The sequence below is a fragment of the Pleurodeles waltl genome, chromosome 5, assembly GCF_031143425.1.
Source record: "Pleurodeles waltl isolate 20211129_DDA chromosome 5, aPleWal1.hap1.20221129, whole genome shotgun sequence".
NCBI lineage: Eukaryota > Metazoa > Chordata > Amphibia > Caudata > Salamandridae > Pleurodeles > Pleurodeles waltl.
Window position 1 is genome coordinate 833,986,073 of NC_090444.1, and position 288,358 is coordinate 834,274,430.

Here is a 288,358-nt window from a genome sequence, read left to right on the forward strand (position 1 = left end):
ATGCAGTCACACTCTACAATGTGATATAACAAACGTTTTGTGACATTTGCTTTCAGAATATGGTGAACAAATGGATAAAACTATAAATTGAAAAATGATGTCACCCTCGAAATAGGCTCAGTCCACATTTTAAACCCTCAACTCACCCTCTGCTCACTTCAACTATAAATCTTAAGCCTTTCTACTAAAAGTAAATATACATTCCAGTAAACATTCCATTCCTGATTAAACGTAATTCTCCAGCATAGCAAAAAAGGCATCCAATTCCTTTTGCTCCAACTATAAGAGTTAGTTCAAATCTAGGCATTATTGATCCCTAGGGAGGCCAGTCAGACATAATCAACATCCCTCTTTCTTACTACTATCATAGGAGCCTATTGTGAGAGAGCTTGTCATGCCACTGCTTGGATGAATGTTATAGCCAGCCATCTGCTGTTGGGGAAAAATTATGGTTGCTTCCACTGACTCATGTACCTCTAAAGTGGCAGCCTCATTTATTATGTGGACTTTGGCTTGGAAGCTTAGTAGCTGTTTTCTATATAAGTGGCGGCCTCAAGAGGTAGTAATTACATTGCAGATATGTGGCAATTCAGGGATTAGTATATCCTGCTCTTTCCACTAGGCTTCATTTCAGGCTTGGTACTTGGGGCTTCATAGGAAGTTGGGGTGGATCATTGCTCTGGCTTGTCATTGTTATGGAAGGGTTCTTTCTAGGACTGCTCTCTCATTATTGTAGGCCCAATTCGCTGCAATCAGACCTTTCGAATCTGCTTAGTGCAACATAGGCTCAGTCATGGCATTTACTATGCAGTTGTTTTGATCTAGCTCACCACAGGACTCAGGGGGTCATTCTGATTTTGCCAGTCCTGCCCCACCACGCCGGCGGTGACGTTGCGGACCCCGGACCGCGGACCGCGGACAGCGTGGCGAGGCAGACCGCCACATTCTGACTGCAGTGGTGAACTTGCTGTATCGCAAACAGTTCTGCCAGAGGTGTGGGACCGCTGACAGAAGGTTGATCACCTTCAGCCCGCTGGTCCGCCTGACAATGCTGACGGTATTTGGAGTCCCCTTCCCCTAGCCGTGTCCTGGCGGTTTACACCGCCAGAGAAAGGCTGGCAGTATGGGTGACTCAGGGGCCCCCTGGAGGCACCTGCACTGTCCATGCACCTGGCATGGGCATTACAGGGGCCTCCATGCACAGCCCTGTCGCGCATTTCACTGCCCGAATTACGGGCAGTGAAATGCGTGACAGGTGCTGCTGCACCCACCGCACCGCCACATTGGTGCTGAGCCGACATCAATGTAAAGGCCCTGTTCACCACAGGGCCAGTAGGTGAAAACTTTGTTTCTGCCCGCCGGCCCTGCGGTGAACTCAGAATAGGGCTGGTTGGGTCATGACGGCACTGGCAGTCAAGTGGCGGGTTAGAGTTCAGCGGGAGGCACCTCAGTCTAATTTTCACTGATGTGATCATCCCCATTTCATTAGGCCCTTCAATAAGGTCATTTTGAATGCTTTGAGGAGTTCCCTCTTCAGATCGTATCAGACAAGGAGGTGATTTTCGTTGCCATCAACTGGGTCAATAGGTTCATTTTTAGTAGGGCCCCTTACTTATGGTGTGGTCCTGATGGTCTGTTTCTTAATCATTCTTGTTTATTTACACCAAAAGGCATGTGCATCGTAGACCTGAATCTGGACATTGTGCTTTCTTTTTTCTGTCTCTCCTCGCTTAACAAAGTGAGGCTCCATTCTATAGATGTAGAGTGAACTATGACAGTCCATCGATAGACTGCTTCCCCTTTTAGGGTATTTGTTACTTTTCCACTTTTATTAGAGCTCAGATGGGTGAGTGCCATCCTCACATATACTCTGACATTGAATGCAGCTGCGTGTGTCTCTACCTTATGAATGCTTGGATAACGTTTCCTCAACCCATGCCGGTTCATTCTAATACGGTCGTGGGCGCTCCCGTGGGCAGAGTTGTGCCATCTATCCATCTTATATGTGTATGACAGCTACATTTGCAGATCTTAATACATTTGTTTGCAGGTTGCTATTGGAAATATATCCTGTCAGTTTGAGAAAGTGTTTTGTGATGCCTCTCAAAGTGTAAATAACAATGAACAATTGAATATCAAATAAAGTTTCACATGTTTCGCAATATATCTGAATCTTCCTAATGCTTGATATCATTTTAATGAATTGTGACTGTGGCAAGGGAGATTATTAATTGGCTGCATACCTACCAGTAATCATTTCTAGTCTACACCCTACTCTTCAGTGCCTCAGTCTTGGAACCTCTCTTAGAACCAAGAATGTAGGAGACAATTCTGCTAAGTTAGCTTGGTTAGGATAAGGGAAGAATTCTAGGAGCATGCTGATGCTATAATCCTTTTAGAGATAGGCTCCTTACTAATTTAGTCTGGAGGTAACAGAGGTGCCTGCCTACACAGGGGTTGTCTGTAGGAGGCTAGCCTGGTTTGTAGTGGATACCGTGGGTACTTACACCTTATACAAGGTCCAGTTATCCCTTATAAGTGAAATGTAGTAGTGTTCCAGCAGCTTAGGCTGAAAGAGGTAGCTATAGCAGAGCAGCGTACGCTGAACTAGGAGGCATGCAAAGCTCATGCAATACCACTTATAGTTACTCAGTACTTATACACAAGTAAAGACAATACTCAGTGTTACCAAAAATAAAGGTATTTTTTTGGGTGACACAGTACCAAAAATATCTTAGAGACAATACTCCTTCTGGAGGTAAGTATTATACACAATATATACACTAGGCACCAAAATTAGGCAAGTAAATAGTCGTAGAACAATGCAAACAATAGGAAATGCTATAGATTGCAATGGGAGAAAATAGGTCTGGGGCAACACAAACCATATACTAAGAAAGTGGAATGTGAATCACAAATTCCCCCTCAGACAAGTGTAGTGTGTGCAGAATCGCTGGGAGAGTAAGAATGCAGTAAAGGTAAGTAAATTACCCCACCCCAGAGCCCAGAAAAGCAGGGGTAAAGTATTGCAAGTTTCCTTAGGACACACTACACCTTGTGATTGGGATTATGCAGTAGCCAACCAAGTCTGCAAAGACCTACTGCTGGATTCCTGGACCTGAAGACCTACAAAGGAAGGGGATCAGAAGTTGAAAGAAGTTCCAGGAAGGACAGGAGCCCCTGCCAACCCACAAGAGGGTGCATAAGAAGAGTCCCCGGTTCGTCGAAGACTGCAGGAATGCACCCTAGGAAGATGCCAGTGGGTTCCTGCATGATGCAAAGGATGTCCCACGACATGAAGACGGATGCAGATGTGATTTCGTGTTGGAAGCCACCAAAAAGCCTTGGCTATGACAAAAGTGCATTTTGTGTCAAAATGGCGCTGGCTGGACCCAGGGGGGACCTGGGGGCCTCAACTCTGTGTGAGGACTAAGAGGAGGCTCTCAGCACTTTAGAGAGTTCTCAGGATGCCAGGCAGCACCCACGGGAGTCCCAGGACACAGGGACAAAGGAGGTGCAAAATACAGTTCGTGCAGCACAACAAAGGAAGGTCCCACGCCACCGGAGAACAACACAATGAGTTGAGCGTTGCAGGATGGAGTGCTGGGGACCTGGGCCAGGCTGTGCACGAATGAATTTTGCAAATAGTGCACAGAGGCCTCAGGAGGTGAAGAAGGGGTACTTTCGCTCTCAGGGAAGGCCAGGTCTCACCGCCTCCAAATTGCACCAGCAGGACCTCAAGACAGTCTATGACGATGGGGGATGACGATGTGGTCCAAATTCTGTGTCCTTAGGAGCAAGCTTGTCGCTATGAGAGGAGTCCAAGAGTACCAGTCGTCATCTTAGAAGGTAAATAAACAAGAAAAATGTAAAAGTCCCACTTGAAGAAAGTCTTTGTTTAAAGTCCAAATGCCATAAATTTCAGAAGATTCAGGTGGACAAGATTACAAGAAGCGTCGTTGTTGATCCAATATTTACTTATTTATTATGTATAAAGAAAATGAAATATTTCCAGAATAGGATACATCAGTGAATGAATCCAGAGAGGAAACAAAAGAGTCAGCCAACACGTGTTTCGCCCCAACAGGCACGTATGCCGGGGCTTTCTCAAGGCTGAAAGAAAAGGGAAACACAGTCCAGCTAAAGATAATACAATATTGACTTTTACATTTTTCTTGTTACTTTATCTCTTCTTTGGAGGACTTGGGTCCATGTGCCCGACAAAGTACCCACACAATATTCAATGAACTAGACATTTTATACAGGAAGCTAGGGCCTTTGGACCCTCTCCTGGAGTCTGTTCTGTATGTCATCTTAGAAGGTGCCTGCTGGAGCAGGGGAGTGACTCCGTCACCCCACAGCAGATTTCTTTGGTCCTTCTGGTGAAGGATGAAGACAGGAAGTCCTCAGAGCGTGCACACTGTGGAAACTGTTGCAGTTGCTGGCTGGAGCGGAGGTTGCAGAGGAAAAGTATCCCTTGTGGATACTTTGTTGCTGTTAGGGCGGTTCCTGGATCAGGCTGCGGTTGATCCGAGGTCAGAGGATGATGAAGTAGTTGCAGAGGATTCCTGAAGGAAACTTGCAAGCAGAATCTGAAGAGAACCCACAGGAGAGACCCTAAATAGCCCTCAGAGGGGGATTGGCTCCCTTATCAGGTATGACCTATCAGGACGGGTCTTTGACATCACCTGCTGGCACTGGCCACTCAGAGCCCTCCAGAGTGCCCCCACACCTTGCAAAGCAAGATGGCTGAAGTCTGGGACACACTGGAGGAGCTCTGGGCACCACCCCTAGGGTGGTCACTCCCCTTCCCTTTGTCTAGTATCGCACCAGAGCAGAGGACAAGGGATCCCTGAACTTGTGTAGGCTGGCTCATGCAAGGAGGGCACCATCTGTGCCCTTCAAAGCATTTCCAGAGGCTGGGGGAGGCTACCCCTCCCCAGCCTTTAACACCTATTTCCAAAGGGAGAGGGTGTAACACCCTGCTCTCAGAGGAAATGCTTTGTTCTGCCTTCCTGGGACTGGGCTACCCAGACCCCAGGAAGGCAGAACCCTGTCTGTGAGGTGGCAGCAGCAGTAGCTGCAGTGCAAGCCTCAGAGAGCTGGTTTGGCAGTACTGGGTGTCCATGGTGGAGCCCCCAGGATGCATGGAATTGGCTCCCCAAAACCAGATTTGGAATGGGGGGACAATCCATGATCTTAGACATTTTACATGGCCATATTCGGAGTTACCATTGTGAAACTACATATAGGTATTAACCTATGTGTAGTGCACGCATGTAATGGCGTCCCCGTACTCACAAGGTCCCGGGAAATGGCCCTGAACTATATGGTGACACCTTTGCTAGTGTAAGGGTGTCCTCACACTTAGTAACTTTGCACCTAACCTTCAGCAAGTGAAGGTTAGACATATAGGTGAGTTACAAGTTACTTAAGTGCAGTGGAAATGGCTGTGAAATAACGTGTGCAGGCCTGTGCTTAGGTTTGTCTGAGCTCCCTATGGGTGGCAAAAGAAATGCTGCAGCCCATATGGATCTCCTGGAACCCCAATGCCCTGGGTACCTAAGTATTATATACTAGGTACTTATAAGGGGGGGGGGGTCCAGTGAGCCAATTGAAATTGGCATATGAAGTCACTAGCCTACAGTGACAAATTTAAAAGCAGAGAGAGAATAAGCACTGAGGTTCTGATTAGCAGAGCCTCAGTGACACAGTTAAGCACTACACAGACACACACATTAAGCCATAAACTATGAGCACTAAGGGCCTGACCAGCAGGATCCCAGTGAGACAGGCAAAAACATACTGACATACAGGTAAAAAATGGGAGTAACATGCAAAGGAAGATGGTACTTTCCTACATTGTCACTGCTGTTTTCCGCAGTATTCGCTGGTAAACGTTTCTTGGAACTGTGACTGTTGTGTTTGTGTTTTAGGTCAGTGATTTACCCACACCCCTCAGTAAAAGCAGTTCCACAATCACTTTATTGCATATTTTTAAGGCGATGAAGTAAGGTTTCCTGGCATCAAGGAATTCTCAACTAGTCAGAAGTGTGTCACGTTTTTAAAGAAGTGCATGCCTGGTTTCCATATCAATCCCCTTTGTAAGAGAACCCATGGTGCTTTCGCTTCTCAGCGAGGTTTCACTTTCAAGTATGTGGCAAACATGGATTTTCAGCTGTCAGCTAATATGGTGTACAGTATGATAGCCTATCGACCTTTCAGTTTCAAGGGCTAGCAGTGCCAGAAATCTTGCACAATCTAGTCTTCTGATGGGTGGATGATTATCTTCTGACGACATGATTACAGAGACTCGCTTCTCTTATAAAGGGAGGATTGAGCGCTGTCTCAGACTACAGGGAGAGCTGTTGACCTCAAGAATAAAGAAAAAGAACATCACCCCTACCAAGTAGCACAATGAGCACCCAGACTCTCATAGGATTCGTTGGGGCTCCTTTCTCAAAGGGCCAGGTAAAATATTACTTGATTTTTTCATGTTCAAGTGCACCTATTTATTTGATGACACGTATCGCCATCTCTTTTAGAGTGTATAATGTATTACCAGGCTGCATCATTTAATACTTCTTCCAACATACAGGCAATACGTTCATACAGTTTCAGCTGTGTTGTATTCAAGGCTTTTTTATTCCCAACTGAAAGGAATTTTGATATGTTTATTGAATAGATAGATAGATAGATAGATAGATAGATAGATAGATAGATAGATAGATAGATAGATAGATAGATAGATAGATAACTAGATAAGTTGGCAGACATTAGGCAGGCTGACAGTGAACAAGGAAAAGCAGCGTTTGAAACAGTGAGTCTCGTTAGGGTTCTGGTACGCTTATAGAACTGTGCGCCTGCTGGCACTCTCTTCATCTTAGTGTGGCATTGAGACCTGCGGAACGTATGGCGATGCCCATGACCACAGAAGATCTATGTGATCCTAGCACACTGGAAGTCAGCGCGAGCTACATTATCTTGCCAGGCCTTTTGCAAGTTCATTTAACACAAGATGAAAGGATGACTAACCTTCACTTTATAACAAAGGAAGAACAAATAAAAGATGAGTGATGTTCAACCAGGTGCATTGACCTCAAAAGCATACTCAGCAAACTATATCTCACATTGCTGTGAGTGGGTTCAATGACATAGGTCTGACATACATTTCGTGGTGAACGGTTATTCATTATAGAAAACATAACTAAGCCATCTCTTAGAATTGTTCGTCCACTAGCGAGATTGTGGATCTAATTTGATGACTGTCAGCGCTGCCAACATGGATTTCTCAATGTTGAAACACGTGATCTATGTTCTAATCTAACACATTAATTAAAAAATGTGTACATTACATAACACATATATGTCAAGTTGAAAGTATGAGAGTGCATGGAAAATATACCACACAAGGGCTATCCTCCGCAACTCTATTACTACAGACAGAGAGAAAGAGAGACTCGCAGAGAGAAGTGAAAGAAACCCAATAGTAGTGATTCAAAGTAAAATATGTGTTTCTAAGATGTCATTTATTTATAAGAAATTGTGTTTGATCCATCAACATGTTTGTTTAAAGCATTAATGGTGGAGGAAGCAGAGAGGTGTAAAAGGAACAGGAAAGAGGAAAGAGATTAGATAGAAGGAAAGAGGAAGAAGGCTTTTCAACGGAGTGGCCTTCACAAAGATACTGAGATCCACACTTGATGGAATGCAAAAGAAAGCAACATTTGTGTTACTTCGCACAAGTGCAAACTGTAGTAAATGTGGGCCTCATTTCGTATTAGACAACGCAATAGTGCATATGAGTAACTGGCCTGAAGCATCTGAACAACAGGTAGGCGTGAAAGTGAAAGGTAATATAAAAGGAGACAACAGAGAGCAAGACGAATCATTGGGTGAAAACGGGTGGCGGAGGGTGATAGTGTGCATAGTTAAATAGTTACTAAGACAGTTCAAAGAGCCATCCATTGAGGTAGGAGCCTGTGTGCTCACAGCTTAAGAGGAAGGAAGGTATAGGAGAAATGGGAAGCAGGAATCCTTCCCGGGGACCTAAACAATTAGGGGTAGAGGCGTATGAGGTGTGGTTAGAATAGTGTTCATTTACCCGGAATATCAGTGCTTCGAAAGTAAATGGCAAGTTGAAGTCTTTCTGTCATATCTGCTTCCAGTACACTACCCCTGAAAATTAAATAGTGTTTCGAATAAGCTTGCCAAACCTATTTATTTTGCCAGCGTACCTTTCTGCTGCAACACAATAGAATCTATGTCTAATTCTCTCTCACCTTTGTCACCACATTGAATTCTCCCATTTGTCCAAAACCTTTTTAAAATTCAATTTCTGATTTAACCCAGCCGTTTATGCATGTGGATAGTTTCAGGAATGTACCGTTCTCTCATCAAAAAATTCGTTATGCTGCTACTGATCATTTCTTCAAAATGACTTACAGTATGATACCGTGCCTGTCACAAGTATTTCTGTGAAATACACTCATTATGCCAGCTGCAAAAAATCCAGACTTACATTTTAGCTAAGTTGTTCTTCGTGCACTGCTGCAAAATATTTGCACAAAGAGTATTGCTATGTAACATTCTGCTGTTATCAATGCTCGTAGGTATGGTGCAAGTTTGGGTATTGATTCTGTCATGTGGGGGCTGCCACCTTGGGTGATCCCTTGTGCTCAGTTGCTGTACGTCATCTGTGTTTCTACAGCAAATATATTTTCAAATGTGGGGTCAATTTCAGGCTCAGAGATTTTCCCAAGCATATGACCACAAAGAATACCTGATGGCAATTGAAACCTGGATATGCTAAGTGCAACCATCAAGCACAGATTCAGCGTCTAAGTGTTAGAAAGTTTGGACATCAGTCACCCCCGTCTGGCTGTATAAGAGTTGTCTCCTGCACTAACATTTCATTTTCAGCTACCATAGTTGTAGTATGTGCTGATAAATGCAATACGAACAGAGCATTGAGGAGATGTACTTGAACACCAAGAGTTCATGTCTTGTTATGTGCAACCAACGGACCTATGTGTTTTAAAATGCTATATTTCACACATATGTTCCAGAAAACTGTCATTCCATACTAGTATTGTGCTTGTACAGTAAAAGGGACCCTCGCCCACACTCAAGTAATTCTGACTGGGCTCTAAAGATGATTCGTCCACACTCTTCAATGTGTTGCCCCCCCCGTCCCGAAGTTTGGTTCTAGTTGCTCTCCTGCCACACATCCATTAACCATTGTTTCAAGTGTAAAAGGCATTATTACATTATTTGTGTGTGTTATTAGTTTACTGCAATCAAATAACAATTATCCCTAAGATGGAATGGGTGGAGAAGTGGGCTATGGACATGGATCCAGCGACAATGCGATGGATGCATCAAGTGTGTTTTGCTCCTTTTGTTCAACCTTTTCATCAGTGATCTTTGTTTCCAGCTCATTGATGTAGCAACGGGTGTACCCAAGGTGGGTGGTTAGTAAACACCCTGCTTCTGTTTGTCCTGATGATGTGGCATTGGTTGCCACAGAAGAGAATATATTACATCTCCGCCCTGAGTGAAAGTTGTGAAGAGCACAATGTATTTGTTCATCAGTAAAAATACTAAAAGGGTTCGTAGCCTAATGGTCAGACCTGACGACTTTGGAACTGGAGAGCACCATCTGAGTCCGCCGTGGACTCAACATCCTAAGATTCTGTTCAAAACACTTAGGGCCTGATTTAGAGCTTGGCGGATGGGTTACTCCGTCACAAACATGATGGATATCCCATCCGCCGTATTACAATGTCCATAGGATATGATGGAATTGTAATACGGTGGACAGGATATCCCCATCTGCCAAACTCTAAATCAGGCCCTTGATTTCCACATGCCTATAATCAAAAAAATTAATCCGACCTTGCGTAATGTAATTTGGTGCTCATGGAAAGAGCTTTAATGCCCTTGGGCCATGTTCACACAATATAAACTGCAAAAAGTTCTTGAATATGAGTAGGAAGTATTCTGGGAGTAGTTGAGCCAAACTACTTCATATACTACACAATTTTATGTATTGGAGTTTACTTTTTAATAGCAACTACACTTCAGTCAAGACCATAAGCTCAGGCTTCAACTATTGCAATAAAAGTTTAGCCAATGAAATGCAAAGTTTCACTTTTCCCATGTCTTAACACGTCTCTGACTTTATGTTAAGATTTTATATAGGGCTACAGATCAAAGTAAGTGATAGCGCCTTAAAGTGAACAAAAGAAGTGGAGTTAGAATAAAACCTACATTAGTCGGTTGTGATAGGAAAACCTGCGTGAACAGAAGAATCTTTTCAAGATAACCGGAACATGTAAACATTGTTTACTGAAGAGGTTGAAAGTGAAATAATGAAATCATTAAAATCTCTTTAGCAGAGAATAGAGGCACAGGACATCTTAAATAGGTGCATTATTTGTAACTAAATGGACAAAAGTCGGGAGAAAGACGGATCTTAGATGGAAGAGAAATTATCAAGGCAACAGTACAAAGATTTTGTGTCTTTATAGTGCTGGGCAACTATATGGAATTGCATTCTTATTCAGCTTGCCTTATTGAAATGTAGTATTCTCTTTATTCATTCCACAGTTAGTAATTACTTATTCAAATTGACTCCACTCACCTTAATGATGAAACATATATGAATTTCATACCATGTATTTAACAAGTTGATTGTGTGGGTGAACGTAATGCAAAATATGTGACACATTCCTCCCAACAATTTCACTGCCACGGGATAAAACGTATCCATATTAAGTTTCTTGACAAGCACACAGTAACATTCCTATGGCAGGTTACTAGTTAGTACCAGAACTGATAGCAATCTTACCCATCTGATGATATCTGATTATATCACACATCTTTTTTTTTACTATTCCACTGTCATTTAAATAATTTAAGCTATCACATCCTTCAATTCTCTCCATCAATTTTCAGGATGCAGTAATTTGATTCTCAAACCAAACACTGGGGATTAGTAATCTTACTCCTACTATGTACATAAACACTAATTTCTTCTCCTTCATGATCAGTTTGGTGATTTCATTCACTGGCTGACCCCTAAGGCAGAACTGTAATGGCAGGTTTGGTTGATCATCTGTGATATATCCTCTGCAATAAAATTAAGATAATCTAAACCTTTGGGGCATGCTGCAAATACCTGCAGCACATTTGTTTCTTGGTCACTTCTTTTGCCACAAATGTGATGGAGTATCCTGTCCCTCAAACTCTTTGTGCGCCCACCGTAATGTACGCTGTCCATTGGCAGTCCACCTGTTGACTCGGTTGACAGAAAGGTGACTGCAAAGCCCTGATAGAGTGCTTGTCATCGGCATAATAGCATCACACCACATGCCCTATTTAGGGCAGGTGGCCTGATATCTTTTGTTTCTATCTATGGCGATGATGAACAGAAAAATCAAAATTAGGAACCCGCCTCAGAGTGTAGAGTTCTTCAGTAATTTGTTGCTATTCAGAAAAAGACAACCTTGGGAGTTTCTTTTAAAAAAACAAAAGATTTGGTGGATGAGCGAGAAACCGATGGCAGCCATTGACCAAAAATGTGCCTTCAGACGATCTGTTGTGACGGAGGTTACTCTGAAGGTACAGGGATAACTGCTGGGTCAGCAGTTACCTGTAAATAAGGCAGTCCTCTGTGCATCAGGATGGTGGATATAATGTCCTCCGCCACCCTGACATACAGAGAAAATCCACTAAGATATAAATGAGGTCTTTAGGAGCCAGAGAGACTGAGGATAAAGTACTACCTAGCAGTGGCAAGAGGTAAGTCGAGAAGTTGGGGGGGGGGCAGACCACACAGGCACACACCCACACTCACCCATCTACATGCACACTCACTCACAACCATGAATTCACAAGCAAGCACACATACGCCCACCATTCTCAAGCACATACGTGCATACACACCTATTCACTGTACACAACACATGCACAAATACAGATGCACTCATACAACACACATGCACGCAAACACCAAATATTAACAATAATAAATTACTGACTGCAGCTGTGATCTCAGGTGGCAGGAGGCAAGCCTCCAAAGTTCCCAGAGGGTAGGGACTGCTACATCCTCTCATTGGCTGACCTTATGGGTGGGATGGTGTCAGTGTGAGTTGCTGACCCCACCCCACCCCACTTTGTGACAAGAGGCCACTGATTGTCACTCAGGACCTCAGAGCATTTTTCAGAGGTCATATCGATAGGACTGTGAATTCCTCAGCCCAGCAAAGAACAGCTCATTTGTTATAAATGGGTTCTCTGGTTGGCTCTCAGTTTTCACTCTTTTCAAAGCAGGGACCCTCACTCTAGTCAGGGTAAGGGAGATACACAGCTTAGATAACCCTTGCGCACCCCCTTGGTAGCTTGGCACAAGCAGTCAGGCTTATCTCAGAGGCAATGTGTAAAGTATTTGTACCAACACACAGAGTAACACAGTGAAAATGCCACAAAACACTCAACACCAGTTTAGAAGAATAGCCAATATTTACCTGAGTAAAACAAGACCAAAACGACAAAAAGCCATCATACACAAGCAAAGTTATGAATTTTCAAAGATTAAACTTGAATATAGCACTTAGAAACACAAATGCTTCAATTTGGTGTTATCACGGTGTCATGACGAAGTTGTTGCCATCAATCTGACACCAATGGCTCCGGTCACAGAGTTGCATGGACCCCCAGGTACAGTACCTTTTGCAAGTGAGGAAAGAAGCCGGTGCATGGAGTCAAGAAAGTGGGGCGTCGCTGAATCTGATGCGGCATCTGTTTCGGTGCATCGGGTCCTTATTGTGGAGCAGTGGAGATGACGTGGTGTTGGTGTGAAGCATTGTTCCTTATGCTCCGGTGGGGTCGATGTCTGTCGGGTCAAGGCGCAGTGATGCGACCTCACGGGGTCCCGGTCATGCCACAGGGCTGCAGGTGCCCCAGCGGATTTGGGTGTCACGGATGTTGGTGACACGCACTCACAAACTCACGGACGTCACGAGGGTTACAGCGGCATCAGGCCTGTGATAGTAGTGGGAGTCGACACACTCCAGCCCGGACCATGGCTTCGGTTGCAGGCGGTGTCACAGGGTCAGGCAGCGGCGTCAGTCCGGGTGTCATCCGGTGTCAGTGCACTTGGTTTTACTTGGTTTTCAACAAGCTTTCACTCTCAAGAGCCCAAGAGCACAGAAACTGGAATAGGCAAAACACCTGGGGAGTTAGGACCCACAGCAAGTGAACCCAGAGGCTGGTAGGTGAAGTCTTTGCTGTCCCTCAGACTTTTTAACAGAAGGCAAGCTCAGTCCAAGCCCTTGGAGAAACCTCAGAAGCACGATATACAGCAAAGTCCAGTCTTTGTCCTCTATAAGGCAGAATCAGCAACCACAGACCAACCCAGCAAAGCAGTACCCCTCCTCCAGCTCTTCAGCTTTTCTCATTGGCAGAGGTTCCTCTTGATGCCAAAGTGTTCTAAAAGTTGGGGTTTTGGATCCACAACTTATACTCCTTTCTGCCTTTGAAGTAGACAAACTTCAAAGGAAAGTCTATGTTAATGACAAAATCCTTCCTTGTCCAGGCCTGGCCCCAGACACACATTAGGGGGTCGGAGCCTGCATTGTGTGAGGACAGGCAGAGCCCTTTCAGGTGCAGGTGTCAGCTCCTCTCTCCCCACTCTAGCCCCGGAGACTCATCAGGATATGCAGGACACTCCCCAGCTCACTTTGTGTCACTGCCTAGAGGGAATTCACAATCAGCCCAACTATCAGTCTGACCCAGACGTGGATTCCACAAACAGGCAGAGTCACAGAATGGTTAAGCAAGAAAATGCCCACTTCTAAAAGTGGCATTTTCAAACTGACAATCTAAAAAGCAACTTTACCAAAAGGTGTATTTTAAAATTGTGTGTTCAGAGACCCCAAACTCCACATCTCTATCTATTCCCAATGGGAAACTGCACTTAAAAGATATTCAAAGGCAGTCCCAATGTTAGCCTACAGGAGAGATAGGCCTTGCAATAGTGAAAAACAAATTTGGCAGTATTTCACTATCAGGACATGCGAAACACACAAGTATATGTCCTACCTTTTAAATACACTGCATCCTGCCCATGGGGCTACCTAGGGCCTACCTTAGGGGTGACTTACATTTAGTAAAATGAAAGGTCTGGGTGTGGCAAGTGGGTATACTTGCTGGGTCGAATGGGCAGTGCAAGCCTGCACACACAGACACAGCAGTGGCAGATCTGAGACATATTTACAGGGCTACTCATGTGGGTGGCACAATCAGTGCTGCAGGCCCACTATTAGCATTTGATTTACAGGCCATGGGAACCTTTACTCGGGACTTACTAGTAAGTCAAATATGTCTATCATGGATAATCCAATTACCAATATAGTTTAGACAGAGAGCATGAAGTGTGCAGAGTCCAAAAGCCAACAAAAACTGGACAGAAGAAATAGGAGGAAGGAGGCAAAAGGTTTGCAGATGACCATGCAAAAAGGGCCAGGTCCAACATCAGGCAGCCAGGCATCTGCACATTTAGCACATGTGTAGCATCTGGCTGCCTGACCCGAGTGTCTGTCAATCTGACCTTTGCTCAGCCTGACAGTCCTTCTTCATGTCTGCAAAAATGTGTGGGTGTGGGGCCTCTCGGCTCTTAAAGACAGGCCGCTGCTGCAGTCTAAGAGTGGAAGGGAAGCTTTGAACCTGTTACTAAGTACCACACAAGGGTCCCCTAACACTAAAAGAGAGTGAGGGGATTAGCTGAGGGGGCCATCTTTGCTCAAAGAGAGTGGCCCTGTGACAGTGACTCTGAGAAAGGGGCCATTTTTGCAATGTGTAATATTGTGTCTTTTAGTTTGTTACAGTACTTGTTGCTGTTGTTTTTTTGTTGAGTGCTGTGCTTGTTGTACTCCCACACTCCCTAAGAATCCTGTGAGTGCTTGCCATCCCTACCACTGAGAGTCAAGTGTTGAAGGATTTGTACTTGGCCCATTTTGCAGAGTCATAGTAGGATGGAACCCAGGTCATGAGAGGCAAACTACCCAAGACCCGTGGATGAAGCCCAGTAAACTCTGCTTGCCCCATGCCACCCGTCCCCAAATGGGGTCTGACAATTGGCGGCAATAGGTGTGACTCTGCAAAAGCCAGTTACAACTTGGTAAAACAGAGTAATACATTCAAAGCTTACACTTTAAAGCCTACACAGAAAAGGTTTGGATATATGGTTGGGAGGAGTAGACCTAGATATCAGGTCCTTAGAGGTTTTGAGGGATCCATGCGTTGACAGAGGTTGGAGGGCTCCCAGAAGCAAGGACAGGGACGTCCTTGTGAGATACTGTAGAATCCAATAAGAGAAATTGGATGGGAGGGGAGAAACTGTAAAGGAATCTGTGGATTGTACCATTGTAGGAATCCAGAAAGAGAGTGCTGTAAAGTCAGGATTTTGTAGACCCTTAAGACAGGGCACACCCAGGACACACATAGGGTAAACTCTGTGTATCACTAAATTTTCTTTTCAATATTTCCCCACACCAGTCACCCAGGCCCAAAAAGTATTTCTGCCCCTCCCCCAGGGGCCAGAATGGGGTTTGCTACCTCCAATAATCCCCCTAGACACCAGAGATTTTTCTAGGAGAATAAATGGGTGGGAGTGGCCCACCCAGGCCTAGCCCCCCAACCCTCCCAAATAACCCAAGCAGACTTTCTGCCCTTGTGAGGGGGAGATTGATGGTGTTTGCCTCCTATCTGCCCCTCGAAGTCGGGCAGAAAGCCCATTAGAACACCAGGGAGTAGATGCTTGGGGGGGAGCTACCACTTCACAATGGGCTAGTGCTTCCCACTTCCCACAGGTGCAAAAGTCGTTCTGCACCCCTACCTCCAATATGCCGGGGGAGTCAAAAAGCTTACTGTGGAGGAAAACACCAACAATCTGTCCCCAACCAGAAAGCCCAAGTGACCACCAGGATTATATCTGGAGGGGGGAGCATCCCCCCACTGTCAATGGGCTAATGTTCCCCCCAACCCTAGGCCCAGATGTCTTTCTGCCACTGGGGTAGAAAGCCTATTACACCATGAATGATTTTTTGTAAAGAAATGGGTGGAAGCGAACCACCTAGGCATTGGGCCTATCCCCACCCCTCAAATGACCTTCAACAGTCTTTCTGCCCAGGTCTGTAACTCCAATCTGGTCCGGTGGGTGGGGCACAAAGTCCACTAGAAACCAGGGAGTTTTTTTATTGCTACAAGGTGTGGTGATAGTCTGCCCATCCACCCACACATCAGGCCTAGTCTCCACCTCCAATATGACCCCAGAAGTCTTTCTCCCCCAGCATCACCCCCACTGGGAACTAAAGTATTCCCATCTTTTCTGCAAGCAGGGAAATTTTGACTTTGGATAGGATTTTTTTTTTTTTGTATACATGTGGGTAGCAGAGTTAGGCTAAGTCCTAATATTGTCCTAAGTGTATACTGTATGGCTGCACTTTTCAGGTTTGGGTCAGCTGCCACCTGGGGAAACTCACCAAACTCAGACATTTCTGAAAACTAGACATTCGGGGGAGTCCAGGATGGTATGCTTTGCTCGAAGCTTGGGTGGCAGTTGCAGTCTCTGTGAGAGTGGACTGAGGTGTTAAAAATTAACTCATCATTTTGCACCACATTACTTGTTTTGTTCATTGTACATCATCACACTGACGACTGGGAACGGGATCTTACTGATAGAAGGAGTATAAGAACACCTCTATGGTCTTCAGCATGGAGTAAAGTCTTACCTGATTTTAGATGACGAGCGTGTGGATTATGATCCATAATCTTCAGGGAGCTAGGAGTATAAAACTGGAGGTGAGGAGGTCCCGTGTGTTGGTGCATAAAAGCAGAGTGTTCCAGGGGAAGAGGTGGTCAGAGCTGATCCCTTGAATCAGGATCACTGAAACTCATATGCCTTTCAATTTGGGAGACATTTAGAAAGCCCGATTGGTTGTAACCAGTGACGTGGGTGTGTGTACGTAGTAGGAATTGCGTGCCCTGTCACCTGTGAAAAGAGACAGTGAGGAGTTGTGGAAAATAACAAGTCCATTCACCATAAAAGAAAATGTAAGAGCATTAGTGGCCATTTTGTTTTCTTTCCCAATCTCCCAACATGTTTGCAGGGAGGTCACACAGCAGACATGTTTTAAAATTGGGAATTGGAGACACAGAGTCTTTGGAAAGTTGAAATCAGCAATTCCCTGGAAGTTGGATGTAATCATGGAAGCATTGATAGGCACACCCCGAGCTATGAAATGCTTGCATGCCATTTATCTGTATACTTTCAAGTGGTGATAGGCACACCTTAATCTGGGAAACGCATGCCTGTAACTTGTTGGAAAACTTTCAAGCAGTGATGGGCACACCTCAGTGAGAGGAAAGCTTGCCTGTCACTTAACAGAATTATTTTAAAATTGAAAACTTGCTGATCGGGGACAGGCACACCAAAGTGAAGTAGGAGTACAATCGTCACATACATATTGTTTTGTATTTTTTCTAATTTCATATTTCTTTCCTCTTCATCCTGATGTTGGGATTCATTTAACAAACACTTGACGTATAGGTACTTTTCTATCAGCAAAGAGAGTGGAACATTTGGTGAAATGTGTGAAAGAGTTGAGTATAACTAAGAACTTATATATAAATGCAGCACACATAGAGAGAGGCATCACCCTCACGCCACCTTGTAAACCTGGGAATGCATCAAAATCCATGGATGTTGCATGGGAACACTCAAGCGGCATCCTTGGAAACGTCTCCCTGATGAAAAGTAAGGCAACAAAGCGACTTGTGCTGCGTTGCCTTAATCCATATCTGCATGGCCATGAAAAGCCACGCAAAGCGGCTTTGCGTGGCCTTGTATTTATTGGTCAGAAGCGTGACAAAAAGTGGTGGTGCAGGCTGCTTGCAAATAAGCCTCCTAAGTGTTTTCCAACATGTATCTAATACGTATGGCTAGAGAACTGTCATGAGACCTTGTAGGCCATTTGCAAAATTGTCTTCCAAGGGTTCAAATTTCACCCAGAATACAAGATTAGAAGACTATGCCAAGGTAAATGTGAAAGGTGATGTTATTCTTAGTTAACTTCCCAAATCTCAGTCTTGATGGCACAGGTGATCTTTGCTGATTACATGTTCAGTGCACAAAAGGACTACACAGGTCCTACACACTTTTAGTCTGTGAATGCAGTCCTGCTAGGATGGGAGTTATTTATATCTATGAAGTGACATGGAACGGTTTGTAGTGACGTTCCCATCCAGGCTATACCAACTGTGCCAGCAGACGGAGGCAGCCGCAATGCATCACCGCCCCACCTTGCCACATAGATAATCACCTTACCATTAAATGACGTACATGCAACGATAACTTGAGACAAAAAAAATCTGTATTCAGAGTTCCAATGGATACTGCAATGTGCTTTGATTGAAAACAACAACAAATATGTTTTTTACAACAACTGCAACCAACAACCATCCCTTCCATCAATCATGCTACATACTGTTAATAACATTATCATCTTGCAATGGTTTTTCATTGTGTACCGTGTATACAGCAATTCATACAGTAACATTTAAATACTGAAAAGTAGGTATCAAGGAGTGGGAGGAGGACTTGAGGTGACAGCTCAGGGAAAAAGAATCAGCCCCACTTCTTGGACACCCCAGAAGAATCTCCCGTAACTCCAGATTCTAATTTGGTAAATTCTCTATATTACACCGAGCAAATCTCACTCCACATAGGCTTCAAACAATATTCTCTGCTATATCATTTGCATGTCCCAGATGCTGACTTGCTCCACATGCTCTAGGCTTGTCCTGTATTATCCTCAAATTGTGCACAGATCTGAGCTACCTCCACAGAACTTACTGAACAAGATGCTTGGCAATTCTTTGAGAATTGCATATTGGGTGTGTACCTTTGTCCTAAGGGTTTTTTTGGGCCCTACCTCAGCTGGTACTGAGGGAAATCTAGCAAACCTATACATTTTCAAAAACTAGATACATAGGGAAATCCAGAATGGGGTGACTTGTGTGGCTCTCACTAGGTTGTTTTACCCAGAATCCCATACAAACCACAAACTTTGCAAAAAAACACATTTTCCTCACATTTCTGTGATGGAAAGTATTAGAATCTGCACAGAACCACAAACTCCCTTCCACTCAGCATTCTGCTAAGTCTTCTGATGAAAATAGTACCTCACTTGTGTGGGTAGGCCTAGTGCCCGCAACAAGAAACAGCCCAAAACGCAACATGGATATATCACATTTTTCTATGCAAAACTGGCCTGTTTTTTGCAAAGTGAATAGCTGTGGTTTTTGGGCCCCCACCTCAACTGGCACCTAGGGAAACCTATGGAACCTATATATTTTTTTAAACTAGACACCTAGGGAAATCCAGGATGGAGTGACATGTGTGGCTCTCACCAGGTCATGTTCCCCAGAATCCCTTGCAAACCACAAACTTTGACTAGAAAAGCACATTATTCTCACATTTCTGTGAAGGAATATTCTGGAACATGCACAGAGCTACAATCTTTCTTCCACCCATTCTCTGATGAAAATTATACCTTACTTCTAGGGGTAGGCCTAGTGCCCATGATAGGAAATGGCCCGAAACGCAACAGTGAAACATCAATTCTTTCTATGCAAAACTGACCTGCTTTTTGCAAAGTAGGTAGCTATCATTTTTAGGCCCTAGCTCAGCAAGCACCTGGGGAAACCTAGCAGACCTGTACATTTTTTAAAACTAGACACCTAAGGAAATCCAGAGAGTGGTGACTTGCATGGATCCAATTAGGTCTTTTTACCCACAATGCCCTGCAAACCTCAAACTTTGCTGAAATCACACATGTTCCTTACATTTCTGTGATGGAAACTCCCGGAATCTACAGGAATCCACAAAATTCCCACCACCCAGCGTTGACCCATTTGTGCTGTTATAAATGCTGCACCACTTGTGCCTAGTGCCAATGACAGGAGCGTATCAAACCAAGGACAATGGGAGCCCTTGCATGGAGACTCCTATTGACATTGGTTGGATCCATTCCTGTTGCTGGCACTAGAGTAAATAGGGAGAAAGACAGTTCCCATTTGTGTCTGGGGGGCTGAGGGGGCCATGGGCATGCCCATTATGGGCAACCCCCACCCCTCTTTTAAATAAAAAAAAATCCCTGGTGTCTAGTGGGCTTTCTGACCCCCATCGGAGGTAATAACCCCATCTTCCTCCCAGGGTACAGAAAGACTGCTCTCATTTGTATTTTAGCAGGTGGGGGTATTAGCATTCCCATTTCAGTAGCCCCCACCCGTCTTTTATAAAGAAAAAAGAAACCCTGGTGTCTAGTGGGCTTTCTGCCAGGTACTAACCCCCATCTGCCCCCGGGGGCAGGAAGACAGATCCTATTTATGTCTAGGTGGTGGGGGCATTGTCATGCCCATTGTGGGCAGCCCGACCCCTCTTTTATAAAACTAAAATCTGTGGTTTCTAGTGGACTTTCGTTATCCCAGGGGGCAGATCAGGGTAATAACCCTGATCTGCCTCCCAGGGGAGGTAGAACGACTATTAATAGTGTTTGGGAGGCGGGGGGATTGGCATGCCCATTTTGGGCAGCCCCAACCCTATGTAATAACTTTTTAAAATAAAACAATCCCTGATGTCTAGTCGGCTTTCCGCCCCCCCTGGTGGGGGTGATAGGGGGCTGTTGGTCCCATCTGCCCCAGGGTGGGGGCAGAAAGATTGAATGCGTCAGGAAATGTGGGAGGGAGCAAAAGAGCTTGCCAAAGGGCTGCTCCTCCTCCCTGGTGCCTAGTGGGTGGATCCCTGCTTTGGATTCATCCTCCTGCAGTGATCACCAAGCAGGGATTCACTACAAAAGGGTACCATTGGAAAGGGGAGCTTTCCCCTCTCTAATGACACCTCTGCCATCTGCCTCGTTGCTCAGAGGGCTGGCATAGCCCCCTGAGCACAAAGGCAGTGAAAGTGAAATGAGCTGATCAGCTTATTTCACTTTCGTTTTTAGTGAAATGACGTCAGCTCACGTGTATGCTGCTCATCATTTCATTGAGCTAAATGAGCCAAATGCCTCTGTTGTGAACAGCACAGGGATTTGGGGCTCGTGTGATGAGGACAGAATGGTTCCATCCTCCACACAAGAGCATCAGTGCAAATGATGGAACTGTTCCCTCATGCACACCGAAGGGGTAAACACTAAGCTGGATGACTAACTCTAACAATGAAACAAGCTGTAACTCTTTTGAAAACACTAATTAGAACACTGCTACCTTGACATTTACATGCATGCTATAACAGTACTCCACAGGAGTCTGTCTTTTTAAATGCCTACTGCCAATAAATATTATCAACCCTGCTACATAAGGAAAAATACCCATTTATTTCTAATGAAACACTCAACATAAGTTCACCTGTTTGACAAAATGAAACCTTATTTAAACTTATATAGCCCTTTCAGCACACTATCAGTCCTAAGTGTACTCGGTGGTGGCTTCTGATACTAATCCTAGCCTGCAAGAATATATCCTGAGCCATCTATGACCAGATCACATTTTACTAGTGCTGCTTTCATCATGGTACTGATAAATATGTGCCAGTGCTACAACTTTGTGCAAAAACAACCCGCCAATACCATGGCCCTTAAGCCAAACATTATTCACCGCCACTTCAACCAGACAGCTCTTACTATCCCAATTGGCTCCAGGGTGACCTAGGTCCTCTCGCTTCTCAAACATAGCAGCGATATAGCGATTACTAAACTAATTGTGTCATCCTTTATCTAGCAGCCTTCTCTTAGGACCTCCTTGCTCATACACCTGTTCCTATTTACTACTGTAGACTAATTCAGCCTCATGGCCTCTAAGAATATAAGAAGAAATGTATGCTTAAAATATATTGTCTCAAAGAAAGCTGTTAAAACAGACTTTTCTCATGGCATATGCAAACGTCTCTAATACTGGCATTGCTTGTTGGCCAGCAACTACCAACATTCATTTCATCAGCAAAAATTGGGGAAGTCAATGAGGCCTTTGAGACTTGTCCATAAATGTAATCACTCCTGCTCTAAATGCTGGCCAGAATTCAACAATAAAGCACCATTGTACTCCTAAAAGTCAGAACTAGCCAAATGAAATTTGCAAGTTGTTTGGCAGAAATCTTCTCTCAACAAGAGCAAACAAAGGCTTACGGGTTGCATCCAGTAAGAGTTTGATGGGAAGCTTTGGAATTGTAGGGGCAGACTTGCAGTCACAGTAAAACACACACTATACTAGAATGCTTCAAGCTTTGGTTAATTCAATCAGTGGTATCACTAATTCCCTGTGTCCTAGTATCAGTACATACGTACAGTTAATACATAATCGTTTTTTTAAATTTCATAATTAATACATTCTTGATATTAAGGATTGTGAGGACATTTGGAGAGTGGATACTAGTTGGTAAATCACAATTTTTTTTTAGTTTGAAGAGGCTTTTAATTGCTGGGTATTTATAATAAAATGATGCATGATGGGAAAATATTTTCTCTTGGCAATCACTATTCACAACATCTGAGAAAAGAGAAATAAATAAATGCCTAGAAGCTACCCACTGAAAACCTTTTGGAAGGGCTGTATTCACACAACAAATAAGCTTGAAAATGCATCTCCAGTCTAAACATATGATGACGCCCGGAGCCCATATTCCTGCTTCTCTTCGTCCCACAGACCTTTTCAGGAGTCTCAAGGGATAAAAAGGGATTTAAAATCAACACTGCAAATCAATTTACAGTGTAACTATTTGGTCACACATTAAATCCCAGAGATGAAGAGTAAGGTTCAAAAGTTTATTACAGATTAAGGGCCAAACCTATGTAAATGAATCGCTAAACATGCTATATAAGCACAGAATCACCAAAGGTGAAGTAAAGCATCAAATGAGATTAAATCATACAAGCATAAGGCATACAAGAATTTCAGCTGCTGCAATACAAAATCTGGTAAACAGGTTTTGATGATCAGTATATAAATCACAGTCCTCTTGCTTAATCATTGGAAAACCAAGTTAATCTAATTACCCTAAACCAAGCTATAGAGAAATCATAATCAAGTCTCAGGAAATATAGGGAATATTGGAATATAGGAAAGTGTCAGCACAGCAGAAACCTCCGTAGAAGTTCTGATAGAGAGGTGTTGCTTAGCATTAAGCCACACAAAGGGATAAAGAGTAGAGAGGTCTTTACCACTCCAAGTCTCAAGGGAATCTGCTCTCATCGGAGGCCAAAGAGAATCTGCTCACATTTAACTAGGTGAATACCATTAAACCTACAGAACTCCTAGGAAATCCACATCATCAAATACAAGTAGTTTTCCATCTTCCTTGCACAGTTGAAATTGGCAACTCTCATCCCAAGAATACAACATCAGGATGACCTTGAGTGTCTCTTGGAGCCTGGTACAGAACAGGAATCTTTACTTCTCAGTTTGTTAGCGCTCCTTTGTCCTTGCCAAAATATCCTCCCGTACCCTTCTCTCTCTGTAGACCCAGATGTATGCACCTGCAAATATTGAATATTGCAACGTGAGCAATATTTCAGGCCTTTAGTTATGTTAATGTGATATGGCATTTCAATGCACATTCAAAATACATATGTTCATCTTCAATTATGTTTGCAACATAATTATGAATGAAATACAATCATATACAAGTTCACCATAATACCACAATCTGGATACACTATAAATGCACATATGTAATCAATTTCAGCATATTACAATCAACATTAGATCACCCATACATATATATGATTTACTAATCTTCTACTGTGAATGCACCTTCAATAATATGAGTTAGATGCTCCACTTTACATAAGCAATGTTAAGGCACACAATGTAAGTACTGCCAATTGCATTATTACGTCACTCCTGTGACACATGGTGGTACAGTCAAAATTACAAGTCACCACATATCAAAAATCTCAGTAGAGGAGTGATAGTGATGTGGTTGGTGCATACGAAGATGAACAATGCAACATGTTAAATTACAATATTTTGTCACTTGTGAAAGTATCAAACGTTGCCTGGATAAGTCTGTCCTCTCTCCGATACGATTATGTGATGGTATTTGTCTCTTGTCCCTTCTTTTTGGCCAAATGTAAGGTGCGTGTTTTAGGGTGAAGTGTTTCTGTTCCTCCCTGATGAAAGGTGGGTTCAAGTTAACCACTTTGACTTCATTACAATCCTGGCGGTCGGTGATAAAGCGCCGGTAACACCGTCAACAGGCCGGCGGTAAAAAAATTGAATCATGCCCTCAGCGGAAACCGCCAACACAAACAGCCACTTTAACACACCGACCCCCACGGCGGTAGCAACAAACACAGAGGCGGTAACCGCCAACAGCCAGGCAGAAGACAATGTACTGCCCACAGCATTACAACACGCCTATCCACCACCTTTTCCGGGGTGGTACCAACGCCATCAAAAGCACAGCAGAAAAAGAACACTGAAGGAAACCGACTCACCTCTCGACACTCAAGGAAGAACCACAACGCTATGAAGCCCGAGCTGCACTTCTTTCTAATGCTGGTGTACCGTGTCATACACCAGAAACACGAATGCCAGTGAAGACGACCACAGTGAGTACTGCACCTAGCACACAAGGGAGGGGGGGAGAAAAAAGAGAGTGACACACACACACCCCCACCCCCACCCCCACCCCCAACACCATACACACAACATTACATATACACCCTGCAACCCTCAGGAATAATGCAAGGACAAAAGGAATTGATTAAATTGAGTGTAATATTATAAAATTAGAAAAATATGTTCTTAAAGCAATAAACAGTATGTACAATATATACAGAAGGAGGGACAATGACCACTCCAAAATGTCTATGGCCCACTGGGCCACAACACATAAGCCAAGGCCACACTTGACTCCTGCCCCATACGGAGAGAACACTGTAGCAACATCAGGGCTAAAACACACAGGCACCTCAGGGGGACGGGGAATGGGGGGGCACTTCAGCCGGAAGATGCTACAATGCCACTGGCCTGGAGGGGGCTCCATGCCCAGTGCTTGCTCCTGGAAAGTGCAAAGCCACAGTCTCTCAAGTGGGTGGTTTGCCCACTGCTTGGTCCTGGGGAGTGCAAAGCTACAGTCTCTCTAGTGGGTGGTTTGCCCACTGCTTGGTCCTGAGGAGTGAAAGGCCACAGTCTCTCTAGTGGGTGGTTTGCCCACTGCTTGGTCCTGGGGAGTGCAAAGCCACAGTCTCTCAAGTGGGTGGTTTGGCCACTGCTTGGTCCTGGGGAGTGCAAAGCCACAGTCTCTCAAGTGAGTGGTTTGTCCACTGCTTGGTCCTGGGGAGTGCAAAGCCACAGTCTCTCTAGTGGGAGGTTTGCCACCTGCTTGGTCCTGGGGAGTGAAAGGGCACAGTCTCTCAAGTGGGTGGTTTGCCCACTGCTTGGTCCTGGGGAGTGCAAAACCACAGTCTCTAGTGGGAGGTTTGCCACCTGCTTGGTCCTGGGGAGTGAAAGGCCACAGTCTCTCTAGCGGATGGCTTCTCCACTGGTGCTGGAGGGGGCCTTGTGCCCTGTGTGCTACATCCTGGCAAGGAGGGGCTGAGTGGATGACTTCTTCCACTGGTTCTGGAGGGGGCCTTGTGCCCAGTTTGTTTCATCCTGGCAAGGAGGGGCTGAGTGGATGGCTTCTCCCACTGGTTCTGGAGGGGGCCTTGTGCCGAGTGTGCTTCATCCTGGATGGGGCAGGGTCACATTCTCTCACCTGTGTGTCACACCGACAGGTGTTGCAGGGGCCAGGACGCACTGCAGCCCATGTAGTCACCACTGCACACTGCTCGTCGGTGGTGACAGCCGCTCAGTGGCTGCTAGTTGCGCTACAGGTGGCGGTGGTGGCACTGGTGGTGGTAGCCTCCAGGCCTTCACCTGCAGCCTCGGACGGCTGCCCACTGGGGCTGCTGCTGGCAGTGTTGCTGCTGACGGCGGTGCAGGTGGCGGTGCCAGCTGCAGTGCAGGTGGCGTTGCTGGCCGCAGTGGTGGTAGGCTCCAGCTGCAGTGCAGGTGGCGTTGCTGGCCGCAGTGGTGGTAGGCTCCAGGCCTTCACCTGCAGCCAAGGAAGGCTGATGTGCCATGGCTGTTGTTGTGTGCCCCTTCCTGTCCTTGGCAGATGGTGGTGCCTCCTTGCTTCTGCCAGCTGGTGTCTTTTTCTTTCCCTTGCTGGCTGGTGGTGCCTCCTTCCCCTTGCTGGCTGGTGTCCCCTTCTTGCCCTTGCTAGGTGGCGGCCCCTTCTTGGCCTTGGCAGGTGGTGCTGGCACACTGGCTGGGCTGATGGGTGCCTCCTTGGAGCCTCTCACACCTGCAGTAGGTGCAGAAAGCACAGTGACCGTGGACTGGGTGGCTGAGGTGCTGGGCTGGGTTCTGGCCACCCTGGCCCGAGATGAAGAACAGGGAGGTAAGGTATTGGTCAATGTTAGTGAGGAAAAGCTTCTTAGGGACACTGGGGTGGGAAGTGGGTGGAGGTTTGGGTGTGGAGGAAGAGGGAGTGTTGGTAGGAGCTGTCAGTCTGCTGTGTTTGGGTGCAGGTGCATGGGCTGGATGCTGTTGTGAAGTGGATGGCTGTTGGGTGTCTGAGTGCTTGCGTTTGTGTACTTTGGGAGGAGGGGTCACAGACACAGTGGGAAAGGACACAGGGAATGTGTGCATGGATGTGGGGATGGTGACTGCCAGTGAGTGGCGTGTAGTGATAGGAGTGCTTATGATGGAGGTAGTGGATGAGAATGTAGTGCATGCAGGTGTGAGTGGAGACGCTACTGGGAGGGAGGTGGATGAGGAGGGGGCCACAGTGGAGGCAGTGGATGTTGGTGTATCTGCAAGTGGATGGTGCTTTTGTGAGTGCCTGTGAGATGAAGTGTGGTGCTTGTGTTTGCCTGAGCCACTTCTGTCTGTTGATTTGGGTGATTGCTGATCTGAAGGTATGCTTGGGATAGGCTGGGGTTCAGTGGATTGGGACTGGCTAGAGGAAGTTGGAGGGGGGAGGCTGGAGACAGGGACAATGGCTGCCATCAGTGCGTTGGCCAGTGGATGCTACACCGTGGATGGCATTCAGTATGGTTGACTGCCCAACAGGAAGGGATCTCAGGAGGTCAATAGCCTCCTCACTGAGGGTAGCAGGTCTGACTGGGGCAGAGCCTGAGGTGCCTGGGGCGAAGGAGATGCCCACCCTCCTGGGTGAGCAGGCACGGGAAACATGCGGAGGGGCTGCTGGGAGGGCGGTGCTGGTACCGGGGTGGCGGCTGTACCTGTAGTTGGGGTAGGCACAGAGGTGTCCGCCACTGCAAGGGAGCTGCCATCAGAGGAGGTGTCTCTGTCACTACTGTCCCCTCCTGTCTCCGTCGTGGTGTTCCCCTCGCCCTCCATCCCACTGATGCTCTCACCGTCGGTGGATTCGGCCTCCAGGCCCATGCGGGATGCAGCTCCCTCTGTCGCCGGTGACTCTGCTCCTCCGCCAGATGATGCTAATGCACACAAGGACAGGGTGACAAAACAAAAAGGGGGGGAGAGACAGAGGATACACTTGGTCAATGCCAGCAACAACACTACAGTTGGCGTACACAACTCACAGTCAACAGCCCTATGCACTAGGCCATGCACTACCAGTTACAATGCTAGTCACCAGCCCATGGGGTACAATGCCTGACGCCATTAGCTGCACACCTGAGACCCACAGGACCCTGCCCAGTAGTAGATGCCCACTAACATTATTGGGTTGGAGTGCATCTGAGCTTCCCCATCACTGAACATAGCATGCCATGTTCACCCTGGCCTAGGGGCACCCACAGCCCACATCCCCCACCCAGGGAATACCTTAATATGTGCAGTCATGATTCTAAATCTGTACTCACTCCCTTGTGGCTGCTTTGATGCCTTCAAGTGCCCATCCAACTCCAGATAGGCCACCGCCAGGACGCGGAACATCAGGGGGTTCAGGGTACGACGGGCACCCCTTCCTCATTGGTAGGCTAGTGCCAGCTGGGCCTCCCTTGCCCAGCGGCGCAGGTCCTTTCACTGTTTGCGGCAGTGGGTGCTCTGCCTGTCAAAGACCCCCAGGGTCCGCACCTCCTTGGCGATGGCACGCCAAATACCCTTTTTCTGATGGGTGCTGACCTGCAGAAATAATTCAGCAGAAAAGGTATTAGTCATACCATCCAGACTGTTATACTCATGGCCCAACATAGCCCCCTCATCCCCTTAATCACATACATTGACCACCATACACGCAGCACTCTGCCCAGGACCCCTCAAACCCCACCCTACACCAGGCTTACACACACTGCAATTCATACATTCATGCCCCACGCATCAGGCTCATAGTGTACTCACCTGTTTGTCTGGAGGACCATAGAGTAAACAGTACTGGGGTAGGACCCCATCCACCAGTCTCTCCAACTCCTCCGAAGTGAAGGTAGGGACTCTTTCCCCAGACACTCAAGCCATTGTTGCTTCCAGAAACAGGTCACAGCAGCACTTGCAATGTAGGTCCTCTCCTGTTGAAGGTGAGATAGCAAGTGAGTGAACAGATAGAAAATGGTGGTCACGTCCGCAGAGGTGCGTACCGTCACCGCCGGCGTACATCGCCATTGGCTGCTGAAACCTATAGGCCCCAATGATAACCAATGAGGTGTTGCATGGCGGTCGTCGACCGCAGCGGCGCACAATGCCAGCTGAGTTACCTCATTTCCACTTGTCCCTCCTCACAGGTCAGACAGCCACCATTTCAGGTAGGCACAGGCCATGGCACCTAACTGCGTCACAGCAGACATTGGCACATCAACTGACTTATGAGTTCACATACTGTTTCTGTAAAGCAAAAATTGCATATTAATTTTTAAATATGTGTGAATATGACCTTCTGCTCACCGTTTTTCACCCCAGAATTCAACCTCTGAGGAGAATAGGAGATGGAGATATCCTGCATGTACAGACCACTGGTGGACCTGGCGACAATGGAGAACAAGCACAGTATCCTGACGTACAGACTTGATAGGGCCACAATCCAAGAACTGTGTGCCCAATTGGAGCCAGACCTGATCTCAGCTATCCGCCACCTCAGTGGGATCCCCCCTCTAGTGCAGGTCCTGTCAGTGCTCCATTTCCTGGCAAATGGTTTCTTCCAAGCAACAGTGGCCATGGCATCAGGGATGTCACAGCCTATGTTCTCAAACGTGCTGAACAGAGTGTTGTCTGCCCTACTGAAACACATGCGCAGCTACATCGTATTCCCCCAGGTGGAGGATTTGGCCACAGTGAATGCTGACTTCTATGCACTGGGACATATCCCCAACATCATTGGTGCCATTGATGGTACACATAATGCATTTGTCCCCCCCACCCCCGGAGAAATGAACAAGTGTTCAGAAATAGAAAAAGCTTTCACTCTCTGAATGTGCAAATGGTGTGTTTGGCAGACCAGTACATCTCCCATGTCAATGCCAAGTATCCTTGCTCTGTGCATGATGCCTTTATCTTGAGGAATAGCAGCATCCCATATGTGATGTCTCAACTCCAGAGGTGAGCCCATGGTCACCATCCAGTTGATGTAGGTATATGGGTGTGGGGTTGGCACTAAGGGTGAGTGTATGGCTAACAGGTATCCCTCGATGTTTGCAGGTGACTCTAGTCACCCCACCCTCTCATGGCTACTGACCTCAGTGAGGAATGCCAGGACAAGGGCAAAGGAACGTTACAATGAGGCACATGGGCGAACAAGGAGGATCATTGAGAGGACATTTGGTCTCCTGAAGGCCAGATTCTGGTGTCCCCATCTGATCCCTGAACTACTCGCCCAATAAGGTGTGCCAGATCAGTGTTGCATGTTGCACAACCCGGCATTGAGACGCCAGGTGCCTTTTCTACAGGAGGATAAGCCTGGGGATGGTCGAGTGGCAGCAGTGGAGCCTGTGGACAGTGACGAAGAGGAGGCAGAGGAAGAAGATGTGGACAACAGAACTGCACTAATTCAACAGTACTTCCAGTGACACACAGGTAAGACACTGTAACTTCACATTCCATTACAGTTTTGTGTTTACATTGAACATGGCTGCCTGATTTCCCTATTTCTATGCCCACTTACTGTACCCTTTGGCATCTCTATTTTCAGATCTCTGTGCCCGACTCTGGCTCCTGGGGTGTTTACTGCTGCCCACTAAGGGCATACCTATGTAAATATTATAGTACATTTGAATTGCAATGTTTACAGTTTGTGAAACTAATACATATGTCAAACAATTGACAGACTCCATATTTGATTTTGTTCCAAGATTGTTTATTTAGGTGCTAATAAGTGGAAGGGATATTGCAATGGGCTGGGTTGCTGATGGAAGTCCAGGGTAGAGTCCAGTCTATTTGTATTACAGGAGCATTGTCCAAGGGGGCATAGGAAGTGGAGCAATGGCAGTTGGAGGTGGACAGGGTGACAGAGTGGCACAGAAGGGTGACAATCATGAGAGTCTTATTTCCTGGTGGGGATCTTGACAATGTTCTTTGGCTTCTGACTGGATCGGTGGGACTGTTTGCGGGGTGGTTCTCCTTCTGCAGGGGGTAGGGTGCTGGTGGCCTGTTGTTCCTGTGGCAGGGCCTCCAAGAGTTCAACAATTTTAGTATGACTCCAAGCAGGTTTGAAACAAAAGTATACACTCTTGGTTCATGTTACTGCAATGTAATGTTTCCAAGTACAAATAGAAACATCTCTCCACATTTAAACAACAGACTTATTACAAAAGGACTTTGCTTCTCATGGGACCGAAATCTGAAAGAAGACTTCACATTATGAAGAAATAATTCAATACTTTTACATAACTAAAATGCAAGCTCTGGAGGTCCCACTTATGCTAACACAAGAAAAATATAAAATGCATTTTATTAATACATTCTAGCAAGTCACATATAATATGGAAACCTATAAATTAAACATGAATATTCAGCAGTATAAATAATATATCTCATATAAATGAAAAAAAGCTTTGTTATTGCGGTTCTTTAAGTATAATAGAGAATGGCATTTCTCTCACATGCATTTTTTTAAAGTGTTTAATCTTTCATGAATCACAAGGAATTCAGTAGTGTTTCTGTATGCACTTAGTCTAGGGTATAAATGACATTTTAACATCAGTTTTATCCTTCTAACATGATTTAATTTAAAAGGCACATGAGTCGAACTTTGAAATACAAGCAAAATTGTGTCAGTGCAACTTTCTACATTAGTTTTTCTCCTCCTTTACTTTCGAAACTAAAACTTGTCAGATTCTGATGACTTTTGTGGCACGAGGGACAGCACTAAAATGTATGCTCTTTCACAGATAACAGTACTTTTGGACATTCAGTGCAGGGGTACACACCTTAAATCGTGTAGATTACTTTTCTGTCCCAAAAGGTGGCATGGAAAATTAAAAAAGAAGGAAAACTAAATTAATTTCAGAATTTTTCCAGACGTCTTCTATTAGCTAGTGGATAGGCATTTGTTATCTGTTAGATAGCTAATAGTGAGATTCTCAGTGGGAGGAGAGGAAGATGTCAGGTAGTGCGCCTCACTGGAAGAACTGCGTGAACCACACGATTCTGTTCAGTGTAGCAACTCAAAGACATAGCCATGCATGAATCATTGTAAAGGCGTGTGAAACTAGGGAACAAAAATGTTTGGTTAATGGGAGTGGAAACGATTTACAATGTTCCAACTAGTATTTCTTAGTTTGTTATAACATGTGCTCCGTCAGCTAGAATGGAGCAGATCTTAGAGATGCTTGCTGACTTCAGGCTGAGGAGACCCTTCCAGTCTCTGCTAACATCCACTGCCAGAGTCCTAGGGCTTCATGGCTATGGAATCCTATTCGCTCATCAGAAACTTTAATTTGGTTTTCTGAAGCTGACATCTTACTTTATTTTGCTTAAAAGAAATGTTTTTCCCCCAAACCTTTTTTGTTTGGATTAGGGATTTTCCTCTATGAAACACTGATGCTGCATATTCTGCATTTTATTTGTAATTCTTACAAATGTACTATTTTACCTCATTTTGAAATTTCGACATTTAGATTTTGTGAATCTTTAATAATGATAATGACTAAAATTGGTACTTAATGAACTAATGATTTGGCTTGAACTAATTTGTTAATAAATTCCTCTAAACTGACTTCAATTCTTTTTGTTGTTTCCTGTGAAGTCCAACTTGGTCTTCACTGTTTATAGAAATTAATGTAAATGATAGCTCCTTATGTTCTCTGTTGACTAACAAAGGCCCATACGACCAAGGGCTGGGTTTTATGATGATTATACCAAACATTTAGGATAAAAGAATCCCTAATACGGCATACGCTAAGACGGTTGGCCAGTTGGCTCAATACATTAAGTGGTTATTGCTCACATTTATAACGATTCTCAGATTACATTTTACAGTCTTGGCTTAGCCAAATCATAACTCCATCCTTCAGAGGTTGATAAATTAAATACTATTAAATTGAATGAAAGTAGCACTTAGCATGTACAATACTTACAAACGGCTACAGCAGAGTTGAGTGATATGTGAAAAACAAATTAATATTGATATTAATACAGAACAATAAACCCCTTTCCTGCATTAAAAAAGGGGTGTCTGATATCGCCTAGCCTTTCTACCCTTTCCCTGACAAGATAGTGTCTTGAGGATGCAATGCCAGAATATCATAACCAAAAGGTTGTCTGACAGAAATATTGTGTTCTAAATATTCTTTACAAAAATAACTTCCCATTGGAGTTAACAAAAGAACATCTACACTAAGTCGGATGATTGTTCTGTAAATAATATTTAGGAAAAAATATTTCTGTTTGTTGATATTTTTGATAACAATATTATGATGACAACCACATGCTAATTTAAGATTGTACACACAGGCAGAGGGTTGTCCTTGACTATGTGAGGCTTACACAAAGGCCAACATTTGGAAAGGCAAAAGAAGGAGATTTGTAAGTGACAATAATCTGGGAAGATTTAGTTTCCCCATTCACTTACATTGAAACAGGCACATTTCAAACAGGGAGAAACCTAAATTAAAGCAATGTTTGCCTTTAAACAGTGGAAGTCTCTCACCTGAATTGGGTCCGTTGCCATACCTGTATCGTGGTGCACCAGACATGTCCTAATAGGAATAGTGGGCTATTGTCCCGGTCCTGGGTTTAACTCATGAAGATATGGTGGGATCCTACTATGTTTTATGAATCCTCACTATTATCAGACCTTTGTATCTATGCCAGTGACAGCATGGCCTACAGCCCCATCTTGTGTAAAGTTCCTTAGTATGCGAAAATCCAGAACCCTGCTTTGACATCCTTTGAGCACATTGTGTGCATGTACAGTATGTGTGAATACATACATGTTAATAAGTGCATGTGTGTGTGTCAGTGAGTGTGTATGTGTGTGTGTCATAAGTTGAACAGTCAGGACAGCTTTCGAGGGCTGCTGAAGACAGGGCTACCTTTAGAAATTCCATGAAGACTTTGTTAGCAAGGAGCTGCTAATTAGTTCCTCCCAAGCACTGCTAAGTGCTTGATGGTAGTGATGAAGGGCAGGACTATAGTTTCAGCTGTGCAAAGCAAGGACCCTTTTGGGCAGGCCTGAACTTTAGTTTATCCCTATTACTGCTTCACAGAGGCCAGTGACAACCAGGTACAAAAGCCTCACACTTCATTGTGCTCATGTAGTGGGTGCTCCAGTTTGGAAACAGACCCTGTGCTATGTGAGAGCATCAATTTGTTTAAAGGCTGCAAGGGGAAAGCACCCTTGAGAAGGACAATAGAAAGAGAACTACCCCAAACTGGTTCTCAAGTCTGAGACAGGGGATCTGCATTCATTTTCTGAAAAATATGCATAACCGTGGGACCTAAACTACCCTGCTTGGTTCCACATCCAAGTAACTCATGACTAATTAAAGGAATGCTTTACACAATTCTTAAAATTCTGTTTTGTGCCAAGGACTGGTGCCTGCTGCTGACTGAAAGACACCCATAGGAAGTTAACTATCTGAGAGAGATGCCAGAAGTGACCTATGTTGAAGTGGATCTCCGAGTCTCTCTCCACAGTAACTGTTAAAAACCACACAAACCCATGTAGGGTAACAAATGCTAAGCTGCATGATTCCATTACTGACCCAAGTTGGGATGCCTCTGCCATGCTGAGTAATTCTATCACCAGCTCTTCTCAGACTCGAACTGCCATGTAATTCCTGCACTGGTCTGTGTTGGACAACTATGGTAATTGTAATTACATTAATATAGTGCTTAACTACCTCTGATGAGGCAGTGAAGTGGTTAATGTAGGGCAATGCACTGCTCATGAACCCAAGGTTAGTGGTTATCCCAGTGTAGTTGTGAGAAATGGGGTTATTGTTTGGGGAAGGGGGGTGAATCCTTGTCTGGGTAAACCACAGAAGTCACTGAATTAACCTGTGCTTAAACCTTTGGTAACTTGCCACAAAATCAGTCCGGCTGAACTTAAAGGCAAGGTGTAACATATGTATGCAGCACACAAACAAGTAAAAACACAATACATTAAAAATCGCAAACCAATTTAGAAAACTAGAGTAAAGCATAATAAATAAAATGTCAGAATGGCAAAAATCGAATCAGTAGAATTACAAAGATTTAAGTGGCAATAGTGCTGCAAAGCTCAAAATGCCACTTGTGGTCATCTGGTCACACTAAACCAGGGGAAAGTCACAAGTTCAGGCTAACTGTAATGGAGTGTGTGCCGGACAGAGGGACCAGGTTAGTCAGACTGAAAAAGGTACTTTCTAGAAGTCCAGGGCAGAGAGTTCCATTTGTGGTGGAGAAGGCAGAGAGGAGCATGAACAGTGTCATAGATGGTCACTGTTGTAGAAAGAAGAGCAGTCCCGTGGTCACAGACAGTCATTGTTGTAGCATGAAGGTCCGGTTGGAGATCGAGGACGGTCGTTGCTGGAGCTTCGTTTTGGCGTCACCCAGGGCTGTCATTAATGCATTGCAAAGTGCAGACCTCATGTTGTTGGTCATTGCTGGAGGGCACTGTATCGCAAAAAGTTGCATTGGTGGTCATCATAGGTGGAAGAGTGTCAGTGTGAAAGGGCCAGAACCTTCAGGATTTCACCTACTCTTGAGGAGGAGTGTATCTGATACAAGCCAAGGGTCCAGTACCTGTGGCGGTACCTCTTGAGGGTCAGGGACTCACTCTATCAGAGGCCAGCAGGACTCATGCAGGTCCAGCTGAAGGTCCAGCAAGCCCAATGCAGTAGGTCAGCTGGGCAGTTGCAGGAAGGCTGCTGTAGCGTATTGTCTCCCTGTAGCTCAGAAAAGGAGGTCAGTAAAATGACCGTCAGAGTCACTGAGGTAGTCTGGAATGAAGGAAGCATGTTCAGTCTTCCTTCTTAGAGATCAGAGCAGACCTTACGCAGCAGGACAGTGAGGCATGCCTCAGGCAGCAGGGCAGTCCTCTGGGGAATGGGGAACAAGGCAGTCCTTCTTCATGTGATGTGCGACTGTTTGAATTGGGGAATCTTCTAGGCTAACTTCAGATTTGGTTCTAGAAAGTTATTACCATCTGTCAAAGCTCCAATATGTCTAGGGTGACAGAAGACTGCTGACAGGATCCTTTGTGTGTGTACTGGAGGCAGCCCTTTGAAACTTAAGTGGGGCAGGAAACAGAACAACTCCCACCAATCCAGACAGAATGGGCCATCTTGCCTTTATCCAGTTCCCTTTATCTCACTGTCTGGCAGGAATACACAAACCCCAACTGCAGAGCCATTTGCGCCATGTGACCCAGGACATTGGTAGAGGCACAAACACGGTAAGGGTAGAAAAATGCCAACTTTCTAAAAGTCACAAAAATAATGTGGATAGCGTGAGGAAAATATCCGAAATGCTTAACTGCAAATCAAGCTAAATTTTATTACGTTTTTGTGAATTTATCATCTCAAATTATTCAATCACATAGTTAATGTGGACTACGTTTCTCTGCTCAATTACTTGTGTGTAGTTTTTAATGATTTCTTTTAATATCATTCATAAGACAATGCAAACCGTATAAAAGACACATAACAATTACATAAATTATCAAAAGAAATACATGTAGATGAATAACCAAACCGAGCAAACATCTATTTCATGTGTTAAGATATTTATTTCATTCGTTAAGTTATTGAGTTTGTTGATTGATTGTTGACTTATGAACTGGTGACCCCTTAATACCTCCCTGAGAAGCCTGTGATTACTCACCCTCCCTATACTGGGCGGCGAGTTAGGAAAAGGATTGGAGAGCTATAGGAGGACAGGCACCGGGACACCAGTGGTAAACAACTACAACAACCACTGCTTGTGCCCAGTAGTCCCTGTGTACCCTGGGCTTCCCTAATGGGGTCTTACAGGTGGTAACTGAACAGCTTCCAGTGTCTGGAGGAAAGGATAAATGCGAATTAGAATCTATGAGATGATCTAATTATCCCTATTAGATAAAAACAAAAACAGCTGGTTGATTCTACTTCATATTTAGCATTCTCTGCACAAATAGGAGTATGTTTATTTACCACCTAAATCAGACTAATACTGTTCTAACAATCAGTAGTAGGTGATTGTTGGACACCATTTTAGAATGTATGCCTAAATTATAGTAATGTAAAGTATTAATCCCAGTGCACCAAGGCCGCTGGTAGAACCAAAGAAAGGATTTATCACAGTACCCAGAGTAGACAGCAAGTCACGCTTCACATACTTTCACGAACGTTTTCTTTACAAAACAGCCCTCTCTCAGAATTGCAGGTCACGGACTGTGAAGGCCTGTAGTGCGGTAACAATGCGAGGCTTTCTTGTGAAGCACAGTTGCTTAATTTTGTGAACAAATTGCGGAAATGTGTTGGTGCTCTTCGTCAACGGTAATAAGTCACATTTAAAATGAAGCCGTACATTCAGTAGATCCGTTGAAGGACGGGGCCAGTCTACAGGTTTTAGACCCCCTAATCAAGAAACTCTTAACCATACCTTTTTACGCATTGACGTTTTCAGCAAATGCTCACACCCACACACATGATGAGCACATCAACAACCTATGTATTTAACATATGCATCGCACCATGAACGAGGTCCATTAGCAATGTTACATTTTACAAGGTGCATGCAGATTTCATAACTTGTAGGACAAGTAAACGTGTTTGAAGCACCCCATGCACTTGGGTATGCCTGTCAAGAAATAATGAACTGCAAATTAATTAAATAAGAGATGGCATAACGATGCTATCTATGCACTCTTAATGTTGTTATGTATTTTCTAAATACATCAGGGATACATAAAAGTGTGAAATTGCATATGACATTTGTTATCAGGTCATGTTTCTCGTGGTGCCCTGAAGCAGCCTTCTGCCTCGTTGAGCTCATAAACACGCGAACAACACACTTAGATGTCATGCCTACTGTTCATTTTTGCTGGGTAAATACATTTGCTCATTTTCTATTTTTTAATAGGAAATATAAGAAGTTTGTTCTGTAAGACTCGTAGGGGATGAGGCTCTAAACTAACAAGAAGAGGTTAATTGGTGACACAACTAGCATACGTCAAAAACACTTTGTGAGATGATGTGAAATCTCGTTTGACACATCGACTGATATTTATCTATATTCAAAGATATTTCTAAACCAGTGGTACTTCTGCCCCCCACTGAATACATCACAACAGATATACATTTTTTTTTACATGTTGTGATATATTTGCTTCTCTGCTCTTCCTCTCCTTACCTCTGTCCTCGTTTCATCCAGTCATTGAACGCCCGAGATACCCCTTCCTAGGCTCCAGCAGTGGTCCTCACTCCTCTTTTCCGCAGAAGGCTAACTGCCAAGGACTCCAGTCTTTCCTCGCCTTTTCTTCTTAGGACGTGGTTGCTGGGGACAAAATCTTTAAACCCTTTCCTGCAATGACCTTTTTGCATTGTCCTTGGAAGTTGATCGGTGATCTTCATGGCTGTTTCATTTCTAGAGTGCATTGATACGTGGCAATGGTAGAGTTATGCTGTCTAAAACATGAAATACAAATATAAATAAATAAATAATTAAAGTGCCCAAGGTGGTGTTATATGGAAACAGGTTGTCATTGAGAAGTATTTTTCTGGTGTCCTAATAGAACCCTCAGTTTAGGTGTGTATGTTGAAGCACCTCCATTGCATTTTTAGAAATGATACAGATGCTTGTATTTCAACATTTCCACTTAACTATTACAATTATATAAATAAAGTAGAATATCAGGTTAGGTGGAATTAGAATAATATTTATCATTTACCTTAAACTGGATATTGTTCCATTTGGATGGCAGATACATGGCAGAAACATGATACACTGACATATACTTTATATCTTTCTATTACGTATGGAATGCATACATTGCGACTCATGGGATGTTAATTGAATTTAAAGACTGTGTGACTTGGCGGTAAGATTATTTGTTTGCACATTATTCTGTAATTTCATATAGTTGCGCTGGTCAGTGATAAGTGCATTGCTTAGTGCATTTTAGTAAAATACCAACGTTATTAAATAATATTTTTGGCAAATTATTGGTGGTTTACTTTTTATCTTGGTATATGCGTGCCATCATAGTAAAATGCTTTAAGGTTACTTGTGTACCCCAAATAAACTCTAATGTTCTAATTAAAGTTTTTAAAAAGTTTTCTAGTCCTCATGGAATGTCTCAGTGAGATTGTTTCAGTTCCACGATTGGGTAGCCTGTTCTTCATAGGAGTACTTGAAGCAGGTGTATAAGAAACATGTACTATGGGCATCCGTCTAAAACACGCTAGGAGCGAATGGCTGGTGAACAGTGCTACTCTCATAAAAAAAAACGTGCCAATTGGCTTGGGAAGACAGAATCATCCTCAGCCCAAGACCGTATGCCTTGGGCAAAAATGTCTGCTGTACGCTCAAAAACAGTAAGCAACCCTTATGTGGGCCCTTGTTGGATATGGGCTTTACAAACTTCATAATTCCCAAGACGGTGATATCTTGCACACTTCCGGTTTTTATAAACAAATAGAGGGAAGGAAAATGAAGCTACCCCCCTTTGGTGATTGTTTAAAAACTGCACTAAGGTCTCCTACCAGGCTACTACTCGCCTGGACTTTCAAGATTCAATAGATGTTTGTGAAAAATGCTCTGGCTAAAAACTCCATTATGAACATATCTTCCCCAGGAGTTCGAAGGAGTAAGGATCAAATAAGGCAAGTCATGTCACAGACCCATGCCTTCTCTAAAATCGCGGCATCTGGAGTATTTTTATAAATTAACACTATCTTTTGCTTAAAGAAACAAAACCTACGGTAATCCATGACTGTGAACTTTCCATGCCCTATAAGAGTTACATTTTGAAAGCGTGAAGTAAAAATTAATTAACATTCGTTTTGTATTGGACAATTCATTAGCAAACCACGTAGCCTGCCAAGCCCACTTAATACCTTTTGAAACAATATGGATTATATATCAGAGCAATAACAAAGGACAAATCAGGAATGATTAATACTCTCTATGCCAATTTATCTTCCGTATAAGACACTGTACTCTTGCTAGCACTCACATTATGAACACTCTTGTCATGACACATTGTGCTTAGTGCATTCTTAATTCCATAAATTAACACCAATGGAGCATGCTCTCTTGTGAAAATCCAGAAATCTGACCAATTACACAAAGTTTCATAATAAATGTATTGCTTCATAAAGGTCTGCTTAGCAGGAGTATAAATATTAAAACGACCATTTAGCACACACAGCTGATTTTCTCTCAACAAGGTAATTATAATGTAGGGGCATGCTATCAAAAAGGAGGTCTCAGGGATGCCAAGTTTGTGTCTGCTTGCATTTTCCAATTCACCATCAAACACACTGTCCACTACCTTTTACTTCTTATCCCTGCCTACCAACATAGAAGCATAGGAAGACAGGGGCGGCCCTTCCACATGGGCGGAGGAGCGTCACCCCGCCAACTAAATGCACCCATAACAGAAAACTAAAATGATAATAAACTTTGTTTATTTCTATTTTATTTTGGAATGCCTGGTCAGGAACCAGTGTCAGGACTGGGCATGGCAATTGCTGCCAAGTGGCAGCAGGGAGCTGTGCACATGTTTAAAGTGCTCATGTCCCTTTGCCTGGCCGTCTTGCAAAAGCCAGCCAGACGTGCACACGTTAAACATCTCTAACCCAGCTGTCTTAAGCTGGGTTAGAGAAGGCACAGGCCTCCAATGCTCTGGTGAGCGCCGAGAGAGCCCGCTCCCGATAATCCTGACGCTGGTTTCATACTAGTTACCAGCATGAAACCAGCGTCAGTATTGGCTTGTGCAGTTTCCTGGTTCCCCTGACGTTGCACATCAGAGCTGTGAGAGACGACACCAGGAGAGATCTTCACCAGCTAGGTACCATGTGTTAACATTTATTTTTATTGTATGCCCCCTCCCGTGCCCCCATTGTAAATAGGAGCTGGCCGCCACTGGGAAGAAATTAGTTATATCTTTACATCCAAAACTTTAATTAGATCAACTAAAGACCAGTTCAATGCTGATGTACCGTAAACACCACCAGTTCCTTAGTTGTATGGACTTCTATGAAAAATGCCCCTTTGACAGCAATTTTGCTAGTTAAGTCAAGGATTGAACAAAAGGCTAGAGAAAACGTTTGCCCAACCACCTCTGTACCCAAAGAAGGGCACCAAACGACAAAAGTTAAATCTAAAAATCCATTTATTACAGTGCAGGTCCTCTGAGGCATTCAAAAATAAAGCATGTTGAATGGCACAGCTTTAAAAAAGGAACACGATATAGAAATAAGCAAACAATCGCTGAATCAGTCTAAGTAAACACATGCCATCAGCAATAACAATAAAAAAAAATATTTGCAGACTTTAATTCATGAAACAAGGACCAAATAGCGAGCATGTAATTCCCGTCATAGTCTCCACACTTCTTACGTTCCCCTTGCTTCCATTTCAGGCTCCATATTACTGATCTACACCTTCATCACACGCACAGTTTTTGTGAAAGCAGTTAAGGTCTTTGAAAATACACAAGGATTGTGAAAGATTATAACTACACTAACACACGTATTTTCCCATCATAATGGCGGTCATTCTGACCCTGGCGGTCAAAGACCGCCAAGGCGGAGGACCGCGGGAGCACCGCCAACAGGCCGGCGGTGCTCCAATGGGGATTCCGACCGCGGCGGTAAAGCCGCGGTCGGACCGGCAACACTGGCGGGCTCCCGCCAGTGTACCGCCGCCCCATTGAATCCTCCACGGCGGCGCAGCTTGCTGCACCGCCGCGGGGATTCCGACCCCCCCTACCGCCATCCAGATCCCGGCGGTCGCGGTAGGGGGGGGTCGCGGGGCCCCTGGGGGCCCCTGCAGTGCCCATGCCACTGGCATGGGCATTGCAGGGGCCCCCGTAAGAGGGCCCCTACATGTATTTCACTGTCTGCTGCGCAGACAGTGAAATACGCGACGGGTGCAACTGCACCCGTCGCACAGCTTCCACTCCGCCGGCTCGATTCCGAGCCGGCTTCATCGTGGAAGCCTCTTTCCCGCTGGGCTGGCGGGCGGTCTGAAGGCGACCGCCCGCCAGCCCAGCGGGAAAGTCAGAATTACCGCCGCGGTCTTTCGACCGCGGAACGGTAACCTGACGGCGGGACTTTGGCGGGCGGCCTCCGCCGCCCGCCAAGGTCAGAATGACCGCCAATATCTACGCATATGGTGCTGTTTCTCTGGCACACTTCTCTTCACTCAGTACAGTAAAGATGCTTCTGATGCGTCCTAGGCCAACTAAACAACAAAGAGGCTAGCTTAGTACCTGCCATTCATCCTTGCACCTTTTCAAAGGGTGAGTAACCTGTAGGTACGTGGGATGTCATCTTGTACACCCTCAACAGCCTAATCATCACACAACCAATGGCCATGTTAGCCACTGCCAACTGATTAGTGTCCTTAATGATCCTAGTGATTCCCTACACCACAACGTTGGAGTCTGAGCAAAATGGAGAATAGCACTCGCTTTCAAACTTTACAAATCCTGTGAACATAATCCTTATCAACAGTCTTGGAAAACTCTCCTTCTCAAACACATATTCTAGGAATTTTATGACCACTCTCCTCATAAACTCATACGCAAACCTTCTCTCAAATATTCCTGGGAGTTGTAACAGACTGTTGTTAGAAATGGGGTCTCTGGTTGGCAGTCAGTTTGCACTTCGTCCAAGCAGGGACCCTCACTCTAGTCAGGGCAATGTAATACACACGTAGATAACCCCTGCTCACCCCAATGGTAGCTTGGCACAAGCAGTCAGGCTTATCTCAAAGGCAATGTGGAAAGTATTTGTAACAACACACACAATAATACAGTGAAAACACTGCACAGTGAAAACACTACAAAATGGACACCACACCTGTATAGATAAATAGCCAATATTTATCTAAATCAAACAAGACCAAAATGACAAAAGTCCAACATACACAAGTAAAGATATGAATTTCTAAAATATAAAGAGTCTTACTCCATAGAAAACAATGGAAACTATGTTGTTACACACAATACCTGGTCTGCATCAAAAATAAGGCCGCACAGGCGAGCGTGCATTGGAAATGTCAGCGATGCGTTGATTCCTTACTCACAAGTGAGGCAGTGCGTCGTTTCTTTTCCAGTTGGGTAGGCGATGTGTTGTTTTTCTCTCTCGGAAGAGAGTGATGCATCGATATCCTGATGGGACACTTCGGACCTGTGCAGGTACAGGATGATTTTGACACCCACCGACGATACGTGTGAAATCCGGCCACACAGTGATGGAAAAAAAGCACTGCAAGGGGTTGTGTCATTTTTACTGCTTTGATGCAGGTGGTGCATTGAAATTTTCCCCACACGGCTTCCTGTGCATGGATTTTAGCCTTTTTCTACCAACTTCACCTTTCAAGGGTCCAGGGACTGGATAGGGCATCACCTGGCAGGGCAGGATTCTCAGCAAAAGAGTCCAGGTCAAGTGCTGGCAGAGGAAGTCTTTAATGGCTCTAAGATTTCAAAACAGGAGGTAAGCTCAGTCTAATCACTTCGAGATTCTTCACAAGCAGGAATATACCACAAAGTCCAGTCTTTGTCCTCTTTGAGGCAGATGCAGCAACTGCTGGCCAACCCAGCACAGCACAGTCACAGGCAAAGGAACAGTACTCCTCCTCCAGCTCTTCAGCTCTTCTCCTTGGCAGAGGTTCCTCTTGGTTCCAGAAGTAATCTAAACATCTGGGTTTTTGGGTCCACTACTTACACTCCTTTCTGCCTTTGAAGTAGGCAAACTTCAAAGCAAAGTCTCTGTTGTTCAAAAGATCCTGCCTTGCCCAGGCCTGGCCCCAGACACACACCAGGGGGTTGGAGACTACATTGTGTGATGGGAGGGCAGCCAATTCAGGTGTAAGTGTCAGTTCCTCCCTCCACTCTAGCCCAGATGGCCCATTAGGATATGCAGGCTGCACCTAAGCAACCTTTTTGTTACTGCCTAGAGGGAATTCACAACAACCCAACTGTCAGCCTGACCCAGACGTGGAATACACGAGCAGGCAGATGCATAAAATGGGTTTAAGGAAGAAAATGCCTACTTTCTAAAAGTGGCATTTTCAAACTGATAATACAAAAAACAACTTTATCAAAACATGTATTTTTATATTGTGAGTTCAGAGACTCCAAACCCCAAACCTCTATCTTATCTCAAAGGGAAACTGCACCTAAAAGATATTTAAAGGCAGCCCCCATGTTAACCTATGAGAAAGACAGGCCTTGTAACAGTGAAAACCGAATTTGGCAGTATTTCACTGTTAGGACATGGAGAACACATCAGTACATGTCCCACCTTTAACAAACACTGCACCCTTCCCTTGGGGCTACCTAAGGCCTACCTTAGGGGTGCCTTAAATGTATGAAAAGATAAGGTTTGGGCCTGGCTAGTGGGTACACTTACCAGGTCGAATTGGCAGTTTAAAACTGCACTCACAGACACTGCATTGGCAGGTCTGAGCTGTGTTTACGAAGCTACTAATGTGGGTGGCACAATCAGCGCTGCAGGCCCACTAGTAGGATTTGGTTTACAGGCCGTGAGCACCTCTAGTGCACTTTACTAGGGACTTACTAGTAAATCAAATATGCCAATCATGGATAAACCAATCACTAATACAATTTAGACAGACAGAGTATGCACTTTAGCACTGGTTAGCAGTGGTAAAGTGCTCAGAGTCCTGAAAGCCAACAAAACCAGGCAAGGAAGTAAGAGGAAGGAGGCACAAATTTGGGGGATGACCCAGCAAAAGGGCCTGGTCTAATAACTGTAAAGGTACAAGATTTATCTGTTTAGTTCTAATCTGATTACAACTTTTAGCTATAAGTAGTCAAAGACCAAATTTAGTAAAAAATGGTGCTAAATTTGAGCCAGTGGTTTCCGGTGCAGAGCACCTGTACTTATTTTTTAGGGCTGGCAGTTATTTTGTTGCCTCAGGCATTTACTGTGGACAAAAGACACATATAGGAAAGACGAGGAGGAAAAAAACAAAAAAGCGTCACAAAGGGAGAAAGCAGAAAGCTGCAAGAGTGAGCTGAAGTGGCTGGGAGTGGCTGAAAATGGATTAAAGAGGCCCTAGATGGCTTCAGAATTACGCTGCCTCAGTATTTCGTGCGCACACATTTAATTGCGCAGTGGCATGTTTCTGAGGAGAGCTTTGGGCACTGGCACGTTTTTATTTACAAATTAAGCACTGGTCAATACCATTGGTTGGCTTTCATGTTAGTCTAATTTTGCTTGCTTCTTGTGTCATTGTTGTCCTTCCACCTTTTGTGTTTGCCCCTTTCCTTTGGTTCTCTGAATTGCTACCCAACACCCCCAGCTCGTCAGATTCAGTTTTCTCCCCTCCCTTCAAGGTTTTATATGTGTTTTTTTCAGGTTTCCACCTTTCCCTCCATCCAGTTTCTTCATTGCTGACCGCTACCCATTGGTCCATACTACAACAATGTCCACCTGCTTCACAGGTGCACCTCATCTCAGTCTTTCTGTTAAAGAATAAAAAAAAATATTTTTGGAAGGCCCAGCAATTTGGGAGTGAGAAATAAATGGTTTATCAGATTGTTCCTATTTGTTTAATTTACTGCTCCAAGATAGGTGTCCGCCATCTTAGAATGGTAAATTAAATCAAGCAATAAAATGTCCACAGTAGCGTGATAATGCATACATGTGCAAACGTGACAATATATGGCTAATCGCAATGTTGTTTTCCCTAATGCTGGTCCACATCCATCCATGGTCAGCAGAGTCATTCATCTTTGACAAGCACCTTTCAAGGTGTTCGTCACAAGTTAACAAAATGATCTGATGCCACAAAGAATAAGGGAGGCATTCATCTCTTCACACTCTGTAACACTCGCGTCAACATTTAACTCTTACTGAATTGGTGGCGGGTTAAACCTTACAGATGCACCTGTCTTGGACTACCATAAATATTAGAACTCTGTGAACTATATTGTCACCCAATATCTATGGCTATACCTGTGCACAAATCACGGCACCTGCCACCACAGGGACAATCCTGAAAGGATTACATGCAAAAAGATATGGATAGTGCACCACTGTGCAAAGTGGACTTTACTGACTTTGCGCAGTGGTGCACTATCCATATCTTCTTTCAACATTTAACTCTGTTTACAATGCCAGAATCTTTCTGAAAGGACACCCTCTTACCACCAACTGAACAGATGTCTATGCTCCATTTGTATCAACTCTTCATGTGCACAATTCTTTGTTCAAACTTACTCCTTATTACCATAAGCAGATGCTACTTACATGTTCCACTCTTCTTTCATCTTTCTCCTCACTCTCTGCAGCTTGCCACTGTGATTATCTATTGGCACGTTGCATCTACTGATGCCGAATTAAAAAAAATCAGCTAGCCAACAAGTGATGCAAGGCATAGACCATCCTTACCCTTTTCATGGTCAATAAGTGAAAAAACAATTTGTGATGTGATCATGTCTGTTGTCATAAGGAAGGCCAACCACCAAACCAATATTATCAAAAATCAATGAAAACCTCACCAAAAAGTCATTTCTGCACTCTCCATGACCGAATACTGTTTTTATGGTTCTCTCAAAGCTTGTGATGCATAAACTATGATGACAAGTTTCTGGGCTCTTTACTGACTCAGAATGACTCCCTACCCCTTTTCACACTTACCTTTTATTATTGAAGCCTCTGCTCCAGCTTTCGAATTTCCCACTCTGCTATCCATGACACATTCTCTTTCAGCACTAAAAACTAAATTTTAACATCATCTGACTGCATGAATTCTATCATTGTAATTCGCACAAGCAAGCACTAAAAAGGTCAGGCAAATTCATCGAGAATAGAATGTCATGCAAGTACCACGAGTTGGGCTACCTAACAAATCAGATAACACTTTTTAGCCAAGCCTATCGTTCCTGCAAGCCAAAACTGCAGAATTCATTTTCTACAAACTACAAACTATTAGATAAAAGACAGACCAGCTGATACTGTGGATCTTTGTATGATCCATCCAGTATTTAAAGGCGCATTGACTGATACGCTCTGAAACTGTACCTCAGCGGGGCTCTTTCTGGTAACATTGCTAGGAACAATGCTCGGTTTACAACCCCTAAACATTGCACTAACATGCACTAACAGTCTCAAGCAGCTGGTAGGAGAATGTTTTAATCTTCACCAACAGAACCATGTTGAGCATAATAAAACCATGTTGATTGCCCTTAAGACTTTCACTTTCTAAAGGTCAGAAATTAAGGCTTTTGTTACCTTAGGCCCTTAGTCTGGTCCTTAACGACTATGGGTTAAGTGCAGAAATATAATAACATGTAACCGTGGTTTCATCTCAATTGAATGTAATAATAATTTTTAGGTTGAATCCTACCAAATAGCACAGCTGTTTGTTTGCCAAAGACCTCTTTGGGGCCATCTGGAAAGCCGACCTAAGAATGTAGTTCGCTCATTGCTTACCATTGGCTTTGTGATTTGTAACTCACCTTTGCTTGCTTTCGATCTACTGGGTTTATTTGTTTTAGGCTGTCAAGCATGCCTTTGTCCCTCCTGTGGAGCATGGCATATGGTTATGTATTCTTCCACACGTCTTCGCTTTCTGTAAACAGGCCTTTACATTGTGTTCTTGTCACATTTGCTCACATTCGAAGACAGAGGTCAAATGTAAGGCTCTTACTTCTGAGGGAGCTTGGTGTTTACTTTTCTTTGCCTTCAAAGTGAGAGATTTATCTGACAATCTGGGGGTGTGAAATGAAAGGCTTTTTCTAGCACACAAACTAAAAGTCAATGTTGTAGATGAACTGCAAAAGTATTTCAGAATATATCAGAATCAGGAAAGCACAAACAAAGCACGTTTGTTGTAATTCTGAAGTATGCTGGAAACAAAAATTGTAATACGATCAAAACAAATCAGTACACTAGGTGATGCATTAACACACTTCATTGTTTGTGCGCTGCATGCCTTTATTGGTAAAACTGTATGTCGGTGCAAATATAATGGTCATTTCAATTGAAAATGCATTGCCTGTAATGGAAGTGCACTACTACACCATACATACTTCACTCCATGCCACTCCAGTCTATGATACTCCACTCTACGACACTCTACTCCTTTTCACTCTACTCCATTCTATGCCATGCCACTCTATGCAACTCTAGGCTACTCTACTCCACTTAAGACACTCCACACACAACACTCAACTCTATCCCACTCTACTTCATTCAACACTCTATGACACTTTACTCAATTCTACAACAGTGTACTCCATGCCACTATATGCCACTCTACGACACTCTATGCAAATCCACTCAATGACACTCTACACTATGTCACCCTACGCCATTCTACTCCTCTCTACAACACTCCACTCTACGCACTTCACTCTATGACATACCAATCTATGGCAATCCACTCCACGCTAGAAGTACTGTTTTTGGGTTACTAACAATCTCATAAGGGGATGCGGGGCACCATGGAAACAGAAAAAACCTCATTTCATTATTCACTGTATCGCACTCTGTACTAAGGAGAATGAACACTTTGAAGTTAAAAGTATTTATTCCTACAGGAACAATCTGTTTCTTCGCACATCTAAAACAACTACACAGAATATTATAAAAACAGCAACAAGACACGTTATAAATAACAAGAACAAAATGAACATTTCTAGCATTGCTAAAATGTCATTTAAAATGTTATCTAGAACCTAATACCCCAATGCCTCCTTCATGTGTTAAACCATAAAGGCATGAAAGGCAGAGCAATTTGCAGTCTAAAGTTTCTTATGGGGAAGGGACAGACTGCCTACCTTGTTGACAGAAAAGGATGTCTTTATCAGCAGAGCCATGAAGACAATATTCCTGCGAAGGGCAAACACCCACTGCTGTAAGAGTCAGAAGATCTTCCTCCGGGACTTGGCTTTATCAGCTTCAGGCCAGAGGTATCATCTGCAAAGTGAGAAGTACACTTGCAGTAGGTGAGACCCTCTTTGGCAGAATCTCTGGTGATAATATGGTCAAAGGACCCCTCTCGACAAGTGATCAAGTGACAGTTCTTATATTCTGTATCTCTTGGAATTTCTGACAGTATTATAGGAATGTCTGACATAGATTATGTGCATCAAGGTATGCATTTCAAACGTTTCCTTATGGACTTAAAAGTCAAAAGGACATCAATTCAGACTAAGTTATTTTGGTTATGTGTCTGTATGTGTTCTTACTTAACATTGACATAGTGAGGAATAGACATTTGACTGAGACAAATGTTGTCTTAGATGTTGTATCTATGTCATTAATTGAAGAATTTGACCATATCATAGTTCTTAGAAAGATAAAGTAGGCGACAATTGTGTTCAAACTGAAGACATGATAATGATTCTGCATAAAACAGGAAATATGCTGGTGTCCATTGTTTAGGCTGAAGAAGATGGCAGCCTCCATGAGCTAAGGTGGAGTAGGGTGCTGCCTAATTTGGATTCAGACCTTAAGGACTTTACGTCACCCCTCCACTCTATGACACTCCACGTTACGACACCTCAATCTACAACACTTCACTCTAAGACACTCTATGACACTGCACTCCACTACATGCCAATCTACTCCCCTCCACTCTATGGCACTCCATTCTGCAACACTGAACTTTGCCACTCCATCCTGTGCAACTCCACCTATGCCACTCCACGCCATGCCACTTCACTCTACTCCACTCTACTATACACCACACTTCTACATTAGTCCATTCTACACCAGTTCCCTTTACACCACTCTATGTTACCCCCTCTCTGCAACACTCTACTCCACACAATGTCCCTCCAAACCTCTCTACTCTTCACCACTCCACTCTACATCACAGCACTCCATAACACTACACTCTACTCCACAACACTTTGCTCCACTTTACTCCATGATAATCTGCTCCACCACACTCCATGACACTCCACACTCCACACTATGACATTCCACTCTACGACACTCCACTCTATAACACTCCACTGTATGACAATCCTCTCTACACCATTCCACAACCCTCCACTTCACTCTTCGCCACTCCTCTCCACTCTAAGCCACTCCACGCCACTTTACTTCACTCTATGCCACTCCACTCTAAGACACTTCACTCCACTCTCCTCCATGTCACTTTTAGCCATGCTGAACCACAGCCACACGGGTGTACAATATGGCTAAAACACATTGGCCAGGCCAATGGCTCTTGCATAGGCAATACCTATTGGTCTTGCAAATGCTTGTTAATTGGGTGTCCGCTATATAGAGAAACAAGAAAAATGCTTCCATCACAGTGTTAAAAAAACTGGATACACATCACGTAGACCAACCTACTCTTTTAATGCTTGGCAGGGATCTGAGGGCATTATGGGCAGTGAAACATATAATTTCCCTGTGCTGAGATAATGGAAGCTACAAATTGTACTGTTATTCTTGAGGACCGTCTTCCTCTGGACATCGGCGTCATTTAAAACAACTTGAGATTGTTTGGATCCAGATAGAACTCTGACTTACTGATTGCTGAAGTGAACTTTTATGTATTTAGGATGTACATTGAGAGACTCTTTTAACTTAATCAGTAAAATAGTATTTGTGCACATTTTGGACGTTGGCATTGCCAAAATAAAATATCTCTGAGAGAGCAATTACGAGGATTCACAATTAAATAAGACAGATTCGTTATATGTTAAAATGATGGTAAGCAATTCAAAAATTCCACAGCTCACTGTATTGGACCTGCAGTGGATCCATACCTTATAAAAACATCACAGCACAACTAGTGTCTAGCCTAGGTAACATTATCTGAACACTGAAAAGCCTACCATGAAACGTGATTATGGATGACTTTCGTAACAAATATTTGGAATCTTTTCGTTAATTTCCGATACATGGCCTATGACTGTAATTTAGCTACACTATGCATAGTCTGACCGTTTTTTTTAATATCTCTTTTTTTATTAGCCCCGAGGTGGCGTAGAAGGCGGCCCCAAAAGCCTGAGAGATGGTGGACTTATAGAACAACTGAAGGAACTAGGTAAAGATATGCGAATAGTCGTTTTAATGTGAATTTTGTTTAAAACAAACTATAAATGGCATAAATATGTCTTTGCTTTTTCAACTGAACGCAGGGCCGGGTAGTATTTTTGTAAATATTGTTGTAATCAACTTTTCTCTGCTTCCCACTGCGGAGTGATTAACTTGCACACACCACACAAAAACTAAGGTTAAGTACATACAATTGTTCATGCATGTGACAGTAGCATTCAGAGCAGTTGTACTCTCTACAGGAGGAGACACATTTGGTATCTGCAACCAATACGACTTCAACGTTAAACGACTCCTTACTTTGATATTTTCTTTTGAACTTGGGAACATCAAGCTAAAGGTGGTCAACTTGAGTGAAGCACCCAAGATGGTACATAAAGAATGAATATCTCAAAGGTGAGTCAGTCTGGCAGAAAGCTCGGGTGTGACTATAAAACTTTAAAAACATTCTATCAGTGCACCGGAAACCAGCGCAGGTCACAATATGTTTGAGAATGTGGTCACATTTGCTGTGACTTCTACCAGAAGTACAGATGTAACGTTTTTACCAGATATGTAGGCATACACAAATAATCAGCATCGTGTCAGCTGTAATCAGACACTGGTGACTGAACCGGTGGCAGAAGAAATAAAAGGATGATTTCCGTGGCATATCTAGCCCTACTTTGCCGGTTGAAATAAAATGCTGAACACCAAGAATCATGCATTGGGGAAGAGGGAGGCATTACTGACAGAGCATTGTGTGTGAAAAGACTGCTTTATTAGAAACAGGTGCACGCTTTATTGGAAACAGGTCCACTTACAACTTGAAAAACGTCAGCCTTCGCCTTGCAAAACTATTGGCCTTACTATACAGCCAACTACCTAGAAAACACCCCTCCCCTACCTTGCCCTCCTCCCACCCCTTAACCTTGCACTTGCTATATTGTACTCCTTAAACTGTTCAAACTGGTTACTATGGTTAACTGCCTTCTGATGCAATATAACCATGAACTTGCAACTAGCATAACTCCAAGGCAATGTTTAACTTCCTGGCTTGTCCAGTCCTGCTGTTCTCCCCCCACCCTTTCGTTCTCAATGTGGACTGACAGGTTTTCTGTTCCTACATTTCTGTATGCCATGTGAACTTGCCATGCCTCAGCTTCCAACTGTTCCAAAGCAACAACACGTTACGACCAACATCACCCCTGTACACCCATCATCCATGAACCAGCCTTACTGGCATGAAGAGCAACGCTCTATCTATTCACCTCCTTCGGACCCCAAAGAAATCCCCAAGTGAATTCTTCCAACAGCGATTCTGCATCCTTCCTGCAATCGTACTGAGCCAACTAAAAATGCAACTTCTCCATGTTAACTGCAGTGGGAGCCTTTTACCCCAGGAACCGGGGCCCTCGCCCCCAATAAGTTGGCTGCCATTTCTGCTGTTGACCCCCAATATACTGTGTCTGTTCTTGTCCTGTGCTCCCTACTGACGTGTTACTGTTCCCATAGCAATAGACCAATGCATGGCGGCTGGAGATCTTTGAGCACTCATGCCGGAATTTGCAGTACTCACACGTGCACATGCCTTTATTGAAACCCCAGCATGCTCTGAGTTGTGAGGATCCTGCCCCTTGCGTTCCTGACTGTCCCTTACCTGCTGACCCCATCCATCCCCGTGTGGGACACTCCTGAAAAGGTCGATAAGTAATAGGGAGCCCCCTGGCTGTGAAGATGGTCTTACCAATTTTTGTCAGGCCCATGGTATGCTGCCAAAGATCCGAGTCAATTTTTCCCACTGCACGTCTGGGTCCGCTGCCATAACTACCCAAAATTATTCATGGTATTGCACCAATCCATACCCCCCACAATTAAGTTGCACTTTCACTATAATGTCCATGTATTTTAACATTGCAACTGACCTTTCAGGGTACTTCTCGTAATACACAGTAGCAAAAAGTAGAAACGCTGCCATCCAGTTTTCAATAGTGAAGGGTACCTGACAGCGTTTTGTCAACTCATACTCCCCCTCCTTTGAGCTCTCTTTTGACTACAACTCCCTGTGCAGGAGCTTTAACATCTCCACTTACTCCCCTTTCCATAGTTTTTCTTTTGTCTCCATCATAAGATGGGCCCCAATGGCATAGCTGTGCCCATATATGGCAGTTTCTTGCCTTTAACTTCTTTACTCTCCAATAGTTATGACTAAGCTTCCGCCATTTTTTATGTGCTACCACCCCTGGTTCTACCACCTTGAGGGCCCCGTCACCTGACCTGGTCTGTCAATCCCCTGTCCAGTCACTCCTGTCACTTGTGACCCTTTGGTGTTGCCCATTACTCCATCCGCCTGACCCCTTTTGTCTGTCAACACTCCCACATACAGCACATGTACCCCTTTCATCAAGCAAGCCTCCCCACCACAAGAGTTGTCTTTTGCTTCGATAGCCACCAATGCCATTTTACTACAGCCAGCAACTCTCTTACCTGGTGTCAAGGTCGATGGCCGTTCCGGCGCCTTCCGTCTAGCCAGCTGTGTCTGCTGTTGTATGGTCAAATAACTGCCAGTTGTCCCTGCAGCACACGGCACCTGCAGTAACTTAGGAAGATCGTGATCAGACGACCCACTCTGCCTGTCCCCCCACCACTGCAACTCCTCCCCGCCTTCATCCTCGTCCCTGATCTCTCCTTCTTCTATGTTTTCCTCCTCAAAATCCAACTAAGTGTGACCCAGTTCATCGTCACCATACTCACCAAATGCCAACAATCCTGACGCCCCGTCCTGCCCAGACCAATGCAGCTGCCTGCCGTTCTCTTCTGGCTGTTACCCAGGGGCCGTATTGAGCCCTGTATGTCAATCAAACGTACCAGGATGTTGCCTTTCCTGTGCTGTGATGATGGTGAGTGCACAGCCCAGGACTTTCCATGGCCCCAGAGAGGCTTCCTTGATATTCCCAAGCCAGGCATGCACCTTTCCTGATGATGACATCCGGCCAGCCGCTCGTTGCCCCGCCTTCTTTTCCCCCTCAGGGTGGCCAAGCCATGCCTAGTTTGCCCGAGGCACACCCCGATGACAATGACGCTTCCTGAAATGAAAAAGAAGGTCAGGTGTGCTGGAGCGATCCCTATCCTGTCCAGCTTGTGACCCCGCCCCCACACCCCACAACTCCCCACCCTGTGCCATCACATGCCCAATCCTCCCCTTCCACTACACCACCCCAGTCCCCGAAACCCCCTGTCCATGCCCCCGTTGCTCTCCCTCTCTGCCTCCCGCTCCAAGGCGTGAACTGTCTTGCTGCGTCCGGCCATAGACCTTGCTGGTGGGCTTAACCGACAGCTGTTCCCCTATCCCAGTCCCCAGATCCCCACCCCTACTGTGGCCCTCTCCCTCCTCCACATCCTCATCGCTCCAAACCAAGATGGTGGGCCAACATGTTGACAATGGATTATCAAGAGCCATTCCAGCACCACCTGATCCTGCCCCTCTGTCCCAGAATTCTCCTGATCCCCTTTCCCTTCCAGGACCTCAGAGCCCTCACCTGCAACCTTGTCCTCCCCAAATATTCCTTAGGACCCCCTACCCGTCTCTTGCCTGGCCTCGGGTTCATATGTGATGTACAATTTGCCTGCTATCCACCCCCTCGATTACACCTCCCCCTTTCAAACAGCATAACCCTACCCTAACACATTCCCTTCTCCCTCCTCTAGTGGTATTCGTCCCTCTCCTCACTTTCCCTTTTAGCACTGCAGCACGTGTTAGTAGAGGTCCCACCCCCGCTTTCACCCCACCCAGCTAAGGACCCACCCAAGCTTTACGCTTGTACACCACAAGCATTCCCTGCTTGTATTCCATCACTGGGGAGTGGCAAGAGAGAACACGCTCCCCACATGCACACCAGAGGCTGCCCAACAAGAGCGCGGATGGCCCTTCATGCTTACCTGACTGCCTGCACTCCTCACATGGCGTGGCTGTGAACAGGCCAGAGTGGCTGCCACCATGCCACTTGCAGCTCTGCATGCCAGCCGTAGGCCAGCACACCTTTGCACACCAAATCCATGCGGCCCACCTTGCTCAACCGACGCAGGGCCTGCTCAACACTTGCTTCAACAGACATGGCACTAGCAGCTTCCAACCTCTAAGTCCCACCGGCACAGACAATTATTTTTGCAGGTACCACAGACTGTATATAAAGCACCCACCAGCATGCAGTATTACACTCTGCAAAAAACGCTTCAGAAACGATACAGCAGTGAGAGAGCAAATACATTTTTTAAGCCCTGCGCTAACCACCAGGTACCATGTCATTTGTCACAAAATGGTGACTGACCTATAAAATGGCTGAGTATGTACCCTGGGCTATCATGTAGCCCAAATAGGGCCCACCATAGCCCAAATCAGTCCCTGGCTGCTCCAACTTCCCCAATCCTCCCCGGGGGGGGGGGGGGTGACCTCCCTCGGTTGGCAATCCCCCCCGAAACCCCAATGAATAAACAATGGTGCACTTGGGTGATGGAAGACAGGAGGCATATTTCTTTTAGCTGTACATGGCACCTTTCGCAGTACCATGTCTAGAGTGGTGCACCGGAACAGAGGACACACAGACAGCAGAAGCAGGCAAATTCCTGTGGATGCCACAGCCTTAGCACACATTTTGCACATATCCAGTTGTGCACCATTGATGTATGTGCCACACACATAACATATTTTGCAAAAGCAGAAATGGCCAATGTACATGCTCAGTGACTTTTTGATACAGACAGATGAGCATGAACTGAGCAAGACCCTTACCATTCTACAGTGAGCATTATTGGTTACACTTTATTCCGCGTGCAGTTTTCTCCCATGTCTGACGCTTGCTGCTCTAGAAGGGACTGTGAATGGACCTGCAGGGAAGAGACGGTCTGCCCTGACCTGCGTGATATGCCCATAATATTGTTTTGACTTTGGGACACCAAGTAGAGCTACTTTAATAGAAGATGCATCATTCTTTTTATGTATTTGTTAAGTATTTTTTTTCAGTGCATTTTAACATCAATAACACAGATGAAAAACATTACATAAAATGTATGCCCCATACTGCAATTGTTCAAAATATTGTGTAGTAGAAAATAGCATATACAGTATATCTCTCTAAATTAGTGATTTTTTCATACTAGAGCTAATTATGTCTTAACTAATGTATTATTGAATGATGCCTCATCCTTTGGAAAGTCATCCAATTAACCAATGTGATGTGTAGGGTATGAATGAAGGCTGACAGACAAAAACAGAGTCAGACATAAAGCCCGATGTACAAAAGTTTTGCATTTGCAAGAGTCTGAACAGCCTTGGGTTGTGTAGAAAGATCCTTTCCGCCAATACCCAGCTCCAATGTGTTTCCTTATTTTGGCCTCAAACACACCAAAGGTAATGGGAGGAGTGCTTTCAATATGTCTACCCACTGGCAATCACTTGCGGTAGCACTCCAAACTATTGTTATTTTTTCCCACCATGCCACCTCAGTTTGGACCTATCTATACGCAAATCAGCCTTGACCCCCCCTCCAACTGGAACAGTCCTGCCCAAACTGTCAGGCCAGGTCCTCTCTGAACCAGAACACATGCAAACCAACACTTGTTGCTTCTGCTCTGATTGTGTGCCTGGTTTGAGCTATTCAGTTGGTTATCTGGTATCAGTTTCATAGTGAGTATGGGACCCATGTCTAACCACACCCTTCCACTTAGGGCAGTAGATCAAACATACAACAGGTGATGCAAGGAATGCTTGGAATAAAACTAACCACTGTCAATCACTCAGGGTAGCTTTCCAACCCATTATTCTTTTGCTCACCATGCCACTTCAGATTAGACCAAGTCTTCTGCAACAGTCATAGTCCTGCTCCAGTAGTAATAACCAAGCCAGGTCTGCCCTGAGCCAGAACACAAGTAACCCATGACAAATCATTTTTGGCCTGATTGGGCACAGTGAGCAGTGGACCCATGTATGGGCATACCCTCATTTTGGCCATCTGAGATTTGTAACATACCGTTTAGCACTTTGCCTAACTTTGTTTCTCTTTCTTATTTCCTTAGTCCTCTCTTGTTTACCTTATGTTTAATCTTTTATGTTCTGTGTCGGCCAATGGCTGACACCAGCATTACCTCCTTGGTTTAATACCATCTCATCGAGGAATGTACCCAATGGCACCCAATGTTGCCTCCAGTCTTTCTGGCCTGACATGCTCTGCGAGCACTAATTATGAATATAAGTGCACAATTATAGAGACTTTAGACAAGGCACAGCTGCTACAGCATGCTTGTGCCTGGCATAGATCAAGCCACAACTACCTCAATACAACACACCTAATTTGATTACCTTTTAGGACTCATGTTCCTAGTCGGTCACTGGGACTTGCAAGAGTCTGAGTGGCAACTCCCTCCCATCTGGAGCCTGCAGCCACCAGTAATTCTGCAACATACATGAGAATCAGTCCAGCAGCCATTTATGTATTGCTACAGCTCCTGAAAATGCAACACCTTCATCCAGAGAACAGCAGATCCAAAAAGGTCCCTAATGAGGGAACACATAGCATGATGCTAAGCTTGTTTATTCTGCTATCAAGGAACTATGAAGAGGATTGACACCTGCCACTAGGGTGCCCCATCCATTGCTGCAGAAACATTCATCTATCTCCAGCACCTCTTTGGCCTGATCACAAACACATACAAACATCAAGAGGTGCTGTTAGCCTACTGTCAAAGAAGGTGTACAGCAGAGCAATGTGAAGAAAGAAAAGACAAAGAACCCTCACATTAGAACTAGAATACAGCTCCTACACAGAAGAAAAGGAGAACCTAATACGGCCTCTGATCAGGATGAATCATGCCAGAAGACCACCACTGTAACTGATCCATACCACTGACTGTGAGAGTGTTTACTCACCTACGACATGGTGCCATCAATGTAGAATGACAACAGGTTGGTGAAAGCCTTGTCTCTACCCCTAGCATTCTAGAGCAACAGTTCAGCACCATCACTGGCTGCTTAACACACCATTGTACCTACACCAAGAATTACCAATGCTTTCCACAGACAGAAAATGTTCAGCACTTAATCTCAGGGGTGCAGAGGGAAATGAATTCCATCTGGTCACTATCATCAACCATGTACCACAACGGAAGAGGCTCTGAACCCGTGGACAAATTGTCGACAACCTTTATGAACTTTTGTCCAACTATTATGACCATCCTACCAATTCTGTCGAAAGTGCCTCAATGCTATCACCTGTAGAGTACTTCACAACTTCACTGCTGTCAAAACATCAGCATCACACAAAGAACCAAGTGGCACCTGTGATACTCCAAAGCAACAGCTGACCGGTAACAGTCTGCTCACCCCAATGTGTATCCCAGTCCAGTCTTCTGCACCTCTTGACCATGGCCCACCTACCTCCTAAGTGTTGCACGAGTGACTAGGCAATGGCTCATCAGCAGTCCTTCAGCAGCCTACACACAGTGCATAAACAACCCCAAATGCCCTCACACACTTACCCGTGGGCAACACGGCCAAGGAGCCTCCACAAGCAAGAGATGGTTTTGGCTCTGTTCAAGTGAAGGAGGCCCAGAGGAGGCTTCATGAGGCTCATGAACAGATCTCCAAGCTCCCCCTCCAAGACTGTGTTCTTATAGACAAGCAACACAGCAATAGCAAGCTTTGTCGTGGACTCCAGCAACACTAGTGGTCTGTGTGACTGTGGACACTAACTATAAACTATTCAGAGCATCAGCCCAACAGACAAACTCTGTACTCTACAGGCATGATCCTGCCATAATTCTGTCAAGAGATCCTGGACTTGTCCGTGTCCTGAATCATATCAGCCTAAAATCTACACTTGTCTAGGTGTCTCTTGTGGTCAACTTGATTTTCTCTTGCGACTGATAAAGTTAGAGTTTTGTTTTGTTTGTTGAATTGTTTTGCTTATCTTGCAATGTTAGACTTTGTGACATTACTTTTGGTTTTTAGTTTTCTGAGTCCTGAGGACAAATCAAAGGGCAACCATTCCCAGGGGGTTGTGCTTTACACCACCCCACACCCATCCCTGCACTTGTCATCAGCTCTAGTGACCTGGGTAACAAAAGGGAGTTTGGCTGCCTATTGTATCCAGGAGAAGATAACTACTAAAACTCCTGTCCCAATTTTGTGACTATTTTTTAAATCCCTATCCCAGAGGACAGAGACCTACATTAAGGATCTCCTCACCATATAAAAGCTATGAGATTTGATCAGGAGAGCAAGCTCCTAAAAGGGCTAGATGTTGAGAGTTTGTACACCAGCCTACCCCAGGAAGACACTCTGTACAAAATCCAACAAATACTAGAGAACACGGAATAGACTCACAAGACTCCACAGGTGTCCATTCAGGAATGTACAAGATTACTGCTCACCAAAACATTTTTTGAATTTGAGGGAACATTATTCCTGCAAATATATGGTATGTCTTTGAGAAGTACATTCACTGCTATTGTGACAGGTCTGCATGTGTTAACATTTGAGAAAAGAAATGTTCTTAACAACAGCAACCCATGTAGGACACACACTAGAACATGGAAGCACTACAAAGGTGACATATTGGTGATCTGGTCAAGGTACACAGAATCATCCACACAGCGTATAACTTGGCTAAATGGATTGGACAGCAACTTGAGGTTCACACCCACAATCAGTAATGAACCCCTAACATTCCTTGATGCAAGAATATTCTCAAAACAGGGTATATTACAGACTGACACTTTCCACAATCTGACAGATAAAAACAACTTACTGAGATTTGACAGTTTCCATTCCCACCCCTTAAGAGAAAATCTCCCTTATGGGCAATTCCTCTGCTTTCGAAGGAGCTGCAGTAGATTGCCAGATTTAAAAAAACAATAAGAATCTCTACACGACAAACTAAGCACACAAGATTATCTGGAACAAATATTACAAGCTATGAAGAAAGGGCTAGATATCAGAACAGAGAGGCTTCTAATAGACAGAGAGCTGGGAACCAAATGTGCTGTGTATGATCATGTACAACATAGCATCAGAAAATGTGAAGAATATCATCAGAAAAAACTGGTGCATTCATAACACAGGGTGAGTATGCATTATTCTCGCTAAAAAGGGCTAGAATACTCAGGGATACTTTGGTACACACAGGTCGAACAGCCTCCAAAAAATGGAATCTACCATAGATAGACAGTTGAGCCTCCTCACGGTGGTGAGACACTATCCCTGTGGACATTGTAGTGTTCATCATCTCACTACTAAGACAAATGACCTAGGCCTACCCAGACCCTGGGGCAGATCCAGAAAGATCCTAACTGCAATTCACAATGGGTTATTCATATGGTTATTCATATGACTAAATCCCATGTGGGGGCAGATACATAGGGATGACTACCCGAAAAGTAAAAACAAGAATCTGCGAACACAGGAGTAACATACACTGCAAGCAGAAAACAACAAAAATGGAAGAGCATTACATCTCTAAGGGGCACCCAGCAATAATTTAAATGGGTAGTGGTTGAACAGGTGGATGGTGACAGCAGACACATTAAAAGGATTTGTTTTGAAAGGAAACAGTGCTGGTTGTACAGACTGTTCACACATAAACAGGGTCCAATGATGACATCCCAGGGTGGAACATGCTTGTAGAACAACATAACTCCATTGAGTGCTAATCAAAAGAAGACAACAATTAACTATGAACACAAGCTAACATAGTAAACTAAGGCTGGATACCTAAAGCACAAAGTACTCCCGAAATAGGGTGCTCTGATAATAACCCACATTTGTGGGGGTACACAATAGAATCCTGGCAGGGAGGACATTCCATATACAAACTCCAACAGGGGTGGTTCTGAATAATGCGACCCTTAGCCATACATACTAGCTAACTTAGGTTGTAGACCTCAAAGGCTTGGTGTTTCTTATGCCACAATTGCAGACATGTTAGGGAGGACAGGTTTCAAAGGGAATTGAGTTGCAATAATCCTCTAGATAACATATAAACTGTAGCTACCCTTGAGGGTCCTGTAGTGTTGCCGTAGCAACACTGAAGCGCACTCCCTGTTGCTGAGGTAGCGGGCGTAGCTCATTCATGGCTGAGCACATTTAGTTCGCGCTGGCAAACGCGATGGAAGCAGTAACGGAGACAACACAGTCATCTAGTTCCACACGTGCTCTGGCGGGCCGCACTGACCCCCCGCCCATTCGGGTCACGCTATTTATTCCTTCCCTAGCGCTTACCTGGGGTCAGGCGCACCTTGGCTGAAACCGCAGGGGTGTTCCTGTCACATCCCTGACAGAGCTCGCACATGCAGCTCTCCCATGATGCACAATTAATGCGCTACTGCGCACAACATTACAGGTCCCAGACTTATTTTTCTGACCTCCCCTATACTCCTGCGACGACACAATAACTAGGTGTAAGTAACCCAATTCAAAATATGGTTTCGAGCATAGCAGGATCTGATCACCACTTTAAATTGTTATATTTAACAGTGAATGAGCCGCCGAGCCGATGAAACACAACACAGACTGACGCAATCGCCTCTCATGCATGGAGCTTGGACTCCATTTCCCAGCATCCCAGCACACTGGCATCAGTTCAGTATGTGCAGCAAACATCCAATGGGTCATGGGGTGTGTCTCTGTCATGCACGCTTCCCGACTACTGATCCGATACCTGCTTAAAAGCAGAAGCTCATCCGCTAGCCGGACCACAGAGACCGCCCTTTTGAGACTTTATGGAGCCTTGAATTTTTACTGCCCAGTGTAGGTCTAGATACTTAATCGGCTTGCATGCAACTGTTTTACACCTCACAATGCAGTGCATGTGAAGTGATTTTCACTCAAGTGTGTTGAATGGGTGGAGTGCAGAGGAGACATGCGTGTGCATTACTCTCCACACTCATAGTGTATGATTTAAGATATGTCATACCGTACATGATAACAGAATAATGTTAAATGTGTCCTGTTTTGTCTTTTCTACAAAATGCAGCCAAAAATAGGGAAATTCACACTAATGGTTTTTGCATGCATGTTTCTATGGGTGTGACAATTTCGTACCAATATACTGTAATTTTGTGAATAATCATTGTGAATTAAGGGATTATTGATAATAGTGGTCCTGAAGAAACACCAAAGACCCAGATGGGAAGTGAATAAGGCTGAAACATTTTGATCTGTGACGTTTGGGTCATAATACACCCTACCAATGCCATCTTTTAAACCTGTTTTTAATCTTGCCTAAGGTGCTTATAATAAAGAAAAGAATAGAGGAACCTGCAGGCAATTTTAATTAATAAATCCCTTAGGAATTAGTGCTCCTCTTACAAACTGTGTCGATCTCACCCACTCACACTAGGTGTAATGGGTGAGTATGTGATGATGAAGCATGCCATGGGTGGTGCCTGTGGGTGCGGATCATTAAAAATAATCTATGAGATTCCCAGGGTCCCTTTCATAACCACCCTTCAGGGGACATATAGAGTAGGAGCAGCCTCTCATTGTGATCACCCTAGAAAAGAATTGGAGCATGACTACTCACATAAACTCCACATCTAGAAATGCCTAGTCAACCTTACTAATGCGCCCCTTTATGACCAATTTACTCACTTTGGGACACGTTTTAGGCCAATGAATCTTTTGACCCTGATTGAAGACACCTTAGGACGAGATAGCTAATCAACATGTCAATCAATACATCAATAATGTCATCAATATTTATTACAACAAGGCATTTCACCTTAGTCAAAAACATTTAATTAAACTCAAAACACCACCATGACCTTTCAGTCATGAATAACCACACCAGTTTAGTATGATTTTGTGATATTTATTCCCTATTGATTACAATTCTACTAGTAAGTTTATTAGTCTCAAAACCAAGAAACACATTAGCATAGTCACAATATGGCAACTCTGATAAGATTTCATCAAAGCAAGAATCACGAATATCAGAATATAGCAAGGTCTGAACATAGGTTATCCTTAGCAGAGTATCATTAGCGCATAATTCAACAAAGCATAGATTCAGTCATTTGTCTATTTGCGTCAGTTTAGTGAACCCCTATACTAACCTCGAATTAGTATTGGCATGTTGGGCTTCATGCAAAACAATTTAGTAACTCCAATTTGGAAAACATCTAGCTATGGTCTCTGTCAAAAGAAGCAGTTGGTACCTAGAAAGGAAAAGCAAACAGACAATTACAATTTCATTGTTATATAGGTAACCCTCCACGTTTGGGTCAGCACTCAGGTTCGGTCTTCGTCTTCAGGACATCAGTTGATTCGCCATCAGTCAGGAACTCAGCTCAGGTAAAAGGGCCACTTCCCTCATAAGGAGGTAAAGTGTAAATGGGCAATCTAAGGACAAGGATGTTTCTAACTAAAATTATCAAGTCACTAAGCAAAGTGACAAAGTGTCTGGATCATAGCAAATCGCATCAGCATCTCCCCTAGTCTCTCGTCTCTGGTCTCTCTAGTTCTGATTTACTTCCTGGTGTCAAGGGTTTTCATCCCCTTTTCGTTGTACATTTCCCTAAAATTTGGTTGAACAAGGGGTTGCACCCCACTGTCTTTAACCAATTAACTTCAAATTAGCTCATCGTATTTGGCCCCCCATAACAGTTCTCATGCATTTTATTGGTCCTTATAATTGACGTCTTTAGAAGTAGAATGTCCGGTATGATTTCATCCTCTTGTGATTCTTTGCGCATCTTTGGTCAGTATCTCCATTGTGTGTACCGGTACCTACGAATAATCTACAGTGTTGCATTCAGCTAAAATGTTTCTACAAGCAAGATGAATTTCATGAAAACGGATCTACTACAGTTACATTCAGCTTCTAGTTTGGAGAAAAACAAGAGTTCATGCCCTTTAGCAAGTCAGCACACTGCACGTTAGAAAAATACATTTTAATATGAGAGTCAGGCAGCTAGGTCTCAACTCATGCTAACTAAGGCCCAATGTTTTATTAGCAAAACCTTAGCAACATAACCAGTAATAATTAGTATATAAAACCATCTTTTACTGTAATAACTCATCAACATTAGTCATTTGCATTAGTCCCCGTATACATTAGCGGCCACTCCACATGGGCACATTTCAAGCGCACGTTTTAGCTAAACATATTAATACATTTTCTATGCGGCATAAGTCAAATCTTTCGTCCCAGAAGAAGACCTCATTACCATAATACAATACCTGGGACATTCCACATTGGAACTACACAATGCAACTCACACAGCAACACCAAAAACCCACCTAGCCCCTCTGAAGACTACTCCGAATGCAACAGCCAGGTTCATAATAGGAGATTGACGACACAATCACACTGGCCGAGTCTGAGTGTCTCCTGATTAGAGCAACAACCTGTATCACACACAAAGCACTTCATAATACCCTGAAATGCCTAGCAGAAGAACTATTCAGAGCTGAAAAGTCACGCACACTACAAAGTACAGACTTGCTACTACTAGCTTCTCCTTGATTCATGAAAGAAAACACCCATGCACGCTCTTTCTCTGGCAGAGCACCCAAGATCTAGAACTTCCTACCAACAGAGATATGAACTAATCCGTAAAAAATCAACTTCAACAAACGTTTTAAAACAATACTGCTTGAATGACACCTAGGCTTCGACTTCAAATTCGACTTAGAATAAACGTTATTTGGTCAGATTCTGACAGTAAAAGCACATTATAAAATACATAGTCACATATCAAAAAGACAATATTTTACAAAACAATAAAATAAATAAAACATTACTGTCCAAAACACAACTCAATCTTTTAGCAACATATTTCATCGTCAGTTTCAAAACAGCAAGAATAACATGTAAGACAGAAAAACAATTTTTTGGAGAGGACAAACTTTGTAAAAAGCACAAGCACTCTTTATGGCTCAGAGGAGCCTTCTCTCTCAAGATAGGTTGTAAAGACGGGCCCTTAAAGTGCAATAGTGTGAACAGAAAAGCATAAAGTGCAAAGTTAATGGGGGGAAGCAGGGTCCCAAGGACACCACAGGGGCGAGGTGAGATAGGAGCTAACCCATGGAAATGGAACATTTCAATGAACCATTTGAAGACGGAGCTTAGTGAGCTAAAACCAATGCTCCATGTTTCCAACCGAGGTTAAATATGGCTCGATCCTTGTGGAAGTAGGAATCGGGACGTACCTTTCAATCAAGACCATGCCAAGGGCCTTTTCAATACTCAAATTTTTTCTGGTCCTATAAAATCTTTCTTTAACTGTCTTTAAACTAGAGGAAATACGCCCTGGATTGTCAAAATTATCCCTTAACCCTAGTTGTGCAAATATATTTTTTTAAACATTCTAACCAGGGGATAGCAGTCATATTATTCAGGTTCAAACAGTCCTCTATTATCATAAGTGAGAAACTGGTCTCCAGAGTAGACCACAATTTGAGCCTCAATTAAAGTGGGGCTACTACTATGTGGTCCTCCAGGAAGCCAAGTCCATGTTCCTGGTAAGAAATAAAACTGGGTGTCTTCTTTTGGATAGTCGAAAGTCTGCACAGGAGCTTGTTTTCAGCTTTCTGTAAATTACCTACACCCACATATCCCATAAACAGACACCATATAAGCCTGATGTGAGACATTTACTCTTATAAAGAGTAACCATTTCTCTGTGGGGCTTGTGACCTAGCTGTTGCAAATCTACAAATGGATTCGCAAGAGGTCGCCAGCTTCTGAGGTCTAAAAGCAGTAAGTCTAGCCCAATTCATGTTAGTATCAAATAAGATACCTAGATAATTAAAACTAGGCACCTTAGCAATAACTGTGGACCCAATAAAAAACTCTTACAACTCACATTCTTAGGGCCAAAAGTCAATACAAAGGATTTCTGGTGATTAATCTTCAATTTAGGGTCACCCATAAAACCATTAAAAACATCTAAGAGTGCCTGTAAACCATTAGCTGTCAGTGCAATTAGAAAGGCATCATCTGCGTAAAAGAATACAGGGACCGAACGTGGTCCTATCTTGGGTACATTTTTAATGCGAGATGCTAAGACGGACTCAAGGGCAGTGATATAAAATAAAAATAAAAAGGGAGCCTAAATACATCCCTGTTTTATCTTTCTAGTAACCCGCAATGGCTTGTGTACGCTCGCCATTGGGCAGTATATTAGACTGTAGTTGTTGTGTCCCAGTGAAGGCGCTTAAGAAGATCCAGCAAGTGGGGATCAATGCCAGCATGGTCCATTCATTTCCACAATTGCCCTCTGTCTACTACATCAAAAGCAAAGGAGAAGCCCAGAAAAGCCACATGAATGGCACCTCTTGTGGCCTTAATGTATTTACCAAGAATTATGTATAGGTTTAAAGCCGACTCAACAGGGCCCAACCTGGGGCAGAACCCATACTGGGCTATGCAGAAAAAGGCTTTTCCCTCAGCCCATTCTTCCAGTTTGCCAATGCCCTAAGATTTTAGTTGAGGAATCTAATAGAGAAGTAGAGTGGTAATTTACAGGAAGGCTCCTATCCTCTTTCATACTTATGGGCACTATGATAGATTCCTGCCAAGAATCGGGTGGACCTGCCTTAAACACAGCTGTCAATACATTAGTCAACAGAGTGGCCCAAAAAGCAAAAATCTGTTTGAACAAATCTAATGGCACTCCATCAGGGTCTGGGGCTTTCACAGCTGCAGCTTTCAAAATGTGGGAGGCTTACAGGCACTTTAAGTGCGTCAGAGACATGGCCCGCCACCTCCTGTCCCAGGCAGAAGTGCCTCCGAGCACAAAGTATAGTGGTTATCGTGGTCCGCAGGAGCCGCAGAGGCACAGGCCAGCACTTAGATACTGCTTGAACGACACCTAGGCATAAGTGGGAACTACCAAGGACTGCATACTGGGATATCAAACAGCTTTCAAAGAAATTAATTAGTATAATATCATTGGCACACATCAAAAATGAATCCTTCATCTACCCAACATTGGAAGGGAACATGACAAAGTATCACATTGTTGAGGGAGGTTTCCTAAATAGAAGAAAAGTAGATGTGCCAAAACAACCCTTCTTTCAGTCCATTCTGCATCAACATATTTTCGGTGTATTCATTTGCAGAATCCAGAAGAACAATAATCCATGTATTAATAATTAGTATGTAGTTGCTCAAATATTTTTTTAAAGGAATGATGGAGTATCTAAGTGCCTGAACTTGACCACAGTTTCACAGGGTCTACCTGATATAAGTAGATGGATTGATGTATAAAAGCAACTTACAGATTCATATTCTTCTGAACCTAAACTTTGTTCTATAAGGTGTAGTCGGTTGATGTAGAAAGTTAGTCACTTCTTGCTAGTCTACTGAGCAACGATGGGTGGTATAAATCTGCTTTACTCCGTCTGTGGCAGATACTCGCCAACAGTATCGGCTAAAATGGATCGCAGTGGTTAGTGATGCAGGGAGAGTCAAATGGATTATGCTTCAATAACCAATTTGTTTGGAATTGAAGTATTTAATTTGGGGAAAACTGTTTTATGTGATGTAAAATGTTAACAATCTCTGAATGCAAAAATAGTTTGTTGTTCATGCCTCAGGCCGTAGAATATTTTCGTTGTAAACAAATTTTTAAATGTAAAAAACAAAAAATGTGAACTTAATATCAAAAAACACGTTGGTGCTCATGCTTGATATAATTTGATTAAAATTATTGTCCCTGAATCAGTGTATAACCGGCTGTCACATATTTGCATCTTATTGGGAACTTTGGATTCAAGATAGTCTTCAGTGTATCTTAGGTGAATAAAATTGGTGTTATTTAATTAGATAATACTAAAACCTGCTATTTCCAATAATATGAAATCAAAACAAACTGTGGTAACAAGTGTCACATATTCGGCTAACAACTATTTTATAGTTGTTATCTGAAGGCTTAAGGCAGTTTATTTTAAATCATTCCTTGCCTTTCTTCACCCCCATAGTTCAAGGATGACACTGCTACTCATAGTAGTAGTCGTCCAACAACTCAAATTAATTCATTATATTTGGTCAAGTCCTTGCTTCCCCTAGAAGCAGGGATCTGGAAGAGTTGACACAGACTTCATTCAAAGAACCATCTGTTTATTTGAAGACACCCATCATGGATGACAAGATTTCTCTACTGAATGTTGGCCACTAGCATGTACATTCTTTGTTTAATTTAATGCTGTGAAATTGAGAACATTTAGAAAGAAGTTTAAAAGAGTCCCTGGGCATATGTCATTCTAGCTGGTTTAAAAAAAAGACCTGTTTCTTAAATTTGCAAGTGATATGCTTATCAAAATAAGGAGGCGATAACATGGCCTGTTTTTCAGTGAACTGAGGGAATTACATTTAAATTATTACATTTTCTTAGGATTGCTACTGGGAGTGAAACTTAAAGAGTGTGTACTACATTTTGAAGAAGGTAACAGTATTGTTGTCCAACAAAGAATGACGCAATCATATCTGAGACATTATCCCAGTTGTAGACTCATTTATAAAGATAGCAAAAGAAGGATTTTAGCTCGATAAGAATTATGCTCCTACATATTAATGAATTAAACGTCTGGAGAAAATGTAGTTTCTGCTTTGTCAAGAACTCACAAGTTGAAGCTGGGTGTAATCTCAGGATAACATATGAAGACAGAGCAATGTCCCTTGGGAATGTGCACATGCACATTCAATTCAATTCAGCTTAATTTCGGCATATAATACCACAAAAGCATACTAACAAAATTCACAAGTCTCAAAATGAAATTGAGCAGATTAAAATCAACAAAATCAGACCCATAATAAAAATCATATCCTAAATACCCCCAAAAGCATATAATTTTAAGGTCATAACATAAGGTTGTCAATGTAAATATTAAAAAGTCTTTATCGATAAAATATTATAAAATACATAAAACTAGTCACCATTAGATTTTTTTCTCAAGCCCGTAAAGTGCAAATTGGCAAGAAGTCAATTGACATATTTAAAATTGGCAAGTTGGCAAGATGTCAATATAGATATTTAAAATTTAAAAGTTGTCAATAAAAAGTTTTGTTTTTAAACAATACACAATACTAATCACCTTAAAATGTTCTGACGCAACTGTATGTATAGATCTTAATACATACAACCAGTAGGGATTAGATCTCTCTAATAAAAAGCAAAACTGTGTGAATGTGCTAATAAGTGACCATCATAAGTATGGGGTTTATGCTTTTCCAGGAAGACATTTACCCCTAACATACCATACTGCTTCTAAAAACCTTGCCCTTGCACATACTACAGTCGCATGCAGACTTGTTTTACAAATTCTAAGAGCCGAATGGCAATCCCTAATGCCCAATGATTTACATAATGTTTTTTTCCAGGAAGCCCTCTGTTTCTTAAACCCCTTGCAGAAGAAAAAAACATGTGCAACACTCTCTTGGGCCATACATCCCATTGGGCAAAGGTCAATTGTGTTTTCTGTTTGTTTCCATCTTGATGTAAAAGCCCGCAGGGTAAGGATCCAAGTCTGATTCTAATATAAAGTGTGCATGCTAAGGGGGAGGTTATTATATCTGAAAAATGCTCATACTCATAATGACACATAGGCGACTGGGCGATGGAACTAATGCCATCTCACTTAATTGCCGGCTCAACCAATAGGCATCCTTCAGGACTTGCTTGGCATTCTTTGGGAGATGAGTCGGACCAGACCAGTACTGGTCTGGGCCTAACTTATGGAAAAGCGTTTTTACGTGGTTGCACCACAGAACTTTTTCTATATTGGGGCCTGTTAACACTGCACATTCATGTCGGCAAACATCTGCTATTTAGCCCTTAGGTTACAGACGCCTCACCTTGAAACCAAATTACTTGTTAAGGAAGTTCTGTAAGTTCCATGCGTGTGAGAAAAGAGCAAGCAGAAAACAGAGTCAAGCTGGAAACTGCACCTTAAAACATGATGTGAACATGAAACATTTAGGTCCCAATTCATAAAAGACTGGGAAAGCTGGAAGGATTATGGTACACGCTCAAATCAGTGAAGTTTATAAGTAAGAATCTCAGACCATGTAAGAATGGGTGCTGTTCAAGACCATAGCCTGAGGTACACAGTGTGCAAGCATACATCCTGTTAACAGGGCCCTAACCACATTGACAGGCTGTCAGTATATGCACCACTGCATAACACATAGAAAGGAAATCCACCCACTCAGTGTAATAGCAGGGCAAGTATGGGGATATGACAGTTCCCTTGGACCATCTTTGAACCCTCCCAATAACCCACTTCAGGCAAGCATTCTAACTGAGACATGCTTGGGGGACATTCAGCACTTCTAGGTTTCTTTGCCCATGAACGTTCTTCCACCAGGTAAGCATCAGTGCGTGACATAACTTGCCCTGGAGGAACACTTTTAGAAGTCAGTCAACTAGAAGATCTCATACTGAAGATATTACATAAAATAGACCCACCTTCTTCCATAGTGTGTTTGTTTATGTTAAGATAGCCTTTTCAGAAAATTAGTCTTAGGCTTTTTCTTAAAGGTGAAATGGTCTTCCCAGGTTTAGTTGGAGGGATATAACAAGTAAATTGAGCCTGTGCTCTATGTAGTCTACCTCCAGATTGTACCTCTTGATCAGGGGGAAGGGAGGGGGGTTGAGCTGAAGGACATTGAAGGGCTGGAAAATAAGACTTTTCAGCTAATGTAACCTAATATTATGTGCCTCGGCACAACATACAATTCTGCCCTATGAGTTACTCAGGATGGCCTAAGGTGTTTATAGTAATTTACAGGAAGCCATTGCAGAGGCTTTAATTTTGGCTGCATTTTGGTTTAGGGATTTATTCTAATATTTACTAATAGCTGCTTTATTATGCTTGGATTTGCCACAGTGGCTTTGTAGATTCCTAGGTGAGTCACCTGTGCATTGCAGTGCCATGCTCTAGGTGACATGAATCTGGTACTTCTGTGTTTCTGGTCATTGCCGAGTTTTGGTTATGTCCAGTTGTGTTTGAAATCAAGTGTCATTTTTAGGTTTCGCTTGAGACAGTGTGTGAGCTGCCAGATAAATCTTTTGTAAAGAGAAAAAATGAGCTTAGAGCCCACCTATTATTATTATTATTACTTACCATTGGTTGGCTTTGATACCACTCTGGTTTCTTCGCTTCTTATTGATCAGTGCTTCCTGGTTCCCTCCTGTTTCCTCCTGAGGATTTGAGTGTTTGTCCGTGCCATGGAACACGGACCAAGTATAGCTTCCTGTCTGGTGCCATTGTCCTCCCACTTGCTGGGTGCTCTTGCAAACACTGTTTTAAAAAACATTTTTTGTGCACTCTGTAAAGGTGCATGTGTCTTCAGTCTGCCTGCTTCCCCCACTGATCATCATTTTGTTAGCTCCCTCCGGTCCCCCTCCCACACCATCCATACTCTTGCTCCAACCTTCCTCTTCCATCATCCTCCCACTGTCTTTTATTTTGCTGCTCCCTCCATCCTCTCCCCAGCTTCATTGTGTTGGTTGACCCCTGCCCTTCTCTCACTGTCAGTTGTGTTACTGTTCCTTCCTTCCTCCCACACACATCCTTTTTGTTGCTTGTCTGCCCTGCCCTCCTCCCATTGTACTGCAGTCCCTGTACTGCCCCACCCCACCACGGTTCCCCAGCCTCTTCCAACCCTCCTCTTGGCCACAAAAAACATTAACAAAGCCAAACAGCACTCACATACACAAGACCTATTAGGTTTTGTCTGTGTTTGTTAGCGCAGGCTGCTGTGCAATATGGCTTAAAGAAAAAAAACAATATGACGCTGTGCAACATGGCTATAAACATTGATAAAGTCCACAAAACTCGCACAGGTAAAACATATTAGCTTTGCCATTGCGCGTTTTATTATTCTGTATGGTTTCCTGTTTGCAGAAGGAAAAAGCAGACACATTTTCCTGAAGTATTAAACCGATCAGTGGACATTTTAGAAGTGTCTGTAATTACCTCATTCTCAATTAATTGTTAGACGAAGAACCAGAGTAATCCACTGTGCTCTTGTCCTCACTTGGGTCTGCAGCAGAGAGAGTACTTTCATCTGATTGTTTGTGTGTACATTGATCTTCTGAGCTATTTTAAATATATAAACCAGGTCGGATACGCACAAATCTGTCAATATGGGGCATTGTGAAGCCTCTTTTGAAAATTAGATTTAATGTGCTCTGCAAACAAACAAATGAATGTTAGAGTAACCAGTTAGTTTCTACAGAATGATAAGGTGGAATGGTAGTTGACAGTGCATATTATTGTCCTTCCTCTCTTCTATCTTAATGTCATTTCTGGGTTTCCCCTGCTTTCCAGAAGATACATGTTTCCTTTGGAGAGTGGATGAAAACAAAGCCATGATTTATTGCAGAAGGATGATGAGTGGTAGACTACAGGGTCATCATGGGTCACCAGAAAGGTCTGGATTTGGGTAGCAAAGATTACGATGAATAGGAGGTACTGATTAATAGGGTATATTCCACACAGTACATTTCAGAGGTGTTTGCAAAAGTTTTCACTAATTGATGTATCACCTACTATCAACCATGTCAGAAATTTTTGACGGACCTGGGCCAAAAAATGTGCGGGATCCTTATTGGTTTCCCAGTCATACTGCATGCTGCTTGTAATGAAGGAAACAATTCCACTGGAGAAATGGAAAATACAGTATTTGGTATCACTTAGTTCTGTCTCCGCATTAGCTTCCCCACAAAGGAACAGGTCAAATTTGTTTTTCATTACGCCACCAGATGATGCAACATGAACATGCGGTCCCCGGTAAGAGCAGGGCCTAGAGAAAAGAGTTACAGCTACCCTTTACTTGTGAATTCTCTACATGTAGTTCCAGAACATATTCATACTCTTTGTCACAGCGATAACAAAAACACACCTCTAACATGCTTGTTACTCACTTTATCTCATTTCCGAAGTGGTATCTCTCTTTTGAGTTTTACTTAATCAATAAGGTAAAATGTAGTTATTAAGGTGTATCTAGGAAGAGAATGAAGTTGGGCAACATAAGAAGACAAACTAATGTCTTAAAAATACAGCATTGGGGCATGGCCAACCGCCGAGCAAGATGGATACTTGCTAAGGTGGCTCCCACAGTCCACTGGCTTAAACCCCTAACACCCGACACACCATTCGTCCCCTGTGCCGGTAAGGCTGTAATTAGGAGGCTACTGGAGGTGGGGATACCAATCTCCCTCCTTTTGCACCGAAGGACACCTCATCCACTCACAAAGAGACAGGGGGTAGTAAGGGTGAAAGGTGCTGCACCTCCAGGGAGTATACACAGTGGCCCGTATTTAAACTTTTTGACACTAAACTGCGCTAACGCAGTTTAGCATCAAAAAGTTTAGCGCCGGCTAACGCCATTCTGAAGCGCCATGCGGGCGCCGTATTTATTGAATGGCGTTAGCCGGCGCTAGCAGACCGGCGCTGCCTGGTGTGCGTGGAAAAAAAACACGTACACCAGGCAGCGCCGGCGTTGGGGAAAATGGCGTTAGGGCGTCTTAAAATGGGGCAAGTCAGGTTGAGGCAAAAAAATCGCCTCAACCCGATTTGCGCCATTTTTAACAACGCCCAGACGCCATTTACATGACTCCTGTCTTAGTAAAGACAGGAGTCATGCCCCCTTGCCCAATGGCCATGCCCAGGGGACTTATGTCCCCTGGGCATGGTCATTGGGCATTGTGGCATGTAGGGGGGCACAAATCAGGCCCCCCTATGCCAAAACAAATATATAAAAAAAAATATATATACTTACCTGAACTTACCTGAATGTCCCTGGGATGGGTCCCTCCATCCTTGGGTGTCCTCCTGGGGTGGGCAAGGGTGGCAGGGGGGGTCCCTGGGGGCATGGGAGGGCAGCTGTGGGCTCATTTTGAGCCCACAGGTCCCTTAAAGCCTGCCCTGACCCAGGCGTTAAAAAAAGGCGCAAATGCAGGGCTTTTTGCCCCGCCCACTCCCGGGCGTGATTTTTGCCCGGGAGTATAAATACGACGCATTTGCGTCGCAGTCATTTTTCTAGACGGGAACGCCTACCTTGCATCTCATTAACGCAAGGAAGGCGTTCACGCAAAAAAATGACGCTCATTCCTCATACTTTGGCGCTAGACGCGTCTAACGCCAAAGTATAAATATGGCGTTAGTTTTGTGCCGAATTTGCGTCGAAAAAAACGACTCAAATTCGGCGCAAACGGAGTATAAATATGCCCCTGTATGTATTAATGACAAATAATAACACAATCAAAAGTTGGTGCCTGTGGTCAGGTGTCTTACTACCCTGTAGACACAGAATTGAGTATAAGCATACACAATAACAATAAGCACAATGCGACCACAGCACACAAAGGTACAGTACATTCAAGTAACAAGGATTTGTATCCCTGGTAAGTCGTTGAAGTTGAAGAAAGAATACGCAGATATCCCAAGTTCATTGGAGGAAGTTTCTTTAATTGAAGGCACAGTTTGCCTTATACAGAGAAAGTGTTCATCAAACACAGCCAACACATGTTTCGTCACACAGGTGACTTCCTCAAGGCTGCAAAACAATAATATAAACATACTTGTGTGTAATAATACCCATAACTGAGTAACACAGTTTTTGCAAAGAAAAAAGATATAAGTTAAAAAATATAGCAAGAGATGTACAGCCCAAGTGAACAGAGAAGAGAGAAGGTAGACATGGCACAACAATGTCCAGAGAAAATGCTGGTTGTATTTAGTTAGAGGGACACCACAAGTGCAAAACCCTGAAGTCAGACAAAGAACGGCCAAAGTCCATGGAAGGGCAAATGGGGAATGTGCTCCAGATTGGTAATACGAACCCAAAAATAGCAAATAGTGTTAATGTGCCAAGTACACAGTGACCAAAGAGCCCGGTTCTGTGGTAAAGCGTGCTCAAGAAGAATTAAAAATGGTGATAAAGAAAATGTTTCTTCAACTTTAGCGACTTACCAGGGATACAAATCCTTGTTACTTGAATGTACTGTACCTTTGTGTGCTGTGGTCGCATTGTGCTTATTGTTATTGTGTATGCTTATACTCAATTCTGTGTCTACAGGGTAGTAAGACACCTGACCATTGGCACCAACTTTTGATTGTGTTAACATTTGTCACTAATACATACTGTGTATACTCCCTGGAGGTGTGGCACCTTTCACCCTTACTACCCCCTTATTCTTGCCCTAGGCCTAGCTTTGTCCTTTTGCGGTGAGCTGCACTCTGGGTCACAATACTTTTTGACGACTGGCTTCTGACCATATTTTTCTATATCAATTTATTGGACATGGCCTCATTTGATGACAATCAGGACACCTTAGCTGCTGAACTTTTCCAGAAAAAAAACATTTTTTTACATACTGGGAGTGATGCACCTTCAAAGGAAGGACTTAGACATAAATTTATCAAACTAGAGAGACTTAAGAAACAGGAATTAGCAGGATGGTGGGACGTCACAACCCTTAAACGATACTTAGAACTGAAACAGGTACCTAGGGGGTTACGAGTGATAATCTTTCCTTCATTTGATGACCTCGACCCGATCTCTTAGGGGAATGGGAACACTTCATTTCCTCCACCTCGTTTGGCATGATAAATATACTTATCAAACATGCTGACAGAAAAAGGGACAAATTATTGCTCGACATCGCTTCCCTTGAGGAGGAGATTAAAAATCTTAACCTCCCTGAGGCAACCAACAAAAATTATGTCATTTTGAAAGAGATACTCAATGGTTACCAATTGTACATTAAGGACAAGAAAATGAGGAAACTTATCAGGGATGAGAACAACTATAGTAGTGGTCGAATATACACTTTTGCACATAGATTTGATTAGGTTAATAAAGATGCCAGTGGTAAAATAAACCGAGACCACCACTACGGTTGGGTCAACCACCAGTAGTCTATCAGACGTTTCAAATTTTACAAGCAATAGTCTGGACTCATCTACAGAAGGGTCCTCCAGTAATTTACCTCTTCAAAATGCCCCTCAACATTCGTCTTTTTTAGAGGAACTGGGCCGATACAGAAGGGGTGTACATCAAAACTTCAACAGACCAAACCAAAACCCAAACCCATCCGCAGGGGGGGGAGCAAACATAACGGTAAACAGAAGGGAGGGTGTAACAACTCGATCCACAGCAAAGACCCAAAGAACATGAACATATACAACAATCCGGTTCCCCCCACCCCGCTTGCTGACTCTGTGCAGGTAATCAATCTGTCTACCCTTGATCTGTCCACTGAAGAAATAAATGTATTGAAAAAAGGTCTGGGCTTCTGTCCTACTTCCAAACCTGACTTTACCAGCATACATATTGACTTCTTCAAATTCATACGTCACCTCAAACTTAAAAAGCTCTTTCTTAACAAACCTGTGACTAACAAAATTTCCCACACCCCTCTACCCACATGTAATCAATCAATTAGGGACTTACAGGATATTCATACGATTCTATCACTAGACACTACCACCCTACCAACCCCTTCTTTGGAGGAACTACTATCCCATCTTGACATTCCACCAAATTTGGATCTTGTCAGTGGTCTCAAACCAAATCTACCTTTGTACCGATACTACCTCCTGACAATAACATTGATGTTTTCTATAAAGCAGTAATTGCTGATTTGTTTCTACTTGAGGACAAATTCAAAACACATGCACCTAGATCGAATAGCAACCTTAATCATGGTGAACATCTGGCCTTGTGAAGACTCTCTACATGCACTGACATAGTTATCAGGGAGGCAGACAAAGGGGGTAATGTAGTGGTAATGAACAGATCTGATTACGTGTCCAAAATCAAAAGACAACTTAGTGACAAACAGGCATACACACAGCTGCATGACAACCCCCTGCCTGGGATCACTAATACGACTGAAAACAAGTTGACATATTGGAAGAATTTGTGCCTCCTGTCAGACCTGGAATACAAATACCTGTACAACGGTACACCACGGGCCCCTTGCATATACATTTTAACCAAGGTCCACAAATCAGGGACCTTCCCACTGGGTAGACCCATCATTTCTGGCATTGGTTCCCCAACAGAACAGATCTCTGAATACATTGACTCCTTTCTTCAACCTTTGGTACACAATCTACCCTCATACATACAGGATACAAGGGACCTATTGTGCCAACTGGAAGACATTGAATGGACAGAGGAATGTACCTTTGTTAGTTTAGATGTGAGTTCTCTATACACATCCATTCCCCTAGAGATGGGTCTAGACATGCTCTCGGCAACCCTCGCGGATCGCAATGCCACACTATATGAACACACCCTAATGCTCCTTGACCTAACATGACTGGTTCTTGAGAACAATGTGATCCTACATGAATGAAGATGGTACCAACAGCGTCAGGGGGTGGCTATGGGAGCCAAATTTTCTCCCTCATATGCCAATCTCTATATGGGACAAGTTGAAAAGCTACATCTTTGGTCTAAATGCCCTACTCACATCACCCAACACATCTTGTTCTGGGGGAGATGTATTGACGATATACTGGCCATTTGGACGGGCAGTAGCGGTGGGATGCAGTGTGCGGCAGCCGGTGCTTAGCGGCTCATCTGATGGCACACCTGAGAGTGTACATCTGTGACCGTGCCCCCTGCCCAAGTAAAGGTGGACATCCGTGATTTGAGTGAGGGTGTGCCCTGGCCTCAACTGAGTGCTTGTGATTGTGCTGGGTCCCGTTTCAAGGAAGACAGACCTGGGAGGCAAGCAATGCCAATTTACTGGTGTCAACTAATAGTAAGAAGCTTGTGGAGGGTATTGGGGCTGATGCATCCCCCAAAATACAGCCTGGCTTACGTCTGTGGATGGCCTATGCCACACTGCCTCACAGCTGGGAGGAATCACTGCCTACTGCCACCCCCTCCCAGGCACTCAGAGAACTCCATAAAGACACAGATTTCCATAGCAATGTATTGGCTTGGGGCAGATCTTAAACATAAACTGCTACCTCTATAGCTTGCATGGCTGTAGCTCGGTGCAGGACCTGGACAGTGCAATCCTCACAAGCCTGAGATAGACACCAGTGCAATTGTGTGGGGTAGTCCCCTCTCCCACTGTAAAGTGATCAACTCTAAACAACACTAGGAAGAGATGAATAGTGCAGCGGACAGCCAGCACTGTCCCCCAACCTCCTTGACCTCCATGGCTCCTGTTCTGCAATTGCCCACAAGGAGAGATGGAAGGAGTAGTGATTGCGAGGAAAAACCAACAGGCCTCAGTGGGACATTAGACCTAGTTTGACCCACTTGGCTGGTGTCGGTGACTACCTCAGCATCCCCCATCACTGCCTCTGAACCAGCACTGTGTTTCCATAACTTGGGACAATGACTGGAGATAAAAATGCACGGGGAATGCTCTGAATGAAGTATGAAAAATTGAATTTGCCTAAGAGTCAGGCTAATGCAGTGATAGTGGAAGAGCAGCAGAGCCAACCTAACTATGCTGCTCCTGATGGGGACCGACTTACCCTTAAAGACATTATGATGGCGCTGCAGGATGTTCGCGGCTCCCTGGAGACAAAACAAATGACTCCATCTCCACAGAAGTCACATTGATGAGGACAGATCTACACAACATGGGAGCACGGATCAAGGAATGAAGGAAGGAGAGGACTCGTTCTCCACCCTCCAAGCTGAAACAACAATCCTAAAGAAGAAAGTCAAAGACCTGAGTGTGATCACGTCCCCCTAGGGAAAAGTTAGAGAATGCTGAAAGTTGTTCCCAAAGGAACAATGTCCATACAATTTGGGGTGCCATAACGATTGGAGGGCCGTGCTGTAGATCTTTTTGTGGAAGACCTTACACTAAAGCAGTTAAAAACCAAGGGCCTCACCAACTAATTCTCATTCGAGTGGGCTCATCGAGTCCCGGGCTCCCCACCAGAACCTGGAGACCCACCTTGTCAGATTATTGTTCACCTAGTCTATTTCCATGACTTGGATGTAACGTAAGAAATTACAGAGAAGCTTTGTTGAACTTAAAAAGACTTTGAGAGAGTGGCACTTTAAATACTCCATGATGTTCCCAGCACAATTAAGAGTGGTGACGAATGGGAGGACTTGGTACTTCACGTCCCTGGATGCAGCCTGGGACTGGCTAGATGGTTGGTGACCGGTGGGTCGGACAAAACCCAAAGACTGTACCAAACAACAACAATGTGGCAACAGTGCCCGGCCCCATCAATATGATCCCGGAGATCTGCACCAGCAACAAAACTCATCACAAAGCCAAGAAGAGTAGCACCTCAACTTGCCCCCCACACCTTTTGCAGATGTACAAAGAAGGCTGGGATAGGGGCTTACTTCCTGTGGACCAAAAGCTGGCCTCTATCATTGTTATACACAAAGAGGATAAACTACCAGAGAGCTGAGCATCATATAGGCCCATTTCGTTCTTAAGCCGAAATTAAAATATCAGCCAAGTCATTAACCTCCCACCTCATACCCATCATTTCCACACTGGTCCAGGTGGACCAATCTCATTTAATGCCAGGATGAAGTACTGCACTCAACCCTTGGTGCCTACATGGAGTGCTGGGCCGAGCAGACAAGTTCCGGGAGGACGATCTTGTCCTCTCTCTCGATGCCCGAATGGCATTCAACATGATATAATGGCCATACCTCTCTGAAGTACTGGCCAAAAGGGTTTCGGCCACTGCTATATTGAGTGGCATTACCTCCTGTACACTGAACTCTTGCAGGCATCACAGGTAATAGGAGCATTTTCCAGGTGTTTAGACTCCTACAGGGTACTCCTCATGGGTGCCCGCTCACAACCCTAATTTGTGCACTCATTTTAGAACCCCTTGCTGCCTGGATAAGAAGAGACCTGCCAATTCGAGTTCTGTGATGGACTGAACACTGGGAAGATAGTATACTGCTTTATACAGATGACATTCTGCTCTCTGTGGCAGATCCTGCCCTCACACTTGATAGAATAATGCAAAGTCATACCCAGTTTGGTTGCTATTTGGGTTATACCATTAATTGGGCAAAATCCCTGATTTATATCATGAGTGGGCAGATGCTGAGACTGCCTCTGGGATGCAAGATTCGAATAGCTAAAGCGGAGTTCCGATACCTCAGAATGCTCGTCACCACTGACCCTGATATGTTCTATGACAAAAACCTTCTGCCACCGCTGGCACAATTAAAGACAGATGCCCAACAGTGGTAGTCCTTTCCTCTGTCTTTTCTGGACAGAGCAGTGTTTTCAAAATGATGGCCCTATCTCTCTTCCTGTATGCCTTGCACAACCCACCTCACCCGTTCCCTGCGACTTACTTGAAAGCAATTGAGAGAGACAGTAGGACACCCCTTTGAGATGGAGGTCAGTGCGAATCAGTCACTAATAAACTGAAAAGGGGATGGTATGAAAGAGGAATCACCCTCCCCAACATCCAAAAATACTACACAATTCACCACCATCAATCACTGGGCCCATACTATAGTCCAGTGGTTCCCAACCTTTTGATTTCTGTGGACCCCCACTTTAACATTAATGGATCCCAGGGACCGCCACTGAATCATCATTGGAATCCGGGAACCCCCACCTGAGTCATTACTGGAAGCTGGGGACCTAATTTGTCAATATTTGTTAATATTTTAAAAAATGTTAGGCTCTCGCGGACCCCCTGAGAAGGCTTCGCGGACCCCCAGGGGTCCCCGGACCACAGGTTGGGAACCACTGCTATAGTCAATGACCCTGCGTTTTGTGCGGATAGACAAAACATGTAACCAGGAGATACCTTAGAGCCCGATAGGCAAACCGCTGCTGTGTCAACCGCAGAGGCTCGGTGGCATTAATGATCCACATTTAGCACACAACACTTTGCGCACTTGCCTGGAGAAGCAGGATGACTCAGACCACCCCTCTGTGGGGCTCTGAGGCACTTGACACTGAGGGGTTACAACCTGGATTTTCAAAGTGGGATCTAATGGACACTCCAGGGTGGGAAATCTCTTGGCACAGGGAGAAGATGTCCCATTTGCCTACCTATAACAAGACTACCAATTAGCCAAACCCAGGGCCAGATTTACAAGGCTCTAGCACCTCCTTGTGCCACATTAGTGTCATTTTTTTAGGCTAATATGGCTCAAGGAGGCAATTTTTGCCGTGCCATATTAACAAAGTGGTACAATGCATGCATATCTCCACTTTGCGACCCCTTACGCCACATTATGCCTGCGTCAGGCATAATGTATGCATTGGGGGCATTCCGGCATTAGGAGGCTCACAAAAATGGCGCAGTGAAATCTACAAGATTTTACTGCGCCATTTTTTCATAATTTTTAATGCCTGCTCAATGCATGCGTTAAAGTGACTCACCCATTCTAAGTAATGAGCCTCCTGGCACTTTGCTGCACTAGCGTCAAAATGTTTGATGCCAGTGCAGCAAAGCGCCACAATAGGGTAAAAAATGTTGACGCTATTGCCCTAACGTGCGCCATGGTGTGCCATATTGTAAATATGGAGCAACCATGGTGTCGTTAGGTGATGGTAGGAGCATGCAAGAAAAGGAGCGCATCGGGACTAATGCGCCACTTTCTTGTAAAACTGGCCCCAAGACTTTTTGCTACCTTCACTCCGGGCTGTATTCCCCAGAGGAGAGGACATCCCTAAGTCCCAAACACTAGAGGATCGATTGCTAAACGACCCCATGCCCGGCAAGGCGACTTCCATCAGATACAAGAAACTGATTAATAATTCACCGGACACATTTAAGCACTTGCAGGAGCAATGGGACCGGGACCTGGAGGGTCTTGAGGACGACTGATGGCTTGAAGCCCTGGCCTCCCCAAGGGAGACAGCCATTAGGTTGGGCTTCTGCCTTGTACAACTGAAGATTCTCCACACATCTTAGGTACTTTACATGTACCACCATGGGAAGAATGGGGAGGGCAACTGACACAAGCTGTCATAGACAGTGTGGCCACCAGAGTATCTCTTTTCACATTATTTGGAGTTGCCCCCTGATACAACACATTTGGAAATGGGTGGTTGCGTTCATGAACAATCTGTGTGGGAGTAATATGGCAACTTCAGCTGAAGGGTGTCTATTAAATGCCTGGGACACAACTGGCTTAAACCGTATGGAGCAAACTTGGATGGTCCTGAGTCTGGCAGTAGCCACATATAATATTGCTCTGTTATAAGAGGTGGCACAGGCAGCACAAGTGCGAAATTGGAAGAGGGACAGTGAATGTTGACCCAGAAGGTGGCATATGAAAGCTGTGTCTGTCCTCGGAAATGGACAAATATTTTGGGGAAATTGAATGACTACATGGGGGTATCACCACTTTCCATGCTTGGGCTGGTCTGGGGCTTTTCCATCTACTTGAACCAATCCAATTCTCACATTCTGAGAAGCAGATAAGCGGAGGGTTGATGGAGTGGTGAAGACTCAATATTGGGGAAAAACTGTTATTTTTAGGCCATGTCAAGGTATGACAACATGTGACCTATTTGTCTGCTTACTATTACTAATAAAGGGATCTATTGAAAAAATACAGCATCGGATATAGTTGTTGGATTCCAAGCTTCCCCTCCACAACAATCAACAAACCAGCACAGCTGCCTAATGACTAAGGCCCTCATTCTGACCCTGGCGGTCTTTGACCGCCAGGGCGGAGGACCGCGGGAGCACCGCCGACAAGCCGGCGGTGCTTCAATGGGGATTCCGACCGCGGCGGTAAAGCCGCGGTCGGACCGGCACCACTGGCGGGGTCCCGCCAGTGTACCGCGGCCCCATTGAATCCTCCGCGGCGGCGCAGCTTGCTGCACCGCCGCGGGGATTCTGACCCCCCCTACCGCCATCCAGATCCCGGCGGTCGGACCGCCGAGATCCGGATGGCGGTAGGGGGGGTCGCGGGGCCCCTGGGGGCCCCTGCAGTGCCCATGCCACTGGCATGGGCATTGCAGGGGCCCCCGTAAGAGGGCCCCTAAATGTATTTCACTGTCTGCTGCGCAGACAGTGAAATACGCGACGGGTGCAACTGCACCCGTCGCACAGCTTCCACTCCGCCGGCTCGATTCCGAGCCGGCTTCATCGTGGAAGCCTCTTTCCCGCTGGGCTGGCTGGCGGTCTGAAGGAGACCGCCCGCCAGCCCAGCGGGAAAGTCAGAATTACCGCCGCGGTCTTTCGACCGCGGAACGGTAACCTGACGGCGGGACTTTGGCGGGCGGCCTCCGCCGCCCGCCAAGGTCAGAATGAGGGCCTAAGTCCTTACAAAGTGCGTGTGAGTAAGGGAAGGTCTGCTAACTATTACATCCCCTTTAGAAACTGAAAGCACTCTTTAGATGAGAACATTAACTAAGGCCTGCTCAATGTGAATAAGACCTCTTGTAAGAAGTTCCTTTCCTTTATTCTTTCTAACACTCTCCTAGTGCACAAACCTTTCTAATAATTAGCACTCTCTTTTTCCCTCCAAGGTGCAATGAACAATACTTGAGGCTGTCATGCACTAGTTTGCTATAGCAATTGTGCGCCCTAGATCCCCTTTTATTTATTTTGTTATGACATGCTGGTCATCACAGTGCATGCATGTGTCCATCCGTACGTCCAACATGAACATAAAGAATTTAAGTTCTTAAACCTATGTGCCTATCGCACATAGATCTTCAACTGTTGGGAAGACTGAGGAGAATATTTCAGTGAATAACTCAAACTACTCACCTTGAAGGGGTATCTTATCTATGTAAGTGGGTTATGAGTGACTCTGATGTTTTAGTGGTGTTATTGTTGCTGTCTCACTATTCATGAGCAGGTGGGTGTTGTGACTAATAATATGAAAGGCTATCAGACCTGAGTTCTCAAGTTATGATGAAATCTTAGTTTTGAAGCTGGAGAATCCATTTCTTAATTCTGGTCAGTGCTTCTTCAGGTCTTGGCTTGACAGCTCATGTGCTGTCTCTTCAATACATGTTTACAATCAGTGGGCTGCAGCCCACCTTTTGGCTTACCTTTTGTTCATTTCTGTTTTAATCTTGCATCCTTCATTCCTGTTTGCCCATAGCATGAATGCATCATGCCTCTTCTTGTGTTTGGCCCTCCCTTTAGAGCATGAACCAAGTGCCTGTGTCCATCCACTGCTCGCATTTGGGGAGCTATTTGTTTCTTTGTGTTAGAGCACTCTATGTAAGTGCTCGTGTTTTCACACCCTCTGTCTTCTCCCACCAGCCTCCAACCTTGATTCTTCTTTCTGTCCACAGATCATGCTGTAATATGTCTTTCTTTATTCCCCGTCTTACTTGTCCTTGCTTATGTTTCTTTATAACCTCACTCACCATCACACATTTCTGTATCATTTTCCTACTTGCTTTAAATGTGGTTTTGTACCATGTGATGGTGTTCCATTATTAAAAAGAAAAATCTGAAATGGGAACCGACATTCTTAAATTATTTCAAGCAAATGTTTTGCTGAGGCCCAAGGTTTTTAAAATGAAGCTTCATTCACAAGGTATGCTGTTTATGAAGCAAGGTTCCACCCACATGTCCTGATTTTTTTCCTTTTTGTGTATTGTTCACTCTCCCAGTTCACCCACCATGCCTCTCTCTTTTAAACATAATTTCCAGCTCCTGGCAGCTGATTCGCAATGGAGTACACTACAGGTGAAGCAGACAAAAATAAGCTGGTTGCTGGGGCTGGGCACATGGAGCACACTGGGCACAGTGGCATGTAGGAGAGCCCAAGTTAGGCCCTCCCATGCCACTTAAAATGTTTAAAAAAATACTTACCTGTACTTACCTGGGATGGGTCTCTCCATCCATGGGTGTCCTCCAGGGGTGGGTGGGGATGGCGGCAGGGGGTGTCCCTGGGTGCAGGGAAGGGCATTTGTGGGCTGTTTCCATGATCAGAGACCATGGTCATGACCTCACAGGCCCCTAATGACTGCCCTCACCCAGGCGTTAAAAAACGGCGCACAGTAGGCTGAGTGTCGTTTTTTAAGGCCTGCACCCTCCTGTGCTTCAAAATGACGCAGGAGTATAAATAAGGCGCACAGGCCATAAAGTCATTTTTTGGACAGGAACGCCTACCTTGCATGTCATTAATGCAAGGTGGTTTCCTGCATCCAGAAAATGGCGCACACAGAGGAATTTTGACGATCGTGGGGTTTGCCGTCATAGTATAAATAAGGTGCAAGGTTTGCGCCGAATGTGCGTCAAAATGTTTGACGCACATTTGGCGCAAACAGAGTATTAATATGCTCCTGAATGAGGGATTGTGGCTGGAGACGCCCACTCAGGTTGTTTCTACATTCGTGAGTGGTAAGCACTGAATAAGGGTAACAAAAAAGAAAAAAGTAAGCTACAGTGACGACCTTAAATCTAAGGAAGTTTCGCAGCATGAAGGACACTGGGAACACTCATGAGAAAGAGGAGTGTATCTACGGAGAAAGGGCCTTGCTCAGTCAAACATAGACTGTTGTGAAAATGATGACAGTCTCTCTGTGCTGTTCACGTCATGGAGAGACTTGTGAAAAAACTGGCTGAGAAGGTAGAAAGGATAGAGAGTTCGTAAAGAACTGAACTGTGTGAGGGGATTCCACGAAACAAGGTATAGAGAGCTTTCTTTCCTCGGGGTGGTGAGACCCTTCAAAATGCCCTCATTTAAAGCATTTTTCGATCAGACAACAAGATTGAAATACTGAACAACTTGCAGCGGGTCCGATGAAGCAAATTCTGTAGCTTCCCCATAGCTGAGCTCTCATTATGTGAGGGCGGAAATAGACACCTTCTGCTTCCTTTTGTGGCATCGCAGGGAAGACGACTTGTCCTCGAAGCAGAGAGTAAAAAGTATAGATAAAAGACAAGTATCCTGGAGAAGAAGATGGTGTGACGTTCATGGTGGTACCATGTTCAGCCAATATGAAAGATACGATTTTTATAAGTTCCATAAAGAAAGGGAAGATGATGTGTGATGAAGTGCGTGTTCGCTTTTTTTCGGACTTCTGACTACTGACAGGATGGATGACTGTGGGAATAAGTTTAACAGTCAGCTGGGTGTGGTACATACAGTATTGAATAACCAAGGAGGGCAGTAGTTCGTACAAATGCAGGCAGCATATATATGGTAAATAAGAGTGGGAAAAGTACTGATCCCTCGGGCACACCACAACTAAGCCTCTTTACCTCAGATCTAAAATGTTATTTCAGGTTTATCGTTAGGATGCTACTTTGGCTGCTTATCCATGAAAGATGTCATGTTATGGTGTTTTTATTTCTACAACATATCTTCACCTTTCTGAACTCTCCACAACTACACTTAGAAGATATGAATTATGATGCCCATGAAGAAGCACAGGGTGACCTTTGAAGGCCTTATGTCCAAACAATAGTACTCTTCATTGATTTTATCGGAACTTTCCATTTTCCAAATACAACTGTACTCTGACCTCATATTCCTTATAGAAGTGGCTACCGTTTTCTTGACAGCCAAGTAGGTGTTGCTCTCCACGTATTGGACAAATGCAGTCAGTTCTTGGAAATGCTTCTATTTTGATGACGAACTTAAGGATAGTACAGTCAACCATAATTATGTCAACACAGCATTTTGCTGCCTACGTTTGTGGATATGGTAGGTTTTTACTATATACCCGTGTGGCTTTATACAATGCTGGTGTGATAATAGCACGGGTATGTTTTCCATTCATCCGTTAGGTACACAGTACAAGAAAGGGGTCTTAAAACTCAGCAGGTTTGACAGATCAGGAGCCATGAAGTGTGTGCTCAGACGAAGGGTCGATGTCTGCACAGCATAAGTATGCCCCTGAAGTTTTGTTTTTTTTCTTCGCATATAGAGAGCATTTGGTGACAGCTGTGCATTTTCACAGGTAGTGATGTAGTGGACTTCGGCGACCTGCGTTTCCCCGATGTTGAAAATGACGAGCCTTTTCAAAATGTGAAGAATCCCAGGACGGTGGGACAAGCTAACGAGAAGCTGGCAAAGACTGTGACCGAAGTGAAGAAAAGTGGAAGAATCTGTTTAACTGTGGGAGGAGATCACAGGTATATATTCAATCCAGACTTTTCCAACAGTAATTTTAATGTGTGAAACACAGATAAGGCTAACTAAGATGACCTATTTGCAGTTCTATACACCCTGAATTATTCAATGGAGGGATTTAGAGCACTATTTGCAGTATTTTCAAGAAAATTCACTCATTAAAAAACCTATTTACACAGAGTCGGGCATTCGTCAAAATAAATTACAAAAAATAGCAAGTTGGGAATGTTTCACAGTTGGAGATATCACGTGATTATACATATTAGTGTAAGGCGTAGCTTTAGCAGGCGAGTGTGCTTTCACTGAGGTTTCCACTGTGCCTGTACTAAATGTAGAGGGGCAGGGTCGGACTATCCTATAAGACAAGCATGCAGTGCCTGAAGGGCTGGTCTGACAGGTCACTGTGTGGGCCGTTTTGTTTGCTGAATGTAGGCCTGTTTGATGGTGTTGTGGTCTGTTGTTACGTCTGAGCCTACATATTGGGGACTTTGATAAAGTTGCCCTAGAAATGCATTCTGCCTGTTGATTACCATTGGCTTTGTGATTTGTAACTCACACTTTCTGGCTATTTGTTGGCTTTATTTGCTTAAGGCTCACCAGGTTCAGTTCCTCCCTCCCGTTGCCTAAACTGTGTTTTCTGTGTTCTTCCACAAACTCACTTTCTGTTACCAGGCCTTTAATTCTTCATCAAAAAAACAACGTCAAGTGTCAGGCTTTGACTTCCAAGGCCACTTGTTTACTTTTCTCACTCTGACTTCAAAGTGAGAAGATTTATGGGACAATCTTGCTGGATACTGGGGGTAGGAAAGAGTTTTTGACTAGCACACAATAACATTTCTATGAACTCTGTAAGTATTTCAGAATATATCAGACTATTGAACGCACAAATGAAGTACAGGGTTTAACATTTCTGAAGTGTGTAGGAAACAAATACTTTAATATGATCAAAATGAATCATTAAACTAGGTGATGCAATTTACACACATTTTTGTCTGTGCACTGTACATTTTTGTAAGTAAAACTGTATGTCTGTGCAAATGTAATGGTCATTTCAATTGATAATGTGTTGTCTGTTTTGGCAGTGTACTCCCACATCATGAATACTCCACTTTATGCCACTTCACTCTACTCTGCACCACTCCACACCACTGCACCACTCCATTTTACACCATTCTACGCCACTGCACTCTACACCATCTCCTGCTACGCCTCTCTACTCTACCCTGTACCACTTTACTGTATGCCAGTGCACTCTTCACCACTCTACTCTACACTACTACACTCCTCACCACTGCGCTCTACACTTCTCCAAGCTAGGCCATACCAATGTACAATTCACAACTCCACTCTATGCCACTGTACTCCATGCCACTCGGCAACACTGCACTCTATGCCAATATACTGTGCGTCAATGCACTGCACTCTGTAACACTCAACTCTATGCCCCTACACTCTATGCCAATTCATGGTATGCCACTCTAATCTACTCTGCACTCTATGTTCCTGCACTTTACACCACTTTACCCTATGCCATTACACTATATGCCACTCTCTGCAACTGCACTCTACCCTGCACCACTCCACTCTACACCACTTCACACTATTATATGAAAACAATTACTCTATGCCACTGCACTGGATGCCTTTCTACTCCACTCTGTGCCACTGCACTGTATGTCACTCTAATCTTAATCACTGCACTCTATGTCAATGCACTGTACACAACTGCACACTATGGCCCTCATTCTGACCCTGGCGGTCTTTGACCGCCAGGGCGGAGGACCGCGGGAGCACCGCCGACAGGCCGGCGGTGCTCCAATGGGGATTCCGACCGCGGCGGTAAAGCCGCGGTCGGACCGGCACCACTGGCGGGGTCCCGCCAGTGTACCGCGGCCCCATTGAATCCTCCGCGGCGGCGCAGCTTGCTGCACCGCCGCGGGGATTCCGACCCCCCCTACCGCCATCCAGATCCCGGCGGTCGGACCGCCGAGATCCGGATGGCGGTAGGGGGGGTCACGGGGCCCCTGGGGGCCCCTGCAGTGCCCATGCCACTGGCATGGGCATTGCAGGGGCCCCCGTAAGAGGGCCCCTACATGTATTTCACTGTCTGCTGCGCAGACAGTGAAATACGCGACGGGTGCAACTGCACCCGTCGCACAGCTTCCACTCCGCCGGCTCGATTCCGAGCCGGCTTCATCGTGGAAGCCTCTTTCCCGCTGGGCTGGCTGGCGGTCTGAAGGAGACCGCCCGCCAGCCCAGCGGGAAAGTCAGAATTACCGCCGCGGTCTTTCGACCGCGGAACGGTAACCTGACGGCGGGACTTTGGCGGGCGGCCTCCGCCGCCCGCCAAGGTCAGAATGAGGGCCTATGTCACTGCACTCTGTGCCACGCTACTTTGTGCCACTCCACTCTGTGCCACTCCACTCAGCACCACTCCACTGTACTATGCACCACTCCAAACTACTGCACTGTACTCTGCACCACTCCACTTTACACCACTCCATGCCACTGCAATCTGCACCACTCCACTCTACACCTCTGCAATCTATGCCACTTCACATTATGCCTCTCTACTCTACCCTGTACCACTCGACTCTATGAAAATGCACTCTTCACCACTTTACTCTACACCACTACACTCTTCGCCACTGCACTCTACACATCCCCATTGTAGGCCATACCAGTCTACTCTGCACAACTCCACTCGATGCCACTGTACTCTATGGCACTCTGCAACACTGTGCTCTATGCAAATACACTATACACCAATTAACTGTACTCTGTAACACTCAACTCTATGTCCCTGCACTCTACACCAATCCACTGTATGCTACTCTAATCTACTCTGCACCACAGCACTCTATGCTACTGAACTCAACACCACTTTACACTACACTGTTACACTCTATGCTACTCTCTGCAACTGCACTCTACCATGCACCACTCCACTCTACGCCACTTCACTCTTTTGTGAAAAAAATCTACTCTATGCAACTGCACTGTACACCTCTCTACTCCACTCTGTGCCACTATACTCTATGCCACTGCACTCTATGCCACTCTGCTCTTAACCACTGCACTCTACACCAATGCACTCTATATCACTGCACTCTATGCCCCTCTGCTGTACGCCACTCTACTCTTAACCACTGCACTCTAAACCAATGCATTCTATATCACTGCACTTTATGCCGCTCGCCTGTACACCACTCTACTCTACTCTGCACCACCCCACACTACTGCACTGTATGCTGCACCACTCCACTTTATACCACTCCATGCCACTGTAATCTGCACCGCTCCACTCTACACCACTGCACTCTACACCACTTCACACTATGCCTCTCTACCCTGTGCAACTCCACTCTATGCCACTGTACTCTCTGGCACTCTGCCACACTGCACCCTATGCCAATACATTCTATGCCAATGCACTTTACTCTATAACACTCAAGTCTATGCCTCTGTACTCTATGCCAATCCACTGTATGACACTCTATGTCACTTCAGGCAACTGCACTCTACACTGTACCACTCCACTCTATGCCACTTCACTCTATTATGAAAAAATACACTCTATGCCACTGCACTGTGTGTCTCTCTACTCCACTCTGTGCCACTATACCCTATGCCACTGCACTTTACGCCACTCTACTCTTCACAATTTCACTCCACGCCAATGCACTCTGCAAAACTGCACTCTATGTCACTGCACTCTGCGCCACTCTACTCTGCGCCACTCCACTCTGCACCACTCCATTCTACAGCACTCCACTCTACTCCACACCACTCCACACCATTGCTTTCTACTCGGCACCACTCAACTTTACACCACTTCATGCCACTTCACAATGCACCACTCCACTCTATGCCACTGCACTCTATGCCACATCATACTACGCCTCCCTACTCTACCCTGTACCACTCTACTCCAAGCCAGTCAACTGTATGCCACTCTAATGTATTCTGTGCCACTGCACTCTATGCTACTGCATTCTACACCTCTTTACGCCATTGCACTATGCCACTCTGTGCAACTGCACTCTACCCTGCATCACTCCACTATATGCCACTTCACTCTAATATGAAAAAAACTACTCTATGTCACTGCACTGTATGCCTCTCTACTACACTCTTTGCCACTCTACTCTTAACCAAGGTACACTACCCCAATGCACTCTATACAACTGCACTCTGTGTCACTGCACTTTGCCCCACTCTACTCTACGTCACTCTACGCCACTCTACTCTGTGCCACTCCACTCTGCACCACTCTACTCAGTGCCCCTCCACTCTGCACCACTACAATCTACTATGCACCACCCTAATCTAAACCATTGCATTCTATGATGCTGAATTGTATGCAGCTGAATTCAATGCCACTGCACTAGTGCCACTGCGCTCTATGTCACTGGACTCCACTCTGTGCCACTGCCCCCTGCATCACTAAACTCTACCCCACTCCACTCAGCACCACTCAATGCCACTCTGCACCACTACACTAGATGCCACTCTACCCAATTCTGCTCTCTGCCACTCCGCTCTGCACCAATCCATTCTGCACCACTCCACTCTACTATGCAGCACTCTAATTTACGCCACTGCGTTCTATAACACTGCATTGTACTCTGCTGAATTCAATGCCACTGGACGCAATGCCACTGCACTCTACACTACTATATTCTGCAAGACTCTACAGCAATGCACTGCACACCAATTTACTCTCCTCTATGCCACTCCAGTGTATACCACTCTACGGTACTCCAGGCTATGCCACTGCAAAACACAACAGTCTCTGCCCCTCCACTCCAGAAAACTCTATTACACTCTTCTCTTTTCCATTCCACGCTACGACACTCAACACCACCCTATGCCACTTTTAGCCATGCTGAACAGCAGCCACAATGGTGGACAACATGGCTACAGCACATTGGCAAAGCCAATGGCGCTTGCACAGGCAAGACCTATTGGCTTTGCCAATGTGTGTTTCCCTATGGTATTACCACATATAATGCCTGCTTCAAGCACAAATATTGCAGTCAAGCATATAGTTGCTAAACACATATACTGCTTGTCTTCACAAGTTCAAAACCACCCTGATTTCCAAATGTAAGCCACTTTTTTAGCTATATAATTCGCAAATGGAGCCAATTTCATTTTGGAGCCCAGACCTATATTTTGTCCCAGTCTGTCCCTCCAAAGGGGCAGAATTAGTCCAGGCGGCATGAACGAGGCTGAAATAACATATCTCTAAGAAAAATGCTGTTATGAAATCACAATATCATGGCCTACGTATTGCCTGATTTAAATATTGTGCCCCGACCTTCCTCCGCAAAAATACTGATTCATTACAGTTAATAACAGAAAATCTATACCCAATCGAGCTTTATATTTGTGAACGATATTTAGCACATGACGTCTTTGTCAGAGGAATAGTTTTATTGATATTCTGATCTATAACCGAAGTGCACGTTGAATTCAATTGCCTTTTGATTTTTTATTTGATGACGAAGGACAGAGAGTTGTAGTTCTTAGGATCTCAGTCCAAGGAGGAAAAGAGATTATTCACTATTTCTTGAAGCTAGAGGTTTCAAAGTAGACTACGTTGTTGCCAAACAATGTGTGTGTTCTCTTCTTGAAACTCTCACATTGAGAGCCAACAATTCAGGGGATTTGTTGCGGATTGCTTATTGAACCACACAAGCAATTGTCAAACTACATCTGCATACTCAGAATATTTATTCTGTATGATAACTCAGACTTGAGCACTTGATCACCCACAGAATACTTTGAGCTCTGACCTTTAAGGTCAAATGATAACTCGCCTCCTGCTCAGCTAACTGACTCACATTAGATCAACAATGGAACTTGGGGGTTAGAAGTGACAGATGTCATCTCCCATCTTTGAATTCTCTACATTACTGGATAAGAGTTTGAAAGAACAACAATACCCTCCGAGGGTGCCCTGAAAAACATAAAGACCAATGAAAGAGTGCACACTTCTCATAGTACACTCATGGTCATTTAAAAGGGTTATGCAGAGGTTTTCAAAACTATCAGGTCTTTCACTCAAGTACTGAAGAAAGAGGGATGTGCGTTAATAAAGAACAACTGATAACAATAAGTCAACATCCATGTGTTTGGAGGGAGATTTGGAGTTGGAAGGAGTTGAAGCTCACCTCACATTGTTTAGGTTCAATATCTTTGGTTGTACATTGTCTCTTAGCGGCTTTGATGGCCACGAATAGTCAAACTCATAACTAAGCCGCTTGCTTTTGAAGTTCTACACTTCCTCGTTCTGTGACCCACCTTCAAGTACCTGCATAGCTAGTGGCTTAAAGCTATTTCTAGGCATCACATGGTCTAGAGACACATGCTTAAGTACAGCAGAGATGTACATTGTATGACATGAGTCACAGGACACCGAGGCATACTTGTAAAGTATGTAGGTTTTTCTAAACTTTCCTAGTGTATGCCTGTTGCCTAATTCTGTGTGTAGTGTATCACATAACCGAACACTTGGAAATGTATGAATGTAGAATGTAACTTTTTTTGTTTTTACATGGAAAATATTTTTCTGTGTGATATCACCCATCACACAGGGCCTCTATATATAATGGGGTGTGACACTCAGTTTCTTCCATAGCTTGGGTGGCCACCTATTACTGGCTCATTTAGGTGTATATTTGAAACCACATTTGAGACTACATACAAATTTAGGACCCTGGTGGTGTTCTTTTCATTTACAAAGATCACAGCCCTGAGACCCCTGTGGCCACACTGACTAGTGTTGCTCCCAGTGATGAATTTGAGCAGGTGGGTGCAGGTGAAGACCATTGGTGCCCATTTATGGGAAATAGAACGTAGTTTTCAAAGAGACTTTGGTCCAGAGCAAGAGAGAAAAAAGACAGAAATTGAAGGAAGAAGGAGGATGAGAAAGATAGGAAAACAGTGACATAGCTAGAAATATGAATGAAGTTGACCTGAACTTGCAAGAGCGAGATAAACAGACAGGAAGTGTAGGGTATCTGAAGAAAGAGGCATGCTGTGGTATCAAGACTAGGTAGCCTTGATAGGGGCCTGCTCTTAAGAAAAACATTGGCTCCGTACACTTATTTTTTTACAAATTAAGCAGATGTCACTTCTAGTTGTGGAACAATTGATTTATTTGCTAGAATAGTCAAAACAATTGCTGACGTCCACACACTGACATAGCCAACTGTGCCAGGATTGGAATTTGCATGCAAAACGTCCCGCTGTTAGTGTGCAGAAACAGGACTAAGGTTCGGCCCAACTTGCTGTGCATACAATATGTTTAAAGGTATTATACTGTATAATAGTCAGTCTCAAAATTCATATGAAAGTCATAGCATCTCCAGAGGATCTTCATGAGAAGTGAACCTACTTACACAAGAAAAAAAAGGAGGCCTAGAAATGTAAAGTAACAACAAGTGCTGAAGCATCTTCATTGCTCCTGAGTGGGTGAGGATTAGAAGAGCAAGTTTGGGAAGCAGTTTACGCTCCATGATTTACCCCACGAACACATTATTTGTTGTGCACAAGTTAAGTAGTGCAATAATGTTGAGCAAGAATCAGTAGTTCCACGAATACATTATAATAAAATAGCACTCTTCATTCGGCATTTAAAATGACTTCTAACGTTTAGTGATTACGTAGATAGCAAAGCGTACCTTTTAAAGCTGAAAATATGCATTACTTTCACCTCAATTTCAGAAGAAGTGCACTTGTTTTTTTCTTCTATTCTGTTTTATGGAAATGTTCTTTTTAATACATATATGAGTAAAATTACAAACAAAAAGTGAAAGTTGGACTCAGTGTGGTTGGTGATCGACTTGATTTCTGACTTGTGTCAGAGTAACCACCTCGCACCGATCCTGAAATCAACTGAAAAAATGTGGAATTTTGTCTTGAAGAAAGACGGACATTTACATTGACCTGTTTGAGGGTTTCCTATACACTGACAGGTGGAATCATGGAGCTTTGTAGTTTTATCAGGATAATTTATTGTCAATGTATATTTGGATATTATTTGTACTGACTCCCCGTGTTTTTTAGTTGGTTAATATATGTTCTTTTTTATTGGATCACTTTATCTGCCTGTCTGTTATTACTTTTGTCAAGTTTTGTGGTTTAATTCCATTTCAAAACTGTTACATAAATGATATAATTTTTTTTTTTTAAATCTCTTTATTCAATGTATATAATTAACAGAGAACAAATTAAACAACATATCCCACCTTCCCCCAACTTTGATGCCATATAGATATATTATACATTCAGAATACATGTGTTTTCCCATATGGTGGGATGGATCGGACAGCAGTATGACAAATAATACTTTTTAAGTTGACTATATCAAATGGCCTAAGGATCCCTTCTAGCGACCCATGGGTATGGCTCTCATCTGCCCAGTTTCAAAACATGCCTCAGTTGACCTGGTCCAGTGCCACCCTCCAGGGCCCCAAAATCTTATCAAATTTATGTGGGCAACCTCGTGCTTGGTATATTAATTTCTTTGGCACTACACACCAGTCTAGACCCTCTTCACAGTTCCTCATAGTAGGCAGGTTGGGTGTCTCTGAGTGCTTAAAAATGTCTCTACGGGCTACCATCAGGGCCAGATTAAAGAATAAAAGGCAGTAGCAGTCCAGTGTTTGTTCGTCCCAGATTCCCAGGGGAACCAACTGGGGTGTGAATTTCACTTCCTCGCACAATGTAGCTGCAGTCCTGTCACCCACCCATCTCTATTAGGTCCCCAGTATTGGACATTCCCAGTATGTAGTACAGTGCCCCGGATATGGCATCCCCGTAGGCATCGATCATCTGATGCCCATCTGATCTTGAACAGGATGGTCCTGTTGTAATAGACCCTGTGCAATATTTTTTATTGTATCTGGCAGAAGCCTGCCCAGATCCTGACCTCTCTAAGGTACCCGCATGACTGACTCCAGTCGCCATCCTCTAAATTGCCCAGATCCCTCTCCCATCATTCCCTCAAGTTTTCTAGCAGGGGGAGGATATTGTTTAGAAGTGTAGAGTAGATCTGAGACACCGCATGGTCGGTCAGGGAGGAGCCCAACACCCTATATTCCAATAGGGATTCTTCCTCTATTTTGGCCTGTAGAGCCTCAGAAATGTTGAGAAGGAAGCACATCTGTTGTTACCTCAAGAATTGACTCCCTAACATTATATATTAATTTTGCAAGTCATCAAATGGGACTACAGCACCGTCCCTCCATACGTCACCCAGTTGTGAGATCCCCAGCAGATCCCATTTTCGTTGACCTTCTATTTTCCTTTACACCCGGAGAAGCACTGAGTCCCATAGGGAGTCTGCAACATCACCTTGTCCTGTCACCCTATTATATTCGTTGCTCTCTTCCAGATCCAGACTACTGTTTGCGTTGGGGTAGGAAGGGGGGGAACCCCCTCCTCCATAGAGTTGGCAAAGATAGCCCCCCTCGTCATAGCGGTATGGTCCATTTCAGGGAGGGTTCCTGTTGGGATGAAAAGGTCCACTCATTAACTGTCAGCAACTGTGAGACCCAGTAATAAAGTTGAAGGTTTGGGAGGGCGATACCTCCTACTGTTTGGCATCTAGTTAGCATTGACAAGGCTATTCTGGGTATCCTTCTCTCCCAGAGAAGCACTCTGGTGACCCTATCCACCCTGTAAAAGAAGGCATCTGGTACCGGATACAGGGTGTTCTGGAGGATGTATAGAAATTTGTGTAAGTAGATTATTTTACAGAGGGATGCTTGGCCCAGGAGGGAGAGCAGAAGCTTTCTCCACCTCGCTGCATATTTGCAATAAGCCTCTGAGACGTTCTTCAGATTCTCCTGCATAAGGACGTCTTTATTGAGCGTGATAGTGTGTCAGAACCTTGATAAGTAAACTTACAAGGAGACACGCCTAGGCCGATAAACCTTTTGACCACGTTGGGGGCTCTTACTAGTAATAGATATATTTTTGGCGTCACCAATCAATAGATCAATAATTTAACCAATAGTCACAATAACTAATGAACAAGTTAATTGCTTGCATTCAATAAGAATCAGTAAGTTGGACTCCATGACCTTTCAGTGTAGGGGAGGTTACACTACCAGAAGATACACCAGCTTATGACATAAAGGGGGAGAGGGGTGTTGCGCCATGTCTTTGGCTAAAACAATGGTGCAAAGCGACAGAGAAAGAAGGGTGCTTGGCATTTCCAGAGCACGGAACGTTCAACATAAGAATTTTGGAAAATTTGTGGAGGGTGTTAAATGAGCTAAAACCACCTCTGAGGCCAGCACAGTTTGAGGCGTTAGCAATTTGGGAATTGATGGCAATACGACAGCAGCAACAGAAATTTGAAAGGAGAATGAGGAAAGCAGAAAAGACACTAGCGGAGGCTAGATGGGATAGTGCACAGAGGGTTTGGAGGACAGAAACAATAATGGAGTTAGGATGTTTCCAGCAATAGCTCAAGAAGGAAGTCAAAGGAGGGAAAGCTGCTTGTAAACTGACAAAAGCTCTTCTAAAGGCAAAGAGGCTAAGAAGCCCTGGTCAGAGATGGATGACTCAGACGATGATGAGATCAGTTATTGAATGATCGACCACCGCCATATGCAATAGACGACAACAGACCGAGTACTACAGGCCCTGTAAGTTCAACTCAGAACAAGGTGACAGCAAATCCGGTACAGGTTAGTCCTGTATCGACACCGGTCCCGGTGCAGAGTAGTATTAGTATGTCCACTGCTCCAGAGATGCAACTTCAGTTACAGCCACCACAGGTTCAGAGACTTTATCCTGATGTCCCAATACCAGAGACTACCACAAACTTGATGGTGCCGTCAGATCCGGCCAAAGCTTAATCAGATTGATCCAACCCCACCTTTACTGCCCCAGGCACAGCAACAGATAATTCTGAATCACACTTCGGTCACAGGACCACAGTCAGCCATGGTGCCAGTAATGAACCAGAATATGGGAGTTAATGCTCCACAGGTTTTGGGAAACAGGCAGCCGCCAGCCACCATATCCTTGCCATCACGGTTGGTCCACCAGTACCATTGTATGCACAGGCGAAGCCTAGTGTATGTGATCAAGGAATAATGACCCAAGAGAATGCAAGAGGAGGGTTTGTAGGGAGCTCTCAAGGGGTGACTCCAGTGGAACCGACATTCGACAGGTCTAGGTCTTTATTAGACTTCAGTCCGATTTGGGCTCCTTCAGATGCCATGAGACAATCAGGTCTGGGACTCCTGACTCTGCAGATCTCAAGTACAGACATACTGCAAACACTGCTAGTGCAGGCTGGGAATATCTCCTTGCAAGGTTTAACCGCGCAACAATTTAACAATTGGTTAGACAAGTTGAATTCACCACAGACTACTCCTGCAGCAGGAGGGAGGTCAGAAGGAGAAGAGTATCTGAATTTTGTGAGGTTGGGCATGGAGGCAAATGAACTAGTTGATGGAAGCATGGGAGTGAACAGGCTAGAATCATACACGGAAGCAGAATTGAGGTATTTGTGTCCAAAAATAACTAAAGAAGTGAGCAGGGTGCACCAGAGGTTGGCAAATTTGGCAGACAAATATGGAATAGACATAGACAATACCAAACATCTGAAGAGGAGTTACCGGTTAGACTTTGAACCTAATGATTTTGAACATATGAGATCTACTGGGATGAAGGCGCACCTTAAAGTAATATTGCAGAGTGCACAAGTTTGGGGACCCTTAGAGAAATGGGAAGGCAGATGGGCGAAGAAAAGAGATAAGAGGAAAGGTGATTGCATAGAGCAGCCAGCAAAGGCCTCACAGGATGTGGGTGCGGTAAAACTTTTACCGATGAGAGAGACGGCAGGAGGGGTCCTTGTCCATGTACAGTGGACTAGAGGTGATATCTTGTCTTTTACAAATGACTTTCCCAGGATAAGGGAGAAACCAATAGAGTGGTATCAGCAGACAGACAGGTTTGTGAAGCTTGCGAAATGTCTCTGGGAAGACCTGAATACTCTCTTTGAGATCATAGTTCCAGCTGATCTGTGGCTTGAGTGCAAGAGAAGTGTGGATTGGCCGTCTGCGGAACCGGCAAGGGATAGAGTCACAGGAGCACCGTCTCCTGAGGCGATGAGATACTACTATAAGGTGATTCAGTTCTTGAAACAGAGGGTTTCACCGCAGAATGTTGATTGTCAAAAGATTGACCGGACAGCACAGGAACCCAAAGAGTCGATGCATGCCTATTATGAGAGGTTGTTGAAAGAGTTCAAGAACTACAGCGGTACAGAGGTTGTTGAGGCGAAGGACATGAATCACCTTGTGTTCAGATTCGTTGAGGGATTGAGACCGGAGATTAGTCAGATGATTAAGAATCATTTGGTCTGTTGGCAAGCAAAGCCGATTGACGAGGTGTTGCAGTATGCAAAGTACTGTGGTGACGAGATTGAGTTGAAGCAGAGGAAGCTGAAGGAGAAAGTGATGATGATGCAAATTAAAGCAGCACAGTCAGGTATGCAGGGAGGTTGTCTACAACAGATGGTGCAACAGCCGCAATGAAACAGGATGTTTCAGGCGCAAGTGAGAGGGAGAGGTCGCAGAGGTTTTGTGAACAGAAGCACAGACTTGAATACTATAGTAGTTCAGAATGATGTGCAGGGGATGAAGAAGATGTTACCTTGTAATGCTTGCGGGGGCGTTGGACATTCAAAGCAGGAGTGACCGATGATGGTGCAGAGAGGGTGTCGTTCAACAAAGCAATGATGTCAGTGCTTTTCAAAACGTGAAGGGACCAAGGTTGAGAGGTCCTAATAAGAATTTTCAGAATAACATGATTCAGATGCAGGGTCTCCAACCCAGGCAGCAGGTGCAGATGCCACATGTACAGCCGATGCAGATGCAGCAAATGCAACAGCAGGTTTCTATGGTACCTAGACAGCAAATGCAATTGCCCTTAGCACCAATGGAACAGCAACAGGTGATGCTTCCTCAACAGGTCACAGGTCAAAGAATGAATCAAAGTAATGCAGTACAACAGCTCCCATTACGTGGTGAGAATGGAATAAATGATGAATGGTCGGATGAGAGTTCAGATAGTGAGGAGTGTAGGCTTGCAGCGTCCCTAGAAGTAGATCAGAAAGGGCCATATGTTCAAGGGAAGGTAATGGGTCACAAGGTTTCAATTCTGGTTGACACAGGAGCCACCCGCTCTACAGTTAGAAGTGCAGAGGTTCCGAAACTGCCCCTTTCGGGACTTACATTCAAGGTGGTAGGAGTGGCAAATCAGCTCCTGACTAACCTAATTACAGATCCGGTTCAAGTTGAGCTTGGCATTTTCTACGGAGGTTGCAGAGGTTTGTGGTTTGCGATTTGAGTCCCATGTCCCTACTGGGAAGAGACTTACTGTGCAAAACAAGGTGTTCAATCACCTGTTCCAGTGAGGGAATTGAGGTTCAGACAAACAGTGATGATGAAGGAGATGAGGAGCAGATTTCAGAGACTGAAACAGAGACCACGGATGATTAACTTCTTCCCAATGTTCACAGTGACTGATCTGCCAGCAGATTTGCAGGGGACAGTCCAAGAGAAGGTGTGGGACTTGACAGGGAAAGAAGTAGGACTGATAAAAGGAGTAGAACAAGTCAAAGTCAATGTAAAGCCAAATGCTGTGTTTCCCCAGGTACCGCAGTACCATATGGCGCAAGATGTCCTTACAAAGGTGGCGCAATTACCTCCTTCAAGACAGGGAGTCTTGAAGAAGGTGATGAGCAGTCCATGTAACTGAACAATAATGGGGCTGAGAAAGCCTTGTGGGAAAGTTTGAATTGTCCAAGACTTGGGAAAGATTAATGACATAGAGGTGAAGTGTTGCCCAGGTGTGCCAAATCCAGCTGTGATTATGTTCCAGGTTCCATGTGATACAGAGTGGTTCACAGTGGTTGAGTTGTCCCAAGCATTCTTTTCTGTGCCTCTTTATGAGGACAGCCAATTTCTTTTCAGTTTCAAATTCCTGGATAAGGTTTACAATTGGTGTTGAATTCCTCAAGGGTTTTCGGAATCACCTTCCATCTTCAATCAGATACTGAAGAAAGATTTGGAGTCATTAGAATTGCCTTTCCAATCGACTCTAGTGCAGTACATTGATGATTTGTTGATTGCATCCAAAACAAGGGATGAGTGCAAGTATCATTTGATTGCCTTACTGAACCATTTGGGAAAGAACGGGCACAAGGTGTCCCCAAAGAAGTTGCAATATTGTCAGAAAGAGGTGAAATACTTGGGTCATCAAATTGAGAAAGGGTTGAGGAAGTTATCCAGGGAGAGGGTTACTGCCCTGTTACAGATGAATCCCCCAACGACACTGAGAGATGTTAGGATGTTTCAGGGAATGGTGGGCTACTGTCATCAGTGGATCCTGAATTTCTCAGTCATCTCCTAGCCATTGGTGAGACTGATGGTCAAGGAAGGGTCAGATGTCATAGTGTTGTCAGAGAAGGAAATGAAGGTGTTTACTGAACTGAAGGAGAGCATATGCAGGGCTCCAGCTTTAGGTATGCCTGATTACACAAAGCCTTTTGTTCTGTTTTGTCATGAACGTGATGCATGTTCTTTGTCTGTCTTGACCCAGGTCCATGGAGGTGTAAACTGACCAGTAGCATATTTTTCAGATATTTTGGACCCAGTTGCAGCAGCCATACCGGGTTGTCTGCGTGCAGTAGCAGCAGTTGGTCAAAGCCTCACACAGTGTGAAGGCATAGTGATGGGACATCCTTTAACAGTCATGGTCCCTCATCTCCGTTAATCTCATTAACAATCAATCTCATTAGCAAATATTCAAACTTGTAATTAAAACACAATTAATCAAAGTATAGAGCATATACGCCCAGCATTAACATGTCATTAGTAAGAAACAGTTTCGCAAGTTACAATGATACGTAATTTAACAAAGCAAGAATTCAGTAATTTGTCTATTTGTGTCAGATTTTGGTGAACACCTTAACTAACTTCAAATTAGCATCGGCATGTTGGGCTTCATGCAAAACAATTCAGCAAACACAAATTTAGAAAACAACTAACTCTGGCCTCTATCAAAAGAGCAGTTGGTACCTAGAAAGAAAGGCAAACAGACAATTACAATTTTCATCAGATAGTTACCCCTCCAACGAATCAGCAATCAGCGTCAGTCTTCGTCCTCAGGACATCAGTCGATTCAGCATCAGCAAGAACAGGACAGGGCAAAGTCTCAATATGGCATAGCTAAGAATAAGGCATTTCCCTCATAAGGAGGAGAAGTAAGTATCAGGTAAGGATTAAATAGAGGATGGTTAAGGTATCAGAACAGCAAAGTCTCAAAGAATTATGGCAAAGTATGACTTAAGGCAAAATGTCAGAATAAAGGCAAAAATGTCCCAATAATAGCTGATTTCTCCTCGGGTCATGCTGTTATATCAAAACTGTTGAACTAGCCCTTAATTCCCTATTGGATCAATTTTGGTGCATCATTATCTCTGTCCAATAATTCTCCACGCACCTTACTAGAATCTTCCGCAGAGCACAGTTCTCATGCAGTTGATTGGCTCCTTTAATTGACGTCTTCATCGGTTGGAATGTCAGGTAAGAAAAGTTACACTTTATGCTCCAGTCAGTAGTCCCATTGGCTTCTCCTAGTCTAGGCAGCCTTGCACCTGTTACGAATTAAACTGTTGCATTCGGCAAGAATGTCTCCCTGAGCAAGTCGGGTCCCATGAGAAAGAATCTACTACGGCTACACACACATATCTCTAGCTTCTGGAAAAGTACAGCGTTGTGTCCTTCTGGAAGATAGCACATAGCACGTTCGAAAAACACAGTTTAAAATGAGACCAGGCAGATAGGCACAGACCCTTGCTAACTAAGGCCTAGTGATTAATTTAGCAAAACCCCAATACATGACTCTAATTATAATGTGCTAATACAAATCCATACATTAGTACATGATTAATTAATTATTAATTAGTTTAATTAGTCTTCGTGTACATTTGGTGGCCACTCCCCGTGGGCACATTTCAAACGCACATATTATCTTCTACATTAACACATTTTCTATGCAGCTTCATTACACAATGTATTGTAAGCTTTTCACGTTAATATTGATTTTAAAGGTCACACTCCAACAAATGTTACAAACATATCCAAGTAGCGGAACCCCCGGGTTACCCACCAAAGGGGGCAATTCCCCTCCTCTGTCAGGGTCCCCATCCCTATCGGAAAGCCCACTGATTTGTGGAAGTTGATACAGAGCCCCGCATAGGACCCAAAGATATGAAGGATTTCCAGGATCTTCTGCACTGATTGTTGGGGGTCCGCCAGGTAGAGAAGAATATCATCTGCATACAGTGAGATTACATCCTCCCAATCCATTTCCCATTGAAGACCCCTGATCAACGGGTCCACCCTGATCCATGATGCTAGGGATTCAAGGGCCACTGCGAACAGCATAGGGGATAGTGGGCAGCCCTTTTGAGTTCCCCTGAACGGTCCTAAGCATCAAGAGAGGGCCACATTTTCTCAGACCCTCGCCGTTGAGTCCCTATACAGGAGTCTGATCCAGGATCGACTGAACCTTCATTTGCTGTGAAGTAATTGGTAGTCTTCTTAGTGACCATCACTTTTATCTCCCTGTCAATCAGCACCCATGTATCATGTTTCCATATTATCGTCCGACTAGGGACCCCCATGTGTACCCTGCTGAGCAGTGGTGAGCGATCCGATATGCCCTGGGGGAAGAAAGGTCTTGTCAGAGTAGCTAGTCATCTGGCATGGGGGCACCAGAATGCAGTCCAATCTGGACATCACCCCTAATGACTTGGTTGCATGCGAGTATTGGTGTGTGTCTGGGTTTGTCGCCCGGCCCAGGTCAATCATGCTTATATGGTCCACAAAGTTGGCCAGCCTCTTGTCAGTTCTCGCTCGGTCCTCTGATCTCGCCACTCTGTCCATGTCCACCTGTAAGGTCAAATTGAGATCCCCACCAATAATGCTTAAGACATCCAGGTAAGTCCTCAGCCAGGCCCCCATGTGTTCCAAACCCATGGATTGTAACCCCGGGGGGAAGATACCATGACCCATTGACCACATCCTCCTCGTAGCACCGGCCGTGGTTTGCGGCCTGACAGCCATGTTTATGCAGATGATTTCCAGTGGCAGAGAAGGTCTAATCAGAATTTTCACCCCCCCAAGCCTTTTGTGAATCCCTCCTGTGGCAATATTTTGTACCTGCCTCTACCCAGAAAGCCACATTTGTTACCCAGGAGATGGGTTTCTTTTAACAGGATTATGTCCGGGTCATGTCTAAGGAGGTATTTTCTCACCACCCCTCTCTTGAGTTTGTCCCCTAGGCCATTTACATTCCATGAGAGAAGCTTCAGGGTTAGGCCTCTATTCAGAGCCTCGTTCCTCTCATCCTCTATTGGTCGTTAGAGTCATTAGTGAATCTGTCTGTACTTGCCCCGCTGCATTCTTGATAGTTTGTCCATGTTCTTGTTGAACAATATCCCCTACCCCAAACCCCCTCATCCCAATCAGCTCGTGCTGTAGGCTCCAAACTACCCACCACACACCAACACCTGAGATGCCTATAGCCCCATTGGTGTGAACACAAAGTAAGCCAAGCCATGTGACACATTATGTATCTATAGCAGGCACTCAGGTGGGCATTAATGCGTGAGGGTTTGGCCCTCCTGCGTCCTCAACTCCTTCCACAACAGGCTGTTCAGGATTTAAGTAACCCCAGTCCATCTAGTTCCTCTCCATTTATTTCATCATTACTGGCATCCCACCGAACAGGTCTGCTCTCATCAGGCTCACTATTGACCCCTTCTCAGGCTCTTCTGGCAAGGATTCAAGGGAAGAGTGCTCTTGGTCCTCCGAGGTTTGTTATAGTTCCATCCACGTAGCGCTCACTGGTATTGTGCATGTGCGTTGCACCTCCGTCACCACCCTTGCCTGCTTTGTCTTTGTTTGTGCCTTCAAAGCAGCTGCCCTCGGCTGTCAGTGGGCCTTCTTTTTCGATCTGTGTTCTGCCCAGACCTCTTGCTCCGGTGGTCGGTCGCATCTTTTGCTCTCCAGCCGTGTCCATGCCTCTCTAGCAGAGGTGAAGAAGTGGGTTTGGTCTCGGTCCTCCACACAAAGCTTGGCTGGAAACAAGAGCGCATATTTCAGACCAAGTGTCCTTAGTTGCTGTTTCACGGCTCTGAAGGTTTCTCGCTGGCGTAGAGCCATCTGGGTATAATCTGGTATATATTCACTGCTCTCCCATCACCTTGCCAGGGGCCATGGGCTCAGTTTCAAAGGAGTATGTTGTCCCTGTCCCAGTAATTTAGAAGATGCACCACCACTGTTCTTCAGGGTGCTGCTGGTTTTGGTGGGGTCCCCCGGCACTCTATGGGCTCTTTCGACCCTAAAGAGCTTGGAGGCCTTACCTCCCAGGACTTCTTGTAGGAGCCATGTTTCCATGTGGAGTTCCATACTAGGCCCTTTACTGCGTTCGGGAAAACCCACTACTCAGATGTTTTTTTGGCAGGAGCGGCCTTCTGTGTCTTCGACTATGTCGCGGAGCTTTCCCACTTCATGCTTCAGGGATTGCAGTTGTTCATTTTGGTCTGTGACCATGGGGTGTATCAGCTGTACAGCTTTCTCGGTTTCTCCCACCCTGTGTGTCAGCTTGTGATGGCCTGATCTCAGCACGCCCAGGTCCATGGCCACCGCATCAATCTTGTTCTCCAGCGCCGATTTGGTGTCCACTGTGGCCACTAGTATGGCAGCTGTGTGAACCTCCAGCCCCACCCCAGGCACAGGCCAGGCCGGCTGCATCCCAGTCTTCAGGTGCCACTATGCAGATGGTGGCTGGCTGGGTCATGATTGCTTGTTGCGCACCATTGTACATGTGGTTTTATTGTCTGGTGTGCCCAGGTCATCACTATGCTGGTTGGGGAAACTATGGGCAGCCGTCTTGCACCAGGGGCTACCTTCAACCCTAAGCAGGGCTGGTCGTACACCACTCTGGCTCCCCCTGCACTGAGGCAATTCCTCTGCTCAGCTCAAGGGGCACACCCGGGCTGCCTCACCAACCAGGCCCCCACACAGGGGCCAACTGTGCTCCCTAGCTGGCACAATCACCCCCCACTCTCCTCGAAGGCACTTGCCATCTGCGGAAATGTCAGAATGGTAAGGAGGTGGCTCCTCTGTGTCCTATACACCCGATGATCAGGGAAGGCCCAGACCGGGAAGGAGGTGGTACAGAGATCCAGCACTCAGCTTCTGTGCCATTGGCACCCATCTGCAGGACCCCCATTCTCAATATCGCCTGGCCGCGATGTGGTGGATTCTTAATGTGGTGCCCAATCCCCCCTTCAGCGCCGCCGACCAGCATCTCCCATTCCGTGAGACCGGGAAGCTCATTCACACCAGTCTCAGCTGCACACAAGCGTGGTCTAGGTGACTGCAAGGGCATATGACCCCTGGTTCAGTTCCTAGAGGTAAGATCCAGGTACCAGTGGGCACCTCTCTTAACGAGGATAGTCATGCTTAAAGATGGTGTCAGACAAGGGGGTCCCACTTTGGAGGAACAGTCCTCCGCCACCTCGTGCGGGCATCTCCTGCCTCCCCTCCTCAAAGCTGTATGTGGGACAATGAGGTCGAGTAGAGAATAAGCTGCTGTGGGGCTGAGTCGGAGGGAAGCGACAGCCCCTGCCAGTACACACTTCTTCCGGTCCCCAGGCACCAGGATCGTCGGCCACTGCAGCGCGGGTGGCTACTTCTGCCCCCCGCTCACAGCTACGGCCTTCATTGTGCGCAGTGGGCCGCCGCCCCTTCTCCGCGGGGCTTGCTGCACACAGCCCACAATGTCGGTCAGCTTCAAACTGGCCCCCATGGGCCTCCTGGGGTCCTCCATAGGGTGGCTACCCATCTGCAAATTTTGCGGTCTGCCTGTGATTTCGCCCTGCCATCTGTTGTCCGTGATGAAAGGCTTAACAGACAGCAGTTGTTCGTAATTTTAGCCTTTCACCAAAAGGACAACGGACACAGCAGGGCGAAATTACAGGCAGATTAGTTTCCCCAGCTGTGTTGAAAGGCAGGGTGTCCCCTGTGCTGAGGGAGGGAGGGGCAAACAGATAAGAAACAGATCTTCTTGCCAGGGTGTCTCCTTCCCTAAAGAAATGCAAATGTGGGCAACTGGTAAATTTGCAAATGCAAAGGGGCTTGAAAACCTGCATTGACTTTAACCAAAGGAGTCACTTGAAGCTTTCTGATGGCAAAGATATTTTCTTTTAGAGAGGTACTGTAAGGGTGTTACAAGGTGAGCTCTGTGGTGTGTGGTTTTAATGGAGTATTATAAAAAATGTTAGTACTAGGTATAAACTGTATATTATTCAAATCTGTATTTGAGAGGTACTTTTTTTTATTTAACCAAAATGTATTTGAGCATTTTGTAGCAGCCTATATTAGATGTAATTGTATTTATGCAGCGCTTACTACCCCTCACAAGGGATCGAATGCATGTTTAAAATAAGGACTTACACATTCACAGTTCTTTCAGGGACCGCCGTGCCTCGTAGTAATAACAAACATTGGCAAAGCCAATAGGTCTGGTCCATGCAAAAGTAATTGGCTTTGTCAATGTGTTTAGCCATGTTATACACCAGAGTAACTGCTGTTCAGCATGGCTAAATGTTAGTGGCATAGTGGTGTGGAGTAAAGTGGCATAAGAGCAGTTGCATAGAGCCCAGTGGTGCAGAGTACAATGCAGTGGGGTACAGTGCTGTTGTTTAGAGTGCATTGGCGTAGAATGCAGTGGTTTAGAGTGCAGTGGCACGGAGTGGCGAGGGACAGAGTAGATTGGCAAAGAGTGCAGTGGAGTAGAGTGGCATACAATAGAGTGGCAGAGAGTGTAGTAGTGTAGAGTGGTGCAGTGGCATAGAGTGCAGAGTAGACTTGCATGGCAGAGAGCGCAGTGACGCAGTGTAGAGAGGTGCAGTGCAGAATAGAGTATAGTGCTGTAGAGTGCAGTCGCGTAGAGTGGAGTGATGCAGAGTAGAGTGGCATAGATTGCAGTGACATAGAATGCAGTGGCATAGAATGAAGTTGTACAGAGTATATTGGTGTACAGAGCAGTGGTGGAGAGTGCAATGTTACAGAGTAGCGTGTCAGTGCAGTGATGTAGAGTGGCACAGAGAGCAGTGGCGTAGAGTACAGTGGTGCAGAGTAGAAGGCAGTGGCGTACAGTGCAGTTGTTTAAAGTGCATTGGCGCAGAGTGCAGTGGCATAGAGTGCCATGGGGTAGAGTAGCATAGAGTGCAGTGGAGTAGAGTGGCATACAATAGAGTGGCAGAGAGTGCAGTAATGCAGAGTGGTGCAGTGTCATAGAGTGCAGAGTAGACTCATGTGGCATAGAGTGCAGTGGTGTAAAATGGTGCAGAGTGGAGTATTGTAGAGTGGTGCAGTGCAGCGTAGAGTATAGTGCCCAGACTGCAGTGGCATTGAGTACAGTGGCATAGAATGCAGTAGTACAGAGTAGAATGGGGTAGAGTGCAGTGTTGCAGAGTAGAGTGTCAGTGCAGTGGTGTAGAGTGGTACAGAGAACAGTGGCATATAGTACAGTGATGCAGAGCAAAAGGCAGTGGCATACAGTGCAGTTGTTTAGAGTGCACTGGTGTAGAGTGCAGTGACATAGAGTGGCATGGGGCAGAGTAGAGTGGCATAGAGTTCAGTGGTCAGAGTGGTATAGAGTGCAGTGGCGTATAATAGATTGTTTCAGAGTAGAGTGCAATTGCATAGAGTGGAGAGGTACAGGGTAGAGTGCAGTGGCATAGAATGCAGTGGCACAGAGTGCAGTGGCATTAAGTAGATGTATTCACAGTAGGGTGAAGTGGCTTAGAGTGGAGAGGTGCAGAGTAGAGTGGAGTTGCATAGAGTGGCATAGAGTGTGGTGGCATAGAGTAAAGTGGTGTAGAGTGCCATGGCATACGGTGTAGAGGTGCAGAGTAGATTACAGTGGCATACAGTGTGTTGATGTAGTGCAGGGGCATAGAGTTGAGTGTTACAGAGGGAAGTGCACTAGCATGGAGTGTATTAGCTTAAAGTGCAGTGGCGTACTGTGCAGTGTTGCAGAGTGGCATAGAGTGGAGGTGTGCGGCTAGATTGGTGTTGCGTAGACTGTAGTGGTATAGCGTGCAGAGGAGCAGAGCGCAGTGGTGTAGATAGGCATAAAATGCATTGGCATAGAGTAGAGTGGTACAGAGAAGAGTAGAGGGGCATACCGTGAAGTAGCATAGAGTGCAGAGGCAAAATGTGGAGTTGTTCAGAATGGAGAAGAGTGCAGTGCAGTGGCATGGAGTAGCGTAAAGTGGAATGATACGGAGTAGGGTGCAGTGGTGTGGAGTGTTGCAGAGTGGAGTGGAGTGTGCATGGTGTGGTAACACAGCCATGACAGACAGCACATTTGTGGTTGAAATGACCATTACATTTGCACAGATATACAGTTTTTCAAATCAAAATATACTGTGCACAGACAATGATGTGTGGAAATTGCATCACCTAATGCAATGATTTTTTTTAATCATGTAAAGGTATTTGTTTCCAGCACAGTTCAGAATTAACAAAAATGTGCTTCATTTGAACTCCTAATTCTGATATATTCTGAAGTTTATTTAAATGTTGTCATGTGATAGAAAAAACTATTTCGTAACCCCAGTATACAGCAAGATTTTCGCATAAATCCTCTCACTTTGAAGTCAGAGAAAGTAAAGTGAACACCGAAGACAGAGCCTGACATTTGACTTTGTTCTTTGAATGCACAGCAAATGTGATGAGATAAGAACAAGATTTACAGTCCTGTTTACATAAAGAGAGCACTCAGAAGGATACTGTAAATAAGGTTTTAGAAGGGAATGAACAAACTCAAGCTGCATAGCCTAAAACAAATAAAGCCATCAAATTGAAAGCAACAAAATGTGAGTTACAAACCACAAGGCCAATGGCAAGCAACGGGCGGAATGCATTCACAAGGAAGCACTATGAATGTACTTAAGGTGACAGCCGTGGGACACTTTGCGGGGAAAGTCCAGTATTTTAGTCCAGTCCACATCTTGCAGAGGTTTGGCCACATCAATCACCCAGGTAGTATGATGAGAAGACCTGGAGTGGCTTCCATGTTGCAGGAAAGGTCTGTACACCCATTCTATCAGTTTGCCACCAGTTCCTATGGCGTAGAGCTTCTGGCACACCTCTTGTAGGGTTAGTGCTAGGTGGCAGACATGAAATAAGGCAATTTATGATCATTTAAGGTGGTAGTAAGTAAGGAGTTGACTGGAGTGAAGATGGTAGTCTGCCACAAGGGTTTGGAAATTTAGTAACTCGCCGTCCAGAAACAAATCCCCCAATTTTAAGATACCTGCAGCATGCCACTGATGGGGATGCTCTGAGCACAGCCGTACTGTCAAAGGTATTGCAGGAGCATAGGGTTTCTTCATGTCAGTGAGTTTACAGGTTCTAGCAAGGCAAGAGAAAGCTGTGCGTGATAAACCCAGATGGTGATCCATAGAATGGACAGTAGGAATTAATGACCAGTGCATTACGCCTTCCTTAACAGTCTTTACTGGTAAACCCCATCTCATGCAGGGAGGTGGGCAGAAAGCCAGCGAGCCACCCATTGGACCTGTGCAGCTGAATAATAGCATTCTAAGTCCAGAAGACCTAATCCACTGCAGTCATAGGTAGCTTTAGAGTGGAAAGAGCTACCCAACGGCGCCACAGCGATCAAATCAGATGAGTGGCATGTATGAAGAAGGAATGAAGGATGAGCAGGGGAAGGTTTGCAAAATAATACTATCATTGGGGTCACACACCATCTTCACTAGTGCCACGTGGCCCACTACAGAAAGCAGAAGAGAAGACCAAAAAGCAAACTGGGCTTGGAGGGACTGTGATGCTTTGCCGAGATTTCCAACCTGCAAATCAGTGTTAGAATGGTAGATATTAATCACTAGGTATCAAACGGTAACTGGTTATTAGTTCAATCTGAGATCTAATTGTATATAAAGGGGAAAACAGTGCCATATGTTAAAGAAACACTAATTACATTTTAAAATTCTTACATTTTGTTTGTGCAATTTACATCCCAAATATTTTGAAGATTCTATGAGCACTTGACACTTAGGAATAACCCAGATCACTAGTTTGACTTTTGCTCAATTTCAAAACCATTTAAAGACATGGACAAAGCAGGTAAGTGCCTTGCACAACCTTGCAAGGGGTCTGGCCCCTGCTCACCATTCACAAGCACGGACAGCGGACCATTGCACCATAAGAGTTTGCCAAGTTGGATGGGTGTTGCTTGTTCAACCACTTGACAGTTGCTCTTCTGTTTTTCTCCTGTGTGCAGAGACAACTCCCCAGGTTTTCAATACCTTTCGTTAGTCTTAGTGGACCCATCTTGTCTGATTTTAGGAATTGTCCCACCTTGTTCTTCTCTTACTTATTTTTCCAGTTCTTAGCAACATCTTTAAAATATTTGTCGTGGATCTCCCATTTGATCTCGATTTTATCCTTCTCTTTTATTATCTTTCATTGGTAGTCCACGCTCCCATTTCTGAGATAAATGTAGAGTCCTAGACATACACTCTAGTGCTGTGAGACTACAGACAAGTTGTGGGTACCTCACATCCTGACATTAGGATGTAAGACTGTCACCCACGCCATCTGCCCTGCCTCTTTCATTTTTTTTTAGGTTGAAAGTCTATGGGCAGTTGGGGTAAGCCAGATGTGTTTGTTCAATTTGTTTAAACTAGCATAAGGTTAATTACCTTAATGTTTCCCAAACTGTTTACCAGGGTTTTTAAAATGTTCAGAAAAATAATCAAAATGTTGCTGCTTCTTTCTCTTCATGAAAGATTGGGTAGATTTGGGTAGGGAAGATTGCCTTGCTGAAGCAGCAGTACTGAAGGGCATTAATTTACTACAGAACAAGAATGTAATGTGACACCTGAATGTAGCATACCAGGAGTTAATCACAAAAAGACCACAGGGAATAAATAGTGCTATGTTAAAAAAAAGAGTAAATAAATGCACTGCAACATAGTGAGGCATGGCCTTTTTTGCATGTGACTGTAAAACTGGCGTATGTTCTTGAATTTTTGTCCTGAATTTTGACCCTTTGTCCTGAATTTTTTACAGTCCTGTCCAAAATATACCTCAATGCCAGGTGATCACCCTAGTCCTCCACTGGTCCTGTGGGCCCAGTTTTGCCTTTGATTCAGCTCCCGTAAGGCAGGATCTATATGTTAAATAAGTTCACTGAGTTTCTAATTCATCACACGCTGAATTAATTGGCTGCAGGGACACATTGTACACCAAACACTTGTGCGATTTTCGAACTGCTAAATTAATTGTGTCAAAAAGTGAAAGTTAATGTTAAAACATCTTACAAATGTTAGAAAAATGGGAATATTTACTTTCTGGTGTACTACAGTTTCTCATTTTGGGAATAGAGGGATTATTTGGGGAAAATACAGTGTTAATGCTTCTAGAATGGGTTCCGAAATATTCCATTGAGGTTTGGGGGTGCAAGAGATTAGTCGGCTCACTTAATTTTGTAAAGGCAAAGAAGTGGCTTTTGGCACTTGTAGACTTTCCTCCTGCTCTCTGGATTTCAGTTGTAGAGTACACCACATGTTTGGTGTAGGGGCAAAGCACAATGCTGGCGCTATCCAAAGCACATTGAGAGATTCCTGTCCTTCCTCGTGTTGCAGAACCCATATTGCGGCACACATTGATGTTACCTCATTAATAATCACGAGGAGGCCCACAAGTTCCTCATTTCAAAGAACATTTTTTCCTCTTTGCTGCATTTGCACATTCAATTCAGGGCAAAGAACGGACCTGTAGCAATGGAGTACACAGCACTATGGTACCATCAGGTCAGTTGACAAACCTGGCGGAACACACTGTATGAAATCTAGATGTTGTAATGGACGCTTGTTTGTAAAAACATTTGTTATCTTTTTGTTTATTTAGCCTGGCAGTTGGCACAATCGCTGGTCATGCGAAGGTTCACCCTGATCTATGTGTGGTTTGGGTAGATGCCCATTCCGACATCAACACTCCGTTAACATCACCAAGTGGAAATCTTCATGGACAGCCTGTCTCTTTCCTTATAAAAGAACTAAAAAATCAGGTAAATGATTCACAATTTGATTTGATATGTACCCATTGAAACTAAGGATACTTTTTCGTACTACTTGACATGTTCCATGATTTTCAAGTTGTGTGTGTATTCTTTCAAGAAGGAGAGGAGCAGGGGCAGCTCCTCCATAAAGGTGGAAGAGCATTTCCCCCCGCCAGCAGCGGCAGCTGCAGAGCCGTTCAAAGAAAAGGATAATAAACTATGTTTATTATTCTTTTCTTTGAAAGGGGCTGGGCCACGGGGGTGATGTGCACTGAGGGGGAGTGCACATGTATGTTTGGCCGGCCGTCTCAGGCCGTCCAAACACATGCGCATAGGGCTCTCCCCAGCCCAGGAGCCAGCACAGGCTCCCAGTCTGCCTGGCAGCGCCCAGCGAGGGCGCTCCCAGCCAATCCTGACCCTGCTTTGAGCAGCATCAGGATTGGCCGCAGGGCAGGCTGGGGGTCTGTGCTTGCGTGCAGCGGCGATGCGGGAGAGAGGAGCAGCGTGCAGCGGAGGAGGTACATTTAAAAAAAAAAACATTTAAATATATTTAAATGTACTAATCCCCCCTGCTCACCACCCCACCACACCCTGCCCCCAGGAATCCCCACGAGCAATGACTGGAGAGGACCACCACTATATACGCAATGCATTGGATTGATCTTCAGCCAGACTAGCATCTACAGTTCATTCTAAATTACATCTAGCTAGTAGCAGAGATGTTGTCAATCACTCACAACTGTGCCACATATGTTCAAATGGCCCCATTTTCCTGAGGGTTAAAAAGAAAACTCATTCACCTTGGTGTAATCAAATAGTTATTCACACCACAACCTGGATATTCCAGAGCAAGAAACAAGTAGATTAAATGTTCTCGCCCCTTTTGGACCAATCATCACCCTGTGCATCTGGTTTATGTCCACCCACCATCCTCATGAATTCGTAGATCAGAAGAAATGCCACCTAAAAATCCATACTTTAAAGAAATTACATAAAAAGCTTTGTTTTCGAAGTTTGCACCCATCTTCACCAACACCAAATACATTTTGTGAAGTATTATGGAATTCGAACACACCAAATTTACCCCAAATTGACCGCTAAAAAGGTTAACTCGTGGTTTACATTCTTTCATGCTAGCAACTACAATTTATTTGAAGGAAAGAAAATGATCCATAACTAACTGCACTAGTACATATAAAAATTGATAGATTGTCCTCCGCAAGGCACAAAAACAAAGGGTCATATTTCCAAGTCCTGTGTGCCGCTGGGGCGTCACTTTTTGTGAAGAAACCGGCGGCGCATAGTACAAGCCCATGTCTATCGGGCCACGCAAAACCACTTTGCATGGCTTTGTATGGCCTTGTAAATATGGTGTAAGACAACACAGTGTAAGTTGCTGCACTGCCGTTGACTGCATCAGGGAGGCATGCCATGGGCACTGCAGTGGGTGTTTCATACAACCGCCATGGGTTTTGATGCATTCCCAAATTCAGAAGAATCTGTAAACCTGGGAATGTGTAGGGGGAACATTTACAAGCCCTGTGCACCACCACTGCATTACTTTTTGTGACGCATCGGCGGGGCATAATTCAGATTCATATATACAAGACCCTGCAAACCGGCTTTGCCTGGCTTTTTATGGCCTTGTAGATATGGTGTAAGACAAGGCACAGCAAGTCACTGCGTTGCCTTACATTGCGTCAGAGAGGCGTACCATGGGCATTGTGGTCGGTGTTCCCATGAATAAAAACACATGGTTTATGATGTATTCCCAGGTTCACAAGAATCTGTAAACCTGGGAATACGTCAAAACGGTATGCTTCCCAGGGCAGCCGCAACAAGGAGAAGAATCTTTATTTCTCCTTGTTGTTTCCTCTTTCCATAGAACGTAGAAAAAGGAAAACAACTCCCAGGATTGTTTTTGTGCTGGTAGGTGTCATTTCTGTCTCTCTCTCTCTTTCTCTATCTCTATTAATTACCTACTGGCAGTCGCCAGTAGGTAGTTATAGTTAGGACCATGTTTCCAAAGGAAAAGCATTTTTGACTTGCCTATATCTTTGGTGCCGTTTGAAGAATCTTCGTGATTTTTTTTTTTTAAGTGTGCTGGTGGTTCTTGTTGTGCATAGAAAGTTTGGGAGTGATCTGTCAAGCGGGGGCCGAGAAAAAGAGGGGGATTAAAAAAGTGTTAATTCCCATAGACTCTTTAAACTTCGCACTTGAATAGCACACTACTTACCCATTAGGGTCTCAAGGCGCGGTACGCATACCGTTGTGGAACCCCTCCTGGCTTTTCCCTGTGAGGCGCCCACTCCTGGACAGCCCCAGGGTGAAGCCAGGCATCCAAGCGCTGTGAGGGCTGTTGTGGGGATTAAGAAAGCTATTGCCCAGAGTTACAGAGTGGGACCCATTAATTAGATTAGGCACTGAGGCGAGAATCATCTGGTCCAAGGGATTTGAGCCCAAGACCTGCCGAGGTGGGAATTGAACCCTGGTCCCGGGCCAGATCTCTGCATCAGGGTCTGAATCAGGGTCTGCCACTCTAACCATTGTGCCACACTTCTCTTTAGGACATTGTCACACCTACTCACAGACCCACTCAGACCCTAATGCATCCATTGACACTTAATCACACACTCACTCACAGACGCACTCAGAGACTCATGCACCCACTCACAGACCCACTTAGACACTCATGCTCCAGCTCACAGACCCACTCAGACATTCATGCACCCACTCACAGATACACTCAGACTCTCACACACCCACTAACACACCCACACAGACACTCTCACACCCAGGTAGACACTGTCACACCCAGAGACACGGCCTCACACCTATTTTCATACCCAAAGAGACAAGCCCTGCAATTAAGACCCAACCTGTGCATGGCACAGGGTTGGGTGGTCATATGGGGTTGGTCACAGGACCTGACCACAGGCCAGGCCCTGCAGCCAACCCCCGCCATGCTCGGCCAAAGGCCGTGCAGTACTTGAAATCATGTATAGTAATTTATTCACGTTAAAAAAAGAATAGAAATTCACTGAAAAAAACAAAGGTTACAGGGGCGTTATAGTTAGGTTCTGAACTTACTCACACAAAACCATAGAAATTCATTAGTTATACTTAGTTATTTTAATTAACCATAACTTGCGCCCTCACAATGCACTGCTAATTACCCCAGATATTAATTAGCACTTATGGCAACCTTTATAACATCAATGAAAATATTAATGAAACATTGGAAGCAAATTATTAGAGAAAAAACTGTGCATGGCGGAGGCGCAAGTTATAGTTACGTTAGGTCATGAGTTATAGTTAATTGAAATAACACTAACTATAACTGCTGAATTTCTCTGGTTTTGTGCAAGTAAATTCAGAGCCTAACTATAGCATCCCGGTAACCTTTTTTTTAAAGCAAATATATGTATGTGTGTATATATATATATATATATATATATATATATATATATATATATATATATATATATATATATATATATAAATATATATATATATATATATATATATAAAACACACACACATATGTATATATGTGTATATATACACCAAAGTGCAATCCGGAATGCGGAAGCTATGGCACAGCGGACCCCGCCGGGTTCCGGAAACTCCAACAACATTAATACATTTCCTTCCATACAAGGAGAGCCAGGACACCTTTGTCATGCTGTAAATTCATTTATTCAGAAATAGATTTCCTCTCCAACGCATTTCAGCCATAGCCTTGCTCACGGTTGGGTGGGAATGAAAAACAAATGTTTAAAAAATATCAAACACAAAGGACATTACTGTATAAGCCCACATTCAACCCACGGACGATGGCAGCCATCCTAAAACTGTGTACCAGTTGATCATATTATACACAGATCTTTTTATTGACCATTATTCCTAAACATTCGGGAATTCAATATTTACTATAAACTGCACAGCTTGCACACCTACACGTAATATATATTTTTCAAGACAATTCACATAAAGGTAGAGATCTGAACCTTATAACTCCCATAAGAATTGGATTACTAGTAATAACTGATATCTCTAGTACCTATCACCTAAAATAATAGTTTGTGATATTTTTTAACTGAAATTGCAAACTCACTACATAATATACATGCTATTAAATAATCATTGTCTGTCCAATAATGAATTCAAGTTGTAGTTGTAGTTCTACCCCAATCAAGCTCCAGTGGGCAAAATGTAATATTACCTGTGCACGGGCTCGCCAGAGAAAGAAACAACACCGCATGTAATTACCTAAATACTATTCATGAAATTAATCAAATGAAATTTACATCATAAACATTGAGGAATTGGCCAATCTCAACCCATATTGATACCAAAATTAGCATCACTCCTGTTCATAATATGTCCAAAATTATCAAACTGTTTCGCCATGGTATAATAAACCATACATGTGTAGATAAATCGAGCAGGGCAGGCTACCATCAGCTTTTAAATTGTCACCACCTGTGTAAAATAAGAACCACATAGTGAAATCATCCCGCACATATACACATCAACGTTATTTAAAACAAAGGTTAAAATGATTTTAAAATCACATTCAAAGGCTCAATGCAGTAATCCATATTTTTATCCCAGATGTAGACTCATTTCTTTGCTGGAGTTCAATCCAAAGGGATCGAGTGTGTCAAAATACACTATGGCCCTCATTACAACTTCGGCCGTCTTACAAAAAGATCGCCCAAGCTGCAGGCGCCACTATACCGCCAGTGCTGTTGGTATTTGTGGCTCCCTATGATGACTTTTACACTGGGCCAGCGGACAGAAACAGCGTTTCTGTCCGCTGGGCCAGCGGAAATGTCACATCAACATTGCAGCCGGCTCACAATAGAGCCGGCGGCAATGTTGATGTGCAGTGGGTGCAGCAGCACCAGTCGCGCATTTCACTGCCCGAAATTCGGGCAGTGAAATGCGCGATGGGGTTGTGCCTGGGGGCCCCTGCAGTTCCCATGCTAAGTGCATGGGCAGTGCAGGGGCCCCAAGGGGCACCCAGAGTCCCCCTTACCGCAGCCTTTCCATGGCAGTGTTTACCGCCATGGACAGATGGTGGTTGGGGATTATGACTGCCTAGCGGAAGCCTGGCGGTCAGTTGCAGGGGCCGGCGGTATGGCCGTAGCTAATGCACCACAGTCATAATACACTGTCAGTACACCGCCAGCCTGTTGGCGATGTTACCACTGGTGTACCGCCGGCCGCCCCGGGCTGTAATGAGGCCCTATATTTTTAGACTCCAATATTCTCAATCCATATTCTCTATCCCCTCCCCAATTATTTACCTTAATCTGGTCAATCACTACAAATCGAAGCAAATTCTAATTTCCAAAATGGTATTTATTAAAGTGTCTCGCTACTGGGTAACTCTGATCATGGTGTTTAATGCCCTCTTATGTTCCAACACTCTTTTTTTGGCACGATGAATTGTGCTACCCACATAAATCTTTTCACACGAACATATCAGAAAATATACACAGAAATCTGTGTTACAATTATAATGTCCCTTAATGAGATGTTCCTTTTTGTTGCTTCCCACTCTCAATTCCTTACAGTTTTCACTGTTCTTACAAGCACAGCATTGCATACAACAGTAGAAACCCAGTGGTAACGTATTACAACTTGTCATCTCCCCCTCATGTGTCACCATACTGTGGCTGTGTTCATCTGTTAGTGATTTGCTCTTCCTAAATGTAATCTGTGGTGTATCATGTATGTGTTTTGTTAACACCGGGTCAGTGTGTAAAATGTGCCAACTCTTTTCAAAGATTTTCCTGACATTATTAGACGGATTGCAGTATGATGTAATAAATCTCACAGTCCCTGTTTTCTCCCTGATAACTTTGGTCTTATGTAAAATGCTTTCTCTGGCGGTATTGTCAACCTTCTGTTTGGCATGCATAATGATGTTCATATCATAGCCTCTTTCCTTTTAACTCTCACACATGATTCTACTCTGTAGATGGTAATACTTCATAGTGCTACAAATCTGTCGTGCTCATAGCAATTCACCATAAGGAATGCTATTTATTAAACTGGATGGATGAGCTTTCCGGGTATTGAGTAAACTATTCCCAGCCGTTTTCTTTCTATATAATCTTGCGGTCTGAGAGTCTTTATCTACCACGACCACAACATCCAAGAATTCAATACGTGAAACACTGTGAGGTTCAACGAATTGTAAATTGCATTTATTATGATTCAACCTAGTCAAAAACATCAAAACAGATTCCTCACCCCTTCGCCACATCACAAATATATCACCATGGAACCACTTCCTCATGAAAGTCCAAAATCTCCGCGGATACCTGCTCTTTCCACCAGCCCATTAACAAACTAATGTAGCCCTTGCCTTGCACAGTTTTCTTATCAACAATGTTATTGCAAACGTTGCAGTGATATCAAAGATGCCATACAAGATCTCATCAATGACATAATATGTGCAGTTAATAGCTGTGCATGGCGAAGGTGTGATTTATAGCTACCTTAGGGAGAAAATTATAGTTACTTGAAGGAACTCTAACTATAGCTGCTGAATTTCTATGGTTTTGTATGAGTTACCTAACCTAACTATAACTTCTCTGTAACCTTTGTTTTTCTAGTGAATTTATATGGTTTATATGTTTTTTAACGTAAAGTAATTTTAATTACTATACGTTATTCCAACCCCCCCGCCGTGCGACCAAGCCTTACAGCCAAGACTTTATAACCACCCAACCCCACACCATGGATGGCTTTTGGTCCTGCACTGCTCAGGTTGGCCACAGGGCCTTCTCTGTGTCTCTATCATTGGATGAGTGAGTGCGTGAGTGTCTAAGTGGATCTGAAAGTGAGTGTGTGAGTCTATGAGTGGCTCTGAGTGCATGCATGAGAGTCTGAGTGGGTGTGTGAGTGAGCGCATGAGCCTCAGAGTGCATGTATGAGTGAATGAAGTTGTGTATGAATGAGTCTGTGGTTTTTCTTTCAGGTTTTTCCATAATTGCAACTATTTTGCAAAGAATTAATGGAACTTTGAGAATTTTCGTGAATATCGCACACCGTGACGCCAAATTATATTAACCCTATAATTTGTCCCTAAAACACACCTATATCACACCCCTGGGGGCAGGGTACCTTCAAAATGACCCCTTATGCCACTTTCAATTTCAGTTTTCACCCCCAGGGACCGTATCCCATGAAATAAAATGGCGGTTGCAACTTTCTAGTCAGGTTGCGGTGAGGCAATTGCAGTGCTTCTTTCCACATGCATATTTGTGAATATTCACAAATTTCACAATTAATCGCAGCAAGAGATTTACAAATGTATCTGCCCTTACATATCTCCTAAACTACTAAACAGATTTACACCAAATAACAAAAAGCACAATCTGCATACTGACAGTTTTCTTCAAAATTTGGTGTAATTTTGTCCAGTGGTTTGGGCTGTGGATGTGCTGACAGGTCCCATGGGAATTAACATGGGAAACACAACGATTTTTAGCCCTTTTTCCTTGGCCCCTGCATGATGGATCACCCTGAAACTTCTAATGTGCAACAAGAATCACTGTGTCACTTTAAAAAAAAAATGTTGTGAAAATTTGTCAAACAGTGCCAAAGATATGGGCAAGTCAAAAACGCTTTTTCAATGGAAACATGGTCCTAATTATGATACACATAGATAGATAGATAGATAGATAGATAGATAGATAGATAGATAGATAGATAGATAGATAGATAGATAAAACTTATTCTTGCCTATATGTACTCACCATGATGACATTTTGGTTGTCAATATTTTGGCTACAATATTTGTAGATGATAATACTAAATCCACAATATTCTGTGACCATTCCCTTGATTACACTGTCTCAGAGACTTATAAAAGCAAACATTTCTGGTTAAGGAATAGGAGTGTCCAAACTAGTCCACTTTGCCTGGGCACTGAAGATCAAGAATTTTCAGTCATCAATTACATTTGATCCAAGAATTTAGATCCTGAATTGAGGTACACAGGGCAACATGATCCAACAAAGGGACCTAACTCTCTGTTTTTTGTGTAGTTGAAAGTAATAACCCGAATGAGATTGGAGTCTATAATCTGTAAAGTTGTGGCTATAACCTCTTTCCTTCAATATTTGTCTTGACTCTTATTAATCTCTTAAGTTCCAGCATACTGCTGTCTCAGTTCAAGCTTCCCTCAAAATTCCTTGTGGCAAACCATATATTTATTTTCAATTCAGTTCTGTGTTTCTAAGCTGTTTCCAACTTTGACTCCCCATGTGAAACATAACCATGGTAGGCCCAATTCACAAAGGTAATTTTACAGGCGCAGATCACCACACATGTAGATTTTTGCCTGGGAGTAAAGCTCTTAACATGCAGGGATGGGGTCATATGTTCCTCACAATAGAACTGTATAGTTACTATACAGAAATGTAAGGGCATTTTTGGGGTGTTAGTTCACCACATGTAGATCTACGTAATGAAGGCAGAGGTTTACACCTACTTTATGTAGAATTACAAATTGAAAAGAATAAGGAGACAGGTGTCACCTGAGGAAAAATATACAAGCCAAACAATCACTACAAGTGGAAGCACATACATACAACCTACACCCTGGGCTCTTCCCTTGTTGGAGCTGAACCCAATTAATCTCATGAACCCCAATATTGAATGAGCCCCAAAATTTACCTTAAACAGCTCAGCTCCATGAGCCTTCTTATTGATCTAGCCGCAAAATACTACCTTCCCCATTGCTACACAAGTTTATCAGAGTAAAATCTTAATTAGTAACAGGGACCACTCAATAGCTGAGTTCTATATTACGTTTAAAAGGTTTAATACAGAATCATCTAAAGGAGCATTAAATTAGCTCATGCCAGGCCAGTGGGAAGTCAAGGAAAAAGCTGAAGTCTCCCCGACCCACTTCTGTTGGCACCCCCTTTCAAAGGGTGGGCATTAATGTCATTGGTCCATTGGACCCCAAGACAGCCCTGCGTAACAGGCTCATCCTGGTCTTGGTGGACCATGCCACACGCCACCCAGAGGCAATCTCTCTGAGGACGATGACTGCACCTGTGGTGACCAGAGCTTTGATGGAGATCTTTACCTGTGTGGGGTTCCCCAAAGAGATAGTGTCTGAAAGAGGCACCAACTTCATGTCTGCATCCATAAAGTCCACGTGGGATGCATGTTGTGTAACTTACTATTTCACCACACCCTATCACCCTCAATCCAATGGTATAGTTGAGCGATTCAACAGGGCCTTGAAGGTCATGATTGCAGGCCTCCCTGAGGCCATGAGGCATAAGTGGAACATCATGTTGTTATGCCTTCTCTTTGCTTACAGAGAGGTACCCCAGAAAGGGATAAGGTTCAGTCACTTTGAACTTCTCTATGACCACCCTATTAGGGGGCCTCTAAGCATGGTCAAGGAGGGGTGGGAGAAAGTTCCTAGGAAACCCCCAGGACGTGGTCAGCTGCATGTTGACCCTCCTCAACCAGATGCACTGCTTCTGGAAAAAGGCCAAAAGCAACCTTGAGGCCAGTCAAGAGGTAATGAAACACTGGTAAGACCAGAAGGCCACTCTGGTGGAGTTTCAACCTGGCGACAAAGTATGGGTCATGAAACCAGTAGAACCCAAGAGCTCTCCAGGATCGTTGGACTGGCCCCTACGAAATAAAGGAGCATAATGGGGGGGGCACTTAGTGGACCTCCAGACCCCAAGAAACCCCCCTAGGGTGCTCCATGTAAATAGACTAAAGCCTCACTTTTAGAGGTTTGAAGTCTGCATTCTCCTTGAGACAGATGCTAGTGTGGAGGAGGAGAGTGAACCTCTCCCTGACCTCTTCTCTGCACAGGAAACTGATGGGTCAGTAGAGGGTGTCAACCTCTCTGACTCCCTGACTCCCTGACTCTAGGCCAGTGAGGTGACTGTTCCCAGTTACTGGGTCCATTCTACTCCCTGTTTTCTCTTACCCCTGGACTCTCATATCTGTGCATCCGTGATATTGACACGGAAGACTATCCCCCTGTATAGAACAAAATTTACAAGTTGTCAGACAGGGTGAAGACAAGCATCAAGGAGGAGGTTGTCCAGATGACAGCTTTAAGGGTGATAGAAACCTCTAACAGTTCTTGGTCAAGCCCCGTGGTATTGGTACCAAAGGCCGCCCCACTGGGGACCAAACCAGAACTTTGTTTCTGTGTTGACTACTGAGGTCTCAATTCCATCACCAAGACAAATGCACACCCCATCCCCAGAGCTGATGAGCTCATTGACAGGATAGGCTCTGCCAAATGTTTCAGTGCCTTTGACTTGACATCGGGGTACTGGTAGATCACCTTGACTGAGGGGGAAAAATAGAGGTCAGCATTCTCCACCCCTGAGGGACATTACTAAATCTGGGTGATGCCCTTTGGCTTGAAGAATGCCCCTGCTACCTTCCAACGGTTGGTTAACAGAGACCTGGTTGATAAAGAGGTGTTCTGTGTCTCCTACTTAGACGACATTGCCGTCCACAGAGCCAGCTAGGAGTAACACCTGCTTCACCTCCAAGAGGTGCTCCAGGCCCTGCAACAGGCAGGACCAACAATTAAGGCCAGTAAGTGCCAGATTGGGCAGGGTTTCATGGTGTACTTGAGACACCTAGTAGGTGGTGGCAAGGGGCAGTCCCTTCAGGCCAAGATTAAAACAATCATGGCTTGGCAATCACCTAAAACCCAAACTGAAGTGAGAGCCTTCCTAGGCTTCACTGGTTACTACCGCAGATTTGTTAAGGGATATGGCACCATTGTGGCCCCCTTAACTAAGCTGACTTCCAAAATGCAGCTCAGGTTGGTGATCTGGATAGAGGCTTGTCAGAAAGCATTTGATTCCGTCAAGGAAGCCATGTGCACAGAACCTGTGCTTTGGGTCCCTGATTACTCCAAGGTATTCATAAAGCAGATGGATGTTTCAGAGCATGGCATAGGTGCAGTCTTAGCACAGCTAAATGAAGAGTGCCTAGACCAACCAATAACCTTCACTAACAGAAGGTTACTTCCACAGGAACAGAAGTGGAGTGCCACTGAAAGAGAAGCATTTGCTGTGGTCTGCTGTGGTCTGTGCACTGAAGAAGCTGAGACCATACATGTTTGGGACTAACTTCCAGGATTAGACAGACCACAGGCCCCTTCAGATGCCTCATGCAGATGAGAGGTGAAAGTCCTAAACCATTGAGGTGGTCCATCTCCCTACAGGGAATGGATGTTACGGTGGAGCATTGCCCGTGGACTGACCACACCAATGCTGATGATCTCTCCAGATTCTTCTGCCTTACTGATGAGAGCTCCAAGGGGTTGGGTAACTCTCCCCACTTTTAGCTGGGGGGGACACATGTTAGACCTGAGAGCCTTCAGGTGGTTATCCCCCAACTTTTTGCCTCCCTCCCTCTACTTTTCTGACTCTGTTTTTTCTGGTTTTAGGATTCTGCACATCTTACCACTGCTGACCAGTGCTAAAGTGCATGTGCTGTCTCCCCTTAACATGGTAACTTTGGCTCCTACCCAATTGGCATATTTAATTTACCTGTAAGTCCCTAGTAAAGTGCACTACATGTGCCTTGGGCCTGTAAATTAAATGCTACTACTGAGTCTGCAGCACTGATTGTGCCTTCCACATAAGTAGCCCCTTAACCATGTCTCAGGCCTGCCATTGCAGGGCCTGTGTGTGCAGTTTTACTGCCACTTCGACTTGATATTTAAAACTACTTGTCAAGCCTTAAACTCCCCTTTCACATCACATAAGTCACCCCCAAGGGAGGCCCTAGGTAACCCATAGGGCATGGTGCTATGTAAGTAAAAGGCAGGACATTTACTTATGTGCTTTACATGTCCTGGTAGTGAAAAACTCACTAATTTGTTCTCCACTACTGTGAGGCCTGCTCCTCCCATGGACTAGCATTAGAACTGCTGTCATATACTTTTGAGTGGTAGATTCAGATCTGGAAGGAGTAGCCCTGTCATGTTTATTATGGCCAGAATGGTAATAGGAAATCCAGTATTCTGTGTTTCCACATTTAATTGCAGCTACTACATGTATAAGAGGAGGGCTTTGAGCACTGGCACGTTTCTATTTACAAATTAAGCACTGGTTGAATTTCTTCTTCAGTGTCTTTCTTTTGCCTTGTAGAGGAGGGAAGCTTTCAGTTTTATCAGCAGGTACTTGAAGAGGGAGCATAAAACGTGCCCGAAGGCACTTGTTTACAAACATGCATGCCCCTGACTTCTTGCTATGCTTCGGAGCCAGTGTTTTCTCGAAGAGGAGCATAGATGGGAGGGAGAAGATTGATATCTTGTAGATGTGCACAGACGTTTTCTATATGTGATGGCAGCAGTATTTCTACTTTGAAAGTCTATATTAATACTCAAAGTATGACGTTTCCTTTGCCAGTGTGCACATACTAACAGAAATCTGTGTCTAGCAGCATATTAAGCCGTACAGTATACCAGAGACTGGAATGGTTTGTTTTACCCCGGTTCCCGAGTTGTTATGGGTGCAGTGCAGCGTGGATGGCACAGTTGGATTCAAGAGAAAGTTTTCATTCCTTTCAGCCAGGAGTCAGGTACCAATAGGCATCCGCTGCAGGGAGTTGTGGCCCACGTCAAGAGGACCTAAAGTAGCCCCCCCAAGTGCCATCCAAACAGGTCAAACTTACACAAATTGCTTACTCATTCCATCACTGGAACCTTTTGTCACGTAATTTAGAGAATTACTCTGCTCTCAGCAGTAGTCATTCTATTTTGTGCCACAAGTGTGGAAAGCTATTCATCAGCCCGCCGAGACAGACTCTGAAACTCAGCATTTAGCTGCTACCAGTGTCTGCAGCCAGGACTGATGATAAGGACTCAAGGGAAGATCAACAACTGGCATGATTAAACCTCTGGACAGTGAGCACTGTTTTGTGATGGAGAGGCCCTGCTCTCTGCAGACGCTAGTAACTTTAAATTCAGATAGCATTATGCCATCAGTTGGCAGCATTGCCTCAGTGCAAGTACATTTGAACAAAAAGTAGCACTTACTCCTAAAACTTCATATAGCACCAAGTGGGGGTAATTTCTGATGTTTATTTGATAGGTATTGTTTGCATGGTTTTAATCGCAGTTAGGTTTCATACAGTGTCACACATAAAGAATTGAATGTCACACATAAACCCCCTTAAACCATGGTAATGTCACACACAAGCAATCTGAAACTTGCCAGCTTGCGCCTGCCATTAAAGCAGGGTTGTTCCCTTCAGAACTTCTCTCCTGTGGCTGGAGAGTGCAGAAAGTCATAGGGAAGAGGAAACCGTAGCTGCCTGGCAGAAAACGAATGTAGCTGAAACTGGACATTTCTTCTGCCAGCTCATTTGAAACATATCTCGTGGGCCTGTGGATTGCCATTCATTTTCTAGACAGAAGAAACAGTTGAAGAGAAGTCCAAGGGAGCATTTTTAAAGGTGGCTTTATGCTGCAGGCTGAAACTAGAGTTGTGGGTAGTCTTGCAGGTAGCCTTGCAGTAAATTAAACCTAAAGATCTATGCTCATGGCTGTCCTGAAAGGAACACGTTTTCATCTCAGTTTATCATGTTAAGCATTGACTGTTGCCACCTGATGGGATCTGCAAATCAGCACTGCAAGTCCGAATAGAGCCTACTGATCCTTTTAGACTTTTGAGATATTTAAATTGTTTGGGTACTAGAAACACAAGTTATTTGCAGAGCTTAGAAACAGCAGAAAGCTCAGCAGATACAAGTCAAGTTTATATTACATTGTGGGGTGTGGCCGAGCAACATGGCTGACGGGACGTGAGCCCCTGAGCTCCCGGCCAGCCCATAAGTAAATCCTGCATAATCCTAGAAATCTTCCTCGTGACTTGGCCCTAGTATGACAGTCAGTGTAGTGCAATGGCAGAACGCCCTTATTCCGGTAGAATTACGGTCATCCTGTAGTGGTGAGCACGGGTGAAGGGCGAGGCGGCGCTGTCCTCGTTGGGGCCTGGTTGGGCCTGCGCCGTGCAGCAATCAGTGACTGTCCACCGCCAAGACCAACTCCTGTGGACCGAGCACAGCAGTGCCGAGGGAACTACTGTGGTGGCTGTGACTGCAGAGGATACCCCCTTGTACTGATGCAGAGCTGGGGGCCGGCAGAGTGAGATCACTGACAGGAGGATTGGGGTGCCAGAGCAGGGTCGCTGCAAGGAAGATAGCAGTAGGCCTGCTTTAGCTCCCGCTAGCTGGCACACCACCATGGAGCAGAAATTCGGGACCTGAGTGGCAGATTAAACACAGAGGGCAGCAAGGGATACTGCAGGCCACACCGCTCCTCCACCGGAGCACAGGTGGTGAGATCTAGCTATTGGCCCACATGTAGGTGCAGCACATGCCTGGGGGGATGCGCGCAACAACAAAGGCTGCCTGGAGTGCTACTAAAGAGAATGGGGAGTCCGCTGGGGGATCACTGAACAACACAGGGCCCTTGACCACAGAGGAGACAAGAAAGGAGAACGGAGTGTAGCTCAATATGGGTTCATGAGTTTGACCCGGTAAGCCCTCAGGGTTGGACGCCTACAGAGGTGCCTTAGACACCGCATTTGCCAGAGCAGCCTGGGCCCAGATAATGGAACTTAAGGGATAAGGAACACAAAGTGCAGTTCGGACCCTCTGAATAAGCATTACATAACGAGCAGAACTCCTAGGAAGTGTTCGGAAGATCCCTTATCAATACATGTCCCTCTGCATGCTCTCTGTCACTGCTTTAAGGGCAGAGTGAGCGGGGTGGTAGCCTGGGACTCTGACAGGCCCTCATACACTCAATTGCGGATGAATCACATCTGCGGGCCCACTCTTTACTGATAATGCACTCCTCTGGAGGCGGAGGTGCGGGACGTTGGGCCAGGCAGATCGGCTCCTGTCTGAGGGGGGCATTTATGGCAGCTTGCTCTCCCAGGTGGGATGTGGCTGTGGGTAGAGGCAGACGTACTGAGTTCTGCAGAGTGTACAAGTGAGGAGGGGTTCCACCCCTTGCAGACACCTCTATGTGGGTATCACACTTTTTGGTGCTCAGCTTGGAAAAAGGCAAACTTGTTTGTACTCATGCAACCAACATGATTGCTCAATACAACACATTGCGACAACTCACACAGATGGTAACACGTCAGATAGATGAAAATGGCCCAGAGGACACTGCGGACTCTGACCTGGAGACATTTCGAGCCAAACTGTTGGCAGCGATACAAGTGTCCCATACTGCACTTTAACATAAAATTGAAATGGCATCCATCGATGTGAACTTACTTAAAGCAGACCTGAGGAAAGTTGCAGACAAAGTTACAAATGCAGAGGGGAACATAGCAGAACTACAATGAGAGGTTGTGGTTCTTAAAAAGCAGATGGCAGAGATGACCACTGTCTCTGTGGGACTGGACAAGCGGGCAGACAATGTGGAGGGCTGTTTCTATGGGAACAACATCTGTGTCTTTGGGCTCCCTGAGAGGGCAAGGCAATCATCTGCTGAAAAATTCCTGGAGACATGGGAGCGCACAGAGCTCAAAGCACAAGGTTTGTTGGACCATTTCGTGGTGGAGAGGGCCCACAGGCTACTGCAGTTCCCAACGCAGCCAGTGGCTCCCACCAGGGCCTTCATAGCCGAAATCTTCAACTACCGAGACTGAGACTGTATCCCCCGAGCGGCTCAGTAGCAAGCAGTTCCCAGGTTAGGCATTAGTAAAAGTTTTATCTACCCGGATCATACTAAACACAATCAGGAGGAACGTAAATCCTTCCTTAATATCAAGCAGAAGTTACAAGCACTACAACTGAGGTACATGCTCCTGTATCCTGCGAAACTGAAAGTAATCTTTCAAGGGAATGAACATTTCTTCGATCAACCGGAGGATGTTTGGGAATGGTTGGAGATCTGAGATGTATAAGTTGTGTCCAGTGCAGGTAGCACTCGGCAACGATCTTGGGGGACACGTATTAGTCGAGCCCTGCACACACAGTGAATTGATGACACAAATCTGAACTCTCTTCCACTGGGTACCTGGAAAGTGACAATATGCGAAGCTGGTACTATGCAGTTCAATGCCATTGATTCGGAAACAACCTCCGCCCAGCAATCACTAGCGACTGGCACCAGCTCAGGGGACCTGGGTCCCCCAATAGAACCTGAGCCTGATTCCATGCTCACAACAGAAATAGGAAATGGAACTGCTTGACTGGTGAAGTATATGGTTGGATGTTGTGTGATAATTCACTGGGGATGTTGATCCACAGTACTTTTACAGATGTTTGATACATCAACAGGTGGGTTGGGCGGCTCGGAGATCTGAGTACTCACATATAAAGGATTTTGGATGCTACCAAAAGTGTGGACTGTTCAGGTCCTTGTGATGTAAACCACAAATCTAGATACTGGGGTGCAAATCCTTACGATTCCTTGCAATGCATATCCACTGAGTGTGGGATGTTTCTGGTACTCACTTTACTACGTTTTTGTAATAAATGGCTGGTCAAAGAGCTGACTGGTAGTGTGAGTTAGCTGGTCCATGTTCGATACGCTGGGGAGTGGTGTGGCCCTGACACATGCATTGGGTGGCCATGAATAGTCATACAGTTGCACTATTCCTGTCCTTCGGTGGTTGGGGGAAATTTTGAGAATTCATTTGTTCTTGTTCTGTGTTATAGTTCAACAGCAGTAGTTCGGGGGATACAGCTGAAGCAAGAGAGAAAAGTCCTTAAAAGTGACAATGGAGGGTGACTTTAGGATTCTGACCTCGAATATCCAGGGTCTGGACACATACATCAAACGATACAGTGTGTCCTTCTTCCTCAGACCGACACAAAATTAACATAGCATATCTTCAAGAAACACATCTGGATGATGCAGGTGCCTCAAGACTGGCCAAAAAAATGGAGAGGGCAGACTTTCCATTCTTCATATTCAACATATGACAGGATACTTTGACCTGTGTGCCACCTGGGACTCCATTTCTTCCCACTTATACGGAGGCAGATGTGAGAGGAAGGTACATCCTTGTGCAGGGCAAACAGGATGACCAGGAAGTAAACATGCTGAACATGTATGGCCCTAATATTGATGACCCTGCCTTTTTCCCCGCAATGCAGGATTTGCTGGCTCTGGATGTTGAAGCACCTATATCACTGTTGGGAGATTTCACCTGTTCCTTGACCCAATCTGGATAGGGCCCCACTGGGGTAGGTACAAAACCCAATATGGACGCTGCACTTCAGAAAGTAATGGAGAATACTGGTTAAGTAGACGTTTGGAGGGAGACATACCCCAGGCAAACCATATACACATGCCACTCTACATCACATAATACCCAAAGTAGGCTGGACAGGATACTAGCTGCAGGATTCCCGAGGATGGATGCTATCGAGGTAAAGCACTTAACTTGCTTTTTATCAGATAACTCCCCAGTTAGCTGCTCCATGGCATTAAGGGGCACTAAGCACAGGGAGAGAGCCTGGGGGATGCTGAAAAACATACTTGATGACGCGGAGTGGCGAAACGCACCAGTGCAGTCATTAGCGAACTACTTGGAAACAAACTGGGGCACTACTACCCACAGATCCACAGAGTGGAAAGCACTCAAGGTGGTGCTGGGGGGTGCCTGCCTAGGGCTTACATGCAGGGTGAGCAGGAGCTTGCAAGCTGACTTGCACATGGAGGAAACTGTGCCCACAGAGTTGCAGAGGAAGGATGTAGCAAACCAGGGAGCTCTTATAAGGGAACACATGGTTTGTCGGCATATAGTTGGAACTTGGGACCGCCTCAACAAATCTAGACTGTAGTACTATTGTCAGAGGTTGCACCACGAAGGTGACAAAATGGGTAGGCTCTTAGAACACACTGCCTCCCTTACGACATGTGTAATCACACCAAAGGGACTTGGAGTTAGCGCCTGGGCATACATAGAGGAAATGTTTTGTGAACATCTTTGTCAGGTATACACGGCAGACCCACATATTGCCACACGTAAGTACACCCCTTTCTTGGAGAGCCTGGCCCTCCCTAGGCTTGCACCAGGGCCAGCTGAGGACCTCGATTCTCCCATGGAGCTGGAGGAGCTTAGGATGGCACGAAAATTGCTTCCCGGGCCAAGCTACCTAGTGGTGATGGCTTCCCAGATGAATCTTACTAGACAGTCTCATCCACACTGCCACAGGGTCACCTGGAAGTCCTTCTAGAGTGTGACAAATGGGGATACTGCTGCCTTCCATGAGGAAAGGAGAGGTATGTATGCTGTAAGTCAGTAGGGACTCTGCCAACCCAGAAGCATATAGCCCCCTCATCATGAAAAATGCAGATGTGAAGGTGCTCTAAAAATTGCTTGCAACCTGCCAACAAACATATACAACCTGCCTGATACATAAAGACCCCTACAGCTTTATACTAGGAAGGTCCACTGGAATGAATCTTTGGACACTGGCACCTGTGTTACATGAGGTAGAGCATAAGGAGAAGGAAATGTCTCTACCATTGACCTGGAGAAATCATTTGACGCAGTCGATTGAGGTTACTTGCTAGAAGTGTTACACCTCATGCGATTCGGGACTCAATTCTGTGGGTAGGACTGTCTACTTTATACAGAGCCACGAGCCAGGGTGCACGTAGGCCTCTGTCAGTTGGAGGCGTGGACCCTATGATGTGGCACACTTCTGTTCTCATTCGACATAGAGTCCTTGCAGGTGTGGGCATGCAGGGAGCTATCCAAGTGGAGCATTAACTTGGGGGATGTCCGATATGTCATCTCCCTATAAGCAGATGATGCTCTGTTCTATCTTTCCTCCCCATGTGGCTCCCTGCCAAAACTACTACAGCTGCTGGGCATGTTTGGGTACATTTTAGGACTCCGGCTCAATTGGAATAAAAGTCTTCATTGTTCCTGCTTGCAGTACTGGCCAGAACGCCAGTGGAAGGACTGCTTGCTATGGGACTGCAGAGGAAATGTTGCATTTTAGATACCTGACCATCAAGGTGGCTTACACCGAAACCCTGCAGCAACCGCACAACATAGAAAAGGTGCTGGAGGTCCTGATGAGGTCATTGTCCTTCTGGAACATGCTGCCTCTCTCCCTGATAGATAGACTGGCTACAGCTAAAATGGTGATGTTACCGAGATATCTGTTACAGAACTTGTTGTGCCTGCTTCCCGCTAAAATCTTTAAACAGCTAGATCATGGCTCATTTCACTGCTGTGGGCGGGCAGGCAAAACAGGGTGGCATTATCAACACTGATGAAACTGGGTGAGGATGGAGGATTTGAAATATAACTGCTTGTCCTTTACTATTACGCAGTGTGGCTACAGCATGCAGTCCACTGCATGGATGACCAAGATAATTGGGAAAAACTACTTTTATCGGGAATGGTGGCAGCTGACCAGCTGCCGACACTTTCCATGCAGGGTTTTGGTCTCCAGAGGGACATACCATACGTGTCCATTAACGGCTGCCACTTGGCAGCGCATTATACAGACAATATTTAAAAATTCCCATTTCATCATGAGCTCTCAGCATGGGTACTAAAAACAGTCAGACAAATGATGGATAGTATGTCTTTTTAGGTGTGGCAGGAGGGAGGGTGATTGCAACTCGGAGATTTATACCCTGTGGAAAACCTAATCATATTTGGGGAGGCCAGTCAGGAATTCAATCTTGAACCGAGACATTTCTTATAACATGCCGGCTTATTGGAGCTAGCTAAGGTAACCTGGCCCACATGCCCCACTGCACCCGCATCCACGCATACTTTAGGGATTGGTTAACCTGAGGGGCAGGCAGTCACTTAATTACCCAGTTGTACCGGGCCATGCGCATGGACGTTTCTGGGATCTCCCCCGTGGTCTCAGGTGGCATTGGACATGGACTTAAACAGTCCACTGAGTGGTAGGGACTGGTCTAGGGTCCATGAACTAATGAGATCATTTTCAAGCACTGTCCGTTTTAAATTGTTGCAATACAAATTCCTCCATAGGACATACCTTGCCCCAAATGCCCTGCACCATGTATCCCCTACACGCCTGGATAGTTGTTCCAGATGTGGAGAGTCAGATGCCAACTTTCTTACACTTAGCTTGGCAGTGTCAGAGGATACAGAATTACTGGAGGCTGACCCTAAACACAAGGGAACATCTTCGAGTCACAGAAGTACCGGCACAAGAAGTCAAGACTATGGGGGTTATTACAACTTTGGAGGCGGTGTTAATCCGTCCCAAAAGTGACGGTAAAGTGACGGATATACCACCAGCCGTATTACGAGTCCTTTATATCCTATGGAACTCGTAATACGGCTGATGGTGTATCCGTCACTTTACCGTCACTTTTGGGACGGATTAACACCTCCTCCAAAGTTGTAATAAGCCACAAGTCCCACAACTTCCAGGGCGTACAGTCTCTGGTAGACCTCAGCCCAGGCCTCAGTCCTGCCCACAGGAAGGAGTACCTTACACAGGGAACAAAAGCACCTCCTGTAGCCCCTCTCAGTGTGCAAGACCACCAAAATCAAAAAGGGAAAAAAAAGCAAAGGAAGGCACGGAAAAAAGAAACATCAGACAAGCAGAAAAACATTTGGCAACTCTTCACCTAGCAGAAGCAGCCCAATTCTAGTAATATTCATGCAGAATCATCATCTCCATCTGGCCATAAACAGACTAGCACCATAAAGGATCAATCCATCTTTGGCCCAAGTCCCCAAAAACCACTCACACCCTCCCACGAGGGGGGCCAGAGCAGCGAGACCCAAAGTGCCACTTTCAGTCATCCAGCTAGGAGGATAATCAACAAAGACAAAGAGGCTGATAGGACTAGTAAGCCAGGTGAGAAAAAGCCAGCCAACATCGAACACACTCCAGTGTGACTCCCAAGATTCACCAAATCCAGAGGCCCAACAGTTTGGCAGGCCAAAACAACAGACTGTCCTATACAGAAGCTGGTGGAACAAAGAGGGAAAGAGAGGAGCCCACCCGGCCAGCAGTCAGCAGCTACATCAATCACCCCAATACCGCCCACCAGTGTGCCCCAACAATTTTAAATCGCTTTATAGCAGGGATCACCAACCGGTGGCCCCAACACCTGTCACACCTTCGGAGGCGCTGAAATTGCTCCTCATTCCACATTTCAGTTCAGAGGGAAATTTTGGCATCCTCAACAGAGGAGACATTTTAAAATTGTAAGGGAAATAAGAAACTTATCCCAGATTACTTCAGCAGACCTTCTTTCCGTCAAATTCAAACCCCATCCACAAAGGACCGATCAAGAGGCCACAGTCACTTCATGGTCTTTGGCAGCCTTAGTACACCAACTAGTTACTTTTTCTGACATCTTTCATTCATGGGGCATCATACTGAGACAATTGGATCACCCTTGATACCAGGGACCACTGCGGGCGTCAATGCACAGCAATAAATCATTATTAAGAGGGGCAACAGGAGCTATCACACTCGGGTCGGCCATTGACAATCTAATGGTAGTGAAGCATGTGGGCCTCATTCTTTGGGCCTCCAAAAAGCTCTCCCCCAGCTCACAAAAACATCCCTGACCGTGATCAAAAGCTTGGGGGCCAGGGATCTCTCATCTCACACTTTAACATCTGTTCATGGAATATCCGTGGCATTGAATCAATATATCAAGATCTAGAAGCTCATTCTTTTCTCAAAAGGTACAACATCATCCTACTTCAGGAAACCTGGAGTTTAGATCTGACCGCGGCGTCGGGGTACACTGCCTTTCATATCCCAGCTAGGAGTTCAAGTAAATATGGCCACGCAAAGGGAGGCATGACAACCATCATCTCCTCGGCTCTCATAGGCGACAAAGTCACAATCGACACAGAGTCACGTTGGATCCAGGCAACCAAAGTTACACTTAGCAGCCCGCAAAACAGTAAATTAGACCTCATTCCCATAAACATGTATATTCATCCAAAAAAGTCTTAAAGAGGGGGAAAAGTGGAAAAATTGGGCGAACTAAATAAGCTCCTACAAAGGCAATACATCAATTCCACATTCATCGTCAGTAGTGACTTCAATATCAATCTGCTCTCCTCAAAAGGAGGAACTGCGAAGAACCGAATGGCAAGCACCTACAGAAAATACCTGGATCAGTTAGGCCTAACATCATTAAATGGCAAAAACAAAAAGGACTCCTCAGCAACAGTAACTTTCGTAAGCGGAAAAACAAGCTCAACCATTGACTACACCCTGATAAACAACTCTGCTACACCCCTGGTGCTTTCCTTTCAAATAAAATGCAGAGCTGAGAGTGATCACTTTCCACAATAATTGGAACTGGCTAATTAACCCAAGAAATTACAGACCTCGAATGATCTATATTCAGCCCCAGCAATATTCAACCTCAAGAGACTGAAATGGCGCCAAACAGGGATAGCGGTTGTGATCGATGAGGTGTATCACAAGGCTGGGTCTCTAGAGGAGAGAGCAAACACAGCAGACAAGCACCAAAAGGACCCCATTTCCAAAGGAAATTGGAATGACAATTGGGTTGAGCTCAGCTGTGGGCTTCTTTTAAAATGTCCAACTGCTCACAAAGCTCCTTTTCAGCGCCTGGCCTTTGATTCCAAAATGGTTCGAGATAGTCAATCCCGGTTTAATAAAACCTTGCGCATCCAGAAAACACATACTGCGCAGCAGGACAGGAATTTGGCAAATGCCATTAGGCGGGGTGCGCAAGGCAATAAAGACTCCCAGAGGTTCATGCAGACTGCTGAGCCACAAAGAAAATGTTTCTTGAAGACTCATGGTCCAAGCTACTTTGGGTGAGCAAAATGACAAACATCAAAGACTTCTGGGCATGGTGAATGACCTGGCCCTGGGGAAAAAACCTTCTTCTCAGTCATGGGATGAATCCGGCCCTGTGGGAGAGTCATATCCGTAGCCTGTATGGCCAGACAGGCGGGAGTGTAATCACAGCCAAACCCCCACTCAAATGAATAGGGGAAGCAATCGCCCCTGAGCTATAACAACATACTAGGCCAGCAAACAGAGGACTCCCCAGCGACTATCGCCGAGAAGGATCTCCCCAATCTAGTCTGGAAATCAGATCAAATAGCCAGCCTAATTAGGAAGATGAAATCTGAGGGGGCTGCTGGTCCGAACGGGCTCCCAAACGCAATCTTCAAATCCCACCCAGAGTACTGGGCAAAGTACTTCTTGCCCCTTTTCACTACCACTGCTCTTGCCAGCCGCATTCAAGAGTCATGGAGAGGCAGCATCATACATGCCATCTTCAAAAGTGGAAACCCGGCCCTCCCCACGAATTATAGGTTAATAGCACTCATTAACGTGGAAGCTAAGTGATACGGCTCTTGCCTGTTACATCACCTGCAAGCTTAGGCCGACGAAAACATGCTACTCCCAAGATTTCAGACGAGCTTTAGGGCAGGCCTGGAAACATCAACAAATCTAATTGCCCTTTCCCTTATTGTGGAAAGGGCCAGCCACAGAAAATTGAGCCTCTTTGCATGCCTTATCGATCTCAAATCGGCCTTTGACTGGGTCCCAAGGGAAAGGCTTTGGTCCAAGATGGCTCAATGGAGCATTCCTCCCAACTTGTTATGGGTCATTATAGACATATACACCAATGCCTGGGTTTAGGTTAAAATCAGTGACGGTACAAGACTCACAAGAAGAATTCCCACAAAGTCAGGCCTAAAGCAGGGTTGTGTCCTGGCTCCACTTCTTTTTAAAATATACCTGGCAGACCTCGCCGGTATATTGGCACAAGTAAACTGTCTCCCTCCAGCCCTTGGTCCAGAGAAAATCAGATGCCTACAATATGCCAATTACATTTTACTTTTTAGTCGCACCACACGAGCCCTGCAACAGAGCCTATCAGCACTCAAAACCTTCATGGACAAGCAAGGTCTTGAAATAAACCTGGCCAAAAGAAAATTGATGAGGCTTCTCAGGACGAATTACAAATCTTTCAATTGGTTCCTAGGAGACAAAAAATTGGAGGTGGTACAATCTTACAAATATTTGGGAGTCCATCTTGAACCATGCCTGAAATGGAAAAGCCATTTGCTGTCAATCCAGGCAAAGGCCCACTCATTAACTTACAGTTTCAAGCTGCTCAAGAGGAAGCTTAATTGCCCAAATTGGTTGCGTCTTCTAAAAATGATGTCAGCCCAGTTGCTCCCAGCCATTTCTTATAGGACCGAAGTGCTGCAGGACCGGGAGATCTCTTCATTAAATAGTAGCCAAGTCAGAACCTACAAGGCGGTATTTAACATACCAAAGAACGCCTCCCCCGCTCAGGTAAGGCTGGAGATGGGCCCTACAAATCACATTTTTCAGCGTCAGGGAGCGTTTCTCAAAGCATCATGGAGGTTATGGCTGGCTGAGAATGCCTCCATACTCCATTCCTGCTGGCAAGAAGTCCAGGCTCAACAAAACTGTAATAGAAAAGGCTCCTGGGAAAGCCATTTAAACCAAGTTATTAACGGCCTAGGCATGGAAGACGTTTGGAAAAGCAGTGCAGGGAAATCCGAATTTAAGAGACTGGTTAATTTCTCAGTCCGCTCGCTTTCCCTCATCACTGAAAAAGCTTCCTTAGCCAAAAGGCCTGGGCAGTCCTAGGGCCCTATTCGCTCCTCTCTCCTCAAAGCTATCTTAAGGAACATTTTTCCATCCGAATAAAACAACTACTCTTGATGCATCGTATGGGATTTTTTTCTGCCAAAGACACCCACCCATCCTGGAAAGAGCAGTACCCCGACCAGAACTGCGGCCTTTGTGGTCACCATCAGGAATCACTGCTGCACACCTTTTGCATTTGCCCAGCTCTAGGCCCTGAAAGAAGTAAGCTGCTAAAAGCTGCCTTTTTAACACACCACATCCGCTCCTGCAGACCAGCGGTTATCACCTGGCTTAAGGGTGACTCACTCCCATTTTGCTGCATGGGGGTAAAGTTTTTAAAACTATTTCAAAAGAAACTGACCGAGGTCGATCTGGGACACTAGGTTTAAATATTTAACGCCCCTTCACGAAATTAGTTTTGTAAAGTCAGCCATCGTGAAATCAATTTAAAAAAAAAACACCTAGCCATCGTAAGAGATAGCTTTGTATTGTTAGAATCTGAAGAAGTTATTGTCCTTCTTATTCACTCACGTTGTGCCATGGTTTTATTTTATTCGCCCTGAATGAACATTTGATTTTGCATTATATTGCAATGGTTTTTATTAATCGAGCAATAAAGATTATCTCTCTACTGGACTCAGGTGGTCGATGATATCTGACGAACAACACACATTGACATTGCTCCCACCCCAAGGAGCTGCTTATAGGGTGATGTTAAACGACAGAAGGGCAAGAAACTGGTGTAAACATTCTTGCAGTTTGTACTAGTGCTGGCCAGGATAGCCATCACATGGATGGGACAAAGGTCACATGAGTTAGATAGGTGGCACAGGGACGTACAAAAATGGACCTTAGCAAAGTAGATTAACTTGCCACAAGTCTAATTTTAAGAATGCATTCTCAGTACACATTGATGCCATGTACACATTAGTGTCAAATAAAGTGCTGCTGAATTGTCATTACAGAGCACACCTTGACCAAAAGTGATTCAGTCTCTGCAGTAAAATAAAATCTTTGCCATCAAATGTCATGTAGGCATGCCCTAACTGCTTATGTTGGTAATCTGGAGGCAATCGCTCTCTTCTTGCTAGTAAAAACAAAAACATGTAGAAGACTTTCACCACTGAAATACCTGGCTGCAAATATATTTACAAAAGAAACATTTTATTTTCTAGTACAATATCCAGTCATCTCTTGAACCTGTTGTGAATGGTCCTTGTAGCACATTTGATGTGCTTCTTTTATACTGAGGAAGCTTGAAAGCTCAATGTCAAAGGCACCCCCAGGTACACAGAACAGACAAGACAATGGGTTTTGGAAGTCCTGGTACAATGGTTGTTGCAGGAGAAGATGGACATCTGAGTGCACTGTAACTGTCAGACACATGTTTATGAGAATTTTAGTGTGAAAAGCGGAAGGGACAGACAAACCTGTACTCATGAACGTATGCAGTCCTATCAGATTCAGTCACAGCAAGCTTAATGGCAGAAGGCCTTCCCCTCACTTTTTTTGCAAACATGAAGAGTGTCAGGATGAGCAAAGGCCAGCCTGACAGACACTCTTCATGTTCTGGTCATGCAGCCAGGTGCTGTACATTCACTAAGTGCACAGATGCCTGGCTGCCTAAGCTGAACTTTGCTGGGCTGAAGATTTCATAGCGCTGTGGGAGTGACCTCGTCAGCCAAGCTTGGAGTTTCTCCCCCTCATGATGAGGGGGACATCACTGATAGACTTAAACCTGAGTGCTTCAGTTGTAAGCCCTGAAGTGTCCAGGGCAAGCTGTCCATCAGTGATGCCTCATCACAGAGTGGGGTGGACTCAGCTGTTTCACTGACTCAATCGCATTCTGTGATGAGTAAGGGGCTTCTGTCTCCTCCTCATTGGCTGTTCCATAACATGGTCAACCAATGAGAGGAGATAGCAGTCCCAATCCTCCTGGAACCACCAAGGCTTCTCACACAACCTAAGAGCACCGCTGCTGCACAGTAAGCGTTTTTTTATTAACTGTTTGGAGTGTTTGTGTGTGTATGTATGTATGTACGTATATTTATTTGTGCGTGCTGTAATTGGGTGTGTGTGTGCTTGCAAATGGTGGGTGTATGTGTACACGCTTGTGAATGGATGGGTCTGATTGTGCATGTGCATTGGTGAGTGAAAGTATGTGTGTGTGTGTGTGTGTATGCATGACACTGGTCACGTTGGTGGTCATCTGCATGCCTGCACAACTAGAATAATTTGAATTAGGTCCCTGGTAAACCCTGACATGAGCCACAATGAAGAGGCTAAATGTGACATTGAAACGCTTACTCAGGTGACTGCTCGAGCATGGTAGATGATCTCCGCCTCCAAAACAATTGGGGGTTGATAAGGTAGAAACAATTGCATTATGTTCAACTTTGCTACAAAATGAATAAGCATTGGAAAGTCTACTTACTTCAGTTTCAACCTGACGAGCGTTTCCTGATGATCTGCATTAAGCATCAAGGGCCAGATGTAGTAAGGTCCGAATTTGCGATTCGGAAGTTGCGAGTCGGTGCGACTCGCAATTTCCGAATCGCAAATTTGGATGCAGAACGGTGTCTTAAAGGAAAACGAGTTGCAAAATGAAAAAAATTACGAAACCATTTGGTTTCGTTTTTTCAGTGTAGGCAGTGGTCCATTGGACCACTGCCTGCTCTGAAAAAACCTTTATGCCCACATTCACAAAGGGGAAGGGGTCCCATGGGGACCCCTTCCCTTTTGCGAATGAGTTACCACCAGTGTGGCACTGGTGGTAACTGCGAATTGCTTTGCGACCGCATTCGTGGTCACAAAGCAATTCTGAATTGCGATGCGAGTCGCAAATAGGAAGGGAACACCTCTTCCTATTTGCGAGTCGCATTCACAAATTGGTTTGTGAATGAGCATCGCGTTAGGCTGTTTGCATGGCGGAAACTGCGATTTGCGCAGTTTGCACCATGCAAACGGCTTCCTACATCTGGCCCCAAATCTGTTCTACTATGATGAATCACGACTTCTACACTAAACAAACATTCCGCATTACTTGGCAAATTAATTACTCTATTTGTGTTTATATGTGAATATCAGCCAAAAGTGTCTGGAAACCTGCCGCTATTATAAAGTGCAGTTTAAATAACAGGACCCAAAGTTAGTAGGTAGCACAGTAATTCAGAGCACACTGTAAACTACAACACACGCGTGTTTCCGGGCTCAACATCTCTGGGAGACTAATGCTTGCCATTATGTTTAGATGCCTGATGTTCCAGGATTCTCGTGGGTGAAACCGTGCCTATCTGCGAAAGACATTGTATACATTGGACTTAGAGACGTAGACCCGGGTGAACAGTGAGTAAATCATCTTTGTTCTTGCATGTACAACAGACGTGAAATAAATATTGAATGCCGTAGACCCAAATAAGTCTGTGTAATTACCTGTAGCGAATAAACTAAGAAATACAATGTGATATTATTTTTTAGTTGGTTAAAAAATCGAAAAACACACGCCTCTATGGATTTTAGACGTTTTTGGTGTGCTATGTTCAATGTATAGAATTATGGTTTCGATTACAACTTAGTCATTACTATAGCAAAGCAAACTTCAGTAGTGCTATTAATTTTTATTTTAGTAGCCGAGCTAATCAGAGACATTAAGATGCAAGAAAGAACACTGCTTGAGGGAAATCAATATTTTATCCATGTTCTACTTGCCTGTGAGTCAGAATTAACATAATCATACTGTCATACCTCAAACCTTAAGGTTGCTGGGCTGGATGTTTGAAGGAAATGAAATAAGAATGAGGCATTTTTTTCTAAAGAAGTGCTTGTCACAACAATACAAACTTAACCCGCTCAAAATTCTGCATCTCCTTTACTACACCACCTTCCATTGCCTGGGTAGTTTGTTCTATACGTTCATTGTGACATGGTGACTCGTTCACACTCTCATTGGCGCACTTCATTGAACATCACTACCTATAATTAGTTTACTATCATTGTGGCTGCAAGTGTGGGAGCAATGTCAATCTCAGACTGTTGGAATGGATCTAAAAAATAAATGTTAGCAGTACTCGGTGACAACAGAGATGCATTTTGCTTTTTAGGTGGCCAAGAACCATGAAAGAAACCCCAAAAGCTTTCAAATAAACTATAAGAGACAAGCGTGTCAAACTCATTGGGGTTCTATGGCATAATAAATATGGAAACTACAAATATCGTGATACAGAAATATTGTGTCAAAAATATAGGTCACAAAAATATAATTTTCCCACACATATAATCGTAAGCACAAAAATATCGGAAAAAAATATAATTTAATACTAATATAAAATATTTATGGTTTTCAAACTATATATGTAGTTAAAAACAGTAGATCGTAGATAATTTAACTTATAACATGAATGAAATGTAAATTAAATACATTTAAGTACTATCTAAAAATAGATAAATACATATTTAAACAAAAACACACATATGTATGTATAAATTAATGTTTATATACACATATATCATGTAAAACTATTATAACAAATATTAATTTTAATTTATATTATACTTTTCTATTTTGTTTAGTTTATTAATATAACAAAAAAAAATATTTACATAAACCTAAAAAATATAAACTAAAACACATAAATTGCAAATAAATTTAGAATATTTCCAATTTAAATATACATAAAAAGTAAACAAAAGCTACAAATACATTTAACTAAAAATATGTTAAGAACTGCATACATTTATACATATAAATAAATAAAATAAAATTAGATACATACACACATAATAGTAATGTATATTTAAACATTGTTTTTTTCAATACTTTTTTTTATTTGGTTTTCAACAGTTGCAGATCATATTCAAATAGGCTTTACATAGTGGTATATCTTCAAAACACCAGAAATAGAAAGAGATACCAAGCAATCCCCTACCCCCAACCATCCCCAGACATATCAACCCACAGTTAATCCAAGCAATTCTCAGTTCTATTCCTCATCTATCCACATCATAATCCAGAGGCCATTCAATATTTTGTGACATATAGCCCTCAATATGGCCCACGGGTCAATACTCAGCTAGTGTTTATACCTCCAGGGAGTAATATGTCATCCAGTCCCCCCACACTTACCCGAACTTCCATGGGCAGCCTCTATTCATATAGGTCACCTTCTCTCCCATCATAAACCCATCCATTCCTCTTCTCCACATGTCCACAGTGGGACACATCTTACATCCTCAGAGGTGGACAATATCCCTCTTGGCCACCACCATCTCAAGGTCGCTGAATAAAAGCTTCCTTCGGGGCAGATCAATATCATTGGGAATTCCCAATAGAATAAATTTGTGATCAAGAGGGATCTGCTCCGATACCACCCCCCAACCCCCCCCAAACCTGTTCCAATCTCCTAGATCACAGGGCAGTGCCAAAGTGCATGTAGGAAGATTCCAATATTCCCACAACATCTAAGACAATTAGGTTGCTGCACCCCTCCCATCACATGTAAACGTTGTCTATCTTAATATAACCTGTGAAGGATTTTAAATTGGATTAATCTGAGTCTCTTGGAAACATCAGCGCTGCCTCCCAGACTATGTCCTCTAGTTCCCCAAGCTCGGCCTTCCACCGCCTACACGGTTTTAGAAGTGAGTTCGGCATGTTACTATTGATAGTCTTATACGTCATAGATGTTGCTTTTGTGTCTAAGCCGCCCATCAATAGTTTACCTTCCAGTGTGGCGTAGTCAGGTATTCCCTCTCCCGGGAGGCCCGCTGCATTCCATGCATGTCACAGTCGCACATATCTGAGGAACTGTGTTTTACTAAGCTCATACTCGGGCTGGAGGGATACAAAAGGCTTGATGTCACCCCCTTCCATCACGTCTCCCACCTTGGAGATAGCAACGCGGTCCCAGCTCTCAAAACCTGTCAACTTACCAATTTAAGGCAGCAAACATCCCTCCCAAAGCGGGGTCTCTCTCATGGGACCGCAGTGCCATCCCAGTACCGTGGTAGCCCGAATCCATGCCCTGAGGGACACCTGAGTGGTTGGCAGGAGTTGTTGACTTCCCCCTCCTCCATATAGGTAGTGTATACAGGATTTCCTTTCCCACTGCAATCTCTCTAAGTGGAGGGTGGGATGTCCCCAGGTGCAAATAGCCTGTTATTCATATTAATCAGATATGCTGCCCAGTGAAACGCCTCCAGATCTGGGAGAGACAAGCCCCATTCATATTGATTGTGCTGTAGCATCTTGAGGGCTATTCTCAGGTGTTTCCCCTCCCACAAGAAGAGCCACATGTCTCGTTCTATAGTTGTAAAGAATCCCTGAGGGATCTGGTATATTTAAACAATGTTAACTAAATTATTAAACTATAGCAGTAGTAAATATACTACTCCCACTCCAATCTATACAACAGTAGGAAAACCAATGGACTCAGAAGGAGTAAAATTTACTATTTCCACTGTATCTGTGCAACAGTAGAGAAATCGTTGAACACTGGGAATATACAACTTACTATTCTCACCCCATTGTATGCAAAAGTAGAGAAAGTGTTGTGCTCAGAAGAAGGAAAATGTACTATTCCACACCATTCAATGCAACAGTAGGGAATATGTTGGTTTCGTGAAGGGTAACATTTACTATTCCTACTCCAATCTGTGCAACAGGAGGGTAAGTGTTTGACACCAGAGGGGTAAAACTTACTATTCCCACTCCAGTATGTGCAACAGTAGAGAAAGACTTTGTTCAGGAGGGGTACATTTACTATTCCTTCTCCAGTCTGTACAACAGTAGGGAAAGTGTTGGACTCAGGAGAGGGTAAATTTACTATTCCCACTCCAGTAATGCAACAGTAGTGAAAGCGGTGGACTCAACAGGGGTAATATTTACTACTCCCACTCCATTGTGTGCAACAGTAGGAAAAGTATAGGACTCAGGAGAGTTAAATTCACTATTCCCACTCCAGTGTGTGAAACAATATAGAAACTGTTGGACTCAGGAAAAATTTAATTTACTATTTCCATTCCAGTAAGTGTAACAGTAGGGAAAGCATTGAACTCAGGTGGGATAAAATATACTATTCTCACTCCAGTGTGTAAAACACTAGGGAAACTTTTGGACTCAGGAGGGGTAAAATGTACTATTCCCACTCCAGTGTGTGCAACAGTAGCGAAAGGATTGGACGCAGAAGGGGTAAATCCCTACTGTTCCCACTCCAGTTGGTACAACAGTATGGAAAGCATTAAACTCAGAAGAGGTAAAATGTACTATTCCCAACCCATTCACTGGTACAGTACAAACCAAATACTTCACTTCAAATCAACAGCATATTTTAATAACTCTATTAAATACCCCAAATTATAAAATTGTAATTATAAAAATTAAGGGCCTGATTACGACGGGCCTGATTACAACTTTGGCAGTTGGACCACCAGTCGGCACCGGTCGAAAGAATGCCGTGAAGGTGGCAGCATTCCAATTGCCACACTATGACATTCCCACGTGGCTGGCAGTGAGTCGGTGGTACAGTCAAGGTGGCGGCGTGCTCCGCCTGTAAGAGAGAGACTAAGGCAATAAAAAACAAATAACTCACCTTCACTAATGGTTCCAATCAATTGGAATCCCTGAATTTGATAATAACAACCCGTCAAAGCAAGGTCATTAACATACATTCATATAAGGGTACTGTATTTCATTTTATTTTACAATTATACTTACATTCATTTGATACTGCATACTTTTCTATATAGCAAAAATAGTCCTGTGTAACCTGGGAAAGGCAAAAAAGATAAAAAAGAAAAACTATCATTCACACAATCTCAGTCATACTCATTAAAGACAAGAACAACACAGATAGAAAATTTTCTGAAAAATTCAGACCCCCCCAAAAACCAAACACGACTCCAGGCATGAAGACCTATGTAACCTCCGTGTGAATTAAAAAATGTCACTTAATTAGAAGTCCTCAACATCTAGTAAGTACATAATTATGGGAGTTCATATGATCCTGATTCAATACATTCACAGCATGGTCAATGATTTTTCACTTTTAAGGTCAAATGTCCAAGAGTCATGGATCAAAAATTCTTATGGGGAGGGGTGAAGTCCAGTCGAAAATCTTTTTCCATAGCAATAATGCCATAAGGCAATGCCAATTACACTGCTGCTCCTCCAGTAAGTCGGGCAAACTGTTTCCATGCACAATGTCGTGCATGGCAAACAGTGCATGCACCGACATTACAGGCATAGGGGGACAACATGGGCCCTGGCCGCAATCCACATGGGCTTATGCACGTTGGGCCCTTTTTTGTGGCCTTTCACCTGTCTTTCCGGTGGGTTTTTCATGATGGTGTCCCCGCCATGAAAAGTCCAGAGAAATGGCAGATCCTAATACACACAGCCGTACCATTGCGGACACCCTCCACCACTGACCGTCCCTGTCCCTACCACTGCCGCTGCGGCATCTCAAATGTTGGCTGTGGCAGCGGTGTTGTCGTGGTCCGACTGCACAGATCGTAATCAGGCAGTCAGACTGCCAAGGAGAGGGCGGTCGGACTGCCAAAGACAATATGGCGGTGCCAATATAACTGAAGTCATGATCACCCATAAATCTCTTAATGTTAAGAAAAAATAAAAAAATAACATAACTATTTCAAAATTATTAATTAACACAAATATTATTAATATAATTAATATGTCACACTATATTCCCACGAACAGCCAACAATTAAAATCTAATAAAAATAAAGTATAATGCAACCTATGTGATGATTTAAAAAACATTTTGAAAAAATGGAAAACCGTTTTTAAATTTATAATTACTTAAATACCTTACCCATTACTGTACAAACTGAACAACACATACTTAAAATTAAAAAATCAATGATAAAGTAATAATCAATACATTATCTATTAATTAGCTTCCAAGCCTGTAACCCTAAAAACACAACACAGTCCTAACATACAATCTAAAAAACATGATTAATGAATTATAATTAATTTACTTCCCACCCTGTACCCCTATGAACCCAACAACTAGCACCTAAAACATAACTTAAAAAGGTAATCAATTACAGAATTTACATAATTAATTATCAATTAAATAATTAATAATGATTCCAGATTAAATACTAATTAATTATAAGTAAATTACTTCTCATCCTACACCCCTACAAAACCGGCAACCAGTACCTAAAACGTAACTGAAAAAAATATTATAAGAGAGTTTACATAATAGATTATCAATTAAATCATTAATAATAATTAAACATTAATTATTAATTATATTTAAAGTACTTCGAACTCTATACCCCTACAAAACCCACAACCTGTTACGACACTAAAAAATGCAATACAAAATTAAATTAAATTAAAAAACAACTGAAAATTTACAAACTATATACAAATATAAACAATATTTATACAAACAATTTATAAAAATACAATCAAAACATATACTAAAACACATAAAAATAATTACAAAACAATATTATTGACAGCAATATTTTTATAAATGATATTATAACAGAGATATTTTTAACATCGATATTTACAATACAGATATATTTAACAACTATATTACTTACCTCTCAAATCGATATCCTTGTCAACGATATTACTATAAAACGCTATTTGTAAGTTAAGACTCAATATTTCTGTATCTCAATATTTTAAACTCAATATTTTGTCTGAATGACACTCATTGGGTCACAGATGCAAAGGGATACAACTTATGTTATCATAGGATCTCCATAGCGGCAAAGAGCTCGTGAAAGGCCCACATCCAAAAAGCAGCTGCAAAGAAGAGGCCACAGCTAAAGCTATCCACTGTTGCTGTTTGGTTGTATCACAAAATAATGTCTAGAAAAATATTTTTATGCAAGAATATTTTGTCAGAAATATTGTTGGAAAAAAATTGACTTTACCTTCTTTCAAAATATTGTGCCCAAAATCTAGTGTTAAGATATACATATCTATTTATGAAGCATTATATGTAACTTTTAAATAATAAACTGCAAAATAATAATATAATTAAAAATAAATACTTTTAACAATGTAATGGCAAATAAATATATATGTATATATACTTTGGACTACACTATGGACTTTGAGGGATTCAGATTTACTATTCTAACACCAACATAAGCAAAGGTAGGACATATGTTGGACTTTGGAGTGGCTTGAATTACTATTCCCAGTCCAATATATGTAAAAGGTGGGGAAGTGCTGCACATTGGAGGGGTTATATTTACTACTCCCACTCCAGTCATATCAACAGTAGGGAAAGTGTTGAACTTTGGTGAGTTTAGATTTACTACTTGTTGGACTTGGCCTTTTCTTCAGGGGCATCCCCAAACTTTTTTCCTTCACTCCTCAATTTTTGCTGAGCCTTTTTCTTGTTGACCTTAGGACGCTGGGCACTTTACTGCTGCTAACCAGTGCTGAAGTACTAGTGCCCTTTGCTCAAAAACATGGTAACATTGGCTTATACCCAATTGGCATATTCAATTAATTTACTGTTAAGTCCCTAGTAAAGCGCACTACATGTGTCCAGGACCTGTAAATGAAATGCTACTACTGGACCTGCAGCACTGATTGTGCCACTCTCCTAAGTAGGACTTTAAACATGTCTCAGGCCTGCCATTGCAGTATATGTGTGTGAATGTTTGCCAAGCCCAAACCTTTCTTATTAATACATATAAGTCACTCCTATGGTAGACCTTGGACATCCCCAAGGGCAGGGTGCAGCGTATTTAAAAGGTTTTGCATATTTACGTTTACATGTCCTGGTAGTAAAATAATTACATTTGTTTTTAACTACTGCAAGGTCTATCCTATAGGATAAGATTGAAGTTGCCTTACGATATTTTAGTGTAAATTCCAAATGAGAAAAAGTAACCAGATCATGTATGGTGTCTCTGGAATCCTAATTTAAAACCGTAACTTATTGTGAAGTTGAATTTAAAGTTACAATTCTGAACGTTTTGGAAAGTAAGAAAAGACAACTCAGACACCAACTCTTCAGTACACTTCAGTACCTGTGGATACTCTGCCAGGAAGAAGGACTGCTGTGCTGCTATGATAACTACCACTCTGCTGGAATGCTGCTAAAAAGGAGCTGCTGCCCTGCTATGTGTGCTGACATGCTGCAGTCTTTCCTTGAGCAGACGAACTGGAACTGCAACTTCATCTTGATCCCAGGACCCAAGAGTGACTCAAAGTGATAGTCTGCTGGCCTCCTGATCTGAGCCTCAGGGACATAAAATGCTCACCAAAAAGCTCCTGGATCCAGCTGCATTGAGTTTGTGACCCACAAGTGGTGCCCTTTAAGTCCTGAACCCATGGTGTGGCTCAGCGCTCTTAAAATCAGGATTTTGGAGTCTTTGTGACCATGACCAGGCCTGTTTACACCAAGACCACACCACTCGCACCAAAATTCAGTACAAGCCACCATCAGCGGTCTCATCAATCAACCACGGAGGACCACCAACGCAAAAATTTGAGAAGGTAAAACATCAGCAGGATTAATCTGGAACTGTATTTGTCCCGTGCATCATCAACAGTCTGAACGTTTGACCTGGTCCAGTGTGACCAGTTAGCCTCAGTTGGTGCTTTATGCATTTAGGCTCTATTTTACAGTTCATTCTTTAGAAATTCATAACTGCTGTTCTACTGTTTTAATTTTTGTGGTGTTACTCTTGTTTTATTTCTTAAATTAAGCTCTATTGCTATAAAGACATTTCCGATCAGAACTATCCATCATTTGATCGGACGTATAGGGACGAAGGAACCAACTTGGGAACTTTACACCTACCGCCGGAATCCTGTCCATAAGTTCTTGTCATCACAAGTGTCCCTAAACTTAAAACCAACATTTCTGAATCATATATAGAACTGAAAAACAAGGTTATACATTGGTTACACAGTAACGCCATATTTGCATTCCATATGGTATCTTCAGTAATAATGGTGAGGAGGGTGGGTTGGGTGGTACCAATTAAGAACCCCGGCACGGGGGATTGTATTGTTATCAACTTCGATTCACCCACCCTTGTTCAGCAGCTCTCCTCGAATGTGTGAAAATCCAACCCTCTAGGAGAAGAAGTATCTTTGTGTAGACTCCAGGCATTCTATCCTCACATAGTCACATCAGCTAGTAAGGGGGCGTTAATGCCACACAGCGGTTACACCAGTTTTCAGAAGCAGTTTATTCCCCAGATAGGATGTAGCCCCCTCTCACCCTCTCTTTCTGAAGTTGACTGACTAAAAGACAGCCCCGCCTACGCTCTACCTAAGCCTCAAAGAACTAGAAATTGTGATAAGAACTTCCCTGTAATCAGAACTAGTGGAACACAAGGAATAGGTACAAGTAGTCCTGAGACTGATCAGACCTCTATTGTAGATATCAGAGACCCCATACCAATCCTTTCACCAGCCCAGATAGAAGTCTCCAGGACGGAAAATAGCCTCCCTCCTTCCCTTTGTGGTCAGAGCAGGGAGATCTGTACTTGGGGAGCTAGTAAGGAGGGCGTGGCTCATGAGAGTAACTCAGCCCCGGAATCAATAGGTTTTAACAACCGTGGGTCTACCCAACCGGTCCGGGTACCTGAACTGCCTACGCCAGGCCCCGTTTTAAGTGGGGCGAGCAACCCTTCGGGTGATAATGCAGTGGAAACTCTAACCAAGGCTAGTTTAGCTACGATTGAGAGGGGCACGCACCCTTCCTTTGGCACTTCACTCGCTAGAGGGTGTTTGACGGTTAAAAGTCCACAAGGCAGAACAGATGGTTTAGACACAGTTCTTAGCTGGAACGTCTCAGGGCTGGAGAATAAAATGGGTATCCCTGAATGGGGCAAATTTATAGACGAACACAAAATATGCCTTTTTCAAGAAACGTGGGCATTGGAGCCCAAATATAGAATTGGCCTTAAAAGTTATTGGTTCCAGCATCCAAGGTGACCTCCGGGAGACCATCAGGCGGGCTGCTCATATGGCTTAGCTGCTCCCTCAAATGTAGGTTTGAACCAGTAGATATGGGCTGTCCCGATCTGATGGGTCTGATCATACCATCCGTTAAGGAGAAACCGCTCCTAATAATTAACATCTATAATAGGAGCTTGGGCAGCAAATACGAGTCAGAAGCTCTGTCTATTTTGGATAGCTTTCTCTCCTGCAAAACCTCTTCCCATTATATTCTTATCGCAGGGGATTTTAATGTCACCTTTGAGCCCTACTCGCTGGCCCAGGAACTATATAAAGAAGAGGACGCATATTGGGGCATCCCTCAACTGGTGTCAAGCAAAAGGCCGAGAATGAACAGATTAACACACCAAGTCGTGGACATCACACTGGCACATGGTCTTCGGGCCTGCAATGGTCGCTCCCGCTCAGATGTTGACCTTCATCCTACATTCAGGCGTGGAGCCCAGAAGAGCCAGATAGATTATATTTTGCTTGACATTAGGTTGTGGGGTCACATGGCCGATATGAAGATTTTAGAACATGAGGAAAGTGATCATGAGCCACTGATCTTAGCGGTCAGAGGTTTATTTCCTCTACTTGAAGCCCCTTGTCCTAAGATCTATGAACAACAGCTTGCACTGACAAACAACAGACGGAATGTCAAATGGGAAATTGTGAACACCGACTTAGGTTCCATGACAACTCTGTACAGCCTGTTGGCTGATCAAATGGAGTGCATGTCCCTGCTTTTAGAAGATGGTGAAGGGCTCTTAGTAGCCCATACACAATTATTGAATTCCCTAAAACACCTCTTTACTAAAGAGATTGCCAGTAAATCAAAAAAGAAGTGTAGTGCAAGGTGGTTCAGTGCTGCATGCAGGGAAGCTCAGCACAAACTACTTAGAGCTCTTAGAGGGGGTCAGTCAGAGTTTATAAGGCAAACAAGGAAAGATTATAAACAGGCACTTAGCAGGGCCCGCAGGGGATGGGATGAGTCTAGATGGATTTCCCTCCTGGAGTATGCAAAAGCTAATGATACCTCGAGATTTTGGAAATTGGTGGCCGACACCAGCAGGGAACCTAGCCGTCTGCCTGGTGCCTCAATACTCCCCGTGGAGTGGACAGATCACTTTGGCCAATTATACTTAGGGCCTACAGATGTTATTACTGGGGAACTGAACCATATTATGTCCTCCGAGGCCTCCCCAATTAAATTCACTCTTGCAGAAACTAAGGCGGCAATTGTTTCTCTGAAATGGGGAAAGGCCCCAGGTCTTGATAAAATTCCAGGTGACCTGTACAATATATGGGCCACATACTTGAACTTGGTTTCTAAAGCAGATGCTGCAGGAGCGCCTGTTCCGAGCTCCTGGAAGGGAGTGGAGATAGTTCCTATTTTTAAAAAAGGCAGTCCCTCTGACCCTGGCAATTATCGTCCAATTTCCTTACTTGACAATTTTCAAAAAAAATTCGCAAAGCAAATCCTGTCTCACCTTGAAGAATGGATCCTAGAAACTAATGCCATCTCTAATTTGCAAGCAGGGTTTAGGCCAGCAGTCAGTACTATAGATCAAGTTCTAAGATTTCTAACAATCAAATGGAAGACTGTGGAAGTAGGAGGGGGTAATCTGTTTGTGGTCTTCATTGATCTTAGAGCCGCATTCGATCTGGTCCCTAGGAACCAGCTATAGCTGACATTAGCCGATATGGGCATCCCCAATGGTCTTCTGAAACTTATGGTCCGATTACACGAGAATACCTATGCACAAATTAGGAGTGGTAAGGACGGCGATCTAACCGATCCAGTCACATTGAAAGAGGAGTCAGACAGGGTTGTGTCTTAGCCCCTACCCTTTTCCTCCTATACATAAATAACTGCATTAATTATCTAGCTAACTGTACCAACGATTCTCCTAAGTTGGCCGGGAATAAAGTGCCGTGCCTGCTCTATGCGGATGACACCATCCTGTTGGCCAAAACATCCATGGGAATCCAAAATTTGGTTAATCAGTTCTGCATGTTTTGTAGAGATTATGGGCTGGATATAAATGCTAAGAAAACAAAACTTATGGTATATAGCACCTCAAATAAGAAGATAAAAGCAAATATAGCAATGGATTCAGTCCTTTTGGAGAGAGTAATGGAGTACGATTGTCTGGGTATTAGATTATAGGATAAGGGTACTTGAGATGCAGGCATAAGAAAAGGGGCACTTATTATCAGCCAAAGAGGTGGAGTGCTAGAACGAAAGGCTAATACCACAGCAAGCCCCCCTCTGATCCCTATTTCCGAAATTTACAAAGTCCAAATCCGTGCTGCTGCCCTGTACGGAGCGGAACTCTGGGGTTTATACAGACAATTGGATATTCTCCAAATCAAAGAAAACAAATTTTCAGACACATATCTAGACTAGGGAAGGGCACACCCATGATCCCCCTAAGATTAGACCTGGGTATAAATAGCATCAAAGATACACCAAGTATAAGGCTGCTTCTATATTGGGTTCGATTATGGAAAACCGAAGAACTTGAGCCCATCAGGACAGCAATTAAGGTGGTCATTATGACCCTGGCGGTATTACTACTGCAGGGCCAAAACGACGGAAGCACCGCCAACAGGCTGGCGGTGCCTCCCGGTGTATTATGACCGCGGCGGTTGCGCTGCGGTCGCAACACTGGGGCCGGCGGTTTACTGCCACAATGGCCCCAGTGGATGTAATCCGCCAGGGCAGCGCTGCTTGCAGCGCTGCCCAGGGGATTACGACTCCCCGACCGCCAGCCTTTTTCTGGCGGTCTGAACCACCAGGAAAAGGCTGGCGGTACGGGGAGTCGTGGGGCCCCTGGGGCATGCTGTGCAGACAGTGGAAAGTGCGACGGGTGCAACTGCACCGGTCGCACGGCCGCAACACCGCCGATTCCATTTGGAGCCGGCTCCTATGTTGCGACCGTGATCCCTGCTGGGCCGGCGGGCAGAAACCAGGTTTCTGCCTGCCGGCCCAGCGGGGATCTCCAAATGGCCGCGGCGGGGGTGCAGCTGCATTGGCGGCCGCATGGCGGTCAGATCTTGGCGGGCGGCTCGTGCCGCCCGCCAAGGTCGTAATGACCCCCTAAAGATCTTATACCACCTTCCCAGGGATGGGAAAAAGTTCGCTGGTTGAGGAAGATTAAATCAGCTTGGGTTAAGCTGGGCTTCCCCCATTATTGGGAGAATTCTGAGACGATCCCTGCTAACGCTAGATTGCTGATCAAAGAGCGATATTGGGGAACAATTCATGATGAGTTTTTTCACCAAAATGGGCTAGGTCGGCTGACAGCTGAGTTTCTGCGGGTCAAGCACGAACCCCGGCCCGAAAATTTCTTGGATCTCCCCATACCAGCACGTGCCCGAGCCCTATTCCTTCAGTTCAGATATGGAACATTAGCATTCAACAGCTACACAGCCCGTTGGTCGATCAATAGTCCCACGTCTGATAAATGCATAAACTGCCACCTATGTAAAGAAACTCCCGAGCATGTTTTATTTTTCTGCCCCTTGTATAAATGCCCTTGAGGGAAGTGGATTATCCCTCTGTGCAAGGTACTGCTACTGCATGATCGAACCACCGCTTATAGACTATGCAAATATGATACTTCTACGTTGATAGTAGGGTCTGTCTCCAAATTTTTGTCAGCAGGACTATGTCAGATCCTAGTCTAATTACTGAGGAGAGGACCAGCAGTTTGTGGACGAAGATTTCAGATGATTAGGAAGCCGAAAACTGATTATTTGTGTCGGTTCACCTATGATATTAGATTTTATCTGTGTTTGTGTTTTTTACTGGGTTTTCCTACTTACCTGACTCTTAATAGCGTAGCGTATAGCTCCTTGTAAATGGTAAGATTCTTTTCTTATGAATATTTTACTCAAGAACTGAGGTTAATTTTATGGCACCCTTTTAAATGTTTGGTTTTTATTCTTTTATAAATATGAAATATTTTATGGAGCACTGCGAACCACTGGTTATGTACAATTTGCTTTAGAACAGTTTTTATAGGTAATATTGGAAATGATACAGTATACCATCTGTTTCTTTTTTAAATTGCCTTGGTAGATGGTATCCAATAAGTTAGGATCCATCAACTAAGGAGTATTACCTAATATTTGGTTTGTTGGACAAGGAGTGTATTAATTGTATCTTTGTTTTTCTCTGGATATATGGTTCGTTTCAATGCTTTTTAATGGTCTAATTGTAGACCGAATAAAACAAATAAAAAAATAATAAAGCTCTATTGTCTAACCTGGTGTGGGATTTTTTTAGTGGTATTTTCAATGTGTTAGTGTTTGAAGTGTTGCTCAAATGCTTTACACATTGCATCTAAGTTGAGCCTGACTGCGCTGTAACCAGGGGGTTACAGGTTAATTTGGGGTTTGCTTTTGCCTTGCCCAGACAAGAATTGTGGCTGCTGCTTGACCATGCCTTACACTCCAGCCAACCAGTAACCAAATTTCTAACACTATTGCGACTCCTACGCAATTAAGAGAGTGTGAAGTTTGGAGGGATTAGGTTTACTATTCCCACTCCAATGTAAATAATAACAAGAAAAGTGTTGGACTTTTGAAGGGGTTATATAGATTATACCCACTCAAATCCAAGCAACCGTAAGGAAAGTGTTGGACTTTTGAGAGGATAGACTTACTGATCACACTCCAAATAATGCAAATGCAGGGAAAGTATTGGACTTTGGAGGGATTACATTTTCTATTCCTACTCCTATCAAAATAACAGCAGGGAACGTTTTGGACTTTGGAGGTGTTAAATTTACTACTCCCTCTTTAACATAAGCAAAAGTAGGGAAGGTCTTGAACTTTTGAGAAGTTAGAGTTACTACTCGTACATTAATCTTAGCAACAGTAGGGAAATTGGATATTGAACAGGTGAAATTTAATATTTCTGCTCCACCATAAACAAACACAAGGGTTATTCTAACTTCAATCTAATTCTAAGTAACAGTGGGGAAAATGTTGAACTTTGGAGAAGTTTGTTTTACTAATCCCTCTCCAGTTTAAACAAAAACAAGGAAAGTGCTGGACTTTGGAGTGGGTAGACTTACTAATCACACTCCAATTTAAGCAAAAGCAGGGAAAGTGTGGGACTTTGAAAGGGTTAGCTATACTATTCCCACTCCAATCTAAGGGCCTCATTATGAGTCTGGTGGTCTCAAGACCACCAGACTTGCTGTTGCAGTTGCACCACCGCACTCCTGGAGGTCCGACTTCCAGATTATGACCCTGTCGGTCGGACCACTAGGGGAGCGCTACCACCACCAGGAACATGGTTCCCAACTGGGCGGTGGCAGTCAAAATCATGGTCAGCCATTGCAACAATGAGGCTCATATTTATACTTTTTTAGCGCCACATTGGCGCCACTTTTTGACACAAAAGCGGCGCAAACTTACAAAACACAATTGTATTTTGTAAGTTTGTGCCACTTTTGCGTAAAAAAATTACACAAATGCGGTGCAAAAAAGGTATAAATATGGGCCTAAGTTCAGTGCCACCATGCTGATCATGAGTCCACTGTCCGCCAGCATTTCTATGGAGGTTTAACTGCCATGGAAAGTCTGGTGGATAGCCAGTGATGGGGGCCACGGGTGGGCTGCACTACTCATGTCAATGGCATGGGCAGTGCAGGGCCACCCAGTCAGTACCCTCAGAATGCACACTGTCTGCACTGCAGATAGCGTGCATTGTGAGGGTGCCGCTGGTCTCACTGGCGGAAATGTCATAATACAATGTTTCCACCTGTCAGCCCAGTGGAACATCATAAAACGCCTGGGGGAGGCCACCGGTATGACGGCAGCCTCCTCCCTGCAGCATTGGCGGATGGCTCATCTGACTGCCAAAGTCATAATCAGGTCCCATGTAACAGAAAAGAAAGTGCTGGACATTAGGAAGGTTATGTTAACTATTCCCACTCCAACATAAGTAAATGGGAATAGTGGTAGATTTTGGAGGGGTTGGATTTAGTATTCCTACTCCAGTCTAAGCAACAATAGGGAATGTGTTTGACATTTGATGGGTTAGATTTAATATTTTTATATCAACAAAAGCACACACATGGAAATTAGTAGACTTTGGAGGCTGGATTTACTATTTTCATCCTAATCTAAGCAACAGTAGGGAAAGTTCCGGACTTTGGAGTGGTCACATTATCTATTCTTACTCCAAAATGAGCAACATCTTAGCAACAGTAGGTGTAATTTGGAGGAGATAAGAACACTGTATCAATTGCTAAATTTTAAAACAACACTTAAATATGTAATGAGCTAAAATATGTAATCATATTTAAAATAAAAAATGTAATAAAACAATTTTATATTACAAAATAAATTTAAAAAATATAAAACACATTCAAATAAATGAAAACCATTCTCTACTACCCATAAAACACAAACACACAAAAAAGAAATAAAAAAACGTATAAAAAAAGGTTAAAAAAAGGTTAATAAAGGTAATAAAAAAGTTATAAATAAAAATTACTAATATTAAATTACTTATCAAAGTCAAATAAAATTAAAACAAATAATAAATATAAAACACTTTTCATTCCTATTAATTACACTGATTATCCAATTAACCATTAGTTAAAAAATTAACATAATGAATCAATTAAATAATTAGCAAAATGATTTATCAATTGAAAATGTAACCCACTTAAACATTCAATTAAAAAACAATATTTCAATACCTTCCTACTCTATTCCCTTACAAGCCTAACAACCCACTACTAAATTAAACATTTCTAAATAATTTAAAACAGTTGTGTATTAAAAGTTACAAATTATATTAAAATAATTATTGAGTTAAACAATTGACATAATCGATCACCAATTCATTATTTAGTTTATGTAAGAAAGTATTTTAAAAAATAAATTTAGAAAAAACTATCTACCTTAATCATCTACAAACCAAACAAATGCTACTAAATTAAAAAATACTAATTACAGGTCAAAATTTAAAACTACAAATCAAAAATGACAAACTGTGCTACAGTAAATAGAATAAGTAATCAATGTAATATTTTACATTATTACCAATTACTAATTTAATTAACATAAAAAATAAAATAAAAATATGATACAACTATTTTAAAGTACAGAACATTATGGAAGATATTAAAAAATATATATTACATACCTTCAAAAAAACAATATTTTTACTTCTCTATTTCCACAATGTTTTGAGTTGATTATATTTTTGACATGATATTCTCATGTCACAATATGTTTTTTCAGTACTTTTGTAATTCATCTTCTATTGTAAGTATGGATCTCAGAGGTCCTGTGATGACATCTTCCAGGCCATGAAGACTCTTCACCCTGCACCAAACTGAAAGAAGCACTCTGCATCACAAAGGAAGCAAACCTCAGATTGGCCATGTGTATTTGGGAAAGATGTGTGTGATTTTAGAGAAAATACTAGTGAATGTCATTCGTCTCTAAAACAAAATCCTGGCAATCTGTTTTTCCCCAGATCACATGCAAGAATTTTTTTTAAAATGTATTAACTGATTGTATGGTTATTTAAAACCACTGCAATACACACCAAAGATTCATAAATACATAAAATGTCTCATAAAGTGCAAGTTTATGATGAGACAAATGAAACAGGTTCCTTTGTCTAACGTGTGACTTTAAAACACTATTTACAATGTGTGTGGTTATACATTATGCAGCAGAAACCCCTGAGGGTGCAGCAGCCAGCACCAACAGAGTAATCTGTGAGCACATAAGACATTTTTTCTTCTGATCTTTGAGGGACCGATCCCATTACAAAACAGCCTTTACAGTATAAGGCACAAATATAAAAATAGTATAACTTCCACTGTTTAAGAATCTAACATGCTGAAAGTAGGGGGAATGCCTCAGGAACTTGGCTGCGCCAAGATTGGTACTTTAGGAAGCACATTCTTAACTTTTCAATCCCCTTAAAATGCTATCTAAAAGCATTGCCTAAAATGTTGGCCAGGCAGCTACTAACCAATCAAATGACCTAAAAACAACGATACTTTAAAAGTTAAGAAGTGCCATCAGGTGCTGGACTGTGCAAAAGTGGCTACCTGAGGTAAAGCAACAGAACAGAATTCTAACCATTCTCGTAGGTGATTCATAACATTAGCAATCCCCACCCAATACAATCTAAAATACCTTATCTATAACTTGAACCATGTGGCTGGTATCCCTTCTACGCCCCAAACTCTAGGTGTTGGACTGATCAGAATGAAAGAACTTATTTGGGGGATCGTGGCAAATCAGAGAACTAAAGTGCTTCAAGTGCTGGGCTGAAAGATCGGTGCACTTGGTGGAGCTCCAAACAGATTTAATTAACTTCTGCTGCATCAATGCACAACCGTGACATGTGCAAAACTTTTTGAGAGCATAACTAAGGGCCTTGACTGAGGCATGAAAACCCAAAAGCTCTTGCTCCTTCAGATAGCTTTAGAACTGAAGTAGCCCACACTGAAAGGATACAAAGCATTTTAAATACTGGGCATTGCAAAATAATGCTATTTGAGGGGGTTCCTGGGAGATCTAATTCCAGCTGATACATTGTTCAGTTTTCTTGCAGCCGCATTTAAGAACTTCAGAAACAGTGAAGACAGCTGGATTGATTCTTTAGGCAACAGTGAATTGCCTTATTATGTGTACGTATTTCTTTGGGATTCTGAAGATCACTCACCACCAGAATATCCTGATGGGCAGAAGCTTCTTGCAAGTGCATATCACATGGCTGATTGATTCAGCAGGCAGACCACATAGTCTACATTTGACGTCCATGCCGCCGCTCAGCCGCCCAGACCAGTAGGCTTTCAGCAGAATTAGCTCAAATCTTAACCGCATCAGTTGCAACTTCTGCACCTTAGATAGAGCTTGTGTTGAAAAGACTGACACAGATAGTGGATCATATAATTTAACTGCCCATCTACCATGGCACATTTTGTCCAAATCCTTAACGTCAGGGCATGCTGAGATCATTTTTACTTGCTTCAACAGGATTACTGATGTCTGTTTTTGTGGAAAGCTGGTCTTTCATATTTCTTGGGAGCTCCAGTCAAGGAATTGTTGAAGTGGTGGTTCCAAATCTAGTTCTTCTGCGTTATCACCTGTCAATAATAGTGCATCAGAGTTCCTGTGGGCTCATTCTTTAGTTTAACACAGTATGACAAAATCAGCTTTGAGTAGCAAATGTTGCTTTCAGAGGTTAAATTCTAAACAGAGTTGTGAGGACCTGGCACAATCCGGAAGAAAGAAAAGTTGGCTTATGCATAAGCCTATTGCTTTGTTCCGCCAGGTATCAAGCTTGTATTTGAAGGCAATGGCTCCATAAGCCAATGTGGGTATTTGTTACTATTAACAATCTTCATTAGTGCTGTAGTATCAGAGCAGACCAGGTTCTTGTATGGTAGTTGAAAAGCCCAAGGGAAAGACTGGACAGAGCTTTTAAGGTTACTAATTACATTTTCTCCTCTCTCATCCAACCATACACCTAGATATTTACAGGCCAACGCACTCTTTAGATGTTCTTTATTCAGAAACAACCACTTTTAATAAGTTTATGATTAAAACGAATTACCTTGGTCTTTGTTAGCTTGATTAAGCTATTATAATCTCACAATAGATGACTAGAGCCTCAAGTGACGTCTGCATACCAATCGGCATCTGATATAATAACTGGGAAGCTAATTGTGGCAGGAAACCTTGTGCTTCATCTGGATAAGGTTTCAGATCCACTACATACAGTATAGATCAAATAACAGAGGGCAAGGATACACCCTTCCTTTATTCCCTTGTTGGTGAAGATCTTCTCAGATGGTGCCCATTTTGAGGTCACTTTAATTTTGGCCCATGTGTCAGAGTATAAGGAGATCATGATAGTTAACAGGGCTGGTTGAATACACCACTTATCCAATTTTGGCCACAGATTACCTCTAACAAAATTGTTGAAGGTGGCAGTGAAGTGGATAATTGCAGCGCACAATAATTAATGAAAGCAAAAAAAAAAACTAATTCCAGCCTTAAAATCTCTGTTGTAAACAAATATATATAACCTACTTGCGCACCTACAGTTACTCAGGGCCCATAGAAATCCTTTAGCATACCAACGTTGAAAATTCCCCTAAGTCTCAAATCTGGCACTAGACATTTGTTGGTGTAAGACCTGTAATACCCACAGAAAAAAAGAAAGTGGATCATAGATTATTTCAAAGAGATATTACATGGGCACAGCCTAATAGGAATCTTAGTCTGAAACCCCATCTGGAAGTATAGGCAATATTGCATTATGCCTGCTTTGAGTTGGAACAACTCCTAGTAGTATTCCGTGAATACCCTCTGGCAATGGACCCTGTTGGAAGCTGCAGTTAGCACTCCATGGACACTTTGGCCCTCATTCTGACCTTGGCGGGCGGCGGAGGCCGCCCGCCAAAGTCCCGCCGTCAGGTTACCGTTCCGCGGTCGAAAGACCGCGGCGGTAATTCTGACTTTCCCGCTGGGCTGGCGGGCGGTCGCCTTCAGACCGCCAGCCAGCCCAGCGGGAAAGAGGCTTCCACGATGAAGCCGGCTCGGAATCGAGCCGGCGGAGTGGAAGCTGTGCGACGGGTGCAGTTGCACCCGTCGCGTATTTCACTGTCTGCGCAGCAGACAATGAAATACATGTAGGGGCCCTCTTACGGGGGCCCCTGCAATGCCCATGCCAGTGGCATGGGCACTGCAGGGGCCCCCAGGGGCCCCGCGACCCCCCCTACCGCCATCCGGATCTCGGCGGTCCGACCGCCGGGATCTGGATGGCGGTAGGGGGGGTCGGAATCCCCGCGGTGGTGCAGCAAGCTGCGCCGCCGCGGAGGATTCAATGGGGCCGCGGTACACTGGCGGGACCCCGCCAGTGGTGCCGGTCCGACCGCGGCTTTACCGCCGCGGTCGGAATCCCCATTGGAGCACCGCCGGCCTGTCGGCGGTGCTCCCGCGGTCCTCCGCCCTGGCGGTCAAAGACCGCCAGGGTCAGAATGACCACCTTTGTTTCCTTCCTCGCTTAATGTTTGTAATTGTACCTGCTCCAGCATTAGAGTATACACATGCTTTCTGTTGTGTAGGGATTCACGCGGCGTAGCAGAAAAAAATGTCTGTAAGGCCAATCTCTTCCAAGGACCTTTTTACATAGGCCAACCAAGGTATAGAGGGGCTCCTTGCACAAGCCACACAATCAAATACTATGGGCCTGATTCTAACTTTGGAGGACGGTGTTAAACCGTCCCAAAAGTGGCAGATATACCACCTACCGTATTACGAGTTCCATAGGATATAATGGACTCGTAATACGGTAGGTGGTATATCCGCCACTTTTGGGACGGTTTAACACCGTCCTCCAAAGTTAGAATCAGGCCCTATGTTTCTAGATAAGGATGTCTCTTCGATGTGTAAAATGCGCAACCAAAAGAGAGGGGACAAATATGGATGTAATCACTGAGATAGGTCATGCTTAGTTCCTTGTGGCAGATAAAATGAGATATTGATACCGGAGCTGAAAGTATTATTGTCAAGAATTGATTATCTTCTCTTTGTAAGGTTGATGGGTAACCCGTTCCCCAAATTCCTGCCTCATATGTCTCTACAGGTACGCACTGAGCGGAGTATATCTGTAACAATGGTGTGAGTGCCTTCCTTCCCTTTGAAGATGGTAAGCTAAGAAGGGAGCTGGTAGCCCTGGAGAACGTGGCCCTATTCTGTACAATGTGAGGATTCCATGTGCCATTGGAACAGAACATGACCCCCAAATATGGAAAAGTACAAGTGTTGAATAATGTATTCAGGCCCACCTTAATTGAGGGAAGCCTCACTTGTTTCACCCTGCAAGACATAATGAATGATTTAGCTAAATTGGTTGTTAGATCAAGAGTCGTCGTGAATTGCACAAATGTGTTAACTAAAATGCATGATGGGGTTTGAGTTATTAAAACTGTGTCTTCCACGTATAGTAAGGCAGGGGCACCAGCTAGCATTGGGATGTCAGGTGCGCACCTAGTGAGCTCCAGACTAAGATCGTTTATGTACAGAATAAATAGCAATGGGGCTAATACACATCCTTGGTGCACCCCCTCCTCGATGTTGATAGTATCAGACACTTCCCCCTTTCCACCAAACCTTAACTGTGCCTTTGTACCAGTATGCAGACACATCAATAAATGCACCAATCCATGATCCATGCCTAGCTTAAGTAGGACCTGCCACAGCTTTAATCAATTAACGCAATCAAACGCCATCGACAGGTCCAAAGGCCAGATGAAGTGAATATTGCTTAGCCACTGTTTATTTTCCTATAATTAGATGTAGGTTTAAGCATTTCTCTACTGTTCCCACTCCTCTGCATAAACTAAACTGGCAACCATTTAATACATCATTGTCGTTAATCCATTCCAAAATTATCTTATATATCACTTTCCCAAGAATTTTAGCGGGAATATCAATTAAGAAAATTGGACGGTAACATTGAAGTTCTGAGCGATTCCCTTTCTTAAAAATTGGAACGATAACGAATCTGGAATAAGTTAGTGAGACAGACTGTTAAAAACGTTCGTCAGCAGAGGCGCCCATGTGTTCGTGTCACTTTTGATTAAATCTATCCATTCTACTCTCTGTACTATAAGAATTTCGTGCCTCCTACTGGGGGGGGAGGGTGTTGAAACTCCAATGTCCACTTAACCAGTGAGTTACGTAGTTCAGCAGCGCAGCCCATGTCTCCTCCTGATTATTTTCTAATGGTGGCTCCCCAGCTAGAATCAAGAATTAGGGGCAAATTTAAAATCACAGGGCTAGGTTCTTTGCCAGTGTAGCTGCCTCTTGGATGCGTGTTAGGTGCAATGTATTGGCTACCCACAGTAATGATGGAAGAGTGGTGCCCATGCCATCCACTTTGGGGGTGGCTGATGTCCGTCCCTTGTTACCGCTCTCTCTCTCTGTGGATTGGGTAGATGACGAACTCGCTGCTGCTGAACAAGGCACTGCATTATTTTTCAAAGACCCCCTGCTAGGAGCACTCGAAGGGGTGGCCCAGCCCAGACTGGGCCAGCCACGGACTGTCCCAGAGGGGCCCGCTCTTGTTCCTGTCTTGAGCACCTCCAAGCGCTAGGCAAACTGGATGTTACAGTCCACAGTGCTCTGGCTACCAGTGCATCGTCCCGCGCTGCGGGAGTGTTGCAAGCGCTATAAGCACGTAGTGGGCTGTCGCCCTGCCCCCTCCTGCCGCAATCTCAAGTTCCTCCTGGAGCTATGCAAACTGAATGTTGCAGTCCACATGGCTCTGGCCACCAGTGTTGCAGGCTTTATAAGTGCGTTGTGGACTGTGGCCCCACCCCCTCCTTCTGCAGTGTTGAGTGCCTCCAGGCGCTAGGCAAACTGGATGTTGCATGCAACAGGGCTCTGCCCACTAGTTCAGCGTCAATGTTGTTAAGCACAGTAAATTGTTCAAAATGTTACAGCCTTTTTGGAACCCTGTTTGGAAGTAGGGGGTAATTTGGTTTTATACAGTCCAGTTTTCCAACTCCTGAATACAATTTGAACCAAACGTTTCCCCTCCAAATCACGTATATCAATATAACATTCTTGAGTAATTTAAAGTCTCACTTTTTAATGACAGGGACTAATAGAGACCGCCTCGAACTCTCTGTGACTACTCTTTCTGAGAGATCCGAATTTTGAAGAGGAGTCAGCGTTTTGCCCCTCATCTCAGGTGTATTTTTACAGAACTACTAGCTTTATGCCCAATTGGGCCAATAATTCATGTGGCCTTCCAGATGTTGCACTGTTAAAACATTGAGATTAAGGAAACTACTATGCACTCATTAACTTCTCATACCCTTGGTGTGTTAAAGGCAAACAAACTGATGTCGCTAGAACCTAATTTTTCAAAGCTGGGGAAAGTAGTGCAGAGTTTGGTACTGTTTCCCCCTGTTCAGAATGTCCCTGTTGCCTTGGGAAATGTAATCAGGATATAGAGTGTTTTTAATATTACTATGGGCATTGCCATCTCGAGTCCAACACGTGTTGTCTTTTGGTCTTTTGGGCTGGCAAGACTTGGCGGTGGTTTTACATTGAGTGATTGAGCTCTTTGAATCATGCGCAGCCAGTGGCCAGGTTTGCACATGTCTTAAAAACACAATGACACTTGGGTCAATAGTATGTAATTTCAGAATATTAACAGTGTTTTCAAATACATATTTGAATCTGCTTCTTTTAACTTCATTGCTTCACTGTAAATAGATAATATGCCAATTTTCACTCTTTTCAGTGTTATTTTGAAGAAACTTGGTATAAAATGCTATTCCATGACTGAAGTGGATGAACTCAACATTGGCAAAGTCATGGAGGAGACACTTGAGTACCTGTTGGGCAAGTAAGTACAGCATTTTTGAATTACATAAGAAAGAAGAGCTATGTTTGCTTATATGCCTCACTAAATGTGATGATCAGAAGTGAACCAGTACAATTTTATAAATATAACTGGAAAGTAGGATTCAAAATAGTCACTAAGAAAAAAGTAAGGATTCAGCCCAATTTAGCTTACAACTATAGCCATCGGAAATATCACATTCTATAGAATGTAGATTTTGGGCCTAACGACGAGTTTGGCAGTCCTCGGACTGCCAAACTCGTGGTGGCGGTTGAACCGCCGCACTCCTGGTGGTCCGACCACCAGATTTCATCCCTGGCGATCAGACCACCAGGGGACCACCGCCACCACCAGGATCATGGATCCCAACGGGGTGGCTGTGGTTGGAGTCAAGGTCAGCCTCTGTGCTGATCATGAGTCCCCTTTCCGCCAACCTTTCCATGGCGGATTCCCCTACCATGGAAATGCTGGCGGAAAGCCAGTGCTGGCGACACCCCTGCCAGCACCCTTGGACTGCACACTCTCTGCTCTGCAGAGAGTGTGCATTCCAAGGGTGCTGTTTTGCCACAGCATTGGCTTCAGCTCACTGAAGGGACTTAAGGCCAATGTCTTGGCACTGTTTCTGCTGGTCTGACCAGTGGAAACGTTGTAATATGACTGGGCGAAGCCACTGGTATGACCGCAGCCTCCTCCCCACAGCTTTGGCGGTTGACTCGTCTGACTGCCAAAGTCGTAACCAGGCCCTATGTCACCAATGCAAAATCAAAGCAAAGAAGGTAGGCAAAATATTGCAACATCTAGCCATGATAAAAGTAAAGTGACAAACAGCAATCAGTTCAATTAAAAGTCAGCTGGGAAACAACCCTCAAAGGAAGGGCCATTTAATCGTCTTTAAGGAAATAAGATATTGTGGGCACATATGCCAACACAGAGAAACGAGTCTAAATTAATTAATTAGTCTCCAGGTTGCACACCAGGCATCAACGGCCATTTGTAGACCCGTAACAGGCACAATAAAGTTGATCCAATCGCTGATGATTAAAACACATCATTTTATAAGACATTGCTTTAACCAGTCCCAACATCCTTAGTCAATACAGGTAAAAGGAAAATCATCCCTCCAGATTTTCAGATATCAAACATCGGAGGTAAACTTCCCTTGACATTTGTGCCTCATACCCTTCTCCATACCCATTGTCAGTGTTAATTGAACCAAACATAATTTATGCCGCTGCCTAATATTTCAGCAGATCACTGTTTTTTCCGGCTAATTGTATATGTGTGTGTGTGTGAGATGGTGTGTGTGTGAGAGAGAACGCAAAGGTTTCTTGTGATACTGTAGCACAACTGCCTAGAGCTAATCCCAACCCACATTTCACATTTGAAATAGTTTGTGAACTACCTAAACAGATGTTTTACAATCACTTTTCAACAAATATCCAACAGTGCAATTGTCAGGTATGCTCATGGAACAAATATTGAACCCTTTTTATGAGTTGCCCTCACACTTCCCCGCCCACACACCTAGGACTGGTACTGTCAAAGAGTTTTATTGTCAGGTATTACAAATTGTCGTATCAAACAGCACATCCATATCATCACCGTTGTCATTCAATATTAAGGTAACTACCTGCATATAACAAGACATCTAACTTATAGTAATATTAACTCAGCATCTTCCCTTCTGGTTCCGTTCCCAACTACCTCTGAATCAGTGTCTCATTCATATTAGAAATTGTGACTGTGGCCCTACTAGGGTTTCCCATGCTGCGCTATGTCTAGAGGACTTATTTCTTCCGTAGCTTCCCTGAAGAGGGAGTTTTCTTCATAAGTCACCCATTACTCCAGCATTCTATGCCACTTATCCACACTTGGTCCCAAATCATAGTGATCTCTTGCTTAGCTAGTACATAAGCCGAATCCTGGAATCTGCTGGTCACTTTAGTCTTGGGTGTATAGGGAAACCATCCCAGTGGGCAGTGGCCCATTGTACAATGGATTTCCTTTTCTATGATCTCTGCTACAGTATGTGCAACTTCTTCCCAATATGTTCCCAAGGAACGGCAATCCCACAAAATATGCTTGAGTTCCGTCCCCACTTCTCTGCATCGAGGGCAGGATGCCTCTGCTACTCAGAAATGCCTGTTTATCTTCCCTGGGGTCAGGTAGCTCCATGAAGTATGAAAATTGCACCAACTTAAATCTAGCATTTCTTGTGACTTTTAGGTTTTTATCTAATATAGACTCCCATGCCTCTGGCGGAATTGGGGTGCCCAGGTCCTTCTCCCACTGGAGATTTAGGGCATCCAAGGGAAGGGACACATCTGCGCGTATTTTACTATAGAGGAGTGTAACTGCCCTAAAGGTACCCGATGAGCCTGATATGTATTGGCTAGCAGTTTGTGCCAGAGGCTCATCCAGGCCGGCAACCAGTGTTGTCTAACGGCTGCCGCAACTGTCCTATACAGCAGAATTTCCCCCCGGTATATCAAATTCAAGTCTAAAGAGTGGTTTGACTGTAATGACATGTTCTACAACAGAAATATTACTTATTACAATAATGGCACATAGGCAGTAGCTGTGCACAAAGGTGTTTAATGTCATTAACAAGTGCAATGGGTAAGTGAAATCATCAGAGTTGATGTCCTAGCTGTAGATAGTCCAGGTACAGTATTCAAGGGGCCATGGGATCATGGAGACATGGCAGTGGACAGTCAACAGGGTGTGTCAGTGGCAGACAAGGGAGAATGTTCAGGAGAGGGTCACTTATTGGCATTAGTCTTGCTCTTGGCATCAAGTCCTGCAGGATGTCTGGACGGACGTCCTCACTTGCGTGGGGGTTTCTTAGCTACATGGGGAGGGGTGCTGGTGGTCTGTGGGTCCTCTGACAGGGCCTCCATTCCACTAGTTGCCGCAGAAGTGGAGGGCTATGTTGGAATGTGGCTATTGGAAGGGGCCTGCTGGTGGGTGGAGGACGCACACAGGATGATGGTCAGTTGCTTTAGTGCCCCTGCAATGAAGGCCATGGTGGCATTGATGGTCTGCTACTGCTGCATGGCCTCCTGGTGGTATTCCGTCTGCAGCTTCTGGTTCTCTTGGACAGTTGCAAGGATCTTGCCCATAGTTTCCTGGGACTGGTGGTATGTTCACAGGACTTGGGAGATGGCCTCCTGGACAGTTGTTTGGTGTGGGTGCCTCGTCCTTTAGACCACCAGTGCCCTACCACTGCGCCTTCCCCCCAGTGCCTGTGCCCATGCCCCTGGCACAGTGTGCCAACTCATAGTTGCACCAGGACCTTCATTGTCTTAGGTGTGTGGCCTTGACTCATGTCCCTGTACTGAGGGGCACTTTGCTGATTGAACTGTCCTTTGGACACAGGTTTGGGGATGAAGGGTTTCTCTGTGCTGTAGTAGCCACATAGGTGGAGGCATGGGGAGATGGACTGACCAGTTGTCCCAGATGGGCCAGGCATGTCGTCAATATCCAGACATCCACTGAGGCCTTCATTCTTGGGAGGGCTGTCTGTCTCTGGCACCGACTGCTGGGTGGCAGTGGCAGCTGGACCTGTGGATGGAAAGGGAGGGAGTTACATTGTGGAGTACTTGTATCATCATCTGATGCTTGACTTGCTTCCTAGTGATGGCAATGACAGCTGCAGCACTGCAGACATTGCTTGCGGGTGACATATTGTGGCATTGTTACCGTTTTCCATTGAGGGTTGAGGATTGTGGATAGCATTGCTGACATTGCCATGTGTTGGAACTCAGTTGAAGTATCCCGTTGGTGTGGCATGTGCTGTGGTCTTCCGTGAAGGTGTTCCACTGTGAAGTTGGACTGTGAACTTTTGTTGGGAGTTGTGGTGCTTGACATTGTGATTGGTATCCGTGCATTGGGGAGGGACTGTGTGGGGGTAGTGGCAGTCGGGTGGTGTGGCATGCAGGTGAGATGCGCGAAGTGATTTGGAAGGTGCAGATGGGATGGATTAGGGAGTGATGGGTGGTGGGGACACATGCTGTCCAGGAGTGGTTGGTGTCTGGGGCGTGTTGTTAACTTACCAGAGTCGAGTCCTCCAATGACTCCAGTCAGGCTCTCAGGATGCATGATGTCCTAGACCTTCTCCTCTCAAGATGTGAACTCAGGGGAGGAGGTGGGGCCCACATTCAGTCTTGTTGATGGCAATCTGGTGTCTCGATGCCCCGTAGGTCATTCCACCTCTTCCTGATGTCCTCCCTTGTCAATGAATGGGTGCCCACTGAGTTGATCCTGTTAATGATCCTCTGCCATAACTCCATTTTCTTGGCTATCGAGGTTTGCTGGACCTGAGCCTCAAACAGTTGTGGCTTTACTCTGACGATTTCATCTACCATGACCCTCAATTCATGATCTGTGAAACGTGGGAGCTTCTGATGAGACATGGTTGTTGTTTTGTGGGTGGGGGGGTGTTGTGTGTGTAGGGTGCACTGTAGGGTGCTTGGTGGGGTGAGGGTGTTTGGTTGTGTGTGCTGGTGGTATCTGGTGTATGTGTGCAGTGGCGAAGTGTGTATTATGTTGCTGGTACAGTTGTGTGGTGAGTGATGCATGGGAAGTGTGTTGGTGCCTATGCTATCAACCTGCAGTGTCCTCCATAGGTGTGCTCCTCGTTGTCTCTGTTAGTAGTTGTGGTTGTAAAGGATTGTGGGGGGGGGGGTGTTATACAGTGCAGTGAGCAGGTGTGTGTGGTTGTGTCAGGTGTGGGGTACTGAGACTGTCCAATGTGGTGTCAATTTCTGGGGGAGGTGATTTTTGGACCGCAGTGATTCGCACCGCAGGTGGTTTTCAGCCATGCAATGACCGCTGTGCTGATTTGTGGGTAGTAATATAGAGGGTGGGATGTTTTCGGCGTGGCGGTGCTAGTGGTGGTACCGTCTCTCTCCTGGCCTCGTTCGGGCTGGCGGTTTAGGATTTCTGGCTGTATTTGGGTGGTCTTCAGTTTGTGACTTATAATACTGCGGTAACTGTACCACCATCACTGGCGGTCTTTTGGCAGCCGCCAGCACAGCAGTCTTGACAATAGACCTCAAAACTTGTAACGGGGGCTTGAGTCTTTTCTTTCATGTGTGTAAGTGCTGTGTGACTACAGTGGTATTGCATGAGCTTTGCATGTCTCCTAGATAAGCCTTGGCTGCTCATCCACAGCTAGCTCTAGAGAGCCTGGCTTCTAGACACTGCCTACACTTTACTAATAGGGGAACCCTGGATCTGGTATAAGGTGTGAGGTGGGATAAGCACTTGCAATTGCCTTACTACTCTGTCACTTAGTACTTTCCACAGGAAAGACCACTTACTGACTAGGGGTACAAACTGTACTTAGTAGCAGGGACTTTGGGGCATATTTATAATGCCCTAGTGCCACCTTGCACCACATTAACGTAATTATTTTTTTACATTACTGTGGCCCAACAAGGCCGAAATCCCTGCACCGTATTTACAGGATGGCGCAATGCAGGCATTGTGCCAGTCTGTAACCCTGTGCGCTACATTATGCCTGCACCAGGCATTATGTATGCAAAGAGGGCGTTCCCCCGTTAGGGGAGCTGGAAAAATGTCATGAAGCAATCTATGAGATTTCCTTGCACTATTTTTTATGGCACTTTTAACGCCTGCTCAAAAGAAGGCGTTAAAAGGGGCTTTCCATTCTTTAGAATAGGGCCCTAGGTACTCTGCAGGAGTAGCAGCAATATTTTGGCACTACTCCTCCAGAGTACATCAATAGCGTCATGAAAAATGCCCCCTACCCTGCACCATGGTGCACTGTATTTTAAATACAGCACACACATGGTGGCGGTGGGGGGTGCTAAGGGGCACAGGGAAAGTGGCACTGCACTCGGTGCAGCGCCACTTTCCAAAAATCTGCCCCTAAGTCTCTTAAGTTTGGGTAAGCTGGGGGTTGAGTCATAGCTCTTGCTCCAAACTTCTGTAGGGAGACTAATATTTAGGGTAGTTAAGAACTCCTACACCACTCTAACACCACATCATGTCTTCAGTAGAGAACACATCTCAGGCCATGGACTCACAATATGTGGGCCTCATTTTCCAAGAGCTGAGGGAGTTGTGTTCAGATGAAAAACTGAAGACAGGAACCTTAACAAGAGTCTGCTCCTAGAACTGCTGCTCCAGGCTGACTAGGACAATGCTGGCAGTCAGGAGGAGGAGGATGCAGATTCCCATCCCCTAGTGTTAGAAAGACAGGATCTAGACACTGACGAGGGTCAACAGGGTCCCTTAGAGGACCAGAGAGCCCTTAGTAAATCCCCCAGCCCTGCTGGGAGCACTACTGGTAGTGGGAGGGGAAGCCATACAAGTAGCCTCCCGTTTGTGCCCAGAGGGTTGGTTGAGAGGGTAACTAAGAATAGGGACAGATCTTCCTCTGCTCACTCTCATGTCTCCTCAGTATCGGAGGGGATACACTGTTCCACTTCAGGTGAGGAGTCCCTAGACTTGGAGCTCAGGCAACTGAGACTGAAGGAGACCACGTTGAGGCTGCAACAGCAACAGCTAGCCCTAGATAAGGGGGCATTGGCAGTGGTGGGAAAGAGGCAGGGGTTAGGGTTAGCACCCCATGGTGGCAGCAGTGTTAGTTTCAGGGAGTCTAGGGTCAGGGAAGGCTGAAGGTGGTCCTCCCCTACAAGGTGGGGTATGACATCTACAAGTAGTTCACTGCTTTGGAGAGGGCCTGTAAGGTACAGAGGGACCCCAAATGCAGTGAGCTGCTATTTTGTGGCTCTCTGTCTCTGAGAAGGGTCGGGACAGACTCCTAACTGTCAGAGAAGAGGATGCAGACAACTACTCAGTACTCAAAACAGCTGTCTGGATGGGTTTGGTCTAACCACTGAACAATACAGGATAAAGTTCAGGGAGACCAGCAAAGAGTTCCCCTAAGATTGGGTAGATTTCGTGGGCTGTTCTGTGAAGGCTCTGGAAGGCTGGTTGCATGGGAGCAAAGTCAGTGATTATCAGGGCTTATACAATTTAACTTTGAGAGAGCATATTTTGAACAAGTGTGTGTTTGATTTGTTGCATCAGTACCTGGTGGACTCTGATCTGACCTCTCCCCAAGAATTGGGAAAGAAGGCAGGCAAAATGGGTCCAAACCAGGGTGAGCAGAAAAGCTCACACATCGGGAGACCACAAAAACAAAGATACAGGAGAAGGGTGGGTACAAAACCAAAGAGTCTTCATCAGGCCCACAAAATTCCTCTGGGGTTGGGGGCAAATCTTTTTCCTCTTCCTCCAGCTTTATAAAGCCTTCGTGTTATGTCTGTAGGGACAAAGGCCATGGGCCAGGAGACAGCTCCTGCCCTAACAAAGGCACCAAGCCAACCACCACTATCAACCCTACTTCTACTCCTAGTGCCTCTAGCAATAGCAGTATTGGTGGGACTACTAACAGTAGTCAGCCCAGGGGTGTAGCTCGGCTCACTTTGGGGACTGCAGTAGGGTCTGGGCTGGTTAGGGAGACCACTGAAGCAGTGTTACTCTCTGATGGGGGCATTGACTTTGCCACCCTTGCTGCCTGTCCCCTTAACATGGATAAATACAGGCAATATCCTCTGATAAATGGTGTTGAGGCTGAGGCCTATAGGGACACTTGTGCCAGTGTCACCATGGTGACTGAAAAACTGATGTCTCCTGAGCAACACCTACTTGGTCACCAGTACCAAGTGACTGATGCTCATAACAACAATGTGTGCCACCCCATGGCAGTTGTTGATTTCAGCTGGGGGGTCACTGGTTCTAAACAAGTTGTGGTATCAACAGACCTACCTGTAGAGTGACTACTAGGGTACGGCTTGGAGACTTCAGATTGGGCTGAAGTGAAGTTAGAAGCCCATGCAGCAAAGCTGAGCATACCAGGGCATATGTGTGCCCTTACAAGAGCACATGCCAAAAACAGAAAGATCAGGGAACCTTGGATCCTGGAACAATGACCCAAGAAGTTCCCAAACCTCAGAGTAGAAAGGGCAAGAAAGTGCCCCCTACTCCCAACTCCAGTGAGGAGTGAACCCCAGAGGAGGCAGGATCCACCCTCTTGGCAGAACCTACATCAGAGGAGCTATAAGCTGACACAGCTGAGATGGTAGGGGCAGGGGGACTGCCAGGGAGGAGTTCAGTAGGGCACAAAATACTTGTCCCACACTGGAGGACTTGAGGTAGCAAGCTGTCACTTAAGAGGCGGGGGATGTCAGTGATGCCCACAAGGTGTATTGGGAAGACAATCACTTGTACTCAGAGCCAAGGGACCCCAGACCTGGTGCAACCAGGATGTTGGTAGTCCCACTGCAGTACAGAGAATTGTTGTTAAGCATAGCACATTACATTTTTATGGCAGGTCACCTGGGGCAAATCAAAACTTGGGACAGACTTGTCCCTCACTTTCACTGGCCCCATATGTCAGAAGACACAAAGGAGTTTTGTCGCTCCTGTGTCACCTGCAAGCTAGTGGCAAGACAGGTGGCACCCCAAAGGCCCCCTTAATTCCACTTCCAGAGATTGGGGTACCCTTTGAATGGGTTGGGGTGTATATTGTTGGCCCCTAAGACCCTCCCACAGCCTCTGGTAACAGATTCAGACTGGTGGTGGTGGACCATGGAACCAGGTACCCAAAAGTAATTCCTATTAGAACCACTACAGCTCCTGCAGTGGCCAAGGCCCTTCTTGGGATCTTCTCAAGAGTGGGTTTTCCTAAAGAGGTGATGTCAGACAGAGATGCAAACTTCATGTCTGCATACCTAAAGGTAATGTGGAAGGAATGTGGTGTTACTTATAAGTTCACCACCCCTTACCACCCCGAACCCAATGGTTTGAGAGGTTCCATAAAACTCTCAAAGGGATGATCATGAGACTCTCTGAAAATCTCAGGAGCAGGTGGGATGTTCTATGATCATGTTTCTTCTTCGCCTATAGGGGGGTCCCTAAGAAGGGTGTGGGCTACAGCTCATTTGAACATCTGTTTGGGCAACCCTGTTATGGGTCGTCTTGCTCTTTTAAGAGAAGGCTGGGAGCAACCTCCCAAGCCTCCCAAACAAGACATAGTGGACTATGTACTTGGCCTCAGATCAAGGATGGCTGAGTATCAATCAATCAAAATATTTGTAGAGTGCAGCTATTCACTCCTTAGGGTCTCAAGGTGCTTGGGGGCGCAGTTAGTGAAGTTCAGAGGGGATCATGTAAAGTGACAAGTTTTTAGGTCCTTTCTGAATTGTGATAGAGTGGGAGATCTTCTGAGGTGGATAGGAAGGGAGTTACAGGTCTTGGCCGGCTGTGGCCTTCCAGATTCGTGGGACGGCTTTGTGGAGGGTTTTGTCTGCGTGTGTGAGAAGTTTGAATGTGATTCTCTTGTCTGTTGGGAGCCAGTGCAGGTCTCTCAGTAGGGCAGAAGTGTGGCTGTGCTTGGGAGCGCTCTTGATGAGACGGGCGGAGGCGTTCTGGATGCGTTGTAGTCTTTTCTGCACCTTGGTGGTGGTTCCGGTGTAGAGTCCACTGCCCTAGTCTAAGCGGCTGCTGACGAGGGCTTGGGTGACGGTTCTTTTGGATTCAGTTGGGATCCATTTGAAGATCTTCCGGAGCATGCGCATGGTGTTAAAACAGGCGGGTGAGACTGCGCTGACTTGACGGTTCATCAGGAGTGCTGAGTCCAGGATGAAACCGAGGTTGCGGGCATGGCCGGTGGGGGCCGGAGCGCTTCCGAGGGCAGTGGGCCACCAGTAGATGTCCCAGGCTGAGGGGTTGTTGCCAATGACGAGGACTTCTGTTTTTTCGGTATTTAGCTTTAGGCAGCTCTCCTTCATCCAGGCTGTGACTGCCCTCATTCCGTTGTCAAACTTGGCTTTGGCTGTGAGGGAGATGATTAGCTGAGTGTCGTCGGCGTATGGGATGATGTTGAGTGCGTGGTATCGGATGATGGTGGCTAGGGAGGCCATGTAAAGGTTGAAGAGAGTGGGGCTCAGAGTGGTGCCTTGCGGGATGCTGCAGATGATCTTGGTGACCTCTGAGTAGAAGGGGGGGAAACAGAGTTTTTGGGTCCGGTAGGAGAGGAAGGAGGTGATCCATTCTAGTGCCTTGTCTCAGATGCCAGCATTGTGGAGATGAGTCCATAGGGTGCGGTGGGAGATGGTGTCGAAGGTGGCAGACAGGTCCAGGAGGATGAGAGCTGCAGTCCCACCCCTATCTAGGAGGATGCGGATGTCGTCTGTGGCGGCGAGAAGGGCGGTCTTGGTGCTTTGGTTGCTCCAGAGGCCTGACTGAGAGGGGTCAAGGACGTTGTAGAGTTCGATGTATTTGGTGAGTTGTCTGTTGACGGCCTTTTCAATGACCATGGCTGGGAAGGGGAGTAGAGAGATGGGCCGGATGAGCTTGAGGTCATCGGTGTCTGCGGTAGTATGTAGTCCTTGGAAGCGAGCCCATGAGTGGTGGCGATGTCATCGATGATGTCGCAGAATGGGGATGGCGGCCCGGCAGCCGGTAGACGAGGGTGCCTCGCAGAGTGGTGTAGAGTTGGTTCCAATCTGGGAGTGGAGGAGTTCCATGTGGGTTGTGGAGTCTTCGGTGCTGGTGGAGAGGCGTGGATGATGGCGATGCCTACCCCAGGGCGGTTTGTACTGTCTTTGCGGATGATCTTGTAGCCATCTGGGATGGCGATGTCTGTAGCCGAAGAGGCTTTAAACCAGGTTTCTGTGAGGAAGGCGACATCCGGGGATGTGGTGTCAATGAGGTTCCTGAGTTCGATGGCGTGCCTGTGGATGGAGCAAGTGTTGATCAGGATACATCTGAGGTTGTGTTCTGTTTTGTGGGTCTTCAGGGGGTGGGCTATATGGAGTATATGGAGAAGGTCACTAAAAACCTTCAGACCAGCCAGGAGCTGCAAAGGCAATGGCATGACCAGAAGACTGTACTGACTGTATACCAGCAAGGACAAAAAGTATGGGTCCTGGATCCTGTGACTCCTAGTGCACTCCAGGACAAGTCGAGTGGTCCCCACACAATAGCAAAGAAAAAGGAAAAAGGGCAAGGTTACCTAAATGCTAGACCTAGGCACTCCCAGAAGCCCCCTCAGAGTGCTTCATGTGGACCACCTAAAGCCCTACTATGACAGGGCTGATATGACCTTGCTCATGGCCACTGATGAGGGACAGGAAGAAGAGAGTGACCCTCTCCCTGACCTCTTCTCCCACACTGCGGCTGATGGCTCATTAGATGGGGTAGTCCTTGCTGACTGCCTCTCTGAGTCACAAAAAGAAGACAGTTCTCAGAACTGTTCTCATTGAAACCTAGTCAAACCACTTGGTGTGAACGCACCATTGACACAGGGGACAGTTTGCCACTAGAAAATGTACAATTTACAGGCAACCTGACCATGTCAGAGACTGCTTCAAATCTGAAGTTCAGAAGATGCTAAACGTGAGAGTCATTGAGCACCCAGACAGCCCCAGGGCTAGTCTAGTGGTTCTGGTCCCAAAACCTCACTCCCAAAATGGAAAGAGAGAAATTAGGTTTTGTGTTGACTATGGAGAGCTCAACTCTGTAACAAAAACAGATGCTCATCCTATCACTAGGGCAGATGAGCTACTAGATACAGTGGCATCTGCCAAGTATCTGGGCACATTTGATTTAATTGCTGTCTATTGACAGATTAAATTATCAAATGATGCTAAACCAAAACAGCGTTTTCAACCATTGGAGGGCACTATCACTTTACAGTGATGCCCTCTGGCCTGAAAAATGCACCTGCCACATTTTAGAGGCTGGTGAATACAGTACTCCAAGAACTGGAATCCTATAGTGCAGTTTGTCTTGATGATATAGCTTAAGCTCCACTTGGGAGGATCGCCTGGTCCACCCGTGGAATGTTTTGAAAGCTCTGCAGAATGAAGGCCTCACTAACAAGGTATCTAAGTGCCAGATAGGTCAGGGGACGGTTGTATATCTGGGCCACCTGGTAGGTGGGGCCAGATTCAGCCACTGCAGTGGAAGATTCAAACCATTTTGGATTGGACTCCCCCTACAACTCAGACCCAGGCAAGAGCATTTTTAGTCCTCACCGGGTACTAAAGGAGGTTCATCAAGAACCATGGCTCCATTGTTGCCCCTCTTAATGACCTCACCTCAATAAAAAAAAAGGCCCAAGAAAGGTTTATGGACAGCTAGCTGTCAAAAGGCTTTTAAAGATCTCAAACAAGCCATGCGGTCTGCACCTATTTTAAAGAGCCCTGACTACTCCAAGCAGTTCATAGTTCAGACAGATGCTTCTGAGGTAGGGGTTGGGGCAGTTTTGTCACCGCTTAATACAGAGGGCCAGGACCATCCAGTAGCTTTTATAAGGAGAAGGTTGACCCCCAGGGAAAAGCGTTGGTCAGTCATAGAAAGGGAGGCCTTTGCTCTGGGTTGAGCTTTGAAGAAGCTGAGAGCATACTTGTTTGGCACTCACTTCCTTGGTCAGGCAGACCACATGCCCCTTCTATGGTTAAAAAAGCTGAAAGGTGAAAATCCCAAACTGTTGAGGTGGTCATTGTAAGTCACCCCTATGGTAGGCCCTCCTAGCCCAGAGGGCAGGGTGCAGGTACCTGTGTGTGAGGGCACCCCTGCATGAGCAGAGGTGTCCCCACGAACTCTAGCTCCATTTTCATGGACTTTGTGAGTGTGGGGAAGCCATTTTACGCATGTAGTGGACATCGGTCACGTCCTATGTGCAGCTACATAATGGTAACTTCGAACCTAGGCATAGTCAGTATCAAACATGTCAGAATCATACCCCAATATTGTTGCCAGTATTGGAAGTATGATTCCATGCACTCTGGGGGCTCGTTAGAGGACCCCCAGCGTTGCCCCTACCAGCTTTCTGGGGTGTTCTGGGCAGGGGGTGTTCCTGGCAGCCGAAGCTGCTGCCACCCCTTTGGCAGATGTCTGCCCTCATGTCGGTTGATCAGCTCAAGCCCAGGAAGGCAGAACAAAGGATTTTCTTAGGGAGAGTGGGGTAACACCCTCTTCCTTTGGAAATAGGTGTTACATGGCTTGGGAGGGGTAACCTCCCGAGCTACTGGTATGCTTTGAAGAGCACATTTGGTGCCTCCCTTGCATAAACCAGTCTGCATCAGTTCAGGTACCTCCAGTCCCTGCTCTGGAGTGAAACTGGACAATGGAAAGGAGAGTGACCACTCCCTTGTACATCACTACCCTAGGGGTGGTGCCCAGCGCTCCTCCGGAGGGTCCCTTAATTCTGCTATCTTAAATCGAACTGGGCAGAGTCCTCTGGAAGCATCTGAGTGACCTGGTCAGGCAGGTGACATCAGAACCCCTCCTGATAGGTGGTCACCTGGCCAGGTGACCAATCCCCCTTTCTAGGGCTATTTAGGGTCTCCATCTTGGGTGGGTCCTCAGATTCAGCTTGCAAGATTCCAGCAGAACTCCTCTGCAACCTCTACTTCGACTTCGGACCACTGGAACTGCGACTGGACCCTCCAGGAACCGAAAATCTGCATCCACAACAAGGATTCTGCTTGTGTCATTGTTTCCTTCAAGCTTCTGCAACATTTTCCCAGCTGTGCATCCTCTGAGGGCGGTAAGTCTTCAGCCTGCATGAGAAGGAAGGAGCAATCTCTCTTGGAGTGAAGGAGTCACTCCCCTGCATCTGCAGGCACCAACTGCAATGACGACCGGCTGCGTGGATCTCCTCTCATCCTGAGCTGCATGGATCCTGCATCACAGGTGGTGGTCTGGAGTGGTCCCCTTGGTCCTCTCTGCCAGCTATCCATCGTGGTGAAGGTAAGCCCTTGCCGTCCCAGGCAGGACAGTTCCCCCATGCACAGCATCTCTTACAGCTACCAAGGCTTGCTCGCATGTCCTCCAAGGGATCTTCAGGCTCTGTGTAGCCCCAGCTCCCGCACACTTCCCTCTGATGCACAGCCCTCTGCTTGCTTCTCCTATTGGTGTGGGACCCTTCTTCAGTTATCCTGTGTGGGCTCCTCTGCGACTCCTGAGTCCTCTTCCAGTGAGTCTTCTATGGGGACTGTCTTTTCTTCTGTGGACTCTCTGCATTGGTGAGGGTCCCCTGAGACTTCCCCGTGGGTTGAGTCCTCCTGGACCTTGCTGATCCCCAGCAGCACCACTTTCCCTCTACTGCAACTCTTGCCTTTGCCAAGGCTTGTTGGTGGCTTTTCCACACCACAGACAGACTGCAATCTTCTATCCACATTGGGAGGTAGACTGCATCCTCCAGGAACTCTTCACTGACCTCAAGACTGCATTGTTGACTATCTACGTCCTACTGTCTACCAACTCCTGCAGCCACAGACGAGTGGGTGGTGGCTCCTGACACCACCGGACACTCCTGTGACTTCTGGAATTGGCCCACTTCTTTTTCAGGTCTTCCTCTGCAGGAATCCACTACTGCTTTCTTGCAGTCTTGTCTGGGTTTTGCGTTATCCTAATTTTCAGTCCTTTTGGTAGATTAGGGAAAATCCAGTAACTTACTTGTTTCTTCCCGGTCGCTGGGGGGCACTGTGGGACTTACGTTTGGGGTTTCCTAGTTCCTCCTGCTCCCCTCTACAGATTCCACTTACCTGGATGGGGGTCCTGCATGCGCGTTCCACTTTTTTATTATGTGGTTTAAGCTCCCCCTAGGGTCACTATTGCCTATTGCTATTGCACTGTTTTCTATTGCTATTTATGCCTATTTCTGATTACTAGTGTACATATTTAGTGTGTTTACTTACCTTCTGTTGGGGTAAATGCATATCTTGTATTTTTGGTAATTGTGAAATAAAGAACCTTTTTTTGTAACACTAATGCCCTCATTATGTACTTGGCGGGCGAGACCACCATACCAGCGGCGGCGGAAATTTCTGTCACCTGCATGGTGGTCTCGACCGCCACATAATGTACACATTATGCCTGACCTCCTCATGCCATTGCCACCACTAGTTCCATGGCCAGAACAAACAGTAGGGGGGACAGGGGGTAGCCTTGCCTTGTGCCCCTCTTCTCTGCATTGCCAGCTGAGATCATTCAACCCCTGGAAACTCAGGCCATTGGGGCAGAATAAAGCCGCTGGACCAATGCTATATAATCTGCCCGAGTTCCATCCTACGCATAACTTTATATAGAAAGCTCCATTCCAGGCTATCGAAAGCCTTCTCAATGTCTGCCGCCAGCACCCCTGCTGCACTCTTATCATAAGAGAGGTCATTCATAATTGCTAGGAGCCAGTGGACATTTGTTGCCGTGTTATGGGCATGGATGAACCCCACATAGCCAGGGATGAACCCCGCCTGGTCAGAATGGGCCAGCTTGGTCCTGTAGGAGAGGAGCCACATTCCCAATATTTTGCTAAGGATCTTATAATCCAAATTCAGGATGAACAGGGGTCTCTATGCTCCACAGTGCATCAGTGATTTATCAGGTTTCAATAATGGGACAAATAGTGCTTCTCGGGTCAAAGGCGGGAGCCCTTCCTCTCATTTTGCATCTTGGTACAAGGTTAAGAGTTTTGGAGCCAAGAGGTCAGTTTATGTTGCATAGAACTCTATTGGGAACCCATCTGTACCAAACGTCTTTCCCCTGGCAAGGTCTTTTATGGCCCCTTTAATTTCTTGAACTGTGATATCGCCCCCAGTGCCTCTGCTTCCTCCCCCATGAGTACTGAAAGTCACAGGGGATCCAGGAATTCCTGGGTGGCCGCTGCCTCATGGGGAGTGGTACTTTTATAAAAGTGTTCGTAATCCTGCCTAAAGTGGGCGTTCATTGCAGGCTGCCTGTATATGCTTGTCCCATCTGCAGTCTGCATCTTCACTATCATTGAGCCCCTTTGAGTTGGTGATGCTAGCCATGCCAATAGTGTCCACATCTGCCCCTCAGAATGGGCATATATTTTAATAAACAAAACAATGGAGCCTTTCTACATGACTCGCTACCATCTCTTCCAACTCCAGTAGTCTTGACTGGAGCTCTGGATGCACAGGAAGATTTTTCTCCTCTTACTGCAGTTTATCTTCTGCCTCAAGTGTTTCTTTCAAAAGTATTGGCCATACTCCCACTGATTCTGCTATACATCTCCACCTCAGAACCACCTTGAAGGCGTCCCTTTCTACATGTGGGTTGCTAGCCATGTCAATTTTTTCAGCGAAATAATAGGCTATGTGTTGCCTTATTGTGGTTTGATAGTGTGAGTCCTCTAGTGACTCAGGTTTCAACTTCCAAGTTGGGATGCAAGCATTAATGCAGCCCCAGGTCATGTTTAATTGTATCAGGTTATGGTCTGAAATAGTGCGAGCTAAATTTTCCAGGGCAATCATATCTGGGGTAACAAGAAAGGTGTCAAGGCGTACGTATAAGTTGTGTAGGAGAGAGAAATATAAATAATTGTGTCCATTTGGGTATCTCTGATGTCAGGCATCAATCAGCCCCCACTGCGCCTGCCAGGTTGTAAAATGTCGAGCCACACTAGTTATTGGGGAGTAGTGCAATGGAGGATGGGAACGGTCAATACTTTGTTGGGCCACACAATTAAAGTCACCATCCATCATTATTGATTGCATAAGCTGAGGGGCTAACCGCTCTAAGAGCTTTCCAAAGAAAGCCCTCTGTTCTGTATTAGGTGCATAGAAATTCATTAACAACAAGTCTTGGCCCTCTAATCTGTCCCTCACCACTACATACCTCCCTTCTGGGTCAATAAAACTTTCAATGTGCTGAAAGGGTACCCCTGCCCTTATCCAGATTAATGTTCCTCTGGCATAAGCTGAGTAGGTCATGAAATAAACCCGGCCTCTTCACCGTCTCTGTAGTGCCCTACCCTCCGCCACTGTCCATGAGTTTCCTGAAGCATTGCTATATGTACACCCCTCCTCAGCAGGTAAGAAAATACCTTATATCTTTTGCCCATTGTGTGCATTCCCTTAATGTTCCATGATAAAATCTTGTAAGTTTCTAGTCTAGCCATACTCCCTCTACATGAGACTCCCACTCTTCCTTTCCCAGCCTCCCTCGGAGGGCCGCCCACCACATCTGTTTTGAGAATTGGATCCCATCAGGGCACGACTCAGGGTCCCAACTACAAACAAACCAAAATGAAACTACCCAACTCCCCTTTCCCAGGACAATGTATTGGTTACCCCTCATCCAAACAGTAGATTATCAATTAACCTCTCTAAAGCCATGGCATGGCCCTCTGTTTGATTATACAGGTGTCCGCGTCATGACCGTGCTGGGTCTCCCCACCCATTCTCACTAAAGCTATGATCAGTTTCTATCCCCCCCCCATGGACCCATAGCCCAAGGCCTTGTATTGAGCCCGTGCCAGGGACCAAGGTGTCACTGAGGGTAATCTGGTGGTGTGACGCCAGAGTCCAGAGACTGCCCATGGTCTAGGAATGGGGGGTCAGATAATGTTGTTCGATGTTCCAGGTGTTACAACTGGCATAGTATTCTCCAACGTGCGTGTGGTGAAAGAGTCCTGGTCCGATCTTGACTTGTCCCCGTCCTCGTCTTCTACAATCATTGAGGTTGGGCTCCACCCCGACCACTCAGTGCAGCCACAGCCTCCATTACCTTCTGATGTTCCGGCAGAGTTTCAGCTTTAGAGCCTGCTTGCTTTTAGACTGAGGATGTGGCTTGTTGGGGTTTCATGGCAATCTTCTGTGGAGCTGCGAACCCTTGTCTTCCAAGCGGGTGTGCGTCAATCCATTGCCACAGTGCCTCAGGTATGTGGAATAACTGGGTTCCCTCAGGCGTCACCACTCTGAGATGAGCAGGAAACATCGTGCCATAAGGGATCCCAATTAGTCTTAGTTTTGCCTTGGCTTTTCTGAAGATGGATCTTTGTTTTAGTACTTCCAGTGAGAAATCCAGTAATATTCGAACCGCACTATTGTCCACCCTACAGTCTCCATTTTTCTGTGCTTGCTCCAGAATGTAGTCTCTGTCCTGGGGGGCCCCAGTGGAGGAGGGTGCAAGGGGATCCTATGTGCTCTCTCAAATGTGAAAAACTGTGATAGGCATTCCCCTGCCAGTGTCTCTCGGAGCCAACGTTTGAGATAATCTATCATACTTTTTCCCTCTACTCATTCCGGAAGCCCTATTATCTATAAGTTATTGTGCCTGCACCTGTTTTCAGCATCTTCAGCTCTCAGTTCTAAAGTGTGAATTTTGTGTTCCACTGTGCACAATGTTTTGGTCGTGTCTGATAATGTTGGCATGATCTCGATGATGTTTTTCTCTGTCGTGGAGACCCTCTCCGCAAGGCAACGGTGATCGTCCCTCAGTATAGTCATATCCGTCACCAGTGAGTTGATTTGGTCTCTAGGGCTTCCAGCAAAGCAGTTATGGCTTGAAGTATGTCCTGGAGGGTAGGATCCCCAGTCTGTTCCTTAGCACGCATCTGTGGATTGTCTTGTCGTGGTGTTGAAGAATCCTCATGGCCTCCCCCTGCCTCTCAGGGTCTTTGTTGCATCCAACACACCATTAAAGGCATCTGTGAAAGGTCCAAAGGCTCCCCCGGCTCCTGAAAGCATTCTACTAAGTTGGGTGATCCAGTAGCCTTTTTTGCCAGGGGCAGCAGGCAGTCGTGGTGGGGGGGCTGACATATCCGCCTCACTGCGGAGGAGTATTCCCTGTAAATGCAGCCCCTGTCAGCATCGCCACCAGGGAATTACTCTATTCCCGCATTGGGGGGAGCAAAAGCGCCCTGTGCTGGCAGGGGTTAACTCTGATCGGTCAGCCTATCCAGTCCCCCCGTCTGCCGCTGTTTCCACACTTGAGGTAGAAGTTTTGCCTCCTCCTACTGTCTCTGGCACTGTTGTGCTCACCCTGCCGTAGGCCTACAATGAGTGCTGCCACTCAGCTGCACTCCAGATGGTAAATACAGTCCTCATCTTTGCCGCCAGGAACATCAGCTCTCCGGCATTCCCCCCGCCGACCACTGCGGTGTTCTCATGCAATTGCGGTCATCATGCCATGCCCAACGCTGCTGCAGCTCTCACCTGAAACAGAGAACTTGGGTGATTGTGCAGCCCCCCTCCGTCCCCTGTATACACAATTCTAGGTGGCCTCATGTCAGTCTCCTCCTGCCTGAGCCGCTTCCTCTTGGTCTCACCGGCCTTTACCTTCTGTGCAGCCGCCCTTGTCTCGATGGGCGCTGCGAGGAGTCATCTTTGTCCTAGCAGGCATTAAGCCGGTCAGCATTACTCCGGGCTTCGTGGAGGCAGTCCGGATTCCCCACCCGGGTATCGTTCTCTCCTGCGCCCAAGCACAGCCTTCTTATTCGGCCACAATCTTGCTCCGGCATGAGTGCAGCCTACCTGAGAACTATTCTTTTTGCGACTCCCACACAGCCGATGTCAGGCTCCCCAGCGCCCGCAGGATTTATGCTAGGGCGTCAGCTTTAACACGGGTGCTCTGGGGGATCATTCCGCAATCAGGATGGCATACGATGGTGGTCCCGGGTGGGAGCCTCACAGAAAAGCTGCTGCCTCCATCAGCGGTAAGCCACGCCCCCACTGTCAAAGATGTCAAGGATTGGTTTTAAAAACACTGTCCATTCATAAAGGGAGAGCAAGTACCATCCAGCCCTGCATCCTGGTAATTTTAGGTCATCCTACTACATTCAAAAATCCCACCAAATAAGGCCAACTGAGGCAAAACACATAGGCTCTTTCAGAGCACTAAACCTTGCAAACAGTATAAATGCCCATGATAGTTAGGATTGCATCTTTTGGTGTGTAAGGTGTAGGACTAATATCAAAGGAATATAGCAAGTTCAATATAATACCATCCACTAGACGTACTAAACTCAAAATTTGAAGTTCATTGAGTTTCCTTTTACTGGTTCTATTTGAATGCATCACCTTCTTAGCAATTGTTTTTTCTAAATGACCAGCTATTGGTTGAGATGGTAAGGTCCTCAGGGGAACATAAGAAAAAGTGTCAAGGCTTGTTCAATACGGTAAAGGGATTAGTTGTCAAGATAAGGATTAGACATAAGATCAATACATTATAAAGTTGACTAATTACAGAAATGAATAACTAGTAGACCCTCAATTCACTAAACGATTCAATGTTCCAGCATTTATGGGCTCATTAGGACATTGGCGGTCCCACCACAGGACCACCAATGCCACAGGGAGGACACCACCTCCAGGCTGGTGGCGTCCACCCAGTCGTATTTCAATGTTCCCGCAGGGCTGACCGGCAGGAACTCAGTATTGCAACGTTCCCGCTGGGCTGACTGGTAGGAACAGTGCTAAGGTATTGGCCTCAGCTTCCTTAGGTCTGCTGAGGCCAATACCATAGCACACCAGCACCCTTGGAATGGGCACAGTTTGCAAAGCAGACAGTGCGCATTCCAAAGGTGATGGGGAGGGTGGCCCCTGCACAGCCCATGCCATGGGCAGTGGAGGAGCCCCCCTGGGCCCCCTGACACTGGCTTGCAGAAAGCCAGTGCTGGGGGGCTTGCAGAAAGCCAGTGCCAGGTGTGCTATGGGATCCCTTCCATGAAAAGGCTGGCAAAAAGTTGAGTTGTAATCAGCGCAGCGGCGCTGAGCGCATCACCAATGTGGCTGACTACAACAATGTTCCTGGCGGGGATGGTAGTCTTCAGGTGCTCCCGCCCACCTGTGTTGTAATGTGGTGGTCGGACCGCCTGGAGTCAGGCGGTCTGACCATCACTGCGGGGCTGGCGATCTCATGACCACCAGCCTCATAATCAGGCCCTTAGTAAGGTATTACTGAAACAATAGCAAAGAGACATAAAAAGCCACAACTACTCTTATTTTGTTTATTTGGACTTGAAGAGCTTCATAATAAATCGAACTTAACAAAATAGGTCCTTCTATAAACACTTACTGCAGATAAATATGTATATTGAAGACAGTGGATCAGTAATATATCTACTTTTTCCCGAACTAACTCCAATTAACAATTTCAATAGTTTCAGAAACAAAAGAAAAACAGCATTATAACACAAACCAAAATGACTGAAATTAGTTAAATAATTATAGTGCTACCTTCACTGCAACAAATAGCAGAAGTAACAAAGTTGAGAGGGCATACCTCAGCACATCTTTAATCCTATAAATACTTTAACCACCTCACTGACAAAGGGCCTGATTACGACTTTGGTGGTCGAACTGACCCGACCGCCAAAGACAAGGGGCAGAGGCTGCCATCATACCGGTGCCCCCCCATCGGATTACGATCCACCAGGCTGACCGGTGGAAACATCGTATTACGATGTTTTAGCAGGTCAGACCGGCAGAGACAGTGCCACAGCATTGGCCCCAGCTCTCTTAAGGGAGGCGAGGCCAATGCTGTGGTACACTAGCACCCTCAGAGTGTGTACTGTCTGCAGTGCAGACAGTGCCCATTCCGAGGGTGCTGGCAGGGGGCCCCCAGAACTGGCTTACTGCCAGCCTTTTCATGGTGTCGAACCCCACCATGAAAAGGTTGGCGGAAAGAGGACCCCTGATCAACACAGCAGCACAGAACTCAGCGCCGCTGTGGGTGACCACGATTCGACCACCACCACCCCATTGGAAACCATGTTCCTGATGGTGGCAGCGGTCCCCTGGTGGTCTGACCGCCAGGGTCGTAAACTGGCGGTTGTTCAGCCAGGAGTGTGGTGGGCCAACCATCACCGCGGGTCTGGCGGTCTTAAGACTGCCAGACTCATAATGAGGCCCAAAGTCTGTAAAGCCTGTTATAAGGGGTACAATATATAATAAACAAGCAGAGATTAGTACAATGAATTTTCACTGCAGGTATAAGACTTCTCCTATATACACACTAAGGCCCGTATTTATACTTTTTTTGCGCCACATTTGCGTCGTTTTTTGACGCAAAAACGGCGCAAATTTGCAAAATGCCATTGTATTTTGTAGGTTTGCGCTGTTTTGCGCCAAAAAGCGGCGCAAATGCGGCGCTAAAAAAAAGTATAAATACGGGCCTAAAAGAATTAACAATGCTGCCTACAATTTCTAATTATTAGCGCTATGTACGGTGCTGTTTTGTATCTCCTATTTATATGAAATGTAATGTTACTCTATTAGGATCTATAGATCATGCTTGCACCTGAAGGCCTCATGGCTCTAACTCTCACACACTAAAATTAATGAAAAAGCTCACACACTACCATTACATGGAAAAAGTATTGCTGTTGTCCATTTTCTAAACACAGAGAGTGAATTAATTAATTTAAAAACAAAAGGTGCTGGTTACATTCTTTAGCAGCAAGCACAGAAATGAATTCTCCACCTAGTTTAGTTATTTTTAAATGAGGATTTTGTAAAGTATATATGGTATGACAGTGTAGTTGAACTAGAATGCACTTTGTCAAAAAGGCAGGAGTGATCTACGTATTCACTTGTAAATGATACTCAAAACATTGAAGGAAATAATTTTGATAACTGGAAGCCAGTAGAGCCTGGCAAGCAGTGGAGAGGCATTAGAAAATGTGGCAGACTGCATTGTAGTCTGTGCGGCTTAATTTTAAACTATTTGTAGCCTTTGAATTTGCTGTTTGGATATACTTTAAAATAAAGCATTACAATAAGCTAGTTGCTAGCCAGTGGTGGCTGCAATCACTGTCTCTCTGGCATCCTGTTGCCGCCAATCAAAAAATAGGTTTCAGTCATATAAGCAGGTAGAAGCAAGAGGCACACACTGAGAAAACCTGAGCTTCCAGTTTGAAAGATGAATCAAGTCGGAACCCTAGTTTCCTAACTGAAGGGTGACAGGTTTGTGGTATCCTAAGTTTGAAGGTTACAGGATCTTTGACAAGGTCAATTAATCTCTGCCCCCGAGGATGCCCAGGCCCATATTCTTATTTTCCTTCTTCCAACTTACGTTTTAGGATGCTAGAGAAACACAGGAGAGTTCAAATCAACTTTTCAAACCTATTAACCATGTAAACTATTTGGTCACACATTAAATCCAGGTGGCAAAGGATAAAGTTCAAAAGGTTATTACAAATTAAGAGACAACTGATGTAAATGAATCTCAAGAACATGCTATATAATTACAATATCACCAAAGGGCGAAGTAAAGCATCAAATGAGGTTAAATTGTATAAGCATAAGGCACATGAGATTTTCATTGGAAGCAATACAAAAGATGAGAAACAGAATCTGATGATCCGTATATAAGTCATGGTCCTCTTGTCCAATCATTCAAGAAACTAAATTAATCTAAATACCATAATCTAAACTCAAGGGGAATCCTAATTAAATTTCAGGAGTTAAAGGAAAGTGTCAGTTTAGCAACAACCTCAATAGAAGTTCTTATAGAGAAGTGATGCACAGCAGAAGGCCACACAAAGGAATAAAGAGTAGAGAGGTTTGTACCCCTCCAAGTCTCAAGGTAATCTGCCCTTGTCTAACTTGGTGAATACCAATTAAACCTACAGAACCTTTGAGAGGCCTACGTCATCAACATCAGTAGTTTTCCATCTTTGGTGTACAGTTGAAATTGGGAGCTCCCATCATACCACACATCCCGCGAACTGGACATCAGGATAGCCTTGAATGTCTCTTTGTGTCTGGTACGCAAACAGGAGTCTTTTCTTCTCAGTTTGTTAGCGCTCCTTTATCCTTGCCAAAATATCCTCGTGTACCCCACTATTTTCAATACACACAACATACCTTTCCTTAACTATGGATTCTCACAAACACACCTGCATGGAAAGAACATTGCAACATGAGCAAAAGTCCACGTTTAAGGATAAACACAAGAAATCAAATATTTCCGGCCTTTGGTTATGTTAATGTAATAAGGCATTGAATGAACATTCGAAATACATGATTATAAGTACATTTTGCAACTATAAATGGAAACGAGAATTATAAATGAAACACAATTACATGCAGTTTCACCATCATACTATAATCAGAGTACACAAGTATAAATGTTCAGGAGTACTACATTTCAGTATTTTAAAATCAAACATTAGAACACACATATATATATGAATTTCTAATTCTTTACTGTTAATGCACCTTTAGTAATACAATGTAGATGCTCCACTTTACATCAGTAATGTTAATACACATGATATATGTACTGTCAATTACAATATGTCATTTCTGTAACATATGATAGTGCAAACAAAATTATGCGTGACCACCATCAAGAGAACATCTTCCATGCATGTTTTAACCATTTTCTGTCTGCTCATCCTTTAACGAATTTTAAATAAGAAGGAAGATGTTCAGAAACACATCCACCTCCATTAAGCTTAAAAATAAGCTGGGCATCATCTGTGTAAAAATAAGTGCACATGAGATAGAATAAAAGAGGGCTAGTAAAAGTATTAAGAAGTAAAGGGGTAAGCTGAATCTTGGGGAACTCTTGTAGCTAAATCAGAAGGGTCAGCAACATATTGTTGAAGCATAGCTTATTGAGTACAATTTATCAGAAGTGATTTACGCCATTGAAGAGCAGTATGGCAAATGTCTTTGTCTGCCACTCTAGCTAACAAGATCGTATAATCAAAATTATCAAGGAATGCCAACAAGTCCAGCAATATCATGACACAGGTGGAGTGGCTTTTGACAACCTTCTGAAGGTCATCTTGTATGGTTCTTAATGCAGCTTATTTTCTTCTTTTGGGTGGAAAGCTATGGTGGTGCCCACAAGGATTGCTGATGGCACAAAAAACTGCATATTCGAGAAGCAAATATGCTTTCAATAATCTTTGCTGCTGTCGGCAGAAGAGTGATAGGATGATCATTTTGAAGGCTCAAGCTGTGTTTTGTTTAACAATGGTCTACCAATGCCTTGTTTAAGAGGACTAGTGACTACTCCACTTATAAAGACAACAAGATTATGCCATACAATACTTCCTTGATGAAAAGAGTGTTTTTTGTTTAACACATCCACTGGGACCAGCACCATGGAACTCAACCAACCTGGACGTTCTGTACACACATTTGTAGTTCAAACTGTTAAAGGACACTACAACAAATTCAGTTAATATCTTTAGCGCAGATATTTCTACAACCAAACCACTTGTAGAGAACAGAACATTAATTAAGATATCACACAGGGACTCAAAATAGCTTGCATTTTTCTATGTTTGAGTGCAGTTGGCTAGCCAAATCTGACCTTTTTTCCCAGGGCAGTGAAATGTGTAAACTCAGTTGATGGTTGATCAGTACTTTTGTATCCAACATGAGTTTCTGCAGGAGGTGTGAATAATTTGATTTTAATGGAGCTGATACAGATTTATAAAGCATTTATGAGGCAGCAAGCACTGAAACTTGCTTTGTGCATCATGCTGGGCTTGAATGTTTTATTTATATTTTCTAGCTTCACCCCTTCCCCCCATTCCTCTTTCAGCAGTTTAAAGTCTACAAATGAATACTTTGAAGAGCGATAAAGCTTGATGTGAGTGAGGTCATGAGGATGTGAAAGGTTGTTATGAATCCACTGTTCTCTTCTAATTATTATAGGTTAACAGAAGACACACAGTATTTTTGGGTTGCACAGGAGATATTTGTTGTATTAGACCTCTGGGGTGGATAATTCAGAGGGTTTGCTTAAGACAGGCATTGCATGGTTGAGCCCCTATTAATAGGGATGTGTAATATGTCTTCTTAGGTCTTTAGTTGTCTTTGTAGAGCTCTTCCTTTAATTCTTGCATTCAGTCTTAGCAATCTGTATCACTACTCTCCAGGTACTGAACCAATCTTGTCATCTAGGTCAGCTCTCCTTTGCACAACATGTTAATGGATGTATTCCCTGGTTTCAGTGTTTAGGACTGGATTAGCACCTTCAGGAAGATCAATTATTACCAATTCTTTCAAATACACATAGTGGGATTTTGGCTCCATCTAGGCAAGTATTTTTCTCTTACCTTAAAGAAACATTGCACATTACATTAGTTATCCCATATATGCATCATATACAAAAAGTAATCCTTTTCGTTTTTGTAGTTGCACTGAAACAGCATGCATCTTAAAAATGTTTTTAGTCAAGAGTTAATTTTCATCCACTGGAGTTCTTCACACTGATTATAAAAGCTGACATTAATAACCCACACACTTACTGTTTGCATACTTTTGCATATGCAAACCAGACCTATTGGTTTGTGTTCACAATGGAGGGTAACTTACTCAACGTAAGATCAGCTCTGCATTGTATAGTAGCTCAACTGTGTCTCCTCTGGAATATCCACCCATTCTGTTGTGGGAACGTTTGCCCACCGGCAGGATTTTCAAAGTTGGTTGAGTTACGTTCACCTACATAATGTACAATATGTTGCATATGTCTCCCTTGTCATGATCAAGGTATAACCATGTTTCTCTCAGTCTCATAATGTGGCATTTTTCATCTTTTATGCAGTGTGTATCAAGAGTTTGTGTGTGGAAAGAATTAACATGGATCAAGGACATTTTGGCCCTCATTCTGACCTTGGCGGGCGGCGGAGGCCGCCCGCCAAAGTCCCGCCGTCAGGTTACCGTTCCGCGGTCGAAAGACCGCGGCGGTAATTCTGACTTTCCCGCTGGGCTGGCGGGCGGTCGCCTTCAGGCCGCCCGCCAGCCCAGCGGGAAAGAGGCTTCCACGATGAAGCCGGCTCGGAATCGAGCCGGCGGAGTGGAAGCTGTGCGACGGGTGCAGTTGCACCCGTCGCGTATTTCACTGTCTGCGCAGCAGACAGTGAAATACATTTAGGGGCCCTCTTACGGGGGCCCCTGCAATGCCCATGCCAGTGGCATGGGCACTGCAGGGGCCCCCAGGGGCCCCGCGACCCCCCCTACCGACATCCGGATCCCGGCGGTCGGACCGCCGGGACCTGGATGGCGGTAGGGGGGGTCGGAATCCCCTCGGCGGCGCAGCAAGCTGCGCCGCCTTGGAGGATTCAATGGGGCGGCGGTACACTGGCGGGAGCCCGCCAGTGTTGCCGGTCCGACCGCGGCTTTACCGCCGCGGTCGGAATCCCCATTGGAGCACCGCCGGCCTGTCGGCGGTGCTCCCGCGGTCCTCCGCCCTGGCGGTCTTTGACCGCCAGGGTCAGAATGACCGCCTTTATAAGTGTAGCTTTAGTCATGACCAGTGGATTAGACCGCTTCAAAATGTGTTCCAGAACGTCAAGGATAAATCATCTTGGAAATTGTGTTGTCAGCATGCACACTGGATCATGGTTAGGGGTTCCACAGAAGTGGAAGCTGTGACATCTTGGATGGTTCCATGTGTTGTGCTAAGAGGTTTCCACATTTTTGTTACATGAGCACTCATGCTGGAATGGGGCTTTAGTTCCATCATACAGATGTTAGTCTATTGTGTAAGGTTGCTGTAGGGCCAAGGGTTGCTCTTCTTCCCTTCGTAAGATAGTAGTATTCAGAACACTGCAACTATTGGTGACTGCAATAGGGAACCACAAGGAATACAAAAGGGACCATAAGGCAAGCAGGAAGAATGGACTTCGTTATTTCCTGTCCCCGATTGCTAAATAGTGCCTTCTAGGAATTGTATTAAGTAATTTTGCCAAGAATATTGGATGCTTAAATGAGTAACCTCTGTAAAGACTTTAAACATGGGTTGAATCTAGAAAGGTGGAAAGACAATAGTGATGTTCGATTTTTTTAGTCATTAGGAATATTCATAATTAATAACTAAGTGACAATGCAAAAGTACATCCAGCAATGAACAATCTAGTCAGTGTTTAATGGTAGCTTCACGAAGTAGGTTCAAACTAGGTTCTTCCTAACCAGCTTACAGCCCTTCTTCACTTCAAATGAATGGATCACAAGGGAAGGGCCAATCATTGCTGTGTAATGTGCACAAGCTAGGATGGACACTTTCATTCTGCTCTGAAAAGTGGAAATTGAACAGAGACCAAACAAGTGGAAAGCACACTGATATGCATATGAATACCTGATACCAAGCAAAATGCCTCATAACAGTCAGTGAATTTGTTCTATTTCGCCGTAGCTTTAAAAAAAAAAAAATTACTTCATTGTATGTTCAAATGTTATGTAATTTATAACATCTGTACAAATGGAATAGACAATTGGCATGCCTGCACCAGTCGCCCCAAAAGCATCAATGTAAATGTAGTTCAAAGCAAGCAGTCTGTTCAATCATGTCTTTCAGTATTCACTTCCAAATCAAGCACAGCCATTGCTGGACAGATCTTTAACTATGTTTGTTTGGTACTTGTGGAACTTGTCAGAAGAGAGGAGTTACATGTGTTTTGGTTTATGACATGCTGCTCTGAATTTTATTTATGAAACATGTCCTGATGTCTTGTTTGCAAACCATTGTTAACACATATATATGTAATGATTTTTCTTAAAGTACATCAAGGCCAATCCATCTAAGCTTTGACGTGGATGGTTTGGATCCCAGTGTGGCCCCAGCTACAGGCACGCCAGTCCAGGGAGGTCTGACATACAGGGAGGGATTGTACATCACCGAACAACTTCACAAAACAGGTATGTACAAGAAAGAAGATCCAGGCAAATGACCAATGATAAATTTAGGAAGAACATATTCTTTCACTTGTATAAATAAACACCCAAAGAAGGCAAAGTGATGTTTATTCAGTTGGAGATACCGGTAGAAGCATTAGCAAAACTGTGATTTTAATGCAAGCAGCACATGCTGCTATCAGCCCTACATATGGCCTACACACAGGAGGGACACAAGGCACCATCTGTAATTTCAAATTCAGGGCCACTGTTAAAGTGAGAGCGCATGAAGTTATTAGGATTCCTACATTTGCATGGTGTCATGTAGCAAACAAAATTAAAAACTACATTTTCCACGTGTGTATACTACCACTACAGAAGAAATCACTAAGGCAAAATAGGCATCAGGAGGATGTGACGAATGTCTGCTTCTAGAGAGGTGGCAAACACTTCGTGGGCCCCCTCACCCCTCTGTGCAATGATGCACCCGTGGGTGAGGGGCCATGGTTTCTTCCAACATGAGGCTCTTTTTTTACATGCACCTACCCTATCAGTTAGGCATAAGCTGCACTAATCAGATGTACATACAGGTAACCCTGCATCATGTCACTTGAAGGAGGATGTTGGGGGATTTCTTGATGAGAGCAGCACTACCACTCTGTCATTGTCTTCTTTGCGCTCTTTTGGGACTATACTATTAATTTGTGTGCAGGATGCTCTGGCATTGGCTTTGTTAAATGAGACTGAAATTTAAAAAACACAACTTTATAAAGCTTGCAGCAACCATGCAATTTACGTCATTGCAGAAAGAGGAGTACAGATTCACTCTTAGGATTCTAGAAAGGTGAAAAAATACCTCGTCTGAACAAAGGTATTATCCAAACCTTCTCTGTTAGGGAGTCCCACGGTTTAGTTGTACAAAACATAAAGAATCTTTCTTCTGTTGTAGCTCATCTGAAACAGGGAATAATCAACGAATTTGTATTGCCTGACCTCAGAGACTGCAAGGGAAATTGTTGTCAATGAGTGCTTGAAGGAAGGCTGAGATTCAGTCACGGAAAGCTCCATGACAAATGCACAGGCTATAAAACTTCACTCTAGAGGGCAAAGATAGCCAATGTAGCTTGATTAAGGGGTGGCTGAAAAAAGCCACTCGCAACAACCATGTAAGTAATCTGGCAGCAAAATTCTGAATGATCTGTAAATATGAATGAAATACTGTGGCAAACCTAAATACAGGGAGTTAGCATAGAACTGCCTAGAATTCACCATGGCTTGTGTATTTCAGGGCACATTTTGCACATTTCTCGACCCAAGGACACATATTCGGGTCAGGTTACTAATTAGGATCCAAAAGGATAGGTCACCATGATGCCTAAATTTCTAGCATTCACGGAGAGTACTTAGGAGAACCGTTAGAAGTGGGCCATCAATTCTCTGAAAACGGAGAACTGTTTCCTCTGTTTTTTTCACCAGCGGGCTTCAGACTACTGCTGCCCTTCAAAACAGACTGTATAATGATTATTACGAGAAATCAGCTTGTGCGGATTCCAGCAACTGATGGGTTTCTTTATATGTTATTTATTTTCTATTGACTACTCCTTTCCTAGCCTTGGCTAATACTGAGAAAAAGTAGATTTGGTGGAAACTTGATATTGGTACTAAGGTCCGCATTTGAAGTTTGAAAGGTTGCCTTAGGGTCAAAAAGGAGTTCAGTGCCGATGTGTGCATACGGTACTTACAGAGTTTCAGTGTTCCCATGCACACCACGGTCTTGCACCCCTTTCGATAACAAAACCCAATTCCAGATGTCCCTAACCCGATACCCTTGTCTACTAAACATTTACATACATTCCGGTTAGTTAAGGCCCTTCTAAAGTGAAGGTTTGTGTGTGAAATGGAGATGTGATGAATGTGACAATGATTGAATTATTTGGAAATCTGGATAGACATGAGCCTTGGACGGCTGTAACAGAATACATAGAAATCAAAATCAGGAGTAGATATTCGCAAATACAGCCTGCAAATAGACAAGGCAGAGCTTGAAAACCTCACCATTTTTAGAGGCATGATAGCAGGGAAGCGTGCTCGCTGTGTGCTTAACAATTCCTCTTGTGGGACAACTAAGTAATGCTACCAAATCCCAGGGTAGAGAAAAAATATTCCAGTAACTCTACACACAGTGCTTGTCAGAGCGTGGTAAACGACTGCACCTCGTCACCATCGGTGTTCCTTTAGAGCATCGCGTTTCGCTTCAGTTCCACGGAGAAGTCAGGGCAGACAGGCCTCTGAGTCAACAGAGAGTAAAACACTTAAACAAGGGATAGCAAAAGATATGAACTAGTATTCTGAACATAAAAAGCGTAATAGAGGCAAAAAAAAAAAAAACACGAACCACATAACATACCCTATGTGACATTACTTACTATTCCAGTTAGGTCGATTTTGGATAATTACAACTTGATTAGGTAGCAAAAGGGATCACCTGCTATTTTATAAAGTAATTTCCCAAAACGTAATGAGGATTAAATGTATAAACTCGTGATATATTACCTGCAGTGGATACACTGTCTACTCCTAACTTCCTCAGCTCTTGGCTCCTTTCTGTGCATGGTTCCTGTTTTATTCCATTTGCTCTTCCTTCTATGATGTCAGGAAACATTGTTTCCTGACATCATACATATTTGAGAAACATGATAATCTCCCAATATATGTTGTTACATGATCATATATGTGTATACATTGTAACATCACGTATATACATTGTTACATCATGTTTGTACGTAGTTTAAACATATTTTGTATACAATGTGGGCCATGTGCGTATGCATTGCTATGTCATGTTTATATACACAAGCAGGACTTGCATGTTCTTTGGTAATATAATGCCTACTCATCAGATTCATGTAGGGGCAATCTTAAGAGGGGATTCCCAGCCAAAGTTGTATTTGGTATCTATAAAGCGCATTCTGGCCGTAGCAAATCCAGTGGAGTTCAGCCCCTGGCAGACTCAGTGATGAGTGCTCCAGTATCATCTGCTCCTTGCTAGCAGTTCAGCCGACCTCTGCGTAGTCATCTGATTCATGCAGGGGCAATCTTAAGAGGGGATTCCCATCGAAATCCAGTGGAGTTCAACCCCTGGCAGACTCAGTGATGAGTGCTCCAGTATCATCTGTCCCTTGCTTGCAATCCAGTCAGCTAATGTCTTACCTTCCTTCACCAGGGCCTACAATGTGTCTACTGTGTTTTCTCCTTCATTTCCTTGTACCCTGTACCTTGGGCTCATCCAAAATGTGAAAGACATTCCAACAAAACAGTGTATGAAGTTGCCAAGTAGTCACTTTCATGGGCAACACAAAAAGAAAAATAAGCATTGACAAAACAAATAGAGCTCAGTGATAAAAGGTTAAGCTATTGGCTTTTCTTTTAGCTCAGGCCTGTAATGCTGGAGTGGACATTTAATGGCCAGAATAGTCCACTACTGCAGAGTATATGGCCTTTAACAAGGAAGCAGGACTTTAATTGCCGATATAGCCCTGCTACGAAGGGCTATAAGGCTATGGGAACATTCTGCCACTAAAGGGCAGAATGTTCTAATAAGTAAAAACAAATCCCCTCGGACTCTGTGAGGCGTTTGATCACAGCTGTTGGTGTGAACAAAGAACATTGGCGCTCCAGGCTCTTACCAGCCAGTAAAAACCCAGAGCACTCCATTGTCTCCAATGGAGCTCCCAACATTCCAATGTTCTAATATAAACCAGATGCTGCTACAGCTGTGAGCATTTGCCAAAAAGCTGGAGAGATGCCCAAGCACAGCTGGGAAATATACTTCAGCAAAGAAGGAGAGGGGAGTTGTAGGCACTCACAACCTATTCTCTGCAGCTTTGTTAGCATGTCTGGCTCACACAAAGGCAAGAATTCTAAACAAGAGTTCCCAAAACAGAACATTCACAAGGATTCATAGACGTTGTTTATTAAGGATAAAAGTCATTGAACTTAAGGATGGTGACTTCAAAATGCAATAATACACAGGAAATTCAGCAAATTAGAAGCAGAGTTAAATAGGTAAAATAGACACCCAATCATGAACAAGGATCTGGCCCTATGCTGACCCTGAGTACATAACAGATTGGAAGTAGTAGGTCTGTCCTCTGAAGACTTATCCTAAAAAGGAGATTGCCGGGTGGCCATCCAGTCAGTCAGGCAAGCATCTTTATTTGGCACGCACCGCCATAAAAGCACAAACAAATAAACTCAATAAATATGGGCCAAAAAGCTAAAACAACATATAAAAGCCATTGACCTTAAGATTTAAAAATTTAGGCCCCCAATTTCCTTAAACAAAGCACAGATCTAATAAAATTCAGAATTGCACAACATGCTTCAAATGAAGCAAGGTTCTGTAAGAATTCCATAGCTGCTCGATAATTATTAAGACTAGCCCCACACAAGAAAGGAATTAAAAATACTCCTTTTGGATATTCCATATAAAGGGCAAAACCAGGTGAAGTGACTCTTGCTTTGTTTCATGGAGTGATTACAATGGCACAGGGAGAGCTCATGTACCTAGTCTCCCTGAATAGAAAATGCACCATTAAAATGTATCAAATTTGGCCTAAAATATGTTAACAATACACAGTCATTTGAATTTGTAAACCTAAGTAAATAAGACTGTTTGGACTAAAGGTAAGACTTAAATAGTTAAAACCTTTGTTCTTTGCAAGGCTGTTCTCCCCATCCTATGCGTCATCTTTTTTATGGTGTTTGGACCACAGGACATAACAGTATAATTTGGTTTCGCTTTAAATAAAGCCCCTTCATATATTCTGCAAATTAATTAATCAGTGCTTGCAAACTAATTGAGGTACAGGATATTAACACCATGTCATCTGCATGTAAAAGTATTGGGATTGAATACCCTCCCATTTTAGGCACATCTATGCCAGCATTTTTAAGGTAATCTGCAATGCCATGAAATATAAACCAGAAATAAAAAGGGAGCTATAATACACCCCTGTCTTACCACTCTAGATGAATTAATTTGGGGTGTAAGTTCTCACTCCAGCCAATAGCGTACTACTACATTTATATTATAATAAAGGTGCTTTATCAAGATAAGGAAGTCAGATTCAAAACCCATGGCCTCCATTATGGCCCATAGTTTATCCCTATGTACAAGGTCAGTGTACTTGATATATCTATAAAGGCCAAATGGATAGACTCCTTTTTAGCATGTACATACTTCCTAATGATGAGATACAAATTTAAGGTTTGTTCAATAGTACCAACCCCTGGCCTAAGTCCAAACTGGATCCATTAAGGAACATTTTGTTTCTTTGCCCAGATTTCTACCCAACCCAGAATTACCCTCCCCAATATTTTAACTGTTGCGTCTATCAGGGAGCTCGGCCTGTAACAAGTTGGTGATAATCTGTCCCCTTTTAAAAAATCGGCACTAAAATGGCTAATCTCCAGGAATCAGAGATTTTATCCCGTACCACACTACTTAGTACCTCTGTGAGAATAGGGCCCCATAATTTGGTGTCTGCTTTAAAAAGGTCAACCCGCAGCCTGTCGGGGCCTGGAGCTTTGCCTGGAGCTGAGAGGTCTAAAGCCCTTACAACCTCCCCCACTTCAATGGGTGTTGATAAAGGTATTGGTGGAGGTTCTGCCGCTTGGACGTTCCTAATCAGCTGTCCAAGTGAACTACGTTGAAAAACTCTTGTATAATGAGTAACCCATTCAGCTTCAGGAATCAACAATTCCACTTTTGGAGTGTCTAGTCTCTGCAAAAAAGGCATGATTCAAAACCTCCCAAAAAATTGCGTTATGTTTTGTGGCAGCAGTTATGGTAAGGTTCTCCCAGGCTAATACCCTCATTTCCTTCTTTCTAGCCTCCACAATAACCGTATTTTTTTGTTTGGCCCTAGAGACCTCCTGAGACATCAGGGTGCAGTTTTTAAAGCATGCAATAAGTGCTTATGCGCCACTAAGAAAGCACTATTGAAGCAGCCATGAATCAAAGTGGGTTGGGAAGGTCTATTAGCTGTCAATCTCACACTAAATGCACTACGTAGCTGATTAAAATCCTCTAAAACAGTTGGGTAAGTGAACTCCTCAGACAGGCACTTTTCTATGGGGATTATATTATCCTATATTATTTTGTTTGCAAAGGTAGGTGAATTGATTTGTTCCCATTTCATCCTCATACCTTTATTCTTGTTAAAAGACCAGTTTTGTTTAGACACTGCAGGATTAGATTGGAAATTTATGTTTAGAGCAGTACAAACAGAGCTGTGATCACTAAGACTATTTTGCCCCAATTTTGTACTATGATGTTAGATAGACTGCATCTGCCGAGATGATTATTAAATCTTTGATGCTCCCATTCATCCCCCCTGTAAAGGTGGGAGTTCTGTCTGTCCTAAAACCCCCTGGGGGTCCTAGTATATACATATCTAGTTTATATAGTAGCGTGTTCAGAGCATCACACAGAGCACTATGTTTCATATGTACCCTGGTCATGCCATCGTCATCCCGCAGAAGTCCACATGATTTAGGATTGTCTAGGCCATATAATTGAATATTAAAATCCCCCATCCAGACCACAATTATACTCTTATTTAAATTTGTTAGAAAACTATCAATAAATTCATCAAATTCCTGGATGCTCTTAACACAATATTACTAAGATATTATTATAAAAAGTTACTAACAGAATATCCCATTTACCCCAATGAATACATTGAACACCAAAAACTATGGAGCTGACCATACTGCAGCTATTTTTAACTTGTCCAATTTTATGGATACAAACGTGGCAAGGTCACCGTCTGGTCTTCCTGCTGTCAAGGGTAGGGCCGGTTGAGTTTATGAGGAAAAGTCCTCCAAATTAAAGCTGCTTGACATCCAGGTCTCTTGCACCCATATCATTTCTTGAGTGGATAGGAAACTTAGCCACTCCTGATTATTCAACTTTCGCCATGCGCCCGCAATGTTCTAAGTCATAATACTCAAACCGCCTTTGCCAGCTACCCGGTTTTGTGAAGGATACAATGGGAGGGCATTTGCCTCACCAAGACGCTCCATATTGTAGGAAAGTACCATCTTGCCTGGCATGTTACCCCAATTTTTCACTGTATATATGTTGTTTTAGTTGTATGTGTCACTGGGACCCTGGTAACCCAGGGCCCCAGTGCTCATAAGTGTGCCTGAATGTGTTACCTGTGTAGTGACTAACTGTCTCACTGAGGCTCTGCTAATCAGAACCTCAGTGGTTATGCTCTCTCATTTCTTTCCAAATTGTCACTAACAGGCTAGTGACCATTTTTACCAATTTACATTGGCTTACTGGAACACCCTTATAATTCCCTAGTATATGGTACTGAGGTACCCAGGGTATTGGGGTTCCAGAAGATCCCTATGGGCTGCAGCATTTCTTTTGCCACCCATAGGGAGCTCTGACAATTCTTACACAGGCCTGCCACTGCAGCCTGAGTGAAATAACGTCCACGTTATTTCACAGCCATTTTACACTGCACTTAAGTAACTTATAAGTCACCTATATGTCTAACCTTTACCTGGTAAAGGCTAGGTGCAAAGTTACTTAGTGTGAGGGCACCCTGGCACTAGCCAAGGTGCCCCCACATTGTTCAGAGCCAATTCCCTGAACTTTGTGAGTGCGGGGACACCATTACACGCTTGCACTACATATAGGTCACTACCTATATGTAGCTTCACAATGGTAACTCCGAATATGGCCATGTAACATGTCTATGATCATGGAATTGCCCCCTCTATGCCATCCTGGCATAGTTGGCACAATCCCATGATCCCAGTGGTCTGTAGCACAGACCCTGGTACTGCCAAACTGCCCTTCCTGGGGTTTCACTGCAGCTGCTGCTGCTGCCAACCCCTCAGACAGGCAGCTGCCCTCCTGGGGTCCAGCCAGGCCTGGCCCAGGATGGCAGAACAAAGAACTTCCTCTGAGATAGGGTGTGACACCCTCTCCCTTTGGAAAATGGTGTGAAGGCAGGGGAGGAGTAGCCTCCCCCAGCCTCTGGAAATGCTTTGTTGGGAACAGATGTGCCCAATTCTGCATAAGCCAGTCTACACCGGTTCAGGGACCCCTTAGCCCCTGCTCTGGCGCGAAACTGGACAAAGGAAAGGGGAGTGACCACTCCCCTGACCTGCACCTCCCCTGGGAGGTGTCCAGAGCTCCTCCAGTGTGCTCCAGACCTCTGCCATCTTGGAAACAGAGGTGCTGCTGGCACACTGGACTGCTCTGAGTGGCAAGTGCCACCAGGTGACGTCAGAGACTCCTGCTGATAGGCTCCTTCAGGTGTTAGTAGCCTATCCTCTCTCCTAGGTAGCCAAACCCTCTTTTCTGGCTATTTAGGGTCTCTGTCTCTGGGGAAACTTTAGATAACGAATGCAAGAGCTCATCCGAGTTCCTCTGCATCTCCCTCTTCACCTTCTGATAAGGAATCGACTGCTGACCGCGCTGGAAGCCTGCAAACCTGCAACATAGTAGCAAAGACGACTACTGCAACTCTGTAACGCTGATCCTGCCGCCTTCTCGACTGTTTTCCTGCTTGTGCATGCTGTGGGGGTAGCCTGCCTCCTCTCTGCACCAGAAGCTCCGAAGAAATCTCCCGTGGGTCGACGGAATCTTCCCCCTGCAACCGCAGGCACCAAAAAGCTGCATCACCGGTCCCTTGGGTCTCCTCTCAGCACAACGAGCGAGGTCCCTTGAATCCAGCAACTCTGTCCAAGTGACCCCCACAGTCCAGTGACTCTACAGTCCAAGTTTGGTGGAGGTAAGTCCTTGCCTCACCTCGCTGGGCTGCATTGCTGGGAACCGCGACTTTGCAGCTACTCCGGCCCCTGTGCACTTCCGGCGGAAATCCTTTGTGCACAGCCAAGCCTGGGTCCACGGCACTCTAACCTGCATTGCACGACTTTCTAAGTTGGTCTCCGGCGACGTGGGACTCCTTTGTGCAACTTCAGCAAGCACCGTTTCACGCATCCTCGTAGTGCCTGTTTCTGGCACTTCTCCGGGTGCTACCTGCTTCAGTGAGGGCTCTCTGTCTTGCTCGACGTCCCCTCTCTCTTCAGGTCCAATTTGCGACCTCCTGGTCCCTCCTGGGCCCCAGCAGCGTCCAAAAACGCCAAACGCACGATTTGCAGCTAGCAAGGCTTGTTGGCAATCTTCTGGCGGGAAAACACTTCTGCACGACTCTCCACGGCAAGAAGGATCCGTCCACCAAAGGGGAAGTCTCTAGCCCTTTTTGTTCCTGCAGAAACCTCAGCTTCTTCTGTCCAGTCGAAGCTTCTTTGCACCCGCAGCTGGCATTTCCTGGGCATCTGCCCATCTCCGACTTGCTTGTGACTTTTGGACTTGGTCCCCTTGTTCCACAGGTACCCTAGATTGGAAATCCACAGTGGTTGCATTGCTGGTTTGTGTCTTTCCTGCATTATTCCTCTAACACGACTACTTTGTCCTTAGGGGAACTTTAGTGCACTTTGCACTCACTTTTCAGGGTCTTGGGGAGGGTTATTTTTCTAACTCTCACTATTTTCTAATAGTCCCAGCGACCCTCTACAAGGTCACATAGGTTTGGGGTCCATTCGTGGTTCGCATTCCACTTTTGGAGTATATGGTTTGTGTTGCCCCTATCCCTATGTTTCCCCATTGCATCCTATTGTAACTATACATTGTTTGCACTGTTTTCTAAGACTATACTGCATATTTTTGCTATTATGTATATATATCTTGTGTATATTTCCTATCCTCTCACTGAGGGTACACTCTAAGATACTTTGGCATATTGTCATAAAAATAAAGTACCTTTATTTTTAGTATAACTGTGTATTGTGTTTTCTTATGATATTGTGCATATGACACTAAGTGGTACTGTAGTAGCTTCACACGTCTCCTAGTTCAGCCTAAGCTGCTCTGCTAAGCTACCATTATCTATCAGCCTAAGCTGCTAGACACCCTATACACTACTAAGGGATAACTGGGCCTGGTGCAAGGTGCAAGTACCCCTTGGTACTCACTACAAGCCAGTCCAGCCTCCTACATTGGTTGTGCAGTGGTGGGATCAGTGCTTGAGACTACTTACCACTCTTGTCATTGTACTTTTCATAAGAGAAAAATATACAAAACAAGGTCAGTGTATATACACATAGCCAAAAAGTTTTGCATTTCCTCTTTTCACTCTTTTCTAAGTGCTGAAAAGTACTTCTAAACTTTCAAAAAGTTTTAAAAGTTTTTTTCTGTCTTTCCAAAAAGTTCTGAAAACTTTTTTCTCTTTTTCTATCACTTTAACTCTCTCTAAAAATGTCTGGCACAGGCCAAAATGGTGATCTGTCCAAACTTGCATATGACAACCTTAGCTGGAAAAGAGCAAGGAGTCTCTGTATAGAGAGAGGTTTGAGTGTAGTGAAGAATCCTTCCTTGGAACTGTTACTTAACATGCTTAGAGAACAGGATAAGGCCATAGGTGCCTCATCTGTTGAAAAAGTACCTAATAGTTCCCAATCTGATTCAGGGACTCCCTCAGGAAAAGATTCAGGAAAGAAACTCCCTAGCCTGCCCATTACTAGACAGTCTAGCATAGTTGGGAATGATGATGAGCCACACCATACAAATAGTGTTGTCTCACATCATAGCAAAAGCATTTATTCTCACCATACTGGTAGTAATGTTTCTGTTAACCAAGCTGTTAGGGTGGCTTCTGTAAGGGACAGGTCTCCTTCTGTTCATTCCCATCATAGCTCTGTTTCTAGAAATGTCCCTCCCACCAACCCTGATGACAGAATGTTAGAGAGGGAACTCAATAAGTTGAGGGTGGAACAAACCAGACTGAAGCTTAAAAAGCAACAGCTGGATTTGGATAGACAGTCTTTTGAATTAGAGAAGGAAAGACAGAAGTTGGGTTTAGATACCCATGGTGGCAGCAGCAGTATTCCCCATAGTCATCCTGCAAAAGAGCATGATTCCCGGAATCTGCACAAGATAGTTCCCCCTTATAAGGAGGGGGATGACATTAACAAGTGGTTTGCTGCACTTGAGAGGGCCTGTGTTGTACAGGATGTCCCTCAAAGGCAGTGGGCTGCTATCCTATGGCTATCATTTAGTGGAAAAGGTAGGGATAGGCTCCTTACTGTGAAAGAAAATGATGCTAATAATTTCCAAGTTCTTAAGAATGAACTCCTGGATGGTTATGGCTTAACCACTGAACAGTACAGGATAAAGTTCAGAGAGACCAAAAAGGAGTCTTCACAAGACTGGGTTGATTTCATTGACCATTCAGTGAAGGCCTTGGAGGGGTGGTTACATGGCAGTAAAGTTACTGATTATGACAGCCTGTATAACTTGATCCTGAGAGAGCATATTCTTAATAATTGTGTGTCTGATTTGTTGCACCAGTACTTGGTGGACTCTGATCTGACCTCTCCCCAAGAATTGGGAAAGAAGGCAGACAAATGGGTCAGAACAAGAGTGAACAGAAAAGTTCATACAGGGGGTGACAAAGATGGCAACAAAAAGAAGGATGGTAAGTCTTCTGACAAGGGTGGGGACAAATCTAAAAATTAGTCTTCATCAGCCCCACAAAAACACTCTGGTGGGGGTGGTGGGTCCAAATCCTCCTTTAATCAGAACAAGGAAAAGAAACCATGGTGCTATTTATGTAAAATAAAAGGCCATTGGACAACAGATCCCAGTTGTCCAAAGAAAGGCACCACAGCTCCTACCACTACAACCCCTACTGCTACACCTAGTGTCCCTACTAATAGCAGTAGTGGTGGGAGCAAACCTACTAATAGCCAATCCAAGGGAGTAGCTGGGCTCACTTTTGGTAATTTAGTTGGGGTTGGTCTGATTAGGGAGACCACAGAGGCTACTTTAGTCTCTGAAGGGGCTATTGATTTAGCCACTTTGGTTGCTTGCCCCCATAACTTGGAGAAGTACAAGCAACTAACCCTAATAAATGGTGTTGAGGTCCAGGCCTACAGGGACACAGGTGCCAGTGTCACAATGGTGATTGAGAAACTGGTGCACCCTGAACAACACATACTTGGACACCAGTACCAAGTAACCGATGCTCACAACATAACACAAAGCCACCCCATGGCTGTTGTAAATCTCAACTGGGGGGGGGGTAACTGGTCCAAAGAAAGTTGTGGTAGCTTCAGATTTACCTGTAGACTGTCTATTAGGGAATGATTTGGAGACATCAGCTTGGTCAAATGTGGAGTTGGAGGCCCATGCAGCAATGCTGGGCATCCCAGGGCATATTTTTGCTTTGACAAGGGCTCAGGCCAAAAAGCAAAAAGGACAGGGAAGCTTGGATCCTGGAACAATGGACCAAGTGCTCCTTAAAGCTAGGGCTAGTAGAAGCAAACCACTTCCTACTATCCCTCCCTCTACAGTGGATTCAACTTCTGAGGAAGAAGAATTCCCTCCCTGTGCAGAACCTACACCAGAGGAGCTGGAAGCAGACACTGCTGAGCTTTTGGGTGAAGGGGGGCCTGCCAGAGAGGAGCTGAGTGTGGCACAGCAAACCTATCCCACATTAGAGGGTCTCAGACAGCAAGCTGTCAAACAGGCTAATGGGGATGTCAGTGACTCTCACAGAGTTTACTGGGAGGACAACCTCTTGTACACTGAGCATAGGGATCCTAAACCTGGAGCTGCCAGGAGATTAGTGATTCCTCAGGAGTACAGAAAGTTCCTCCTAACACTGGCACATGACATTCCCCTAGCTGGGCACCTGGGTCAAATGAAAACTTGGGACAGATTGGTTCCATTGTTTCATTGGCCTAGGATGTCTGAGGACACAAAGGAATTTTGTAAGTCCTGTGAAACCTGTCAAGCCAGTGGCAAGACAGGTGGCACTCCAAAGGCACCCCTTATCCCACTGCCTGTGGTTGGGGTTCCCTTTGAAAGGGTAGGGGTTGACATAGTTGGCCCCCTTGACCCTCCTACTGCTTCAGGCAATAGATTTATCTTAGTGGTAGTGGACCATGCCACAAGATATCCTGAAGCTATTCCTTTAAGGACCACTACAGCACCTGCAGTGGCAAAGGCCCTCCTGGGAATATTTTCCAGGGTGGGCTTCCCAAAGGAAGTAGTATCAGACAGAGGAAGCAATTTCATGTCTGCATACTTAAAGGCCATGTGGAAGGAGTGTGGTGTAACGTACAAGTTCACAACACCCTATCATCCACAAACAAATGGACTGGTGGAGAGATTTAATAAAACTCTCAAAGGCATGATTATGGGTCTCCCTGAAAAACTCCGCAGGAGATGGGATATCCTTCTACCATGCCTCCTTTTTGCCTACAGGGAGGTACCCCAGAAAGGAGTGGGCTTCAGCCCCTTTGAACTTCTTTTTGGACACCCTGTTAGGGGTCCACTCACACTTGTAAAGGAGGGTTGGGAACAACCTTTAAAAGCTCCTAAGCAGGATATTGTGGATTATGTACTTGGCCTCAGATCAAGGATGGCTGAGTACATGAAAAAGGCCAGTAAAAACCTTCAGGCCAGCCAAGAGCTCCAGAAGCAATGGCATGACCAGAAGGCTGTTTTGGTTCAGTACCAACCAGGGCAGAAAGTGTGGGTCTTGGAGCCTGTGGCCCCAAGAGCACTCCAAGATAAATGGAGTGGTCCCCACACAATTGTTGAAAAGAAGGGAGAAGTCACCTATTTAGTTGACTTAGGCACTACCAGGAGTCCCCTTAGGGTGCTCCATGTCAACCGCCTGAAACCCTACTATGACAGGGCTGATCTCACCCTGCTCATGGCAACTGATGAGGGACAGGAAGAAGACAGTGATCCTCTACCTGATCTCTTCTCTTCCACAGAACAAGATGCTCTTGTGGAAGGTGTAGTTTTGGCTGATTGTCTTACTGCTGAGCAGAAAGATAATTGCATAAATCTCCTAGGACAATTTTCAGAACTCTTCTCTACTGTGCCAGGCACCACGTCTGGTGTGAGCACACTATAGATACTGGAGACAGTTTACCTGTCAAAAGTAAGATCTATAGGCAGCCTGACCATGTCAGGGACTGCATAAAGCAAGAAGTTCAGAAAATGTTGGAACTAGGAGTGGTTGAGCACTCTGACAGTCCATGGGCTTCTCCTGTGGTACTGGTACCAAAACCCAATTCTAAAGATGGAAAGAAGGAAATGCGGTTTTGTGTAGACTATAGAGGTCTCAACTTGGTAACCAAAACTGATGCTCACCCTATACCCAGGGCAGATGAGCTCATAGATACACTGGCATCTGCCAAGTATCTGAGCACTTTTGATTTGACTGCAGGGTATTGGCAGATCAAATTATCAGAAGATGCTAAACCTAAGACTGCATTTTCTACCATTGGAGGACATTACCAGTTTACTGTAATGCCTTTTGGTTTGAAAAATGCACCTGCCACTTTTCAAAGGTTGGTGAACACAGTCCTGCAAGGGCTGGAAGCTTTCAGTGCAGCATATTTGGACGATATAGCTGTCTTTAGCTCCAGCTGGGATGATCACCTGGTCCACCTATGGAAAGTTTTGGAGGCTCTGCAAAAGGCAGGCCTCACTATCAAGGCTTCAAAGTGCCAGATAGGGCAGGGTAAGGTGGTTTATCTGGGACACCTTGTTGGTGGGGAACAGATTGCACCACTTCAGGGGAAAATCCAAACTATTATTGATTGGGTTCCCCCTACCACTCAGACTCAGGTGAGAGCCTTCCTAGGCCTCACTGGGTATTACAGGAGGTTCATTAAGAACTATGGCTCCATTGCAGCCCCTCTTAATGACCTCACATCCAAGAAAATGCCTAAAAAGGTATTATGGACAGCAAACTGTCAGAAAGCTTTTGAGGAGCTGAAGCAGGCCATGTGCTCTGCACCTGTCCTGAAAAGCCCTTGTTACTCTAAAAAATTCTATGTCCAAACTGATGCATCTGAATTAGGAGTAGGGGCAGTCCTATCACAACTTAATTCTGAGGGCCAGGATCAACCTGTTGCTTTTATTAGTAGGAGGTTGACCCCTAGAGAAAAGCGTTGGTCTGCCATTGAGAGGGAGGCCTTTGCTGTGGTCTGGGCTCTGAAGAAGTTGAGGCCATACCTGTTTGGCACTCACTTCATTGTTCAGACAGACCACAAACCTCTACTTTGGCTAAAACAAATGAAAGCTGAAAATCCTAAATTGTTGAGGTGGTCCATATCCCTACAGGGAATGGACTATACAGTGGAACATAGACCTGGGAGTAGCCACTCCAATGCAGATGGACTCTACAGATATTTCCACTTAGACAATGAAGACTCATCAGGTCATGGCTAGTCTTATTGTCCTTCGTTTGGGGGGGGGTTGTGTAGGAAAGTACCATCTTGCCTGGCATGTTACCCCCATTTTTCACTGTATATATGTTGTTTTAGTTGTATGTGTCACTGGGACCCTGGTAACCCAGGGCCCCAGTGCTCATAAGTGTGCCTGAATGTGTTACCTGTGTAGTGACTAACTGTCTCACTGAGGCTCTGCTAATCAGAACCTCAGTGGTTATGCTCTCTCATTTCTTTCCAAATTGTCACTAACAGGCTAGTGACCATTTTTACCAATTTACATTGGCTTACTGGAACACCCTTATAATTCCCTAGTATATGGTACTGAGGTACCCAGGGTATTGGGGTTCCAGGAGATCCCTATGGGCTGCAGCATTTCTTTTGCCACCCATAGGGAGCTCTGACAATTCTTACACAGGCCTGCCACTGCAGCCTGAGTGAAATAACGTCCACGTTATTTCACAGCCATTTTACACTGCACTTAAGTAACTTATAAGTCACCTATATGTCTAACCTTTACCTGGTAAAGGCTAGGTGCAAAGTTACTTAGTGTGAGGGCACCCTGGCACTAGCCAAGGTGCCCCCACATTGTTCAGAGCCAATTCCCTGAACTTTGTGAGTGCGGGGACACCATTACACGCGTGCACTACATATAGGTCACTACCTATATGTAGCTTCACAATGGTAACTCCGAATATGGCCATGTAACATGTCTATGATCATGGAATTGCCCCCTCTATGCCAACCTGGCATAGTTGGCACAATCCCATGATCCCAGTGGTCTGTAGCACAGACCCTGGTACTGCCAAACTGCCCTTCCTGGGGTTTCACTGCAGCTGCTGCTGCTGCCAACCCCTCAGACAGGCAGCTGCCCTCCTGGGGTCCAGCCAGGCCTGGCCCAGGATGGCAGAACAAAGAACTTCCTCTGAGAGAGGGTGTGACACCCTCTCCCTTTGGAAAATGGTGTGAAGGCAGGGGAGGAGTAGCCTCCCCCAGCCTCTGGAAATGCTTTGTTGGGCACAGATGTGCCCAATTCTGCATAAGCCAGTCTACACCGGTTCAGGGACCCCTTAGCCCCTGCTCTGGCGTGAAACTGGACAAAGGAAAGGGGAGTGACCACTCCCCTGACCTGCACCTCCCCTGGGAGGTGTCCAGAGCTCCTCCAGTGTGCTCCAGACCTCTGCCATCTTGGAAACAGAGGTGCTGCTGGCACACTGGACCGCTCTGAGTGGCCAGTGCCACCAGGTGACGTCAGAGACTCCTGCTGATAGGCTCCTTCAGGTGTTAGTAGCCTATCCTCTCTCCTAGGTAGCCAAACCCTCTTTTCTGGCTATTTAGGGTCTCTGTCTCTGGGGAAACTTTAGATAACGAATGCAAGAGCTCATCCGAGTTCCTCTGCATCTCCCTCTTCACCTTCTGATAAGGAATCGACTGCTGACCGCGCTGGAAGCCTGCAAACCTGCAACATAGTAGCAAAGACGACTACTGCAACTCTGTAACGCTGATCCTGCCGCCTTCTCGACTGTTTTCCTGCTTGTGCATGCTGTGGGGGTAGCCTGCCTCCTCTCTGCACCAGAAGCTCCGAAGAAATCTCCCGTGGGTCGACGGAATCTTCCCCCTGCAACCGCAGGCACCAAAAAGCTGCATCACCGGTCCCTTGGGTCTCCTCTCAGCACGACGAGCGAGGTCCCTCGAATCCAGCGACTCTGTCCAAGTGACCCCCACAGTCCAGTGACTCTACAGTCCAAGTTTGGTGGAGGTAAGTCCTTGCCTCACCTCGCTGGGCTGCATTGCTGGGAACCGCGACTTTGCAGCTACTCCGGCCCCTGTGCACTTCCGGCGGAAATCCTTTGTGCACAGCCAAGCCTGGGTCCACGGCACTCTAACCTGCATTGCACGACTTTCTAAGTTGGTCTCCGGCGACGTGGGACTCCTTTGTGCAACTTCGGCAAGCACTGTTTCACGCATCCTCGTAGTGCCTGTTTCTGGCACTTCTCCGGGTGCTACCTGCTTCAGTGAGGGCTCTTTGTCTTGCTCGACGTCCCCTCTCTCTTCAGGTCCAATTTGCGACCTCCTGGTCCCTCCTGGGCCTCAGCAGCGTCCAAAAATGCCAAACGCACGATTTGCAGCTAGCAAGGCTTGTTGGCGTTCTTCCGGCGGGAAAACACTTTTGCACGACTCTCCACGGCGAGAGGGATCTGTCCACCAAAGGGGAAGTCTCTAGCCCTTTTTGTTCCTGCAGAAACCTCAGCTTCTTCTGTCCAGTCAAAGCTTCTTTGCACCCGCAGCTGGCATTTCCTGGGCATCTGCCCATCTCCGACTTGCTTGTGACTTTTGCACTTGGTCCCCTTGTTCCACAGGTACCCTAGATTGGAAATCCACAGTGGTTGCATTGCTGGTTTGTGTCTTTCCTGCATTATTCCTCTAACACGACTACTTTGTCCTTAGGGGAACTTTAGTGCACTTTGCACTCACTTTTCAGGGTCTTGGGGAGGGTTATTTTTCTAACTCTGACTATTTTCTAATAGTCCCAGCGACCCTCTACAAGGTCACATAGGTTTGGGGTCCATTCGTGGTTCGCATTCCACTTTTGGAGTATATGGTTTGTGTTGCCCCTATCCCTATGTTTCCCCATTGCATCCTATTGTAACTATACATTGTTTGCACTGTTTTCTAAGACTATACTGCATATTTTTGCTATTGTGTATATATATCTTGTGTATATTTCCTATCCTCTCACTGAGGGTACACTCTAAGATACTTTGGCATATTGTCATAAAAATAAAGTACCTTTATTTTTAGTATAACTGTGTATTGTGTTTTCTTATGATATTGTGCATATGACACTAAGTGGTACTGTAGTAGCTTCACACGTCTCCTAGTTCAGCCTAAGCTGCTCTGCTAAGCTACCATTATCTATCAGCCTAAGCTGCTAGACACCCTATACACTAATAAGGGATAACTGGGCCTGGTGCAAGGTGCAAGTACCCCTTGGTACTCCCTACAAGCCAGTCCAGCCTCCTACACATATGCAAACTCATTTACCTTGCGGCCAGTCTCAGCGTAGGTAACCTAGCAAAGCTGTATATGTTTTTGACCGACATATTCATCATTGAATGGCTCTCATGTGAGATGTGATCAGCACTCCCAAACATACAATAGTTGAAAACGACTGCCTTCAAGCTCCTTTCTGCCCGATAATACAACTGCAATTCTAGATACTTATTTTAATATTATGGATTCGATTAGGCATGTCCTTGACAGGTATTATAGCTTGCACAACGCCCACAGTCACTATTAAATCTTACTTGGGAAAAATATAGCTTTTTGGTTCCTCACTCTAAAAGTGTAAAACAGCATACACAACAGAAATATATAGATATAAAGTGTGCCAGGGCAGAAAACAAGATTTTAGAGCAACGTTTTAGTTATAATGCAGAACTTTAAGAAATGTTTTATTATAAATGTTTCAAATGTGACATAAGAATTTAGCAATACTTGAAAGGCATGATTAGTGAAATATGTCAATGTTTTAATGAGCAGAAATTACAAGTCTGATAGCTATCATGGGTTTTCTGAGGAAAGCCAGTGATTTCCATATGAAACTCTAAAATTGGAAAAAAAGTCACTTACAAAGCCATTACGACCAGCACACCTACTTATCTTTTAGAGATGCTCACTATCTCTGGTGATCTTTAGCACACCTGCAGCCAGGACCCCATCAGGCTGCAGGCCAAGAAATATAAAAAAGAGAAAATACGGCAGCGGGTCTTTTCCATCTATGCACCCAGGTTCTGGAACAACATCCCATTTCAAGTAGGATCGCACCAACCCTACTGCAATTTTGGAAAGAGTTGAAGATGCATGCCTTTAAAGAACTCCATTTCACAATAGACTAAACATCCATAACCAGCTGCTTCTCCTATCATTCACTGATCTTTTGCTTGTTGTGGGCATTGTACATAGCTCTGCCGGCGTTTGGCCAGATTTGTGCTAATAGAAATGCCACAAACATTCATACATACATATCCCGAAACATGTGAAATGTAAGGTTGTATTTGCCATGTCTAAAGAAAGTAATAGTTCTGCAGGAGGTTCCCTAGAGTTCGTTTGAAAGAGCCTTAATTTGCTGGAGACGGACTCTAGGCTTCCTTTGAAGATGGACTAGAGACCTTTGCAAAGTTTAAGGACAAGTATAATATCACTTTGCGATTTAATTTCCTGTTTTCATATTTTAGTAGCTAGACTTGAAATTCTGACATTCACATCTAATATTGAAAAAAATATTGTGATAATACAAAATTGTCTTGTCAAGGTCTAACGTCTGTAATTTTAGATATAAAGCACTGTCAGCAGACGTCTGGAACTAGCAATTCAAATAGAACAAAATCAGGCCCAATTTAGACATTTGTGGATGAAATGAGCAGGCAGGTATCATAGAAAGCTTGAGAGAAACCTGCCAAGAAGACTGGAAACAATAGGAGCAATAAGAGAGACAGGAAGAGAATTCCAGTACTTGGGACTTGAAAGTATAGAATTGAAGTAGAGTTAGGCGGAGAGAGGAGTTGAAATACCAGTGGAATTTGCAAGGCAGCTGGAACATAGATGGTTATCAGTGAGGACAAGTAGGAAGGGTTTAGCCATGTTTACACTTTTTAACACAATAAAAAAAGCAAATATTGGCAAAACCAATGGTATATTGGTATACTGTATGGTATTATAAAACTTTACATTATAATTAACTCACAATACAGAGAATTCTGCAATCCCTGTATAGAAACCTTTCTATAGTTTCCTTATAACATGTGACGTGATTCCACTAGTGATCTATTATAAAGAAATGATGTAGCTGCTCAACTCTAATAATTTATTAAGTTGAGTTCTAACATAACAATGCCTCCTAACCGAGCCAGCGGCTGAACGGAAAGGCAGGCCAGGCCACAGGGCATAGTTAAAGCAGCTGTTTAAACAATTAAAACAAAACCTGCTTTTTTTAGGGTCGAGCCTGCATTGCATGCGCTCGCGCATGCGTATCGCAGCGAGACGCTTTAGTGTTTAGAAAAGGGCTCGGAGCCCTGTCAACCTCACGTCAGTGTTTTTTATTAGTTCGTGGGCTTGCCTAATAAAATCCGCTTGCTTTCATTAGTCGAAGGCATGCATACCTCATGCCTTTTCCGGTGGCTAGCCCTCCTCGAGCCCAGTGACCAAGTACAGAAAATATGCGAGGCTCGCTGTTTTCCATCGGGCTCGTGGACTTCTTTTTCTCTAATTTACGAGCGTGATCTCGCTTGGCAGAAGTCGAGCGCTTTACATAGTTAATTTCACTTTTTCGGGTTATGTACATAAATGCACTTTTGCCCGATAGGTGAAAAGAAGTCGGGTTAGGAGTTTACAACGCGATCAGCTCTAACATGAGCAAATGCAAGACCCGTTGCATTGGAAATGCTTGTATTCCTCTGCTCTGTGGTTAGAGCTGCACAATCGGAAAGGAGAAAAATATGCAACATGTTTCTTTTTGCACTCCTTAGGTAATTATAGAAAAGTTTTCTGCAGGTTTCTACACATTCCAAGCTACTACATCGTTTTTATAAACTCAATTGTATTAAACTAATATATTTTTGCAACAAATATCCAATAGCATTTTTCATGTGTTTCATTTTGGAGTAGAGATTCTATTTTATTCTTCATGTTTGCAAACATACTCCTTATTTCAACTGAAAGAGACATGCACCAAGGATTTAAGTGATTTGTGGGAACGTTGATGGTGTAACCATGTATTATAAGGAAAAAAGTAGCCCCTACTATATATGATAAGGATTTTTATAAGTCAACTTGGAGTTCCATTACCTAATGATGGAACTCAGCCTTCAGCCTTGTTCCTCTATACGATCACGGAACTCCTCATGAAGGATTGAAAGTGACATTTGTTGTACTTTTCCGTTGTAGAAGAGTCCCTAATGCAAACTCTCCATAAGATGTGAAAAGATAAACTAAGCAGCCAATCGCGTAGAATGAGAGATAGTTATGCCCCTGATTCCTACTCCATGTAAATTTTTATAAGAGTAGTTAACCTGACAAGACAATCCTAATAAGCACTGACTAAGCCAATAGGTCTTGCCTACGGGACATTTTGGCTTTACCAATGTTTTTATTCACAGTGCTATGCAGAATAAAAAAGAACTTCTGACGTGGCTGAAAAAGATGAAATAAAAAGTCTGTGTAATTATGTAGCAGTGCACATGCATGGTGTGAAGTCCTACAAAATGACACAGACTCTCTTTTTTGTAGTTGCTGATCCTGGTTGGACTTGTAACTAAAAAGAAAAAAGACATGCAAAACGTTTTTTAAAGCATGTGGATGTAAGAAACAAGGGTGGCCAGAACCAACATAGTACATGGACAGAAGTAACACAGTATGGGGTAGAAGTAACACAGGAGAGGCATTGATGGGGGGAAACAATGTGGAGGGCTCAGGTGGGGTAAGGGCACACAGACAGAGCAAAGTGAAATGCTGGGGAAGCAAGAAGATGATATAGAGCAGTCTGGAGCTGACAGGGAAGATACAGGGGCAAAAATGCAATGTGGGGAGACTGGGCGAGAAGAGAGGGACACTGGAGAGCGGTTAGTGGGGAGAGAAGTACACAAGGAGACAATTGAAACACATGGTTGCTTATGAAGCACATCAAGAAAGGGAAAAACACAGCACTTGAAAAGGGAACAGTGCTAGGACCCAAGTAATGCATCCATGCTCCATAGGGGGGACAAACACTAGAAGAGGAAGGAAAGCTCATATAAGCTAATATAGAGGAAGCCAGTCAATCAATGGTAAGCAAAGGTTGGGCTCAAAGTCTACTGTAAGCTAACAATGTCTCACAACAGGAGGTACATGTGCTGTCTGGTAGGCAAGACCTAAAAATGGACCAGGAGTTGAGGAGTCAGCTATCACATGTAATCTTTCAAGATATCATGAATATTCCCTTACGCTCAAGAAAGAGTATTGATACATTTCTCTCCCAGAGTGAGAACCAGCTGGATAGGTTTGAACAAGAAGGCAAAGTTTCAGAGACAGGAGGTAAAAACAAAGAAGGTATAATGGGGCTAGGCAAATTGTAGCAGATTTCAGATACCCAATTTAAAGATATAGTCCATTTAATCAATTCAGGTTCACCATATGACTTGATGTCCCTGAAAGTTTGGCTTTCATTGGCAGATACATTTTCAAAAACCTTTTGTCAGCTTTGTAAGGCTGATTCAGGGTACACTCCCTCAGGTTTGAAAAAAAGCATGTATGAGACCCCTCCTGAAGAAACAAACAGCAGATTCAAAAATCCCAAGTAATTTTCAACCTTCCATTTCCAGTGAAAATTCTAGAAAAGGATGTTGATTACTTAGAGAGAAATGAGATACTCATGCAGGCTTCGGCCCCATGCATGGGATGGAAACCACACTGATGTCTGGTTTGGATGATCTTAGAAAGGCTATCAACAAAGGCAAAGTCTTGTGCTGGTACTATTAGATCTGTCAGCTGGCTTCAATACTATCTCTCATACAATACTAGTGGGGCAACTATAGGAAATAGAGACAGGAAACAGACCGTTGGAATGGTGCATGTCATATCCGAAGGATAGAACTCAGGCAGTCCGTCTTCCACTGTACCAGTCAGAACCCAGAGCTGTAGCACAGGCTGTACCCCAAGCATCAGCATTAAGTCCACCGTTATTTAATATATAGCTAAGGCTTTTGGCAAAGCTGTTCCGTCCTAGGGTGGCTCTCTTTATGAACTATGCTGATGATACCCAGTTTATATTATCGTTTGATTCAGAGGTCTTATCAGCTTACAATGATTTTCATCAGTGTATGAGGGATGTTACCTGCTGGTCAACAGTGAACTTTCTTACATCAAATGAAGACAAAAGAGAGGTACTCTGTTGCCTAGTACAAAAGAAATACCACAACCATTGTCTAAATACTTCTGGCCTTTACGAACAACTTTTCCACAGTCAGAATCCTCTGAAGTACAGAATCTTGGCATTTTTATTGACAATGATTTGCCTCTAACCTCAAGTCAGCAAGTAATCCTGCACATGTTTTGCTCTCCTTAAAACACTGACCAAACTCTTACTTTTCCTTCAAGTGGAAAACAGAGTTCTGATTATTCAGATTGCCACCCTTAGTCAACTATACTATGGTAATGCGGTGTATTGGGTTCTCCGTAGAAACATATTAAAAGGCTGTAGGGTATCCAAAATGCAGCAGCCTGGTAAGTATTAGATTTCCCACAAAGGGCTTTGATATTTTGTGGATTAAAAAATCTCCACTGGCTACCGTTAGGAAAAAGGATAGTTTTTAAATCATTGTGTACGGTGTACAAGGCGGCACATAGGATGGGTCCTGTCTACCTTAGAAACAAGCACAAGAACTATCAGCCTGGTTGCCAATTAAGATCAACCAAAGCAGGTTTCCTGGTTCAAGAAAAATTCAAAATCCCTCAGTCTGGATGCAGGACTTTTTTGATACAGGCAGTGCACATGGGGAATACCCTCCAAAGGGCACTGCGAAAATCACCGGATTTTAGGCAGTTCAGGAAATCCATTAAAAAAACCTGGTTGTTTACTAGGTAGGGACGGAGATTCGATTAACCAGCAGTTCATAATGACCAGCACCAGGACTCCTTAAATGAAGTAGGCCTTAAAGGCTTTAAAATCATAACTGATAATCATAATAATATAACGGGGAAGGAAGCCAGCAAAGATAAATATGTGGAGGTGTGATGTGTTATAGAAAGTATGTTTGAGAAGAAAGTAGAAAGGAGAGTTAAACATAGATTTATCATGTGACAAAGAGGGCTGGTGTTGGTTCTACGAGAAGGAATGGATAAGTATACAACTAGACAGAGGATTGCTGATTTGGGACCTACACACAAAGGTATTTGTCAGTAGGTAAAGTAGTACTTTTGTAGTACTCTTTTAAATAAATTGCCTCAAAATACCTCAAATGGGAATAAAATGGGAATAGTCATATAAAATTACTACAAAAAGAGTTCAGACTTTTCATCAGTGTGCCTTCTGGACACTTGCGGCAGGGGTGGTACTTCAGCCCCTAGCCTTCCTTTCACTTGGGCGGCCCCAAATGCACTGAAGCACTATTAAAGCGCTGTTGTTCTCCCACAGTTTGGCCTGTCTTAGCCCGTCACAGACTGACAGAGGCCGGGCTCCTCATCTAGCATCTGTTTCTCTGGGCTACTCTTCGTTCCAAAATTGGTGTGTCTTGATTTGTCGGACTATCAGGGTAGGTCTTTTTTACTAATTGAAGCCTTCCCTTTAAGGTGTGCAATATAAGCCTGTCTCCTGCAGATTGGCTCTAAGGACAAATGGGGAGAAAAAAGTGGCCACTGGGGCAGGGGGGGAGTTACAATCAAAACCCCCATTTCCAACTATTGATAACTTTTTAGTGAGGGCAGTTGATTTAGCTACAAACAAATTAAACTGGCTGAGTGTCGGCTCTCCTTGACATCAGAAAATCTAACGCTGATGACTATGCAATCAACTTCAGTAGCACCAAGTATTAGCAGTACTGCTGGCAATGGAAATAGCTTAAATTAAAGGCCTGTTTTTACTGGATGCACAGAGTTGCAGGGGTACAGTGAGGATAATCTTGTGGGTAACAGAGTAACAACTTCCTCTCAACAGCAGAACCAAGACTGTGTAGCTAGATTGCCCACTGTCCCCATTTCAGGTACTGCGGAGAAACAACTCGGTGAGGAGAGTCCGACCAAACAGAGTAAAGGGACTGTTAAGAAGGCTCAGAACAAGAAACAGGCAATACAGGAAGCGGGTGGCCAGCAATCCTCGGTACAAATAAATTCCCCCAGGAGACTTTTTTGATTGCATGAAGGACCGCCCAAATTAATTACTTGATAGAAAATTGTGCCCAATTTGTGACCACCTAGTAAGGATAGAAGAAAAACTGAGTCAGATAGCCTGAGTATTGAGTGTTAAGGAAGGGGGCCAACGGATGAGAGAGATGGTTTTAACACCAGAACCACCTATATGTTTTAAACCTTATTCTGATATCTCCGTGGGTAATGGACCCCCTAAAATTGTTCCCGCTTTTCCACCCAACATGCAGCAAAATTGGGTCCCTGGCAACTTAAGTATTAGATGATGTAGCCCCCTTCTCTTATCCCCCACAAGTAATGCACCCCCAGCAGTTGGTGTTAACAAGGATGAGAGTGCCTGATTCGGCACAAGCTAAAAGTTGCTGGAAGGAGTTTAATCTTAGTAGCATCAACCAGCTTGCCGTTCTTAATCTCCCCCCAGCCTCATGTCCATACATCATTATATTGGCTAACGTCCCCCAATTACCACCAGGCCAGATTGAGCCAATGTCATCCTTAAAAAATGTAGTAGTTTTTTGGTTAAACAAAGGCTAGACCTCCAGTGGAACCTGGCCAATTAGATTTTATTGATAAGGTGAGTGGGTGGTGTTGGGCCGTCAAAGAAACATATCCAGGAGATACCGTGATAGTAAACTTTTGCAGCCCCTAACACAGTCAGCAGGTTTCACAGCCTTTACTGGCAAATCACTTCTCTATATTCAGTGATTTAGATGCTAATGATTGACTCCTTCATGAGGGAACCTATGTGTCTCATAATAAACAAGATAAAGATATGGGCCAACATGTTCTGGCCGCATCCCCTCCAATGTGTTTTGTTCATAGTTCTGCTATACTGAATAACAACTCAGACACAGGTACTGATCTATATAACGTTCCCATATTTTCTCAGTTGGGTCCTAGTGAAAATCCCATTTCATCAATAGTTAATATGAGGAGCCAGTGACATGTTTGTTCCTCTGATACTTTGAATATTTCAATATTAAACATAAGGAGCCCTTGTCCCTTTTATCTTGGAATGTCACTGGGATCTGTGGTGAGCTAAATGATTAGAATTGGTTGTCTTTTATAGGGGACTATGATATTGTTTGCTGCCAGGAAACATGGGCCTTAGAGAACATACCCCTAAAAGGATTTAGATCTTATTGCTCGAGTGCTATCCTATCAGTTGCTAGGAGAGCAAATGGGGGAATAGCGTTTTTTGATGCTAGTTCCCTCAGCTCATTGAAAGTGAAAGTTTCGTAGTCAAGGTCTTGTTACCAAATTCTAAAGTTATGTTTTCCAGCCCACCACAGTGTATTTTTAGTTAATTTTTATTTTAATTATTTTAACTCTCATCCACTCCATATCATAGAGGAATTGGGAGGACAGATCACAGAACACATCAGTAGAAGCAATACTTCCAGCTCCATCATTTGGGCTGGGGATTTTAATATCACTAAATGCCAAATGAAGGGGCAGCTGACTTGTTTGATTATCGATTTCTGTGATCACGAAGTAAGCCACTTTTCACAGGTATGGTGAAGTCCTCAGTGGCCTAATAATATCTGTAAATGTAATATTTTCCTCAGAGGTTTTGGGGCATCAAAAAGCTAATTTACCAAATTGTATAGGCAGGAAGAGAGGCACAACAATCGATTTTGTTTTATTTTATCAGGAGACTTAGCCTGTCAGCTTGTTTGTTTTAAGTTGCTTACCCTCCCATTTAGTGACCAAAATCCTGTTGCATTATCTTTAGCGTTTCAAACAGCAAATTGCACATCTCGGCAGCAAATGGCTTCAGTTTCATACTCAGTGAGTAAGGAGGTATGGCTTTGATGGGAAGCGATAGACCCGGTAACATTCTTGGCTTCCAAACACAGTGGGGAAATCTTGGGCTGCCGCTCTCTCCTTTAGATGAGCCTCTGTATATTTTAAAAAGCTTTGGAGATTTGTGAAAGGCAGTTTCAAAAGGGCTATTTGTAAAAAAAGAAACCCAACGAGACGCCCCGTTTATTCTTGGTTTTCCCATGATTGTACCATCACCCTGCAGGCATTAAAGGTGATCACCAATAGTATTCTCCGAGATATGGAAAGAGTTAGCTACGTATAAACAAGCCCTCACACAGAGAAAGGCAGAAATTAGAACAAGAGCATGGGACGATATATGCAAAGGAGCCGAACTAAAGGATAATAGGCTGTTTTGGAATATAGTAACTCCTCCTTTTTTGCAGAAAGTGAACCAAGCGAGATTATATGTCATATTCCAGAGCCGGATTGGGTAAATCATTTAACAAAAATATTCAGCTCTGGAAACAGGGAATCTGATATAAAAGAGGTTGAGAGGCAAGTAGGGGAGAATTGTTGGGTGGCAAACCTCATGGATTTAGCCTTGGTTTCTGATGCAATAAAAGGTGCAACCCCAGGTAAGGCACCAGGCCCTGTTCATTTGTTTAAATCAGATATAGATCTCCTTGGCCCCACTGGTTGCGAATGTCCTGAGGGCTGCAATTAAGGTAGGCCGAATCCCGACTTGGAAATAATCAATTATTGTTCCTATTTTCAAGTAAGGATATCTGAGCTCACCTGCGTCCTACCACCCAATTTCACTAACGTATTCATTGTTGAACTAGAATTTTGGGTGGAGGAAAGTTGTTTTTTCAGCCCTGTGAAAGAAGGTTTTCGTCCTGGATTAGGGACGATGGAACAGGCTCTCATTCTCCCTCTTATCTTGGGAAAGTATGTGATGGCTAAACATGGGGCCCTGCATTTGGCCTTTATGGATCTCTCCTGCGCTTTTAATATGGTCGATAGGGAGGCCCTATGGGAGATGATGGAACTAGCAGGCATAGATAACATATTATCCAGTGGATCCACCAGGATATTACCACTAGAGTTAGTGTAGCCAGGGGTGTTAGACAAGGCTATATTTTAAGCACCTTTTCCCTTTTTATTTTATATATAATACCTTAGAGGAAGCTTTAATCGGTTGCATCAGCCGGTCCCATTACTGTTATATGCTGACACCAAGGTTTTACTGGTTCGTATGGCTGTCGGCCTGCAAAAAGTCTTGGATGGGTTTTTTAGTTTTATGTCTGGTCTTGAGTGAAAGGTAAATGACCAAAAGTCATTTGTAATGTTATGCGGCCCAGGAAAGCACAAGCATAGGGTCTTAACCCTCAGGGGGAAACCAATTGCAAAAACTCAGACTTTTAATTATTTAGGTATCCTATTCAATCTGAAGGGGAATTGGGACAAGTTAGTGGCCCTGAGAGCACAAGAAATGAGGATAACGGGTGATGCAATATTTAGATTTTTGAGAAAATTAGGGCAAAGGCCGATACTTGACCTAGTCCAGTTGTACAAGAGTAAATGTATAGCTGTAGTTACCTACTGGGCTGAGGTATGGGGCTATTCTTGGGCAATGAAACTCCAGATTATCGATAATAGCTTCTTTTGTAGGCTTTTAGCCACTTATAAAACTATTTCTAGCTTCATTACCCATATGGAACAAGGAGAGGGTCATATTGAAGATTGTGTTGCGTTAGACCCCCTGCTCCTATGAGTAAAAATCTGGAGTACGCCCCAGGGTACCTTCTCTAGACAAGTTTATGCAGATTGCCTGAAACTGGGCAACAGGGCTTTAACCCTCTGGCTTACCTATATAGAAAAGGTGTTTTATATGTTGGGTTGTGGGCACGTATTTTAAAATCGAGAGTTTGTTACACCAAGTTGTAAGGCAAAGGTGATTGAGTCTTACTTGTCATACAGTGAAGAACTTAGGATAGCAAGTGTTTTAGGCATGTCCTCAATAATAATACATATGCATACAGCTACATCATCAACCCTACAGCCATATTTAACATAGTTAATGAAGCCCGATTATAGGTTTTATCTCGCTTGATTACGGGGGAATCTAGTCCATCATTTGTTCGCCTTTCCGGTGGCGAGGTCAAACAACCAAGCATTTCGTGTTGTTTTGTCCCCTATATTCTTCACCTAGATGGAGATTTCTGCATCCAATTCTTTTGAACAAAAGTTTTTTATCTTATAAAAACGGGTTACCTACAGCGATTACCGTCCAAGGAAATCTGTTCAGCAGTATTAAATTACTTGCTAACCGCTTTACACATAAGAAGGAAATATGCATTTTAATCAGAGAAACAGACATGTTATTAGATATGGTCTTGGATTTTTAATGATACATTATCAGATGTTTTGAAGATTTGTAATTTTAAAATGTATAGCTAATTTTAGTATCTTAGTTATGTATATATTTGTTGGTTTTTATCCTAACATGCTGTTTGTGCTTGTACTTTTATGGTATTTTTAACTAACTTGACCAAATAAAGTTTAATTGAACTTGCACTTGAGCTACAAAAAGAAGTGTCTGTGCCCTCTTTTCACTAATAGGTATCTAAATTTTGCAGGATGATTAACAAAAGCATGTAAGAGTATGTAACAGAATACCCCTGTAGTATTAAGTCCAGTATCAATTAATGCTATTATTAATCGGCCACTGGGCCTTTTTAAAAGTTAGTAGAAGGCCAAGTTTTGCAAATATTGAAGACTTCCTATAGACAGGTGCAACACCAAGAAGTTATGTGACAGTAGAAATGTAAAGCTAAATGGAAGATAATTACCAGAGTTGCAATATGAGGGAGGAGAATTGCAGGCTTAGTAAAAAGGACAGCCTTTAAAGATTGCACTCAGTGTACCTGAAGCAAAATGTGTCTCCGAGTGTTCATGAGAAACATAAGAAATGGGTGGTCTGATTTGTCTGACAGTCCCTTAGCAAACCAGTATCACCCTCAGTCTACCCCCTGCAAATACACAACTAATGCAGCCTTTCTATTAACTGTTTTGTGGGCTGGCAAACACAAACTTATAACATAGCAGCTAAACAACTTTGATAAAGTAAGCAAATGATAAAATTGACGTCTATCACCGCAAGGGACTCTTGCTGTTATGCTAAGTTCTTATTAAATTTATCATAGTCACCTTGAGAGAAAAGATAAACGACTGCTGTTTGAAAAACATGGCTGCCACTATTGAGAGCTTGGCAATACCCATCAATTTGATGAAAATCTGAAAATCGTAGCATAAGTTGTTAATGTCCCATTGTGGCATAATTTAAGCTTGTTTAGCATTTTTTCTAAAATAATTTATGATTTCAAGTTCTGTGAGCTTGATAAGTCCAATTTTCACACCACAGTGAAATGCATTTTAATGTAATCCTTTGTTTTGTTCCATAATTTTAAGCAATCGCTTTAATTAGATTGTATAATGTGTAAAACCAGTGTAACAATATATTTTAATCAGGACGACTGTGCTCATAAGGCAGTGGAGAGCCAATTTACGTGGATGTACTTATGCAGAAGAAAGACAATTTTGTATTAACAATTAAATTTAAAAAAACTGACAAAGAAGAAGACATTCCACCCACCCTAAATGAATTGCATTTAAACACTTAACGTTTTGATTTCCTACTGCTGAAAACCTATTCCCCAGTCCATCAAATCGCACTTCTTTGATCACATTGTCAGTTTTTTAGGTGCTGCATGCACAGTGCTTGCACCATGCTTGTGAAATTATTGTATTTAATATAGCTCTTAAAAGGGACTTACATCCCGCCCTCTTGCTTTTCTTGTTCTTCATTAGTTCCTGTGCTTGCCACTAATTTTCCCTTCATTTCTATTGGCTGTAGCATACAGCCTTTTGTTCCTCATACGTTTCCTCATGTCTTTTTCTTATCAGTGTCCGAGGGCCCAAGTACTGTTTTCATCCACTTTTGTGGAACTTTTTTTGTTTAGTTAAATTTTTTTAATGTTTTGTCTTTGCTCCCAGCCCCTTCCCTTCACTCAACATAACTGCTCTCTGTCGTCCTCGGGGTCCTGTGTGAGTGTTTGAACACATTTTAGTTGCTCAGGTCTCTGACGTCAAAACAAGGCTGGAATTCTTGTTTTCCTCAGCTTCCAGCGGATTGGCTATATAGTAGGTGAATGTGCACTGAGTCCCCGCTTTCTGTTTAAACTCACACTCTTCTGCTGAATGATTAAACACATTAAACACATTTTTAGTTGGGTTCAATTGCAGTACGGGTGTCTGGGCGTCAAGGTTTGGTACAGATGGCTGGAAACAGGCTTCAGGTCTTTATAAATGGTAGGCTTCAGGTCTTTACAAATGGTGTGACTTTCTGATGGGTGCGACCTTGTGCCTGTGTATGTGATGTTGTTTCTTGATGAAACCGCTTACCAAATGGTAGTGTTTTACTTTTTGTGCATGTGTTCTGCACGTGGTAGGTCACGCTCTGCTTGACTATGGGGGCACGGCCAACGAGTACTTCTTGCACGGAAGACTTGTTTTGCACAGATCCATTTGGCAGTGGCAAATGTTCCCCAAGGCAGCCTGATTAGCCGCATTTTGCAAGGGTAGACTTGTATGAAACTGCGTTTCCAACCAGACACCGGCTCATATACCCTTTTATATCTATGATGGAAGCATTTCCACCAGCTAGGATCTCTTCGAATCTTGCACAATAAGGTGAGTACTACTTCATTGCTCTGCAGCTGACCGTCTACCAGCCCTCACCATGCTGCCCACTGTTTAGCTCAAAAGCCTTTAAACAACCAATTACCGTATTGCCTACACAGAGATATGCACGTTTGCCATATTTTGCACCAGTACCATACCAACTTCTGGGTAATCACAGTGCCTGCTTTTTCTTGGCACTGGTATTGTGTGGTAGTTGTTTCACCTAGAGGACCCTGAAGTATTTATTTCTGCACTGCGAGGAAGTTTCTCCGTCTTTCAGACCTTATAACTTTGTCCCGGTATGAACTACTGCATCCTCTCAAAGTTGCTGTAGTACATAGGTTCCGCTATGTTCTCTCAAAGGTACACCATTTTCTTTCATGTTTGTTCCCATCTTTTACAGTTGGCCACCATTCCTGTCCCCCGCTTGCCATTCTGCCAACCCATTATGCTCAGTTTTAGTAGTTAGAGGTACATGCTGTCTGTCCTCATGCTTCATTGCCTCCCCTCTCCGCGTGCTGTAGAAATTTCCATTAATGTTATCCTCACTTTTTTTAAGTTTCTTCAACTTATATTGCACAACTGCTCACCATCTTAAAACTTACCAAAAAAAAAACATTAATAATTACAAAGGCGAAACCTAATGCATTTACCTCTGCTTGTTAGGCTTTTTATCACAGCAATGAACAGCTAAAGGTGGGCAGATGCCATTATGAAGGTGTCTAAATAGGTATTGCACCCCCATAAAGTGATGTCAGTACTATTGAAACAAAATAAGCTACACATCATTTTTTTGTTTATATTTGATTGGTTATGAGCACATGCAGCAAATTCATACATATTGAGAAAACACCCATTCATGCCTACCAGTGGTCCTGAATAAAACGCTGAGAACTTTTTCATATAATTATTTTTCATTTCCTATTGTGCAGCATTGTGTTTCGCTGCATGACGCAGGCTAGTATTGGAGGAAGGCAGAGCCGGCTCATCCGCTAAGGCAGAGGAGCTTCGTCCAACTGCTTTATGCAGTGCAGAAAAAGGAAAAATAAAATGATGACACAAAGTTATTATCATTTCATTTTTCCTCTGGAGCCAGGATAGGGAGGAATGGGGCTGGGCTGGAGGAGGGCTGGAGGTGGAGTGGAGTGCACCATAAGTACGCATGACCGTTTGGCCGGCCATTTTGGGATGGTCAAACGGTCATGCGCACTTAGCATTTCTCCATCCATCTGTATTGCACAGCCAGTATGAGAACGTGCACAGGCTCTTACTCCCTGTCTGAGAGCCGAACCAGGCCGCTTAGACCAATCATGAGGCTGCTGTCATGCTGCTGACAGTAGTGTAGTGATTGGCTTAGGGGTGTCTGGGAGCCTGTGTGTTTCCATGCTGCCGGGAGTCGGGAAAAGGAAGAGGATGAAAGAGAGATAGAACCGTCTCTACCAATGGAAAAGGTGTTTTTTTTTTTTATATATCCACCCCACCCACCCCACAACCCCCCTTGAGTAGCAGCCACCACTGGAGGAAGGTAACATATGTTGAGTACAACATAGGCTGAGGTGCAGATTGGCTCCAAAAAGAGGCAAGCAGCTAGGTGCATAATCCCACTTACAGCTTTTTTTTTTCAGAAAATTCTGTTTGTTTCTTTTCAGGCCTGCTTTCAGCGGTGGATATAATGGAAGTTAATCCATCACAGGGAGAGACAAAAAAAGAAATCGCTACAACTGTGGAAACTGCTATTGCGATGACCTTATCTTGCTTTGGTAAAGCACGTGAAGGCTCCCCCCCCACTAGCTACAGCACAAATCCACCACAAAAGAAATCTGCTTGAGTGCTTCAAATTCCTGCATTTGAAGATGCAAGATCAGTTTTTCATTTCATCGAAAATCTCCGTATCTTTCATAAGCATCGCTTTATATTCATATATTTTATTTCGTATCGTTTTCTAACTACTGAAGCATGTCAATTTATGTGGTTACTATTAATGATTATTTCGAGACAATATTTTTTCAAAGACCATCTCAATAGCAATATTTCACACTACCCAGTCTTGCTTTTGTAGTCACTAAAACATGCTCTGAGATTATGTTTAAAAAAAAAGATTTTAGCACACTCGTAGAAATCGTATTGTGATTGTTGATTATGCTTTGCTGATCTATCAATTGTACTTTAATCAATTTTATGCACATATATAGGCTGTAGCTTCATCTTTTCTAAGTTGGTTGTAATATCACCCTTGAATCATCTTTACCCTATCTGTTCGAAACAAAAATAAAGTTTTTGAGTTGCGAAAAAAGTAGTAAATCTGCACCGAGATTTACGTTTACATGTGGGTGGCTTTTAGCGTGTGAAGATTTCCCTTCCTCTGTACCCCACCAAATGTGTAGGTGGTCCGTTCCTCTCCCCGTCCTGAACGTGGAGAAACACCTGCCCCTGTCTGGATAAAAATGGCCAACCATTTCCATGGTGGGTAAGAATCAGGTTGGAGCTCGGGAATGCCTACAAATATCCATGTTTGTGACCATTCCGAAACTTCCAAAGCAAACCACACCTTGAAATTACAATTTCCTAGAGCTCTTGAGTCTGGATTTGTGAATGCAGATTGCTCCACACTCATGATGGAGATATCACCCTCATAAAACCATTTACAACCACTAGAAATTCCTTTGTGGATTCCTTGCAAAGACATTAACAAAAACATTCACTTATAAATCAGGCCCAAAGCAGGAGATGGGTCTGGAATGCAAAACTGTAGTGATTGGTGCAGATGTGGAATGCAAGTATTACACATTACAAACGGAATTTACTTATCATGCCATTATTAAAGGAATTTTCCATATGGCTGGAGTGTGATGGTTTAAAGTTCTTGGTGGCTAAGCATTTGTTGTAATGTTTGTTTACAAATCACAGCAGAGCAAACCCGTTTAGCATACAATGAAGTATTTTATTACTCACGGGTTTATGGTAAATGTCTGTGTCAAATTTTATTGTTGTATTCTATAGGAGAAATCTGTAATAAAAATGCAAAGGATAACATCAGATCGAGGAAGCAGTAAGAAATAAAGAACTTGTATGTTGAATTTTCGAAAGTTTTTTCTTTACAAGGCAGCATCCGCCAGCTTGAAACATAGGCATCTTGTTGTTTTAGGAAGCCTGTTTTGGTGTTCCTTCAACACTATATAGACGCCAAAGGCAATCAACAGAAAAAGTGGAGAATAGTATATCTACTGTAAAATCCGCCATACGAAGTGATCACTCTCATCAAAGCTGATGTAATACAAGCTAGAGCTAAATGTTATCATATAAAACACAAGCCAACATGACAGATTGACAGACAGGGTATACTACCACATTTCGTATGAAGGGACCTTCCTCAGTTCTGGAGGACTGTTCTTCCAGATCTGCACTGTTGCTCGTGAGAATGACTGCTCAGAGTTTTTTGTTTTATGAATTTAGAAATTTCAAGCCCTACTCCTTGTTTCTCCTACTCCTTGTTTCTGGAGTTGCTATTTTATCAAAGTATGTGAAGTTTTGGAGTTAAGTAACTAGGGGTTTGTGGTGTGAGGCGTGGTATGATATGAATAATCTCTGTGTGCAGCATTTCTCTACGGGGATATAGTTCAGCAATCTTGGAACAGGTGAGGTGTGTTCTGTTTTCGTAGTTAATTATTAGTCTTTTTGCGGAGTTCAGTACACATTTTAATGGCAGTAGGGTTGATTTAAGGAGGCTTGCGTTTAAGACCGTTCCATAGTCTTGTCTAGAAATAACTGTTTGGGCTATACTTATTAGATCCTGTTCACAGATCAAGTATTTCAATAGTGAGTAATTGACTTTGACCAACTTGGCTTACTTACTTTTGTTGGTCTACTTTTTAAGAGGCAGTCATGGTCCAGTATCACGTTATTGTTTTGTGATTTGAGAAAGAATTCAGTTTTGTCAGGCTTGAGCTTTAGAAAGAGTTTGGAAATCCAGTCTCAGTCATGTCTAGCCCTTTCTTTAGATTAGCAGAGTCTTGCTTAGAACAACATTTTAAGATAGAGTGGAGTGTTTTCAACATCTTAGTGTATATTGAGGCCAATCTCCCTAATCACTTTATTGATTGGGTCAGCATATGTGTTAATTAGTGAAGGGACCAGTACGGAGCTTTGTGGTACTCCATGAAGTAATGGTGGTGGATCAGAATAGATTTCCCTTTGAACTATTTAAGATACAGTGAGATGGTTTGCAATCTAGAGAATGTAGAGGAGGTTGTCATTGTTGATCATGTAAAAATGTCAGAAGGTTGCTTCAAGGCCTGACTCTTCTTTGTATATAATTTTTCATGTTGCTAGAATTCTAAATAGCAAAAGGGAGGAACAGGAGATAGGAAGGGAGGTAGGTCTTAACAAACATCTCTGAAAGTGTGGAGCCTAAGGAAAGAAACAGATCTCAAGATCTACGATGTCAGTCCAGGATATACGGTGCCAAATACTTAGAAAGGAAAAGAGGACCTATCTTATGAAAGGAGCAATATAAACACCATTAAACTCTATGGGGTGCTTCACACAAAGGCAACGCAGTGCTCAGAATTTCATGTTGGATACAGATGAATGTGATAAGAAAATTGTATAGCCTGTACAGCTCACTTTCAAGTAAGCAAGAACTATTAAATAAATTGCATTACAATAATACAGTATTGAGAAAATGATGGTACTTACTACCTAGGTGTGAGTTACATGAGCACTAAGGAAAGGGCTTACAAAGAAGTTTGAGCTGCAAAAAATCCACAGTCCAATCAATTCCATATAAGGTCTAAATAATGTGTGATTCAATAGTATCCTAGTGGTTTTAGCTCGGAGAATGGAGGTTTGAAAGGTCCCCAAAGGTCCGGTCAGAGCCCAACTAACCAATAAGAGGTGTCATTGGTAATCACAAAAGTCTCACTCTTGTTCTCACTGAACTTCAAAAATGTGTTGGGCATGCAACTTTCAATTTTACAAAAACAGTCACTCAGCTTAGTGAGTCGAAATTTTAGAAAATGCTGGCCACTATTGATAAATGTGGAAGGTTCTGAAACCAAAGGAGAATGGACATATACATTGAACAAGATGCATTGCGTCATTGCCCAAACTCGCAGTTGTCCCCCGCGTCATTGTTGAATCGTCACTGACCGAAGACTGGATTGGCACCTCTTGGCAGGGCAGGACAAAGAGTGACAGGGTCCAGCAACTGAAGCAGAGTTGAACGCAAGTCTTTGATGGCCCTGAGACTTCCAGAACAGGAGGCAAGCCAGAAAGCCCTTGGAGTCACTTGGTTCTGCAGAGGATGTAGAGAACAAGGTCCAGTCCTTCTTACTCCCAGGCAAGAGGCAGCAGGCCAACACAGCAATGCAGTTGAGCAGAGTGGCTGAACCTAATGGCAGCACAGCAGTCTTTCTTCTTGGCAGTCTAGTGCTTATACCCAGTTGAGCCTTTGAAGTGGGGAAGACTTCAAAGAAAGGCATTTGAAGTGCCCAAGGTCCATGTCCTACTTTCCTTGGCTCCAGATAGTCTACAGGGGGGTATGCAGCCCTTTGTGTGGGGAGAGGCTCAGTCCTAGCCAGGTGTAAGTGTCAGCAACTCCCTCCCATCTAGCCCAGGAAGGCCCATCAGCCTGGTTGCAAATTGCAGACCCCCAGCTCCCTTTGTGTGACAGTCTAAAGGGAATGCACACAGCCCAGCTGCCACCCACACCAGATGTGTATTCAGAGACAGAGTAGTTAAAGCAAGGAAATGCCATCTTTCTAAAGAAGGCATTTTCAGACTTACTATTTAAAATGTGACTTCACCATAAGTTGTGATTTTAAATTGTCCAGAGACACCAAACTCCAAATTTCTATCTTTTCTCTATTGGAAGTTACACTTAAAAGTTGCTTCAATGTAACCCCAATGGTCTTGCAGTAATGAAAAACAAATGTAATAGTTTTTCACTACATGTTAAACCTAAAAACGTACATGTTCAACCTTTTAAATACACTGCACCCTGCCCTTAGGGGTACCCGGGGCCTACATCAGAGGGGTCTTATATGCAAGAAAAAGGATGGTTTGGGCCTGGCAAGTAGTAAACAGTGGCAGGTCTGCAGTGGCAGGTCTGAGACATATTTAAAGGGCTACTGTAGTGGGTTGCAGAGTCAGTGCTGCAGACCCACTATTAGCATTTAATTCACTGGCCCTGGGCACATATAGAGCACTTTCACAGGGACTTACAAGTCAATTAAATATGGCAATTATATGCAAAAATGAAGTCAAAAAAACAGGCCAGAAGGCAAAAAGGTAGGGGAAACCATGCCAAAGATGCCAGTACGTCAGGTCTGACACCCGTCTCCCCCAGCTGAAGGTGGGGAGAGCTCCCAACCCCTTGGGAGTTCTCTTTACTACGGCGAAAAAACCTGGAGATGCCATCAGCACTGCATGGTTTGTTACAGGACGCTGTTCGACCATAAAGTCTATTCCCATTATCTACATTAACCGTCTGAGGGGCCTGTGGTCTATCTGAACCCAGAAGTGAGTGCAAAACAGGAATGGCCTTAGCTCCTTTAGCACCCAGGCCACAGCAAATGCTTCCTTTTTAATCACATTCCACACCTGTTCCCTGGGGAGTAATCTAGGCCTTCATCATTTAGCTGTGAGAGCATGGCCCGATGCCATGCTCTGAGGTATCTGTCCACACCCCTAATTCTTGGGAAAAAGTCACAGGCCTTTAGCACAGGTGCACTGCACATGGCCTCCTTCAGGTTGTTGAAAGCAGTCTGGCACACCTGTGATCAGATCTCCTGATGTGGCTGCTTTTTGGAAGTGAGCTCCGTCAAGGGGGCAACAATGGTGCCATACTCCTGTAATATCCAGTGAGGTGTAAAAGGCTCTCACTTCTGGTTGAGGTTGGGGGAGTCCCAAGCCAGAATGGTCCAAATTGTGTCTTGGAAGGACTGCTCCTTGCCAACTCCCACTTGGTAAGCCAAGAAGACCACAGAACCCTGGCCTATCTGGAACTTACTGGCCTTGATAGCCAGGCCTACCCTTTGCAGAGCCTGAATCACTTCCTTCAGGTGGCACAGGTGGTCCTCCCAGCTGGAAGACTCTGATGTTGACTAGGAAGGTGGCACTGCAGTATTCTAGTTCAGTTAGGACCTGATTTACCAACCTCTGGAAGGTGGCAGGGGTGTTCTTAAACCTGGGCTTGACCCAGAACTGGAAGTGACCTTCTTGTGTAGAGAACACAGACCTCTAGATCTCTATTTTGCTCCATCAGCCAGGTAAATCTGTCAGTACCCATATGTTAGGTAAAAAGTGCTGAGGAACATAGCAGCTCCAACATGAACTATGAGCTCATCCACTCTGGGGATGGGGTGTGCGTCATTCCTGGTGACTGCATTGAGCCCATGGTAATCCATGCAGAACTGGAGTTCAGGTGCGACACCTGGCAGTGCAGCCTTGGGGACACCACCAATAGCTGTTGGAGGACTCAATAACTCCAAGTGCCAACATTTCTGAGACCTCCTCTTTAATGGTAGCCCTCACTTTGTCAGACATCCTGTAATTGTTATTCTTCACAGGTGAACTGTCCCCAATGTCAATATCAGAGCTGCACCATGTAGTGAACCCTGGTGTAAGTGAGAATATAGAAGCAAACTGCTCCAACAATTGGCGTCAGGCTCTCTGTTGATCTAGGGTTGGTGTAGGTGAAAGGCTAACAACCTCCACTGACCTATCCTATTCTTTGGAAGATAGGAGCTTTGGGAGAGGTTCACTCTTCTCTTCCATCCCATCGTCAGTTACCAAGAGCATGGTAATCTCTGATCTCACAAAGTAGGGCTTCAGGTAATTCTAAGTATGGTCCTCAAAGGGTTCCGTTCCTAAGAGGTATGAGGTCCACCAGGTAGGTGACCGCTCTCTTGTGTTCCTTTACCTCATAGGGGCCTGACCAGAGGTCTTGCAGAGCTCGGGGCTCCACCAGCTCCATGATACACACTTTTTGGCCAGGATGAAACTCCACTACAGTGGCATTCTGGTGAAACCAGCATTTTATATCCTCCTGGCTGACTTCTAGGTACTCTTGGGTGAGCTTTCAGAAGCGCACAGGCAGTTTGCAGAGGACCAGCATGTAACTGACCACATCCTGGGAGGATCTCTCAGGAGGTTGCTCCCCGCCTCTTTCACCAGAGTGTGAGGCCTTCTCACAGACTACCCGTACAGAAGTTCAAAGGGGCTATAGCCAAGCCCCTTCTGTGGAACCTCCCTGCAGGTGAACAACAGGCATGGCATGAGGACATCCCACTTACACCTCATAGGTTCAGGTAGACCCATAATTATGCCCATGAGGGTTTGGTTGAATCTCTCAACCAACCCATTGGTTTGGGGGTGGCGAGGAGTGGAGGACTTGTAGGTTGCCCCACAATCCTTCCATATGGCCTTCATGTAGTTGGACATTAAGGCCTATATTTATACTTCTTTAGCGCCGCATTTACGTAACTTTTTGACGCAAAAGTGGCGCAAACTTACAAAATACAATTGTATTTTGTAAGTTTGCGCCTCTTTTGGGTCAATAAGTGGTGCAAATGCTGCACTAAAAAAGTATAAATATGGGCCTAAGTTGGCATCTCTGTCAGATACCACCTCCTTGGAGAAACCCACTGAGGAAAAGATCCCCATCAGTACCCTGGCAACGGCGGGTGCAGTAACTGTCCTCAGAGGGATAGCTTCAGGGTACCTGGTGGAATGGTCCACCAAGACCAGAACAAATCTGTTGCCCACGGCTGTCTTGGGATTCAGAGGGACCATAATCTCAAATCCAACCCTATCAAAAGGGGTGCTAATGACAAGTGAAGGTTGCAGGGGACCCTTGCACTTCTATGACTTGCCAATCACCCAGCAGGTAGAACAGGACCTACAGTATGCAGATTTGTTCTTCCTTATTTGAGGCCATTAAAAGTAGGTGACAAGCCTGTCAAACGTCTTGCGTTGCCCCAACTGACCTGCCAGTGGCACATCATGAGCGAGACCCAGTAGGAAGTCCCAGTAGCACTGGGGGACCACCGACAAACGTTTTTGCACCAGGCTCAGGATCCTTAGGCTTGCTATACAGGAGATAATTCGCCCAATACATCAGGTGCTTCCCAGAGGAGTCACCAGTTGCATAGGCCTCAGCCAGCTGCTGAAGACCCACAAGAGTAGGGCATTCTTTCTGCAACTTGCAGAATTTCTCCCTGGTGAGACCCCCTTCTTGTTGCCCATTGGACAGCTTAGGTAGTTTCCCCAGTTCAGCCATTTCCTCTCCTGTAAGTACCGAGGGCTCCTCCTCAGGTTTAGCCTCCTCCTAGACCATGGAAATTTCAGGAGTGGTTTTCCCACACACCTTGCTCTTCCTCTTCTCGGCAGGACCCTGGGCCATTATTTTAGTCCTTCTGACCACCCTCTTCGACTGCCATGGACTGTGTGGTCAGGAACACCTACTCAGGTCATCCCAACATTTCAAAGTGTGACCTAAGCTCCACCTCTTTCCAGATGGTATTCTCCAGGTCACTGCCCAGAAGACAATCCACAGGCATAGACAGACTCACAGCTACATTAAGCAGACCTGAGACCCCACCACTCAAAGGGAACCAGAGCTACTGGGTATTGGGTCTCACGATTGTCAGCAGCAACAACTTGGTAGAATGTGGTAGGGACTACCTGCTCCAAAGACACCAGATGACTCCTGACAGTAGGCATACTGGCTCATGTGTCTCTCAGAGTCTCCATTCGCTGGCTATTGATGGATAACCACTGACTGTACTTCCTAGTTTTGTCAGGCATGTGGGTTATTTCTACCATCTATCACTGAGGGACACAATGGTCAATTCTGCACCCCCCACAACTATCTGGGGCAATCTCCTCCCCAAGCTCTACACTAGCCAACCCCAGTGACTGATCACCAGTGGGGGCTGTGCCCGCTTGGGTCACTTGGCATCTCCCTTGTAGTGCCCTTCCTGCTGACACTCTTAGCACTTCAAGGGAGCCTTCTCTGCAGACTGTCAGGGAACCATTTCTTTTTCTTCTCAGTAGGGGGATGGGAGCCCTGACCCTCGCAACTAGTTTGTGGCCCTTTAGAGAACTCTTAACTCTTTTTGTCCCTCTTCCCTCCTTATTCTGGTGAGGACCTTGCCCACACTTGGCTTCATCTCCTCCAGATACCTTTCTTAGGACACTGTTGCTGGCTGTAGGATGCTGGACTGGCTTGTAGTGAGTACCTTGGGGTACTTGCACCTTGCACCAGGCCCAGTTATCCCTTATTAGTGTATAGGGTGTCTAGCAGCTTAGGCTGATAGATAATGGTAGCTTAGCAGAGCAGCTTAGGCTGAACTAGGAGACGGGTGAAGCTACTACAGTACCACTTAGTGTCATATGCACAATATCATAAGAAAACACAATACACAGTTATACTAAAAACAAAGGTACTTTATTTTTATGACAATATGCCAAAGTATCTCAGAGTGTACCCTCAGTGAGAGGATAGGAAATATACACAAGATATATGTACACAATACCAAAAATATGCAGTATAGTCTTAGAAAACAGTGCAAACAATGTATAGTTACAATAGGATGCAATGGGGACACATAGGGATAGGGGCAACACAAACCATATACTCCAAAAGTGGAATGCGAACCACAAATGGACCCCAAACCTATGTGACCTTGTAGAGGGTCGCTGGGACTATTAGAAAATAGTGAGGATTAGAAAAATAGCCCACCCCAAGACCCTGAAAAGTGAGTGCAAAGTGCACTAAAGTTCCCCCAAGGACATAGAAGTCGTGATAGAGGAATAATGCAGGAAAGACACAAACCAACAATGCAACAACGATGGATTTCCAATCTTGGGTACCTGTGGAACAAGGGGACCAAGTCCAAAAGTCACAAGCAAGTCGGAGATGGACAGATGCCCAGGAAATGCCAGCTGTGGGTGCAAAGAAGCTTCTACTGGACAGAAGAAGCTGAGGTTTCTGCAGGAACGAAAAGGGCTAGAGACTTCCCCTTTTGTGGACGGATCCCTCTTGCCGTGGAGAGTCGTGCAGAAGTATTTTCCTGCCGAAAGAATGCCAACAAGCCTTGCTAGCTGCAAATTGTGCGGTTAGCGTTTTTGGATGCTGCTGTGGCCCAGGAGGGACCAGGAGGTCGCAAATTCGACCAGGAGGTAGAGGGGACGTCGAGCAAGACAAGAAACCCTCTTAGCAGCAGGTAGCACCCAGAGAAGTGCCAGAAACAGGCACTATGAGGATGCATGAAACAGTGCTCACCCGAAGTTACACAAAGGAGTCCCACGTCGCCGGAGACCAACTTAGGAAGTCGTGCAATGCAGGTTAGAGTGCCGTGGACCCAGGCTTGGCTGTGCACAAAGGATTTCCGCCAGAAGTGCACAGGGGCCGGAGTAGCTGCAAAAGTCGCGGTTCCCAGTAATGCAGTCTAGCGAGGTGAGGCAAGGACTTACCTCCACCAAACTTGGACTGAAGAGTCACTGGACTGTGGGAGTCACTTGGACAGAGTTGCTGGATTCGAGGGACCTCGCTCGTCGTGCTGAGAGGAGACCCAAGGGACCTGTAATGCAGCTTTTTGGTGCCTGCGGTTGCAGGGGGAAGATTCCGTCGACCCACGGGAGATTTCTTCGGAGCTTCTAGTGCAGAGAGGAGGCAGACTACCCCCACAGCATGCACCACCAGGAAAACAGTCGAGAAGGCGGCAGGATCAGCGTTACAGAGTTGCAGTAGTCGTCTTTGCTACTATGTTGCAGGTTTGCAGGCTTCCAGCGCGGTCAGCAGTCGATTCCTTGGCAGAAGGTGAAGAGAGAGATGCAGAGGAACTCGGCTGAGCTCTTGCATTCGTTATCTAAAGTTTCCCCAGAGACAGAGACCCTAAATAGCCAGAAAAGAGGGTTTGGCTACCTAGGAGAGAGGATAGGCTAGCAACACCTGAAGGAGCCTATCACAAGGAGTCTCTGACGTCACCTGGTGGCACTGGCCACTCAGAGCAGTCCAGTGTGCCAGCAGCACCTCTGTTTCCAAGATGGCAGAGGTCTGGAGCACACTGGAGGAGCTCTGGACACCTCCCAGGGGAGGTGCAGGTCAGGGGAGTGGTCACTCCCCTTTCCTTTGTCCAGTTTCGCGCCAGAGCAGGGCTAAGGGGTCCCCTGAACCGGTGTAGACTGGCTTATGCAGAATTGGGCACATCTGTGCCCATGAAAGCATTTCCAGAGGCTGGGGGAGGCTACTCCTCTCCTGCCTTCACACCATTTTCCAAAGGGAGAGGATGTAACACCCTCTCTCAGAGGAAGTCCTTTGTTCTGCCATCCTGGGACAAGCCTGGCTTGACCCCAGGGGGGCAGAAACCTGTCTGAGGGGTTGGCAGCAGCAGCAGCTGCAGTGAAACCCCAGGAAGGGCAGTTTGGCAGTACCAGGGTCTGTGCTACAGACCACTGGGATCATGGGATTGTGCCAACTATGCCAGGATGGTATAGAGGGGGCAATTCCATGATCATAGACATGTTACATGGCCATATTCGGAGTTACCATTGTGAAGCCACATATAGGTAGTGACCTATATGTAGTGCACGCGTGTAATGGTGTCCCCGCACTCACAAAGTTCAGGGAATTGGCCCTGAACAATGTGGGGGCACCTTGGCTAGTGCCAGGGTACCCTCACACTAAGTAACTTTGCACCTAACCTTTACCAGGTAAAGGTTAGACATATAGGTGACTTATAAGTTACTTAAGTGCAGTGTAAAATGGCTGTGAAATAACGTTGACGTTATTTCACTCAGGCTGCAGTGGCAGGCCTGTGTAAGAATTGTCAGAACTCCCTATGGGTGGCAAAAGAAATGCTGCAGCCCATAGGGATCTCCTGGAACCCCAATACCCTGGGTACCTCAGTACCATATACTAGGGAATTATAAGGGTGTTCCAGTAAGCCAATGTAAATTGGTAAAATTGGTCACTAGCCTGTTAGTGACAATTTGAAAGAAATGAGAGAGCATAACCACTGAGGTTCTGGTTAGCAGAGCCTCAGTGAGACAGTTAGGCATCACACAGGAAACACATACCTTTAGGTCACAAACTTATGAGCACTGGGGTCCTGACTAGCAGGGTCCCAGTGACACATAACAAACATACTGAAAACATGGGGTTTTTCACTATGAGCACTGGGCCCTGGCTAGCAGGATCCCAGTGAGACAGTGAAAATACCCTGACATACACTCACAAACAGGCCAAAAGTGGGGGTAACAAGGCTAGAAAGAGGCTACTTTCTCACACAACCCCCCCCCCCCCCCCCAAACGAAGGACAATAAGGCTAACCTTGGCCAGTTGAGACTTTATTGTCTAAGTGGTGATAAGTAGAGAGTAACTCTGCAATAGACTGGTTACTCCCTTTATCATCCACTATACTGTATGGTTACTTCCCTGTGGGGATGTAAACCACCCTGTTTGAAGTTTTTTAGCTAAGCAACAATGTGAAGATGTATTTTCTGAGTTTCTATCAGTAAGTTTTAGTTTAGAGCAGTGGGAATTGTCCACTGAACCTATTTGTAGTGATGGAAATGCCAGACAGGGATGCTGTCTCAGAAAAGCCATAGCTGGGCAAAAACTTTGTCCATATGGCTGGAAGAGAGAACAGGGATGCTGTTTCTCTTGAGTTGGAGCAGGGCAGGGATGCTGTCCTATGAGCTCCACACTAGGGCAGGGATGCTGTCCTAAGTGTTGTGAGGCAGTGCAGGGTTTCTGCACTAAAGTTTCTCTGGGAGGGTTGGAGGGATGCTCCATGTTAACTAAAATGGTGCTCTTTTTCTCACCAAGGTTAGTTATCCCACAGAGAGGTACTTCTACCTCAGGGAGTACAGTTTTGCCAACTGATGATTCCCTTGGAACAGGTGCCACCCCAGGAGAGGTTTCTCCCACCACAGGAATGGTATCCTGAATGGTAGGGTGGTTAGGGGATACTGTGATATCCTTTTTACCTGTTGATGGAGAGGGATCCTGAGTTTTCAGGCCTTCTCTCCTTTGCTTTTTCATTTCAGTAGAAATGAGAGGGAACAATTCCTCAGGGATGCCCAGCATGGCTGCATGGGCATAAAACTCTACATCAGCCCAACCTGAGGCCTCTAGGTCATTACCTAAGAGACAGTCTACAGGTAAGCTAGGTGATACCACCACCTGCTTAGGGCCAGTAACTCCACCCCAACTAAACTGAATTATAGCTAAGGGAAGAAACTTAGTGGAGTTATGGACATCAATAATCTTATACTGTTGTCCAATGATGTGTTGATCAGGGTGCACTAGGTTTTCAGTCACCAAAGTGATACTGGCACCTGTGTCCCTGTAGGCCAAGGCCTCAACACCATTTATTGAAACTGTCTGCCTGTACTTATCCATTGTAAGGGGACAAGCAGCCAGTGTGGCAAGGCCAATGCCACTAGGTGTGACAGAAACTGTCTTGGGACTGACTACCCTAGTTTCTATGATGGACCCATAAGTGAACCCAACTACACCCTTTGCTTGACTGTTGCCAGCAGTCCCACCACTAGTACCACTACTGCTAGGGGCACTAGAGCTTTATGTATTAGTGGTGGTAGGCTCAGGGGGTTTACCTGGACAGGACTTATCCCCTGGCCTATGGCCTCTGTTTTTACACACAAAGCACCAAGGCTTTTTAAATTGTGTAGGTTGAGAAGAAGAGGAAGAATTTGTTTTATCCCCACCCCCTGAAGAGTGTTTAAGATTTGAAGTGGGATCTTTGGTTTTACCCTTATCCCCATGCTTATCTTGAGATTTTTCACCATCTTTCTTCTTAGTGTTCTCTTTGTCACCCCCTGTATGAACTTTTCTGTTCACCCTTGTTCTGACCCATTTGTCTGCCTTCTTTCCCAATTCTTGGGGAGAGGTCAGATCAGAGTCCACCAAGTACTGGTGCAACAAATCAGACACACAATTATTAAGAATATGCTCTCTCAGGATCAAGTTATACAGGCTGTCATAATCAGTAACTTTACTGCCATGTAACCACCCCTCCAAGGCCTTCACTGAATGGTCAATGAAATCAACCCAGTCTTGTGAAGACTCCTTTTTGGTCTCTCTGAACTTTATCCTGTATTGTTCAGTGGTTAAGCCATAACCATCCAGGAGTGCATTCTTAAGAACTGTAAAATTATTGGCATCACTTTCTTTCACAGTAAGGAGCCTATCCCTACCTTTTCCACTAAATGATAGCCATAGGATAGCAGCCCACTGCCTTTGAGGGACATCCTGTACAACACAGGCCCTCTCAAGTGCAGCAAACCACTTGTTAATGTCATCCCCCTCCTTATAAGGGGGAACTATCTTGTGCAGATTCCTGGAATCATGCTCTTTTGCAGGATGCCTATGGGGAATACTGCTGCTGCCACCATGGGTTTCTAAACCCAACTTCTGTCTTTCCTTCTCTAATTCTAAAGACTGTCAATCCAAATCCAGCTGTTGCTTTTTAAACTTCAGTCTGGTTTGTTCCACCCTCAACTTATTGAGTTCCCTTTCTAACAATCTGTCATCAGGGTTGGTGGGAGGGACATTTCTAGATACAGAGGTATGATGGGAATGAACAGAAGGAGACCTGTCCCTTACAGAGGGCACCCTAACAGCTTGGCTAACAGAAACATCAGTACCACTGTGGTGTGAGTAAATGCTTTTGCTATGATGTGAGACAACACTATTTGTATGGTGTGGCTCTTCATCATTACCAACTATGCTAGACTGTCTTGTAATGGGAAGGCTAAGAAGTTTATTTCCTGAACCTTTACCTGGAGGAGTCCCTGGATCAGATTGAGAACCATTAGCTACTTTTTCAACAGATGGGACACTTTTAGCCTTATCCTGTTCTCTAAGCATGTTAAGTAACAGTTCCAAGGAAGGAACCTTCCCTACACTCAAACCTCTATCTATGCAGAGACTCCTTGCTCCTTTCCAGCTAAGGTGATCATATGCAAGTTTAGACAGGTCAACATTTTGGCCTGTGCCAGACATTTTTAGAGAGAGTTAAAGTGATAGAAAAAGAGAAAAAAGTTTGTCAGAGCTTTTAGAAAGACAGAGAAAAAAACTTTAAAAACTTTTTAGGACTTTTTAGAAAGTTTAGAAGTACTTTTCAGCGCTTAGAAAAGAGTGAAAAGAGGAAATGCAAAACTTTTTGGCTATGTGTATATACACTGACCTTGTTTTGTATATTTTTCTCTTATGAAAAGTACAATGACAAGAGTGGTAAGTAGTCTCAAAGCACTTATCCCACCACTGCACAACCAATGTAGGAGGCTGGACTGGCTTGTAGTGAGTACCTAGGGGTACTTGCACCTTGCACCAGGCCCAGTTATCCCTTATTAGTGTACAGGGTATCTAGCAGCTTAGGCTGTTAGATAATGGTAGCTTAGCAGAGCAGCTTAGGCTGAACTAGGAGACGGGTGAAGCTACTACAGTACCACTTAGTGTCATATGCACAATATCATAAGAAAACACAATACACAGTTATACTAAAAATAAAGGTACTTTATTTTTATGACAATATGCCAAAGTATCTCAGAGTGTACCCTCAGTGAGAGGATAGGAAATATACACAAGATATATGTACACAATACCAAAAATATGCAGTATAGTCTTAGAAAACAGTGCAAACAATGTATAGTTACAATAGGATGCAATGGGGACACATAGGGATAGGGGCAACACAAACCATATACTCCAAAAGTGGAATGCGAACCACAAATGGACCCCAAACCTATGTGACCTTGTAGAGGGTCGCTGGGACTATTAGAAAATAGTGAGGGTTAGAAAAATAGCCCACCCCAAGACCCTGTAAAGTGAGTGCAAAGTGCACTAAAGTTCCCCCAAGGACATAGAAGTCGTGATAGAGGAATAATGCAGGAAAGACACAAACCAACAATGCAACAACGATGGATTTCCAATCTTGGGTACCTGTGGAACAAGGGGACCAAGTCCAAAAGTCACAAGCAAGTCGGAGATGGACAGATGCCCAGGAAATGCCAGCTGTGGGTGCAAAGAAGCTTCTACTGGACAGAAGAAGCTGAGGTTTCTGCAGGAACGAAAAGGGCTAGAGACTTCCCCTTTGGTGGACGGATTTCGCTCGCCGTGGAGAGTCGTGCAGAAGTGTTTTCCCGCCGAAAGAACACCAACAAGCCTTGCTAGCTGCAAATCGTGCAGTTAGCGTTTTTGGATGCTGCTGTGGCCCAGGAGAGACCAGGAGGTCGCAAATTGGACCAGGAGGTAGAGGGGACGTCGAGCAAGACAAGGAGCCCTCTTAGCAGCAGGTAGCACCCGGAGAAGTGCCAGAAACAGGCACTACGAGGATGCATGAAATGGTGCTCACCCGAAGTTACACAAAGGAGTCCCACGTCGCCGGAGACCAAATCAGGAAGTCGTGCAATGCAGGTTAGAGTGCCGTGGACCCAGGTTTGGCTGTGCACAAAGGATTTCCGCCGGAAGTGCACAGGGGCCGGAGTAGCTGCAAAAGTCATGGTTCCCAGCAATGCAGTCTAGCGAGGTGAGGCAAGGACTTACCTCCACCAAACTTGGACTGAAGAGTCACTGGACTGTGGGAGTCAATTGGACAGAGTTGCTGGATTCGAGGGACCTCGCTCGTCATGCTGAGAGGAGACCCAAGGGACCGGTAATGCAGCTTTTTGATGCCTGCGGTTGCAGGGGGAAGATTCCGTCGACCCACAGGAGATTTCTTCGGAGCTTCTAGTGCAGAGAGGAGGCAGACTACCCCCACAGCATGCACCACCAGGAAAACAGTCGAGAAGGCGGCAGGATCAGCGTTACAGAGTTGCAGTAGTCGTCTTTGCTACTATGTTGCAGGTTTGCAGGCTTCCAGCGCGGTCAGCAGTCGATTCCTTGGCAGAAGGTGAAGAGAGAGATGCAGAGGAACTCGGCTGAGCTCTTGCATTCGTTATCTAAAGTTTCCCCAGAGACAGAGACCCTAAATAGCCAGAAAAGAGGGTTTGGCTACCTAGGAGAGAGGATAGGCTAGCAACACCTGAAGGAGCCTATCACAAGGAGTCTCTGACGTCACCTGGTGGCACTGGCCACTCAGAGCAGTCCAGTGTGCCAGCAGCACCTCTGTTTCCAAGATGGCAGAGGTCTGGAGCACACTGGAGGAGCTCTGGACACCTCCCAGGGGAGGTGCAGGTCAGGGGAGTGGTCACTCCCCTTTCCTTTGTCCAGTTTCGCGCCAGAGCAGGGCTAAGGGGTCCCCTGAACCGGTGTAGACTGGCTTATGCAGAATTGGGCACATCTGTGCCCATGAAAGCATTTCCAGAGGCTGGGGGAGGCTACTCCTCTCCTGCCTTCACACCATTTTCCAAAGGGAGAGGGTGTAACACCCTCTCTCAGAGGAAGTCCTTTGTTCTGCCATCCTGGGACAAGCCTGGCTTGACCCCAGGGGGGCAGAAACCTGTCTGAGGGGTTGGCAGCAGCAGCAGCTGCAGTGAAACCCCAGGAAGGGCAGTTTGGCAGTACCAGGGTCTGTGCTACAGACCACTGGGATCATGGGATTGTGCCAACTATGCCAGGATGGTATAGAGGGGGCAATTCCATGATCATAGACATGTTACATGGCCATATTCGGAGTTACCATTGTGAAGCCACATATAGGTAGTGACCTATATGTAGTGCGCGCGTGTAATGGTGTCCCCGCACTCACAAAGTTCAGGGAATTGGCCCTGAACAATGTGGGGGCACCTTGGCTAGTGCCAGGGTGCCCTCACACTAAGTAACTTTGCACCTAACCTTTACCAGGTAAAGGTTAGACATATAGGTGACTTATAATTTACTTAAGTGCAGTGTAAAATGGCTGTGAAATAACGTGGACGTTATTTCACTCAGGCTGCAGTGGCAGGCCTGTGTAAGAATTGTCAGAACTCCCTATGGGTGGCAAAAGAAATGCTGCAGCCCATAGGGATCTCCTGGAACCCCAATACCCTGGGTACCTCAGTACCATATACTAGGGAATTATAAGGGTGTTCCAGTAAGCCAATGTAAATTGGTAAAATTGGTCACTAGCCTGTTAGTGACAATTTGAAAGAAATGAGAGAGCATAACCACTGAGGTTCTGGTTAGCAGAGCCTCAGTGAGACAGTTAGGCATCACACAGGGAACACATACCTTTAGGTCACAAACTTATGAGCACTGGGGCCCTGACTAGCAGGGTCCCAGTGACACATAACAAACATACTGAAAACATGGGTTTTTTCACTATGAGCACTGGGCCCTGGCTAGCAGGATCCCAGTGAGACAGTGAAAATACCCTGACATACACTCACAAACAGGCCAAACGTGGGGGTAACAAGGCTAGAAAGAGGCTACTTTCTCACACTGGCCCAGCAGTCAGCCTCCTTAGCAAACTCTCTGGGATCAGTAATCTTACTGTCAACAAGGTGTTGGTGCAGATCTGTAAAACGACGACTAAGCAGGTGCTCTGTTGCAAACAAATTGTCCAGCCGATGGTAAGCTTTTACCTGACTGCAAACCATTCAGTGCCTTGCAAAAGGAATCCACACAAACCACCCAGGTATGTTGGGAAAGTTTCTCACTGTCCCTGAACTGCTGTCTGTACTTTTCTGGGATCAGACTAAACTTCTTTATTAGGGCCTCCTTCAAGGGGGGATACCTCATCCTGTCACCCCACTCTAGGGCCAGGAGAGTTTCCCTTACCTCACTTGGAATATTCCTCCACAGACGAGCTCCTGAAACCTCCTCAGGGAACCTGTGCATCTGTAGAGCAATTCCATAGGCCTCAAACCATTTGTCCATGCCAACTCCCACCACAAAGTCAGACACCAGATCCTTGAGTATGTAGACCCTCCTGTCAGAGGGCACAGAATAGTTGCTTTCACCATAGCTGTTGGACTCAGACCTCCTGGTTTTGATGTCTAGCTCTCTCAAGTTCAGTTCCTGAGCCAACATCATTTTCTTTTCCTCCATATCAAAATGTCTTTCCTGCAAGGCTCTTTCCTATTCCAATTGGTACTTAGCAAGCTTTCATTTGAATTTTCTCTCCTCCCTCCTGTCTGCCAGCTCCTCTGGTAATAGACCTTTAGAGGACACACTACTTCCACCCTAAGGGGGGTCCATCTCTTCTCACAGGATGGTTGCCCCGTCCCACAGGCAGTCTCATATTCTCTACTGAATAAGGTCCAGTTAATCATTATACTCTATTTCAACATCATCTCTAGATTCCAAAGTCATCAGCGCCTTTTGTAGCTACACCTTCTTGGTGAAACCCTTGGTGGGAATCTTAAACACTTGCAAAAATCCTTGAGTGGTTGCAATGTGTATATCTTCAACTTGGACAGCTCACAATCCATAGTTGCAGGTGCAGTAATGGGACCCCAAATCAGAGACATGATTTAGAATAAAAACAAAAATGGCAACGAGGGTGAATTGAAAAATGAAAAATGCCACCTAAAGGGAGCAGGAAAAAAAGTGGGGCTCAGAGACAGTTGATTTAAAGTGGTCTAGATGTGGATAGTAGTGTACTCCACATTACTGTGAGGTACTGCACAAACACAAGTCCTACCCTCACCGGTGATCACCAATGTTAGAAATTGGGTCTCTAGTTAGCAGAGGTATGCACCCTGTCCAATTAGGGACTACAATCCTAGTCAGGGTAAGTCAGATACACAACCTAAATTAACCTGTGGTTATCCTCTGGTAGCTTGGCACCGAGCAGCCAGACTTAACTTCACAAGCAATGTGTAAAGCACTTGTACAACACTTAAATTACAGTAACACAGCTAGTGAAAATACCACAAAAGACCCCACACAAGTTTAGAACAAAAGAAAATCTTTATCTGAGACCAAAAGCAAAAATCTAACAAACAGAACTCAACATTTTAATTTTGATACTGCAATGTAGTGCTTTAAGTTCTATAGTGCTGAAAGTTTACTTGAGGTTGCACTACACCGGGGTAGATCCAAAGTTCAGGCTGACCATGATAGAGGACAGGCTGGCTACAGAGCCCACACAGGGCCCGCTGAAACAGTACCTTGGATGTAGCAAGCGTTGGTATCAAAGACTCAATGTGTTGATTCCCATCTACGCAATCAGGTAGATGTGTCTTCTTCGAGCCTCACAGTCGGGTCCCATATCGAATCCCTTTCGATGCAGGTGATATGTTGTCATCAAGCCGCGCATTGATGACCTTGGATTGGTTCTCCATCATTATCAAACCTTGCAGTTGAGTCCTGTGTCGTCATCAAATCTGCATTGTGCAGCCTCAATGTGTCCGTTTTTGGTGAAAAGCATCTGCAAAGTTCTTTCTCAAGGACCAGGACTGGATTGGCACCTCTTGGCAGGGCAGGACTCACAGTGGCAGGGTTCAGGAGCTGAAGGAGAGTTGAGGGGAAGTCTTTGATGGCCCTGAAACAGGAGGCAAGCCAGCAACCCCTGAATTCACCTGGTTCCACAGAGGATGTAGAGAGCAACATCCAGTCCATCTCACTCCCAAGCAAGATGCAGCAGGCCAACACAGCAGTGCAGCTGAGTAGCGTGGCAGTCCCTCCTGACAGCACATCAGTCCTTCATGGCAGAATGTCCTTCAGATCAGCAAGTGTACTGATTTGGTGGGGTTTGAGGTCCAGTACTTATACCCAGTCGAGCCTTTGAAATGGGGAAGACTTCAAAGTCTTCAAAGAGAGGCCTTTGAAGTACACAAGGTCCCTGCCATCTCTTCCCCAGCTCCAGACACGCTAAAGGGGGTTATGCAGCCCTTTGTGTGGAGAGAGGTACAGCCTTATTCAGGCGTGTCAGCTCCTCCCTCCCTTCTAGCCCTGGAAGGCCCATCAGCCTGGAGATGGGCCATCAGTATGCAAATGTCATACCTCACCTCCTTATGTGTGTGACTGTCTAGAGGAAATGCCCACAGCCCAGCTGTCACCCAAACCAGATGGGTATTCAGAGACAGGGAGAGGCACGGAATGGTTAAAGTAAGAAAATGCCAACTTTAAAAAAAAAAAAAGTCGCATTTTCAGACTTACAATGTAATATCTGACTGTACCATAATTTGCAATTTTGTCCAGAGATACCAAACTCCAAATTTCTATCTTTTCCCAATTGGAAGTTACAGTTAAAGACTGCTTAAAGGTAACCCCAATATTAACCTATGGAACAGATAGTCCGTGCAGTAATGAAAAACAAATGTAATAGAAAGTCACTACAAGGACATGTTAAACATAAAGGTACATGTTTAACCTTTTGAATACACTGCACACTACCCTTGGGGATACTCTGGGCCTAGAAATGCCTGGATGGGCCTTCACAGGCAGGATGGAAGCAAAGTGCTGGGTCTAGCCGTACCTACACCCAAATAGGCTGTGTCCTGCTTCTGCAGAAGGCTGCATACCCCCTTGAGTTAGTCTGGAACCAGTGTCTGGAAGGCACGGTACTTGTGCACTTCAAAGGCATGCCTCTAGAAGCTGCTCCCACTTGAAAAGCACAGCTGGGTATCAATATTTGATCCCAGACACTAACTCTTCAGTACACTTATGGACCTGCTTGGAAGAAGGACTGCTGTACTGTTGCTCTGCAGGACTGCTGCTCTGAAGGGCTAATGGCCTGCTGTTCTGTCCTGCTGTCCTCTTGCCTGGGTGAGAAGGACTGGACCTGCATCTGCTGAGCCAAGGACCCCAGAGTAACTCCAATGGTCAGCTTGCTGGCCTCCTGACTTGAGCCTCAGCGTCATAAGGCTTCAATGACCATAAACCCAGTATCTGGACTCTGGACTCTGCCATCTACGCATCTTCCCTGCCAAGTGGTGCCACCTCACTTGGAAGTGAGTCTATGGTGTTCAACCCACCTCTGTAGGCCCAGTGGAACTGATGTAACTTCTCTGCTGCGCAACCCCAAGCAGAAATGACTGCTGCTGTGTGGATTGGACCCATTGCAAAAACCTGCATCATCTCTGCAGCCTATCGCCCCTGCACAAAGAATCTATGGTGCAGGCCCTTGCGTCCCTTGGTGATGGCAGACCTTGCCGACGACACAGGACCAAGTGTTGAAGTCTTGCAGCTCCTCGGAACTGACAGATCACCCTAACTGTGCAATTCATTCTCAATGCCGGACTTCAGATCACAAATTCTTGCCGATGGGATACTCGACGACGACACAGGACCTCACGTAGCAGCGTCATCACACCTCATAACTGAAGCATCGTTTCAGCTGCGCAACACATCTTCGATGCGAATGCTTGCACCTCTCCACAAACCAAGATTTATGGTGTTTTGTTCAGCAGGCCTGAACTTGTGACTTTGTCCTGGTCTGGCAAGACCAGATATCTATAGTTGGCGCTTTGTGTTTTTTGGTGCTATTTTTACTGAAATCTTCAAAAAATGCCTGTAGGAAGTTGGCTCTGTATGTGCTATTTCAAAGTAAGGAATAGCATGCACAGAGTCCAATGGTTCCCCTTAGAGGTAAAATAGTGGTAAAAATAGATAATACTAATGCTCTATTTTGTGGTAGTGTGGTCGAGCAGTAGGCTTATCCAAGGAGTAGTGTTAAGCATTTGTTGTACATACACATAGACAATAAATGAGGTACACACACTCAGAGACAAATCCAGCCAATAGGTTTTTATATAGAAAAATATCTTTTCTTAGTTTATTTTAAGAACCACAGGTTCAAATTCTACATGTAATATCTCATTCGAAAGGTATTGCAGGTAAGTACTTTAGGAACTTCAAATCATAAAAATTGCATGTATACTTTTCAAGTTATTGACAAATAGCTGTTTTAAAAGTGGACACAGTGCAATTTTTACAGTTCCTGGGGGAGGTAAGTTTTTGTTAGTTTTACCAGGTAAGTAGGACACTTACAGGGTTCAGTTCTTGGTCCAAGGTAGCCCACCGTTGGGGGTTCAGAGCAACCCCAAAGTCACCACACCAGCAGCTCAGGGCCGGTCAGGTGCAGAGTTCAAAGTGGTGCCCAAAACACATAGGCTAGAATGGAGAGAAGGGGGTGCCCCGGTTCCGGTCTGCTTGCAGGTAAGTACCCGCGTCTTCGGAGGGCAGACCAGAGGGGTTTTGTAGGGCACCGGGGGGGACACAAGCCCACACAGAAATCTCACCCTCAGCAGCACGGGGGCGGCCGGGTGCAGTGTAGAAACAAGCGTCGGGTTCGCAATGTTAGTCTATGAGAGATCTCGGGATCTCTTCAGCGCTGCAGGCAGGCAAGGGGGGGATTCCTCGGGGAAACCTCCACTTGGGCAAGGGAGAGGGACTCCTGGGGGTCACTTCTCCAGTGAAAGTCCGGTCCTTCAGGTCCTGGGGGCTGCGGGTGCAGGGTCTCTCCCAGGCGTCGGGACTTTGGATTCAAAGAGTCGCGGTCAGGGGAAGCCTCGGGATTCCCTCTGCAGGCGGCGCTGTGGGGGCTCAGGGGGGACAGGTTTTGGTACTCACAGTATCAGAGTAGTCCTGGGGTCCCTCCTGAGGTGTTGGATCTCCACCAGCCGAGTCGGGGTCGCCGGGTGCAGTGTTGCAAGTCTCACGCTTCTTGCGGGGAGCTTGCAGGGTTCTTTAAAGCTGCTGGAAACAAAGTTGCAGCTTTTCTTGGAGCAGGTCCGCTGTCCTCGGGAGTTTCTTGTCTTTTCGAAGCAGGGGCAGTCCTCAGAGGATGTCGAGGTCGCTGGTCCCTTTGGAAGGCGTCGCTGGAGCAGGATCTTTGGAAGGCAGGAGACAGGCCGGTGAGTTTCTGGAGCCAAGGCAGTTGTCGTCTTCTGGTCTTCCGCTGCAGGGGTTTTCAGCTGGGCAGTCCTTCTTCTTGTAGTTGCAGGAATCTAATTTTCTAGGGTTCAGGGTAGCCCTTAAATACTAAATTTAAGGGCGTGTTTAGGTCTGGGGGGTTAGTAGCCAATGGCTACTAGCCCTGAGGGTGGGTACACCCTCTTTGTGCCTCCTCCCAAGGGGAGGGGGTCACAATCCTAACCCTATTGGGGGAATCCTCCATCTGCAAGATGGAGGATTTCTAAAAGTCAGAGTCACCTCAGCTCAGGACACCTTAGGGGCTGTCCTGACTGGCCAGTGACTCCTCCTTGTTGCTTTCTTTGTTCCCTCCAGCCTTGCCGCCAAAAGTGGGGGCCGTGGCCGGAGGGGGCGGGCAACTCCACTAAGCTGGAGTGCCCTGCTGGGCTGTGACAAAGGGGTGAGCCTTTGAGGCTCACCGCCAGGTGTTACAGCTCCTGCCTGGGGGAGGTGTTAGCATCTCCACCCAGTGCAGGCTTTGTTACTGGCCTCAGAGTGACAAAGGCATTCTCCCCATGGGGCCAGCAACATGTCTCTGGTGTGGCAGGCTGCTGGAACTAGTCAGCCTACACAGACAGTCGGTTAAGTTTCAGGGGGCACCTCTAAGGTGCCCTCTGTGGTGTATTTTACAATAAAATGTACACTGGCATCAGTGTGCATTTATTGTGCTGAGAAGTTTGATACCAAACTTCCCAGTTTTCAGTGTAGCCATTATGGTGCTGTGGAGTTCGTGTTTGACAGACTCCCAGACCATATACTCTTATGGCTACCCTGCACTTACAATGTCTAAGGTTTTGTTTAGACACTGTAGGGGTACCATGCTCATGCACTGGTACCCTCACCTATGGTATAGTGCACCCTGCCTTAGGGCTGTAAGGCCTGCTAGAGGGGTGTCTTACCTATACTGCAGAGGCAGTGAGAGGCTGGCATGGCACCCTGAGGGGAGTGCCATGTCGACTTACTCATTTTTGTTCTCACTAGCACACACAGGCTTGTAAGCAGTGTGTCTGTGCTGAGTGAGGGGTCTCTAGGGTGGCATAAGACATGCTGCAGCCCTTAGAGACCTTCCTTGGCATCAGGGCCCTTGGTACTAGAAGTACCAGTTACAAGGGACTTATCTGAATGCCAGGGTGTGCCAATTGTGGATACAATGGTACATTTTAGGTGAAGGAACACTGGTGCTGGGGCCTGGTTAGCAGGGTCCCAGCACTCTTCTCAGTCAAGTCAGCATCAGTATCAGGCAAAAAGTGGGGGGTAACTGCAACAGGGAGCCATTTCTTTACACAAGCCCCCCCCAGCCCACAGGCCAGGAGACTCAGCCCAAGCTGGGAGAGTCTTCCTAGTCTGTCAGGCGAGGAAGAGTAGGAGAAATAGGCTGGTTAGTTGCAGGGCCTACTCTGCCTTACATCCTTCTGTTCAGGTCATTCCCTTTGGGGAACTGACCCACTTCCACAGTGATAGGACCTAGTCTGAATTGCCTCTTGTCTGCCTCTTCAATGTCTCCACCCATTCTTTTTATTTTGGGTTTAGAGGTATCCACCTCTGCTAATCTTATCTTGGCCAGGGTTACCCCTAGCTTACCCAGAGAGGTTACCCAGAGCTGGAGTAACCCCACCATGACCAATAGGGTCAGGGGGCCTAACTTGCTATTTGGCATGGGGTCAGACCACCATGCTAAGGATAGTGCAGCCATAAAGGCTAACACCCAGCAGAGGCCACTGACAGCTGTCAGTGCCCAGAACCACACCTTTAGCTCTTCACCTAAAAGGGAAGGGGCTAAGTTACAGGCTTCTTTGGGTTCAGGTTGCCTGTCTGCTGTATTGGAGTGGGGGGTTACCACATCTTGTAGTAAACACCCTTCTTCCACTCTTTCTTCTGTTAGCTGAGGAGCCACCCACTCAGGTTTAACAGTTGCCTGACTAGCCAGGACTTCTTGTGGGTCAGGTTGGACTTTATCAGGGCCATTTTTGGAGTTCTCCCCTACTGGAGCAGAATCTCCTTGGCTTGCTGTAACCTTGGCTAAAGGTTGTCCACCCTTCCTACTCTGTTTTCTTTTCTTCTTCTTCTGGGGCCTGCTTGCATTTACTGCAGAGGCAGGACTTCCAGAATCCTTGGGAGAGGACTGGCACTGGACCAGTTTCTCTCTTGGGCTCTGGCTAACCTCTGGGTAGTCATTTCCAAGGAGACAATCAAGGGGGAGGTCTGTACTGACTACTACCCTTCTCCAGCTAAGAGTGCCACCCACTTCTATGGGCACTAAAGCCACAGGCCTCTTAGTGACCCTGTCTAGGCTAACTCTTACCCTGGCAGTCTCACCTGGGATGTACTGGTTTGAGAGCACCAGCCTGTCATGCACAATAGTGTGACTGGCACAAGTGTCTCTCAGGGCAGTGGTTGGGATTCCATTCACCAGTAGGTGGTGGAAGTGTCTACTTCCCTCTGGAATCTCCAACTCACCTGTTGGGCCCTGTTTCCAGTTGAAGGCTAGGAAGACCTCCTCATCTGAGGAGTCATCTCCCATGGCTACACTGGTTACCCCTGGAATTTTGTTCTGGGGTTTGTTTTTGGGACAAGAAGTGTCCTTGGTGTGGTGCCCAGACTGTTTACAGTTGTGGCACCATGCCTTAGTGGCATCCCAGTTCTTACCCTGGTACCCACCTTTGTTTTGGGTTGTGTCTTGGGGCCCACCCACCTGTTCTGGTTTTTGGGGGCCTACTGAGGACTCTTTTTCTTTGTTTCTAGTGTCACCCACTTTCTCCTGGGGAGTTTTTGTAACCCCTTTCTTTTGGTCACCCCCAGTGGAAGTTTTGGTTACCCTAGTCTTGACCCAGTGGTCTGCCTTCTTTCCCAATTCTTGGGGAGAAATTGGACCTAGGTCTACCAGATACTGATGCAACTTTTCATTGAAGCAGTTACTTAAAATGTGTTCTTTCATAAACAAATTATAAAGCCCAACATAGTCACACACTTCATTTCCAGTTAACCAACCATCCAGTGTTTTTACTGAGTAGTCTACAAAATCAACCCAGGTCTGGCTCGAGGATTTTTGAGCCCCCCTGAATCTAATTCTATACTCCTCAGGGGAGAATCCAAAGCCCTCAATCAGGGTACCCTTCATGAGGTCATAAGATTCTGCATCTTTTCCAGAGAGTGTGAGGAGTCTATCCCTACACTTTCCAGTGAACATTTCCCAAAGGAGAGCACCCCAGTGAGATCTGTTCACTTTTCTGGTTACACAAGCCCTCTCAAAAGCTGTGAACCATTTGGTGATGTCATCACCATCTTCATATTTTGTTACAATCCCTTTGGGGATTTTTAGGATGTCAGGAGAATCTCTGACCCTATTTAAGTTGCTGCCACCATTGATGGGACCTAGGCCCATCTCTTTTCTTTCCCTTTCTATGGCTAGGAGCTGCTTTTCCAAAGCCAATCTTTTGACCATCCTGGCTAACAGGGGGTCATCTTCACTGAGAGCATCCTCAGTGATTTCAGAAATGCTGGACCCTCCTGTGAGGGAAGCAACATTTCTGACTATCATTTTTGGAGACAGGGCTTGAGAGGCCCTGGTCTCCCTATTTAGGACTGGAAGGGGGGAATTGCCCTCCAAGTCACTAATTTCTTCCTCTGTGAAGTCATCCTCAGAGGGGTTGGCTTTTTCAAACTCTGCCAACAGCTCCTGGAGCTGAATTTTGGTAGGTCTGGAGCCAATGGTTATTTTCTTTATATTACAGAGAGACCTTAGCTCCCTCATCTTAAGATGGAGGTAAGGTGTGGTGTCGAGTTCCACCACATTCATCTCTGTATCAGACATTATTTTGCTAAAAGTTGGAAGACTTTTTAAAGAATCCAAAAACTGTTTCTAGAATCTAATTTCAAACTTTTAACAAACTTTTAAACTCTAAAAAGACAATGCTAAACAGGGACTTAACACACAAGGCCCTAGCAGGACTTTTAAGAATTTAGAAAAATTTCAAATTGCAAAAATGAATTTCTAATGACAATTTTGGAATTTGTCGTGTGATCAGGTATTGGCTGAGTAGTCCAGCAAATGCAAAGTCTTGTACCCCACCGCTGATCCACCAATGTAGGAAGTTGGCTCTGTATGTGCTATTTCAAAGTAAGGAATAGCATGCACAGAGTCCAAGGGTTCCCCTTAGAGGTAAAATAGTGGTAAAAATAGATAATACTAATGCTCTATTTTGTGGTAGTGTGGTCGAGCAGTAGGCTTATCCAAGGAGTAGTGTTAAGCATTTGTTGTACATACACATAGACAATAAATGAGGTACACACACTCAGAGACAAATCCAGCCAATAGGTTTTTATATAGAAAAATATCTTTTCTTAGTTTATTTTAAGAACCACAGGTTCAAATTCTACATGTAATATCTCATTCGAAAGGTATTGCAGGTAAGTACTTTAGGAACTTCAAATCATAAAAATTGCATGTATACTTTTCAAGTTATTGACAAATAGCTGTTTTAAAAGTGGACACTTAGTGCAATTTTTACAGTTCCTGGGGGAGGTAAGTTTTTGTTAGTTTTACCAGGTAAGTAGGACACTTACAGGGTTCAGTTCTTGGTCCAAGGTAGCCCACCGTTGGGGGTTCAGAGCAACCCCAAAGTCACCACACCAGCAGCTCAGGGCCGGTCAGGTGCAGAGTTCAAAGTGGTGCCCAAAACACATAGGCTAGAATGGAGAGAAGGGGGTGCCCCGGTTCCGGTCTGCTTGCAGGTAAGTACCCGCGTCTTCGGAGGGCAGACCAGAGGGGTTTTGTAGGGCACCGGGGGGGACACAAGCCCACACAGAAATCTCACCCTCAGCAGCACGGGGGCGGCCGGGTGCAGTGTAGAAACAAGCGTCGGGTTCGCAATGTTAGTCTATGAGAGATCTCGGGATCTCTTCAGCGCTGCAGGCAGGCAAGGGGGGGATTCCTCGGGGAAACCTCCACTTGGGCAAGGGAGAGGGACTCCTGGGGGTCACTTCTCCAGTGAAAGTCCGGTCCTTCAGGTCCTGGGGGCTGCGGGTGCAGGGTCTCTCCCAGGCGTCGGGACTTTGGATTCAAAGAGTCGCGGTCAGGGGAAGCCTCGGGATTCCCTCTGCAGGCGGCGCTGTGGGGGCTCAGGGGGGACAGGTTTTGGTACTCACAGTATCAGAGTAGTCCTGGGGTCCCTCCTGAGGTGTTGGATCTCCACCAGCCGAGTCGGGGTCGCCGGGTGCAGTGTTGCAAGTCTCACGCTTCTTGCGGGGAGCTTGCAGGGTTCTTTAAAGCTGCTGGAAACAAAGTTGCAGCTTTTCTTGGAGCAGGTCCGCTGTCCTCGGGAGTTTCTTGTCTTTTCGAAGCAGGGGCAGTCCTCAGAGGATGTCGAGGTCGCTGGTCCCTTTGGAAGGCGTCGCTGGAGCAGGATCTTTGGAAGGCAGGAGACAGGCCGGTGAGTTTCTGGAGCCAAGGCAGTTGTCGTCTTCTGGTCTTCCGCTGCAGGGGTTTTCAGCTGGGCAGTCCTTCTTCTTGTAGTTGCAGGAATCTAATTTTCTAGGGTTCAGGGTAGCCCTTAAATACTAAATTTAAGGGCGTGTTTAGGTCTGGGGGGTTAGTAGCCAATGGCTACTAGCCCTGAGGGTGGGTACACCCTCTTTGTGCCTCCTCCCAAGGGGAGGGGGTCACAATCCTAACCCTATTGGGGGAATCCTCCATCTGCAAGATGGAGGATTTCTAAAAGTCAGAGTCACCTCAGCTCAGGACACCTTAGGGGCTGTCCTGACTGGCCAGTGACTCCTCCTTGTTGCTTTCTTTGTTCCCTCCAGCCTTGCCGCCAAAAGTGGGGGCCGTGGCCGGAGGGGGCGGGCAACTCCACTAAGCTGGAGTGCCCTGCTGGGCTGTGACAAAGGGGTGAGCCTTTGAGGCTCACCGCCAGGTGTTACAGCTCCTGCCTGGGGGAGGTGTTAGCATCTCCACCCAGTGCAGGCTTTGTTACTGGCCTCAGAGTGACAAAGGCACTCTCCCCATGGGGCCAGCAACATGTCTCTGGTGTGGCAGGCTGCTGGAACTAGTCAGCCTACACAGACAGTCGGTTAAGTTTCAGGGGGCACCTCTAAGGTGCCCTCTGTGGTGTATTTTACAATAAAATGTACACTGGCATCAGTGTGCATTTATTGTGCTGAGAAGTTTGATACCAAACTTCCCAGTTTTCAGTGTAGCCATTATGGTGCTGTGGAGTTCGTGTTTGACAGACTCCCAGACCATATACTCTTATGGCTACCCTGCACTTACAATGTCTAAGGTTTTGTTTAGACACTGTAGGGGTACCATGCTCATGCACTGGTACCCTCACCTATGGTATAGTGCACCCTGCCTTAGGGCTGTAAGGCCTGCTAGAGGGGTGTCTTACCTATACTGCAGAGGCAGTGAGAGGCTGGCATGGCACCCTGAGGGGAGTGCCATGTCGACTTACTCATTTTTGTTCTCACTAGCACACACAGGCTTGTAAGCAGTGTGTCTGTGCTGAGTGAGGGGTCTCTAGGGTGGCATAAGACATGCTGCAGCCCTTAGAGACCTTCCTTGGCATCAGGGCCCTTGGTACTAGAAGTACCAGTTACAAGGGACTTATCTGAATGCCAGGGTGTGCCAATTGTGGATACAATGGTACATTTTAGGTGAAGGAACACTGGTGCTGGGGCCTGGTTAGCAGGGTCCCAGCACTCTTCTCAGTCAAGTCAGCATCAGTATCAGGCAAAAAGTGGGGGGTAACTGCAACAGAGAGCCATTTCTTTACACAAGCCCCCCCCAGCCCACAGGCCAGGAGACTCAGCCCAAGCTGGGAGAGTCTTCCTAGTCTGTCAGGCGAGGAAGAGTAGGAGAAATAGGCTGGTTAGTTGCAGGGCCTACTCTGCCTTACATCCTTCTGTTCAGGTCATTCCCTTTGGGGAACTGACCCACTTCCACAGTGATAGGACCTAGTCTGAATTGCCTCTTGTCTGCCTCTTCAATGTCTCCACCCATTCTTTTTATTTTGGGTTTAGAGGTATCCACCTCTGCTAATCTTATCTTGGCCAGGGTTACCCCTAGCTTACCCAGAGAGGTTACCCAGAGCTGGAGTAACCCCACCATGACCAATAGGGTCAGGGGGCCTAACTTGCTATTTGGCATGGGGTCAGACCACCATGCTAAGGATAGTGCAGCCATAAAGGCTAACACCCAGCAGAGGCCACTGACAGCTGTCAGTGCCCAGAACCACACCTTTAGCTCTTCACCTAAAAGGGAAGGGGCTAAGTTACAGGCTTCTTTGGGTTCAGGTTGCCTGTCTGCTGTATTGGAGTGGGGGGTTACCACATCTTGTAGTAAACACCCTTCTTCCACTCTTTCTTCTGTTAGCTGAGGAGCCACCCACTCAGGTTTAACAGTTGCCTGACTAGCCAGGACTTCTTGTGGGTCAGGTTGGACTTTATCAGGGCCATTTTTGGAGTTCTCCCCTACTGGAGCAGAATCTCCTTGGCTTGCTGTAACCTTGGCTAAAGGTTGTCCACCCTTCCTACTCTGTTTTCTTTTCTTCTTCTTCTGGGGCCTGCTTGCATTTACTTCAGAGGCAGGACTTCCAGAATCCTTGGGAGAGGACTGGCACTGGACCAGTTTCTCTCTTGGGCTCTGGCTAACCTCTGGGTAGTCATTTCCAAGGAGACAATCAAGGGGGAGGTCTGTACTGACTACTACCCTTCTCCAGCTAAGAGTGCCACCCACTTTTATGGGCACTAAAGCCACAGGCCTCTTAGTGACCCTGTCTAGGCTAACTCTTACCCTGGCAGTCTCACCTGGGATGTACTGGTTTGAGAGCACCAGCCTGTCATGCACAATAGTGTGACTGGCACAAGTGTCTCTCAGGGCAGTGGTTGGGATTCCATTCACCAGTAGGTGGTGGAAGTGTCTACTTCCCTCTGGAATCTCCAACTCACCTGTTGGGCCCTGTTTCCAGTTGAAGGCTAGGAAGACCTCCTCATCTGAGGAGTCATCTCCCATGGCTACACTGGTTACCCCTGGAATTTTGTTCTGGGGTTTGTTTTTGGGACAAGAAGTGTCCTTGGTGTGGTGCCCAGACTGTTTACAGTTGTGGCACCATGCCTTAGTGGCATCCCAGTTCTTACCCTGGTACCCACCTTTGTTTTGGGTTGTGTCTTGGGGCCCACCCACCTGTTCTGGTTTTTGGGGGCCTACTGAGGACTCTTTTTCTTTGTTTCTAGTGTCACCCACTTTCTCCTGGGGAGTTTTTGTAACCCCTTTCTTTTGGTCACCCCCAGTGGAAGTTTTGGTTACCCTAGTCTTGACCCAGTGGTCTGCCTTCTTTCCCAATTCTTGGGGAGAAATTGGACCTAGGTCTACCAGATACTGATGCAACTTTTCATTGAAGCAGTTACTTAAAATGTGTTCTTTCATAAACAAATTATAAAGCCCAACATAGTCACACACTTCATTTCCAGTTAACCAACCATCCAGTGTTTTTACTGAGTAGTCTACAAAATCAACCCAGGTCTGGCTCGAGGATTTTTGAGCCCCCCTGAATCTAATTCTATACTCCTCAGTGGAGAATCCAAAGCCCTCAATCAGGGTACCCTTCATGAGGTCATAAGATTCTGCATCTTTTCCAGAGAGTGTGAGGAGTCTATCCCTACACTTTCCAGTGAACATTTCCCAAAGGAGAGCACCCCAGTGAGATCTGTTCACTTTTCTGGTTACACAAGCCCTCTCAAAAGCTGTGAACCATTTGGTGATGTCATCACCATCTTCATATTTTGTTACAATCCCTTTGGGGATTTTTAGGATGTCAGGAGAATCTCTGACCCTATTTAAGTTGCTGCCACCATTGATGGGACCTAGGCCCATCTCTTTTCTTTCCCTTTCTATGGCTAGGAGCTGCTTTTCCAAAGCCAATCTTTTGACCATCCTGGCTAACAGGGGGTCATCTTCACTGAGAGCATCCTCAGTGATTTCAGAAATGCTGGACCCTCCTGTGAGGGAAGCAACATTTCTGACTATCATTTTTGGAGACAGGGCTTGAGAGGCCCTGGTCTCCCTATTTAGGACTGGAAGGGGGGAATTGCCCTCCAAGTCACTAATTTCTTCCTCTGTGAAGTCATCCTCAGAGGGGTTGGCTTTTTCAAACTCTGCCAACAGCTCCTGGAGCTGAATTTTGGTAGGTCTGGAGCCAATGGTTATTTTCTTTATATTACAGAGAGACCTTAGCTCCCTCATCTTAAGATGGAGGTAAGGTGTGGTGTCGAGTTCCACCACATTCATCTCTGTATCAGACATTATTTTGCTAAAAGTTGGAAGACTTTTTAAAGAATCCAAAAACTGTTTCTAGAATCTAATTTCAAACTTTTAACAAACTTTTAAACTCTAAAAAGACAATGCTAAACAGGGACTTAACACACAAGGCCCTAGCAGGACTTTTAAGAATTTAGAAAAATTTCAAATTGCAAAAATGAATTTCTAATGACAATTTTGGAATTTGTCGTGTGATCAGGTATTGGCTGAGTAGTCCAGCAAATGCAAAGTCTTGTACCCCACCGCTGATCCACCAATGTAGGAAGTTGGCTCTGTATGTGCTATTTCAAAGTAAGGAATAGCATGCACAGAGTCCAAGGGTTCCCCTTAGAGGTAAAATAGTGGTAAAAATAGATAATACTAATGCTCTATTTTGTGGTAGTGTGGTCGAGCAGTAGGCTTATCCAAGGAGTAGTGTTAAGCATTTGTTGTACATACACATAGACAATAAATGAGGTACACACACTCAGAGACAAATCCAGCCAATAGGTTTTTATATAGAAAAATATCTTTTCTTAGTTTATTTTAAGAACCACAGGTTCAAATTCTACATGTAATATCTCATTCGAAAGGTATTGCAGGTAAGTACTTTAGGAACTTCAAATCATAAAAATTGCATGTATACTTTTCAAGTTATTGACAAATAGCTGTTTTAAAAGTGGACACTTAGTGCAATTTTTACAGTTCCTGGGGGAGGTAAGTTTTTGTTAGTTTTACCAGGTAAGTAGGACACTTACAGGGTTCAGTTCTTGGTCCAAGGTAGCCCACCGTTGGGGGTTCAGAGCAACCCCAAAGTCACCACACCAGCAGCTCAGGGCCGGTCAGGTGCAGAGTTCAAAGTGGTGCCCAAAACACATAGGCTAGAATGGAGAGAAGGGGGTGCCCCGGTTCCGGTCTGCTTGCAGGTAAGTACCCGCGTCTTCGGAGGGCAGACCAGAGGGGTTTTGTAGGGCACCGGGGGGGACACAAGCCCACACAGAAATCTCACCCTCAGCAGCACGGGGGCGGCCGGGTGCAGTGTAGAAACAAGCGTCGGGTTCGCAATGTTAGTCTATGAGAGATCTCGGGATCTCTTCAGCGCTGCAGGCAGGCAAGGGGGGGATTCCTCGGGGAAACCTCCACTTGGGCAAGGGAGAGGGACTCCTGGGGGTCACTTCTCCAGTGAAAGTCCGGTCCTTCAGGTCCTGGGGGCTGCGGGTGCAGGGTCTCTCCCAGGCGTCGGGACTTTGGATTCAAAGAGTCGCGGTCAGGGGAAGCCTCGGGATTCCCTCTGCAGGCGGCGCTGTGGGGGCTCAGGGGGGACAGGTTTTGGTACTCACAGTATCAGAGTAGTCCTGGGGTCCCTCCTGAGGTGTTGGATCTCCACCAGCCGAGTCGGGGTCGCCGGGTGCAGTGTTGCAAGTCTCACGCTTCTTGCGGGGAGCTTGCAGGGTTCTTTAAAGCTGCTGGAAACAAAGTTGCAGCTTTTCTTGGAGCAGGTCCGCTGTCCTCGGGAGTTTCTTGTCTTTTCGAAGCAGGGGCAGTCCTCAGAGGATGTCGAGGTCGCTGGTCCCTTTGGAAGGCGTCGCTGGAGCAGGATCTTTGGAAGGCAGGAGACAGGCCGGTGAGTTTCTGGAGCCAAGGCAGTTGTCGTCTTCTGGTCTTCCGCTGCAGGGGTTTTCAGCTGGGCAGTCCTTCTTCTTGTAGTTGCAGGAATCTAATTTTCTAGGGTTCAGGGTAGCCCTTAAATACTAAATTTAAGGGCGTGTTTAGGTCTGGGGGGTTAGTAGCCAATGGCTACTAGCCCTGAGGGTGGGTACACCCTCTTTGTGCCTCCTCCCAAGGGGAGGGGGTCACAATCCTAACCCTATTGGGGGAATCCTCCATCTGCAAGATGGAGGATTTCTAAAAGTCAGAGTCACCTCAGCTCAGGACACCTTAGGGGCTGTCCTGACTGGCCAGTGACTCCTCCTTGTTGCTTTCTTTGTTCCCTCCAGCCTTGCCGCCAAAAGTGGGGGCCGTGGCCGGAGGGGGCGGGCAACTCCACTAAGCTGGAGTGCCCTGCTGGGCTGTGACAAAGGGGTGAGCCTTTGAGGCTCACCGCCAGGTGTTACAGCTCCTGCCTGGGGGAGGTGTTAGCATCTCCACCCAGTGCAGGCTTTGTTACTGGCCTCAGAGTGACAAAGGCACTCTCCCCATGGGGCCAGCAACATGTCTCTGGTGTGGCAGGCTGCTGGAACTAGTCAGCCTACACAGACAGTCGGTTAAGTTTCAGGGGGCACCTCTAAGGTGCCCTCTGTGGTGTATTTTACAATAAAATGTACACTGGCATCAGTGTGCATTTATTGTGCTGAGAAGTTTGATACCAAACTTCCCAGTTTTCAGTGTAGCCATTATGGTGCTGTGGAGTTCGTGTTTGACAGACTCCCAGACCATATACTCTTATGGCTACCCTGCACTTACAATGTCTAAGGTTTTGTTTAGACACTGTAGGGGTACCATGCTCATGCACTGGTACCCTCACCTATGGTATAGTGCACCCTGCCTTAGGGCTGTAAGGCCTGCTAGAGGGGTGTCTTACCTATACTGCAGAGGCAGTGAGAGGCTGGCATGGCACCCTGAGGGGAGTGCCATGTCGACTTACTCATTTTTGTTCTCACTAGCACACACAGGCTTGTAAGCAGTGTGTCTGTGCTGAGTGAGGGGTCTCTAGGGTGGCATAAGACATGCTGCAGCCCTTAGAGACCTTCCTTGGCATCAGGGCCCTTGGTACTAGAAGTACCAGTTACAAGGGACTTATCTGAATGCCAGGGTGTGCCAATTGTGGATACAATGGTACATTTTAGGTGAAGGAACACTGGTGCTGGGGCCTGGTTAGCAGGGTCCCAGCACTCTTCTCAGTCAAGTCAGCATCAGTATCAGGCAAAAAGTGGGGGGTAACTGCAACAGGGAGCCATTTCTTTACAATGCCTATCTCCAGTCCTACTGATTGAATTTTTGTTCTTATGGTCTTATCTTATTCATTAAAAAGTACTCTAATTTTCTAATCTGGTATGAGTTTCTTTTTGTGAGGTGTTTTAACTTCATTACTGTTTGAAGTGTTGCACAAATACTTTACACATTGCCTCTAAGTTAAGCCTGCCTGCTCTGTGCCAAGCACAGGTTGATTTAGGATTGACTTGTGCCTCACCCTGACAAAGTTTGTGGTTGCTGCTTGACCAGGGCTCACACCTTCATCAACTAAAAACTCAATTTCCTTGGCTTGTGCCTCACCCTGATAAGGACTGTGGTTTCTGTTTGACCAGACCTCACACCCCTGTCAACCAACAACCCAATTTCTTACAAACAGAATAGATAAATAATAATTCTCATTGTGTATAACTTCGTGGATTTGTGGATTTTATAAATTTTTCTGTGCTATCTCCTAAAAGACACTACTTTAGATATCCAGGAGGGCAACCCAGTCAGCAGCCCCCCTGCTCCGCCCACCCAAGCTGACTGAGCAGTTACTGCTCCTCTGGCAAGAAGACAAAAGACACATAGAAAACAGCCAAAGCAAAAAAGATACCATTAGCCAAATGTGTGCTTTATGAGTCCGCAATGAAAATTGTACTATTAGAGGTATAACCGGACATAGGAAAACAAAGATGCAGACTAGACTTATACATATGATACATTCTATCATCATTCCAAATGTTGCTTTATGGTAATGAAGACATCTATTACTTTAAAACACACCTCAGGATACCAAGCAAGCAAAAGTATTTGTGTAAATCATCCATAATTAATGATAATACATTAGGTGCAATTATGCAAGTGTAGTGCGGAGATATGACTTTAGTGGCTCCCATGTACCTCTGGGAGTGAACGAGGAAGACAGAAGGTCTGCGCACAACTCAAGCTTAGTGGTGCAGTACATAAAAGGTTCTAACCAGTCTTTATACTTGGTTGCTTTTCTCCTAACCCAGCAGCATGCTACAAGTCTCTTGATCAGCAATAGTGCTACAGCCGTCCATTTTTTATGAGAAGCAGGAATCCTCTCAATCCAGCGCTGCAGAGCAATTTGCAGATCCAATTGTATCACATGGCCGATTGCAACAGATATGATGGATATAACATCACTCTAGTATAAACATTTCAAACGCATCTAAGGGCCACATTTCCACAACCTCATTGGAGCGTAGTAAGCCCTTTGTGAAAACTTGAAATGGATTACATGAAGCCTACTACTTGGGAAAAGCAGACCAGTTTGCTCGCAGCAAGCATGCATGCCTCATTCAAGTCCCCCTAACTTGATCCTGGCTGGGCGTTTAATATTAAGAATCTCACTTTGCACCTAGTGGTAAAGAGCAGATATAAGGAATTTTGTAGGAGGGACACATAGGAGCACATGTTGAAAATTTGAGCTTCATATGGGAACATTGGGAATTCCACTCCACACACACCTCGGAGATGATAATATAAAACATTTCTCTGGGGCAGCAGGGCATGTGCTACCTGTAAGCATTATAAAACTGCCATTTTTGTATAAGTTCTCCCAGCTCAAGAGACAAGGGTGTATAGCTGCATAATCGTCTTTGCTTCATGTGTCACGGTAGACTAGTGGGACAAGGCAAGGGGAGAGAAGGGGACTATTTGATATCTCGATCGGTTCTCTTGCCCAATCCCAGACTCTGACCATACAAGCAGTAGCATCAATAGATATTCCACACCAGGTGGCTGCATTCCCTTCATTGATTGTAGTGGTATAGGGAATATATCATGTTCATGGAACAACTAAACTGCAAAGATCTTGAGTACATAGCCTTTCTAGCACCAAGCAAGAGTGGCACAAATGAACCTGCCTTAGCAGCGCAGAAAAAGTGAAGCTAATACTATCAAAATCTGAGGCATTTGAACTTTGGGACATAGAACTTAAAGAAGTAAAGAAGGCAAAGTATCCAAGTTTCCTCATCCCGTATGATACCGGGGAAAATGCGACAGAACACAGACAGCAAACCACAGGGATGATGCTCAAAGATCAATCTACAACACACCAAGCTTCCTCTTCCTTCCCCCTGAGACCCAGAGAATTCATAATCTCCATCACACAGGAACACTAGGCAAAAAGACAAGACCAGGTAATGGACCTGCAAAACGAGGGAACAAGTTGGAACAAATTATTCTCTCGACCCTGACAGAGCTTTGCATGCCTCCTAGTTCAGCCTAAGCTGCTCTGCTATAGCTACCTCTATCAGCCTAAGCTGCCAGACCACTACTACTTTTCACTAATAAGGGATAACTGGACCTGGTATAAGGTGTAAGTACCCAAGATACCCACTACAAACTAGGCCAGCCTCCTACTTTGGTGGTGCAGCAGTGGGATAAGTGTTTGCAATTGCTTTACCACTTTGTTACCTGTGCTTTTCACAAACAAAGCTTGCTCCAATACTTAGAGCATATATAATATATACCTAGAAACCATTTTCTAACTTTCTTAAAAAGTTCTTTAAACTTTGCAAAAGTTTTTACAAAGTTCTAAAACGTTTTCTCTTTTCTCTAAAAAGTTAGCTCTGTTATTCTACTAACTTTTTACTCACTTTCCTAACCTTTTTTTCCCTTTCAATATGTCTTCTGTATAAGCTACCCCTTGAGTTGTCAAGACTACCTATGAAAATCTAAACTTTAAAAGTTTGAGGGGTCTCAGCATTGAAAGAAGTTTAGGGATTGGGAAGAACCTCAATAAGGAGTTCCTCTTAAATCTTCCTCTTCAGGATGACCAGGGACTCAGCACTGGTCCAGATCAGACAGGGGAAGAGGTAGAAGATGACTCCAACCAGGAGTGCTCAGAGGAACAAGATGACAGTCCTGGGGAGGGTCCTTCCACAGACCTATCTGTCAACAAGCCCCCTAGTATAACTGGTAGTGGGGAGGGTTCACACTAAAGTAGGGCTCCCTTCACCCCTAGAGGCAGGGTCACTAGAGTGGCCCCTGTTAGAGATAGGTCTGCCCCTGCAAACCATCATGTTACCTCTGTTTCAGAGGCTTCACATAATTCTAACCCTGAGGACCAGTCCCTAGATAGGGAACTCAGAAAGCTGAGGTTAGAGGAGGCCAGACTGAAGCTAATACAGCAGCAGTTGGCCTTAGACAGGGAATCCCTGGCTGTGGAGAAAGAGAGGGTGGGTTTGGGGTTAGTTCCCCATGGTGGCAGCAGCAGTTTTAGAATTACAAATGTTATGGAACCTTCATTTGATTCTAGAAATCTGCACAAAGTTATCTCTCCTTACACGGATGGTGATGACATCAACAAGTGGTTTGCTGCACTTGAGAGGGCGTGTAAAGTTCAGAGGGTCCCTTATGTACAGTGGGCTGCTATCCTTTGGTTATCCTTCTCTGGCAAGGGGAGGGACAGACTTCTTATTGTCAGAGAGGATGATGCGGATAATTACCAAATTCTTAAGAATGCACTCTTGGATGGTCTGGGCTTAACCAGTGAATAGTATAGACTTAAGTTCTGAGAGACCAGAAAGGAGTCATCACAGGACTGTACAGACTTTCTAGACTGTTCTGTGAAGGCTCTAGAAGGTTGGTTACATGGCAGTAAGGTGACCGTTTATGAACGCCTATATAACTTGATTCTGAGAGAGCATATCTTGAATAATTGTGTGTCTGACTTGTTGCATCAGTATCTTGTGGACTCAGATCTGACCTCTCCCCAAGAATTGGGAAAGAAGGCATACAAATGGGTCAGAACAAGGGTGAGCGGAAAAGCTCATACAGGGGGTGAAAAGGATGGCAAGAAGAAGGATGGTAAGTCACATGACAAGGGTGGGGACAAAGATACAAAATCATCAGAGTCTTCATATAACAATCCTCTGGGTGTGGTGGGTCCAAATCCTCTTCTCACAAAGATAAGAAACCTTGGTGGTCTTTGTGTAGAGCCACAGGCCATTGGGCAACTGACAGTCATTGTCCACAGAAAAACACCAAACCTCCTACCACCACAACCCCAACTGCAACCACTAGTGCCCCTGGTAATAACAGTGGTGGTGGAAAGAACACTACTAATAGCCAGTCAAAGGTTGTAGCTGGGCTCACCATTGGTAATGTAGTTGGGATTGGTCTAGTTAGGGAGATCACTGAGGCTGTTTTAGTCTCTGATGGTAGCATTGACCTAGACACTTTAGTTGCTTATCCCCTTAATATGGATAAGTACAAGTAGCTATCCCTGATTAATGGTGTTCAAGTTGAGGCCTACAGGGACAAAGGTGCAAGTGTCACCATGGTGATGGACAAACTGGTTGCCCCTGAGCAACACCTACTTTATCACCAGTACCAAGTAACAGACGCCCATGGCAACACTGTAAGCCACCCCATGGCTGTTGTGACTCAACTGGGGGTGGGTTTACTGGTCCAAATAAATTTGTGGTAGCTACTGATTTACCTGTGGAATGTCTGCTAGTCAATGGTTTGGAGACTTCAGTTGAGCTGAAGTGGAGTTGGAGGCCCATGCAGCAATGCTGGGCTTTCCAGGGAACATCTTTGCTCTTACCAGGGCTCAGGCCAAGAATCAAAGAGGACAGGAAAACTTGGATCCTGGAGCAATGGACCAAGTGCTCCCAAGAACTAGGGGTAGGAAGGGCAAACCCTTGTCCACTATCCCTCCCTCACACAGATAATTCCTCTTTTGGGGAAGAGGAAGTCTCTCTCTGTGCAAAACCTACACCACCAGAGGAGCTGAAAACTGATACAGCTGAGCTTGGGAGTGGGCTACAGCCCCTTTGACCTCCTCTTTGGTCACCCTGTTAGGGGTCCACTTGTTCTTGTTAAAAGCTCCAGAACAGGACATAGTGGGCTATGTACTTGGCCTGAGAAGTAGGATGGCTGAGTACATGTAAAAGGGCAGCAAAATCCTTCAGGACATCCAAGAGCTCCAAAAGCAATGGTTTGACCAGAAGGCTGTCTTGACAGAGTACCACCCAGGACAGAAGGTGTGGGTATTGGAGCCTGTGGTCCCAAGAGCACTCCAGGACAAATGGAGTGGACCCCATCTGTAGAGAAGAAAGGTGAGGCCACCTACTTGGTGGGCCTGGGCACTGCCAGATGCCCCCTTTAGGGTACTTCATGTCAAACGCCTAAAGCCTTACTGTGACAGGGCTGACTTAACCCTGCTCATGGCTACAGATGAGGGACAGGAAGAAAAGAATACCCCTCTCCCTGATCGCTTCTCCACCACTGAAACGGATGGCTTAATGGAGGGAGTAGTTCTGGCAGACTGCCTTACTACTGAGCAGAAGGAAGACTGTAAAAATCTCCTTGATCAGTTTTCTTAACTTCTTTTCCTCACACCTGGTACAACTACTTGGTGTGAACATACAATTGACACTGGAGACAGTTTACCTGTCAAAATAAAATTTACAAGCAACCTGACCATGTCAGAGATTGCATAAAAGCAGAGGTTCAGAAAATGTTAGACCTTGGAGTTATTGAGCCTTCAGATAGCCCCTGGGCCAGCCCAGTGGTGCTTGTCCCCAAACCACATAGCAAAGAAGGAAAGAGAGAAATGTGGTTTTGTGTGGATTATAGAGGTCTCAATACTGTAACAAAAACAGATGCTCACCCTATACCTAGGCTAGGGCAGATGAGCTAATAGATACACTGGCATCTGTCAAGTATCTAAGCACTTTTGACTTGACTGCAGGGTATTGGCAGATCAAAATGTCAGAAGATGCTAAAGCAAAAACTGCATTTTCTACCATAGGAGGGCATTATCACTTCACAGTGATGCCCTTTGGTTTGAAAAATGCACCTGCCACTTTTTAGAGACTGGTGAATACAGTTCTCCAAGGCTTGGAAGCTTTTAGTGCAGCATATTTAGATGATATTGCTGTCTTTTGCTCCACCTGGGACTATCACCTGGTCCATCTCTGGAGAGTTTTGGAGGCCCTGCAAAAGGCAGGCCTAACTATCAAGGTTTCAAAGTGCCAGATAGGGCAGGGGAAAGTGGTTTATCTGGGCCACCTGGTAGATGGAGAATCGATTGCACCCCTTCAGGGGAAGATTCAGACCATTATGGACTGGGCTCCCTCTACAACTCAGACCCAGGTCAGAGCCTTCTTGGGTCTCACTGGGTATTACAGGAGGTTCATTAAGAAGTATGGCTCCATTGCAGCTCCTCTTAATGACCTCACCAGTAAGAAAATGCCTAAAAAGGTATTGTGGACAGCTAGCTGTCAGAAAGCTTTTGAGGAGCTTAAGCAGGCAATGTGCTCTGCACCTGTCTTAAAGAGCCCAAACTACTCCCAAAAAATCATTGTTCAAACAGATGCTTCTGAATTAGGGGTGGGGGCTGGACTATCACAACTTAACTCAGAGGGCCATGATGAACCTGTTGCTTTCATATGCAGGAGGTTGAACCCTAGAGAAAAGCGTTGGTCTGCCAAAGGGAGGGAGGCCTTTGCTGTGGTCTGGGCTCTGAAAAAGCTGAGACCCTACTTGTTTGGGACTCACTTCATTGTTCAGACAGACCACAAACCTCTATTATGGCTTAAACAACTAAAAGGTGAAAACCCTAAATTGTTGAGGTGGTCCATTTCCCTACAGGGGATGGACTATACAGTGGAAAATAGGCCTGGGAGTACCCACTCCATTGCAGATGGACTCCCCAGATATTTCCACTTAGACAATGAAGACTCATCTGGGCAAGGTTAGCATTATTGTCCCTCGTTTGAGGGGGGGAGGTTGTGAAGGAAAGTGCAATCTTCCTTGGCATGTTGCCCCTATTTTTACCTGTATGTCAGTATGTTTTTGCCTGTCTCACTGGGATCCTGCTGGTCAGGACCCCAGTGCTCATAGTTTATGGCTTAATGTGTGTGTCTGTGTAGTGCTTAACTGTGTCACTAAGGCTCTGCTAATCAGAACCTCAGTGTTTATGCTCTCTCTGCTTTTAAATTTGTCACTGTAGGCTAGTGACTTAATTTACCAATTTCAATTGGCACACTGGACCCCACTTATAAGTCCCTATTATATGGTACCGAGGTGCCAGGGCATTGGGGTTCCAGGAGATCCATATGGGCTGCAGAATCTCTTTTGCCACCCATAGGGAGCTCAGACAAACCCTTGCACAGGCCTGTCATTTGAGCCTGCGTGAAATAACTCACACTTTATTTCACAGCCATTTCCACTGCACTTAAGTAACTTATAAGTCACCTAGATGTCTAACCTTCAGTTGCTGAAGGTTAGGTGCAAAGTTACTAAGTGTGAGGGCACCCTTGCACTAGCAAAAGTGCCCCCACATAGTTCAGGACCATTTCCCCAGACTTTGTGAGTGCAGGGACACCATTACACGCGTGCAACACATTCAGGTCAATACCTATATGTAGCTTCACAATGGTAACTCCGAATATGGCCATGTAACATGTGTAAGATCATGGAATTGCCCCCATTCCAAATCTGGTACTGGGGAGCCAATTCTATGCATCCTGGGGGCTCCACCATGGACCCCCAGTTCTGCCAAACCAGCTCTCTGAGGCTTGCACTGCAGCAACAGCTGCTGCCACCTCACAGACAGGGTTCTGCCCTCCTGGGGTTTGGGCAGCCCAGTCCCAGGAAGGCAGAACAAAGCATGTCCTCTGAGAGCAGGGAGTTACACCCTCTCCCTTTGGAAATAGGTGTTACAGGCTGGGGAGGGGTAGCCTCCCCCAGCCTCTGGAAATGCTTTGAAGGGCACAGATGGTGCGCTCCTTGCATAAGCCAGTCTACACCGGTTCAGGGACCCCTTCTCCCCTGCTGTGGCACGAAACTGGATAAAGGAAAGGGGAGTGACCTCTCTCCTGTCCATCACCACCCCAAAAGTGGTGCCCAGAGCTCCTCCAGTGTGTCCCAGACTGCAGCCATCTTGCTTTGCAACATGTGGGGGCACTCTGGAGGGGTCTGAGTGGCCAGTGCCAGCAGGTGACGTCAAAGACCCCTCCTGATAGGTCCTTAGCTGATAAGGTAGCCAATCCCCCTCTCAGGGCTATTTAGGGTCTCTCCTGTGGGTTCTCTTCAGATTCTGCTTGCAAGTCGTCTTCAGGAATCCTTTGCAACAACTTTTGACTCCACTGACCTCGGCTCAACCGCAGCCTGCTTAAAGAAATGCTGTAACTGCAACAAAGTAAACACCAGAGATACTTTTCTTCAGCAACCTCCGCTCCAAGTCAGCAACTGCAACAGTTTCCACTGTGTGCATGCTCTGGAGACTCCCTGTCTTCATCCTGCACCAGAAGGGCCGAAGAAATTTCCCATGGGGTGACGGAATCACTCCCCTGCTCCAAGCAGGCACCTTCCAAGAAGACGACCGGTACCCTGGGACTCCTCTCACAGCAACGAGCGTGCTCCTAAGGGCACAGAGGGTGGACATCATTGACATAGACTGTCCTGAGGTCCTACTGATGCAATTTGGAGGAGGTAAGACCTTGCCTTCCCTGAGAGCGATGGTATCCCTGTGTACCACATCTTCTTCACCCCCTGAGGCCTTTGTGCACTCTTTGCAAAATTCCTTCATGCACAGCCTGGCCCAGGTCCCCAGCACTCCATCCTGTGACGCTCAGCTCGCTGAGTTGTTCTCCAGCAGCATGGGACCTTCCTTTGCTGTGCTGCATTAATTGTGTTTTGCTCATCCTTTGTCCCCGTGTCCTGGGATCTCCAGGGGGATGGCTGGCATTCTGAGGGCTCTCTAGAGTGCTGAGAGCCCCCTTTTACTCCTCACACAGAGTTGAGGCCCCCAGGTCCCTCCTGGGTCCGTCCAGTGCCATTTTGCCGCAAAATGCACTTTTGTTGTAGCCAAGGCTTGTTGGCGACTTCCAACCCGAACTTACATCTGCAACGATATTCATACTGTGGGACATCTTTTGCATCATGCAGGAACCCATTGGCATCTTCCTAGGGTGCATTTCTGCAGTCTTTGACTAACTGTGACTCTTTCTATACACCCTCTTCTAGGTTGGAAGGGGCTCCTGTCCTTCCTGGAACTTCATTCGAATTCTGGACTTGGTCCCCTTCCTTTTCAGGTCTTCAAGTCCAGGAATCCAGCAGTTGTTCTTTGCAGACTTGGTTGGCTGCTGCAAAATCCCAATCACGAGGTGTAGTGTGCCCTAAGGAATCTTGCAGTACTTTACTCCTGCTTTTTTGGATTCTGGGGTGGGCTAATTTACTTACCTTTACTGTACTCTTACTCTCCCAGCGATTCTGCACACACTACACTTGTCTAGGGGGGGAATTCATGATTCGCATTCTACTTTGTTAGTATATGGTTTGTGTTGCCCCTAGACCTATTTTCTCCAATTGCATTCTATAGGATTTCCTACTGTTTGCATTGTTCTATGACTATTTACTTGTCTAATTTTGGTGTATAGTGTATATATTGTGTATAATACTTACCTCCAGAAGGAGTATTGACTCTAAGATATTTTTGGTAATGTGTCATCCAAATAAATACCTTTATTTTTGGTAACACTGAGTATTGTCTTTACTTGTGTATGAGTATTGTGTAACTATAAGGGGTATTGCAAGAGCTTTGCATGTCTGCTAGTCCAGCCTAATCTACTCTGCTATAGCTACCTCTATCAGCCTAAGCTGCTAGAACATTACTACATTTCACTAATAAGGGATAACTGGACCTGGTATAAGGTGTAAGTACCCAAGGTACCCACTAGAAACCATGCCAGCCTCCTACAATCGCTCAGAATAAAGTTTTCCGACTTCTCTTCAGCCTACCACATAGCTCCTCACCAGTACAAATTAGACTGGAATTCAGGCTACAAGACCAAGCGCTAGCACAGAACAGAGCTATCTTCAAATATGCCTCTCTATTGAGAGAAGCGACCCCAAACACACTAAAAGAACTAATCCAGGGACTTGACTGGGGACTCAGATTCAAAGAGCTGTGGCAAAAGACCTTACCACATAAAACATTTAAGAAGCTAATAAATAAGCAAATCAAACAGCTATCTTGGATCAAAGACAAAGACAAGTTCAGGTAACGGACCCACTCGTGCATGACTATAAACAAGTACAAGACACCGACAGCACAGGCATACCTGGGAGAAACTGTAAACAAATTCCTAAAAATAAAGGTGCTCCACTTCAGGTTGGGTGCTCTCCCCTCACCAGACATGGTCCCAAAATGGTGCAATCCCTCACAAAACGGGAGATGAAGGCTATGTGCATATCATCAGGAAGACTTTCTACACCTTTCATGCATATGCCCTGCACTATCACCCTGGCGCAAACTGTTCCTCAAAAACATGTTTAACGCAAATAATAGTTTGTCTCAAAGGATTGACACCTCACCACATGGCATGTGTAGCAGAATTTATGGTAAAAGCAGAACTCCTTTTAAAGCATGCATTAACAAACTCTGGAAACTGAGGGAGATAATCAGCTCAAGATTAAACAGCCTCCTTCACTGTACTCTCTCGCTCAGCCTAGATGCAGAACATTATGGTCAGCACGGAATGCAAGAGGCAGTTTTAAGTAATCATCGCCCCTGATGAAACAGCCATCCTTTTAAGTGATCTTCTTACCCCTTGGCTAGGGTCCGTTGTTTTATTCTGTGTGAGCTTGAAATACTGTTGGTTGTTTCTGGCCTACCAATTTTACCATTGATATAAATTGCTGATTGCATTTTTTTTTATTAATTATGCAATAAAGGTTTATCATCATCTTCATCATGTTCTACAGCTCCATAAAGCAGTTAAGAGTTAGATGGAACCTGTAGTAGGCAAAATGTGTCTGTGCACACAGATAGTACAGCACAGGATAAGGTGCCTCAATCACCCCACAATGGAAGAGGGGTGGTGGTGTTACCAACTAATCCAGTGCTGCTTATCAGCCCATACCAGTTGAATCAATTGAGATCTAAGCGTTTGAAAATATGTTTTATTAAGAGGGATAGGGATTTTCACAAATAGGTAACACAGTTTTGGGAGGAGGGCCGTCTTCATAAGGGATATTCATCCAACTCATGACAATGTGAGAGATATCCAATAGGCAATCTGCTCTGATAATTTATGCATTGTAACACCATAATTTTATCTAACTATGAGGACGCCACCCTAGTTAATCTATATTTCTAGATATTTAAGTGATTATTCACACCAAACTAGTGGGAATTCAGATGCAAATTGATCCATATAATTACAGAGAGGGAAGATCTGAGATTTACCCCAGCTGATGGCAATGTCTAACAGGGCACCAAAATTTATAAATTCCCACAATATTGGATGAAGGCACTCACACAAGCTCCCTAAGGACAGGGTCTTATTGTCCGCATACAAAGAGACCAAGAGATGATAGCTAGTGGGGGAAGAGCTGAGTAATGGTGATGGATATTTGTTGCCAGGGGGTTCCAAGCCTACCACAAACAGACCGGTAATGATGGGCATCCCTGTCAGTCCTCACATGATATGGTGATAGCTAGGAAAGATAGTTTGTTAATCCCATGTGGGCCATGGGGGAGGAGCAAAGTAGCCTGATCGATTCTAAGAAGCTTGAGGCAAACTGTTCCAAATGATCATCTTTTGCATGCTGCACCCCCAGATTTTTGCATTGACTATTTATGCTGGCTGTAGAACTCTGTCCGGTTTACCCCTGCTAGCCAATGCTAAAGTGCCCGTGCTCCCCTTTCAATATGATGTAATTTTCATACTTCTGATTGGTATATTTAACTTACCTATAAGTCCCTAGTATATGATAAGAAGTGAATCCAGGGCCTCTGACATAAATGTTACCAGTAGCTGGCAGCACCTATTGTGTCACCCACTACAGTGACAGTGTAGACATGACTGCAGACCTACCATTTGCAGCCTGGCTGTACATTTTTAAAATTGCAAATATGACCTGTCAAACCAACTCCTTTAGACAGGACAAAACCTTTCTTTTAAATATTGTTAAGTCGTCCTTAAGTAGGCTTTATAGTCCATTGGACAAGGAGTATGGCAGTTAAATGTAAGACGTGTTAAAGTTTAATGGTACATGTGTACTTACAGACCAAACTGCTTCCAAAGCTTTTTTCACTGTAGCCAGGCTGTTTGTTCCATAGGAAAACATCAGTATACAACATTAAATGTAATCATATTACCTCCAGCTATGAAACAGCTACAAATTTAATTGTTGTACTTTTTGACATACTAATTAAAAGTCAAATTCACATTTTTATTAACTCTGATTTTTAATCAATATTTTGGAAAAGATACTTTCATAAAGTCGTTCTTTCGCTGCCTAAAGCCCCTGATGGCAGCTGAATAGCCCCACAATGAGGTGTGAAAACTGCTACCAGAGCAGGACAAAGGCCTGGAGTATATGGAAGTTTGTCTGTTCCTCTGGCAAGATGACCATATGGGCCATGCCAAGGCACCTGAGTAACTCCCAAGAGGGTTACTCTGTCATTGACAAATGTCAGTTGACACCTGCGCAGGGCCTTCCTTTGTTTATCCCAATCAGGCAGCCACTTGTCCCAATGGGGGAAGAGCTGCCTCCAGAACTGGTTTACAGTGACCACAGAAGATGGGTGCTCATTTTATCTGGCCACACCTCTGGGGTGGGAACAGGAGCACAGGGGAAGAGAGTCTGCCCTCTGGAATTTATTTTAGGCAGAAAGGAGTACTCTTGGATTGTTTACAGTAGAGCACTCAGTAAAGTGAAAGTGGGTAGAGTTACTCCTGGGAACATTTACCCCATTAATTAGAGAGTGGCCAGGAGTATTCCCCACTCACAGGCTGATGCCAGGCAGAACACGTTCTGGACCTAGGAAAGAACAGAAGAGGACTAGACTTGCTATCTGTGACCTGGGAAGAACCTAGAAGATTGGACCTGCTTTCCTTCCTGTGTTCTGGACAAATAAGTGGGCTCCAAGGGTCACAAGGATAACCCCTTGCTGGAGCTACAGGAACACAACAAGCACAAAACTTTTTTCCACACCTGCCCAGCTGGCCTGTTCCAGCTGGTACTGCCATGAACCCTGCTGCTGTCCACTGCTAGAGTAAGTCTTGTCCCCCAAGTGCTGTCCATAAGGTCCTGGACCCATGGCTGGTGTCAAACCGTACTCCTTCTAACATTTCCTTAAACCTGGGACTATGAAACATTTTGGCTCCACAGAACCTCCAGAGGAATGGGGCCAACCCGTCAAGCAAATCAGACAAAGACACATTGCTGCTCAGCCAAAGACTCAGGTTGCTCTCAAATTTGCAGCAGCAAAATTGATTCAGTTAGGCCTTGCAGGGTAGGTTATCTTATCTTGTGAAGCCCTCTTTGGCTACAGCCTGCAGCCTTGCTCCACTGGATTAATCTGAGCTCTAAAACAGTAACTAAGCCTGAAGGTAAAAATCTATGCCGGAAGAAGGCTCCAGATGTATCCAGTCACCAATGGATATTCCTTGGGCTGAAATTCACACTCCTCCCACTCAGAGCTTTCCCGCTCAAAATCAACAGCTTTGCCTGGACCCTTTCCAGGGACTAAGAGACATCTAGGAGCCCTATTTGACCACAGCCTGCTGCCCTGCCTGCTGAGGATTTTGACTTCCATTTCAGAGACTGAATCAGATTAGATATTCTCTGACTGGGTCAAACCTGGCTTTTGTCTCCAACTCATGCTTCATTATGGTTGGCCTTAACTTACGCCTAGCTGCAGAACAAGCACAACCAGATAACCATGGTTGGCGTCTAATGGTTTTTGGTGCTATTGTTATATTTTAACTTTTAAAATCATTAATCTGTTTTCCCTAGTTGGATTTTGGTTGCTGTGTTGTCATTTTATCAATTAAATATACTCTATTAATACTCTATTTTCCTAATTTGGGCTAGTATTTTATTGTGTTTTGTTTGATCAATAATATGACTAGTGCCAGAAAGTGATCCAAGCGTGTATTGGCTAAGTGCCGGACCTTCCTAACCCAAAAGCATACATCCTGATTGGCTAGACTGGAGTCCAATTTCAACCACATATTATGACCTGCAGAAAAGCTATTGTTCCTTGAACACAAATGGCGATGACGCCAAATATCCAATAGCTTGTGTTCTGTCAGTATAGCTCTGAAACGTTTATTAGCCGCTGCTGACTCCAATTGCATAATGGGACCTATCAAGTTGTTTGTTGGGGACACATCTCCGCTTAAAAGCAGTGCATGTGGTTCGGAGATTGGCACCCTGCTCATTAGAGCATTAAAGAACCCGGGTCATTAGTATTAGGGACATACTAATTAACAATAGTAATGTGAGAGCCTCCCAGTATTCTCCAAAATATAACATATCTGCCATGGTTGTCAATCAGAGTACCAAGTAGTGTAAACGCTCTCTCCTCTTTTAATCTAGATTGCCAGCCCTCGATTATAGGACGAATAGGAGGAAGCTCGGCACCGAGAAGCCCATCTCTTGGCAAAGAAGCAATCTTTTTTTTTTTTTTGGTGGTGTGTCTCGTGCAAGTCGTCAATGCTGACGTGAAATCTACCGAGATAAGCTAACGCTTGGCCCATTTCAAGTAGGTTCTTAAGCCTTATAACGTTCCATGTTAAATAGTATAGACTTGTGCTGTCATTTACATCCATCTCTACAGAGGATTATTCTGGATAACGCACGGTTTACAACCGATGCGCCAGTATTCTATTTTGTCGGTCCACTTGAATCAGAGAGCAGGCAAGTCTAATTGGATGTATCACTGGTGGCTCAATAGTCTCTGTTCTGTCATGGTGTTACATGCAAGAGACACACTGTGTACTAGCTTTATTATTACATCAAGAACTCATAGGTAAATGTTGTGTTGAATTATTAGTGACAATTCCTTCTCTAGACATTAGTCCTCTGTATGCTGGTTACATTATCTGATATCGTTATATTACCCAACATTAATCGTCACAGCCTTTATAAAATATTCAAATAGTGGTGAATACTGATTACTTGCCCTCTAACCCCCAAGGATCTCCTTAGAAGTATAGGTGTCGGACCTTATGGCGCAACCCGAGGCCTACCACCTTTATAGAGTTCCAGGGTGACACACACATGATATGATTAATGTTAGACAGTTGGGGGGCTGGGGGGGGGGGGGGTGGAAATTTAATTGTGAGTTGTTAAGGTGTAATTCCAGGTGGAATTGTTACTCAGTATTGTTAATTCGTGAAGATGAGGAATGAGAATCATCATGGTCCAGGCATCCCAGACCAGTCCGGGACAATTTCTTAAAAAATGTAGACTCCTGCTGCAGGAACTGGAAGTCTTATGTTCTGCCCTAGTTTTGGGATCTTCAGTCTGGCTGATAAAGCCTGGCATACTGGAGGATCACCTTTAGGAGTTGTGTTATAATCAGTGCAGATTTTCTTCTCGCCTCCTGCACTGTTATAGTAAAGTCAAGAAACAGGGACATTTTATAGCCATCATATGAATTTGTGCACTTTTCTAGTGTGAGCCTGCTTAAAAGTAAAAAAAAAAGTCTTGCAATAACAGGCCCTGGAGCGGTTCCGGGGGAGGCCTTCAATTAAGTGACCCGTGGGTCATTTCTACAGCCAGAAGGCATGAAAATTACTACAGACCAAACACTGTCAGTAGCAGGTGTTCCACATAGTACCCAAGTCTGCCGATGTCAGCTGACTCCAGTATTTCTAGGATCCGAATATTGCTTGCAACTTACCCTCGCTTCAAGTTCTCATTGTAGCAATGATTGCTTTCAGAATTCTCTCCACGTTCAGCATCATTTCACTTTTTGTAACAAAGTTGTCTTCTGCATCTGAGACCCTTTGCCTCACTGCATCTAGCCTGTTATCATAATTTTCCATTTTATTTGATATAGAGTCTGGTCTGAGATTGGGTGCATTGATCTTCATATTGATCAATACGGGGCTCTTCTACATAGCCCTTAGGTAGGATTTAACATCAGCATCGTGCCTGCCTTGTTCTGTGTCAGGGCTAAATGGGTCGCCAGTTCAAGAATCACCTGCAGCCATTCGAGTGCCATATCTAGGTTCAAATTGTAGTTTCGGCTCCTTGTCGTCCACATTTGGCAAGTGAGAATTTTATGGAAGCCTTAAACAGGAGCTGCAAGTTAAGGTCCACAAAACAAAGATACATGAGCGTGGCGCTAATGATGGCGATAAAGTAGTTACTGGGAGAGTCCACCCAGAGGCAATGTAGCAATCAGTGGTTACCAAAAGAGATACAAGGAACTATGTCCGAGATCCTCAGGCATTTGCTCCACAGCCCAAAACTAGTGTGCCAGTCTTAAACAAAACCTGCTAGCTATGGCAATCCCATAGGAGGATTAGCGGAGAGTCCTACAAAAGCCGTACACGCTGCCCCAGAAACAAAATGGGGGTATGAGCACGTCTCAACTTTGCCAAGGTGTTCAGTTGCTGTAACTCAGCTAAAGAGGGACTCCCCACTGCTAGTAATTCTGCCTTGAACAGTCTCAAGTCTGCAGCGAGTAGCAAATTCAGCAAGCCCTGGTTTACTTGTGATGAGCATACTGTTGGGTGGTGTGCAAAGACATGCCAGCAGGGTCCATGCAGGATAAGTCTTATCCCCCTGAGAGAGCGTAGTTTAAATAACACATATTAAAATGAAATGCTCATATCAATGCTTAACGATGTTGCATAGAAAACGACAATAATAGTGATTTTGCTTAAACGTGCATTTGAATTATGACTATAACGTGTGTGGCCACAAATGTATACGCGAACTAATAACTCATAAATAGAATCATTAATGATATGGTTAATCAAGTTATATTAACAATTACAATATTGCATTTATATTGAAAATCTTATAGGCCTTAAGTTAGCGTGAGCTGTGGGCTTTGTTGCCTGGCTCTCATATTAAAGGCATTTTTCTGTTTTCCAATGTGCTGACTCGCAAAGGGCCATGAGCCTGCAAATGTTTTTTTTCTTCAACTTGGAAGATGAATGTATCAGTACAATCCTGTTCTCATCCACATGCCTCCTGCTTTAGTATGAGTTTATACACAAAATTGAAACAAATGTAGATCAATGTAATGTACAAGGATGTTTAAACCATGGACAAAGGAACTCATGACCTGAGAAGAAGTGCCAAGATGTGAAGTAACCCCTGTATGTGCCACCTCCGAAGACGTCAATTATGAAGACCAATCAAAGAGTTATTAATAAATGTGGGGTGACAATTAGAATTAACTAATGTATAATTTGATAGGTTAAAGATAGTGGGGTCTAGCAAATGTCCAATAGAATTTTGGGGGAAGGTATTACGAAAAAGGGATAAAAACCCATGTCACAGAAGGGTCAGGAGAACTAGGTAGGGAATGCTATTGATTTTATCCAGAAACTCTGTCACTCTGTTTGGTGACTTTGAGACTTATTAAAACCATCTTCACCCGTAGACTGCCCTTATACACTTCTCCTCCTTATGAGGGAAGTGTCCCCTGTCCTTTAGACGAAGTTTAGACTGATGGCGTTTTGACTGATGTCCTGAAGACGAAGACTGATCCTGTGTGCTGACCTAATCCTTGGAGGGTAATTATGACAATGCAATTTGTAATTTGTCTGTCTGCTTTTCCTTTCTAGGTACCAACTGCTCATTTTGGTAGAGACCTTAGTTAGATGTTTTCCAAATTGGTGTTCTAAATTGTTTTTGCCTGAAGCCCAACATGCTGATCCTAATTAGTGGTTAGGACAGGAATTCACTTCAACTGACGCAAATAGACAAATGACTGACGTTACGCTATGCTGGAAATAAGTCGTATATGACATTTACTGTATTCTGATCTATGTTCACGCCGTGCTATGTTCTTATGTTTGTGATCTTTGCATTAATGAAATCTTACCACAGTTGCCATATTGTGACTATGATCTTATGCTTCCTGGTATTGAGATTAACTCTTTTGCTCGTAGATTGTAATCAATAGGGAATAAAATTCATTTGGAGACTTCAGTTGAGCTGAAGTGGAGTTGGAGGCCCATGCAGCAATGCTGGGCTTTCCAGGGAACATCTTTGCTCTTACCAGGGCTCAGGCCAAGAATCAAAGAGGACAGGAAAACTTGGATCCTGGAGCAATGGACCAAGTGCTCCCAAGAACTAGGGGTAGGAAGGGCAAACCCTTGTCCACTATCCCTCCCTCCACAGATAATTCCTCTTTTGGGGAAGAGGAATTCTCTCTCTGTGCAAAACCTACACTACCAGAGAAGCTGAAAACTGATACAGCTGAGCTTTTGGGTGCAGGGGGCCTGCCAGGAAAGAGCTGAGTGTGGCACAGCAAACCTGTCCCACATTGGACGGCTTCAGACAGCAAGCTGTCAAGCAGCAGAATGGTGATGTCACTGACACACAGAGTTTACTGGGAGAATAATCTCCTTTATACTGAAGCAAGGGACCCTAAACCTGGTGCCACCAGGAGACTGGTCATCCCCCTTCAGTACAGGGAATTCCTCCTAACTCTGGCTCATGACATCCCTTTAGCAGGGCATTTAGGCCAGAGTAAAACATGGGACAGACTTGTTCCACATTTTCACTGGCCCCATTTGTCTGATGACACAAAGGAGTTTTGTTGTTCCGATGTCACCTGCCAAGCCAGTGGCAAGACTGGTGGCACCCCAAAGGCCCCCTTAATGCCACTACCAGTGGTTGGGGTGCCCTTCGAAAGGGTATGGGTTGATATTATTGGCCCCCTTGACCCTCCAACAGCTTCTGGCAATAGGTTTATCCTTGTGATGGTGGACCATGCCACAAGGTACCCAGAAGCTATCCCATTAAGGACCACTACAGCTCCTGCAGTGGCAAAGGCCCTCCTGGGAATCTTTTCCAGAGTGGGCTTCCCTAAGGAAGTGGTGTCAGACAGAGGTAATCACTTCATGCCTGCATACCTAAAAACAATGTGGAAGGAGTGTGGTGTTACATACATGTTCACAACCCCTTATCATCTGCAGACTAATGGACTGGTTGAGAGGTTTAATAAAACTCTCAAAGGTATGATTATGGGACTCACTGAAAAACTCAGAAGGAGATGGGATGTCCTATTACCATGCCTCCTTTTTGCCAACAGGGAGGTACCCCAAAAAGGAGTGGGCTACAGCTCCTTTGACCTCCTCTTTGGTCACCCTGTTAGGGGTCCACTTATTCTTGTTAAGGAGGGTTGGGAGCAACCTTTAAAAGCTCCAGAACAGGACATAGTGGACTATGTACTTGGCCTGAGAAGTAGGATGGCTGAGTACATGAAAAAGGGCAGCAAAATCCTTCAGGACATCCAAGAGCTCCAAAAGCAATGGTTTGACCAGAAGGCTGTCTTGACAGAGTACCACCCAGGACAGAAGGTGTGGGTATTGGAGCCTGTGGTCCCAAAAGCACTCCAGGACAAATGGAGTGGACCCCATCTGTAGAGAAGAAAGGTGAGGTCACCTACTTGGTGGTCCTGGGCACTGCCAGATGCCCCCTTTAGGGTACTTCATGTCAAACGCCTAAAGCCTTACTGTGACAGGGCTGACTTAACCCTGCTCATGGCTACAGATGAGGGACAGGAAGAAAAGAATACCCCTCTCCCGGATCGCTTCTCCACCACTGAAATGGATGGCTTAGTGGAGGGAGTAGTTCTGGCAGACTGCCTTACTACTGAGCAGAAGGAAGACTGTAAAAATCTCCTTGATCAGTTTTCTGAACTTCTTTTCCTCACACCTGGTACAACTACTTGGTGTGAACATACAATTGACACTGGAGACAGTTTACCTGTCAAAATAAAATTTACAAGCAACCTGACCATGTCAGAGATTGCAGAAAAGCAGAGGTTCAGAAAATGTTAGACCTTGGAGTTATTGAGCCTTCAGATAGCCCCTGGGCCAGCCCAGTGGTGCTTGTCCCCAAACCACATAGCAAAGAAGGAAAGAGAGAAATGTGGTTTTGTGATGATTATAGAGGTCTCAATACTGTAACAAAAACAGATGCTCACCCTATACCTAGGCTAGGGCAGATGAGCTAATAGATACACTGGCATCTGTCAAGTATCTAAGCACTTTTAACTTGACTGCAGGGAATTGGCAGATCAAATGTCAGAAGATGCTAAAGCAAAAACTGCATTTTCTACCATAGGAGGGCATTATCACTTCACAGTGATGCCCTTTGGTTTGAAAAATGCACCTGCCACTTTTTAGAGACTGGTGAATACAGTTCTCCAAGGCTTGGAAGCTTTTAGTGCAGCATATTTAGATGATATTGCTGTGTTTTGCTCCACCTGGGACTATCACCTGGTCCATCTCTGGAGAGTTTTGGAGGCCCTTCAAAAGGCAGGCCTAACTATCAAGGTTTCAAAGTGCCAGATAGGGCAGGGGAAAGTGGTTTATCTGGGCCACCTGGTAGATGGAGAACCGATTGCACCCCTTCAGGGGAAGATTCAGACCATTATGGACTGGGCTCCCTCTACAACTCAGACCCAGGTCAGAGCCTTCTTGGGTCTCACTGGGTATTAAAGGAGGTTCATTAAGAAGTATGGCTCCATTGCAGCTCCTCTTAATGACCTCACCAGTAAGAAAATGCCTAAAAAGGTATTGTGGACAGCTAGCTGTCAGAAAGCTTTTGAGGAGCTTAAGCAGGCAATGTGCTCTGCACCTGTCTTAAAGAGCCCAAACTACTCCAAACAAATCATTGTTCATACAGATGCTTCTGAATTAGGGGTAGGGGCTGGACTATCACAACTTAACTCATAGGGCCAGGATGAACCTGTTGCTTTCATATGCAGGAGGTTGAACCCTAGAGAAAAGCGTTGGTCTGCCATAGGGAGGGAGGCCTTTGCTGTGGTCTGGGCTCTGAAAAAGCTGAGACCCTACTTGTTTGGGACTCACTTCATTGTTCAGACAGACCACAAACCTCTATTATGGCTTAAACAACTAAAAGGTGAAAACCCTAAATTGTTGAGGTGGTCCATTTCCCTACAGGGGATGGACTATACAGTGGAACATAGGCCTGGGAGTACCCACTCCATTGCAGATGGACTCCCCAGATATTTCCACTTAGACAATGAAGACTCATCTGGGCAAGGTTAGCCTTATTGTCCCTCGTTTGAGGGGGGGAGGTTGTGAAGGAAAGTACAATCTTCCTTGGCATGTTGCCCCTATTTTTACCTGTATGTCAGTATGCTTTTGCCTGTCTCACTGGGATCCTGCTGGTCAGGACCCCAGTGCTCATAGTTTATGGCTTAATGTGTGTGTCTGTGTAGTGCTTAACTGTGTCACTAAGGCTCTGCTAATCAGAACCTCAGTGTTTATGCTCTCTCTGCTTTTAAATCTGTCACTGTAGGCTAGTGACTTAATTTACCAATTTCAATTGGCACACTGGACCCCACTTATAAGTCCCTATTATATGGTACCGAGGTGCCAGGGCATTGGGGTTCCAGGAGATCCATATGGGCTGCAGCATCTCTTTTGCCACCCATAGGGAGCTCAGACAAACCCTTGCACAGGCCTGTCATTTGAGCCTGCGTGAAATAACTCACACTTTATTTCACAGCCATTTCCACTGCACTTAAGTAACTTATAAGTCACCTAGATGTCTAACCTTCACTTGCTGAAGGTTAGGTGCAAAGTTACTAAGTGTGAGGGCACCCTTGCACTAGCAAAAGTGCCCCCACATAGTTCAGGACCATTTCCCCGGACTTTGTGAGTGCAGGGACACCATTACAGGCGTGCAACACATTCAGGTCAATACCTATATGTAGCTTCACAATGGTAACTCCAAATATGGCCATGTAACATGTGTAAGATCATGGAATTGCCCCCATTCCAAATCTGGTACTGGGGAGCCAATTCTATGCATCCTGGGGGCTCCACCATGGACCCCCAGTTCTGCCAAACCAGCTCTCTGAGGCTTGCACTGCAGCTACAGCTGCTGCCATCTCACAGACAGGGTTCTGCCCTCCTGGGGTCTGGGCAGCCCAGTCCCAGGAAGGCAGAACAAAGCATGTCCTCTGAGAGCAGGGAGTTACACCCTCTCCCTTTGGAAATAGGTGTTACAGGCTGGGGAGGGGTAGCCTCCCCCAGCCTCTGGAAATGCTTTGAAGGGCACAGATGGTGCGCTCCTTGCATAAGCCAGTCTACACCGGTTCAGGGACCCCTTCTCCCCTGCTGTGGCACGAAACTGGACAAAGGAAAGGGCAGTGACCTCTCTCCTGTCCATCACCACCCCAAAAGTGGTGCCCAGAGCTCTTCCAGTGTGTCCCAGACTGCAGCCATCTTGCTTTGCAACATGTGGGGGCACTCTGGAGGGGTCTGAGTGGCCAGTGCCAGCAGGTGACGTCAAAGACCCCTCCTGATAGGTCCTTAGCTGATAAGGTAGCCAATCCCCCTCTCAGGGCTATTTAGGGTCTCTCCTGTGGGTTCTCTTCAGATTCTGCTTGCAAGTCGTCTTCAGGAATCCTTTGCAACAACGTTTGACTCCACTGACCTCGGCTCAACCGCAGCCTGCTTAAAGAAATGTTGTAACTGCAACAAAGTATCCACCAGAGATACTTTTCTTCAGCAACCTCCGCTCCAAGTCAGCAACTGCAACAGTTTCCACTGTGTGTATGCTCTGGAGACTCCCTGTCTTCATCCTGCACCAGAAGGGCCGAAGAAATTTCCTGTGGGGTGACGGAATCACTCCCCTGCTCCAAGCAGGTACCTTCCAAGAAGACGACCGGTACCCTGGGACTCCTCTCACAGCAATGAGCGTGCTCCTAAGGGCACAGAGGGTGGACATCATTGACATAGACTGTCCTGAGGTCCTACTGATGCAATTTGGAGGAGGTAAGACCTTGCCTTCCCTGAGAGCGATGGTATCCCTGTGTACCACATCTTCTTCACCCCCTGAGGCCTTTGTGCACTCTTTGCAAAATTCCTTCATGCACAGCCTGGCCCAGGTCCCCAGCACTCCATCCTGTGACGCTCAGCTCGCTGAGTTGTTCTCCAGCAGCATGGGACCTTCCTTTGTTGTGCTGCATTAATTGTGTTTTGCTCATCCTTTGTCCCCGTGTCCTGGGATCTCCAGGGGGATGTCTGGCATTCTGAGGGCTCTCTAGAGTGCTGAGAGCCCCCTTTAACTCCTTACACAGAGTTCAGTCCCCCAGGTCCCTCCTGGGTCCGTCCAGTGCCATTTTGCCACAAAATGCACTTTTGTTGTAGCCAAGGCTTGTTGGCGACTTCCAACCCGAACTTACATCTGCAACGATCTTCATACTGTGGGACATCTTTTGCATCATGCAGGAACCCATTGGCATCTTCCTAGGGTGCATTTCTGCAGTCTTTGACTAACTGTGGACTCTTTCTTTACACCCTCTTCTAGGTTGGAAGGGGCTCCTGTCCTTCCTGGAACTTCATTCGACTTCTGGACTTGGTCCCCTTCCTTTTCAGGTCTTCAGGTCCAGGAATCCAGCAGTTGTTCTTTGCAGACTTGGTTGGCTGCTTCAAAATCCCAATCACGCGGTGTAGTGTGTCCTAAGGAATCTTGCAGTACTTTACTCCTGCTTTTTTGGATTCTGGGGTGGGCTAATTTACTTACCTTTACTGTACTCTTACTCTCCCAGCGATTCTGCACACACTACACTTGTCTAGGGGGGGAATTCATGATTCGCATTCCACTTTCTTAGTATATGGTTTGTGTTGCCCCTAGATCTATTTTCTCCAATTGCATTCTATAGGATTTCCTACTGTTTGCATTGTTCTATGACTATTTACTTGTCTAATTTTGGTGTATAGTGTATATATTGTGTATAATACTTACCTCCAGAAGGAGTATTGACTCTAAGATATTTTTGGTAATGTGTCATCCAAATAAATACCTTTATTTTTGGTAACACTGAGTATTGTCTTTACTTGTGTATAAGTATTGTGTAACTATAAGTGGTATTGCAAGAGCTTTGCATGTCTTCTAGTCCACCCTAATCTACTCTGCTATAGCTACCTCTATCAGCCTAAGCTGCTAGAACATTACTACATTTCACTAATAAGGGATAACTGGACCTGGTATAAGGTGTAAGTACCCAAGGTACCCACTAGAAACCATGCCAGCCTCTTACAATCGCTCAGAGTAAAGTTTTCCGACTTCTCTTCAGCCTACCACATAGCTCCTCACCAGTACAAATTAGACTGGAATTCAGGCTACAAGACCAAGCGCTAGCACAGAACAGAGCTATCTTCAAATATGCCTCTCTATTGAGAGAAGCGACCCCAAACACACTAAAAGAACTAATCCAGGGACTTGGCTGGGGACTCAGATTCAAAGAGCTGTGGAAAAAGACCTTACCACATAAAACATTTAAGAAGCTAATAAATAAGCAAATCAAACAGCTATCTTGGATCGAAGACAAAGACAAGTTCAGGTCACGGACCAACTCGTGCATGACTATAAACAAGTACAAGACACCGACAGCACAGGCATACCTGGGAGAAACTGTAAACAAATTCCTAAAAATAAAGGTGCTCCACTTCAGGTTGGGTGTTCTCCCCTCACCAGACATGGTCCCAAAATGGTGCAATCCCTCACAAAACGGGAGATGAAGGCTATGTGCATATCATCAGGAAGACTTTCTACACCTTTCATGCATATGCCCTGCACTATCACCCTTGCGCAAACTGTTCCTCAAAAACATGTTTAACGCAAATAATATTTGATCATGCAAACAAGCCATCTTATTTTGTCTCAAAGGATTGACACCTCACCACATGGCATGTGTAGCAGAATTTATGGTAAAAGCAGAACTCCTTTTAAAGCATGCATTAACAAACTCTGGAAACTGAGGGAGATATTCAGCTCAAGATTAAACAGCCTCCTTCACTGTACTCTCTCGCTCAGCCTAGATGCAGAACATTATGGTCAGCACGGAATGCAAGAGGCAGTTTTAAGTAATCATCACCCCTGATGAAACAGCCATCCTTTTAAGTGATCTTCTTACCCCTTGGCTAGGGTCCGTTGTTTTATTCTGTGTGAGCTTGAAATACTGTTGGTTGTTTCTGGCCTACCAATTTTACCATTTATGTAAATTGCTGATTGCAATTTTTTTTATTAATTATGCAATAAAGGTTTATCATCATCTTCATCATGTTCTTCAGCTCCATAAAGCAGTTAAGAGTTAGATGGAACCTGTAGTAGGCAAAATGTGTCTGTGCACACAGATAGTACAGCACAGGATAAGGTGCCTCAATCACCCCACAATGGAAGAGGGGTGGTGGTGTTACCAACGAATCCAGTGCTGCTTATCAGCCCATACCAGTTGAATCAATTGAGATCTAAGCGTTTGAAAATATGTTTTATTAAGAGGGATAGGGATTTTCACAAATAGGTAACACAGTTTTGGGAGGAAGGCCGTCTTCATAAGGGATATTCATCCAACTCATGACAATGTGAGAGATATCCAATAGGCAATCTGCTCTGATAATTTATGCATTGTAACACCATAATTTTATCTAACTATGAGGACGCCACCCTAGTTAATCTATATTTCTAGATATTTAAGTGATTATTCACACCAAACTAGTGGGAATTCAGATGCAAATTGATCCATATAATTACAGAGAGGGAAGATCTGAGATTTACCCCAGCTAATGGCAATGTCTAACAGGGCACCAAAATTGATAACAATATTGGATGAAGGCACTCACACAAGCTCCCTAAGGACAGGGTCATATTGTCCGCATACAAAGAGACCAAGAGATGATAGCTAGTTGGGGAAGAGCTGAGTAATGGTGATGGATCTTTGTTGCCAGGGGTTCCAAGCCTACCACAAACAGACCGGTAATGATGGGCATCCCTGTCAGTCCTCACATGATATGGTGATAGCTAGGAAAGATAGTTTGTTAATCCCATGTGGGCTATGGGGGAGGAGCAAAGTAGCCTGATCGATTCTAAGAAGCTTGAGGCAAACTGTTCCAAATGATCATCTTTTGCATGCTGCACCCCCAGATTTTTGCATTGACTATTTATGCTGGCTGTAGAACTCTGTCCTGTTTACCCCTGCTAGCCAATGCTAAAGTGCCCGTGCTCCCCCTTTCAATATGATGTAATTTTCATACTTCTGATTGGTATATTTAACTTACCTATAAGTCCCTAGCATATGATAAGAAGTGAATCCAGGGCCTCTGACATAAATGTTACCAGTAG

The 288,358-nt window shown here is 44.8% G+C and overlaps 1 protein-coding gene across 1 annotated transcript; it reads left to right on the plus strand.

The window, feature by feature from the left end:
- The first annotated feature begins 6,361 nt into the window (after positions 1–6,361).
- On the plus strand, positions 6,362–228,241 carry ARG1 (arginase 1). The gene is made up of 8 exons (XM_069234881.1): positions 6,362–6,471; positions 50,628–50,700; positions 86,568–86,742; positions 112,801–112,960; positions 140,856–140,950; positions 164,881–164,985; positions 193,303–193,439; positions 226,814–228,241. Exons 1-8 carry the CDS (start codon positions 6,418–6,420, stop codon positions 226,990–226,992), a joined length of 978 nt encoding a protein of 325 aa, XP_069090982.1. The 5' UTR covers positions 6,362–6,417; the 3' UTR covers positions 226,993–228,241.
- The last annotated feature ends 60,117 nt before the right edge of the window (positions 228,242–288,358 follow it).

What these genes read in the sequence shown, in the direction of transcription:
- ARG1 (XM_069234881.1), top strand. Translation starts at nt 6,418, where the DNA reads ATGAGCACCCAGACTCTCATAGGATTCGTTGGGGCTCCTTTCTCAAAG. An exon ending in AGAACAACTGAAGGAACTAG is followed by an intron (nt 50,701 to 86,567) that starts GTAAAGATATGC and finishes GCATTTTCACAG; the next exon opens with GTAGTGATGTAGTGGACTTC. An exon ending in ACTGTGGGAGGAGATCACAG is followed by an intron (nt 86,743 to 112,800) that starts GTATATATTCAA and finishes TTGTTTATTTAG; the next exon opens with CCTGGCAGTTGGCACAATCG.